The 288,358-nt window shown below is 27.1% G+C and overlaps 10 protein-coding genes and 2 non-coding genes across 18 annotated transcripts; 7 read left to right on the top strand and 5 right to left on the bottom strand.

The window, feature by feature from the left end:
* Positions 1-8,378: 8,378 nt before the first annotated feature.
* Positions 8,379-8,795, top strand: LOC135928212 (uncharacterized). Its single transcript, XM_065464602.1, has one exon. It carries the CDS (start codon positions 8,379-8,381, stop codon positions 8,793-8,795), a length of 417 nt encoding a protein of 138 aa, XP_065320674.1.
* Positions 8,796-46,494: 37,699 nt separating this feature from the next.
* On the top strand, positions 46,495-57,294 carry LOC135927926 (angio-associated migratory cell protein-like). Of its 2 annotated transcripts, none has more exons than XM_065464199.1 (5): positions 46,495-46,615; positions 51,143-51,443; positions 51,813-52,367; positions 52,613-53,184; positions 56,732-57,294. In XM_065464199.1, exons 2-5 carry the CDS (start codon positions 51,197-51,199, stop codon positions 56,963-56,965), a joined length of 1,608 nt encoding a protein of 535 aa, XP_065320271.1. In that variant the 5' UTR covers positions 46,495-46,615; positions 51,143-51,196; the 3' UTR covers positions 56,966-57,294. The 2 variants fall into 2 exon arrangements, with proteins under 2 accessions (XP_065320271.1, XP_065320272.1); XM_065464200.1 differs by having other exon boundaries at positions 52,613-53,100.
* Positions 57,295-72,667: 15,373 nt separating this feature from the next.
* On the top strand, positions 72,668-84,900 carry LOC135928271 (nuclear transcription factor Y subunit gamma-like). Of its 3 annotated transcripts, none has more exons than XM_065464686.1 (6): positions 72,668-72,805; positions 72,850-72,927; positions 72,974-73,087; positions 73,130-73,225; positions 83,950-84,586; positions 84,677-84,900. In XM_065464686.1, exons 1-5 carry the CDS (start codon positions 72,710-72,712, stop codon positions 84,568-84,570), a joined length of 1,005 nt encoding a protein of 334 aa, XP_065320758.1. In that variant the 5' UTR covers positions 72,668-72,709; the 3' UTR covers positions 84,571-84,586; positions 84,677-84,900. The 3 variants fall into 3 exon arrangements, with proteins under 3 accessions (XP_065320758.1, XP_065320759.1, XP_065320757.1); XM_065464687.1 differs by lacking the exon at positions 84,677-84,900 and adding an exon at positions 73,728-73,765 and having other exon boundaries at positions 83,950-84,057; XM_065464685.1 differs by lacking the exon at positions 84,677-84,900 and having other exon boundaries at positions 83,950-84,663.
* A 1,135-nt stretch (positions 84,901-86,035) lies between these two features.
* LOC135928139 (replication factor C subunit 5-like) lies at positions 86,036-95,747 on the bottom strand. The gene is made up of 10 exons (XM_065464501.1): positions 95,723-95,747; positions 95,608-95,672; positions 95,429-95,565; positions 95,308-95,387; positions 89,212-89,445; positions 88,278-88,359; positions 88,056-88,185; positions 87,044-87,121; positions 86,942-86,996; positions 86,036-86,227 (listed from the first exon to the last, which is right to left on the bottom strand). Exons 1-10 carry the CDS (start codon positions 95,737-95,739, stop codon positions 86,119-86,121), a joined length of 987 nt encoding a protein of 328 aa, XP_065320573.1. The 5' UTR covers positions 95,740-95,747; the 3' UTR covers positions 86,036-86,118.
* Positions 88,963-89,043, bottom strand: Trnas-aga (transfer RNA serine (anticodon AGA)). Its single transcript has one exon. It is a non-coding gene; the product is annotated as a tRNA-Ser (tRNA).
* A 26,683-nt stretch (positions 95,748-122,430) lies between the features above and the next one.
* Positions 122,431-144,792, bottom strand: LOC135929193 (protein-L-isoaspartate(D-aspartate) O-methyltransferase-like). Of its 4 annotated transcripts, none has more exons than XM_065465745.1 (8): positions 144,670-144,792; positions 144,477-144,613; positions 144,330-144,434; positions 144,164-144,284; positions 144,001-144,086; positions 137,460-137,656; positions 137,321-137,345; positions 122,431-122,442 (listed from the first exon to the last, which is right to left on the bottom strand). In XM_065465745.1, exons 1-7 carry the CDS (start codon positions 144,776-144,778, stop codon positions 137,330-137,332), a joined length of 771 nt encoding a protein of 256 aa, XP_065321817.1. In that variant the 5' UTR covers positions 144,779-144,792; the 3' UTR covers positions 122,431-122,442; positions 137,321-137,329. The 4 variants fall into 4 exon arrangements, with proteins under 4 accessions (XP_065321817.1, XP_065321818.1, XP_065321819.1 ...); XM_065465747.1 differs by lacking the exon at positions 122,431-122,442 and adding an exon at positions 134,894-135,020 and having other exon boundaries at positions 137,325-137,345; positions 144,188-144,284; XM_065465744.1 differs by lacking the exon at positions 122,431-122,442 and adding an exon at positions 134,895-135,020 and having other exon boundaries at positions 137,325-137,345.
* On the top strand, positions 127,805-132,960 carry LOC135928231 (uncharacterized). The gene is made up of 5 exons (XM_065464630.1): positions 127,805-127,887; positions 128,364-128,774; positions 129,133-129,234; positions 129,446-129,789; positions 130,540-132,960. Exons 1-5 carry the CDS (start codon positions 127,836-127,838, stop codon positions 132,826-132,828), a joined length of 3,198 nt encoding a protein of 1,065 aa, XP_065320702.1. The 5' UTR covers positions 127,805-127,835; the 3' UTR covers positions 132,829-132,960.
* A 30,548-nt stretch (positions 144,793-175,340) lies between the features above and the next one.
* Positions 175,341-218,024, top strand: LOC135928213 (heme-binding protein 1-like). The gene is made up of 7 exons (XM_065464603.1): positions 175,341-175,369; positions 179,823-180,010; positions 184,344-184,515; positions 209,046-209,251; positions 209,555-209,727; positions 210,881-211,044; positions 217,920-218,024. Exons 1-7 carry the CDS (start codon positions 175,341-175,343, stop codon positions 218,014-218,016), a joined length of 1,029 nt encoding a protein of 342 aa, XP_065320675.1. The 3' UTR covers positions 218,017-218,024.
* Positions 195,935-196,129, top strand: LOC135929218 (U2 spliceosomal RNA). Its single transcript, XR_010572525.1, has one exon. It is a non-coding gene; the product is annotated as a U2 spliceosomal RNA (small nuclear RNA).
* Positions 218,025-225,224: 7,200 nt separating the features above from the next.
* LOC135929196 (RNA polymerase II-associated factor 1 homolog) lies at positions 225,225-239,471 on the bottom strand. The gene is made up of 11 exons (XM_065465751.1): positions 239,354-239,471; positions 239,220-239,312; positions 238,978-239,099; positions 232,975-233,209; positions 232,560-232,671; positions 232,162-232,385; positions 228,231-228,347; positions 227,394-227,567; positions 227,099-227,207; positions 225,875-225,983; positions 225,225-225,528 (listed from the first exon to the last, which is right to left on the bottom strand). The coding sequence occupies exons 1-11, from the start codon at positions 239,428-239,430 to the stop codon at positions 225,332-225,334; spliced, it is 1,569 nt and encodes a 522-aa protein (XP_065321823.1). The 5' UTR covers positions 239,431-239,471; the 3' UTR covers positions 225,225-225,331.
* Positions 239,472-252,181: 12,710 nt separating this feature from the next.
* Positions 252,182-264,196, top strand: LOC135928353 (E3 ubiquitin-protein ligase rnf146-like). Its single transcript, XM_065464800.1, has 4 exons — positions 252,182-252,425; positions 252,479-252,589; positions 252,634-252,772; positions 263,544-264,196. The coding sequence occupies exons 1-4, from the start codon at positions 252,301-252,303 to the stop codon at positions 263,751-263,753; spliced, it is 585 nt and encodes a 194-aa protein (XP_065320872.1). The 5' UTR covers positions 252,182-252,300; the 3' UTR covers positions 263,754-264,196.
* Positions 264,197-276,389: 12,193 nt separating this feature from the next.
* LOC135928218 (uncharacterized) lies at positions 276,390-281,298 on the bottom strand. Its single transcript, XM_065464613.1, has 9 exons — positions 281,243-281,298; positions 280,911-281,082; positions 280,128-280,202; positions 279,238-279,348; positions 278,711-278,898; positions 278,408-278,521; positions 278,226-278,308; positions 277,957-278,096; positions 276,390-276,542 (listed from the first exon to the last, which is right to left on the bottom strand). Exons 1-9 carry the CDS (start codon positions 281,296-281,298, stop codon positions 276,390-276,392), a joined length of 1,092 nt encoding a protein of 363 aa, XP_065320685.1.
* Positions 281,299-288,358: the final 7,060 nt, after the last annotated feature.

The raw sequence follows: 288,358 nt of genomic DNA on the forward strand, positions 1-288,358 counted from the left end.
TTTGATCCTTTCTTAAATCTCCTATTAATAATATAATGATATTTGAAGATAATTAAAATTCATTCTTCTCTTAATACGTGATTTTTGATTATCCAATATTTTTCACTGGCCTAATATTTCCAATATTGAATGACCGATATAAATATTGAAATATTTTAAATCAAGTTAGTAAACAATAATATATTTTTCAGATATTTAAAAAATTAAGAATACAAATATATTATGGCTACAACGTCAGAGTGATTATAAACTATTAAAAGATTTATAATTTTGGATTACTATTCACCCCATCCCCCTCTGATGGCCTAAGCTTTATTATTTATAAATTCTAAACAAATAAGGAAATAAATTTAGAGTATTTGAATATTATCCTGTGCTGAAAACGAAAGTTTTAAATCCATATCAAAGTTTTTTCAGTGAAAATATTTCTACTATTAAAAATCATGACATATTATTAGATATAAAAAATAGCTGACTAGTATTACCATTTAGTTTATGTGATTTGTAGTATTTTTGCATATTAATTATTATTAAATTGCCTTATAATATTTTTAATTATCTTTAAACTGCCTTTATTTATAATATTACAAATTTTTTCTCTAAATTGTCTTTATTAATTATACTCAGGTTAGTTTTTTATATTATTTGATATAAAAAACTAGTATATATATATACGATATAATATAAAATTTAAAAATTTTATTATACTTGTCTATATTATTTTATATATAAAAAGCTTTCATTTTAAAATAATCAACTATTATTACTCTGTTTAAAATTACTGCGATATATTTCGATTTTGACTTCTTACATGCTATAAAAAACATCAAATAAAAATAATAAACATTAAATTATCATGGATACATTTTTATAAGTCTTAAGCATTTCAGAAGCAATATAACGAAATATGCTTCTAATTTGTTAATGGTAGGAACATTATATATTAACCTAAATTTTGTATCCTTTTTTGTTAAATAGTTCAAATGGCACAATAAAAGTATCATAAACTTAAATAAAAATTTCATATTTACATTGATATATCCTTTATTTCAGTACCAAAGCCGAGTGTCATAGGAACATTTTTTGATCGAAAATTAAATTAAGCTATTTAAGGATAAACAATTTTTTAACAATAAACTTCATAAAAATATTATTAAAACAAAAAAATTCAAAAATATTTGGTCCAAAATATATTTTAAAAGCTAAGACAAAATTTTATCTGCGAAAATATATCCGATCCACCGTGTTCCATTGGATCAAACTCAGATGCTCTTGCAAAACTTTGCAATAATTGGAAGAATATGAATTGTTATTATGATTACATTTCTAATTAAATTACTTAAATTTAATAATTTGACAGTAAATACGTGAAAATCACACTAGAGAAATTATAGCTAGCTACATTTTAATCTTTTCACAAAAACCCTGTAAATATTTTTGCCTGTTTTACACTATGGTTTTTATTTTATGTCAAACTCTATCATTACAGAGTTTTAGGCATCTTTATAAATATTTTTTCGCACAAGAAAGATAGGTAGTTAGTTTCTGGAATTGAACCATTCTCAGTCAGAAGCAAATTATATATATAATTATCCATATTAGAAATGATAATTAAAAAAAATCACTTTCTTCATTATTTAATTTATATAATTTTATATAGGAATCATTGGTAATTTTTACCCAACAAGAAGAATAATTAATTATTTACTACTATTTTACTTTGGGATTATTTTTTTATCATTATGTTAAATATAAACTTTTTTATGTTATTTAATTTTTGGTTTTTTAGTTTACAATTTATTATAACATTGCAAAATGTAATGGCGCCGATTATTTTATCAATAAAATATATTCAAATTTTCATTTATATATTGTTTCATTTTGTAATAATTGAAACGATTAGAAAGGGATGGTAAAATTCTAAAAATGTAATGCGTAAAAAATATATTAGGTAACTATATACTAGGCAAATAATAAGATTGAATCTATATTTATATTAATGAAAACGTATGAGACATATTTTAACTCTTGCATAGGTTAATGACAATGGATGAATAAAATATCAAATTATGATGCTACCAGTTAAGATAATGTTGTAATGATACAACTTAATTATTTCCATTTTATCTTACATTATATATTTAAAGTTGTTGATTCAATTACATTTACGTTTAATATTACATTTGGCAAATGTTTCAATTAAGGCGAAAAATAATGTATATATATATATATATTGATCTTAGATTATAATTTGATATCAGTTACACTTTACTTATTATAATTTGTTATTTAATAATACCATATATATTTTTTTAAATATTATTCTTTCAAAATATTATATAATACTATCATCCATATTCGTTCTATTTTATTCTTTCAATAGATAAAAATGGGTATTAATATAAATAGGCAGGGAAGAATAATTTATGGTTTTATTCTTTCAAAATATATTATTATCCATATAAACTGTAAATAAGAAAATAAAACAAGCTTATTGTTAAAATTATGAGCTGAAGAAAATTAGAAAATTTATATGATATTTATATAAAATCTCTAATCTATGAAATAATATTAGAAACTGCCCTAGATGACTGTTAATTATATTACGTTTGAAACATATAACTCTATAATTTATCTTCGTCATTCATAGAACAGCAGATATTTCTATCTAAAGTAGTGTTGTTAAACGGCTCGTTTTGAGCCGATTTTAAAAACGGCTAACTCAATATTTCATCCAGAATAGTATTACGCAAGCCTGAAGATTTTGTTTGTAGAAGGAATAAAGGTTTGGACATCTATTAGCGAAATCTCGAGGCTTAGGGAATATTTTTCTGGCTAAAATATTGAGTTAGCCGTTTTAAGAATCGGCTCAAAACGAGCCGTTTAACAACACTAATCTAAAGCATAGTTATATTATAATCAATAAAGTAAAGATTTTTTAAAAATGTTGAATTAAATCAAATTATATTAAATTAAGGCTCAATAAGTTATTTGGATATTTGTTAATGTAAATCGAAATATTTCTATTAACATTAAAATGAATTAAGATATTCACATCTAAGTATTTTAATCCATCTTAATTTTAAAAAATAAATCATGAATTAAATGATCCTTAATAAGGTGATGTCGCGAACAATATTAATACTTTATGGAGGAAGATAAACATTATAAGAATGTATTTGATATCACTAAAATAAAAAAAAAATTCTTAATGCTGTTGATATGCAAATAAAAGATTTCTAGTATTATTCTTAGAATTTTTAAAATGCGAGAGATATGATAATTAAAAAAAATTGATTATAATCTGTATAAAAAAATAGATTAATATATAAAATTTTACAAGCCATCGTGGCCGAGTGGTTAAGAGGACTGATTAGAAATTAGTTGAGGTTTCCCCTCGCACAGCTTTGAATCCCATAAATAACGAATTTTTTAAAGATTCGATCTGAACAAATAACAGGAACATGTTTCAAAAAAAATTTTAATATTTGTTTTTTGATGCTTTTTAAATAATATTAAATTAGGTAAATATAACGTTATCCAGACGCGTAGCAAAGGGGTGGGGGAAGGTGAAAACACCCCCCCACCTCCCTATCAAACATCGTATATTGCCTATTCTCATATTCTCATAATTACATTTTAAACTAATAAAAATTCTCCATACACACACACTGCCCACCTCGCTCTCACCTAAAAATGAATACAATTTATCATTATAAAGAAGAATTTGAAGAAAAAAAATACTTAGTAAAAGTAAAAATTATGTTGATAAACGGCTCATTTTTAGCCGATTTTTGAAAATGGTTAACACACAAAATTTTAGCCAGAAAAATATCGCCTAAATTTCGAGGTTTCGTATTTTAAAATATAAAACTCCCATTGCTATATTCCATTTTTTGTAATCGCATTGACGTTGAATTATTATCTTATACACCTTTGGCGAAGATATAAATCAAGGGTTTATGATTAGTGATGATTGTAAATTTTTTACCTATAAGATATTCTAGAAAACTTATAATAGCAAATATTATGTCTAGAGTCACCATTCTATTTGTGCAGTTCATCTCTGTTTTCAATGTTTTTATTGCAAAGGTTATATTCATGCCTTTTATGTGAAAAAGTACTGCATCAAGTCTACGTTTGGATGCCTCAGCAGCTATTCTTATAGGTAGGTTTGGATTGAAATAATTTAATGCAAGAGGTTGACTAATTAGTGTCTTTATTAAAACTTTTAGCATATTCACCTTCCCATTTGATTTTTCTTTAATAACTATTTTGTATAGTGGGTCTGCTACTGCAAAATTATTAAAATAATTTGTGTAGTAATTTGCCATTCCTAAAAATGTAGAAAGTTCATCATAAGAATCTGGCTCTGACATGTTGATTATAGCTTAAATATCGATTAGGGTGTATAAATTATGCGTCTATGTCATGTCCTAAATATGATGCTGGTTTGCATGAATACGCATTTTGAAAAAATTGGGTGTGAGGCCATATTTCAATATTCTTTCATAAACATATTTTTATATCTTCTTTATGTATTTCGTCGTTCTAACCTGTTATTAAAAGATCATCAATATAAAATACGACATCCTTCATATCTCCAGATATTTGGTCCATGGTCTGTTAAAATATTGCAGGAGCAGTTTTGAGACCACGGTCTGGTAAATCTTAAGTGCCCTTTATGTGTAGATATTTAGAATGTCTATAGAGTTTTTATCTATGAAAATTTGCTCTTGAAGTCGATTTAAGTGAATTTATTTCCTTTGATAGTTTGGCTATTATTCCTTTATTCTTGGTATCGGGGTATTTATAATCTTTCAGTGCAGGATTAACTGTGTCTTTAAAGTCGGCACACAATCTGAGGCACCCATCTTCCTTAAACACTGAAGTATCCTGACTCGCCCAACGTACCTCTTTTACGGGCTCAATTATTTTGTCGTGAATCCTTTTGTTTAGTTATTTACTATCTATGTCTATTTTAGAGTATGGTACTCTTCTTGATGGTATTATTCTTGGTATCACATCTTTCCTTAAACGAAGTTTAATATTGGTTTTGCTGTTAGGTTTATTAGTCATTTTCAATTCACAATTTTGCATAAGTTTAGTAAGTTTAATAAAATAATCATCGTCTATATTTCCTTCAAATTTTAAAAATATTCTTGAAATCAAATTTTGGTAAGTAACGGATTCTTATGGCTATTGACAAAGATCTCTTACAAATTTTTACTTACTCCTTTTACATTGATTGGCATTATACCTAATATTTTGATTTGATAACCGTTTAGACCTGCATGATTGTTGTAAAATCGTTGTTATCATTGTCGTTAAAATTTTCAGTCATTTTATTAACACTTATATTTATCAAGTCAATTTTTTTCCTACTTTATCATTTTAGTTTCCTCAACCTCTTCGATATTAACTGAGTTAATCCTATTGTCATATTCTATTTGATTTCTAGTATTAAAGTTATTTCTGTTGAAGTTGTGATGTGATCTGTTATCATGTAGATTTACATTTTGTCTCTAGTATCTATTGTCTTGACTTTGTTTTTGTTAGAAACACATGATGGCTAGCTAAGATTAAAAACTAATTTGTTAAATGAAAAAATAATTACATTGTCATTCTATTTATATAAAATTTCCACTTTATATAATATAATTTTAGAATGTAAATTTGAATATTAATATATAAAATAAAATGAAATAAATTAAATTAAATTAAAGTAGAAATCGCGATATACTATAAAAGAACCAACGATTATTATAAATTATTTAGTTAATATTATTTTTTTTTATTTTATATTTTTAATTATTATAAAGTTATACCTTTGGCGAAAGTATATATTAAGGGTTTATGGTCAATGATGATTCCCAATAAGATATTCTAGAAATCTTTTGATGGCAAATATTATGACTAGAGCCTCCCACTCAATAATTGTGTATATCATCTCTGCTATCAATGATGTTCTTGTTACAAGCTACTCAATGCGATTACAATAATTGATTATAGCAATGGGATAATGACTTTAAAAAATTCATAGAGCAGGAAAATACAAGATAGTTCCTGACTGTTTGCCACAATTACTCATTGTAAATGGTGAAACTATTAATAACATAGTTAACAAAAAATGATTTATGAACATTCCAATAAATTTTAATAAAGTATTAAATGAAAAATATAAAGACAAAAAAATATCAGAAATTATTAACTATATAAGAAAAGGTTATGATATAAAAAATAAATCATACAAAGCATAGAACTCACAAACAATCGCTTATTTGAAGAAAACAGAATTGTGATTCCTATAGGCATAAGAAAACAATGTTGCAAGAATTACATATGGGACATTTGGGTGCTGGACAAAAAAAGGCATTATCTAATCATTATATGTATTGGCCAATCATGAACACAGATATTAATCTCGAAATAAAAAATTGTGAAACATGAAACAACTGGGCAGTAAATCCAAATTGATTCAACGCTAATGGACAATAAAGAAACCTATCAATAGAATATGCATAGATTACAAGGGACCATTTTCAGAAATTTTGGATCATTGAAATATTTTGCAATGACCATGCAATAAACCATGACATGCCCTGACTGCAGCTTATCATGAGCAATCCAACGGTCAGGTAGAAAAGATACTTAGGATCATTCAAAATGAGTAGAAAAAGAAATATGGAAGAAGAATACAGATTTAAACATAACAGACGTAGCACCAAGAAAACTTGTCACAAAGAATAAAATGAAACTGGAACTAGTGATCGACAATTATAAAATAATGACAGAGATAAAAATACCTAGTAGGATGATAGGAGAGAAAGTGTGACATTCTTTGAAAATAAATGGGATAAAGGTATTGTTAAAGAAAAAGAAATTGAATCATTATATAGAATCAACTCTGTACATAAGACAATTAGAAGACATATTGATCAGATAAGGATAAGAACATGCGAGATAGAAGCGAATACTATTATTTAAAGAGGGAAGAGAAGTAGAGATGAATGAAAATAAAAATATATCAAGATTAGCAAGAGTAAAACGGTTACCAATTTATTTTAAAGATTATGTATGAACGTAAATGAATATTGATAAAACACAGAAAGCAAAGAATATTAATGATAAATTTATTATGAAAAACATTATTATAAAGAGTTTATTTTTCTAAAATAATTTATACATCTATCTATCTCTTTTTTACAATTTTCATTCTCTTTATATTATTTTACATATATACAAAAGAGGATTTTATAAAATTAAGATTTATTTTAAGGTCAATTTATGAAAAGAACAATTTAACAAAATTTAAAAAGAGTTAATTTAAAGTTTTTACATATAGAAAAAAAGTATGAAAGTAATTTTTTAAGGTTATAAAATTTTAAAGGTTACATTATTCACATATTTAATAAATATAAAAATTATTTAGAAAAATAAGTTGTAAATAATGCTCGAGTTAATTTTAAAAAAAATCAAAATAAAACACCAAATATAAAATATAATCTTTATAAATATTAAAATATTAAAACGAGAAATAAAAAAATGAATGTAAAACGCAAATAAAACAGTATTAAAAATGATTAATTCAATTCTTATCATTGAAATGAATAAATTCTTATTCTATAATTATGGAAGCCGGGGTGGCCTAATGGGTTATGCTTATGATGTATGCTTGGAAACGCAGAGGACGCAAGTTCAATCTTGGTAAGGATATTAAAATTTTTAGGTTTTTCTTCGATAACTGATATGTAAAGACATATGGTAAGATGAATTTAGGAGCTTAGAGATGACACCCCGGTCACCGACAGGCCTGGACAACCGGGTCATTATATACTTGTCCATAAACAAAATGAAAGATACAAACAAAAGTATAAATATAAGAGCTAGGACGTTCCCTCCAAGCTACGCGCAGGGTGTAGACCTCCATCCTGTGAAAATTAAAATAAAGGTCAAAGCAAAGAAAACAAGGTTACTTGAATATTGTTATACTTAAAATTAAGCCGAAAGAATTGGCATCCATGTTGAACAAGAGGAAAGGTGATATAACATGCATACAAGAGACGAAATGGAAAGGTCACAAGACTCTAATGATTAAGATGGGTATGAATTGTACTATAATAGAATTGTTAATAATGGGAACGGTGTCGGTATCATCCTTAGTCAAGATCTAACCTCAGTGGTAGATGTTAATAGGATCTCTGATAGACTATTGAAGATAAAACTCTGTATTGGTCAATCAATACTACACATTCTTTCAGTATTAGCTCCTCAAACGAGTTGGAAAGAAGAGGAGAAAGATGATTTTAAAGCTATCCTTGATGAAGTTGTAATGGAAATCCCTAAGGATGACCTAGTTATAATAGGTGGTGACTTAAATGCATATGGGCCATACAACAGGTACTTTAGCAGGTTTCACAATAGCCGAAGGAGTTCATCAATGGTCGGCTTTCAGCCTACTTCTCTTTATTACAGTAATAGATGTATTAGCACAGTCCAAACCTCAAATAGTCCTGTGGAATATGATATTTGCAGATGATATTGTGATACTTGCCAAATCCAAGGGTGAAATGAAAGAAAGATTAGTGAGTTGGAACAATATCCTAGAAAAGCCCGGACTAAAAGTAAATAGAGAAAATACGGAGTATATTGTGATAGAAGGAGATGAAACAGAGAGTATTGATATAAATGAATGGCAGATATTAGCAATTGAAAACTGTAAATATTTGGGCTCCACTATACAAACAAAGGGCACAATAGAAAAAGAAATAAAGTGTAAAATTAATCAAGGGTGATTAAAGTGGAGATCTTTATCTGGAGTGCTAATTGACAAAAGAATCCCAAACAAATAAAGGGAAAAATTTACAGTTCCATAGTCTACCAACTATTCTATATAGTTCGGAAACATGGCCAACCAAGGAATCAGACGAGAGAAGTCTACAAACTATGGAGATGAGAATGCTGAGAATGATTGCTGGGGTAAAGAAAGGATAAAGCGCACAGTACAAGAATCTAAGTAGTTTAAAGGTAGTTCCCATTAAGACTAAGTTAATGGTAAACACTTAGGTGGTAGGGGCACACAATGAGAAGGCCTATGAACTACATAGGAAATTAGGTTGAGAGTTTGGAAGTAATGGGCAAATGTAAAAGAGGAAGGCCAAAACTTCAATGGGGCCATAAAGCTAGAGCCAATATAAAGAAGTATAAATTAGACAAGATATTGTATGAATAACATAAAGTGGAGAGAGATGTTGAAGGAACTTACCACCAGAAAAGGTGAAAGCTAAAGAGAAAAGAAAAAAATGGAAGATACAATTTTATTATTATTTTTCTACCCAACATACTTTAAATGATGATGATAACGATTGAGAACAACAATTAATTGAAGATAGCAAAAGAAGAGCAAAATCTAAACGAGTTACGATACATACAGGACGATAACGATATATGGAAGATAATAACGTGAACAAGCATAACAGGAACTATAATGACACTAGCTTTACAAGAATAGCAAAGAATCAACATTCAGAATAATTTAAAGAGAGAGACGTTGTGACTAATAAATTTATTATTTTATTAATATATTTTTTAAATTGATTTGTTAGACAAAAATATCATTAATACAATTAATATTTTTAGCCAAAATATTTATTTTTTTAAAGGCCATTATACTTTTATTTTCCTTATTTAAATTGATATTCAAATACTTTTAATTACTTTACTTAAAAAATATATTGTAATTAATTCAAATGAAATATTTATGTACAATTCAAACTATCTATGTATAAGTTAAAAAAATGAAACAAGGTACACATATTTCCAAGTTCATTAGAAACTTTTAATTTATGTGGCAATATTAAATTGTACAAATTAAATAATTAATAAAATTTTAAATAACTTGTAATAAAACGAGAAAAAAAACTTGTAATATAAGCCGTCAGATTATAATATCAATGAAATTCGTCCCAATTGATTATCTATTAATTCATCGCATGTTAAGTTAATTTGCGATAACTATGAATTCGCAGAGTTGAATATTCGTTCGCCTCAAATTTGTGCAGAAAATTCATGTTACCTATAAATGAAAGGTTAGGCGAGAGTCATATATTTTAATGGCTTTTGGCTATATTATATTATTTACACATATCTATTTTATCATTAAATTTAAATATCATAATATACAAAACAATATTAAAAATTGCATATAATAAAAAATAATTAAACAATTTAAAACAAATATAAAAATTTATATAAATGGTATAAAAGAGAGGGGAGGGAGCAAAAAGAGGCTCTCATTAAAATTCGAGAAAACTAAGGTGGTCGCCTCGAAAAAAAACGGAGTTGATTGTAGTATTATCCATGATTACCATTAATTTGAATAATTATTTGACCTAAAATCTTAAAAAAAATAGTAACCTAGGAGGCATTGGTAGGAATATTCTTGAGATAAAATGTAACAGAAAAATCGTGAAAATCGTGGTACTTTCTAATTTTTTGACTTTGTGACTGTAATAATAGGATCTGGGTTTGGGTTAAAAGAAAATTGAGAAACTCAAGTGAAATCCCAAATAGGTATTTAGTAGCCAATCTGGTCTATTCCCATAACGTAAACGGGTTTCAGGAGGTTTGGGTAGATGATCAACCTAAATTTGTGCGAGATTATAGAAATAGTTCTATGGCGACTCCCATAGATTATAAACAGGTTAGACTATGTTGGCCCTTAGTATCACAGTCTTTTCTGCTTTCATTACATTTAAGAAAAATTATTTTGGTTTTTGTTTTTCTTAATTTTAAAATTAGTGTTGTCAAACGATTCGTCTTGAGTTAATTTTTAAAAATCTAACTCAATATTTTATTTAGAAAAATATTATGCAAGCCGGAAGATTTTGTTTCTAAAACGCACAAAGGTCTAGAAATATATTAGCGAAACCTCAGGCAATATTTTTTTGGCTAAAATATTGAGTTAGCCATTTTCAAAAATCGGCTCAAAATGAGTCGTTCATCAACAACATTAACTTTTACTAAGTTTTTTTTTTCAAATTCTTCTTTATAGTGATATATTGTATTCATTTTTGGATGAGAGAGAGGTGGGCTGTGGAAATGGATAAGATTTTTATTAGTTTCAAATGTGTTTATGAGAATAGGCCTATTTAATTCATGAGGTATTTTTTAAAATTATTGGATGTTTGTAAATACTCAGATCTGAATATCCTAATTCGTTTTAATTTAAATAGAGTTATTTCGAGATTTACACTAATCTCCAATGCCTTAATTTGATATAATTTGATTTAAATCACCATTTTTATAAATATTTTTACTTTGTGATTATAATATAACTATTTTTTAGATACAAATATCTGCTGTTCTATGAATGACGAATATAAATAATAGAGCTATGTGTAAACGCAACATAAAAAACAGTCATCTTAGGTTGTTTCGAATATATTAGAGATTTTATCTAATAATAACTCTGCACAAATGATTTTTATATAAATATTATAATTATTTTTCTAATAATTACTTCAGGTCTAATCATTTTAACAATAAGCTTAGAGGTTTTGTTTTCTTATATTAATTGTTTTCAATGGTAAACGTTTATAGTTCATACTAATCGGTAAATAATTTATTTTGGAAAAAATAAAATTATGTGAATTACTCTTCCCTTATTAGTATTAATACCCATTTTTATCTTAAATGATAGCAACATAATTTGATATTTTATTCATCCTTGTTTATATATGCAACTTAGTATTCGTTAAAGTTTAAATATGACTCATAAGTTTTCATTAATATAAATATCGATTCAATCTTATTATTTGTCTAATATAAAGTTACCTAACATATTTATGACGTATTACATTTTTAGAACTCTACCATCCCTTTGCTTAATCGTTTCAATTATTATCAAAATATATAAATGATAATTTGAATATAAACCTTTTATTGATAAAATAATAAATGCCATTTGATTTGCAATGATATAATAAATAAACTAAAAACCAAAAACCTAACATAAAGAAATTTATATTTAACATAATGATTAAAAAATAATGATTAAAAAATAATCCCAAAGTAAAATAGTAGTAAATAATTAATTATATTTCTTGTTGGGTAAAATTACCAATGATTCCTATATCATATATAAAATTATATAAATTAAATATTGCAAAAAGTAATTCTTTTATTATCTTTTCTAATTTGAATTTTATATTTTTATATCTATATAATTTGCTTCTGACTGAGAATGATAATTTTAGAAATCAAATACGAAAGGCGTTTATAACTTCCATTATTTATAATAAAGATGCCTAAAAATCTCTAATAAGACAATGTGGCATAAAATGTAAACCATAGTGTAAAACAAGCAGAAATATTTACAAGATTTTATGAAAAGATTTTAAATTTATCTAGACTCTATTCAATCTCTCAAGGGTGATTTTTAGATATTTACACAGTCAGATTAGTTTTAAAAAAATATATATATAATTTAATTAGAAATGTAATCTTATACCAATTTATATTTTTCCAATTATTCTAGAGTTTTGTATGAATATCTGTGTGTTCTATCCTAAGGAATCGGTGGGTCAAATTAGAATAAAATATATATTTGTAGGTCAAATTTGGGTCTTGCTTTTAAAATGTATTTTGAATCGGATACGACCTAATATTTTTTAATTATTTCCTTTTCCTAATATTTTTATGAAGTTTATTTTCAAAAATAACTACCAAATTGTTAGAGCTTAAGGTTTTTCTAATTTCTCTGAAATATTAAGCTTTTCAAATAGTTCATTAAAATATATTTAAATCAGGGAAATTTCCAAATTAAATTTTTTTATCGGAACTCAGATCTTTGAAAATGATAATAGTTGGATTAAATTTTACAAATTTTTTTCCTATCGGAGAGAGGCGTAATTAAAATAATAGGTCCGATGCGGTACTCTAAATAACAAATATTTTAAATATATACCACTATGTAAAAATATAATTCATATAAATATTTAGTTCAATTTTTTTTAATAAAATTGAAGGAGATAAATCCATTAATAATATTTTTTTTTCAAATATAGAGATAATTTTTTATCTTTATCGTTAAAATAACATCTACAATTAAGCTAGAATTTATTTGTTACAGGAAAACTTCATACTATCATTATATATTTAAAAAGAAATTATTAATCTTTGACAAGACTTTTATAGATACAAGGTCAAAATTTTTCTCTATTCAGTCTTTGTAACCTATCTTCCCTATTTTAGAAACCTAGAATAGTATATTAATAAAATAATGATAATTGGGACCTGTGAATATCGGTTTCAGATGTTTTATTTTATTGTGGATCATTGAATATTTTATATTGAAATAATCCCAAAAAGTCCAAAAAATATTTTAATTTTTAATCAGAAATATATTGCCTAGGCTTCGATAGCAATAAAAGTTATACCAATGTAAATATAAAATTTTTGTTTAATTTTATGATACTTTAATTCATTGCCATTTGAATAACAAAAAATGACAAAATTTAAGTTAATAATATTCCCCCATTTAAAAAATTAGAAGCATATATTGTTATATTGCTCTCTAAAATGCTTAAAACTTGTAACAATGTAGCCATGATAATTCCTTGTGTATTATTTTTATTTGACAGCAATGTTTATTTATAGCATGTAATATAAATGTAAATCAGAATATATAGCTGGAATTTTATTTATTTAAACGATAGGTAATAATTATTGATTATGGTAAAATCAAGTCATTATATAAAATAATATAGCCTCAAAATATAATAAAGTTTTTATATTATATCGTGTATAAAACATAGTTTTATATTATTATATAAAACTAATTTGATTAAATTTGTAATATTATAAATAAAGGCAGTTTAACGATAATTGGAAATATTATAAATTAAAGCAATTTAATTATAATTATTGTGTAATAAAACTACAAAGCATATATCGGTAATAATAAGAACTAGTCAGCTATTTTATTTTTTGTAATCCTGAAATCCCTATTTCCCAACCTCATAGGATTTTCCATCCTATGTTTATCATTCTTTTCATAGGATAATGTTTAACACCTAAATATACACCTATAAACCAAATATGAAGAGATTTTCTATGTATAACGCCAGCAAGACAGTATTTCGGTTTCAAATCGGTTATCGGTCAAATCACGATATTTTTAAAATATTTTTTGGGATAATGATTTGCACGTATTTATAGATATATTAACCAAAAATGAATATTTTCCAAATAATATTACTACCAAATTTGGTAGATCAAATATTTAGTAAGTGGTCGGTTTTGAGCTCGCCATTCGGTCAAATCATAATATTTTCAAAATATTTTTTAGGATAATGTTTAACACACCTATAAACCAAAAATGAAGAGATTTTCTATGTATAACGCCAGCAAAACAGTATTTCGGTTTCAAATCGGTTATCGGTCAAATCACGATATTTTTAAAATATTTTTTGGGATAATGATTTGCACGTATTTATAGATATATTAACCAAAAATGAACATTTTCCAAATAATATTACTACCAAATTTGGTAGATCGAATATTTAGTAAGTAGTCGGTTTTGAGCTCGCCATTCGGTCAAATCATAATATTTTCAAAATATTAATTAGGATAATTCTTAACACGTTATTGTTCACGTATAAACCAAAAATAAAGAATTTTCCATGTATAACGCCAGCAAGACAGTATTTAGTCATTGGGCCGGTTTCAAATCGGTTTTCTGTCAAATCACGATATTTTTAAAACATTTTTGGGGATAATGATTTGCACGTATTTATAGATAAATAAACCAAAAAATGAACATTTTCCAAATAATATTAACACCAAATTTGGTCGATCGAATATTTAGTAATTGGTCGGTTTTAAGCCCGGCATTCGGTCAAATCATAATATTTTCAAAATATTTTTTAGGATAATGTTTAACACCTAAATATACAAGTATAAACCAAAAATGAAGAGATTTTGATCAATAACGCCAGCAATATGTTCCTTACAAACTTTCTACTATTTTTCGCTTCTTAACCTACTCATTAATTAATTCTCAAAGAAACCTCTATTTTTAAAATTTTTTTTAGGTTTTTCACATGTATTTACACCCAAATACAAAAAAAGCGCTATCCAATATTTATTCTGGTTACCTAAGAATATTTTCATATTTATGTATTTAACGCCCTCTTATGGATATAAATTTGTTAAATTTTGTAATTGAAAAATAAAATATAAGTTGTAATAAGCTAGTAAATATATTTTTTTTCCAATAAAATTAATTAAAAAAATTTTAAATTATTTGATATTTATTATCAATTTTTTAATTAATTAAAAATTGATTTATGTAAAATAAATAAAATGTTTTTTAAAAAATTTTTTTAAAAGATATTATATCATCAAATTATGATTAATTATGATTAATTGCTTTTTTACAAATAAATTTTTTTTTTTTTTTCAATTTCAAAATTTATAAAAACTTGGATAATAGAATTTAAATGACAATAAATAAAATCACAAATTTTCAATAAACAGATTGAAATGATATAATTTTTAAATTACAATAATAAAATATATCTAAGCAAGACAGTTTAGCAAGACAGTATTCAGTCATACCCAGGGATGCGAACCCGACAAAATTTTAGACCGGGTTCGGTTCGGTTCGGGGTATAAAAAAAAAGTTCGGGTTCGGTTCAGGGAAATATTTTTGAACCCGGGTTTGGTTCGGGTTCGGTTCGGGTTCAAGAATTTTTGAGTTGATAAAAAAAATTCTATATTTAAATCATAATAAAAAACTAGACATAAATTTGATATAAAAAATAAATTTTTTATTTTATTTATAGGCCAATATAGTTAAAAATACAAAGCATATAGTCATGTATCAATTTTAAAAATTTTATTTAGACGTATTAGCATAATATCTTCCAAGAGTTGTTCACTCATCCTCGATCTATGTGGTGAAAGAATGAATTTCAAATGTGAAAAAGATCTTTCAACGCTAACCTATGTTAAATGTATTTATATGTGAAAATATGAAAAATTAACTTGGGTTGCAGGAACAGCAAATAAGATTTTAGATAAAATATATAAAGACTCCCAAAAATGCAAAATATTTTCCTTCTTATCTAATCTTATATAATCGCTAATCCAATACTTTTCTCAGCAATCGTTGGCCCTCTTTTAAATATTTTCTCCTGCCTTTCTTTAAGTTATATCAATTTCTCTAAATCATCTTCTTGTTCAATAACTTCATCGGAACTAATATCATCAGATAAAATTGGCGTTGTTAAGCTTTTAATTCGTCTCCATAAATTGACAAGATGTTTTTTCGCACAAATCTTATCATCATCACTAAGTAATACCTGTAATATTTAAGGATTTATATTGTTTATATTTAAATATTTCATAAAATAACAATTTTAATATAAATCTAAAATAATTAATTTACTAAGCTTTTAATTAACCTTGTATCTTGGGCCCAGATATATGGCAGCTAGGAGAATTTCGTTCTTTATAAACCTTTCTTCTCTGTTTTTAAGACAAGAATATAGTAATTGAGCAAAATGGTTTGGATTTTTTTCCAGTTCGATGCAGCATCTTAACCATGCTGCATAAAAATCTGTCAGTGTTAACTGTTCAGATTGGAATTGTTTGGTTGCGATTTTTAGCGGTTTTAAAATTTCAACAATCGTTATTATCTCTTTCCAATCTTCAGTCAATAAATAATCAGATTGCTCTGTAAAAAAATCTTCGATATTGGGTTTTAGTAAAATCAGCCTTTCTAACATATCATGGGTTGAATGCCATCTGTGGCAATCTAACACAGGCTTAGGGAGTTTCATATTTTTTAATAACTTTTGGTAAGTGGGATGTCTTAATTTTAAATTTAGGCTCCTAGCTTTTGCAATGGTTTCCACAATAGGTGATAATTTTATAGCATCTTGAAGTGCCAGCTGAAGTGTGTGCACACCGTACACTATAAATCGGATAGGATATAATAGTTGATAAAAAAGTATTTTGTATATCATCAATATCATATTTATATACATTTACATCCATATTTTCCTCATCTGCTGATTCACTCCTTATATCATAATCAGTTTCAGGTTGCAGGAGCTTTATAGCTCTTAAAAAATTACAACCATTATCAGAAGTAATTGTGTATATTTGTTGAATATTAATTTTAAATTTTAGTAAAGTTTTTAATATATTCTCTTTTATATATTCTCCTGTACATCTCTCTTTCAGCTCTACAATTCCAAGAGCCTCAAATTTATAATGGACTTTGATATAATTTGAATATTTACACCAAGAATTGACCTATCTAGTCGTTGAACTGCATCAACTTTTAAACTTATTAATTTTCCTTCTACCTCTCTCGATATTTTGTCTCTAATTGATTGGGCTGTTTTATTAATAGTTCTGGATAAATTTTCTTTGTTTATAACTAAATTGAGCCCAGATAGGAGTGGATTTATAATTCTTTGAAATCCCGAATCTTCAATAATTGATAAAGGCCGGCCATTTACAGTAACAAGTTCTAATATAGAACTCATCAAATCATTAGATGATATATTTATACTTATATGCTTTTTTGGAAAAAAGGTTTCTATATTAATTTTAGGTTTTTTTGCCAATAACAATTCCTGATATTTGGTTTTTTCATTTAAATAATTTAAATATTCATTGTTGTGATTTCTTTCCAGGTGTCTTTCTAAATTTGACAAGTGATTACCAGACATTTTTACTTTGCAATATGAACATATTGATTTTTTTTTCTATTTTATTAAGGGTAAAATGCTTATCAAATATGACTTTATCTTTAATCTTAAATCTATAAAAAGAGAACAATTTTTTTAAATAGCAATGATTTCAGAATTAAAAAAGAGATATTTATAAATTTAATTTCATTTATAATATGCACTTCATTAATATCTTGTAAAAATTAAACTGAACCAAAAATAAATGATTAGCATATATAAATTTTAAAATCATTTTAATAAGTTCACAAAAACTGCCCTACATTTAACAATTTTTAAGTTAGATGTTTAGAATTTTTTAAATTAACAATATAATAATTTTTACTTTGATTTGTTAACCATTTTCTTCTAATTAATAATCTTTAAGAATAATAAGATAAAAATTTAAAAATAAATGGCGTAAATTAATTCAATTGTTTAAAATTTTTTAACACTCCAATAGGAATCGAGAATAAATTTAAAAATGGCATAAATGAATTAAATTGTTTAAAATTTATTAAGACTTCATTTAATTGGAAATTTGAAAATATAATATTTGTATTTACATATATTAATATATGATTTTAAATAATACACTGAACCCGATTGAACCCGGGTTCAAATAAAATTCTTGGGTTCGGTTCGGGGTTTTGGAAATTTTATAAATGGGGTTCAGGTTCGGTTCGGGTTCAGAGTTTTTTTCTAAAAACCCGGGTTCACTTCTCCGGGTTCGGGTTCGGTTCGAATCCCTGGTCATACCCTTTATTATACATGCATTTTTTTAAATAGCGATTTATTTTTATTTTATAAATTAAATAGTAAATTAAATACAATATATTATATTCTCAAAATATTTCCCATTTTTATAAATTAAATATTAGTTTTATTTTTTTTAAATGCAATATAAAATATAGTATATGCTCAAAATATTATTACCATTTTTATGAATATTAGTTTTATTTTTATAAATGCAAAAAATATAGTATATGCTCAAAATATCCATTTTTATAAATAACAGTTTTATAATTTTTATAAATTCAATATAATATTCTCAAAATATTAGCTTTTTTCATGTATTTTTTAAATAATAAGCGATAATACTCGCTGAAAAATATGGTAAAATACCTCATAGGTGAATTTTTGTATATACCAGGTCGAATATAATTTTAAAAAATTCCGAGCCGGGCCTGAAATTTTTTTTAAAAAATATTCAGGCCGGGCCTTTTATTTTTAAATCCGGGCCGGGCCGTAAAAAAATTTTTTTTAATTTATCCGGGCCGGGCCTTAAATCTTTAAATCCGGGCCGGGCCGTAAAAAATTTTTTTTAAAAATATCCGGGCCGGGCCTAAAAAATTTAAAACCGGGCCGGGCCGTGGGTGCCTCTGCAGGTCTCTGATATATATATTTTGGAAAAAGGGAGATGTGAAAATGCATGGAACCTAAGTAGAAATTGCTGATAACTATACAAAGTTTTATCCTTTTTATATTCGATCAAAATTTTCAAAAAAACCTTTAAAAATCAATAAAATTGAAGATTTCTAAGTAAAAAAAATTTTGAGCATTTTGATCGTATTATTTGCATTTCAGATATTCGAATCTTAGAAATAAAATTGTCATAAAGCTGTCTTAACCACTTGGCCACAATCGCTTGTAAAATTTTATATAATTCATCTAGGTTATTTATTCAAATCATTAATCATTTTTTTTTAAATCATCAATTTTAAGAATAATACTGGGAAACTTTTATAAGCATATCTATGGCTTTAATAAGAAATTTTCTTTTAACGATATCAAATATATCCTTATAGTTTCTACTTTATTTAATTCAAGCGGTAGTTTTTAAAAAAATTATTAGATGGTCTTCTCTTCTCTTCTCTTCTCTTCGAAAATACTGGGATATGAATTTCCTAATTTATTATTATTTAAATAGATGGTTTCTACTTTATTTAATTCATGCTGTAGTTTTTAAAAAATTATTAGATGGTTGAAAATACTGGGATATGAATTTCCTAATTTATTATTATTTAAATAGAATTTATTCGATTTATGCTAATCTACAATAACATATTGAGCCTAAATTTTATAATAATTTGATTTAACTCTATATTTTTACAAAATTTTCACTTTAGTATTATAATATAACTATACGATAAAAAGAAATATCATTGTTCTAAGGATGGATAAATAATAGAGTTATGTATTTGAAGCGCAACATAAAAAACAGTTATCTAGGACTATAGAGATTTTAACTAATATTAACTTTGCTCAAATGATTCTTATATAAATATCATAACTATTTTTAAAATATTTACTACAGCTCTACTAATTTTAACAATAAGCTTAGAGGTCTTTTTTTCTTATATTAATTGTTTATATAAATTTATACTAAATGGATAATAATTTATTTCAGAAAAAATAAAATTATGAATTACTCCAAGTAAATTTAAAAAGAAATTAAAACTAATATTTATCATCCATTTTATCTTAATTATGCTATAAATTAATTATACAATCATTTTTCCTGACAGATATTCTATTCCACCGTTGCATTCTGGCTTCACATTTATCCTCAAAATTGCAGTTCCCAACCTGTTAGTATTAATACCCATTTTTATCTTAACTCATAGCATCATAATTTGTTATTTAATTTATCCATTGTCATTAACTTATGCAACTTAGTATTCATTGAGAGTTAAAATATGACATATTTTCATTAAAATAAATATCGATTCATTCTTATTATTTGTCTAGTATAAAGTTGCCTAACATATTTAACACACATTACACTTTAAGAACTTAACCATCCCTTTGCTTAATCGTTTCAATTATTATCAAAGAGAAACAATAAATAAATAATAATTGAAATATAAACCTTTTATTGATAAAATAATCGATGACATTCGATTTTGCAATATTGTAATAAAAAAATTAACTAAAAACACATAATTAAGATGATAAAAATTAAACCCAAAGTAAAATTGGAGTAAATAATTAATTATTCTTCTTGTTGGTTAACTTTACTAATGGTTTTCCTATATCATAAATAAAATTATAAAAATTAAATTTTGCAAAAAGTTATTTTTTTATTATCTTTTCCTAATTTGGATTTTATATTAAACCTCTTTCTTATCGAGAAATTATTTGTAATAAAGATACCCTAAAACTTTGTAATTATAGAGTTAAGCATAAAATAAAAACCATAGTGTAAAACAGGAAAAAATATTTACAAGGTTTTTATGAAAGATTTTAAATGTAGATAGACTCTATCCAATCTCCCAGTCAGATAAGTTTAAAATATATATAATTTAATTAGAAATGTAATTATTTTATATTTTTCCAATTGTAAGAACAGAGTTCGATCCGATGGAACTAGGTGTGTCGTGTCGGATTCGAATGAAAAATATTTTTGTAGGACAAATTTGGGCCTTGCTTTTAAAATTTATTTCGGACGGAATCGAATCAAACTTTTTAAAATTAATTTATTTTCCTAATATTTTTAAATCTTTTTCAAAAATAAATATAAAATTGTTTATTATCCTTATAAAAGTGCTCAAAATTATTCCAAAATTTCCCTGAAATATTAAGCTTTTTAAACAGTTCATAAAAAATATTTAAATCAAATCGAATTTATTTCTAAATTAAATTTTTTTTATCGGAACTAAGATCCTAGAAAATTAAATCTTGGATAATATCTATTTTCTTATCGTATCGGACATAATTAAAAAAATTATCCGATGCAATATTTCTAAACTAATGTAAATTTTTTATATAATCATATAGAAATTATTTTAAATATAAATACCTTTATGCTCGATAAGATATGGTCTAGCATCTAAAATATATTTTTTTTAAATCATTCTAATTACTGTGTACATTTTTATTTTTCTACCTTTGAGGGATGTAATTTTAATAGATTTGGTGACTAAAATATTATTCAATTTAGGATCATATTCCTATTATATAAATTATAATATATACTTGTTCCACGAAATCTTTTGACTCGTCCTAAATATAAAAATATTATATTAGGTTTCATATATATTTTTTAAATAAGATATAATTTAAGTGCATGATGATTGTTTTAATTCCCCTAAAATATTCTTTTTAATATTAAATTTGACAACTAATAAAATAATGTTATATATTATAGATATATTGCTAAATTAGTAAATTATAAGAATATTCTAATTATGCTTTAAAATATAATTCATAATGTTACACTCGTGATTACCTAGGGATATTATAAGGGTACCATTTATATTTTCTAAATGAATTAAAATAAATTAAGGAATATAATCAAAAAAAAAATTTTTAATTTCTTAATCGCAATTAAGAAAACATTTTAATAGACAATATATATTAGATTATTAAGGAAATTTAAATAAATTCATTTTCTAAGGTATAATATTACTTATAAGTTTTTTAGACATATCTGTATAATATAAATTTTTAAAGATATATAATCAACATATTTAAAAATATTATATATATGAATCTTTTCTCCTTGTCTAAATCTTATAGAATATATTTAATAACAAATGTGCTCAATTATAAATAATTTACTTGATCTTCCTGATATGTCTTTTACTAAAATAATATATAAAATTAAATGATTATAGTAATATATGATGATGTTTAAATTTAAAAAATGTATGGATCGAATAAGTGCGATAAAATATTAAACCAAATAAGGAATAATTAACACAATAAAATCAAAGAAATAGTAATTTAGTTTATTTTATTTTCAGTTTATAAAAAAAATTAATATTATTTTATAAAATATTTTATAATTAAATTAAAATGTTCCCTCCATATATATATTTAGACTGTTTTATATGTTGTGTATGATTTTTAAATTATCTATTTTCTAAATATAATATGAATTTTATTAATAACAGTTTTTATAAATTATAAATAGAATCTAATCCATATCAAACCATCTTCTCTTATTTCCTTAATAATTCTGATAAGTATATAAATCTTTTGATTCGTGTGGCTTCAATGTGTAATCGCTGTTCTTTAATAAACTCATAAAATTAATTAACTTAGATTAATCTTACTAAAAGAATTTGAAGAGTTGCATAAAGTTTAAATCTAATATGACTTCTGATAAATGGAATATCGGTGACGACTGTGTAATTCAAAGAATATATATTAACAAAATAGATGGGTATTATTGCATTTTTATAAAATTTGGTAGTTACCAAATTTCTTTATGATATAATACTCTGTATCCTTACCCAAATGTCACCCGGAAATAGAATTTCAGATTAGAAAAATTTATATACTGACTATTTCAAAGCAATTTATATACAGGAAAATAATAGAAGGAACTAACCTCTTTTCCTCCTCTCTCTTTACTATCCTTCCTTCTATAATCTTGATCCTTATATAATATTAAATCGTCGGATTAAATAAATGTTTATTAATTTCTGTGTAATAAAATACATTTAAGATTGCAAATGTAATTTTTGGCCTTTCATAATTTATTTTACACTTTTATATTTATTAATAAACTAAAAATATAGTTTCTAACCAAATACCAAAATAATTAAAAACTCCTCACGAATTTTTTTATTTTATTTGAAAAAGTATTCTTATTTTTAAAATATGAATATTTAAAAAATAGTTTTCTAGTGATATCAGTTGTAAAGTTAAATTCTTTCATGTTTTTAAGTAAAATACTACTACTGTGCTATGTTAGAAATATAAATTTAAAAATATCACTGAATATATATCCAGAGCCTTGCCTTATAATAGAAATTAAAAGGCAAAAATATTTGTATTCTAAATGTTTATTATGATTCGTTATATAAAAAATTCAATCATATGCACAATATTTTTACCTGTAGGTTTAGTTTCTTGCTCTAATTTATTAACATGCATACTTTAAAAAATTATGTAAAAATATTTTACCAAAGTTAAGAGTAAGGCTTTCATTTCCCAATCCTAATATATAAATTATTATTGTTATATAATTATTTATCATTTGTTAATTTACTAATTCCGATCAGCAAATTTGAGACTTAAGTTGTTTTTAAATAAGTAAATGAGAAGTGAAATTCAATATAATTGGGATAGTAACATACTTTGAATGTAAATGTCGGTGTGATTTAAGTAAGCTATAAAAAATATAAACATATTTTATGAAAATTCTTATAAGTAAAATAAAAATACATACTATACATATATCTGGTAACATTGTCTATAAATATTAAAAGAAAGATTAATAGTTGATTCATACCGAGAATATAAAATATCAAAATAATTCACATCTATCCGAAAGCAATATATTTATACCAATCGTGGTATCCAAAAACTAATTATTCGGAAGAGGGCAAAATACCTTAACAAATTAATCAACAAAAAGATCCATAAATTAACAAGCACGAATACCTTTTTGATCAAACAAAAAGTTAGCTTTGAAATAATACTTTACGTAAGTTATTTAAATATTCGTGGCTTTTCATAGGAGGGTTAGTAATTTTTTTTAAAAAATTATTTTATTTTTATATAATTTTAAATAAAATTTCCGTCTATCTCTATTACACATAATATTCATATAAATAGATTATGTTTAATTAAATTAAGATTTAATAAAGGTTAACATAAAAGAATATTATTAGTATTAATTATATAATGAATGAGATTTTCAAATTGATAACTAATTATTTAATAAACCTTTAATGTTTATAATTCCGCCATCTAATAAATAAAGAATAATAATATATAAGATAATAATATAGAGTTCTAATCCAATAAATACCTTCTTTTTCACAAAAGAAATTTGGGCCCGCTTGAATAATTGATTTTAATTTTTTATATGATGCTATATATTAATGATGACTTACTCTCATTACTCCTACATATGATAACATTTGGCTCTGTACAAATTTTTATGATTTAAAAAAATATATAATTTACAGGATGATTATGCGATATATGGTAATTGTGAATAAATGTTAACATATTTTATCGATGTAATAAAATATATAATTAATATGATAATCTAAAAAAAATAAATTAAATTTTGTTTAGTAAAGTAGAAACAGTTATAAATCTTTTTCTTCTAAGTTCATCAAAAATTTTGTATTTTTAAATGTCAATAAATATCAAGCTAGAATTAATTTGTTCTAATAAAACTTTCCCACTATTATTTAAATACATTAATAAATGAATTGTTTAAACTATTCCAATGCCATTTTATATAAGGTTTATTTTTCTCTAGTGATTTAGATTGGAATGTTTCTTCTTTATTTCAGACACTTAACAGTGATTCATCTTCTCAAATAACATTTTGCCATTTTTGTAATATCGCCTTAACTTTATTGAACATTCTAATATGTCTTCTTGATTGATCTTGAGTAGACGGTTCTCATTGGATTTGCACCATGCAGAGGTTTTATTATACAGGAGTGAAATAGCTTAAGGCATTATATCTTTAAAGAAATCCGCATTTTTTTTAGACCTTAGTGTATATTTTATATATTGTTATGAAATCTAAAATATATTTGCATAATGTTTAAACAATACAATTAGCGAACTATTAAACCTAGCTATATTTTTTTATTACCAATCTTATTTTATATTGACATTAAATTTAATTTAAGATATGATATATTATAAATACAGTTTATAGAAACAATACCAACGATAGAACTTAGAATCGTTAATGATTTTAAGATTAGTTTGCAAACATAACTGTAACACTGGCCACATGTGATTTCTGGAACACCAATATTTACAGCCTATGTCTTCTACATTGTTGTTTTCAGAGACCTAGTCATTCTATCATCAATATCATGTTGGGAAGCACAAATATTCTTTCTACACTGGAAGAACCCTCTTACCTCACCCTTGACAAACAGATCAGACCTAATGAACCCTAGTTCATTGGAACAAAGCCCCTTGCTTGGATTATAATGCTTAGATTGTTTTGCCTGATCTTTTTCTACCAACTTCACCCTGAGAGCATAAAACTCATAAACTTATAAATACAGTCATCTAAACAACCTATTGTTTATTCCGGTGATATCAGATACCTTTGGTTAATTTGGACATCAAGTCTTGAACTTTATTTCAAAACATTTAGGAAAAAAGGTACAAAGTAGACACAAGCGACCCATAGGTGGGTTGATCAAAATTTCCTATCCAATTGTATTTTTATACCTGGATCTTGAAATTATATTTTTTTTTAAATTAGTTTCCCTTAAATGTATTTTATAGAGACAGGATATCTGTGCAGATAGGTTTTATAATTAAAATTACTTTTTTAGATGGAATTTAGATTGTTTGAAAAATATTTCTATGACTATGACAAAACAATCTGATTGCAATAAGGATATAAGAAATAAATATTTTATTTAAATTGAAATACCTTCTTTTGTCATCTGAACTATTAACAAAAAAAATGTAAAAGTTAAAGAAATATATAAAAATTTTATTTCAAAATTAATTTCAAAAATTTAATTATATTCCTTTCTAATACTACTCTTATTCAATTTGGCTATGATAATCGTATATGTATTAATTATTTAGGTCTGATAAGTTTATTTATAGAAGAATATAAAATTAATCATAATTATTCTAGTTTATGTCTGTTTTCAATTTTATGGGCGGTGATTTGAATTCTAATAGTATGAGGTTTTTTCAAAATATTTGTAATATGTAACTTCTTTTTTTTAAGTTGATTTTGATTTATATTATTTAGTTAAGATTAAAAGAAATGTATAGAATTTGTTTTAAATGTTCCGAATTTAAATATAATGGAAGCTAAATTTGCTGATATCCCCATTATTATTTTTGTATCTCCTCAGAATAATTATTCCTAATTTATTTGCTATAATACCCTAAACCAACAGAACTAAAAAAGTATCTTCTCTTTTTTGAGGGGGTGAGGGCTAAAATCATATTTAATATATTTTGATATAGTTGTCAAAGTAAACTAATGAAATATTTTTCAAACAATAAGCCTCAGAGTGAGGGGGAGAGGATTAATAATTCTAAAACATTTCAAATTCATTAAAAATATGGTCACCGCGGCATTATAAATTGAATAATAGATTCATTAATGAAAGATGGAGAATTATGTTTACCTTTTGCCCATTGGATTTCTAGAAAAAAAAATCATTTAAAAACATAAAATTAATAATTCATATTGGTTTGTTTTACGCAGAAGGGAAAGATTCATTTACAAGATTTAAAGTGAGTATTTCTCTCATAAATGAAATTTTTTAAAAAAATTATTGATAAAGTTTAAAACCCTTTATTTTTTTAGAAATGTTTACAGCACTAGTTTCGATATTAACATAATTTAATCATTGAAAAAGATACCAAGTGTGGTATTTAAACTAAGTAGGCAGAAGCTTATTAATCTCATAAATTATCTTTCTTTTCAAAATATAATAAAATCTCGTTATAACTGATCCTCTATAAATTTAATTTTCAACATAGTTGATATAACTACAAAACGAATATAAATCAACTGATTCTGGTAAAGAAAAACTGGTTCCTATTAGTTCTATTTTATACAATGGGCAACATATAAATTGGTAATTTTATTTTCACTAATCTTATGTCGGCTCTCCATAGTTTATTTAATATAATATTAATAGACATAATTATTATATATTTATTAATGTATTTTTAGTATTTTGTATAACATAGGTTTTATAAATATTTTAATGGTCATAAAACTAACATTTAAAATTTTCATAGCAAAATTAAAAAATATTCAGTAAAATAGATGAAAAAGTCAATAAAGCATAATGCAATCATATGAATTTCCTACTCTGTTTAATAAGTTTTATATTTTTAATATAAAGAGAGTGTAAATTTGAAATACCATTATGCTGAATAAAGTAAGGTGCAGCCACCACTAAAAATATTTTTTTCAAATCATAAGATAAATGATATTTATTTTTAAAATATTACTTCTAGATAATATTGATACATCGTAGGCGTCTAAAATATTATTAAATGGATTAGATACCTATTCTATAAATTATATTTTATATACCATATCTTCTTAATATTTCTGTTTTTCCTAAAATAGAAAAAATTATTAAATTCGTTTTGGTATTCATTTTCAAGTTATTAGTGTATGTAATGTTCGTAACAACATTATTTAGACCTATGCTAAAATTTCCATACTTGCAAAAGCATGGGTTATTTTAACATATATTTTAATATGGCCAATTTATTTGTACTTATTTAAAAAAAGTAATTGATAAGACACTCTTTTATTTAATAGACAATATCTGTTATTTTTTAATAATGGAAAATTATTTTTTTAAGGTAAGAAAGTTTGTGTTTGTAATTCATTACATAAACAGTGATAATATAATTTTTGTCCTCACATTTCCATATTAAATGAAAATGAGGTTCAAAATTATCAATTTTCAATAAATATAATAATTATTTTTCTTTAGCTAACAAAATACCAAAATTTTTTAGGCCTTCACTTCCGTGAATATTCATTTGAATTGATTGAATTATAACAGGGATCGACTTTTAAAGAATATAAAAAGTGATTCTTTTAAACACCTAACTTCAAAATAAGCTTTTATTTTTTATACTTTCCAAAATAATAAAATATGAGGCATATGCATTTAAGAAAATATATTATACTTTTTCTATAAAGAAAACATAATTGTTAAACATTAAGAAACTAAAATTTGGGAAGTATCAAAAATTTTATATTCAATTTGTTAATATATCGTTTTTAAATCAATTTATACCGTAAAGTAACTTTTTACTTTGTCGATTGATTTTTGTTATTTCTTTTATTTTACATTATAATATTATCTACTAACTAATATTTTCTTTTTTTATTTTGTTAATACTTTGATGGTTTAACCTAAAATTGATAACGTTTATATGGTTTTTATTATTTATTATTAACATATTAAATAAATGTCATATATAAAGGGTCGAAAAGAAACAAAAGGACAGCAAAAATATGATGCTCGATATGAAATATAACTTTCATTTTCTCATTTTAGATTTATATTAGTTGTTAGTTATTGTCATTACTAGAATCAACGTGTCTATCAAATTATTTATATATCCAGTCCGATCTAACTTGTACGATACAATTGAGTAGAAAAAAATATTTAATTTCATAGAAAATGCTCGTTGTTCGAATTAAATATATTTTATTAAATTTTATATATGATGTTCAAATTGAAACGGGATTAATAGTAAAGAAAATGTTGTTCTTCCATATTTTGTGATCATAATTGTTTGAAAATCATGAAAGCCATTTAAGAATTTTTAAAAAAACATGTATTTTGTTTAAAAAATTGTTTTTATTAAGTTTTTTTTTAATAAGAATTGAAAATTTTTTCAGAAAGATAACTTATTATAAAATAATTATATTGGAAAAAAACTCTTTCTGAATATCTACAAATTTTTTTTAGTAACAAATTTTAATTTGGGATGTTGTAGTATACCACTCAAAAGTTAAAATAATAATTAATGAAAAATATATTATATTAATCAAATCATGATTACCTAAATATATTGTCACGCTGCCATTAATGTTCTCTACATTTAAAAATTTTTATAATAGTGGTAAGCATATAATTCTCGTGAATACATTTATTTTAAATTCTGATAATAAAAATTTATTAACAATCTTTTTTTTTACTTAGAAATGTTAATCCCGCTTCTTTCAAAATAAATTTTCAAAAATATATGATTGAAATTTTTATAAAGAATTTAGTAATAAGTGAATAATCATGAATTTACTTTGATTTGTATTTCGGTCTGTTATATCTTTTAATATAATAAATATAATACTATTTTATAAAATCAATATAAATTTACTAAAAAATTTACAGTGAAATGGTGATTAAATGTTGCACGTTTTCTCCCTTTCACCTTTTAAATAATCTAGTCTAAAAAATCTTATTATTAAATATTTTTAGACTGATGCATTTTACAAAAATAATAAAATTTTAATATAAATTAATCGATTGTTCTATAAAAATAAAAGTAATTTTTCAAAAAATAAGATAAATAATTAAGGTTGGATACTTTAAAGTAAAAGTAATTTTGATATATCGTTTAATAAAAATGCAAATTTTAGAACTTAAATATAAAATAACAAACACTAAAAAACTGAGCACGCTCAAATAATTTTAAATGATTATTTTGAAAAAGATGTTGGTAAGAGTAAGATCAAAGGTTTTCTCAAATCCGATTATTTGCTCTCTTCTTTCACTTATTTTCCACTTCTACTTATAGTACCTTATATAGTTTTCCAGACATATTTAAGTCTCCTACTATTATCACTACATCATCCTCGGAAATTTTCTTCCGAATTTAATCTAGCACATATCTATAATTTTCATTCTTTAGTATTAGAGTATAATTTGAGAGGCTGGGTAGGATTGATCAATGCAGAGTTTTATCTAGAAATTCTCTTGACTTCTATCAATGTGTGTTAGATCATGCCTTTAAATGATTTCACATCATCTTTATTTTTTGAAGATTTATTTTAGTAGAATTTGTAACCCCTCTCCAATTAGTTGTATCATTTTTATCGCTTAATACATGCTATGTCATAAATCTTGTCTAACATTGGTGTCAATTGTCTCGCCTTTCCTAGTAACAATGTTTAAACTGGTGTAACGAGTAGTTTTGGCTTACGTCTTAACTTTATTCACAAGATGGTGGTTCACATCATTAGCCGCCTCACTTGGAGAGAACATTTGAAAATTTAAAATTCCATTCTTGAGGATCTGCGAACCTTGTTTACTTGTCAAACTTTGTGGCACTTAGATAATTAATATAAATAAGGAATACTGGAAAATTCCACAGAACTGAGATTCAGAATAGGGATTTATTTTCAGTTAAATTAAATTTTCAAAATTATGAATAACTTTTAAAAAAAAATTTTATTCCTGCGAATTATATTTGAACACAGAGTTTTTTACAAAATAAATAAGCATTCATATATTAAGATATTAATATTCCTAGAACAAGATATACTCCTTGCTGGGTATTTTACATGCTTAGATCATTTTGTCAGATACTTTTCTATCAACTCCATCACGAGAACAGAAAACAAATATTAATAAATAAAACCATTTAAATAACCTACTATTTCATTCGCTTGTAACAAACACCTCTAGTTCATTTAGACCTTAATTTCTAAATTTTTTCAAAGCAATAGGTTAAACTACGAGTAATCACAGGCGATACAACAGACCATCAGAATGCCGATTTAATGTATTTTATATTAAATTTTTAAGTCATGCTGAAATCTTAAATTAAAATTTCTATTATTGTAATTGGTTTTTTTTAATGTATTTTATTTCGATTATTTTTTTTCTAATTAATATTCCTTATGATCCTTTTAGACAAATAAAGATGTTTTATATATTTAAATTAAATTAAATATTGTTAAACATTATTCTAAAAATAAAATATAATAAATAAAAATAGTAAGAATATGTAACACATAAGCTCCTAATATCTAACTCAAATTATTATAATTGAAAATAGTCATTTTATCATGTAACATTTAATATATTCTAAATCTATTAAAATTATAAATATAAAATTTTCAAAAATATTACGTTTTATTAGAGGTCTGTTTTTTTGTTCTATATAAATATTGTGCTATAAATTATTAATTTTCCTTAAATTATCTTACCTATGTTAAGTGTAAGGATATCATTTACAGGGCCTAATATAGTCAAGTATAATGATTATAAATAAGTTATTTCGAAATTTACAAATTTACTTATTCCGATTTCCAAATTTTGAACTTGGAATATTATAAAATATAGTGAATTTTAAGTGATATTATATGCAGATAATAGTATACTTATGATGTTATGGTTCATAGAATATAATTTCTCTATAATTATTATAAATATTTTATTTATAATTTCTATAAGTAATATTCTCACCATATTTATCATTTATCTGGACTATATATATCATATTAAAATACGACATAAATTATGGTTGACAATGACAACATTATAATATTGAAAATTCCAGTACAAGTAAATTTAAAAATTGGTTAATGATTATAACTCAAAATTGATTACCTTTTTTAGTGTTCACAATATCATTTTCTATAGCTGAATACATGTATCAATGTATAATGCAAAAAAAAATATCTTAAAATATACTTTTAATTTCACATGCAGAGGTATCTTAATTAATTATGAAATAAATTATTAATTAATCAAAATTAATACAAAGTAAAGGTTATTTACTTATTTCACAAATCGTTATTTTTGAAACTAAACCGGTTATACTACTTAGAACTAAACAGGTTATTTTTGAAAATATAAATAGAGAGTTATATAGTTTTCAATGAAAAATTGGAAAATATTGATTTCAAATGAGTTTCATATTTTAAATATAATAATAGCTTTAAGAAATTAATTAATATAATTTTTTAAAAAGTGATACAAAATTGTAAAAACTTAGAGTATATTTTAAAAAATCGGAGCATTATAATAAATTCTCAATTGTCTTTGAACAATTAATTTTAAAAAATAAGCACTATTTACCATCATTGTGGGCTTCCAATTCTAATAAAATAATATGGTATCACATGTAAAATATAATCCAATTATAATATAAATAGTTACTTACTTTTTATGAACACAAAAATTAAAATGATAGTGGATGGAATAGTGAAATAATTTATCATTTTTTTAAATTTAAAAATATTTTTTTAATATATTGGATAATAAAAATATCTTGCTGTTTATATAGTTAACTAGCATAAACAGACATTTATTAAATGTTCTAAATTTAAAAGTTTTAAAAAACTAATTTAATATACTTTTATCTAAAATATAATGTATAAAATATGTTTTTAATTAAATTTTATACAAGGTGTTTTTGTACTTGAATTTTTATTTTTGTTTTTATTAGAGCGAAAATAATATAGCAAAATATATAATATAATAATTATTTTAAAACATTTGTTAAAGGTTCTAAAAAAATATTTTAAAAAACTAATTTAAAATACTTTTATCTAAAATATAATGTCTAAAATATGTTTTTAAACATATATAAGGGATAGGGTTATTGTACTTGTATTATTTTTATTTATTTTAAATTGAATAATTATTTTAAACATTTAAATAATCTAAATTTAGAAAAATATCTTAAAACAAAAATATAATAAAAATACGGCCCGGCTCGATTACTTGGGCCGGACTTAGGGACTGCAGGTCTCTGGTATTTATCAATAAATTGAATAATTTTAAATAATATAAACCATTTAAAATTGACAAATATGTATTTATATTATATGACAATTATTATTTTAATTTTTCGTGATTCAAATTTTCGAATATTTGTTTTCGTATAACTTACAAATCGAATACAGATCAAAAGTACTTGTTATCGAATCTGGTGGCACGGAAAATAAACGAATGATTCGACATGATAAATAAATATTATGATTTATATTACTTATGGTAAATTGTATGCTAGTTAATTGATCTCTTGAGAATGAATGTTGCATATTACCATGCAATGATTTATTTTAATCTTATTTAAAATAAATTTTAAAAAATCTAAATATGTAAAGATAAAATGCATAGTATACTATTTTTGGTTCACAAGAGGGAGTCATAATTATATGTGAAAGTTTAATAACATGAATTAAAAATATTTTCATATCTTTAAAAAAACGAAGGTTGCTATAATGCAATATTGGTTATTATAATAAATAATATGTGATTTTATATAGTTATTTTATAAATAGTAATCATATTAGTATATACAGGAAGATGTTAAATCTCAAAAAAAAACTAAATAATATTTAACATATATGTTAGAGTCAATGTGTACATTGCCTGATTTTTTTCGGCAATGTGTTATAGTGGTATGCAGGGTGAATTTGTTATTTCAGAAATGTACAGATTGCCTGGTTAAATTAGGCAGTGTGTTTTTTTTTAAATATTATATTATTAATAATTTTTTTATTATGAATAATTCTTTCCTTATTATTAATATAGTATTTTTAATAAAGTAATTAAAAGTATTTGAATATAATAAAATTATATTAAGAATAAGAAAAATAAATGTAATAGCTATTAATAAAAAACAAATTAATTTATTCTCTCCATCAATTCTTCTCAGCTGTTCCTGTCATGCTCGTTCCTGTCATGCTTGTTATTAGTGTTGTTAAACGGCTCGTTTTGAGCCGATTTTTAAAAACGGCTAACTCGCTATTTCACCCAGAATAATATAACTTAAGCCTAAGCATTTTGCTTGTAGAAGGAACCAAGGTTAGGACATCTATTAGAGAAATCTCAAGGCTTGGGCTAAATTTTTCAGGCTAAAATATCGAGTTAGCCGTTCTTAAAAATCGGCTCAAAATGAGCCGTTTAACAACACTACTTGTTATCTTAATAGTCTTATCATTAGCTCCTCGATTCATTAGATTGACCATCATCATTATTCATAATCATATAGTTTATATTGGGTAGAATAATAAGAATGAAATCGAATCGTCCAAAATAAAAGAATGAGAATTGAATTTATCCTTTTTAATGAGAATTTGTTTTGCGTTTTCTCTATTTCTTTTATTATCGCGTTTTAATTTATTTTTTATTTTGTTTAATCTTTATTGAATCGTGTATTGATTTGTTCTTTATTAATTTTTACATTCCATCACGTTCATCACATAATCTTTAAAATGACCCGTAAACTGTTTATTCTTATCGGTCTTTCATTCCTTTCTATGTCTCTTCCCCTTTCAAAAATCCTTATCGGTTCATTGTTTATACCTGCTGTCTCGCATGTTCTTTTCTTTATTTGATCTAATGTGCCTTCCAATAATTTTGCATTCAATGTCGATTCTGTATAATAATTCACTTTCTTTTTCTACGACAATATCTTTGCCCCATTTGTTTTTAAAAAATGTCTTGTACCACACGTTGTCCCTTTAATTATTATCCTATTAGCTGTTATCCTTGTCGTTATTTTTTCATTGTTAATTACTAGTTTTAATAAGTCCCATTTTATTCTTGTGTCTTGTGAGAATAATAATTTGCTTGGTGCTATGATACTGTTCGGAGCATTTCGATGATATTGTATTATATGTAATGATATTTAAATTTAATTTTGATCGAAAAAAGTAGGGCGAAAAATATTAAATCAAACAAGAGATATAACACCAATTAAAAATGAAGCAATGGAAGAAATAATAATTTATCACCATTATTTTTCTTTAGTTCTTATAAGAAATTTTATAGTAAGATATTATATAATACTATCTTTCATTATTTTAAATGTTCCCTCCACGAATTTAGATCTAATTAATTTGAAATTTATTTATTAATTTTATTTTTAAGAAGTTTTCTAAATTTTAAATAATATGCTATAAATTATAACTATACTTAACTTCCTCTTTCCCTAATCTGTTTTTTCTTCTTTATTTAATATCATTCCTACTATAATCTGCATTTTTTAGTGAATCATCAAGAGAATTAAATTTTATTAATTTCATCGAGAATGTTTAAGGCTATTTTTATTTCTTAAACAATTTTTACCAAATTCTAAAATCATTTGTTTTTATTTAAAAACATGAAATAGTAATCTAAGGTCATCAGTATAAAAGTTTATATTTTTTTAAATAAAATAGTATTATAGTGCAATGTTAGATATTCTCATATAAGAAAATTTACTAAATATAAAGCCTTTGTTAATAGAAATAGCAGAAATATTTGTTGGTAAATCGAACAAATATATGTGCTACATTTTATCTATAGGTTTCATTTTTTGTTTTAGGATATTAATATTTATAATATACAATTAATTTACCTAGATTAAGAGTAAGGTTTTCATTTACCAATCCTAATGTATTCAATTGTAATTGTTGTATAATGATTATTATTTTAAATTTACTAATTTCGATCACCAAATTTGAAGCTTAAGATGTTTTAATTAGAGTAAATGTAAAATAAAATTCTATATAATTGGGATAGTAACATACTTTTAAAGTATCAGTGTAATTTAAGTAAGCTATAAAAAAAATATAAACATTTTTTATGAAAATTCTAAGATAAAATATATACCTAGTATATAACTGATAACATTTTCTATAATTATTAAAAGTTGGATTAAATATTATTTGATGGATGCAGAGAAAAGAAAATCACAAAAATATTCACAGCTTTCCTAAAACAATATATTTATACCAATCGTGGTATCGACAAACTAGGGCAAATCTCTCACTCAATAAATAGAGTCCTAAATTAACAAACACGAATACCCCTTTGATCAAACATAAGGTTAGCTTCAAATTTATATTTTACAATTTTAATAGATTCGTAGCATTCATCGTAAGAAGATGCCGTCTATCTCTGTTACACATAATACTCATATAATTAGATTATGTTTAATTAAAATAAGATTTGATAAAAGTTAACAAAGAAGAATAAAAAATTATAATATTATTAGTAATATTATATAATTAATCAGATTTTTATTTGTTAACTACCTATTTGGTAAACCTTATTCAATGTTTATAATTTTGCCTATAACTAATTTTAAGATAATAATGAAGGTTTTTAATTCAATATACCTTCCTTTTCACAGGACAAATTTTGGCGCACTTAAATTATGAATTTTAATTTTTTATATGCAGCAATATATATTAATGATGACTTACTCTCATCACTCCTACAAATTATGAGATTTGGATCTTTACAAATTTTTATTATTTAAAAAAATATAATTTACAGGATTAAGCAATATATGGTAATTGTAAATAAATGTTTTCAGATTTTATCGATGTAACAAAAAAATATATAATTAATATGATTATCAAAGAAATAAATAAAATTTTGTTTAGTAAAATAGATGCGGATATAAATCTTTTAAATTCATAGAAAAATTATTTTTTAATGTCAAAATTTATATATAAGGTTAAAATAATTTTGTTCTAAGAAATCTCTTTCACTAACAAAACAAATTTTAAACATTTTACATATAAGGCTTATTTTTCTCTAGATATTTTAGACACTTAAAATCGTGATTCATCTTCTCAAATGTTATTTAACCATTATAACGGTTTGAATTCATTCTACTTGTTCTTGATTGATCTTGAGTAGACTATTTTTATTGGATTGCACCTAACAATAATTCATAATATATAACTCAATGTAATGATATCTGCAATGGTTCTATTTTACAGGAGAAGCTTTAGATATTATCTTTAAAGGAATCCGCTATTCTTATAGACCTTAGTGTTTATTTCATATATCGTCATTTCTGAAATTTATTGGCATAATGTTAAAACTTATAAGTTGGCGAACTATTAAACTTTATATTCTATTATCAATTTCTTTATTTTATATTGACACTAATTTTTTTAAGATATGATATATTTTAAATGCAGTTTATAGAAACAATAACAGTTCTAATCTAGGCTTAGAATAGCCAATGATCTTGGATTAGATTGTAAAAAAAATTGTAACATAGGCTACATGTGATTTTTGTAACACACATATTGACAGCCTATGCATGCCATCATCTTTGCATTATTGGTTTTTCAGACCAGACTACCCAGCCATCCTGAATATTTTTTCTACACTGGAACCCTCTGACCTACTCTCGCTAATCAAATCCAATGAGATACCCAAATCGCTTAATAGACAAATGAAAAACCCCTTGCTTAGAATTATGATGCTTAGATTGTTTTTCCCTTTTCTACCAACAGCATGAGAGCATAAAACTTAAAAACTAAATAAATACAGCCATCTAAACCATCTATTATGTATTCCGTTGGTATTAAACGCCTATGGTTTATTTGTATGTGATTACCCATAGGTTGGTTCATCAGAAATTCTGATCCAATTGAATAATTATACCTGGATCTAAATTATACTTACTTAACTAATATAATAATTTTTAAGTATTTTCTTTTAAATGTATTTATAGAGACAGGATATGCTTGCAGATACGTTTTTTTATAATTAATATTACTTTTATATGATCGAATTTTCAGATTATCTGATATGGCTATTACAAACCAAACTTTGTTTGCAATGGTTATAAGAAAAAAACAATTTATTAAATTCTTTAATAACCTACTTTTGTCATTTGAATTTTTATCAAAACAAATATAAAAGTTAAAGAGATATATAAAAGTTTTCATAATTCAAATTAAAAAAAAATATTAAGTTATATTACTTTCTGATACCTCTATATTAATTATTTAAATCTGAAAAGTTTATTTATTGCAGAATATAAAATTAATGATAATTGTACTATAATTATTTTATCGGTTTTCAATTTAATGGACAGTGGTGGGAATTCTAATAGTAGAAATTTTTTAAAAAACATTATTTTTAATTTGATTATAATTTATATTATTTTTGCTAAGATTTTAAAAAAATTCTCAAAATTTGTTTTAATTGTTTCGAATTTAAAAAATGATGGAAGCTAAATTGCTTATATCTTCCGATATTATTTTTGTATCTCCTTAGAAGAATTGTTCGGAATTTCTTAAAAGATAAGAAAATTAAATTTAAATAATATAAAAACTAGAGAGATTTTAAAAACTTTGTATAACATGATTCTGGTCTTAATTATAATATCCAAAACTTAATTTCAATGTTTTGGATATAAAAGAAAAATTATTTTATCATATAAATAAGGTTATACAATTACATCCATCATTATGACAATTTAATTAAATGAATAACCAGGAATGACTAAACCCTATTCTATATAGCTTTTTATTTTATTCTTTACTATCGATATTTAAATCAATTGGTCATAAAATTTTTAGTAGAAACAAATATCAACCATTTTAGTATCACTAAATTAAGAATATGACAATTGCGAAGTAAATAATTTTGATTATTAGAATTTTCTATTATAAAAAAATTGAATACACAAGGTAATATATTTAAATTGATGGTGGAAAAAAGTATCAAATTTAATTTTTGTCAAAATATTTGGGGTTAATATTTATTTTTATTTTATTGGAATGGAAATTGAAACCCCTGATCTAAAGTTTCCTTTCCAAATCTGCCGCTGATTAATATACATCTAAAGCAATTGTATATTTTTTTGATAAAAACGCAAGGAATTTTTAGAAATATTAGTTTAGCATGAACCTATTGAGAAAAAAGCCACAATATTTACAGATTTTTGTATAAAAAAAAATTTTAATATTCCTAACTCTCAATCTTTATCAATCAAATACATTAAATTAAATATTCTATAATATAATTAGAAATTGAATCTTATAACAATTTTTATTCTTCCAATTATTGTAGAGCTTAACAACAACCCTGATCTTATCTGACTAAACTCGATGGGTTTAATTCAGATAGACATTTTTTCGTACTACTTAGGTGGATCTTGCTTTTAAAATTTATATGGAACATAGTGAATTTCGATATATTTATAAATTTTTTCGTTTTCTTATTATTGTTTAAAAAAAATTATTTTTAAAAATAGCAACTAAATTATTTAATATCCTTATGAGCCTGTGATTTTTTTTTCGATTTTTACATAAATATCTTGCTTATTCATCCAGTTCAATAATTAAATCCTATTTTTAGGTTAAAATTTTGAATTGGATAGGAATCGAATTTTTGAAGAAAAATGTTACTCGGGCCTCATCCACTAAAAATTGATTAATTTTTTTCGGATAGAGTCAGATCTAGAAAAATAGGTCCGATACTGGGCTTTGTATTATTGTATAACCATATACAAATTATTTTAAATATATAGCAATATGCTTGACGATATATTTTCTAGCGTTCTAAATTTTTATTTTTAAATCGTATTAATTTGTAATTTATATTTTTTTGGTACCTTTAGAGGATGTAATTTTGATCGGCTTGGTGACTAATAAATTATTATAAAATTTATAAACATCTTTTTATTAAAAGAATTATATTATATACCTGCTCTACGAAATCTTTTGTTTCGTCCTATAAATAAAAATTATGTAATGTTTTTCGTATTCCTTTTAAGAATATGGGATATATTTTTTTTAAGGGTATAAAGATTGTTTTAATTTCCTATAAAATAGTCTAAAAATATTAAATATTTGATAGCTAATAAATAAAAATCTAATTTAAAATTTTAATAAATATTAATATATAGTTTCTAATAATTACCTAAATATATTGTAAGGATACCATTTACATCTTCAAAAAATGAATTAAAACAAATTATACTCAAAAAATATTTTTTTACTACACGAATCTCAATGAGATTAATTATATTAGGATTAAGATTTTAAAGGTTATATATTAGATTTTAAGATAAATTAATTTAGTATTTCAGAAGTATAATATTACCTATTATTCTTTGAGACGTAGCTTTATTATTAAAAATTTTGAAAGGTACATTATTAACAACTTAAAGATATTATGTAAATGTCTCTCTTCGCTTATAACAAATTTTAGGGAATTTATTTTATAATATATGTTACTTAATAAAAAAAATTATAATATATAACTTGAATTAATAAGGGATCCTGTTGTATTTTTTGCTTAAATGATATATAGATATGAAGCCCTTTTATTATTGTATTATATATAATGATATATAAATTTAATTTTGATGGGAAAAAGTGAACGATAAATATTATTCCAAATAAGAGATATTTCCTATTAGGGAGAAGAAATAATGGAAGAAATAAAAATTTATCACCATTATTTTACCTTTAGTTCATATAATAAATTTTATGATAAAATAATATTTAATACTATTTTTCATTATTCTGTTAAAATGCTCCCTCCACAAATTTAGACTCAGTTAATTTGAAATTTATATTTTTGTTAAATTTTATTATATTATTAAGAATTTTTCTAAATTTTAAATTAATGCTATATATTATAACGATAAATAACTTTCTCTCATCTAAATTTAACAGTTATTTCTTCTTTCTATAATATCATTCCAATTTTAATCTACATCTTGGTATAATACTGAATGATCAAGATTAAATAAATTTTTATTAATTAATTTCATCATTGTGTAATGCTATTTTCTATTTTAACCGATTTTTTCAAATGCTATTATTATTTAAGTAATTTAATTTAAAAACATGAAATATTCATCTAAGGACATTAGAATAAAAGTGTAAAAAAAATTAATATTATTTTATTAAAATAGTATTATAGTGAAATGTTAGATATTCTCATACAAAAATAATCACTGAATATAAATACATATATTTTGTAATAGATATTAAATAGCTGAAATTGGAAATATTTATTATGATTAGATATAAAGAGAAATCGAACAAGTATATTTGCTAAAATTTACCTCTAGGTTTCATTTCTTGTTCTAGGATATTTTTATTTATACTATATAATTAATTTTATAAAAATTGTATACCTAGATTAAGAGTAAGGTGCTGATCTCCTAGTCCTAATGTATTCAATTATAATTGTATATTGATTATCATTTTAAATTTATTAATTCCGATCACCAAATTTGGAGCTAAAGATGTTTTTAAATAGAAATATAAAGTAAAATTCTTTGGGATAGTAATAATACTTTGTATGTAAAGATCGGTGGAATTTAAAAAGCTATAAAAAAATATAACATTTTTAACAAAAATTCTTACAATTAAAATAAAACATATACCTTTGGATATAACTGGTAACATTTTCTATAATTATTAAAAGTTGGTTTAAATATTATTTGATGGATGCAGAGAAAAGAAAATCACAAAAATATTCACATCTTTCCTATATATTCATAACAATCGTGGTATCCACAAACTAATTATAGAAATGGGCAAAATCCCTCACAAATTAATCAATAAATAGAGCCCAAAATTAACAGACACTAATACTTTTTAATCAAACAAAAAGTTAGCTTCGAAATTATATTTTACAATTTTAATTTATTTATAGATTCGTAGCTTCATTATAAGAAGATGACTAATAGTAAATTCAGATTGTATATCTATTTGATAAACCTTCCTTGATGTATATAATGTTGCCATCTATAAATAAAGAATAATTAAAATAATAATATATGTTTTTAATTCAATAGATACCTTCTTTTTCACAGGAGAAATTTAAACGCACTTAAATAATTGATTTTATTTTTGATGCAATATATATTAATAATGACTTACTCTCACGCCTACAAACATAAAATTTGGCTCTGTATAAGTTTTTATGAAAAAAAATTAATTAACAGGATTATGCGATATATGTTAATTGTAATAAATGTTATCAGAATTTATCGATGAAACAAAGTAATAAATAATTAATATGATTATCATGGAAATAAATTAAATTTCATTTAGTAAAATAGAAGTAGATAAAAATCTTTTTCTTTTAAATTTATCGAAAAATTTGCATTTATTAGTGTCAAAATTTACAAGCTAGGATTAATTCTAAATAAGCTTTCTCGCTATTATTATAATATATTAAAAAATAATTGAATTTATTGAATTATTCGAATGTCATTTCATATATACGGTTTATCAAGAGAAGGTTAATGCCCCTTCCTTATTTCAGATATGAATCATTTAAGCATTATATCTTTAAATGAATCTGCATTTCTTTTAGATTAGTTATTTTATATATTGTCATGATATCTGAAATTTATTGGCATAATGTTTAAACAGTGCAGGTGGCGAATTATTAAACTTAGTTATATATTTTTATTTCTAATCACTTTATTTTATATTGACACCAAATTTATTTTAAGATATTATATATTTTAAATATAGTTTATTAATCTAGGTCTCTTACATACCAACAAAGCGCTTAGAATCGACAATGATATTCGATTAGGTTGCAGAAAAAATTGTAACATCGATGAAATGTGATATACCCATTTTAACAGCCTATGCCACCATCTTCTATATTGTTGTTTAGGGGCAGACTAGCCAGGCATTCTATCATTTAGCAACTTAGAGGCCACAAATATTCTTTCTACACTGTCTGAACCCTCTGACCTCATCAGACCTAATGCGATGACCCTAACCTCTAAGCCCCTTACTTTTGATTATAATAGATTGTTTTGCCAGATCTTTTTCTACCAATTCCATCCCGAGAGTATAAAACTTAAAAATTAATAAATACATCTAAACAACCCATTGTTTTTTCCGGGGTATCAGACACTTGTGGTAACAAACAAACAAAAAGTGTTGTCCAATTTTAAACGACTGTATTTAAAATGTATTCAATTTCTGTCTTTATAATACACATATGACACATGGGGTAAATTCTCCCACTTAGAAATATTCTTCTTTCAAAAAAGCAAATTTCTAAACTAAGATATACAAAGTTTGATGGCAAAATTAGCAAAATACCATAATGAGGGTCTCAAGATTTTTTCTTATATTTTTTTTCTTAATCATTATTATCAAGATTTTTTGACATATTTGTTTTTCAATGATATAAATATTTTGCTCACTTATTTATTTTTAAAAGAGTATTTTATAGTGTGGATATATTTTTTTTAATATAACAAAAACTTAAGGTGTGTATGTGAGAATTCCAAAAAATCTTATCGCTTGCCAAATTATATCTCCAAAGCAAATATATTATATTAAATTTTGATTTATTATCTTTAATTTATTGATATCCTTTACATTTCTCCACCATACATACATTAATTATCCTGTTAGAATTAGGTTATCATAATTTCTCCCTAGAATAGTAGGGAAAGTTTGATATGCAAAGTCGGCTATTACATGTACGTAAATTTAAAGTGTATATGCATGCCCTTTAATTTTGTGGATACAACAGAAGCTACCTTGGGTATCCCTTATTTCCATTTGACTGGGTGTTAACGAATATTTAATGAAAAAAATATGCGGAGCCCTCTACAAGTTTTTTGGACAACCCACTCCGGTGAGGTAGGCCAGTAATCTATTTTTGAAATATGAGGAAGTGTATAACAGAGACATATATATAAAGTGGTTTTGGAAAAAGGAAGATGTGAAGATGCATGGAACCTAAGTAGAAATTGCTGATAACTATATAAAGTTTTATTCTTTTTATATTCGCTCATATTTTTGAGCAAAAATATCTTCAATAATCAATAAAATTGAAGATTTCCAAGCAAAATAAATTTTGAGCATGCTCAAAAATATTTTTTTTTCCATTTAATTTTTTTTTTTAGATTTAAAAAAATAATAAAAAATAATTACCCAATGTTTTTTTAATAAAACAGCATAAAATAAAATGTATAATCATTGTTTTAATAAGTAGAAGGAAAAATAAAAGATTTTTTTATATTATAAAAATACCAAATTATTTATATAAAATCGTAGATGATTTTTTACAAAATTCATTTTTATTTTATTTTCTTCAAAAAGGCAAGGCCTTCGAAGATTTTTGAATTTTAAGCTAAACCCTGATATCAGGTTTGTTTCTGTAACCCAAACTTTAATCTTTAAAATAAAATTTACTTTAAGGCTCTATCTATAATAGTTTTTTGGCTAGATGAGTTTATGTGAAAGTTGATTTTCAGGCCCAGTCAATACTATATTTCAACTGGTCATAAGATATTATTTAAAAATTGTATTATAAATTTAAAATTATAATAACTAAATAATATTATCATCTTATTTTATCATCAGACTCATCTATTTAATGATAATATTTTATAACTTACTATCTTTATTATCTGGATTTTAAACATAGCTGCTATTGTACACCCTAGAAGTTGAATTGGCTTTATATTAATTTGATCGAATCCAAAAGGCAATTTAATTGACTAATGTTAACGTTAGAAAATACTTTATCAAACCAGGATACCTTAGCCAGATCAAAAACGTAACTTACTATAGATTTTTTTTAAAATAAATATTACCAATGAAAATCCTCTAGAAGCATTTTTTACATCTAAATATATTTAAATGAATATTTTTGATGATTTTTCTTGCATAAAAATGTATAAAATATACATATTGCACTACACTCCAGTAATAGTGTAGAACTATTATTTATTACGGCAAAGCTTATACCTTCTGACCCCTATGTTGTTAAATGGCTCATTTTGAGCCGATTTATAAAGACTGCTAACTCAATATTTTATTAGGAAAAATATTATGCTAGCCTTGAGATTTTGCTCATAAGTGGTACAAAAGTTTGAACATCTATTAACCAAATCTCGAGGCTTAGACAATATTTTCCTGGCTAAAATATTGTGTTAGCCGGTTTTAAAATTCGGCTTATAACGAGCCGTTTAACAACACTCTTGGGGATGACATTATAGAAATGTTTTAATTTTGAAATGCAATAAAAAATAACTAAATTATATATATATTTGAAATTAAAGTCAATACCAATATTTTTATTATTAGAGATAAGTAAAAAAAATATTTTAAAAAAAAATGTTAAAGGAGCATAAAAAAATAGCTAATAGTTAGTTCCCTTTTGAAAAAATAATGTAATTAGCTTGCTACTTTTTTTTGTAAGATAGTGGTAGCGATAGCAAATTTACTTATTAAAATTAAGGTTAAAATTTAAGTTTATGATTTATTGAGAAAAGGTAACTAATAGGTTTGTAAGGAGAATGTTTTTATTGTAATAAGAATTGAGTAACCAACCTTTAATTAAATTTAGTACAAGAGTATAAGGATAGAACAATCAACTTTTATTTTTCGTATAGAAAGGCATATCCATTTTAGAATGTATTATATTATAAGGAGAAAGTATCAAGTATTAATTTTTTAGGTAAAGCGAAAGGAACAAGAAAATTTATTTATAAGTTTACTGAATTACCTTCATATCAAAATTTTCAAATTCTAACAAAAGTTGAAAAAGGTATAGAGAGATAATAATCATAATTTTCGGATATAAATAAATTATTTTAAATACCTTATTATGAAAAAAAATATATAATTTCTATATGTTATGTTTTTACAAAATATGGAATAAAAATAACCTATTAACACACTCACAAATATTACTTTGGCGGGATTTATTATACGTATAAAATTATTGGTAATGTCTAGGAATTAAATATTTTTATTAATTAATAAGAATTATATAAAAATAAATTTTTTTAAAAAGAATCTTAAACGGAAAGAAACATGATTGGCCATGATTTTAAAAAGAGTTAAGAATTTTGCCTAACCCAACAAATTTAATATCAATGTGTAGCCCAATACTTAATCATAAACTAGAAATATGCGTTATCTAATTTTCAGGTGTGGAGGTTGATTTTTGGAAAACATTGTATTAAATGATTATAGCATCTTATATAATAAAATAATTTGAAATGAAATATTAAAATATAGTATTTGCATATATAAAGGTAAAACCAATGTTCCTTGATTTAATTATTAAAAACTTAGTTATATAGTAATTTAATTAATAACATAATTAAATTTATGGGCGAAACGTTAGTGCAATTTCAAACAGTCTAAAAATATCTCTCTGTAGTATTTACCAAGTATAAAGATGGTTTTGTTGGGACTGTCACGGATTTTTGCTATCAGAATATAAATTCCCAAGATAGCAAAAATATAAGAGAGAAATTATTGTCACCATCTTTGTCAGAGATTATTGAGAAATTATAGCATGTTCAATGGTTTAAAGGGGGGTATATATCTTTCCTGAAAATATTTAACGCTTTTATCTTTAGTAAAATAAAACTGTGGATGAGTTCAAATGACTAAAAAATTATAATAGAGCGCTATTTGTTATAATGGTTAAATATAAAAAAATTTTTTTAATGATTCACATTTAAAAAAATGTTTATACATTCATTAGCAATTATATATGACGGTTGTCACTCTTCTAATTATAGCTAAATTTTAAATACATTAAAATGTTATGTTTAATAAATCATTAATATTTTTATTTATTACCTCAGTGTTTACTATATCCATAATTTATTCGGTGCATACTACACAAAAGAATGATTTAAAGGTATTTTTTATAAAATTGATAATCATATATAGTAAGTAAAATAATATTGACAACTGTAAGCAAAAACCCAATAAATGCCATTAAATTTGGGGCAATCCATCTTGGGAGAAGCTAAATACATGTTGTAATATTATTATAATATATAAATTTCAACCGTTTTATCCCATAAAGGATTTGTGTAAATATTTTAAATAATTATATTTGTTGGGGAAACACAATTAAGTGGCTTCCACCACCCAAAAGAGGGGGTATCCAGTGCAGTGAATTTGTATCCACTGTTTGGCAGTCAATTTACCCTACTGTAAGGGCCCATTTAATTAAAGAGGGATGATAGTACCTCTTGTGGATAAACCAAGATCCACTAGATAGTAATCTACACTACTGTTAGGGTCTGTTTAATTTAAGAGAACTTACAGTACATCTTTTGGATAAGCCTGGATCCACTAACTTACTCTACTGACAGGCAAGTTTAATTTAAGAGGACTTAAAATGGTACCTTTTTTAGAGAATGAGTAGAAAAAATTAGAAAATATTATATATATACATTTTTTATATATATATTTTTTAAAAAAATTAGTTAGATTAGAATGGTTTGGTTTAGCCATCCTTTTAATTGCAGCTTCTCTTGAGAAATATTAATGAGAAAAAGACAATTGACATATTTTTTTTAAATATGTAAGGCTTGACACCATTATTTATTATGGTTATAATATTCTTTTTTATTATTTTTTTGTTTTATACCTTAAAGCTTTTGTAATGGTGCTTACATGGTTATCTCTTAAGATATGACATAATAGTTCTATTTTCTAAAATTTAATAATTTATTTAATGGAAATATATGACAGAGTTGTCAAAGATTTATGCTAGAGATTATGATAGGATATTTAATGTTTAGAATATTTCTAAGATATTTATTGATAAAAACTTGAGATTTATAGATTTGATTTGTTATTTTTCCAGGTTTCAATGCCATAATTTAAAAGTGATAATTAAAAATTATATATGTATTTTGAAATTACTTAAAATGATATTTGAGTTCCATAATTTATTGAGTGAGTATTTTTGATTATAGATAATTTAGAGGTTATATTTGTTTTGGTTTTTTATCTATTATGAGGCCAAGATATTTATGATATAAAGTATATTATATTATTATTGAAGGGGAAATTTAATGGTGCATTTTAGAGTTTGATAGAAAAAAAAAATTTTTAAGTTTATTTTTAGATTCATGTTTTCGTTTTTTTGAGATAGATGTTAGAATATTATGGATGTTATTAAAATCTTCTGTGATGATGCATATGTCATCTTCATAGCATAACCAGTTGACGTTTTCTAACTTACAGGTACCTATAATATAGCTGATTAGTAAGTTAAAAATGGGAGGAGATAAAATGATTAATGTTTTTTAATATAAAAACTCATTTTTATACATGTAAATAAAAAAAAATCTAATTGATTTTTATACAATGAGTTATGTTTTAAAAAAAGTGTAACAATTTTTCTTTTTTTTGCTTAAAGAATGAATTTATGATTTTTACATTATAGAAGTTTAAATGCAAAAAATCATCAAAATTTGTAATTTTTTAATTTAAAAATCATAAATTCATTTTTTAAGCAAAAAAGACAACAATTATTACACACTTTTATTTAAACATAATTCTTTATATAAAAAAGTCAAATGGATTTTTTATTTTTATTTACAAGTAAAAAATGAGTTTTTAATATTTTAATTAATCGACTTTTTGTCTGATCAGGATCACTGACCCATAAACTCTTACTTTAATTATTAAACCTAAATTATTTTACAACCTTAATAAATCCAAAAATCATACACTTTCAACCTTCAAAAAAATACAATATAATAAACAATTTAAACTTTCCCTCTCCAACTATCAACTTTTATAAGTATTTAAAACAAATCAAATATAATGATTCGTGGCTCAATATTTCTAATTCAATAATAAAAGCTGCCAATTCAAAAATATTAAAACTCAATATGTAGACTAGATCAGCCCAGCCACATCCAATTTTATTAAATTACTACCTAATAAAAATTTTTAGAAAAGGATAAGATAAATATTTAAAAAATCTTTTTAATAAAAATAAATAATCTATTGGAAAAGACAAGAGAAAATATATTTACATTAAAATCAACCAAATATAAAACTTTAAAATTAAAAATGATCATTACAAAAATCTTTAAATTTACTCACATCATCTAATGATAAAAAAAATTAATAGTCTTAAAATTTCCCGCCTTACAATAACCCAGACTTAGCATATTCATCGACCACTACAGAAATATTTTTAATTGTAAAATTCCATTCACAAAATCTTAAACCTCCCAACAACTTCATACACATCCTCACTTCCCTCTAAAACACAAAGACATCATAAATGCTATAAATAAATTAAAAATTCACAAATCTAGTCTTATAACATATTAAACTAAATCCTAAAAAAATTCCCTTCTATACAACCTCAAAAATTCTATTCCCATACCAAACAAAATTTGCAAGTACCGCCAGAAATATACAAATCTTCTATCTTTAACCTACCAAAGATTATTTCCCCAAAATTACCAAATGACTACATAGACATAACCCTCACAACATATATCTATAAAATTTTAACTAACTTTCTATACAAAATAATAAAAAATATTGATAATAATACAAACAACAATATTGCATCTTTCCGTAAAGGAAGAAATGCAATTGAATTAATTACAGCTCTTAAAATTAGACTTGAAAAAGCTGCACTTCATAAATTTAATTTATATGTCATTATTGACATCTCAAAAGCTTTTGATTCAGTGTATCACATTCAATTGGGACCCCCTTTTCAAATATAAAATTAATACTCACCTTATTAAAATCATTATGAACATGTATGAAAATAGCTTAATTAATATTAAACATAACAGATTAATATCTCCTCTTTTCTAACAAAAATGGGGTAAAAAATAAGGTTGCATCTCATCACCTCCCATTTTTAATCTATTAATCAGTAATAAATACCAGTGATTTACAAAATGTTGACTGGTTATGTTATGCAGACGACATATGTATTCTCGCTGAAGACATCAACAATATCCAAAATATTCTAGCATCTATCTCAAAAAAAACAAAAATTCTAATTCTAATATTCACCAAAAAATTTTCTTCAATAATAATATAATATACTCTACGAATTCTCATAAATATCTTGGCGTCATAATAGATAACAAAGGCAAAACCAAAATAAATATAACCTCTAAATTTTCTATAAATCAAAAAAAAATTAGTACTCAATCTAATAAATTATAGAACTCAAATATCATTTCAAAATAACATATATTCAAAATTTATAATTATCATCTCTAACTTATGGTATTGAAACATGGGTAAATCAAATCTGTTACATGTTTGTAACTATATATTCTTTTTAACGATATAAGGCGATCGTTTTTTAGTAATGATATGGTATTGTGCTAAACTACATGTTGTAAATTGGATAACGTGATTTTATTATGATGTATTTTTTTACATAATTGATTTATTTTGGTTATAAAAAGAGATCTTGTATTATAAATTTTATCAGTAAACTTTTCATAGTAAAGAATCATTTAAAATCTTATATTTAAAATTAAATTCCTACTTCTAATAACATTATATACAGCAATTCCCCTCAACAGACTTTTAATACCCTACTAATTCCTATCGATTCTGACGTCCAAGACAAGCTAATTTCCCCACTTGTCAATAAAATCTAAACAAATCTCAAGTTTTTATCAATAAATGAGAAAATAATCTAAACATTAAATATCCTATCATAATCTCTAACTTAAATCTTTGGCACTTCTGCCATATACTTCTATTAAATAAATGATTAAATTTTAGAAAAATAGAACTACTATGTCATACCATAAGACATAACCATGTAAGCACCATTACAAAAGCTTTAAGGTATAAAACAAAAAATAATAAAAAAAAGAATATGGTAATCATATTAAATCCTGGTATGGTCAAGCCTTACATATTTTTTTAAAAAATAAAGTCAAATGTCTTTTTCTCATTAATATCTCTCAAGACAAGCTAGAAAGAATGACTAAACCAAGCCATTTGAATCTAAATAATTTTTTAAAAATATATATAAAAAATAAAATAAATATATATATATTAATTATATAATATCTACTAATTTTTTCTACTCATTCTCTAAAATAGGCAGTAGGGTAAATTACTGTCAATTAGTGGATCTTGGCTCATCTATACAATCATCCCTCCTTAAAATGGGCCCTAACAGTAGGGTAAATTTACTGTCAAACAGTGGATGCAAATTCATTGCACTGGATACGCTCTCTTTTGGGTGGTGGAAGCCACTTAATTGTGTTTCCCTGGTGAAGGACAAGACTATAAATCATTAATATTTTTATTTGTTACCTCAGTATATACTATATCCTTAATTTATTCAGTGCATACTATGCAAAAGAATGATTTTATGGTATAATTTTTTAAATAGTTGTTATTTAATTTTTTTTTTTAGAAATTAAGACAAGGTGTTATAAAAGACATTGAAAGGCAAAAACAAAATAAATAGATGGAATCTGCAAATAGTCACAGCAGCAGTGATGAAGATGAAAATATGATTGATTTAAAAGATTGTGAGGAAATTATTGAACTGAATGATGAAGATAAGGATGCTGATGTTTGTTCCTTAGAGGAAAATTTGGACGACATAAACATAGAAAAAAATTTAACAAGCGATAATGAAATATTATTTCAAAATCACACTAAACCTATATTTTCTATTGATTTATACATGGAAAAACATCTTATAGTCACAGGTTTTATATGAATTTTAAATAAAATTAATAAATAAAATATAATTGAATATTAAATAATAAATTGTTAATTTTGAAATAGCTTATAGCAAATTTTTACTGACTATATTAATTATTATCTATGTAATATGAGATAACAAATAAGAGGTAATCTATTACCATTTATTACTCTAGATTTTTATTTATTGAAACATTTTTTACAGAATAATTTGAGTATCTAAATTTAGATTAATTTAAATATATTAGATAGATGCACAGTTGTTTTGCACAATTCAAGGCTAAGGTTATTTGAGATTCTTCCTTCTCTTGTGTAATATTTCATATTTTTTCCAACATACAAACTCAGGATTTTATCACTTATCAAATTATTAGGTGGTGAAGATGATATGGCCTACATATGGGAATTTTCATTTGACAATCAACACAATCCTTACATACCCATAACTGGCCACACTGATTCAGTTATTTTTGCCAAATTTGACTCCTCTCATCTTTATTTGGCCACGGTTGATATGTCAGGCAAAATTATAGTATATCTCTTGGAACACATTATCAAATCCTTTTTAAATGAATCTATTCTGTGTAAAACAGATAATAACTGCAAATTAACACATCATTTAAACTCAATAGAAGGAGATGGAATCTCCCAAATGCTGGGTACAGATCAAAAGATGAATGATGAGGCTACTGAGGAGACTTATAATGGTTATTTCTCCCGGAAAAATCCCAGATTTAAAGCAAACAAGCCTCTAAAACCAGTTTATACCCATGATCTTGAAACTGACATAACTTGGGTTCAATGGGGAACATCACCTGAGCCCCGTTCGCATCCTAAACTCATTATAGGAACTGAATTTGGACCTGTGCACTCGCTTGACTTATCTTTCCATTTGTCCAAGGATAAAGGAGTGAAAGGAAAAGACCTGGGTAAAATTACATTTTTATTTTTTTATTTATATATGACTTATTTTTGTTCTGATTTTTAATATATCAGGGATCATGTTTAACTGAAATCGAGATTAAAATATACTAACTAGCTTCAATTTTTTTAAAATTTTGATCATTTTAGTCACTTAGCCTGTAGGTATGATATGCTTTAAAATCTTGGTGTAACCCCCTCTATTTATGTATTTTTGTATCTAATTTTTTTTTTAAAAAATTACTCACGAAAGACCAAGAATTACTGCATGAGCAGATATTCGCCGATGGTAGACTTGCCCGGGCCAGTGCTTGTAGATGCCTTCCTGATTCCAATTCCGATACTTTTGTAGTAGGTTATTCTGACGGAGCTCTCAAAATTTGGGGTCCTTCAAATTATTCCTTATCTTTATTCCCCACTTACTCCCATTCTTCCAAACCTATACAGCCAAAATCTGATGCTAAATCGTCTCATATCCCTAGACCAGAAATCACTTGTATTGAAGTCTACCTTCCTCCTATAAAAAACAATCGCTTATTACAAAACCCGAATATGTCTGGAATTCTGCCAGATTATTACGTTATATCCGGTGACGCAGATGGCGGTATGGAACTTCACAACGGCGCTGACGGGAAACACCTAGGCTCATTTAATATGGTTGACAATCACGTGACTCAAGATCAATTGTTGTCTGTAGAGACTCTGAGTATTGCCACTAACACTGGCCATTCTACTGAACAGGTGATGATGTCGGCCCATTTGAGTGGTTACATATGTGTGTGGGACCTTAAAAGAAGGAATATAAGGAACTTATGCAAGGCTCACGTAATATTTGTGCAGTCTATTTATTATAGCCTCAAATAAAATTTTAATTTTTCGTATTCATTCAAGAATGCCATATAATAAAAGTAATCTGAACAGTTCAATTTCATCACAGGTGCAATTAATATTTTTGGTACAAATTTTGACATGGATATTTCAGTGTTCTTTGCTTAGTGCTTATAAATCACTAAACTTTAGCCAACCCCAGAACGATTTAGCCAATATTCAATCCTAAAAAATTGGTCTTGATCTTTAAGTTGAGGCTCAAATTATGTTAATAAAAAAAATGGCTTGACCATATTTAAGTTAAACAAAGTTAAGTGATTTAAAGCACGAGTTTTGCTATTTGATTTATAGTATTCATTTAAATTACATTGTCTACATAATGTAATAATTAATTTAAAACCATATTTTTTTAAGTTAATATTTAATTTTTTTAGAGCCTTCAAAATTTTGTCTTGAGTGAGAGTGTGCGGTTGCATTTAGTAGCTATTTATGAGCTTACTTTTGTTAAAAAACCCATATTTTTATAAGTTAATAATTAATTTTTTTATAGCCTTCAAAATTTTGTCTTGAGTGAGAGTGCGTGGATGCATCTAGTAGCTATTTATGAGCTTACTATTGTTAAAAAACCCATATTTTTATAAATTAATATTTAATTTTTTTATAGCCTTCAAAATTTTGTCTTGAGTGAGAGTGTGTGGATGCTTCTAGTAGCTATTTATGAGCTTACTATTGTTAAAAATGGGATTTTAATGTTATGGATATTTAAATCAATTTGCAGGTCCTACAGGTCATTAGTATTTATTAAATGACTTTTGGGTACTGCATGAAAAAAAAAACTTGACTTAATGAAAGACAAAATATTTTAATTTCAATGAATATATATATATTACTTTTCTTTAACATTTACCATTTATACCTCTTTTTTATCCAATATAAGTAAAACAGTAAAACATTTGTTATAAGCATTAAAAGAGAATACATTTTTCTAAATAACTAACGTTTTTGGGGTTCCGGGAGAAGTATGGTCGCAAAGCTAAAACTTGAAGGAAGTGACGGAAGGACGCCACCAGAAGTGAAGCCTGCGGCTTAATTTGACTAAACACGGGAAAACTCACTCGGCTAGGTCACTGGATTACCCACAAAATCCTTTCGGACCAGGTAGATAATCACGCCGATTCTCAGTATAGCGCGCATCCAGCCCTGACATCTAAGGGCCAGAGACCTATTATTGCTCAATCACATGCGACTGAAAATATCTCGCCTATCTCTCTAAGAAGCTTTGTTGACGAAAAAAAAATTATCGAAGTCCTAGTAAGTAGGTTAGAGTTTCGTTCGTTTTCGGAATTAACAAGACAAATCATTCCACCAAAGAACGGCCATGCACCACCACCCACTGAATCGTGAAAGAGCTATCAATCTGTCAATCCTTACAGTTTCCTGACCGGGTGAGTTTTCCCGTGTTGAGTCAAATTAAGCCACAGGCTCCATTCCTGATGGTGCCCTTCCGTCAATTCTTTTAAGTTTCAACTTTGCAACCATACTTCTTCCCGTAACCCAAAATATTTGGTTTCCCGAAGGCTGCCCGTCGGGTGTTTAAAAAGTACCGCGACGGATCGCCGGTCGGCATTATTTATGGTCAGAACTACGGCGATATCTGATCGCCTTCTAACCTCTGACCTTCGTTCTTGATTAATGAAAACATTCTTGGCAAATGCTTTCTCAGCAGTTCTTCTTTAGGCTATCCAAGAATTTCACCTCTAGCGCCACAGTAGGATCCCCAAGTCCGTGATTCCGAAAACCTACAAAATAAAACCGAGGCCCTATTCCATGCATCGATATTCGAGGCATCTTTAGCCGTGATGCGATAATTTAGGAGATTAACACTTATCAATGTAATTTTAATTTTTATCCTTTGGTTTCCTCTTCTTTGTTTATTCCTATTATTTTACTAACAAAACAAAGTCTATTTATTCAAAATATCACAGAAGATACTGGTAGAGCGGTAATGCTTCGCCTTCGTGACCAAATTACTCTCCCTTTTTCTATGCCTTTCAGCCGGGTTCCCTTTAAAAAACTATTCGTATTACATGGTTTGTAATTTCATTATTTTTTTTTTGACCAAAAACATGTCCAATTTGTATTTGCAGCTATTATATTTTAAAGACCAGTATGGCATGATAGGTGAAATATTATATATTTTATATCTTAAACATATGAAATCGGGCATATTTGGAATATTTTACGTTATATATAGCATTTAAATAAATATTAGGCTCATTATGATCCGCTAAATCTCCATTTAACTTTCGAACTTTGGCTCAAGGAAATTTCTGGTTAAATTTCCGTCGACAATCTCTTTTCAACAAACATCAATAATAACTTATTTGCACTTGGGGCTAGTAGTGTCAAGTCGGTCAGTCACTTTCATAATTAATTTCCTTAGTCCTCGCACAGACTAATAATATTGTCAGTATTTTCATTCGACCCGGCCTTAAATCTTTGTAAATAAAATATGGGCAAATGATTCCAAAACTTTATCCAAGGCCTTTCCAGTATCTTTTTTATTTCATCAATAGTAAACTCTATTCATAGAACCTTAATGATCAAACTATTAATATACTTTAACCCTTATACATGTCAATCATATATTTGTGGGTTATTCATCTTTGCATTTACCGCTGCACTCCTTCCTTGTTCGACAAGATATTAAAGATACCATTCTAAAAAAAAGTGAACTCTCTTTAGCATTATATATTTGCCCAATTTCGCGATAGAAGATGGTCGAGGTTAACAATAAATGATATTACAATCATTATCAATAAAAAAAAATCACTGGCCAATATGATTAACTTAGTTATATTTATTATTATTATTAATATACCTAGGTTCGTTTAATTCCAATGTAGGATTTACAATAATAAGGATTGAAAACTATAGTACTTACATGATGAATTATAAAATAATTGGTATTAATAAAATGTATTAAATTTTATTTTTTTTAATAACAAGATCATTAAAAGATATTCTGTCGGGAATGTATTTATAAATATAATATATATCAGTTTAAATAAGTTTTTAAAAATTAATATTTATTTCTTCCAAACAATCTTAGATGTCGAAATATTTTCTCTGTCTCATAAGCAAAATGTCCTACAGTTCGCCACTTTTAAAATGCGACTAAATTAATATATTCATTTATTTAAAAATTCATTTTTCAAAGCGCTCTGAATTCTCGACGTTCCATGTCAACATTTGCACCGAAAATGAAAATAGCACCCTTGACGTAGAAGGATTTACCTTACAGTATAGGGCTAAATAATGATATCGTTTAAAACGATGTCATTCATTTTTTTGTCTAATTTTGGCATTCGTGTCCACTGATATCTCAGGAACCTAATGTGCCTGGCTAAATTGGATTTATGAGGATTTAATTTATCTAATTAAAATGGTTGGGTTGATATGATTTGACATTGGAATTTATTTTTTTTAAATCGTATCAGGGGGCTTGGAGGAAATTTTTATTTTATATTTCGATATTTAATAGTCCGGCGTTACTAAAGCTCAATGGCTCTCCGAAGAACCAAACCTGGCTCACATAATAATATCGGCTCATTTAGAAGGCTATATATATCTATGGGACAGCAGAACTGGAGCGTCGTTAAAACAGTTTAGACCCCATGACCTCGATATATTGGACTTTGTGGTTTCTAGTGATGGGAAATATATAGCAACCTGTTCCGAAGATGCTCGCGCTAAATTGATTGCTTTAGAACTCTGAAGAAAAAAAAGTAGAACATACCATTTCTTATATTCATCGATGATCGGACACATTGTGATTCAACGCGGTGGTGTTTGTACAAAAATAATTGTCATGTCTGTAAATATGTAAACTAATTTCGCGTTATAAATTTATAGCTAAATAAAAAAAATTGTATTTTAATTTTTCATAACTTTTTTATTATTATTATTATCTAAATTTATTTTTAAAAAAATATATGTTCGCCTGCCAATTTTACTAACCTTTTAAGCTCGACTAACTCATTACTGTGAGACAGACATTATGGCCTGGACTTATATCTAAAAAGTTAATAAATGATGTTCCTCCAACGGCAGGGGTAAAAAGAAAATATTCGTTAAATTTGCGCGAATGGGACATTAGTTCAAGGAGCAATTGTATCAAACTATATATTAAGATACCCTTTTTCGTATTTTTTTTTATTAAAAGTTTAGGGAATGGATTTTAACAAAAACTAAATTTTTTTACTTAATGAATAGAATAAATTTTGCTTTCCTATTTCAAATTTACAAAACAGATCTTTGAACTATTAGTTCATTATTTAAGTAAGAAGAAGAAAAAGTCAAGAATTTCTTAAGGCATTTTGTTACATCTAGTTTACTTTCTTATCAAATTAAAACGATGTCTAGAAATATCAAGCAAAAAAAAATATTGGTTATTAATAAATCAATTTTCTCTATTATAATATAAGGGATGATGGTATAACATATTTGTAATAACACCAAGAAAATTTTAATTTAATGGTATTCTCTACTAATTAAGCTAAAGGGTATAAAATCTCACTTTTAAAAAAAGAGGAGTAAGGAAAAAAAAGGGAAAGTTGTTGCTTTCATATTTATCAAGAAGATGTTATTTTGCCTAAGAAGCTTAATGGGATATAAGAGCCACTGGGGCCAAATGCACCTTTGGCCTTCATCATAAACAGGGTTGCCAGGTCAAAATTTTGAATTTGAGGACCATTGGTATTGTCAGGTTAACTATGGAATATTTGACTCCTTTTTACTCCCTTAATTACTACTTTATCATTTTTTAAAACCTCACAAAATCAGTATCGTTTTAATTATATTTTTTCAAAATTGGTAAAATTTTATTCTTATATTGTGGATTTGTTTTATATTTATTATATAAAAGTAACTCCTGTAGTAGACCATATTTATTTTATAAAATGAGACATTTTATTTATAAATCTATTGAAAATATATCAATTTTGTAAACAAACCATCTCATTTTCTCCAATATAGAAAAATTGCTTAAATGGATAATTTTTATGCGAGTAATATATATAGACCTACAAAGGTACCATTTGCACGGCCAAGCCCGGATTTTTTGCAACAATTTTTTTCTGTCCCGCCCGGGTTTTATATTTTTAGATTCGGCCCTATTTTTTTTAATTTATATTTATTTATGATCTTTATAGCTAATAATGACTATTCCAAATATTTGGTTTTAAAATATACAGCCCGGCCCGGGTTTATTTTAAAAAAATAAAATACGGCCCAGCCCGTGTACTTTCGGACTTAGGTCCAGACTGCAGGTCTCTCTATATATAAATAGTTTTGTATTTATAATAATGTTAATTATATTCCATTTTTTGATTTAAATTTCGGAATTAAACTTTTTCCGTCGTTATTAAAAAAAATTTGTAAAATTGATTGCAGGACATTATAATTTTGTTTAATCATAAATTCGGTCTCTAATGTTATCAGAGTAAACCTATTTCTCTCTTTTCTCCAGGCAGTCCGTATCAGGCTAAAAAGTCTCTCTGACTAGGCATTCGAATGATTTAAGTAAAATACATGTTCGCATATTATTACCAAGCACTCCTCTTCTTTAATACCATCTAATTTTAAATATTCCCGAGAATTATAAAAAAAAATAGAGAGTATAACAATCACCTCCAAGATATCAATATCTGTTTGTATTTTTCATTATATTTATTAAATTATAAAATCCATCAATTGATAGCGTCATAATATCAATGTTTTTATGTAAAAATCAAATTTTAATAAATAATCAGCTTCGTTTAAAAATAATCAATTAGGGTTGCATATACACAATTAACTGGCATTTTTAGCTATATAGCTATAAAATTTATTATCTATTTTTGTGAATATGAACATGGTTGTACCATTATTTTATTAATTCTTATAGAATCAAATTTTCATATTCCAGTTCCATATTAAAAATATGTAGCAAACTCCACATGTGAAACTAAGCTTAAATATTCTTCCCCCAATTCATTTTTAAATTAAAATTTCAAAATCATAGGACAAATTTTATAATTTGTGTTTTAAAAAATATTTTTTTAAAGTTGATAAAAAAAATTCCAATAGCTCTAGCTATTAGGGATAAGGCATAACAATTCTCACCATTTCAAATCATACCACTCAACCAAGTCTTGATCCTATAATTCGCTTAGTAGATGAAATAAATTCATTAAAACACTTCATAACAATAGTTCAACGTCAAAGGATAATTCATTCATGGCCTTTATACAAGAAATGTTTGAAATATGACAAATGCAACCAATCTGTATTAGGTCGGCATTGTTCTGCTTCAATTCGATAACAACACTTTGATTTCCCGCAAAAATTCGCTGAAACATTATAAGCACCTAAAGTTGACATCAATCTGATATATTTTTCAATAATATATCTTGATTTTTTAATCTGAGAAAGATTTTAAAAATAGTTTTACAGAAATTTTCTTATTTAGGTTAAAATATCAAAGGATTAAGGGAAATGTTTTAAAATTTCCTTTATTAGTCAGTAAAAATGGCAATTGGATGGTTACTTTTCGAAACTTCAAGAATACGCCTTTTGATTCAGGCATTACTAACATATGCAGGTGACCCAAGCTGATGGGGAAATGGGAACCTAACAACCCTGATCATACATCATTTAGAAAACATTTTATATATCTATAACATTAAATATGGCAAAAATCTAATAACCAAAATTTAATTTAGTAGTTTTAGAGTTGGTTCAAAACCTGCTAAAATGCAATCATTTATCACTACTTCTTGCTAGTAATGTTCCACACTTATATAAAAGAAAATTCTATGGTGGTTGTGAATTTTTTTGGAAGAAAATTGATGGATCAATAATATCATTTTATAGAATATTTCAATGGATCGAGAACCCCGCCGTCCCCGTATAATCGGCGCCACTAAAATAAAGTAAAAATAAAAATCTGTTATCACCGTCGATAATTGTATTTATTTTTATTCCAATCATTATTAGCCTTTATTTAAGTTTTATTATGATTAAAAAAAAATTTTTACCATTTTTATTATCCTTAAATTTTTTTCTAATTCCATAAAAAAATTGTTAAAATGGGGAAATTTTTATTTTTGCTAATAACAAAATATAAAATAAATATTTTTGCTTTTCTATCTTCTATGATATAGAGGTACCGTTTAGCTGAAAAAAAAATATATTTTTGACTTGAAAAAATTTTAATATTTATATTAATAAAGAAAGGGATTCAAATTTAACACTTTTAAAAAAATATTAAATTTTTTTAGTTACGAGTTCTTAGCCTCTTAATTGGAAGGGACTGGGCACATAAAAAATTAGGGGAGGAGGTTGAACACCTCTTAGCCCACCTCCACCGCAATACATATTTAATATTTAGAAAATTACCTTTGTCAGAATATAATCCGGCCTGTTTCCTTCTGAATCCATACCAGATGCTCCTTAAAATATTAGTCTTTTACCGATTAGCCATGGTAAAACTTAATTTTCACATTATATAAACGGCGAAATAATAATATTAGTGTGTTAAAAATTGTAGCAAATCCATTACTACGATTTAATCTTATATAATAAAAGGCTTGTCACAGTCACAGTCACAACTGTGACATTATATAGTCAATTATTTTACCTGATAATAGTCAATTAATATTATTAAGAATCACTCCCTATTTAAGTAGGACAAACGTCCAATAATTAATAAAGAAGTTGAATATTACATAATATATTAACTATTAGAACGCTTCAATTTATATTCAATAATATAATTTAAGAATACATTTGCAGAGTTAGACAGTACTGCGAATACTTGTATCTAAGATACAAGATATTTTTATATCTTGTCTAAGATTCTTTATCATTTTCTTGACAAATGATACAGATTCTTTTTAATATTCATGTTTACAAAATTTACATATCACAGAATATAACCTTATTTTCTTTAAGGAATCTTGTATTAATTTCTTTATTATTTCAAACATATTTTAAATATATTGACATATTTACGACTACATTAAGATAGAGATCGATAAAAAATAACAACATCCCAAATTTTAATTTTTCTTTTGGTGAAACTTGCTGAGTTCAATAATACAAATAACATTGAGCTGGAAGTTTTCTTATAATAAAGACCTTCTAAATACATTTGAAATGGTTAATTATTAACTTTCCATTAAGGATTCTTTAAACATAATACCGCATTAACTTCATTAGCTGCAGGTGAGAGGTAGACAAAATGGTTAACGACAATAATAATAAATTCTTTGATAAATTGATAATCCTAAAAATAAAGATTCCATTTAATCTATTTTAAATACTCTTTTGCAAATCAATATTTTACCCTATACTGTCTCCTTTTCCTATCTATGATATGCAGGAGCTAAAACAAATAATAAAATGTTTGATTATTATAATTAACTCGTCATTAAATATTTTATTAATTAAAGTAAATATTTATTCTTATTATATGTGTATGTTATGTTCTTCATCCATAGGCGTAGCCAGGGGGGGGGGCAAGGGGAAATTCCCACCTCCCTTCAGGAATTTATCACTTTTTGTAAATATCATATTTAGCTAATAAAAAATATCCCTCTTAGTCCTCCCCCGACTCCCTGACCCTCAAATATGTATGCATATATCTTAAATAATAATTTAAAAGATAGAATGTAAAAGTTGATATTTTTTTTATAAAACTATTCATCATAATTTATAGATTTTTGGGAAAATAAATTTATAAATATATAAAATGAACCAAAAATGTTTTTTAATAAATGGAATATAAGCCAAAGATAAGTCTTAAGACAGAAGTGTAATGTATTATAATTATTAATAATAGATCCATAAATTATTTAATATAATATATCAAATATAATTTTTTATAAAGTGAGTAATTTTAATTTATTTATCTTAATAAAAGTAAAATATAATTATAAAACTATTGATAAAATTAAATCATAAATTAAAAAAATATTAAAGCACAATACAAACAGTGGAATATTATATGTCGTAGATTTACAGTATATCTAATTATCAAATGACAATCAAGTAATTTTTACCAATATAGCGAATTATATATTTTACAGAAAACTATAAAATATTGATAAGGACATCAGAAAATATCTTTTAAAGACATTGTGGGATAAATAATATGAAGATTAAATTTAAATATCATTTTTACTTAAAATAAATAGATGGCGTTAAATAATTAAATGCAAATTGTTGCTATATTTAATATCAAGAGCATTGATTAGTAAAATTTGTTAAATTATTAACTGTAATATATTCTCTAACTGTCAAATATGTCTGTAAAAGTGGAATTTACCTAGTAATTTATATTAAGTCTATATAATAGAGTAAAATCAACTATATGTCTACTTACTTTTTATAAATAAATTTCTTATAATTGTTTGGAATAAATTATTACCATGCTTTTATATTAAGTAAGGTATATACAATACAAGTAATTTATTATATTTTTATTTTATATAAACAAATAAAATTATATTTCATATTTGTTCCAGGCTTATTTTTGGCGAAGCCCCAAGTAATTTTTTAATTCCCCCCCCCCTCCTCCCTTATGAAAATCTTGGCTACGCCTATGTCTTCATCAATAAATAATAAAAAATGTTTATTCTAATTTAAATGGTAAGTAATATTTTTAAAGTATTTTGTATTTAAGTTACTTTCATTTAGCAAAAGATACAAGTATTTTTTATCTTTATCTTTTTGATATTTTTAATAAGCTGCTAGTTAGTGTTGTTGTCGACTTAGCCTAAAATCTAGTCAAGTTTTGAGTCGCAAAACTCATTTCAATTTGAGTGGCTCAATGAGCCGCATGAGTCGGCTTCAGAGTCGGCTCGATGAGTCGGCTTCAGAGTCGGCTCGATGAGTCGGCTTCAGTGTCGGCTCGATGAGTCGGCTTTAAGTAAACAACTTTAATGAGTATAATATATAGAGGGACTCTGAAGCCGACTCATCGAGCCGACTCTGATTGAGCCGCTCAATTTGAAATGAGTTTTGCGACTCCAACTTGAGTTCAAAGTCGTAAAAACTATTCTTATAAAGAATCTATATCTGTATGAATGACATATATAATACCTAGACTGATGATTCATTCATTAAAAGTGTACATCAATGCAAATCAGCTGGAAAAGCTATCTTGGTTACACTAATCATTATTAAAATTTTAAACGAGAGCTTAATTTATTCCTACATCTGATGCAAACTTTAAAGAATTATCGGATCATCGAGATATAAGGAAGCAAGTTATCAATTAAAAAGTAGTTTTTAACATGAGAATTACTATATGTGTTATTAAAATGGGTCCAGCTGATTTGCTTTTAACGACGCTTAAAAATGCATTTTAATGAATGAATTGTCAGTCTAGGTATTATATATGTCATTGATCTGTATCTAGATTTCCGGAGGACATGTCCAAGTTTACACATTTATAATTTACTAATAACATAATGTATTCTAATTTATTAAGAAATAACAATATATCCAAAATTCCTTAATTAAGAAATCGTCTATTTCTTATAAAAATTTCTCATATCTAAAAAAATTCATATAAATTAAATTGAGTAAGCTTCATTTATTGGCTTTTATCCATTACTAATGAGTTATTGGACTACGTCTAATCTGGACCGTTTAATCGGATTAGCAATTTTTATTCTAATTTTATAAACAGCAACATTTATCATTTTAATTTTCTATTAATCAGGTAGTATATATTTCTTCCATAAGCCTTCTTCATAATCCATAAATTGAACATATGTATGACTCGATGTCACTCCTCTATTTTTTAGTAAAACTCAAAAATTCAATTCAAAAATTTTATAAAAACACGAATTATTATAGTACAGTGTGCTCGCTATTCCTTCAAAATTATTTATATTATAATTATTGGATAAATGTCTATCTATTACAATGTGTGCATTTACTGCAAATATTGTTTTAGCTGATTTAAGAGGTAACTCATCGTTATTAATTTTTTAAAGTTATTTATCATCTATTTGTTAGCAAAATTATGGAGGGATTTGAAGCTGGTAACAGATATTTTTGATATTATGTTTATTACAGGCTACCCCCCACTCGTTCAGAAATGTCTAAATTCACAGTTAACTTGTGAAGCTAATAAACTCCACATATTCTTGCCTTTTGCCAAAAATGAAAAAAATATTATGAATCAATTAATAAAACATGAGGAAAATTCTTTTATAGCTAATACAGGTGAAACAATAAATAAATTTAATTTTTATATTTACCTTTGACATTTAATTTTTATTTGTTTTTGAATGTTTTATATAGTTTTATTCCAAATTTACATATCCTTACTATAAAATGTGTAATTTTTTTAATTTAGGCAAAATTTAATAGTTTATGATATTATAGTTAGACCTATGCATGCCCAGTCATGCTGCAACTGCTGGCAGTTATCTCCATGCTGGGAAAGCTGCTGATTTAGAAGAGCTGTGTTACCAGGCTTGCTGCTAATTTTTTTATGGTGGCAGTGTGACATGTAAATTTTTTATAAAGGATTTAAATATATTTGTATATTAAAATCAATTAATATATGATACATATTATATACATTCTATTTTATATTTTAATTATTAGCATAATCATATTATTATTATTATCTTTACTTTAATGGACCTACACTTTTTAAATCACCATATATATAACTCTCTCTAATAATCTTTAAAACTTAGCATGTTATATCAAATAAGCATGGATGACATCTTATTTTATTTCATATTATTAATTTTATATACAACCATTTTATAATAATTTTATTCTTAATTTTGTTCAGGATTTGTATGAATAATAAAAATTAATCTCACTTTTTGCTACACTAAGAATATAAGAGTTCGCAAAAAAAATTTTATAAATAAATAAAGTCTTGATTGGGCAGCTGTTCAAGTTGGGCATAAATCTTTGTCCAAATTGGGGTTTGACTATAAAATTTCTGATAAAACTACATTAAAAAATTAATAAAAAAAATTTAGTCCCATCCTCAAATAATCCCCCTTCTCCCTTAAGAAAAAATTCCCAGTTAGCCCTGCATATACTTGACCTGAGTACACATAACTAACTTATTTTTTAAATTTTTTTTAGACAACTCTACTATATTATGTCTTTTTGATGATGCTGATGGTACAATACTTTATTACAAGTTTAGTTATGGCATTGACAAATTTATCAATTTTGAAGATAAAGAAAAAATGAGAAAAAAAAATATAATTCAATAGCAAAAATATATATTTCTTGTCATTGAATTTTATATTAATTGCATATATTCTAGGTTTGAATTATTAAAATGAGTAAAATGGATTATATTTAAATCATATTATTTATGAGTGTATTGTTTTTACTATCTAATGTGATTGAACATATATTTATGTATTTTCTTCACTTCTATATCCATAACCAGTGGCGTAGCTAGGAATTTTCCTTAGAGGGGGTCCATACATATAAAAGTCTGGGAGGCTTTGCCCCCAGTCCACCCTTTAACGGGCCTTCGTTTCTTTTGCCCAGCCTTTGGCCGGGTTTATCTTAAAAATCATATTTGTTTTTTTTTATATTATAAAAGTCCTAGAATATTGATCAATCTTCAATAATATATATTAAATTCGTTTTTTAAATGCATCAATAATATGTTATTATAATTTAGTAGATTATTCTCAATGACTTTTCAATAGTAATATAATATCCTTCCACAAACATCAAAACCAGGAAAATATAAATATTCATGGTATTTATTTGATATAAAGTCCCTTTTGAGTCTTTTGAAAGTATAATCTAAAAAAAAAAATTATGCTCTGGAAGGGGTCCAAACCCGAAAACCCCCTTCGTGGCTACGCCACTGTCCACAATTAATTCTTACTTATGATGCATTTTTATTATACCAGTTAAAGGATTGTAAATTAATAAAATAAACAGAATTATAGAATTGAAATCTATATACATTTATATATCAACTCTTGTAATGAGAGATCAAATAAATCATGGCAATAAGTAATTACGGTATAAGGGAAGAAGGAGCATTCGACACCACTAATTTATATCCCCCCCCTTCCTAATAGAATTTTAAATCCAATTTATTTATAAAAATTTACTATCATAATTTAGAGTGGAGGTTTGCAAAGCCTGGCCTGCTTTGATCCATTAAGAATCTTTGTTCAAGTTGCCTGGCCTGTAGTGTTGTTAAACGGCTCGATTTGAGGCGATCTATAAAAACGGCTAACTCAATATTTTGTTCAGAAAAATATTAGGCAAGCCTGAAGATTTTGGTCACAGATGATACAAAGGTTTGGACATCTATTAGTGAAATCTCAAGGTTTAGGCAATATTTTTCTAGCTAAAATAATGGGTTAACCGTATTTAAAAATCGGCTATCGAACCGTTTATCAACACTAAAGGAATAGCTCATTATAATTTTTTTTTCATCCCAAACAATTCACTAATAATGATACATTCATCGTGAATGTGTAGAAGTTTTGAATTCCTTCATTTACAAAATTTTTGATAGTTTGTAGCAGAACATTAATAAATTATATTATTAATATTTGTAAATTTATATGAAGGGATTACAAGTATAATTACAAATTCGTAAATAATAAGTAAAAATATTGCCTTCAAAGGCGACGGAAATTTTTTAGGGGGTGTTGGTATAGGTTTAGGAAGGGAAGGGGTGGGGTTAGTCTCTAGTAAATTATTTCTAATGTAGATTCTGCATTTGTCAAATATATTTTTTTTTGGAATGATTGATTTTCAGGCATTCGATTTTGAAATCAGCAACAAGAAAACTTTATGTTAAAGAAATAATCCTTAACTTTCTATCGTCGACAAACGGTCTAGTATAATATTTTATAATAATTCCTTCTTTTTTTTTTCATTTTACGCAACTATAATTATATAATTTAATTTTTTTTTAAATACAAATGGTTGATTAAATATTTTGGGCGTTTATCAGGAAACCAAATAATAGGAAATTCATAAATTTGTTCGTTTTTGTAAATATGATTTCAAGCTAATAATTATTTTATCCTTACTCTCTAAGAATGATAGCTTAAAAGAAAAATAAATGGTAATAATTTTCGTAAAAAAAAAACATATTTGTAAAAGGCTCAAAATTGTTTGATTAAATTTTACAAGGTAAAAAACCTGAACTAGGTTAAATTCATGACGAAAAAACCCCATCTAATACTACTGCTTTTCTCTCCCTCCTTAGTCCTTAGCAGAATCCTGGTTATGCCGATGATCAAACATGTTTAGTTGATAGGTATTTTTTTGATAAAAAAAACAAATAATTTAATCGTTGATTTGTAGATATTTAAAAATCACAATTCATTTTATAAATTTGATCATTGTTGAAACTATCTTTATAAACAAATTTATTTTATTATATAACAAACTAACAATCATTACTAAAAAAAATTAACTTATTCGCAATGTTTTTGACTATCAAAGTAAAAAAAAAATATACAATAGGTCGTGTATATTTTTATCTTTCTTTAAAAAAAATAAATAAATATTTTAAGATATTCCTTGTAATCTACCTCGGTATGATGATAAATTATTCTCATGAAATAAAATGTTATCACTGCGGATCATTCGAAAGTGAGTTATTTAATTACCTTTTTATACATAGGCTGTTTTTTTTTGTAAAATATTATTTCAGACTTACATAGTTTCATTTTAAAACTATTTCAAATTCGTAAATTATCACTTTTCGACCATAAACATAGCCATTATTTAATGAGGAGGGTAGGGGGGAATCTAGTGTTGTTAAACGGCTGGATTTGAGCTCATTTTTAAATACGGCAAACTCAGTATTTTAGCCGGAAAACAATATTAGGCAAGCCTGAAGATTTTTGGTTATAGATGGCACAAAGGTTAGGGCTCTATTAACAAAATCTAGAGGCTTTTGCAATATTTTTCTGACTAAAATATTGATTTAGCCGTTTTTAAAAATCGACTCAAATTGAGTTATTTTATCTAAACCTTATTCCAGGACTTTAGGATTTACTAACTGAACGCCCTTAGCCGTGCTGCATTTTTTTGAATTTATATTTTTTTTTCATTAAAATTTGAATTATAGATCATTCATATTAAAAAAAATTCTCTTTAAATAATTGTCTATAGCAATATGTTGTTTAAACATTTCGAGTGTTGTGTGTGGAGCGAAATATTTTTCTAATGTAAAATGATACGGTACCATGCAGATTTCTCAAGGTTATAAATTTAAAGGGTATTTAAGTTTAAAAATCGTAACTTTGCAATATACTTTATATTTTTTAATAACAAAACTCAAATTATTTTAGATGTGGGAACATGTCAAACTCCTTTCAAAAGAAAAGCTAGAATTGTTGAAGGTATATAATTTCAGATTAAAACAGCGTCTACATGACAAGATATTCACTGAAAGCAAGTCCCACCTTAAACCCTATACATACCCCTCTAAAAATAAATTTGCTCACACATTTTTAATTATAATGGTACTCCCTTCATTTATTTTAAAAATAATAACTTAAATTATCAATACACTAAACCAACTATCAAAAAATTGTGAATAGGAGTTTTAAAACTTTCTCATTTACGATAAATGCATTATTAATTTTGTTTACCATGAATATGTGTTAGCGATAGAATGTTTAACCCTTTTAAATTACATTACAATAGATATAAGTTTATTTAAAAAATAGTGACTAATATATATAATATTGGTCGATATTTAGAAATCTATTTATATTATAATAGGTCTACAATTAAATCATAAATAATTAAGTAGTATAATATCCATAAATATTTTAAAAATGTAAAAATACCACTCTAATATACCTTACTCTCAATTAAAGCCTACCCCCCAATCTCCCCTGAAAATGAATGCAAACTGTTCTTACCTCCCCCTCCCCCCCCCCCCACGCTTATGTAGACGATAAGATATAAGATCATATTTAGTATAATCGAAATGCTAGATTTTAGATAAAATATGTCATCCTCGTTTTTGATGAAAATATGTTTGAACCGTTTATCATAAATATGTGTACATTTAACGCTTGTAATCTTGATTTAGCAGCATTATTTTTTAAATCGGCTAATAGAAGTTTTCGACTGACAAATAAATTTATATTATTATTAATTTTTTAGGCGAAGGCATTTGCTACAGATATACAGATTCCCGTGTTTCGACAGTAGTAAGAGGATTAGCTTTGGTAAAATAAAAAAGAAATGCTAAAATTTTTATGTAAGATGGAAAGTAGTACGCCATTAATTTTTTTTATAGTAAATAAAAATTAATAAATATTTAGTAGATATTCACTTACAAAGATATTATGTATGTAATAAAATTAAATATTTTATATAAAGCGATGTTTAGAGGATCCCAATCTCGAATGCTGCCATTATGATTTGTGTAATTCATCCCGTGCAAATTTAAAAATTGATATAAAATACTTAACATATTTGATATATATTATAAAGCAGATTTTATGAATTGATAATGGAAATTAATCATTTTTTTTGTAAATAAAATGCATAAATTTTGTAATACTAAATATTTAATTTAAGGAATAATAAAAAATGTGTAAGAAATATTACACAAAATCATAAATTTTATGGAATGTATTAAAAGTATCGTTGATTGATAATAATTATTGTAAAATGTTATAGTTATTGACACAGGATATCTTTTGGAAAATAATAATATTTTAAAATAAATAAAATATTAGATTAATCGAATAGTAACAAATTTAAATAATAAATTAATTATTTACGCTTAAACAGTTTTTCGAATTAAATATATTAAATTATTCGAATATTCAAATAATTGGTTTATAAAAAAATAAAAATGTAATATAAAATAAAAATAAATAAAATTTTTAACTAATATTTTATTGTTTATTTATATAATATCCTTATTTACTTAAGCAAAATGATGCTTTTTTAAAAATTGTGTTCATATCCACATTAATATTTGAGAATCATTTTATATAGGTTATAATTTTATTTTATTTTCTTATAATAATTTCAATTTTCATTATAATAAATTACATTTTTATTTTTTTAAACAATACAAATTGATATATCAAAAAAACAATGTTAAGTGAATTATCAAATGTCACATTAAAATGATATATATAAAAAAAAGGTTAATATAAATTTTTGACCGAAAGGTATAATCTCTATTATTTAACAATTATGTTAATATAAAATTTACCGAAAGGTATAATCACTATTTAACAAAAATATATTCCTCACTCTGAATTTTATCTAAAACTTATTTAGAGAAGTTTTAATCTATAAATAAATATTTTAAACCCTAGTATGAATCAAAAAATAAGTTGATAAATTATTATAATTGAAATTGAAATTCCATTAAATTTTTAAACACATTTAGTTCTGAATAAATTATATATTGTTTGCAAGTATTACAAATAGTAAATTATTCGATTCATTTAAATGCAATGAGTACTATTAATGCACTATTTGATTATTGTGATTATACCGTTTTATTTTATTAACTTGAATTCTAAGTTGTCCGAAAAGCAGAGGACACTGTAATGTTTGTAATAAAAATGTGAAAGTTCAAGTGGTTACTAGGTAAATCTAAAAATGGGAAGAACTAAGTCATCAGAGACACTTTGATGATCATGTCAATTTGAGATAAGATGACGGAAGATAGATTACATTCAGTAAGAAGAGGGGTAGGATATATTTTAAGAAAATGATAGTAGAAATAATATAAGAAAGTGATTTGAGAAGATCTAAGAAATGCAACCAAATGGTGGACATGGTGAATGACAGAATGCATTGAGGATTAAAATAAGTGCAAATAAATCATTCATGTGAATCATATAATATAGGATCATTATAATTCATTTTTGAATAGACCCACACATTAATAAGTTTAAATTATGAATATTGAAACATTGATTTCCCAGAAAATATATTGTCTCAAAAAATATTGGCTTAAACAATGATCTATTTAGCTTAAAGTGGAAACCTAAACTCATAAAAAAAAATTTATTATTCTATTTATTAGTTATATAAACTTCTTTCAAGATTGGTATACTAATTTTTCGCAATTTATTTTGGTGTTAAAATAATTTACTAATGGAGAATATCATTTATAAAATTTATTTTTAAAAATATCCCGTTTTGAATAAAAACGTTGATAACTCACAATTAAAATATTCTAGGTCCATCATCGGTTTTATTTAGTATAGTAAAATGGTCCACTAAAGTTTTGAACTTTCACATTATTAATTAATAAATTCTTTTTAAATATTTTATTAAGCATTTCCTATTAGAACAAAATTATTTCAATATTTTTTGCAAATTTTTTTCAAAATTGATATTTTATATTCTAACCAGTTTAAAGTAATATTAAGATATATTATGAAAGTGGGTTCTTTCTATATAATATAGATATAATTATTGCCTGGACTTAAGTAGTGATTTATTTATTAAAAAACAATTCAAATCGTTGTTGAACACAAATAGCAGGTAGCACGCTATTTCAATTTCTCAGTAGCCTCACTAGAGGAGGTTATCGCCCTGGAGCTCGAGCCACCTAAAAAATTTGAAGAGATATTTCAAAATTTTGAAATTTTTATACCACTAAAAAAAGGTAATTTAGGATAATGTTTGTTTTTAAAAAAAAAAGGTAAGATAATTTTAAAAATGATTTTAAAATATATTTTGAGCACCCTGCGATTGTAAAAGCTAGTGATGCCCCTGGTTTCTAATATAAGAAAATAAGCGATATTCACTTATATTTCATGCGGGAAAGGTTTATTAATACCTGATGATTTGTATTGATACTGTTGTATATAAATATATTAAAGTTTTATGCCTCATAGCGTAATTTAAAACATTTTAGTTTTATATATATTTTATCACATTACAATTTGTATTTTTTTTTATTTTAGTTTATATCATCGTTTAAGTTACATTTTATTTATATTATTATTGCGTAAAACTTCGGTGATCAATTATTATTTAATAAGTATTCTATTTTACTGAGATATATAAAAGAAAAGATGTTTTTGAATTTTATATAGATTTATATTTAAAAATGTGATTTATGATACTACTTTGATACGAATAAATTTATTGAAAAATATGTAATTATGATTCAAAGAGATTTGAAATACAATACTATCTACTGGAACACCACAATTAACTATTAAATAACAGATACATATTTATAATAGAAAATTGACCGTTTTCATTTAAAGTACTCTATTTTTATGATTTAAAAACTATTTAAATGGTCCTATTTTAAACAATTGTATTACCTAGTAATGTACCCGGCATTTTTTATACATTCGTAGCATTAGAGAGTTATAATTAGATATAAATCACGTGAATATTTATAAAAATTTATTAAATGTCACAAATTTTCAATCAAGTTTATTTTATATAAAAACACAATTTTATTGAGAGATAAGAGAGCGATAATTTTATGTCAGAATATTCAGTTTTAGATCCTGAATCACAGCAAAAGATCCATGAAAATTTTTGGGAAAAACAATCGAAGATTGTTGATAACATTAATATGGTATAAAATGTTTCATTATTTAATTTTTTATATAATTTTTCAAGAGAGATTTACATTTAAGAATCCAAGACCTACCTTTAGCCAGAATTAAAAAAATTATGAAACTTGATGAAAATGTTAAGGTATATTATATTCAAGACATTTTGAATTATTAATAAAAAATTATAGATGATAAGTGCAGAGGTACCTATATTATTTGCTAAGGCAGCTGAGTTATTTATTAGTGAGATAACAATGAGGGGTTGGTGGTGCACGGAAGAAAACAAAAGAAGAACCTTACAAGTACATATGTGATATTTTTGAAGATTTAATATTTGTACAAAGAAAAGTGATATAGCATTAGCAGCTAGTAGATATGATCAGTTTGATTTTCTCATTGATATTGTTCCAAGAGAAGAAATTAAAATGTCTGTAAAAAAGGTACATTTTATTTTATAAATAATAGTATTATCAAAGGTATCAGAAGAGGTGCAAAGGGTTGATAAAATATTTAACAGGGTATTCCTTAAATTAAAAACAGTAAATTTTAAACAACCCTAAATAATCAGGAATCAGTGATGTCACTAATATTTTATTTAAAAGATATAATTATGGATTATACACTATAATATATATATATCTTCATCAATATTTTTATCTATCTTAAAATGATCTAGTTATTAATGTTTATATCTTGGAATTGGGAAGCTCAGCAATTAATTTTTAAAACATCACTAGTTAGGAATGTTAATGCAACTTTAAAATAAGTTAACAGGGTTGTCAGATTTTTTTCAAACAATAATTGAAAAAATTTAACCACAATTCTAAAAATTATTTTAATGAATTACAAAGTATTGTAAAATCAATATACAATATAAATCATCCATATTTTTTTAGAATTTATTATTATTTATCACATAAATAATTTGTGTTTTAAATCAAGGTTCTGCCAAGCATGGATTCAATATCCGATATCTCCAAGTTTGATGATATTTTAGATGAATTGACACTAGTTTTTTTATTAGAATAGCTCAGAATTATTGGAAATGTCTTGATATATATTATTTGAGGCATCCATTGATAAATAAAATGGATTATTTTCCTTCAAATCTGTAGATAGAAATATCTACCTTAGTAGTAGGGTCTTTGATATTCAAAATGGTTTTTATTTTTCTTCATACAATCTTTTTGGCTATTTTTGAATCAGGAAAGCTAATAGGTAATAGGATTGCAAAGCAAATCTATCTATAAATCACTAAGCAATTTTATAGAGGATAAGTGGATATCACTTTAGATATTGGATATACAGTATTATCACCATATAAATTCTTTTTATAAGTATAGTTTTGATATTTTTAATGAATTATTCTTTTAAATTGGATATACTTTTGCCTTGGTGAATTATGGACTGTTCTATTTCTGATGTTAAATTTTGTATTAGGATCATTCCATGTCAAATCAATCATAAAGGCACATTTTCTATCTACCCCCCCCCCCTTTAAAATTGTTTAAAATTTCTGGAATTATTAAGATAGGTGAAAAATTAGCAGACCTGGTTCACTGGATACAGCTAGGGATGTAAATTTCCTGGGAAACTATATTTTGGGGAAAGTTCCCAGGAAATTTGGGGAAATGACGAGAAACTATCTTTTTATACTTTACAGTTTTTTTATATTTTATTAAAAATATATAGATTATAAACATTATAATTAAACAAATATGAATCAATTTCAACTAATTTGTGATTACTTTACATGTTTTATTTGAAATATTAAATATAGACTATAAATAATATTTAAACAATTAATTTTGAGTAGTTAATTATCTTCGTTTGAAGATGAAAATGATTCCAGATCAGAGCTTGAAATTCTGGGATCCAGCAATTTGTCTAAAATGTAGATTAGCTCTTATATAAACTAATTTGCGAACTTTGTCATTTTTTATTCTATTTCTAGATTTAGAATGAATATTTCCAGAGGACCATATTCTTTCGGATGCTGCACTTGTTGGTGGTACTGATAAAATTTGTATGGCTAAGGTCAATAGTATTGATTGCAACATAGACCTAATAAAATATTGAATAACACAATTTTAAGATTAGAAAAAGAGTTAGGTCATTGTTTACAGTAATATAAAAGTATTTAACCTTTCCATCAACTCACTTGATCTGTAAATGATGTGTCTTGCCAAAGACTTGCCATATTAAAAAAAATCTTCCTTTGCACGATATTTGGATAGGTTTCTCATTACTCTTGCAATATCGATATCTAGATATCCAGAAAATCGGTTAATAATATCCAACCCCTTTGCAACTTCATTGTCTCTTAAATTAAATCCGCAAAACTTTGGGTCAAATATATGAGCAGCATCCGACATCAAAATTTTTTTCGGCTTTTAATAAACTGATCAATTTCTGAAATCTCGCTTTGCGACAATAGATTTGATATTGTTTTATAATCTTTAAATGTCTCCCTGATATGATTAAATGTTGAGGGACATCAGATAAATTGTCTTTATCCCCTTCCACTATCTCTATTTGTGTAGTTGCATTAGATCATTTAAAAACCGATCATTATTGAGAAGGGTAAGTCTCTTATCTCGATCATTAAATATATCAAGAATTGCCATTTCCTGCATAATATCTTTATTTTTTAACAAACTATTTATCATCAAAACTATACCTGCCCAACGAGTTGGGCTAGGCAAGATACATATAGACTCTAGCCATGCGAATTTTATCAGTACCACCAACAAGTGCAGCGTCCGATTTCGTTTTTCTTTTTTTTAAAAAAAAAGTATATAATAAAAGTTTAAAAAATTAAAATATATCCTTACCTTGAAAATAAAATAATCAAAGAATTTATCCGTCTTTTCTTTCGATTTTTTTTGTAAAAATAAAAAGTAAAGGAATTACTTATCAAATTCGTCGTTCGATATTGGAGATGATAAAAGGACAAATAAAATTTTTTGACTTTTCTTTTCGATAGTCAAAATTTTATCCAAATTTACAAAATTATAAAAGGTAAAAAAAATAAAATATATATATATATAAATAAAAGAGTAATATGATAAAAAATAGTTTTTCATCAAAATCTTTCAATTTCTACGTTAGGATGTTTTGTTTCAAAGCTTTTAACATACCGCACTGCATAATTATTGATAAGATGTTGAGGGAAATGGGAGGATGCAGTAGATTCTCTTATGTCCGAAATAACAGGACGAATGAAATTCACTTTTACTTTAAAACCCTCCTAGAGATGATCAATACTTATATGTCTCTTAATGGAAAACCTTACGTTTTTGATGAAAATAAATTCATTTTTATATTTTGTGCAATTACGGAATATTAGAAATTAAATGTTAAATCTTAAATATCTTTGCAAACATTATACGCTTTATATATTTGACATACTACATTTATAGGGTATAGAAAATTTTCCCTATGTTACGTTATTAAATAAAAATTTAAGCGATGCTTAACAGACAGTCTATAGAATATTAATAAAATTTTTTTAATTTTCCTTCATAACTTAAAGTAGTATGAAATTCTTTGTGACGAGTCAAGTCTAGATATTTATAGATAATTCAAATTAAAACTTAGTGGACTAAATCCTATTTACGAATTTGAATTAAAATTTTTATAGACAAACTATATCGAAACTTAATGGACCACATTCTCTTGATTAAAATTTTGTATACAACTCAAATTTGAATTTAATGGACTAAATGCATATTTTGCTTTTACGATTTTAAAAATTGAAAGTTTACCTTATTTAAATAAAATTTTAACATGGATGATAAATTAATTCTTACGCAGACTCAATATGTTCCTAAATTTCCCGTGTTTTCAGGGAAATTGTCGGAAACTTACATTAACTTAATTGAAACTTATTTTGATGGACATATTGGGTCAGACTCATCTAAAGTTAGGACACTACTATGTAGCTTACCAATTGAGATTGTAGACCAATTTACGTCGATATGTTCTAAAGCACAGTTAAAAGACTTTAATATTGTTTTTGTAAGCTATTCAAATTCGTAAAGAGGATTTAGTCCACTAAGTTTTAATTTGAATTATCTATAAATATCTAGACTTGACTCGTCACAAAGAATTTCATACTACTTTAAGTTATGAAGGAAAATTAAAAATTTTTTATTAATATTCTATAGACTGTCTGTTAAGCATCGCGTAAATTTTTATTTAATAACGTAACATAGGGAAAATTTTCTATACCCTATAAATGTAGTATGTCAAATATATAAAGCGTATAATGTTTGCAAAGATATTTAAGATTTAACATTTAATTTCTAATATTCCGTAATTGCACAAAATATAAAAATGAATTTATTTTCATCAAAAACGTAAGGTTTTCCATTAAGAGACATATAAGTATTGATCATCTCTAGGAGGGTTTTAAAGTAAAAGTGAATTTCATTCGTCCTATTATTTCGGACATAAGAGAATCTACTGCATCCTCCCATTTCCCTCAACATCTTATCAATAATTATGCAGTGCGGTATGTTAAAAGCTATGAAACAAAACATCCTAACGTAGAAATTGAAAGATTTTGATGAAAAACTATTTTTTATCTTATTACTCTTTTATTTATATGGTGAATTCCATATCAAATCAACCAAGGTTTCAACCCGACCCCTTTCAATTTTTTTTAAATTTTGCATACTGATGGTATATACTATAACTAAGAAAAAAATGAAATTTTACCTCCCAAAAAGGCTTACCCGCTAAGATATGGGCGTTTAAAGCGCGGAAAAATGGTACATTTTTGACAAAAAGTGCCTAATTTATTTTCAAATATCTCGAGAAATAATTAAGTTAGAAAAATAATTTAAATTTTATTATGTAGCTTAATAATAGTTCTTTAATATGACATAAAAATAAATATGATATAAATTTGATGAATGTCCAAAACCGGATGTATAAAACCGGAAATGGCCATAGAAAAAAAAAGGTATTTTTTTTTTCGAAATTTTTTTTCTATAGATAGATATAACACTGCTTTATATTTGTGCCAAATCCTAGCCTGGGATAAAAAAGGGTCTAGGAGTTATGACTCTTTATATGGCTTAAATTGATCAAAAATATCTTCATTTAATGAATACTTATGAAATAATGTTTTTTTAAAAATTATGTCTAAATGATAGGCCCTAACTTTTTTTTATTTTTAATTGTTAACATATTGTGAGTGAATAGATTTGCATTCTTACGACCCAAAAACTGTGTTTTAGCAGGTGGTCCAGGTACACATACCATGTGTATCTGCACACTACACCAAAATTTTAAGCTTATTTTAATAGGGGGAAAATTAAAACAGCTTACAAACAATAATGATCATTATAATTATCCTCCAATAAACGATTATAAACATTGTATTGCACAAAGTCTTTGCAATCCTGCCCAGCCTGGATGTTACTTCAATAAATGTAAATTTTGTCCTGGATCATCCCAAATAAAAGAAAGACTTATTATATTATTTGATACGAATTCAATAGATTATATATCATTTAAACAATGGTTGGTAGTTGATAGAACTACGCTCGAAACGCTGACAAAATCAGCTTATAAATTCCTAGATTATTTAATTGAGAAATTAGACAATTTGATTCCACATTCATTTGTAGCATCACAACAATCATTATTTCAAAACAATTTAAAATCTAATTTAAATGTTGGCGAATACTTAGTTATTGCTGACTTTTCGGAAAATTATGCATTTTTAGTGCAAGACCATGCACAGGGATTTCATTGGACAAATAATCAGTCCACTATTCACCCTTTTATCATTTATTATCGTCAGGACAACACTATAAAACATATAAGTTTAGTGGTGATATCAGATTGCTTAAAGCACAATGTCTGTGCCTTTTATTTATTTCAAACTAAAATGATTTTATTTTTAAAAGAAAGATTTGATACATTGACCAAAATTTATTATTTTTCTGATTGGGGCCGTAATCCAATATAAAAATAAAAAAAATTTCATAAATCTCTATAATCATGAATGTGATTTTGGTATAAAGGCCGAGTGGCATTTTTTTGCTACAGCTCATGGAATAAGTCCGTGCGACAGTTTAGGAGGTATTACAAAACGGCTAGCAGCTCGAGCTAGTTTGCAACTGCCATATCAAAACCATATTTTGACACCAATGGATTTATTCGACTTTGCAACAAATAATATACATGGAGTAAATTACATTAATGAATACAATAATATGGAAAATCATCTAGAAAGCAGATTTTTGAGAGCAAAAAGAATTCCGGGAACACAAAAATACCATGCTTATATTCCCCTTGATGAAAATAAAATTAAAGTCAAAATTTATACCAATTCTTTAGATAATTTAATATATGATATATTGTAAACATAATTATGAATTATTATATTATATGTAATTATGCATTTCAGAAAAATAAAGTTATAAATTGGTTTAGAATTATTTTGTCAAGTAATTTTCAGTCACAACATGTTAACAATTAAAAATAAAAAAAAGTTAGGGCCTATCATTTAGACATAATTTTAAAAAAAAACATTATTTCATAAGTATTCATTAAATGAAGATATTTTTGATCAATTTAAGCCATATAAAGAGTCATAACTCCTAGACCCTTTTTTATCCCAGGCTAGGATTTGGCACAAATATAAAGCAGTGTTATATCTATCTACGGAAAAAAAATTTTGAAAAAAAAAATACCTTTTTTTTCTATGGCCATTTCCGGTTTTATACATCCGGTTTTGGACATTCATCAAATTTATATCATATTTATTTTTATGTCATATTAAAGAACTATTATTAAGCTACATAATAAAATTTAAATTATTTTTCTAACTTAATTATTTCTCGAGATATTTGAAAATAAATGAGGCACATTTTGTCAAAAATGTACTATTTTTCCGCGCTTTAAACGCCCATATCTTAGCGAGTAAACCTTGTCGGGAGGTAAAATTTCATTTTTTTCTTAGTTATAGTTTATACTACCATTATGCAAAATTTAAGAAAAATTGAAGAGGGTCGGGTTGAGAATCGACTTTTTTTGGTTGATTTGATATGGAATTCACCATATATATATTTTATTTTATTTTTTTACCTTTTATAATTTTGTAAATTTGGATAAAATTTGGACTATCGAAAAGAAAAGTCAAAAAATTTTATTTGTCCTTTTATCATCTCCAATATCGAACGACGAATTTGATAAGTAATTCCTTTACTTTTTATTTTTACAAAAAAAATCGAAAGAAAAGACGGATAAATTCTTTGATTATTTTATTTTCAAGGTAAGGATATATTTTAATTTTTTAAACTTTGAGTATATACTTTTTTTTATAAAAAAAAGAAAAACGTACCACCGTAACCGGGGCACCCTTTGGAAATATTCTTTCGAAATCTATAAATAGAATAAAAAATGACAAGGTTCGAAAATTAGTTTATATAAGAGCCAATCTACATTTTATGGGAAAGGAAATTTCTGAAATTGACAAATAGTTGGATACCAGAATTTCAAGCTCTGATCTGGAATCATTTTCATCTTTAAACGAAGATAATTACCTACTCAAAATTAATTGTTTTAATATTATTTATAGTCTATATTTAATATTTTCAAATAAAACATGTAAAGTAATCATAAATTAGTTAAAATTAATTCATATTTGTTTAATTATAATGTTTATAATCTATATATTTACAATAAAACATTTAAAAAAATCAATATTAACCTGTAAAGTATTATAAAAAAGATAGCTTCCCGTTATTTTCCCGTTTTTCCCCGAAATATAGTTTCCTGGGAAATTTACATCCCTAGATACAGCACCTCAAAGGTGTGAAAAATGAATTTAAATGAAGGAGAATTTCAAGGATTTTACTAGCACAAGTTTAATTCACTTTTGTTATTGCAAGACACTTATTTAATTTAGTCATTTAAGTTACATCAGAATATCATTCATAATACATGTGTCACTTAACAGAAAAATCTCAAAGCCTCTAAAAAAAATTTCAAATTTTCAGATGGCGCAGGATTTTAATATAAGAATCGCGAAAATTTAAATACTCTTTGCTGCCATGAAGATGATTTTGGAATAAAAGTTGCCATTGCTGGGCCTTATCTCATGGCTATTTGGCATGTAACAGAGTTGGAGTTAAGGGGCATTCCATATCAAATAAATCACTTTACAACCTGGCAATTTTAAATTTTATTAAAATTTGGTATATAAATTAATGAAGTGTTGATTACGAATCCAAAATAAGCCTCCTTAATTACCATAACATGAGATATATGGTCTCAAAGTGGCTCTGCTTGCTCATTTTTTGGGAAAAATCATTTTTAAAATTAGGATAACTTTAATATTAGATGCATATATATATCTGTTATGGAACATTTTATAACATTAAGTAAACTCTTGCATGTATTTTGGATAAAATTAACTTTTAATTAATATTTTTTTAAATTGAAGTTAAAAATTTGATTAAAAAGTCAAAATATTGTTATGTAGGATGAAAAAAGATTATTTCCTCAAATTTCAGATATTTTGTAAAGATTATCATGATGAATTATAAAAATTTTCAGGATGGTAAAAAAAAATTGATAAGTAAGAAAAAATGCTTAAAATATAATTGCTTCTAGATGGCGTTAATAATTTTATACAGTTTAAAACTTAATTGTTGAAAATATAAGTCAATCCACATTTTTCTATATTCCATAATATATTATTTATTGAATAAAATCTCATTTTTCCACAAAAATAAAATTCCCGCTAGATAGCGCAAGTAATTTAAAATGGCTAAAAACTTAATTTTTGTAAAATATATCAGTCGTAATATTTATTCTATAATATTTATTGAATTAACTCATGGTGAAATTGCTTAAAGTATAGATACTTAGTGATATAGATTTCCGTAAATTTAATTTGTAGGTCATTTTGGATTCTTTATTAGTTAAATTATAAGTTCTTCATATAGTGGACAAAAAGTTGACGACAGTTAGAATATCATTCTTCGTAAGAATATCAGGTATTTATGAATAATAAATGTACAGGGAAGGTCCATTAGGGGTAGAAATATTACCTTCATCAGCACTTATAATCGCTTGAATATATTCCACCCTCCATTCATTATCATTAAAACAAGCTAAATACCCTTTAATATTGTTGGTTGATATGTCTCCTATTCGATTTTGAATATTTTACTATATGGTTTTAACAGGATACACTGCATGAATTTTTATTGCAGGAATGGAAAGAGTTTTGATAACTCTTCCTTTAAAAGTTTTTGCTCATTCATGGAATATATTGGAAAAATGAAATTTTTTAATATTTTCCTCGGCGAATTTGAAGAAATCACAGATTTTATTATTTTCATAAGGTCATTGTAAACTGATCTGCACCGCCAGGCGTTTAACAGTTCCCCATACTCCACTGCAAACACTATCCCCATGTGCAGTAGCAAGGAAATGTCACTAGGATAGCAAAATCCACCTGATAACACAAATTTATGAAATTTTTCCTGTTTTTATATTGATTTGTAAACCCAACGGAAATAAATATATTAACACTCGGATTAAAAGTAAATTTTTGTAAAATTTATTAATTTTTTTTGTAATGAAATAAGCACGTTTTATGTTCCAGCGATTGGGATATGGCTATATAACCTATTAACCATAATTAGTTATTTTAAATTACTAGCGCTATTTAGCCAAAATTTTATCTTTATGCCAAAATGCGATTTTATTCAATAAATATTATATTATCACATATATTCAAAAATTAAATTTTGGGTTAAAAATATTAGCGCCATTTTGCGATCATTTTATTTTAAGCATTTTTTCTATTTAAACTTTTCTTCACCACCCTGAAAATATTTATATGAACAGTTTTATGTACTCTTTACAAAATATCGGAACTCTGGGAAAAAAAATAAGAATTTTTTTCAAAATACGTGCAAGAGTTTACTTAGGAATATAAAATAAGCCATAATGGATATATATATAGTGCGTCTAATATTAACGTTATCCCAATTTTAAAAAATCATTTTTTTCAATGACCAAGCAGAGCTACGCTACTTTCTCCGGCTCTACTGAAGTTAAAGGGCTAATATTTTGGATTAGTCAATTACGACACCTCATTAACTTGTATATATCAAATTTTAGCAAAATCTGAGATGGTCGAATTGTAAAGTGATTGGTTTGATATGGAATGAACTCTTACTGTCAAACTTTAAATGGTCAGGGCTAATTTACAACAAATGTACTAAAAAGTTTTTTGCATATTCTCAGTATTTTAATTAAAATTAATTTTTATTCTTATTTTGGCATTTGCAAAAACCATTTTATCTTAAATTTATATATATGTGTAGTTTTATCCAATAAAAAGCGTACAATACCGGGAAGGCTAAATTTTCTACTTTTTTTGTTTTCTCAGATAAAAATTGAAGCTAAATTTTATTCAAATTCAGTAGAATCTCAAATATTAATAAATATAACGTCATTTCACTCGAATATTAATGCGATTTTTAGATATGAAAAAATAAATGGATGTATAACATGTATCTAAGACAATCATTGGTGAGTGACTGGCCTGTTTTTAGAAAAAAAATTCGAAAAAGAGGTGTAGATCCCTCCTCGATTGACAAATTGTGAAAACACACATTTTAGATGACAGCCTTTCAGCTGCTATACCAGACGAACATATGCCATTATACATAAAGATGAAGGGCAAACATCTATTCATCTTTTTTATGAGCTTACATACATATATATATAACTATTTATATCTCTAACTATATTTTGTTTCATGTGTATTTTAAATTATGGAATGAATATTAATAAACAAATTGGAGGGAATCAGAATGAGCAAGTTTTTTAAAATTTGGCTGATTTAATTTTGAACCAAGCTAATTCTAACATCTCCTTCTTAATAAAATATTGTTTTAACGTTTTGTATTCCACAATTGCTGATACCTAAAAAGTTATCTACAACTTTATAACGACATCATTTTAAGATTGGCAAATAATTAGTGTGCATTATCTTTATATATTGTTACAGAATTTAAAATAATTTTGTGGGTATCTATTTCTTTTATGTTGTGCGGCGCATTTATTATTTGTTTATTTATGAATATTTTATTTTTAATATTCTCTTAATTTTTCTCATCAAAAGGAAAATAATTCTACATTCAATTCACTTGTCAATAACCAACCCTCCTTCACTCAAACTCCTCAAATACAATATTATTTTCAAGTTCCCGTGAATCAAGTTCCCGTGAATAATGTGCCTAACCCAAATTTAAACATGACCTATAATCAATTGAACGCGATAAACAGCAATAACTTAAATATAAGTTCTATACCAACATTATTAAATCACTCCACTTCCCAAAATCTATCACACGCAAATAATCAAAATAAAGAAATTATTAGAAATAATGAAAATGTTAGCACAATGTTGTCAAGTATATTGGGAGATGAAAGCCCCACTAGTCGAAAAAATGTAATTACTTCCTATAAAAATAGCACTAATCAGACATTTAATTCACCCAACTTAAACACATCAAATTTAAGTTATGATAATCAAAAACTAATGCTAGATGGAGGTAATACCACAATTAATGTAAGTTGCGATCAAGCTAATGATAGCCCCTTGCAGCAAGCCATTATTTCTAGCCTTAAAAATAATAATGATCAAGATAACGCCAATAATTCTCCAATGGTTTTTCAAATAACCCATCAGCAATTGGAAGCATTATTGGGGATTAAAATTCAAGGCACAACCTCAGGATAACATATATTTTTTTAAAGTTTAAATTCTTATATGGACCTATTTGTAAATAACACCCAGAATATTATATTATTGCTTAATATATCATTATTAATTATTCTAATTATAGAAAATAAAAGTATACCACGGGTGGATACATTGCTAACGTGAGTTTAAAGGACTATTTTTCCGAGATTTCCCTCAGTGTAAGAACTAGACATCCGCAAATCCCAGGCTGACGTCTAAAAATTTGGGGCTGGTTGGGCTTTTTTAAATATGATATCATTCCATTTTGTGAAATAAATTGATATATTTTAAAATTCTTGCAAGAAACAAGGCGCCTATATTTTTTTATTTGTGGAACATTTTTCTTTACATTTATATCAATTCGGGCTAGGTCGGGATTATCAGGACAAATAAACAAAATTTTTGTTAAGTAGCATGCCGGATTAAATTTTTTTTTAATCTTGAGCCAGGTGTGAAAAATTAATTCCGATGAAGATTACTTGGCAAGAACATTAATTTTATGATGTTTTTAATAGTTTTATTTCGTCATGAATATCTAAGCAAAAGATAACGTGTCTATTTTTTACTGTCATATTACTTTTTTGCGTGAGATTTGATTCGCCCGTGGTTCAAAAAAAAATTTGGGGATTATAGGCATGATTTTTAGCGATTTAGAGCATGTCAAAAATAGTTATCCCCTTGTTTTTATTGATACTAAAAATGTTTGTTAGATTATCTGAATTTCATGTTAGATTAGCAATTAATTATTGGTCCAGTTATTAGTTTTACACATTAGCAACTCGAGGATGGAAATAAAGCTTTTAATACGGAATAAATATATATTTATGTCTAAACGAATAAAAATAACTAGCTCGAACCTAAAAAAAATCTATTTTAAAATAGAGTTGGCGGTTTAAATTAACCCCCCCCCCCCCAATAATAAAGTATTGTTTTTTTTTATGAGATGTAAAAATAAATATGTATTATGCATTGCGACATTATATGCTATGCTTGAATGACGAAAATGTAATTTCTCGAGGAAAAAAAATTCTAATAATTTTATTTTTTTAAAAATCTTTATTTTATATGTATTTCGTATTAATCCTTTCTTTTTTAAATTTCTTATTCCTTAAAGTCCTTCTGTCGAGAGGTTCACATCCATGATTAAATTATCATTTTTAATGTCTTAGTGAGCTTTAGAAAAAAAACGGAAAACTTAACATAAATTGATTGGAAGAAACCATCGATAGAATTGACTTGATTAAATATCAACACATTTTGAACAGCTGTGCTCTTAATACATTATTGATTGAGAAAAAGTAAATGAGCTGTTTTGTACACAAGGAAAGGGTTAAACCATAAACCCTCAATATATATTTCTTCGAACTCTAGAAACAATATTTTTTTAAAAACCTCCATTCTATAATTAATGACAATGGATGGGATATGTTTCATTTTAAAACTAAATTACAAATTTGCATTTATTAAAATTTATATCTTTCAAATCATCAAAATCATAAAGAATTGAGAAATAGTTTTTTTTAAAAAAACAACGACTATGAATAATTATGAACTTCCACATGACAAAGCCACAATAGGATCTTTTGCAGATTGGAACACACCAACCAGGGCTGATAATTGTATCCTCTCATTAGTACCAAATGAGAGTTGGTATCTAAAATAACATAAAAAGAATATGTAATTATGATAGCGATTGGTATATAAAAAAAAATTTTCTACTTATCTATTACGGCGACTAAAGACAGTAATATTATTTTGGCTAAATATTGGCTTAGCTTTTTTAAAAATTTGGAACTTAGTGGGATGATTATTATATCCGTATTTAATGATAGAGCGAGATTTTGATGAAAAATTATTTGGCAGGTAGGATGTAAGATTAAAAACCGGAGACCATCATAGGGAAAATTTTAAGTTTAAGAGCATCCAATCATCAACGAATGATAAAAATTGATAATGAATGAAAATCGTTTTAAATATAAGGATTGAGCCGATTTTTAAAAACGGCTAATTATATTTTAGCCAGAAAAATATGCCTAAGCCTCCAGATTTTGATAATATATGTCTAGACCTTTGTTCCTTCTCTGAGCAAATTCTTCAGGCTTGGGTAATATTTTTCTGGATGAAGTATTGAGTTAGCCGTTTTTAAAAATCGGCTCAAAACGAGCCGTTTAACATCACTAAATAAACTAGGTTTAACCATTTAAAAAAAACACATCTTGCTAAAGAATGGAATCCAAAAGGAATGGCAAATTTTTATTAAATAGAAGTTAGCATTATACAATTAAATCAGAATTTAATACTACTTAATGATTGAATATTAAGAAAAAAAAAGTCTTTTTTCCAGATATATTATGAATAAACTAATTACTCTAGATTTGCTAATTTTTCCGTCAACGATTGTAGAATGGTCACGGGTAAACTAACTATAATTTGATAATTTTTAAATCGATATAACTACAATAAAATTAACTTAGATGAACAAGCAGGTGAATTTCTGTCAATATGTCTTGTAAAGATAACCCTTTTTCAACTTTCAAATCCAGTATATCTATTGATAAATATATATTTTTTAAAAAAGATTTGCTAATTGTAAGAAATATTGTAAAGCATTTCCGCTGAAATGTGAAAGGCATTTCAATGGCGTTTACTATAGCCAATGACATTTACTACAGCTGATTTCAATAGGTAAGTATTAATAAGAGACCTTCATGGGTCAGCCGTGACCCATATGTTAATATTATATTAGCGGCCCTGGGTTTTAGAAAATCTATTCTAATACTTTAAAAAAATTCATTATTATTACTAACTTAAAAAAATATTGCAAATTTTGAGTATCACATACAAAATGATTAACTGAATATTGTTTATTTTCATTGAATATAATAAAATTAAAATTTTAGATATAGGCAAATTTTTTTAAACTTATTAGGCTAGGAAATTTTTTTAAAATATGGGCCGAGCTTATAAATTTTTTTTACTAAAGGCCTGGGCCAGACTTTATCAAAAAATCCAGACCCATGAAAGTTTCTGGTATTAATATTATTAGATCTTGGGAGGTTTCTAGTTTATTTGTTTCTAAGGGTGTGGGCCAGACTTGATCAAAAAATGCAGAAGCATAAGGGTTTCTGGTATTAATGTCATTAGATCTTAGGCTAAAAAGGTTTCTAATTTATTTATTTTTACTAAGGTTATGGGCCAGTCTTGATAAAAAAATCCAGACACATAAAAGTTTCTGGGGAACCTGGACTAAAAAGGATTCTAATTTTGGTTCTTAATATTTTTAAAAACAAAAAAAAGGGATCTGTTTTCAGTCTCTAAAATTTTGAATAAAATGGATTCTGATTTCCATAAATTTTAAAAGAGGATTCCAGGTACTGTTTTCAGATTTGACGGGGTTCCAAATTTTGAATAAAACAGTTTCATGGTTAGAATAAAGACCTGAATCATATGCAGCATAAAACTTAAAAAATAAGAATTAAAACTTTCGTAAGCAGATTTCAGAGGCAAATTAAGCATCCATTCAAGTATATCCTTAATATCTTGGGGCAAAGGCTGGCCAGTAGTCGTGTAAACATTATTTTGATCTATAATATCGTATGCCATGGAAGTACTCTACCAAAAATAAATTTTTTTAAAAAAAAATTAATTATCTATTCGAAATGATATTTTTGACATACATGAAAAATAAATTTTCCTAGCTAAACCTGCATAACATTCAACGCTTTTCGCATGTCCCCATTCGCCAATTTGACCAAAGCTTTTATCCCATCATCCGTTACATTTAGCCTATAAAAATTAATTATTTGGAACATTTTAAATATATTTTGTAATTTGTAAAGTGGAAAATGTTAAATATGAGCAGCAAGCAAAAAGTTAATTGGATTATATTTTTAATAATCCTCCAGGGTTGTAATTAAATTTTATGGCTAGTTTTTTGAAAAATCCTAACATTTTTTGGGCACCCTACGGTTTGTTTAATATTTATTTCTCCTTTTAAGAGGACAAATATTTAAACGCCATAATGTGAATTAATCCAAAACTCTTTGAGCAATTGGCAATACTACCCATTCGTCCTTTATTATGTTATAATGTAAACGGTTATTAAATGTTCTATCACGTGATTTTAAAATTGGACAATTGATATAATGTAAATATATCTTATTAAACTTTAAGATCAGTCAGTATCATACCAATGTATCTGATAATTAATAAAAGTCGGTCTTTTATTGGTCAAAAAATAAACATTTTATTATAAAATTTATTTTAATTTGAAAAAATTAGAGTTAACTTTAAATTTGTAAAATAGTGCTTAAATTTATAAAAATATACTGAAATAAAATAGTGAAAATTATTTAAGAGTATTAAAAAAAAATTTTTTTAAAAAAAATTCGCAGTCGACAGGATTCGAACCTGTGCGGGAAAACCCAACTGATTTCTAGTCAGTCGCCTTAACCACTCGGCCACGACTGCTTCAGTAAAAGTTTGATTTAATTGTAGATTTATAACATTATAATATTTATGAAGTTAATTTAAGAAATAAACCATCTTCATTCAATAATAACAATATGATATTTATGAAGTTACCACCTTCATTCAATAATAATAAATTTATATTAATATTGCAAATTTTCAATTTACTTTTCTTCTTGTGCAATATATGTAACTCTATTTAACATGGCTTCACTGTTTAATGGACCAAATCTATACCTGGTACATCTAGATATTATTGCTGGTATTATGCCTGATAAATGATTACCAATAAGACAAAATCTAACATTTGATGTGTATTTTTCAATAATCCTTCGCAAAGCATTTTGAGAATCTTTAGTCATAGCATCTGCTTCATCAAGAATTATCAGCTTAAACTTTTGGCTTTAAAAATATAATTACATAATGTAATTGAATAGAGAAATATTTTTTGCATGATATGGTAAATATTAGTGGCTTTATTAATTTTTTGATCAACTATTGTGAATTTAAAATATTTATAACTTGGGATAAAAGGCCTCATTCTATTAATTTATATTAATAGCCATGTATAAATTTATAAGATAAAATTATAACAATATGTTAAATATAAAATCTCTTTATGAAGACATAAACATAACCACATATCAATAATCTAAAAAATTATTTATTAGTATGTCAAAATTTAATTATCCAAGTTTTAAATAAATATTTGAGGCTTGCAAATATCATTCCTCTAAAGGAGGTTAATTTCAATCTGGGATTGTATTGACAATTTATTTCATGAATTTCAAATGAAAAAAATTTTAATTTTCTATTGATTTTATTATTTAAGGACAACTATTATTAGCTTTATACATAATTCAGGTAATTACATCATTTATTCGTGATCTCAATGGCATTTATATGCCTATACAATCTCATAAGTTTTTTAGCATCCTTGTCTTTATGCATACCTTCACCCCACCCCTCCTCCCCACACATGGAATATCAAATATTTTTAGAGACCTAGTTCTTGAAGCTCATGTCAATTATATGCTCATGCCTATATGGTCAAACAAATATTGTTTCTCTTTTGAGAAGTGTATAATTTATAGACATGTCAATAGAACACATATAATTTAAAGTTACATCATATTTTTTATCTTTTGGTAAAAATTCTTTTTCTATTACCACTATTTTAAAACTATAGCGAGATTTAATTTATAAAAATGGTTTGATACAATTTTGTCATGCTTGTAAACCTGATAAATGCTTATAGGATTAATATATTTAAGATTAATATTAGGGATGTACAGATATTTTTTATGGGGTTAAATTAAAGATGTTATATTAAAAAATATATGGGATGAGTAGATGTATGCATTAAATATTAAAACCATTAGTATGTTTACTGAATACAAAATCAGAGATGATATCTGATTGGTAATTGGCCGATATCAATTTAATATTGCATCGGATCAACCTCCAAAAAGTGGGATTGATATACCCCTAATTAATATTATGTTTTAAGAAATTTTGCCTAAAAACTAATAAAAATTTTATTGAGAATATATATATATGGAATCTTAGCTTTAAGATAGTGCAATATTATCAATCCTCACCAGTATAGCACCTTATAGAATTAAATGTTTTAATATTTATTTAAATTATTTTATATATATCTTGCAAAGGTACCATTCGCACAGCCCCCAGCCCAGTGTGGGTTTTATATTTTCAGGTCCGGCCCTGATTTTTTTAAAATATATTAGAATTTTTACTAATAAGAGTAATTTAAAATATTGGGTTTAAAATATAGCCCTGTCTGGGTATTTTTTTTAAAAAAAATTCAGGCCCAGTCCTGGTTTTTAAAGTTATATTTAAAAAAATGAAAATACAGCCCAGCTCATGTAACTGGGCCAGGCTGGGCCTACAGGTCTCTGATATATATAGCGATTATTAATGTTTTAAAATTTACAGTTAGCTTAAAAAAAATGTGATTGTCAGCAATATATGTCTTGTAAGTTTAAAGTTTTTGTTTGCTTATGGATTGGTTGACAGTGAGATCCTAATATTTTTAAATCTTTTTATGGATAATGTTTTACAGATTTCAAAGAAGCCTACCTTTCTTCAGCCATTCCTTATTTAGATACATATATTTTGTAAAATAACTGATTGCCAATAAATAGATATTTTGAAATGATCATATGCTAACGCTTTTTAAGTCATTAAACGCCAACTAGCGGAATCATTTTTATTATTTATTTAAAATGGTAGATATGTAATTTTGGCTGCATATAGTTTAGGAAATATATTTACCTATATAAATCAAATTGATAAATTAGGTCTACCTAATAATTAGATAAATTTTAAAGTTCGTGCTGCTTGTAAAATTTGGTATATAAACTAAGTAATGTGTTATTTAAAATTTTTAATATAAAAAATTATATTTATAAGCTACATTTGTGACACTATAAAAATGTTTTGACTTTTTCATACTACCAAAAATGATTAACTAGGCTCAAAACAGAGTCTAATAAAAAAAAATAATTTTTTACTCTTTTTAAAATTAATAGCTGTCAAAAGTCTGACTGATTTTAAAAAAAGGTCTTCAGTTCTTTTGGGATAGGAAGAACGAAACAACATCTAGGATGGATTTATATTGGATCCGATTAATTCGACAAGATTGAACATAATCGATTGATTTTTTAAAAAAAAGTAGATCAATTTTTCTTTATTAAAATCGATGATAGATTAATTACTATGAAATAGAATTAATGAAGAAAAAATTCGTTTCATATTAACAAGATTTTAAATCGCATACTATTATTAACGTGTCAGATCTGATCCCAAAGGGGATCAAGATAATTAAAATAAAAGGCCCATTTCATGTTCAATTTATTTGTCTAAATAAAACCGTATATTTATTTTATTTTAGCTTTTTTAATACTTAAAATAAACCTTACTCTTTCAAAATTGAATAGAAAATATTTTTTAAAATAATTTTTCTAGCAGATTAAAAAACAGGGAGTTGCGTCTAGTTCAAACTTCAGACAAGGGTTAAAATCTTTTCCTTTAAACCCTTTATAATAACTTCGCAAATTTTATAAATTTTACATGCGGAGTGAAAACAGAAGGTTGATAACTAGTTCAAAACCATAATATCAAAAATCTTTAACCTGATAAAAAAAAAATTGGGGTGTGGGGGGGGGGAGGGTCGTGGGGTAAATGATTAGTCAAATAAATTGATATATTTTTAAACTCTTGCAAGAAACAAGGGACTTAAAAAAAAATTTTACAATAAAAAAATATTTAATTTTTCTATCGGGCCAGGCGTTTATATTTTGGGTCAGGCTATTAGGGACAAATAAAAAAAATCGTTCTGGATAGGGCAGGGTATGAAGATCACTAATGCGCATATAAGAAACAGCTGTTTTTGAAAAAATTAGTTGCCATTAAAGAAGCCATTTGACTTATATTATCTATCCGTTGTTATATTCCTAGTTGATTGGGTATTTAAATTTATAAATATTATTTCAAACGTTCTAATTTCTATTTAATTTGTTTGGTCCAGTTTTATTAAAAATTAGCGATGGTTCTAAGTTTATGGAAGACAAACGCTCTAACCCTGGCCTTTATCTACCGCCGAATTATTCGAATGTAGTTTTGAAAGGGTTTTCGTCGACCTTTAATCCTAATATTACTTCTCCAATAAATCAAGCCAATGATTATCAATCAGCAATTCAACATTTAAACAAGCACCAACCTTAGTCAAAAAAAAAACTTCACATAATAGGCCTTGTTTAGGCCGTGATATCGCCAGGTCCTCATCTAAACTTTGTCAGCTATCTATTAGCAGCCTTCTCAGGCCGTCACCCAAGCCATTAAATGAGATCATTGCCAGAGCTCTCGGCTCAGCCACTTTACATCGACCTAGGAACCAGTAGGACTCAATTTCAATTAAAATATTAGGCCTAATGAAATCACACGAAATCCAGGGAGTAACGGCACCCTACTAGCTATTGGTGATTGTTTCGCGTCTACCTTAAATTTAAATTCCATAGTTGAATTAAAAATTAATAAATAGTAACATACCTAAGATTAGTGAAGGTCAACGGTCCGGTCCTATCGGTCTTAGACCGGGATCGGACAGGACCGATTGTCAGACCGATCTTTTTCTTGAGGACCGTGGTCCGGACCGGTCTTTTTATTTTTTACGGTCCAGATCGCGGTCCGGACCGGTCTTTTATTATTGTTTAAGTTTGCTTTACTATACAATTAATATAATTTTTTGTATATTTTATTTTATGATATTCTAGAGGATCATTTTAGATTTTGTTAATTTTTATTTTACAATAAGAAAACCATAAGTTTGTCCAAGAAACATTTTACTTATAGTCCCAATAAAAACATAGAGTATGTGTTCACTGCAGTACCAAATTTAATGTATCGTCAGCACCTAGTAACAAAATAATTGTTTATAATTTTTTAAGCAATAAATTAATCAAAATAAGCAATAATATTATTAAAATATTTTAGTTATTATATAGTTCTATTTTTTTTAAAGAAACTGTCTGTATAATTTATTGTAAAAATTACTTAACCTTATTCTTAATAAAATAATTAGGTACCTTAAGCAGACATCTGATAAAACATAAAATATATACTTCTAATGATGAAAATGAAAAAATCTCAAAAAACACAATCTACTCTTAATTTTAAAATGCCCTCTACAAGCACAAAATCATTTTTTTCAATACCATTGGATAAATTTTATTGTTTATATAATACTCTTATATTTAATAAAATGATAAAACAAATCAAATTAGGTTAAAAAATATGTTTTTTAAACAAATAAAAAGACCGGTCCAGGACCGGTCTTTTTATTTAAGACCATGGTCTGGATCGATCTTTTTCTTAAGGACCGTGGTCCGGTCCGAGGGTATCGGTTAGTCCGGACCAAAGACCGGACCGTGACCTTCACTACCTAAGATCATATTAATCCCCATTGTTTCAGTAAAATTGGTATTAGATCTAGAGCCTGGGATTTTTTTTTCGGTCAAAGATTGCATAATTTCAGGTGACCTTCAGAAATCTAGATTACAGATATCAATCATGATATGTTGGTCACATTACACCATTCTATCATGTAATCTGAAAGAGGGACCCATTCTCGTTTTATTAATTTTAAATTTTAACACCTTTTTAAAAATATTTTTTTAACATAACATGGTTTTTTTTTATTTAAAATTTTATTAAAAAAAACATGCATCTAATCTTTTTTAATGTTTAAATTTGTGGCCTGCAATTGGTGGGTTAAAAAAAATTAAGCAATGGGCAGGCAGGTTAAAAAGAATTTTGAAACAACAGGCAGGTGGGTTAATGTAAATATTTTAAATTAATTTATTATATACACCAATCAGCATATAATAATATAAGTTGTCAGACTATTGCAATTGAAAATCAAATGGGTGATTCCAATTTTAATATAACCTGATTTTTATCAATAAAACTAAAGGATTATTGTGAATTAATATGATGTCTAGAAGTATAAGACCCTTTTTAATGAGGTAATCAATCTTCTGGTAATACTCATTATTTATCAAAAAAATTTAATAATAGATATAGTTGAGAATCTAATTTGGAATCATATCACCTTACACAGTAATGAATCTGATTATTACCAAGTTATGGCTGATGATACATGTGAGAAATTTAGTATATGTCAGATAGAAAAGCCTAGTTGAAACTAGGTGAGTGACCTGGATATGGAATCCCTAACTAATAATCTTATAAAAACTTTGCAATAAAATAAAATTAATGGGACATGAGTAGCACACTTTTACGAGATGCAAGTATGAAGAAAAGGCTATCTTTCTGAATCAGGTGCAATTGTGTGCAACCAAAAAAATATTTGTGTTCTTTTTTTCAACATTTGTTAAAAAAATTTGTAGATATAAACAAGATAATATTAAAAAATAAAAAAATAGATTCCTTAAATTCTACAATATGAAGCTCTTTAAGAACAATCATATTATTACAAAAAAAAATTCACCCATCCCCTTAAGACAACATTGTTATTTAAATGTATTGAATATACTAAATGATTTATGATATTTTGATTTCCAAATGGGGAGGATTTCTCTTCTCCCCTTCTCTACCTATGAAAGAAATATTGCAATGTTTAAATTTAAATATAAATCAATAAAATTATCAAAGAAAAAAAAAGAACATCTAACAAAATTAAAATACTATATTTTTTTTCTTCACATATTTTATTTAAATTACTTAAAAACTGTCTTTGTGCTAGCAAAATTTAAAATTGGCCCTCTGACTATCTCAATACCCCTATCATCAGAAGCATTCAACTAAACTAATATTAAAAAATAAATATATCATAGCTATTTACCTCCAAAACCATGCTACTATATTCTTTGGGAGTGTATAACAATTTAGCACATGCCAAAATAGTTGAAGTTTTTCCAGTTCCAGGTGTTCCATAAAATAAAAGATGAGGTAACTTATTCTCTTTAATAAACTTGTGAACTATTATTTTAAATCATTTTTAATATTTTTTTAGTTAATAACTAGTTTCAATGATATCCTTATGTGCAATCACTTCATCAAAATTTTTAGGGCGATATTTCTCAATCCTTTTGAATATCAAATAAACAATTCAATTATAGTAAAAAAAAAATATTACCAGGGCAAATTATCCATTTGGAATTTAGCGCTGAAAGAATAGATGCTAATTCAGTGATCGTAGCAGCTGATTGAGTTTAAAACAATCTTGAGATAATTTATAGATTATTATCGCGATTGATACTAAAGAGAATACTGGTAATAAAAGATAACCATATAAAAATTTATAAATCTGATCAGCTGTTAAATCGTAGTATATCTATTGCGTACTTCCATCTAAGGTTCCAGCATAAAAACTTAGCCAATAAATAAATCAAAATCAAAGATAATAGTTGTTTATTCTTTAGTTAAATATATTATTATCATATTAAATGGATTACTTTATTTTCCTTAATTGTTCTGTTGGTGGAAATCAAACTTAGGCCAGAAAATGTGTCACACTAAATGGATTCTTGGGCCCGCAGGAAGTGATAAGGGAGGTCTCTCAATCCTCCCTATAAAATCTTCATCAGTAAATTGTGTAATATTTATATTTTTATTTCAAGAATATTTAAAATATTTGTGTGTTTTGCCAACTAGCTCACTCCTATAATAATATATTATAGTTGTAAAAATATTTTTTTAATTAATATTCTTAAATTTTCCCTTTATATGAGTAAAATTGTAAAATAAAATGTTATAATATTTTATATATTTAAGTGTTAATATAAAATATCTCGGAATCTAAAGAACATATAAGGTCACAAATATATGTTAATAATTTATATATTCTGTAAAATCTCAAAAAATGAAGCAATCTTATTTTTTCAAATCTATCCACTTCTGCAAGAATTTTTTATTTTGTATATGATATTAGAACACATATTTTATGGGAAAAATTGTAATTCCTCAAAGTTACATTTTCAGCTCCCAATTGATTTTAGAAAATACTTGATTATTGTCATTTTTATTCGAGGGCATTTTAGTTTTCATGCGCCTAAAATATTTCAGCAGATATGGATAATTTATTAAGGAGTTAGAAAAATTAGTTCACTGTTTATGGTGGATCAGATAAGGATTCTTCCGACTCAAGAAAATGTAGCAGGTTAATGGCTATTGGCTAAAAGTTAAGAGTAGGAAAAACCTAAGGGTAATACTGTATTATAAAGTGTATTTGATCTATATGAGTTGTGAGATTTGAAAACAGTAAAAGGCGAGAATGCTTATATTATAAAGTGGAGAATGTTATAAACGGATATTAAATATATTTTAAGAAAAAAAATAAAAAATGATATGATCTTTCCCGCATTTGTATATGTAAAAATTCTTCTGCGTCATTAAAATAAAAACCAATAATATGAACAGGATAACGGTTACCGTTAATGTAACAAGGAGAGCTTAAAAGTCTATATAGTCACTAAATTAATAATAAATTCACATGCATAGACAAGGGGGAAGTCGAAAATCCCCCTTTTTCCTATATATCAAATTCTTTTAAAAGTCATTTCCCATAAAAAAGGAAAAAATAGGGTATAATTGTAAAAGATACTTTTTTTTAAAGAATAATTATAGTGTATAACCCTTAGATCTGCATGTCTGGCCTCAATTCGGCCCGAAACTGGCCTAAAAAGATTTTCACTATAAAACCGGATCGGGTTTATTTTAAAAAATTACAAATATTGACAAAGATTATTTTATAAATCAAGTTTGCAAATTGGTAAATCATAAAATAGAACGTTTAATATCTACTTCAGATTTTTTTAATCTCTCTCAAAAAAAAAATTTTTATCTCAAGCCCGGCTTAATTATATATTTAAAAAAAAAAAAAATCTGGGTTTAAAATAGTTTTACATAACTTAATATTTTCTCAGAGGAATGATGAAAAAAAAAATATAAATATTGATAAGTTATAAAACGAGTGTTACAACCCTATTTAATTCAAACGATAAGTATATGACCCAACATTCAGCCGAAAAAATGATGATACCAATGGGAACTAAGTTAAATCCTCTCCACTTAGGATAAATTTGGGTTTCGCCCATAATTACAATATTTTACTTTTGATACTTCCCAAAAATATCAAAATCGAGATAAGGATATGGGTTAAAAAAATGGTATCAACTCATGGTAAAAATAAATATTTTCTGTTGTGTGGGGGTCAATTTATTTTAAATTAATTATTTTTATCGGCGCAAAATAGGTTTGCGAACAAACGAAAATAGGAGATTTGATATCAATTTTGATTTTTTTTTTGGAACTGCTTAGTTATAGAGTAAAAAAAACAAAAAAAATCAATTTCTAACTTTTCTTAGTTTAAAACAAAATGTATATCTATAAATTAAAAATTCATTTACATGACATTTTTTTCCATATATACATCCAATTTCATAATATTTGTGATTACAAATTATTGAGAACACTTTGACGTTTAAAGTCGTAATGTCATTATTGAAACAAGTATAAGTATATTTCTTCTTTCTAAATTTTATCTGACATCATTGTTACGTTTTGCTTATACAATTTTAACTACAAATTAAAGATCGATTTAATAAAGAATCAGAAATTTATTTTTGTTTCTTAAATATCGAATCTTTATAAATATATTTAAAATTGAAATAGAAAATTTTATTATAAAATTTTATTATAAAATAATTTATAAAAGTAACTTCATTATAAAATGTCTAAAAGATGTTAAACAAAGGGGACAAGTGCAGAGAACTACGATATACCAATTTTCTTCGAAGAAGAACAACAAATTTCAGGATATGATAGAAGTTTAATGTTGATATTTTAATGTATAGATGCAATGGCATTCATATAGAGATCTTTAGCAATCTCAGCTGCTGCTCAAGTTAAACCAGATCCATCACTCATTAACCCATCCTTGAATCCCTTTGGTATACTCATAAAATTTTTAAAAATCATGGAATTAATTATTATTTGGACCTGAAAAGGTCTAAATGTCTGTTAGGCCCAGCCCAAATTTTTAAATATATTTTCACCCTCCCTCTTATCCCCCCTCCCGAATTTTTGAAAAATTTATTTTAAGCCCGACCCGTAAAATTTTGATAAATTTTCAATCCTATTCGGAGAGTTAATAAATAAAAAAAAAATTAGAATCGAATTTGATTGCAAGTCGTTTCAATGATAAATCAAAAATTATAGTACCAAGGGTGTCTCCTAGTTGTTCAACTTATACTAATCAGCTGACTGTTTAGCCGACTATTAAGCTTCAACTAAACAGCCTATAAAAGCAATACCAAATACAAAATAATTCGAAAAATAAAAATGCCAACAAACACTTAAAGCGAATTTTCGATAACTAATTTTGTTTAGCGAGGCTAAACACCTTTTGAACTTGGAAACTATTTTGATGAATATTAAAGGCTTCAAGTTATGATTCAACAAGTAAGTGAACGATTCGTAAAATTTGAATTTATTTTTTTTAACATAGACTTAACACGGAATAGGCCTATTTCGGGCAGTGCTTTTCGATCTCTGATTATAAGTTTCAAGCCGATTCCAATAACCTGAGAAAGATTTAAATATTCATAACAATATAATAGAATTAATATCAAAGGGTGGGCTCTCCTGGGTTAAAATTTTCTTTAATAAATTGTTTTGGCTGATAAATATCTTGTGAACTAGGTAATCTTTTGGCTTGTTTTACAGTGTTTGATGGTTCTCATATTTTTTAGTATACTTTTTCACTCTATTCCGTTTTTTTGTTGTTTATTATTGTTGATTTTGTTTATTTTTTTTTATATTCATTATTTTGTTTTTTATATTTTTTTTTGTATGTATTTTTTCTCTTATTTTTAAGCTGTTTATTCGGATTTAGTAAAATGTCGAACCAGGACACTCCATAAAATATTTTCTCTAATGTAAGGAAAATGGCAAGGAAGTTTGCTGGGGAAATTATTTTGTCCTTGACTAAATATGAGAACAAAGAAGAAAAGAATCCTGCATTATAATTTTTAGGGTCAAAATACTATTGTAAAAAAAGATGTATGATATTAAAATTTATTTTGATGGTCAATTTTTCGTAAATCACATCAAATTGTATTGTCCTAGAAATGTATTTTTAGGTGTAAAGTTATTATCATTTATATTAATTGTTGTATACTATCGTTATAATGGTAAAATGATATCACATAAAAAAAATATAACCGATTATCATGTTTAAATAGAAATTCGAAAAATGATAGGAGATGGAATTCGAATCAGGATAATAGAAGGAATTTAAAAAGAATTAACAAAAAAATTCAATAAGGGATAGGTAAGGGGGGTTGGGAGGGTAATTTAATAAGGTATAGAAAATGGATCTCAGAACAGGATATTCGAATTCAAATTGGGAATGAAGATAGAATTCAAAAAGAGATGGAAGAAAGAATTCGAAATGAATAGAGTGGAATTCGAATCGGGATAATAAAACAAACCAACCAAACAGAATATTAGAAGATATTCGAATTCAAATTGGGAATGGAGTAGAATTTCGAAAAGGGATAAGAGGAATTATAAATTCCCATGATGACTTCGTGATTTTTATATCTTCTATTGTTACGTTTAATATAACAGATATAAAATTTATTTACAATATCTATAGTGGATAACAAAAAAATATAATATTAATTACATGCTTTATTAATTAAATTCATGTTATTTATGTTGTGTTAGAATTGTATTATTTTTGTTTGCATTTAATTAAAATAGTTTTTGTTTATATAAATTTGAATATTTAAAGAAAATAGTTTTTTTTATATATAAAGTTGAATATTTAGATTTCATGTAAAATTTGAATATGTATATTGTTAATAATCAGACGAATATTATATTATGCAAATAATTATACTATATCATACAATTTTTTATAGAAAGAGTTTACTTTTTACTTTTACATTTATGTTTTATTATTTTTAGTTTTCTTTTAATTTTTATTTTTAACTTTAATTTTATAATGTTTTTACTGATATCTATATTAATTAGTTTATTATTTAGATTGCAATTCAATAATTTATATATATATGTCTAGGTTGTATTATGGCTTTAAACATTTTTAAAACCATTATACACCCTTGGTCTTGGTATTTTTCTTCTTTTTTTTGTAAACCAAGACCTAAAAGCTCTTAATAATGGTTGCCTCCACGTGGCTAAGAGCGGAAACATATAAAAATGTAAATTTTCAAAACAATGATTTGTTTTTTAATTTACATTTTTTTTCATGGCTAAAACCATCAATAAACAAATAAATGTTTTTTTTTAAAAAAAAATTGGTTTACAGTAACTCTACTCCAGGGTAAAACTTACCAAATATAAATTGCCTTAAGCTCACTGTTCATGGGCACATGACTATTTCCAGGAGTCGCGAAATAACGCAAAGTATTCCTGATGATATCTTTTCACAGATCGGGGTAAAGTTGGATATGGGTTTTTTTGAAATGTTCATTGTTGAAAATCATTAGGAATTTTAACATTATCTACTGCTTACTTTCTCTAGACATAGGCATATAAAAGATTTTAATGATATTGAGTGTTCCTGAGATTTGCATAGCCCTGGAAAATCAGCCCGTGATATTTATTTGCGCATTTTGCCCTGCCCGGATTAAAATTCTTGCTCAAGCAGTTCCCCGATAACTCTTTTACTAATATCAAGGCCCCCCGGCCCGACCGATTAAAAATTTACGAAAATTCAGGCCTGGCTCGTTTAATTTTTTTTAACCAATTTTCTGACCTTATGATAAGATCTAATGTAATAGTTCTGATTTTATCATTTATAAGCTTCGCTTTCACATATGTAGAAGAAAGGAGGTAAACAATTGATTAAAAAAAATAAAATTATTATAATCTAAAGAATTAATTTATTTATTTTGTCTCGGCAAAACATCGACAACCGGATTCGAATTAAGATTATTTGGGCAAGAAGCGATGCATATAAATCCCATAATAAAGGACTTACTCTAAAGAACAAGTTAGAAGTTTAACCTTCCAGTCTTAGATCATCATCTGATAATAAATTGACAGGGCTATTACGCTTTATTATTGAAATTAATAATAAATTGTTCGGCATACCTGCCTTAACTATATATGCAAGTGACGTGCCTAGGAATTTTTCTTAATATGGGGGGGGGGGGTTGTTACCCTATAAATGCCTCTGGAGCATCTAATAAACGAGAGCCAAGACATTAGAATAGAGAATTGAATATGCATAATTATAAATTTCTAAGCTTATTGCTTGATTAGGTTTAAAAATTTGACTCATATTTTTGATATAATAAGCCTGTAAATTATCTGTTTTTTTACGAATTTGGAGTGCATAATAAATTCTTGACACATTTCATCGATATTTGCAATTAGTTCGAAATTTTCGAACTTGATTGTGTCGTTCAATGTCAAAACTTTGCTTCCTTGTTATGCGACTTTGCCCATGTCATAACACTTGCTTTAGAAGATTTTGTAATTGTAAATTTAAATTCCATGCTAATATTAAGCCTTCATTTTGTCAATCATTATCCTCCATAATTTACAATAAATAGATTATTATAACTTGAAGGAATCAAAAATCTCAATCAAAAATCTTTAGAGATTTTTTATAATCTTTAGAGATTTTTTATAGAGATTTTTTATCGGGCTAAGCCTATTTTCTGAGAATGTTATGATCCGCCCAGATCTACTGGATTTGTATAAACTAGACAATATGCTAGGGTGGATAATTCTGCATATATGATGGAATTTATTTCCAATAAAATTAGATTTTGAGCTAAAAAGAAGTAGTTTAAAGTTGAAAAGTGACATACAATCATTTGTTAAGCGCCTTTTTTTTAAAAATTTGAACATCTAATTTTTGCCAAAAATTTATTCTAATTAATATATGTTATGATAATAATCCTATAAATTTAGGACAATTTAATTGTCAACTCCTTGAGTCGTTTTCAAAATACACGGAATGATTTCAAATATTAATCAGACAACACACATTGTCTGCACATGTGCCAAAATAGAGTCAAATATTTTTAATCACCTGTCTAAATATTAAGACTTAGTAAAAATGCTATTATTTTAATCAATGTTTAAAAAAAATTTACTATTTGACGCCAACTAGCGGAACTTATTTTTGTAAAAAACATAATTTAATCTAAATATATAAAAAAAAAGATGAAAATGAAGATGAAGATTGAATAATGAAGGGTATGAAGATTGAAACATTAAATGTTAAATAACATAATTTATGGTTTCCATTATTCATCTCTAAAAAAAATTGAACTTTGATAAAAAAAAACCTAATTTATACCCTGTTGAAGCCATTGTTCTATTGTGACCTCTAATCCTTCTTCTAATTCAAAAGGCACTCTCCTCGCCTTCAAAAATCTTGGTTTAAAATCCTTTAACAAATTATCTATTTGTAAATTTTTAACTTTGCCAATAAAAATTATTTCGTATTACCAATTGTATTTTTCGATACTTAAAATTTTTTTTATTATTTTTTTTTTTGGAAGTGATGCATGGCATGTTACATATTAGTAATAAATTTATAATTGTAGATAATTAAGGTTTAAAGGCTATTAAATTAAACTTTTACTTTATAATTAAATTTTATAAGAAACGATATATTATTGGATGATTTATATTTAATATAAAATTGATTTATTATATTATTATTAAACTTTACTACCTGAACTTTTAAAAATTTGAAGAGAATCATGATAAACGTGCTAGTAAGTAAAAATATATTTTATTATTATTAACTGCTTCTTTTCTTTTTTACACATGCTATATGTATACTTATATAAAATTATAATCTATATGATTAAACAAAAAAACAAAAAGTAAGGTTACGAAAAATAAAAAGTAATATAAGTTGAATTTGAATTCATAACAAAAATAAAAATATTATATAAGTTGAATTTGAATTCATAACATTCTCCTTCTTCTAAAAAGCCTTCACACTATAATTATGTTATCGTAGTTTTGTTCAACAAGTTGTTTCACAAGTCATCATATCGTTGGCTTGTCCTACTCGTTTACTGTGTTTGTACGTTGGTTTGTTTAAATCGTAAGCTTGATATCCTTATCGTAAGTTGTCCTTATAAATCGTGATTTTGTCATATTGCTTGCTTGGTAGTACTCAGTTGTTATTACTAACATTTTTCAAAATTGTTATTATCATCAGTAAGTTGCGAATAATAAGAAATAATAGTTCAATATTGAATATAAGAATAAACGAAGAATGATAAATCAATAAGATTGTTATATAATATTTTCAGCGTTTTAATTTTTTGCGTTTTAGTGTAAACGTTTTAATATTTAATTTACTTTATACATTTTAATATTTATTTTACATTTTAAGTTATGTAGTCTTTTAGATAAATAGGTTTTTGTTTAATTCGCACAGGTCTAGAAATAGGTGTTATATCGTTATTATCAGTAATTTTTATATTTTTGTCCACACTTGCCTCCTTAAAAGAATCCTTAGAGTCATAGTTAATAATTGTGTTAAAACAGTTTCTAATTCTTATTTGATCTAAATGTCGCCTCAAAATACCTTTCTCTGTCTTAATTTGGAACATCATATCACTTTCTTTATGTGTGATCATACCTTTGCACCATTTATCATCACCTTGTACTTTGTACCAAACAAAATCTCCTACGTTAAAGGTTCTATTTCGTGGTAAAGTAACGTTTATTTTAACGTTTATTTTATTCTCCTTATCCTCCAACGGTTTTAATAAGCCCATTTAATTCAAATATCTCGATTAAACATTCTCTGAGATGGTGTAACTCCTGTAGTATCATTACGCGTATTTCTGTAATTAAATAAAAATTTGCCAAGTGCTATATTTAGGTCAATTTTAATATTCCTTTTCATATGTGCTTTGAACGTTCTCACCATGCGTTCTACCTGGCCATTGGATTGCTGGTGATACGCAGATGTGAGCATGTTTGATACCGAAATTGTTGCAAAATTTTTCAAAATCGTTACTCGTAAAGTTAGTGCCGTTATCAGTAACTATAGTTTCAGGTATTCCATATAGCGAAATTGTTTTAAAGATTTCTTTTAAAGTAACATCAGTCGTAATATTTTTAACAGGAATAATAATTGGAAATTTGCTGTAGGCATCGACTATTATCAACCAATTTTTTGTGAAGAACGGACCCGCATAATCTATGTGTATCCTTTCAAACGGTTTGGTTGCCGAAACCCATGGTTTTTGTAACTTTATAGGATTATCATGATATATGTTACAATCGTCACAACTTTTCACTTCCATTACTATGTCATTATTTATACCAGGCCACCACATGTAATCTTTGACTAAGGATTTGATTTCAAATCGCCTATCTGGCACCTAATTAAGGAGTGTGGGATTTTTTAAATTTTTTTGCATCTAATTCATTGTTTTATTTATTTTATTTTTTCAACTCCGCTTTGAAATTATTTTTATTTTATTTATTTAAATCTTTATGAATCATATGAGTTAAATTTTATAATTACAATTAGTGTTGTTAAACGGCTCATTTTGAGCAGATTTTTTAAAAAGGCTAACTCAATATTTTAGCCAGAAAAATATTGTTTAAGCCTCGAGATTTCTATAAGATATGTCTGGACCTTTGTTCCTCCTATGAGCAAATCCTTCAGGCTTGCTTAATATTTTTCTGGAAGAAATATTGAGTTAGCCGTTTTTAAAAATCGGCTCAAAACGAGCTGTTTAACAACATTAATTACAATGAAAAAATCAAATAAATAAATAAAAAATTTGTAGGAAAGAGTTTATGCTACGAGCAACCTCTTTATTTCAAAATATAATTTTTTTTATTATATCGAAATATAGTATTATTTTAGGAATTATTTTTTCTATTCATGTTATTAAAATTTCCGTTTACCTACGTTGAAATCAAGCCATCTTATTAATCCCTACGTTCAGATCCATCACCCGCGCTTGTCCAATATTATATAAATCAATTTTATATTAAATAAAAATCGAGATTAAATATCAAATAATTTAAAATTCTATTTATACTTAATATTATTGGAAAAAAAAATATATTTACTTAGCATATTAAAACTCAAATTTTATTTTTCAATTGAAAAATTTAACAAATATATATTCATAAGAGGGCGTTAAATGCATAAATATGAATATATCATCTTAGGATACCATAATGATTATTGGTGAGAGCTTTTTTTATATTTGGGTATAAATAAATGTGAAAAGCCTAAAATATTTTAAAAAAATATATAGGTTTCTTTGACATTTAATTATTGAGTAGTTAGAATAGAAAAATAATAGAAAACTTGTAAGGCATATATTGCTGGCGTTATTGATCAAAATCTTTTCATTTTTGGTATATATGTGTGCATTTAGGTGTTAAGCATTATCCTAAAAAATATTTTGAAAATATTATGATTTGACAGAATGACCGAGCCCAAAACTGACCACTTATTAAATACTCGATCTACCGAATTTGGTAGCTATATTAATTGAAAAATGTTCATTTTTGATATATTTATCTATAAATACGTAAAACATTATCCCAAAAAATATTTTAAAAATATCGTGATTTGACCGATAACCGATTTGAAACCGGCCCAATGACTAAATACTGCATTGCTAGCGTTATCCATGGAAAGATTCTTTATTTTTGGTTTATAGGTGTACATATACGTGATAAGCATTATCCTAAGAAAAATTTTGTAAATATTATGATTTGACCGAATGCCGAGCTCAAAACCGACCATTTTTTTAACCAAACTATTTGTATTCGTTTCAGCAGTCGGCTATTTTGAATAGAGCTCATGGTTAAAGAACATAAATTAAGTTTTTTTTAAAGGTTTTATTTAAGTTCCACTATCTCTACTTCTGTCTAGGTTTAGATTTAGAAGAATCAACCTATCTATCATTTCTGTAAAAATTTACTCAGAATTATATACATTCAAACTCTTAATATTTTTTGATAGTATATTTTGACGTTTAGAGTTCGTAATTTCATTAGTGAAAAAGTAAGTTAAGTAACCTATTTATTTCTTTTTCTATCTAAACTTTATCTCACTTTCTCGTTACGTTTTGCTTACACAATATTACTACAATTAACGACAAATTTTATAAAGAATCAGAAATCATTTTTGTTTATTAAATATCCAATCTTTTTAGATATATTTAAAACTAAAATAGAAAATTTTATTTTATATAAAAATAATAGATTTCTAAAATTAACTTCATAAAAAAATGTGTAAAAGATATTAGACAAAGAGGATAAGTGCAGAGAGAACTACGATGTTACAATTTTCTTCGATGAAGAGCAACAATTTTCAAGATCCATGATAGGATGTTTAAAAAAAACGTTGATATTTTAATGCATAAATGCAATGACATTCATATAGGGGACTTTAGAAATCTCAGCTGTTAATCAAGTTAAATATAATTTCTATCACTCATTAAACCATCTTTGAATCCCTTTGGAATGCTAATAAATTTTTAAAAATCATAGCCTAATTATCATTTAGATCTGAAGAGATCTAAATGTCTGTCAGGCCGGCCCAAGTTTTTAAAAATAATTTTACCGCCCTCCCTCTATTTTTAAGCCCATCCCAGAGTTTTTTGATAAATCTTCAACCCTATTCTAAGTTTATAAATAAAAAAAAATTTAGAATCAATTTGGTTATATCCTGCAAGTCGTTTCAACGGTGAATCAAAAATAGGAGTACCGAGGGTGTCTCCTAGTTGTTCAACTTATACTAATCAGCTGAATGTTTAGCCAACTATTTAGCTGACTATTTAGCTTGGACACGACTATACAGCCTATAAAGCATGTAAAAAAGAAATAAACAAAAAACAAAAAACTAGAAAATAATACGAAAAATAACAATGCCATCGAACACTTAAAGCGACTTATTTTCAATAACTAATTTTGTTTAGCGAGCTACACAGCTTTTGAACTGGGAAACCTTAGGACCCTGTCTAAATGAATATTAAGCGCTCCAAGATATGATTCTGCAATCGATTGATTTGTATAATTTAAATTTATTTTTTTAACCATAGACTCCAACACGGAGTTTAATCTTTACAAATTTTTTAACCCTGCCCAGATTTGTGACAATGCTTTCCTATCTCTGATTATTATAAGCTTCGAACTCATTCTCTAGAAAGTTTACAACCGAGCGATTTACCTGAGAAATACTTAAATATACAGAACAATATAATAGAATTAATATTGAAAGGCGGGCTCTGCTGGGTTAAAATAATTTTTAATAAATTGTATTGCTTATGCTGATAAATATCTTGTGAACTAGGTGGAAACCTTTTGGCTTGTTTTAAAGTGTTTGATGGTCTTATTTCACCCTATTCCGTTTTTTTGTTATGTATTATTGTTGATTTTGTTATTTTTCTTTATATTCATTTTCTTTTTCGTTTTATTTTGTGTGTATTTATCTCTTATTTTTAAAGCTGTTTATTCGGAGTATTTAGTAAAATGGAACCAAAACACACCATAAAGGATTATTTTTTGTAATGTAAAGAAGATGGCAAGGAAGTTTATTGGAGAAATTATTTTGACTTTGGCCTAAATCTGAAAATAAAGAAGAAGAGAATCCTGCATAATAATTTTTAGGGTCAAAATACTTTGGTAAAAAAAAGAGAAACGGATTGTATTGTTGTAGAAATAAATGTTAGAAGTAAAGTTGTTATCATTTATATTAATTGTTGCATAATATCAATGATAGCACATAAAAATATAACCACAAAATTGTCATGTTTAAATAATTGTTTTTGTTTTTTCATTGGAATAGAAGGAAAAATAGACTTATTGTTCTTCGACGGCTGAAATGCTAAGCTTGCGTTGGATATCAAAGAATTTAGGTTTAATTGTTATTTAAGTTTTAAAATATATTCATAGCTAATGTTAAGAAATGTTGAATGCTCCAGATTATCTAGCAAAATCTTTGAATTTTATTATTTATATTAGTTATTTAATTTTCAAATATTTTATCTCTCAATTAAATATGGAAATTTCTTTTCACTTTCATATTAAATTTCTATAACGTTGCTCAACCAATTCCATAAGTCTTAAATCCATCTTAAATTTCCATTTGGTAGAGATCAAAATTAGTGAAAAGTCAGTTAAATAGTTATTTTAGCATTAAATATCTACTGGATTTTATCTGAACTAGATAAGTAATCATTAAAAATAATCCGATCGATTGTAATTTTTGTTGAAAAAAAAAATGTATAAAATGCGAGTTCCTTATCGCTAAAATGAGAGAGAATTTGGTGATCGAATTAGCCATTTATTCATGAAATTGATTCAAATTTCTAACAGGGAGGAGGTAAGAAGTATGAGAATTTTTCTTAGGGTTTTTCCTTCCGGATTTATCCTTAGCATTTCTTAGGGACGAATTTTCCAGATTTTTTCCAGGATTTCGCTAATTCTTTGAGGTATATATATATATACACTAATGGTGGTTAATATGACTGCTTCTTTAGAACTTGAAATTCTTTTAAAGAATGTGAGACTCCTTTAGTAATATCGTGGCCTTTATTTATTGATAAATTTATGCTAAAAAAACAGTTTGAATTCTTTATTATGTACAATAAAATAGTTGGCTTATCTATTTAAAACGGGTTAAGAGCAAAACATGTTATGGATATGGAAAGAAATCAAGTTTAATTGTTATTTTTGTTTGTTATTATAGTTTACATTAGTCTTATAATTCATAGATTTCAAGGATGATGGGCAGGGTCGGGCAGCAGAAAATGTAAGGGAATAATTTATTAATTAAAATCTTTGAGAAACATGGATTTTTGTATCGCCTTAATTTTTTTTACCTAAATTAAATATAAGTTCTTAAATTTTTTTTATCTAGGATTAGAATAGTTCTATAAGATGGGTATGATGATTAGATAAATATTTTATAAAAAAAAATTTGTTGAGAAGAATATTGATATCAGTAGAATAGTTCGATATGGCTAATTTTAAATTTCAATTTCAAAAATAATATAGATAATGGAATTCTAAAGTGGAATTGAAAATAAAATTCGAAAATGATTAGGAAGAAGGAATACGAAAAGAGATAGGAGAAGGAATTCAATAAGTATTGAGAGGATAAACTTTATATGGGATAGGTTAAGGAATTCTGGATAGGAAGGGTAATTCAATAAGGCATAGAAAATGGATCTCGGAACAGGATAATAGAAGATATTCGAAATCGAATTGGGAATGGAGAAGGAATTCGAGAACGGATAGGGCGAGGAATTCGAATCAGGATAATAGAAGTAATTTAAAATGAATTAAGAAAAAAATTCAAGAAAGGATAGGAGGTAAAGGAATTTGGGATGGGAAGAATAATTCAATAAGGCATAGAAAATGCATCTCGGAACAGGATAATAGAAGATATTCGAATTAATGGAGAAGAAATTCGAAAGGGGAAAGGAGAAATTATAAATTCTCATGATGACTTACTATTTTATTTCCATAGTTACGTTTAATATAACAGATATAATTTTATTTAAAATATCGACAGTAGATACCAAAAAATAATAATTTTAATTATTTTTAAAAAATGTCTCATTCCCCATCAATTAAATATATATATTATTTATATATAGATATGTTTAGGTTGTATATATGGCTTTAAATATTTTTAAAACCATTATACATCCTTGGTCTTGGTGTTTTTCTTTTTTTTTTGTAAACCAAGACCTAAAAGCCACGTGACTAAGAGCGGAAGCATAAAGAATGTAAATTTATAACAAATAATTTTTTTTTAAATTTACATTCTTTTCATGGCTAAAACCAATAAATATATTATTTTTTTTAAATTTCGTTCACGGTAACGCCACTCAAAGTCTAATTTAACTAGGATGTAAAAAAAAATAGTAAATAGGTATATAGTTATCTTTTTAAATGGGATTTTAGTGAATAATAAGTTTGGGAATATGGCATAGGTAACATTTATACGTAGTGCGACGTTTCGTATAAAAACAAGAATAACGTTCAACCATTCATGTCTTATTACACCACTAGGTGTTGGGATAGGATATAGTCCACACACCAAAGTTATAAAAAGGACATGATGTCAAAGTAGTGTTGTAAACGAACGCGTTCAAAACGCGTTCGTGAACGAAGTTCATTTTTTTGAAAAAAAATGATGAACGGCTTTTATTTTTGACGAACTTTGAACGTGAACGCGTTCCTTTTTTATGACGAACGCGTTCGAATTTGACGTTCGTTCAATTTTAAAAATATTTTTATTTTATTTATTTGAAAAAATTTAATATTTACGATAATCAGCTGTGTATTTCCTTTTCACATTTCAATTTTTTTAACACATTGTGTATTAATTTGAATATTATTGTTTATATTTTAATTTAATAGATTAGCATAAGCATGGATATTATTATTTAATCCTCATCATCTGATTCTGAAAATCTAAAATCAGATGAATTATCATTACTATGGCCAAATATGATAAATGTTTTACATTAACATCCTATATTGAAGGAACTAATCCAATGCTTACCAAGTGTAAAATGTGGCCAAAAAGTATTATATTGTCAAAATCTTCAGGTTCCGATTTAAAACGACATTTGATTTTATATGATATAACTAAGTTAAATCATTAATTTGAAGAAATAATGCATTTGGGATATTACCCCAACAATAACGACTGTTATTTTAAAATTAAAAAAATTAGTGGCCTCAAATATGGTCAACCATTGATAGACGCCGTATTAAATGGGATTAATAAAAGGTATTAAACCTATCACTCTCAATTAATTACATATTTTTATTTTTTTAAAGATTTGAACATATATATAAGGATCAATATGTTCTTTCTGCAATTATACATCCAGCATTCAAACTTCAATGGCCATGGATAAAACTTCCACAGAACGAACCTATTAAAAATAAACTTTAGCGTTACTGAAAAAAATGTCATGAAAACCCTAGAGAACTGTTAATTTCGAGATATCCTTTTTTTGTCGAGAGTAGAGAATGGATTGGAGGAGGATAACTTATCTCAATTTTTTGCAAATAACAAAACAATAGGTTTTTAATTAATTCTCCACGTTAAAAGAGCTGTTTATTAAGTATAATACCGCAAATCCCCTCATCTGCCCCTGTAGAGCGCGTTTTTAGGCTAATGCCGTATTAACTGCCAAGTGTTCCTGTCTATCAGATAAATATTTTGAAAACAATTGTTATTAAAATTTAATAAGAAAAAATTTTGAACGGTTTTATGAACGTGAACGCGTTCCTTTTTTTGAACATGAACTTGAACGTGAACGCGTTCAATTTTTGCCAATAAACTTTGAACGCGAACGCGTTCGATTTTTTAGAAATGTTTCCAGCACTATGTCAAAGTATCTTCGAGGACTGATATATGGACTTGCCAAATCATTTTTGATCTTTGCAAAAGCAGACATCATCATCCAAATTTGTATATATATAGATTTAGAAAGTCCAGTAAAATCTCAATCTATAGAACTATCTCCTTCCAGAACTCCTCATTCTTTAACACTTTCACATTCTCCACCTTCAAATCATAATAAACTGGAAAATAAAAACAAATCTCCACCCAGAGTATTTTCAATTTCTAGAACACCTTATCCTTCTAGAGCATTCCCTCTTTCTAGTACACCTACTCCATCTAGAATATTTCCTCTTACTATAACCTCTTCTCCATCTATAATATTTTCTCTTTCTAGAACACTTTCTCCATCTAGAGTATTCCCTCTATCTAGAACACCTACTCCATCTAGAATATTTCCTCTTACTATAACCTCTTCTCCTTCTATAATATTTTCTCTTTCTAGAACACCTTCTCTATCTAGAGCATTTTCTCTTTCTGGAACACCTCCTATATCTAGAGTATTTTTCTTTCTAGAACACTATCTCCATCTAGAGTAATTCCTCTTTCTAAAGTGCCTATTTCATCTAGAGTATTTCCTCTTTATGGAACATCTTTTCCGTCTTGAGTATTTTCACTTACTAATTTTGTATATAGAGAGTTTAAAAATTCTAATCAAAGCTCCATCTTTACCGAATATTTATATATACCACTTTCTCCATCCAATCAGCCTTCGACATCTATAGCACTTTATCCCACTGAAATAGCTTTAGACATTATTATTTTAAATGAAATAATGTCCTTGCCCTAAATTTGATTATTTTAAAACATTTTTCAGAAACTTTACAATGAATTTCCAATAATCTTAATTTTTTATTGAGTAATTGATATTGCTATTCTTAATTAATCTTGGTAAAGCATCATCTATGTTATAACTTAATGAGCATTTATAGCATATAAAACTTTCCTTACAAGGGATGAATATAGCGTGAATCCATCTCCGACAAAAAAAATCCCAGCTTCAGTCATTCCAACATTTAGACTAGAGGTCTTCAATTGACGGATTTTTAGCCTAAAGCAAGCCCACTCGTTGTGTTGAAATTTATTAAACCCGACCGCCTAATGTTCAAAAATATTTTAATGGCTAGGTTTGGCTCTCCATTTATTTATTTAAATGCTTTTTAAAATTAAACATATATAATAAGTAATATTATGAAATAAAACTATTGTTTTTTAATAAAATTGAAGGCTGTTCCTCTCATTTAGATTTAAAGAACATCAAAAATTTACCCACCCATGCCCGCCCATTACTTTAGAAAATTTTTCAACCCATCCGCCACCTGCCCAATGGTTTTTTAAAAAAACCCGACCATGCCCATTCAAAGTATGGGCAAAAAACACGCCCAATAATCAAAAATCTAGAAAATGATGGAAATTTCAAATTTTTTTATTTTATGATTATATAAGTTTTGTACCAAAAACTTCATAATTTTTTGTTTAAATTACAAAATTTAATTTTTTTAAACTTTTACGCCATCTAACGGAAATATATTTGTAACTTTTATAATTTTATTATAGGGTATTACATTTTCTATATAAATATATCTGGTTCCATATATATATTATAAATTTATGGAGTTCAATTTCTTCCATATTTTATATTATTTATTTAGTTATATTTTAATTTTGGATAAATTTGATTTATATAAAAGCAAAAACATGTTTTATTAATATTTTTAAAAGTATAACTGAAACTTGTCAAATCTCATGTTAAACTTAAAATAAGAATTAATAACTGATTGTTTTTCATAAATTTTTATAAAATAAAATAATGACAAAATTAAGACAAATTTCATGCAATTGCAAAAATTATTTAATTAAAATTATTTAAAAAAAAATATATATAATCAATACTGAAGATCAATTAATATTATTATTTATAATAAATTTGTTACGTGTCGGTAACATGTAATATATAATAATGTTTTATTTCAATTTAAAGTTTAATGTTTTTTTAAAGGCGTTAATGTCTTATATTTATTTTTGTCTAAAGCGCAATGACATATATAATACCTAGACTGACGATTCATTCATTAAAAGTGTACATCAATGCAAATCCGCTGGAGACGCCATCTTGGTTACACTAATCATTATTAAAATTTTAAACGAGAACCTAATTTATTCCTATATTTGATGCGATTACCGGATCATCGAGATAATGAGGAAGCAAGTTATCAATTTGATAGTAGTTTTTAACATGAGAATAATTATTATACGTGTTACCAAAATGGCGGACCCAGCTGATTTGCTTTTGACGGCGTTTAAAAATGCATTTTTATGAATGAATCGTCAGTCTAGGTATTATATATGTCATTGCTAAAGCGTTTATATACATGTAGATTTAAGGTTAATGATGCTTACTACCAAAGGCAATACCAAGCGAATCGTGATGTTACAATTTTTATTTGATACATACTACCAGATACCAAAATTTATTAAAATGTAATAAGACCCCTTATTATTTAACATTATTACGGAATCACGTGGTCCAGTCCGGCCTCCTATATATCACCCCCCCCCCCTCAAGGACGGAACCACCAAGTTAGATTATGAAAAAAAAATATGATCATTGCTGGGATTTGAACTCATAACCATCGGATTAGTAAGCAAAGCTCTTGCCGACTAGGCCACAGAGGCTTTCAAAAAATCACGATTTTTCAAATATATATAAATAAATTTGATAGTGCCTATCCAAATGAAAAATAAACAAAATACAAATTTGATAGGTCTTAAGGTAGTAAGCATCATAAACCTAGATTTAAATGTTTACTGTTTAAGGTAATAAATATAGACCGTGTTATGCAAATTGGACATTTAGTTATATTAAAATTAAATAAAATTGATATAGAATATAAACTTTTTCGTTCTTCTTAAAGATAAAAAAACTTTTTTTAAAAAATAAATTCAATCATTCTCGATTTTTGTATCACAAGACCGTTATCAACAACGTATTCCAAGACTTTTATCAACCAATTCTCAGTGCAAGCCCACCCCACTTGCATTAAAATTAAAAACATAAAAATAGACATTTTTTTTATATTTCAAAGCATTTATTATTCAATTTAGTAAATTAAAATATAAAAAATTTTTTTTCATTTATGGGTGGATTTTAAATATTTTTTTTAAACCATCATACATCCTTGATATTGGGCTATTTTCTTCTTTCTTTTTTTTTTGTAAACCAAGACCTAAAATGGTGGTCTCCACGTGGCTAAGAGCTGAAACATTTAAAAAATGTAAATTAAAAACTTATATCTTTTCATGGCTTATATGTGTTTTATTTTTAAAAAAATTTCGTCCATAGTTAAAACCCCTCCAGGAAAATAAATAAATTTAGTTATCGTTAAAATGGGATTTTAATGAATAATAAGCATAATTGCTAATTATATATAGTTCATTTTATCACGATATTTAATAGCAATAATTCATTTTCAAGCATATTCTCATCTTTATTTAATAATTCCTTTAGTATATGCTCCCAGCCCTACTTGGAAAAATTGCAAATCAAGAATTACTCTAATTTGTATATTAAAATCCTTGTTAATGATTGAAATTGTTGTATAAATAATATAAAATATATAATTGTATAGAAAGAGGCCAAAATATGGTTATTATTTATCACAAAAACCAAAATTGATAAATCAAGACTTTTAGCTAAAGCATTACCATTTCTTATGATACTATTATTATCATAATCATTAATATCAGAAGTGTGGGAGCAAAGGGTTTCTTAGAAAATCCTTAGAAAACAAAAAAAAATGCTTGGTATAAATTTTAATTTAAGCCCTAAATTTAAAAAAAAGTAGCCATCCGCTAATTATAATTAACAGATCAAATTGACTAAGCGTTTTCCAGCGATAAACAATATTCTTTGATGGTTTTATCTGAAAAAAAAATATACCAGACCTCTTCCCACTCTTACTCCCGGGGACGAATATAATGGCGCCCTTGAAATAACACTAATACCCGTTTTAAGTGACGGAAATAATGTCTGTAAAAGTTCAATTATTTAAAATTGATCAAAATCTAAGAATATATTATTTTTTTCAAATCGAATCTCATATATATGTATTAGCGTCAATGTGATTTTTCCGGCCGGCAATGTGTTATTTTTCCAACTTTTTTTTGAGCGCATTTTATAAAATATAGAAATTTGTTCTAACCGGGCATGTATTCTATCATGTTTGGAATAACACCTACCCTATAAATTTCAAACAATTTGGCCTTATGAACTTTTTTAAAATATAATTTATATTCATTACATTTTTTATATATATAAATTCTAATTGACATAAAGGTTAACGACAAAATTATTTACGATTCTTAAGATAGGTATTCTATTCTAAACATACTGGAATACATTTCCTGTAATATCTGATGTTTAAAATTTAAGGAAACGCACTAAGAAAGAAAGGAAGGAAGGAAGGAAGGAAGGAAGGAAGGAAGGAAGGAAGGAAGGAAGGAAGGAAGGAAGGAAGGAAGGAAGGAAGGAAGGAAGGAAGGAAGGAAGGAAGGAAGGAAGGAAGGAAGGAAGGAAGGAAGGAAGGAAGGAAGGAAGGAAGGAAGGAAGGAAGGAAGGAAGGAAGGAAGGAAGGAAGGAAGGAAGGAAGGAAGAAAGAAAGAAAGAAAGAAAGAAAGAAAGAAAGAAAGAAAGAAAGAAAGAAAGAAAGAAAGAAAGAAAGAAAGAAAGAAAGAAAGAAAGAAAGAAAGAAAGAAAGAAAGAAAGAAAGAAAGAAAGAAAAGAAAAGAAAAGAAAAGAAAAGAAAAGAAAAGAAAAGAAAAGAAAAGAAAAGAAAAGAAAAGAAAAGAAAAGAAAAGAAAAGAAAAGAAAAGAAAAGAAAAGAAAAGAAAAGAAAAGAAAAGAAAAGAAAAGAAAAGAAAAGAAAAGAAAAGAAAAGAAAAGAAAAGAAAAGAAAAGAAAAGAAAAGAAAAAGAAAAGAAAAGAAAAGAAAAGAAAAGAAAAGAAAAGAAAAGAAAAGAAAAGAAAAGAAATGATTTAAATTTGAAACAAAATAGCACATTGGCGGATAAAAAAAACAAATTGACGCAAAAAAATATATTTTTTTTGTATTCAATTCGGTTTTTAAAATAGATAATATGGGTTAAAAAAAATTAAACAAACAAGCCAGAAATGAGATGATTTTTTTTTCCCATTGGCTGAGCCTAAAATGGAATCCAATATTAACATTTTACTTTGATAGAAGCTTCTTTCATCCATTATCAATCTTTTTAGGACTATGGATGGACTAGATTGATATATATAATACAATCGTTGTCAAATTTGAATGATAGGGCTGGAAGTTTTATACCGTCGCTATCAAATTTTTAAGGACCATATATCTGGAACTAGTGGAAATAAACATTTTTATTCAAAAAAAAAATTAATTATATCAAATATAGATTCCTGGTGAAGTAAAATTGAATCGATCCCATTTTTAAAACCAATAAAAATTTTCGACTTTCTTCATAAAAATTTTCTGATAGGGGCCTGCGGTGCTAATAGATTAAAAATCCTAGCTAGTTTCGGGCTAAAAAGAATTAGATTCTCACCAAGCTAAATCTTATATTGTACCTTATTTCTTGTAGAAATTCGTGAAGAGAGATATATTAGAGTAAATGGAAGAGATTCCGAACATACTACCGGACACGAGACAGCGATAAATACATCCTAGAAAAAAAAAGGAATTTTAAAATTGTTAGATAAGTCCTACAATCTAATTTTGGATATTTTAAGTTGAGTGTTTTTTTACCCCGGACCAAAATAACCCCTTCATCAAGATGCCCATAGTCAGAGGGTTTAAAAAAAAATTTTTTTAATTATTATAGTTTACATTTGTGATTCTTTCTTTCTTTCTTTCTTTCTTTCTTTCTTTCTTTCTTTCTTTCTTTCTTTCTTTCTTTCTTTTAGCTCAAATTGAACATAATTATTGTATTTCATCAAAGATTAAAAATTTCAAAATTATGGAATCACAAATATCTACACAAATGCTTGTTAAATTACATTAAAATACTTTAAAGTCTTGCAAAACAAAAATAATTCTTTATCGAAGAAAAATAAATATGTAATTAACTTTTTTTATATTTTTGTAAAGGGAGAAATAAATTATTTAAACGTTTCTATTTTCCTATTGGTAGAATAAATTTTCGTTTATAAAATTATATATTAATAAAATTTTCCCCCATAATTTTGAAGTTGTATAATATATAATCTTGACCCTAAAGGTTCAAAGCTAATTTTCACATTTTTTTTTCCAAACGATTGTGATAGGTGAATTCCTTATCTCGGATTATCGTTCCAACTCAAAAATAAGAAAAAAAATCGCCGCTATAACACAACAGCTGATTTGTTTAAATTTCTATTCGTTTATTTATAATCACATGACCTGTCAGATTTAAGGGTCAAATTTTATATCTCTCACCTTTTGCCCTAACTCCTTATTTGGATACTTGTTGAATTTTAAAATATCCTCTAATTTATAAAAAAAACCTCCATCAGTTGAACATTCCTTAAGTTGAGCTCTTGTTCGTCTCGGAGCGGGTTAAACCCATTCCATTTTTTTTATTTCAAATAAAATTTTAATTTTTTTTTTTAAATTTTTATGTAAATTTACTTTTAAAGCTATGTGACCCTAGAATATATATTTTTTTTAGAAAACTTCAAAATTTTCAAAAAATTTTCGTAACTTTCGTAATTTAAAAAATTATGAAACATGTCCACCTCCATTAAAAATTTTACCAAATTATATAATGTAACTGCCCATTTCTTATCATAATTTGAAAAATATAAATATCGATATTGCTTATACTTCTTTTTTCGTAAAATTTTCACAACTTTTATAAACTTTAAAGCTAAAAATTTATCAAATTTTACTAATTTTTCTAATTCGAAAAAATGATTTGGGCCACTATTCTATTTTTTACATCAAAAATAGCTTATTTCTCTCTTTTTTCCTTTAAAGTTACGAAATGATTATTAATGTTCACATCTAAAATGCTTTAAAAATTTATCTTTTTTCAATTCTAAAAAAAAAAAAAATTTATGATCCAGGGTTAGGATATGGGCTTGAAATTAAAATCAGCTTAAACCAGGCTGACCTAAAAAACAGTATGAAAATTTGGGCAGGAAAAGAATATTAGGAACTTCTAATATTAGCATCCACATGGAAAATTTGTAATTTATTCTAGAAAACACATATCATTCATCTTCCACTTAAAATGTATATTTTTTAAACAATTAAATAGTATAATTTAAAAGATTAATCGTAAATATGTAATCCGGAATGCCACTCAAAGGCGAGTATATGCCAATTAAAGGGAGTATAGGGCGCCCTCTATAAATTCCTTCCCCCTTAATATTATCATATTCCATAAAATTCTCTTTAAAAAAAAAATACTTTAAAATTATTTTGAAATGTTCAAAAATAGAAAGGGTCATTCTTATACAACCTAAATTGAGCACTTGATTCCTTATTATATTATTTATTTTTAAATTTCTTTAAAAAAATAAATAAAAACAAATGCCACCACTTTTCACAAATTGTAGACTTTTTTAATTAGATTTAAAAAATAATCAACTGGTTATCTTTTCACGAATCAACACTGCCTATTCCTTAAAGTATATCTTAATACAAATCAAATAATTTTATATTTACTTAAATCAAAATTACATATCTGGATGATATGATTCGAAGTCTTATTATATACATTTTTCCTTCCCGATAAATTATATAGATAAGAATAATATATTTTATATATATATATATATAAATATTTTAATTTTCAAAAACTCGAATTTAACACTTAATAAATTCAAAAAGATATTAAAAAAAACAAAATTCTATTGTACATTAATAATATTATTTACTTTTTACATTTTACCTTAGACAAAAGGTTTTAAACTTACTATATATTCTCTTCGTAATCGTAATTCATATTTTAATCGTACTTTGAGCTTTTTTTAAAAAAATTACACACAACAAAAATAAGTAAGAATTTTTTTTTTGTGGTGAAATATTTTTTAAGTATACGCAACATTTTTTAAAACTATCATTTAATAATCCTATTTAAAATATATATTATATATAAGGGATTATATTCCCAAATTCTGCAACTAATAAATCTAATTCTAAACAATATAATTTTGACTTCGATCAAGAGTGAGACAACATTGAATATAGGAATTGAAAAATAGTATTGTTAAATAACCTGATTTTTGACCATCTCTACTGTGGCTTAGTGAATATTTTAGCTTTAAAAAGTGAATTAAGCTTCTAAGTTAAGTCGCAACTTGAAGATTGGATTCGAATATTTTTGAATAAAAGTTGACTAAAGTTTTAGGTAGTAATAACAAAACTATTGAATAAAATGCAATGTATATTAGGAAATAAGTTTCATATAAAAAGGTATAATTTTGATGATATCGCAAAATATTAGACCCTTGCTTGCACTGATTAGGATCGGCAAAAAAATGTTTAATTTTTTTTTTGTTTTTATTAATTCTCAATTTATATTTTCCTCGAGCGTAATTTAACAATTCATCATATTTTTTTTTAGATCCAATCGGAGCTTATTTTAAAGTCACATGTCACCTACTATCGCCCTTAAAAATAATGGCTGATAAACGGATCTGACCCTCACATTCGAAAAAGGTGGGGTAAAAAAAATTGTCGGGAGATGTCGAGGCAGGAATAATAGATCCATACGGAAGCTATAAAAAAAATATTTTTTTTTGTTACAGGGACCTCGTTAGACTTTTCAAGTTCGAAATGGCTTCATTTTGACACAAAAAAATAAGAGGGGGTTTTTTTTTAAAAGTATGCCATAAATTATATGGTAGATAATAACGCGAAAACTAAAATTGCTAAAATTATGACAACGATATCAATAAAGCAAAGCCACTACAATAAACCAACGAAATCGATTATCTAATCTTGTATAAACTAGCTTCAATTTTACCTAACCCAAATTTGTATCAACTATTAATATTAATTTATAAAGGTATTACTGACACATTTTATATAGGGTTAGGGTCCAAACCAGCCAGGAGTCGAGATGGACCTAACTTTAAAGAAAATACGAAGGAACTGGGGTGGATAGAAGATATCGGATTCAAGACAACTAAAAACAGGTCCGGTTAATGGCTCTTACTTAGAATATTTACAAAACAAAACAAAAAATATAATATATTTACATTTACGCTAATAAGATTTACTATTTAATTTACAAGTAAGTGATATCATAAAAAGTGGATATTATAACAGATTAATCACCTCCCTAAAGCCTTATTTATTTTATTAAAAGGCTGATGTGAAGTGGTACAATATTTAACTTCTTTATTTGATACTTTTATTTATGTATTTATGTATAATGCGATGATGAACTTGAGTTGGTAAATAATGGACAAATGATTATAGCTCTTATACCATATACTATTTATATTATATCACGTTAAATATTAAAGTATAAAGAACCAGTTGGTTACATGTATATATTTTTATACATATTTAACTATATTTATAATAATATATTATTAATAACTTTTATATATTTTTTACCTCATTACATTATATAGTTAATATCGAAATTATAAATAATGTAAATAATATCGTGAAAAGTATGCAATAATTATAATATAAAATAATTTAAATATAAAAGTAAGTAGATTGCTGACCTTATTATATTATATTATATATTTATAATTAAAATTAGATATACCTTATAGTATACGTGCCCAAATTCAAAAATTTAAATATTGTAAATTAGTATCATAAAGTTATGTGTATTAATAAACCAATAACAAGTGGGTATAAATTGTGGGCCAAATAATATTTTATAAATTTTAAATTAAAATTTAATATGTATTTTTGTGTCTGGTCTGTGTGCTTATTTCAAAATTTTAAGGATAATCTATTTGTCTTGTACCAATTATAAATAAGGGATAAAAAAAAATATAACTTTTAGGTTTTTTTTATTTTTAATAATTAATTTACAAATCGTGATATCTGATCTCTACACAAATATTTATTTATATACAAATAATATATTAAAATTATTAATACTTTACTTATAATGTACACACAAAAATTACAAAACAATAACTGTATAATATGAAGTGGCTACACTTTATATAAAAAAATTTATTTTACAATCAGCTGCCTTTCTTCTTCAATAATATTGTAAAAGTCTAACTCATAAAATTTTATATTATTTGATAGGCTGAGTGAGTATATTATGAGTTTTTAAAAAAATTCTTGACTTTTTTAAATTTTCTTGAAAACTTTATTTAGTATATAATTATTTTATTATTTTTTTTTTGCTTTATTCTTTTTATTAAAAAAATTAAAATAAATATTTCCCTATATTGAGATAAATAAAAATAAAATACCGTCATTTTTTTTTCTTCACTTTAAAGACCCGTTTTTTTTGTCACATTCAATTTAAAGAATAGAGCTTTAGTAATAAATCTAGAGACCTGCTAACCCTGCCCGTAGCTAAAAAAAAAATTAAAAATAAAATAAAAACTATTTTTAAAAAAATCCGGGCCGGGCCTGAAAATTTTTAAAAGCCGGCCTGGACCGGACCTAATAATATAAAACACGGGCCTGGCCGTGAAAATGGTGCCTCTGCAGACCTCTGATTAAAACTATAAAATTTGTGATTTCTTTTTTGAAAGATAAGGTATTTTTTATGATTAATAATTAATTTTCTTAAAAAAAACCATATTTTATAAATTATTTTAAGGAGGAAAATATTTTCAAAAAAATATAGAATAAAGAGAATTAGCTTTTAATTTTTCAACCTTCTTTTAAGTTTTACATATTAGAATTATTGTAAGAAGAGATTAAATAAAAAGGATTAATTATGCTAATTTTTCGGTAATTTTAAATATTTTATTAAAAAAGAAGTAAAAGATAAGAAAGAAAGAAAGAAAGAAAGAAAGAAAGAAAGAAAGAAAGAAAGAAAGAAAGAAAGAAAGAAAGAAAGAAAGAAAGAAAGAAAGAAAGAAAGAAAGAAAGAAAGAAAGAAAGAAAGAAAGAAAGAAAGAAAGAAAGAAAGAAAGAAAGAAAGAAAGAAAGAAAGAAAGAAAGAAAGAAAGAAAGAAAGAAAGAAAGAAAGAAAGAAAGAAAGAAAGAAAGAAAGAAAGAAAGAAATGTCTATTTTAGATTTAAAGTAATTTTTTATTTTTAAATGGTCCAGTTTACACATCTTTTCACATCCTCTAGTAAACTTTTTAAATAGACTATTTTATTATGTGTTTATTTTCATTTTATTTAGTATGTATGGTAAAGTAATAGGTTTTTATGGCTTTATATATTAATAAATTATAAAATATTAATAATATAAAATAAAATAAAATAAAATATAATATAATATTAAAAAAATAAACAATGGTATAATAAACTATAAATAAAATATACTGTACTAATACTTGCATATAACAAAAGACCATTTAAATTTCTTTTCTTTTATTTTTTTTCTTCACTTTATTTTAATATATTTTTTGTTTCAAAAATTTTACCTTTAATTTTTACCCACTTTTAATCTTAGTTTTTATATCTTGAATGAGACATGATGTATATCTTATTTTCTTTAATTTTTTAAAAGTTTATATTTTAAAATAATTTTTCAAAAAATTTCAAAAATATTTAATTATGACATCGAAAAAGTTATAAAAGATATAAATTCTAATCAAGTATTCCGTGAAATATAATAATTAATAAGAAGGTAAAAATTCTGATTATTTTGGGCCATTATTTTAATTTTGAGTATATTCTAACAAATTTTTTTTTAATTATTTGACCTTTTATAGAGGAGGGTATTAAGAAACAGAGTTGTTAAAGGATCTAGATATAAAAATGTAGTATCTGTATCTGTATCTAGATAGATTTTTGATTAAAATATCTGTATCTAGATATTATTTTAGACGATGTATCTATATCTAGATCCATTTAAAAGGTATCTTTTAACAACTCTGATTAGAAAGTTTTTTAAAAAAAATAGTTAAAAATTGGGATAGATTGGCTCAGGCTTAAAAAATTTCTGGCCAAGATTTGCTGGCCTTTGGCTCTGATCATCATTACCCTGTTTTTAAGGTACTTTTTAATATGAATTCGCATTTCAATTTTTTTTCGTAGGAGGAGAAGAGTAAAGAAAAACGTTATGAAGTATTTTAGATCGGGGACGGTTTCAGATTTAATAATGTAAAAAGAAAAAACCCCCCATATCAAGGCCTAAGATCTATTTGAGTTCTCTAATTGGTCATTCAAACTATCACGTGACCTGCATTATTGTTGTTTAAACTGCTCGATTTTTTTTTTGGAAATGGGATTAATCAAACATTTTGGCGCCCAAAAAAAATTGCGAAGCCTGGAAATTTCCCTCATAGATTGCAGAAAAGTTTTGGGGTATTTATTATCAAAAATCTCTGGACACGCTTAATATTATTTTGGCTAAAAAAATGTTAATTTAATATTGCTTTGTGAGGCAAAAAATACCGCCAAGATTATTTCGATCCGGGGTCGATAAATGATCAAACACCGAAGATTTTGGGAAAATAAAATCTGGGCCGGACTTGATTACCGCTGCAAGGTCTAATCGACCTACGCTGCGGATCTAGGATAAATATTTTTCTCCATAAAATTATCAAAAGTCAAACAATTCATATTTAAAATACAAGAGAGGGGTTATGTTATGTTATGTCGAGAGTAGATGTTAACTTTTACTTACTCATTTTTTCTTCCTTAAAATAAACAAAGGGCCTTTACTTTTATTATAGTTGCTTATTATTTTAAAAAGTTCCCGTAATCATTTTATTTATTGATTGATTGATTGATCGATTATTTTAATGCGCTGTTAATCAATTTCGAAAAAGGTACATTTATTTCCCAAATCCAATCATATTTATATGTATGTTCGTATTGGTAATTTTGTTAAAGGGCTCGATTTTTTCCAATTTTTAAAAAAGGGCTAACTAAACATTATAGCCATGGAACATATTGTCCTAAGCATCGAGAATTTTGCTCAAGAGATATTCAGAAAAATCTTTAGACTTGCATAATATTCAGAGTTGTTAAAAGATACATTTTAAATGGATCTAGATACAGATACATCGTCTAAGATAATATCTAGATACCGATATTTTAATCAAAAATCTATCTAGATACAGATACCACATTTTTATATCTAGATACAGGATCTAGATACTTTAACAACTCTGATAATATTATTCTGGATAAAGTACTGAATTAGCCGTTTTAAAAATCGGCTTCAACACTACGTATTGGGATACAAAATTCGTTAGAGATTCGGAATCTTTTCAAATGAAGGAAAATTATTTTTTTTTAAAAAAAAACATCTGATTTTGGAAATGTTCCAGGATATTCTTAGAGTAAATCTAACCCTATAAATTTCAGAAATTTTTCGCCATTAACCTTTTGTGCATCTTTTTCTTATAAACCTTTATACGAAAAAAAAAAGATTAATATAATATTAAGGGTAGTTTCACGCTGTGAATGAAAGAAAGGAAAGGAAGGAAAGGAAAGAAAGGAAAGAAAGAAAGAAAGAAAGAAAGAAAGAAAGAAAGAAAGAAAGAAAGAAAGAAAGAAAGAAAGAAAGAAAGAAAGAAAGAAAGAAAGAAAGAAAGAAAGAAAGAAAGAAAGAAAGAAAGAAAGAAAGAAAGAAAGAAAGAAAGAAAGAAAGAAAGAAAGAAAGAAAGAAAGAAAGAAAGAAAGAAAGAAAGAAAGAAAGAAAGAAAGAAAGAAAGAAAGAAAGAAAGAAAGAAGAAACTATACACACGCTGCTAGAATACCTTTACGGGCCAAATCAGAATTTTTATATATATAACAATTATACTCACAGTAAATGATTTAAAATTGTAGAAAATTCTGAATACCCCGTGGATTTCCTATCCCGGGTACAACATAATTACTTACAATTACAATTACAATTATTAATGTAAAAATAATACTATACCACTTTAAGTATTTTATAATTATAATTTTCTCACGTCACAAGCTTTAATTTTTATTTTTTTTATGACAATATAAGTTGCAATCAATCGATTTTAACTATCAAAATCATTATATTTTTTATTTTTAAATTAAATATAAAAATAAAAATAATTTATTTAATTAAACATACTTTAAGTGTTTCAATTTTTTATTTTTAATCCATCATACCCAACGCAATGAATGACCAACCCAAATAAATTTTTTAAGAGCAAATTCCTTGACCGAGCCCTAATGTAAGATTAATCTCGAATAATTTCCTGACCCAAAACGACCAGAAAATTAGAATATAGAAAGAAAGGAAAAATACTCATTTATATTCCCAAGTATGCTCTTACTTAAGTATTAAATCTAGAATAAACGAAATTGTAGAAGAACATGCAATCAAATTATGATTGATGGGATGCCACTAATTAAATTTAAAACTGTTTTGTAGACCTCTAACCCCCCCCCCCCCCCGCCTCCTTTCCGTTAATTTTTTTTTAAAATTATTAAAATTGTTGTTTGTTAGATGGAAAAAAAGAAAACAAGAGTGAAATGAAAATCCCGAAATTAATTAAAATTATTTGGTATTCGACCCTTCAAATACTATTCGGTCAATATGTCGTTATTTGACCTGCCAAATGAAATCAAATACAATGAAGCCTTAATTAAGATATTAATTTCAATTTTGGTTTAATAAATTAGAGGCCCACCCGCCTACGCTAGCCCATACTGACGGATGAGAGTAGGTGGGAGAGTGGAAAAAATTTTAAATATTTGACGGGGTAAATACTGGCTGGTTAAAAATATTTTTAGGGAATAAAAATGGGCCCGAAGACCTGACATGAGAAGGTATTCGGGATTTCTCCCTCTGATTGGCAAGCAACTAACCCGACATTTTCTGTCATTTTGACACTTTTTTTTCTTCTTGTAATGCTTATAGAACCCAATTCATCGAAAAATTATATAATTTCGGAATTCGAAAAAAACAAATATAATTAGGTTCAAACCATTTATATTAAAAAAAAAATTCAAATTTTTTAAACGCCATATGTGGGGGGTAAATTATATTATGTGTTGAAAATGGACAAAAAATTATTCTTATTTTTTCAAACAAATTTATATAAATTAGGAATCAATAAAAAAATCGGTTATTTTTACGAATTACGATTATACCTTTATAGTGCAAATTGGACGCTTCAACGCAAAGTTTCAAAACGCAAATATTAAAAAAAACGCAAACGCGGCTATATTTTAAATAGAAGCGTTAATTTTTTTTTTAAATATTAAACGTAATGCTATCTAATTTAAATGAAAAGAGGAGTTGAAACGTTCAATTTTGTACGCGCTATAAAAGGTATAATATGGGCGGGGCGAGTTTTATCCTCGATCTCGATCTGGTAAGTGCATTCGCAAAATATAGATAATTAAATAAATTAATATTTTAATTTCAAAGTAAAATTTTTATAATTTTAGGTTTTTAATATTTTTTTAAAAAAAATAAAGAATAATCTTTAAAAATTATATTTTAAAAAAATATGGCAAAAAAAAATTTCTTTTTATATAAAAACCATCTACAAAAAAAAATGAAATGAAAAGAAGATATTTTTATAAAAGCGTGAATTTGTTAACCTTACGAATTTAATGTTCATTTAAAAATTATTTTGGATTCCATTCATGTTGCGAAAAATATTAAAATTCATTCAATAAATTGATAACGGAAAAGGTGGCATACACATATATATCCTCCCAAACTGTCGAATAGTTTTGAAGAAAAGGATTTCTCACTTAGATATACCCAAAAAATGAAGGACACATTTGAAGAAGGCGTTGACGAAGAGCGGCATCTACTTAACGGTATAAATAAATCTATTATTTCTTAATTAATTTTATGCGGGTTGAGATGAAACCCGATCACCCGAACCATACCATCTTATACACGAATCATCATTGAATCGGTATAGATGCACATAATACCTAGACCTGACCACGCATTCATAATGCAGCCTTTGAAAGCGTCGTTGAATGCAAATCAGCTGGGCCCGCCATTTTGGTAACTCGTATAGTAATTATTCTCATCTTAGAAAACTACTTTGCTTCCCTATCATCTCGATGATCAGGCAATTCTTTTAATAAAGTTTGCGTCACGCATAGGGATAAATTAGCCTCTCGTTTAAAATATTTTTTTAATAATGATATGGGTAATCAAAATGGCGTCCCCAACTGTTTTCTTTGATGCACACTTTTAATGAATGCATAGTCAGTCTAGGTATTATTATAAGTCGTTGGATATATGATAATTAATATTTCTTGTATTTTTTAAAAAAAACCAGAAAAATGTGCTAAATTTAGTTTCCCAGTAAATATCCTGATCTCAACGACGGGCAAGGAATGTCTAACCAAGAATCGCTCAGCAAATTTAGCCCTGATCCCAGCCAAAAACAAATTGAAGATGAGTTATCGAAAGGACCCATACTATGGAATGGATAATAATGCGGGTAACGACGGTCCGCTAAACCCCTTTTTTTTTTACAAATGTTTCCTAGACCAAATATCCAAATCTTCTTTGATATCCGACACCGTTTTCGCGATCGAGATTAATAAGGAGGATGGAGTTGATGACGACGATGAAATGATTCGACAAGATCGATATTTCGGTAGTTACGATCCGAGTCGCTATCCGCTCACTACAGGATCTCATTGCGGTAATGCGGGCTGCGTTTTACCGACTCCGGCAATTAAAGGTTGACTGTTTTATTATGAAAAAAATTATATTAACATAATTTATTGGCTTATTTATTGGCCAATGATATTATAAATAACTAAACTAGACTGGCGATTGATTTTATTAAAAGTGTACGCTCCATTGAAAGCCAGCTGAATTTTTTTTTTGAATATATAATTGTCGTAGTAGACGCCATTATGAAAGGTATTTCGTTTATATTCTTTTCACATTTCGAGTCTAGATGCTTGCTTTTCAATGGCGGACTTAAATGAATGTATACATTTTTTTTTAATGAATGAATCCTCAGCCTGGTATTTAAAATCATTGTTTGCATTGTAACATTACCTTAATTTAAAAAATATATATATATATTAAAGACGTTTTCGTACTGCGCAATGATGACGCCTCTAAGATAATAAATCTGCTGAGGAAATCGAAAGATATATCAAATTTCCATTACTTCCGCAAGATAATTGACGGTATTTTTCCTTCCTTTCTCCCTTCCTTTCTTTTTTCTTTCTTCCCCTTCCTTCCTTCCTTCCTTCCTTCCTTCCTTCCTTCCTTCCTTCCTTCCTTCCTTCCTTCCTTCCTTCCTTCCTTCCTTCCTTCCTTCCTTCCTTCCTTCCTTCCTTCTTATATCTTCTCATATCATATCGTATGACTTTTGATTCAAAATAATAAAATAAATAGACAATAGCAGTGAATGCCGAAGAATTCCAAGCAGTCGCACATTCACCCATCTGTGTAATGAATATTACCATAAAAATGGCGCCAACATGTTAGAAAAATCTCCCCTAACTCTCGACGATAATAGGTTTAACTCCATTTCCACTACTAGTACCCATATCAATTTGGAACCCTTCAAACTTAACGACATTTTTGACCACAAGGAAGATACTCGGGAGATGGTCAAACATAAGGATAACGGGACGGCTAATCTATTAATCGATATCGAGTCCGGCTACCATTCAAACGGTGGCGGCATAAATCCGTACCTGGAATGCGATAATCTTTCATCCTCATCCGATAACAAAGTATGATAATATACCGTCCACTCCTCATTAGAAACAATGTTTATCTGAAACAACGCTCTTGGACAAACTTAGGGTTTAAGGATGTATGGGGTTAGGATCAATATTATATTTTAAAAAAAAAATAGTTCCTCAATAGCTACCCGCCCACTTAGGTTTCCTAAATCAAGTAACCTATGATCAACTCAGCCAACCTTTTCCCTATAAAAATAACCTAAAGCTTCTAATTTGAGCCCCCTACTTAAAGATGGAGATGAATATTTTTGAATATAAAAACTTGGGCTAAGCCCGCTTCGGAGTTGCGGTTCATGATAGGTGACCTAATCATACTAGGTCCATTTTACCCCATTGTGCCAGTGTTGTTAAACGGCTCGATTTGAGCAGATTTTTTTTTAAAAAAAAGACTTATTTGGCTAATAGATGTCTAAACCTTTGTGCTATCTATGATCAAAATCATATGACTTGCGTAATATATTTTTCTGAATCAGATACAGAGCTAACCGTTTTCAAAAAATCGGCTCAAATCGAACCCCTTTAGCAACTTTAAATTTCTTATTCAATTTACATAATTACGAATAGCGGATAGCGAATTATTCGATCCGCTTCAACTAATCGAATACGAATAATGCATTATTTGATTCATATCAATTTAGTGAATAGCATAACTATTGCCAACCCATCATTCAGGTCCCCTCTTTTCTTAAAAAAATATTTTTATAAAAATTATAAAAATAAATGAATATCAACATAAAGGCTAAAAATGGTGGATGCGCAGACGCTTCGAACTGTATAGGAGACAATCTTACTTTAGATCGCCGTCACAAAAGCTCGGAGGCGATTGTCCAAGCCGGGTATTTCGATAATTCTACTATAGCGAATAGTCGCCGCCTCGACGAATATCCCAGGATCAACGATGATTCTAATCACGTGACGAATGGCATTGCGGATTCAATCGAAAATACGAACCACCAAACTCCGAACATAGATCGCACAGAGATACGCGATTTGTTGAATACCAAATTTTACAAACTTCAGGAGGAAGGAAAACAGTTAAACGACGGCTTTTGCCTTAACTGCATCGACAAACGGGTTAGAGGTTTAAACAATAACGAAAATATATTGCTCCGTCGAGAAGCTATCTGGAAGGAGAAAACTGATTATTGGTTAAAATTCTCTCACCATAACATCGAACCATATTCCTCGAATTCGGTTAATTTGGAGTCGAGTAATTCACATTTGACGGTTGGTAACCATTTAAGTAAGCGCGAATACGAACATGATAGTTATAAATCCGCGGAAATAAATTCTATCGCCAACCACCAAATCATTCATTTTGATCACTCTTGTCAACAAACAGCGAATAAAGAATCTGTAAATAATACACCCGATTTAGCCGCGCAATTTGATGATAAACCATCGCGAAATTCTAGGATCCTATCCGAAAAAGGTATTGGAAAATCTGGAAAAGTTCGCGATCAAAGTATCCCTGTTAAGTTGGAAGTGGATCCAAAGAATGTTGTTCAAAATAAGACGGCCTGCGCGCGCATCAGTAATGATGAAATTAGGATCAATGCGTTATCAGATTCTAATGGAAGCTCCCTCAATTCGAATGACTCTGATATATACGTTAAAATGGGCTCAATTACGTGCAAAAGCTTAACAAACAACATCTCGTACAGGTCACTCGATACCACAACTGACGATATATTGATGAGTTTAGCGGAAACCACGAAAGAACTAGAAGAAAATATACAGTCCCTAGAAAATATGAGCAAAAACATCGGTCATTGTAAAATCAAGATAGACCCCATAAATAATAAGGTCGAAAATATCAAATGTGCCAAGATTCCATATTCTCATTCCAAGACTGGAGAAAATAAGCTTAAAATATGCGATTACAATGACGTCAATTGCGATTGCTCTAAGATGTGGCAAAATTTACCTCTGAGACCCTTTCTTCCTTTAAATTTTCCGCACAAAAATATCCCACCACGCGGGCCATTTGATCCCCAATGCGATGAGGACGAATATTTAAGGAAGTTAGAAAAGAAGCACAAATTACTCACTCAAAAGTGCGAAGGGGAATTAAATCGTCCAGTTATCTCTAAAACTAATAAAAAATCGCCCAAAGTTAAAAGCGACAAGAGTCGAAAACGCCTAGGTTCCAAGGAGGAAAAGTTCACTTATCGATCTTTCGAAGCATGCGACTATGGCGATGACGATGTCTTTGACACAAAGGAAAATACCGATTGCGATAAAAATAAAATTCCCGACTTCGAAACATTTGCCTCCCGCTACAAGGACTCCCCCTTGAGCGCGAATGGGTCATCGACAAAGAAAAAGAAACGCTCCTCCATATCTTTACCAACGACCAAATCGGATTTCTATAACAACAATCCTAGTAACGACTTTGTAGGCCCTGGGCTGATGGGACAAAATGTCACCCCCAACGTTGTATCCCCTATCAAACGTTTGCTTAAAAGAAACTTCGTGTCGTTTATGGGTTCTTGGTTTAACAATAACAGCAACAATCACGGAGATAAGGAGGGTCCGCCATCGAACCCTGAAAGAGCTAAAGTAGACCATACCACCGATATTCGTAATAATTCGCCATATAATAACCATGAAAAGCATATCAAGCCTCCATCTGATGGCTACCTAGGCAAAAACGACCAGGGTGATGATGTAACTAAAATACCAACGTCTTGTAGCGATGATTCCGTTAGCAGAAAGGGTTCGTTTTATAACTCGATGCCCCGTAAAAAGAATTACATACTTATCAAGCCAAAATATCGCCTAGAATCATTGAACGAAACTCCCTGTAAAACGGCGTCACGTGATATCGCGAGAAACACCGTTACTCGCCAGTTCAAAGACGATGTCGACTTTGTTCGGGAAACGCGTAAGGTTTTCGATAATCAAAGCGCCAACATAGACAATCTTTTCTTATCGCATTATATTAAAGATGAATCCTCACTGTTCGGCACTATGACGAAGAGGAAACCATATTACTGTGTAGACGATTATTATCATAAATTCTGAACATTTTTTTTTTCAAATATAACTTTTGCATCGTATATTTTAGAAATTTTAAAAAACAAAAATAATATAATGTAATTAGCTCAGATGTATATATATTAAACTTAATTAATAATTTTGTTAAATTTATTTCGCAAGCGGTAACTCAGGTAATTTATAGATAATTTAAACAATTAAAGCATTTAAAATAAAAAAAACTTTCCCAAAAATCTCTATTTTATCTTTGAATCATACATTCTTGTGCAATTAGACAAAAAGGATTAGCGTATTATAGAATTATCTGTCGCTAACTTGTGTGGACAAATAATGCTAATTTTTATTTTTCAAATATCTAAAGTTTTTATATTGAATTAAAAATTTACATTTTTTAACAATAAAAATGTGATGGCAAATAACTTTTAATTATCTTCTTTTTTTTAGGAATTACAACGACTTAGCCTCGAAATTAAAAAGATCTTGTCCAACGATCTTCTACAACAGTTCCATCTGCACTCCCTGGCCAATAACGATATTATGCACAACCCACCTTCCCACTTCCTAACAAATTAAAAATTAGCAAAAAAGAGTGGGGGTAAGTTTTGACCCTCCCTCTACTTTCTATGACGATCCCGCATAATCTACATCCTATTTTTAAAATCAATATTTTTTTCTAACCATTTAGTATATCGGTTCAGTTGCGTTGCTCTAGTTATTTAACTTTTGTTTTTGTCCCATTTCCGTCTTTATCTTTTTAAAAAAAAGAATATGCTGATATCGTTGAACGTGTTCCGATGACACAAATGTCTTTCGCTGTAAGATTTTTTTTTAAAATAATAACTTGCTTCGTATCCGGTCCAGCTAAACTCAGATAGGTCAAACTAAATAATCACTCCCCCCCCCTTTAAGCCAATTATGATTTACTTCTTTCTTACCCTCCTACCAAATCTAAATTAGCAATAAAAGGAAATCAAAGCTACCCTACAATTACAATGCATTACCCCCCCCTACCCTTGCCACGCCCAGTGGCATAAGTTTTTGAGACTGCGCGTTATTCGCCAAAAAAATTTCCAGTCTTAAAAGAAATGAAGGGCGGAATACGAAGAGCCCATTCCCATTGACTTCTACAAGACGTAACAAACGGAAGTAAAATACTAATTTCATTAAAAGGGGAATTTTAACGCGATATTCAAAGGGTGAGCCAAAAGAGTGGGGCGTCGAACGGCTACGAATAACCGTCGAGTTCCATTCTGGTTTCTAAATTTAAAGTTGTAAAAATTGGTTTAGTTCCGATTATTTTCGTTTCGGGTTGGAAATCTATATCGGTTCATTCCGGGGTCTCGTGATCCGGTTTGATTCGATAGCCTGTGAGATCGCTTTGAATAAAATTTCCCGGATACTAAAAATTAATAATGTCTTAAAAAAAATGATTTTAAAAAAAAAAATTATGATTTTGTGTGTCCATTTTGACAAAAAATGGAGTAATATACTCACCCTCAAGATGGACGATAATGAGGAACCCATATGTAATACTAGGGTACGTTGCTTAATATATACGTCCATGATTTCCAATTGAAGCTCTGACCAAAATTAAAATTTTGGAAAATGAAACAAAGTTTATAGTCCCGTCTGAGCCCCCCCCCCTCCATAATATTTGGGTCTGTTTTTATGAGGAGGTTTGGGGGGGGGGGAATATGGCTAATTAGCTCCTGCCAAACCGAACCTATTAAGAGATGTGAACCCGAAAATTAAAGAGATATCAGTTAAGGATGAGAGATTTTGATCCTTTACTCAAAAAAATAATATATTCTTACTTAAATAATTATACTTATATCCCATATAATTTATATATTCCACGTAGTTTTAAAAAAATTAAAATTTAATAGACTCGTCTCTCACTGAAGGTAATATAATTTATTCAAACAATAACATATATAATATAATACTTTATTATAATAATATTGATAAATAAGATATTTTATAATGACTAAACATCAAAATTTATATTACACTATTTAAACATCATAATATAATAAACAATATTTGATAATTTGTTAAAATATATAATACAAACTACATTACTAAATTACTAAATTAGATATTATTTAACTAGTGCGGTGATAAGATGACGAGTATATATATATATATTATGTTTAAATTTTTGCACGTTTTAACTTGCTATTTTTGATATCTTTGTTCCCATATTTCTTTTTCTTTACCTAAAATATATGTGTAAATCATAGTGCTAAACGAAATTTAAAGTAACCAAAGATACACTGATATCACCTTTTTAGCCAATACCCCAATACTAACAAACAAGGTATCGTCCAATGCCCATTACCACTGCCAAGAAATAATGTAATCAGTAGAGACCTGCAGGAAATATTTGGTTTTTCAATATCCGTGCCGGGCCGTATATTTAAAAACCAAATATTTTTTAAATCGCCATTATTAAGCTATAAAAATCAAAAATAAATATAAAAAAAATCCGTGCAAACAGTATCTCTGCAGGTCCATAAAATTTCTAAAGACAAAATTAAAAGAAAATACGATGTAAAAATTAACAGCACTTTCCTTTTTATATAAAAGATTAGAAAATAATTTATAAAACTATATTTGAATTATAATAATCTTATAAAAATAGCGAGTTTTAAAAGAGATTCGAGTTTATTTTACATAAAAATTCATGTGGTATGTTAGACTAAAAAAAATAAATTGTATATGATAGAATTTTCGATATTAAGATTTTCTTTAGTATCGGATTGGTTACCAGCGCATCTCTGATAAAAAAATCTTATAAACAGCCGTAAGTTATACAATAAACACAAGACGGGCTGGGGTGCCCTGATAATAACAAGGCCAAAAGCATTAAAATTTTACTTTTACCCATACCATCAGCCGATACTACAACCATTCATTGTTGCAAAAAAAATAATTGATATTTAATAGTGCTTGTAAACGCTACTTCTTCGAAATAGAAACGCGTCCCTCGTTACTTTTGAAGAAAAAAAAACGGAACGCGTTACATTTACTAGTTTTACCTTGTGCCAAAAAATAAACGCGTTTACTCGCTATTCAAAAAAAAAATATGCAAAATCGCTCATTAGAGTCCATTTTTTAAAACGGCCAAATTATCTGAACTAGAAACGTGGCTTAAATTATATATCCAAAATTTGTTTAAAGTATCGGAGTGAAACTTCCTACCTTTTATTTAGTATTTTAAGGATTCATTTCTTTTGCTTCAAATAAGCCCCATCTTCGCAATGAATATTTTGAGTGAAAGGAAAATAATAAAAATCAAAGACTCGCAGTCCCGGCCCGGGTGCATGGCCAGGGTACATGGCCGGGTCGAGCTATATTTTAATTTTTTTTAAATATACCCGTGAACCGAGCCATATATTTTAAAACCTCAATATTTCGCAATTATTAGCTATAAAAATTTTTAAAAAACTCGGGCCGGGCCTCAAAATATAAAACTAGGGCCCTACAAATGATACCTCTGCAGGTCCGATAAAAATAAACAAAAAAAAGTAGGGCTGCGCCGATATTAAATATCGGATCGGCACCGATATTTGGCGTGTTCCGGAAATATCGGATCGGGCAGACACCTGTTAAAAACCGATCCGATCTTTTTTAAAAAAACAATGCAATGCAAATGCACAATTTTATTTCTTTTTTTAAATAGATTTATAGTATTTTTAAAAGGTTTTTTTTTATAAAAATAGAAAGGAACACCCAAAGTTTTATTTATTTTAAATCTTTTTTAAATAATAACGCCATTTTTATTATTTATACTTTAAATAGAATAATTTTTTTTTTAAATATGGTATCTGAATTATGGAAAATATTTTACAAAAGACAAAGATAATTTTGCAAAATGCGTTATCTGCGGAATCATCTGAGTCTGCCTTCAGTACGGCAGGGGCTATAGATAGTCCATATCGTAGAAGCTTATTGCCACAAAATCTAGAGGCCCTCATATTTATTTTAAAAAAATCTAATATATTATAATTTTAAATATTATATATTACAATTTTATAATTCATACCAACATAAAATGGATATATTATTTCAATATACATTTTTTTAATTATAGTCTTAATTGTAAAAAATAAAAAAAAATTAAATTAAATGCATAATTCGATTTTTTGCATAAAAAATATTGATATAAATAGTTAAAGGGGGGGGGGGGAGGGAAGGGTGAAAAATCAGTATAAATATCGGATCGGTTTTGAGGCAATGTCGGAAAATATCGGATCGGTTTTGAGGCAATGTCGGAAAATATCGGATCGGTTTTGAGGCAATGTCGGAAAATATCGGATCGGTTTTGAGGCAATGTCGGAAAATATCGGATCGGTAAAAAATATGTGGATAGGCACAGCCCTATTTGGTTCCGTCGTTTTTTCACATATAAAAAATATTTTTTAAATAGTATTAAATTGTCGTTATTTCAGGCAATATTAAAGTAAGCCTTGGATATCAGTGCATTTTGTAAAAAATAAATTAAAAATAAAAGAACTTACTATGTTCATAAATCTTTCTCACTGTGATAAAATAAAATATAAAATAATATTTAGTAATGGAATCATAAAAAAACGTAATATTAAAATAAAAAATTAGTTACAAATTTCCAATATTAAAAAAAAAAGAATTAAAACTTGAAATGCAAAGAATGTCTTTCACTCCTGTTGTGCTGTTTTTCCTTGTCCGTCAGTGGGACATATAAGACTCCCATCAGAATGGCTTCTTTAATTTCACCATCCATTCCTTTATCGTACTGCATCAAATCTTGCCCAAAAGAGATTGATCCCACGGGGCATATTAACCTACCTCCCTTGGCTAATTGATCTAATAACTATATAAGGGATGCAAATTAGATTAAATAAGATTGTTATATGCCTAAATTATCTTTTAAGTAATAAAAAGTTGTATCATTGAGGTAAATTATATAAGTAGAGGTCAGTGTTGTCCAGCAAAAAGATTTTACGGCTGGGCTGGACCCATTAAACTATTTCTAGACCGAACCAAGATACAAATTTGTAAAGAATGTCTAAAAATATCAATTTATTTAATATTAAATATTTATAATATTTAAATTATTTCTTATATTTTTGGATACATGTCTAAAACGAAGAGCTAAACAATAATATTGTTAGCTATTACATTTTTAATAAGGTCAAGAGATCACGACAATTAAGACTATCATGACATGATAATCCACATATTTTATTTTAAATATTCCTCACGTAAAATCATACTCTTTGCATATTCAAAAACATATATATTGCAATGGCGCATATAAAATAATATACCATTTCACATTATAAAATCATATTAATTGCTCACGTAGAATTTTTTTAGAAATTTAATTTTAAACCCAAAATCTGGTAGCTTTAAAATAGGTAATCTTTCCATTAAAATTTGCTGCCATTTTTTTTTATGTAAACTATTTTGAAAAGAATATTTAAGGTTATAAAAGATACAGAACGCTTGGCATCTTCGATCATTTTACAAGTTGGAAGATAAAATATTAAAATTTTAAATTTGATTATTATGAAAATTTCACAAAAATATTAGAACTATTTGCATAGATTCTCAATTATGGATTTGGTACAAGTGAGATTTTTACTTCGAAGGATTTATTAGTAATTATCTAGTGTATCGCACTTTTAGAGGTTGGGAGTAAGTTCTCTTCGCTGTATAACCATCTAAGGGCTTTTTCACGTGACCAACCCAACCACCATGTTTCACCAATTTTTTTTAGCTCCATCGCATATTTGGCCGGATATATTGTTTAGAAGGATAAATCCTCCATTCTTTAATTTGATTCATCAAATCAGCTGCTGCCTTGTGCAATATATATTTGTCTGCTATCTCTCTCTTTTTATATATATATTAATATTAAATTCCTAATTTACGATTGTCCTAGATAACAAAATTATTTGATAAACTCTTCCCTTGGATTTTGATTTATCAAAGTTTTAGCTAACATTTACTATATTTGATTATGAAAATAGCTCTTTAAGTGGTCCTTGAGTATTTTATTATTCTTTTGCTATTCATATGATCCCAAGAAAATTACAATAATTTGAATTATTTGCATATAGCTTTATTATCTCAAATTTTTGTTTTATAAATCCTGGAAAATGCGCGATGATGCATTTTAGTGGGCAAGCTCCAGTCGGGGTCCGCGAAAGCATGTTCAAAATCAATGGCGGACGCCTCAGATGCCTGAAAGAGGGTGAGTCAGAAGTCTTTCTGAACAGGCCAACAGGGTTCCTATGTGACAAATATAATGATAATAACAGAACCCTGGAGGTCATCCAGAAAATCAACGGATCTAAGTTAGCCTCATGGAAAAAGCTCGACGCAATCAAAACGTTCGTGTTTCTTACCTTGAGTTTTACGATGCGTTGTGACCTCTTTGCGGAGGAAGTCTGTGATAAGATAGACAAAGAAATTCGCTCAGTGATCAAGTCTATACTCTCTCCCTCGATCGGCTGTGAACAACTACATATACGGGTCATGTAAGTTAGGTGCTATAGGAATCCCGTTATTAGCCGAGGATAGCGACATTTACCGTATAGACAATGCCTATAAGCTACTAACCTCAAAAGACCCCCTGATCAGAGAGTTGGCTATGACGGAGCTTGGGAACATGGTGGCTAATCGAACTGGCACCTGGTAGATGCATCATCGATAGACATCGCTGACTACCTATCGGGAGTAAATGATGAGCGGTTCAAAAACTTAGCAAACTCCTATAGGAACATATGGACAAGGGCTCGCCAGGCATCGTCGAGACTTACCGTGACGTGGGAAATGATTGGGGAAGTATTCATGCTTATCAAGGACGATGTTGCGTTGGAACCTCTCTGTCGCAGGTTGGTGGTTAAGCGATTGAGGGAGGTGAGGAGGTCACAAAGGGACCGGGATCTTCGGGAGCTCAGGAACCAGGGCAAGGTAATGGAGTGTGTTGGTCAACACACGGCTGTTTTTAAGCGCTTGACGACGGCATCATGCCGTTCAACCATCCAACGCGAGTGACGCATTCAATGATTTAGGACGTGGGGAAGTGTTTCGTTTGATATCCCGCACCTCCTACATCTTTGATCTCTCGTGTTGCCCGGTCTTGCATTCAAGGGTAACTTGTTGAGTCTCGCCCGGTGAATAAATCTCCATACGTGGGATGATATGTATTGTCCGCTAGTAAGGAAGAAATGACTCGCCGGGTGTTGACCAACACACTCCATTACCTTGCCCTGGTTCCTGAGCTCCCGAAGATCCCGGTCCCTTTGTGACCTCCTCACCTCCCTCAATCGCTTAACCACCAACCTGCGACAGAGAGGTTCCAACGCAACATCGTCCTTGATAAGCATGAATACTTCCCCAATCATTTCCCACGTCACGGTAAGTCTCGACGATGCCTGGCGAGCCCTTGTCCATATGTTCCTATAGGAGTTTGCTAAGTTTTTGAACCGCTCATCATTTACTCCCGATAGGTAGTCAGCGATGTCTATCGATGATGCATCTACCAGGTGCCAGTTCGACTAGCCACCATGTTCCCAAGCTCCGTCATAGCCAACTCTCTGATCAGGGGGTCTTTTGAGGTTAGTAGCTTATAGGCATTGTCTATACGGTAAATGTCGCTATCCTCGGCTAATAACGGGATTCCTATAGCACCTAACTTACATGACCCGTATATGTAGTTGTTCACAGCCGATCGAGGGAGAGAGAGTATAGACTTGATCACTGAGCGAATTTCTTTGTCTATCTTATCACAGACTTCCTCCGCAAAGAGGTCACAACGCATCGTAAAACTCAAGGTAAGAAACACGAACGTTTTGATTGCGTCGAGCTTTTTGAATGAGGCTAACTTAGATCCGTTGATTTTCTGGATGACCTCCAGGGTTCTGTTATTATCATCATATTTGTCACATAGGAACCCTGTTGGCCTGCCCAGAAAGACTTCTGACTCACCCTCTTTCAGGCATCTGAGGCGTCCGCCATTGATTTTGAACATGCTTTCGCGGACCCCGACTGGAGCTTGCCCACTAAAATGCATCACCGCGCATTTTCCAGGATTTAAAGCTAGTCTAATCCTTTCACAGTCAGACGCCACGATATCGAGTCTCCGCTGCAGATCATTGGCGCAGCCGGTCAACAACACGATATCGTCTGCATACGCAAGAGTGGTTGAGTCTATTGGGTCACTCTCTTGTTTTCGCAGCAACGGATCTTTAGCGATATTGAACAATATACCTGATAGGGGACATCCTTGCTTAACTCCCGAACGGAATAATATTTCATCCGTAAGTCCATCATTGAGGATGAAACGCGTTCCTGTCCCATTGTATAAATAAGTCCTTTACAATATCAACTACACTGCTGTTAGCCCCAATAGCTCTGAGCCCAGCTAGCATCGCATGGTGAGGAATAGAGTTGAATGCACTTGCTAAATCTAACCAAGCCATGCACAATTCTTTCTTCGATCTTCTTGCCTCCAATATACTGTTTTGGAGCACGAAGTTATGCTCGAAGACCCCATCATATGGCATGAACCCTTTCTGCCCTCTGGAAATGAGCCCGTTCTCGTCCACGTGGGTCCGCCTAGCTAGAAAACCGGTGTACAATTTGTATATGCATACTGTTCAACGAGATTGGTCTCCAATTGTGGATATCTGCTTGATCACCCTTTTTGTGTATGAGAACGGACACGGACTGCTTCCAAGAGTCAGGGATCCTACCATGCTTCAGGCATATGTTGAAGACGTGGGTTAAAAGAGCATGAAAAAAAAAATTTAATAACTTTTTCTTCTCTTTTTTTTCGCGGCTGGCACCATATAATTAAAAGGCCAAAATATGGGATTTAAAAAATAGAATTTTAAAAAAAGTAAATAGTATAAAATTAAGGCATATATATAGTAGTTATAAATTTCAAAGATATATATTTAATACATTTTTCAAAATGTTATTTTTTCAGGAATTTTTTTGGGAACGATTGAACCCTACCAGGGGACCAGTAGCCCCTACAACGGTGAGGGTCCGAAGCAACTGCTTCTAAAAATTTGAATGGGGGTACTTAAAAAAAATTATTTAATTCTTTTATTGTTTTACTTCCATAACCAAGTGATTGCTGGTTTATGATATAGGACTCGACCTGTGATTCCGTATACATATTAAATTTAATAATAGATGGGGGGGTCTTATTACATTTTAATAAATTTTGGTCGATGTTTAGCGAATTAGGTTTTGTCATAAAATTATTTTAACCAATTTCAAAATACGCCTAAAAATATTAACCAAAATTATTACAAATGCTTATTTAACAATTGCACATGGCATAATATAAGAGATGATAAATTCTTACTACCTGATATACTGCCAAGACTTCTTAATACCATGAAAGATCCATTTCTTAATAAACCATTTTATCAATGAAAATTTTTTATCTAAACAATTAAATAATGATGATTAGAGGTCATCGTGTAACGGTGGGTAACGGCGTGAGTGTGAATAAATTTTAAATTATTAGACGTGACGGGCCTTCCCAAAATTTTTCCCGGGCGTGATCAAGCGTGAACAATTTTTTTTATAAATATAAATTTGCGATTTTATAATTAAAATACATATTTTCTAATTTAATTTAGCTCTTTTTTTAAAAAAAAAAAAAAAAATTTTTTTGAAAACAAAAAATATTTTTAAAGCATAAAAGTAATACATATTAAATATCTCTAAAAAATAAAATTTTATGGATGCCAGCCAGTGCGGCAAAAAAAATATAATTTAATTGTTTTTTAAAAAAAAAAGATTCCGAATCCCTTTAAATATTTTTTTTTAAAAATTTATTTTTGTTATTAAACCGGTTCAAGTTTTTATATTTTAGAGAAATAATTTAAATATCCAGAATTATATAAATGTTTTCTTATAGCACTGGCCGTTCCTGCAACACAAGTTTCTATAGAAAGGGCTAAGTTCAAATAATATATTTAAAAATGAGAAATTTTGAATCTTATATATTTTTTTTATATATAATTCATATGTCCCTGTTTAAATGTTCAACGATTATTGTTGCAATAATTCGGATTTTTTATAAATATATTTTTTAATATTTTTTAAAACAAAAAAAGTCTTAACCTCATCCCTTTTCATTCATTGTATGCCTTAATTTTATATTATTTACTTTTTTTTAAATTCTCTTTTTAAATCCCTTATTTTGGCCTTTTAATTATATGTGGTGCCAGCCACAAAAAGAGAGAAGAAAAAGTAATTGATTTTTTTTTTCATGGGGATTTGAGATCCCGAATAAAATGTATTCAAGATCTTGAATCCCCACATTGGGATTCCGAATCCCACATGATTCCATATCCCAATTATATTAATATTAAATTCCTAATTTTACCTACAGCAGCATTAATAACTTTATTAACGATTGTCCTAAATAACAAAATTATTTGATAAGCTCTTCCCTTGGATTTTGATTTATTGAAATTTTACCTAACCTTTATTATATTTGCTTATGAAAATAACTCTCTAAGTGGTCTCTGAGTATTTTATCATTCTTTTGTTATTCATATCATCCCAAAAATATTCCCTTAATTTGAATCATTTGCATATAGCTTTATTATCTCAAATTTTTGTTTTATACATGGATACTATTGCAAATCCATTGATTCTTTTCAATTATAATTTTAAAAATTGAATTTGAATGATAAAATAATGCATTAAGATGTAAATAAATCAAAATTGACTTTAACTCTGCAATAATTATTTTTTTAATAAAAAAACTCCACAAATAAAATAGCAATATCTAAATGATAATCCTTAAGAAATAAATTCAATTAAATATCATATATGAATATGATAATAGAAAAGTCATATTTTATATGATAAAAAAATTATATATATTTCTTATTTATTTGCCTGCCCTGCCTCAAAAATTGAAGTTTTCTTGGGGCATTGTGGGAAAAATGCCAACTTGGATTAAAAAAATAGAAGTAGTTAAAATAATTTAATATATGATATAGATATTTAATTAATAATTTTGAATATTAAATGATAAAAATATAAGAAAATGATCTCCTTATATCTAAAATTATCAGTTGCATGCTGGGCCAGGCCAAACTTTTCAAAAAGTTACACAGACCAGTTGGGAGTGACCTCTAATTACATTTAATTATAAATATAACATATAATTACAGATTTTGGTTTATCAGGACTAGCTGCTCCCACATGAATTGCATTGTAAGGTGATAAAGCTTTATATCCTAATCTTCCATCACCCTCTGTAAAAAAAAAATTTTTATTATAAATTAAATGGTTGGTTAACCAAAATCTTCAAAAAAATTTGGTATAGTATAACCTATAATTTTAACTAAGTCTTTACTCAACAAATGAGCATGATGTTTTTTAATGTTTTCAAGTGAGCTTTCTACCAATTCAGGAATGTGCTCAACTCCTACAGCTTTTCCATTCGGAGATACCTTAATTGATATAAAAATATATATCACTAAGAAGATTAAATTTACCATCATACCCATACAGGCTGTTAAGTAACCACTTCCAGATCCTATATCCAATGCTTTATCACCAGGTTTAAGATGATCCTTTAATAATTCTAAAGCAGCTGCATGCTAAATAATACAATATGCATTATATACATAATAAAATGTCACCATATGTGGAGCACTTATTGTAACCCCATAACTAATCGATTGTGGTGAATCTACATAAGGAGAATTTTTTATGAAATCTTTTCTATCAATTTGTAGCATAATTTCTTTAATTCTTTCACTTTTAATAACCCCATGTTCTTTAAAATAAAATAAAAAATTTTACAGAATAAAATTTAGTTATTTAAAATATTACCCCATAATGAATTTATAAACTCCGTATTGTTAGATCCATATGATCTCCAAGCCATTCCAAAATTTTTGGCCCAACTGGTAAAAGAATAGATGTTACATAACGATAACATAGAAAAATAGAAAAAAAGGGAAGTCATAATAATGAATATTTTGTATAGCTATAGGGCCGAATTAAGATGGTGGCAGATAACATAAAAGATAAATAATAAGAGAAAGTATTTAACGTTTTCTTTATTATGTGATATATTTATAAATTATCACTGAAAAAAATTAGTATATTTTGATTATCAGATACTTGGATAAAAAGCAACTAAATATTTCGAAACAATGATTCATTATTCTTTGATAAACTTTGCCAGGATGGAGCAGTATCTTAATAAACAGTGTGGGAAGGATGGGTAGAACTATTCTATGCTGTCCAGAGATTTACGAACCAGTGGCGTATCCAGGATTTTCTTATAGGGGGGGGGGAATTTTTGGGGGCTTCGCCCACAAACTGGCCTTCGGCCAGTTTTTCCGGCCTTCGGCCGGGTCTTATTTAGCTATTCTATTAAATTATTCATAATTTAATTATATTTCTATTTTTAACTATTATTTACTAATTCGTGCTTATGGATAGGATATTATAAGCCTCTTTTTTTATTATTTCAAGATAGGTATATTATATTTAATAAAAGTTTTTTTAAATGTTAAGTTGAAATAAAGTGTAATGTCATTTTTTTTATAAAATTTGCTTTAAAAACTAGCCTCAGCTTAAATTCTCATACAATATAAGTAGAATATAATTTTTTTATTGAAAATACTAATAGTAGTTTAAAATATTGACTAGAAAATAATTAAATTAACAAGTTTTTTAACTTCTTATCAAATACAAGATTTTTAATTATTTCGTTTGTCGTTGGAACCAAATCTCTGTGTATATTTAACAGAGCTAACCCATTTAGCCGAGATTCAGTACTTCGTAATTATGTTTTCAACCCTCTCAAGTTGGAAAAAGTCCTTTCATTCGTACATGTTGTAATAGGCAAACATGCAAGAATATAAAACAACTTCGAAATATTAGGAAATTGAGCCAAGATTTCTTTACACCGATTGAGCGCATCAATAGCATGCTCAGGTAAAATAGCTAAACGTATAAATATTTATACCACAATTCGAATTCACTGATTAAATTTATTTCAGTATCAATCTCATAGGAATAAAATTTTTCTAAATATTTAATTTTACCAATAGTGGCATTAGAAAATGAAGAAGGAGTTTTGGGTAATAAAACTTGAAGATTGCTAAAGACTTGTTTTTTATCTAAAACCCGTACTTTTATTTGCGATAGTATCTAAGAATGGGATGAAAATGGATATTTTATAATATTCTTCAGTTGAGCCAATATTTATTTTCATCTCAATAATGGCCTAGGTGCTAAACGAGGTGTAATTAGTATTATATCATAAAATTTAGCCTTCGATTCAACGTCTACATTCATTCTTATTGTATCTACCTGTTCATGTATATTTTCCGCCAAATCAATAACCTGAACCAAATCTAAATTTGGTTTTTGTAAATTTCTACAAAGTAGTGAGCTATAGGAAAAATAATTTATTGATGCAACTAGCAGCAATGATAAACTCTGATTGATCAATTGAATTCAATAATGATATCGCTGCTAACGACACATTACTTTTTTTTTCATGCTCAACCTTATTTATAAATTATCGTTTGATTTCAATCTCTTTTGACTAAATATTTTTGAATAATATGTTAGAAAATTGATATTCAAATATTTGTAAAATTTTGATTAGTGGAGTGGGGGGGGGGGGGGGGGGGTCTGGGGGTAGGGGTAAAATTTTTATTAGCTTAAAATGATATTTATGAAAATAGTCAAATTTGCGATGGGGGGAATTTCCCCCCTTTCCCCCCATTGGTTACGCGCCTGTTACGAACATATTATAGAGTGCCGCGGGGTCGTCCTTAGGTTGATGCATATAGGTCCTAGACAACCCCTTACTCATAGTTAGCAATAATTTTTAAAATTGGATTAGAACCCAATTTTAAATAACCGGCACCCAATATAATCATATATATATTCTTATTTTATAAATATTATATCTACATCAATGTTGTGTATTGTTGGTAGCGTGTGGCCGATTACAGATAAGCATTTACATTTGAATAGATTTTATATTTCTTTATTGTATTTCAGTAAAAAATACTTATTAAATATATCTTATTTTAATTTTTTTTTCAATATGAATCAACAGAGCTATACTTAATTTATCCTAATTCCTATCAAACTTAGAGAAACGTTATGATGGATACGTATAGAAAAACCAACTAAGATTACTTCTATGCAATGCCATTGAGACTGTTTTGATCTAAAATAAATAAAAAATGCAAACAATAAATGAAAGTTGTGAATATCAATTTTATTGATTCATTTTATTTCTAGATTGCCTTAAAATCCTTAATTCTCTTTTATTCTCATTAAAGTGTTTTATATAAGTAAAGTAAGAAAAAAGTATCTTTAATACTGAAGTAAGCTATTCAAATTAATTATTTTTTAAAATATTTTATTTTTTTTATTTACTATATCTAAAAACATAGTATATATATATAAAAAAGTTAATTGAAAAATATATAATATCACGTTTTTGTGAATAGTTAAATTATATCAAACACATCAATTTATAATATAAGATTAACTATTCAAATTTAAGATTAATTCTTTAAATTTATATATGATCAATCAACATTCCCCCTCTTCTACAAAGAACTAAGCTTCTTCTCAGCAGTCATCGAGAGCTTGTTGTCCCAGAAGTTTTTTCCCGTTTCGATTGTACTCGGTTTTATCTTGGCTAGCGCATAAGTCTCAAATGTTCTCGTAGGCTTGATTCTATCACGTAGGTTTGATAAAATCGTTTATTAGAGTTGCGTGAGTTTGTACGTTTTTTGTAGGCTTGATATCCTTATCGTATGTTGTTCACATTTCTCAAAATTGTTATTATCATGTTTCATAATTAATCCAGTCGAATATTGGAATTTGGAATAAATCGGAATATGTAATTTGGAATAGTTGATCAAATCAAATATATGAATAATATGCACGAATAAAATTTTGAATTTCGGAACAATAAAATATGTAATAAGGAATGATAAATTATGGAATAAGGAATAAAATAAGGAATGATAAATCATAATGATTATTATATTATTTTTTATTAATCATAGCGTTTTATATTTTTAGCGTTTTATGCGTTTTATATTTTTAGCGTTTTATATTTTTAGCGTTTTTATATTTTTTGCGTTTTACATTTTTTATAAGCGTTTAATTTTTTAAATTTTGAGCACGTAATCTTTAAATTTTGAGCACGTAATCTTTTAAGTAATCAGGTTTATTTTTAATTCTTATTGGTCTAGTAATTGGTATCTTAATCTCATTCTTCGTGTCCACACTTCCCCCCTTAGAGGAATTTTTAGGGTCAATTTCATAAAATTTTAAACTGTTGTAACATTCTCTTTTCCTTAACTGATCAAGATGCCTACTTACTATCCCTTTATCATTATAAACTTGAAACATGGTGTTACTCTCTTTAAGCTTGATGCTGCCTTTGCACCACGTATCATCACCCTGTTTCTTATACCAAACATAGTCTCCTCTATTAAAAGTTCGATTTCGTGGTAACGACATGAAGACTTCACCAACTTTATCCTCCAAAGGTTTTAATAAATCCCACTTTATTCTAATGTCGCGGTTAAACATTCTCTTGGACGGTGTAACTCCCGTAGTGTCATTCGGCGTGTTTCTATAGTTGAACAAAAATCTGTCCAGCGCAGTTTCTAAGTCAATCTTTATGTTTCTTTTCATATGAGCTTTAAATGTTCTCACCATACGTTCAGCTTGTCCATTAGATTGCTGATGGTAGGCCGACGTTAGTACATGTTTTATACCATAATTGCTGCAAAATTTTTCAAAATCTTTGCTCGTGAAATTGGTACCATTATCTGTAACAATGGTTTCAGATATACCAAATAGTGAAATAGTTTTATAAATTTCCTTTAACGTGAATTCAGTCGTAATACTCTTTACCGGAACTATAACCGGAAATTTACTGTAAGCATCAACGATTATCAACCAATTCTTTGTAAAAAACGGACCCGCATAATCTATGTGTATCCTTTCAAATGGTTTAGTTGCTGCTACCCATGGATTTTGTATTTTCTTTGGATTGTCATGATAAATATTACAATCATCGCAACTTTTGACTTCCAAATCAATGTCGTTGACCATACCAGACCACCACATACGATCTTTGGCTAAGGATTTAATTTTACCTGCTCCCAAATGACCTTCGTGTAACGCCTTCAGTATGTTCTTTCTCAGACTTGACGGAATTATTATTTTGTCGCTTTTGTACAGACAATCTTTAATGATACTTAGTTCGTATTCAATATTTTCATAAATTTTATTTTGGATAGGCACATTATTTCTTATGTCACTCATAACTTGAGATAATTCAAAATCTTTGGACGTTTCATCACGTATTCGGTCAAAACTAAGAGGTATATCGCCAAAGTCATTTATAATCGCGATATCATCAATAACGTCATCATCAATTACTTGTGGTAGTCTTGAGAGGCAATCGGGAACAACATTGTATTTACCAGCTTTATATCTGATGTTAAAGTCGTAACCCCCCAAAATTATACTCCACTTCTGTAACCTTAATGACATGGTGCTATTATCTTTGAGCCCTTTGGTGAAAATATGGATTAGCGGCTTGTGATCCGTTACAATAGTGAACTTAGTCCCTATCAAGTATTCTTGAAATCTCTTGATAGCAAACATAATGGCCAGAGCTTCACGCTCAATATTGGTATAGTTTGTTTCGGATTTTGCTAAAGTTCTTGATGCAAAAGCTATCGGTTTTTCTTTGCCATCTTTTTCAGTGTGAAACAAAACAGCTCCTAAACCTCTTTTAGATGCATCAGTCGCAATTCCGATAGGTAGTTCAGGATTAAAGTACGTCAAAGCTGGAGGAAGACTAATCAATGTCTTTAGATCATCAAAACTTTTGGAGTGTTCCAAATTCCACTCCCATTTTTCTTTGTTAACAATCTTGTATAAAGGATCAGCTATTTCAGCGAAGTTGTTCAAAAATTTTCTGTAGTACCCGGCCATACCTAGAAACGTTGACAATTCCGCGGCTGATTTTGGTTCCGGCATTTTAACGATCGCCTCGATCTTGTCATGGTTGGCGTGGATCCCCTTGGCGTCGATGTCGTGTCCTAAGAACCTTAGACTTTTTTTGAAAATAAGCTTTTTGCAAAATTAGGCACTAAACCATGAGATAGTATTCTTTCAAAAACCTTCTTTATGTTGTTGAAATGAACTTCGTCACTACTTCCCGTAATTAGTAGATCATCAATATAAAATATGACATCTTTCATGTCACCGAAAATTTGATCCATAATTTGTTGAAAAATCGCAGATGAAGTCTTTAACCCAAAAGGAAGTCTGGTAAACCGGTAGTACCCCCTGTGTGTAGATATAGTTAATATGTCTCTGCAGGTTTCGTCGATGGGAATTTGTAGGAACGCATCCTTGAAATCTATCTTGGTGAACTTCTTCCCTTCCTTGAGCTTAGCGATAAGATCATTTATTCTTGGAAGTGGGTATCTGAAGTCCTCAAGGGCTGGGTTGACAGTGTCTTTGAAGTCGGCGCAAACCCTAACGCTCCCATTATCCTTGTAGACAGCGGTTATCGGACTTGCCCATCGGACATCTGTTACCGGCTCAATGACTCCATCTCCTATCCATCTCATAAGTTCTCTAGTAACAGCGTCTATCTTTGAATAAGGTAACCGTCTAGGTGGTATGATTTTCGGTTTGGCGTCATTACGTAGATATATCTTGACATTCCCTTTGTTGATCGGTTTTTTAGTCAGTTTAGATTCGCAATCTTTTATTAATTTCTTTATTTCATCTTCATAGTTGGTATCAATGTTTGCTATAAATTTGTTCAAAATATTACTAAAGGCATTAATCCACATACGTCCCAATAACGCATTTTTATTAGATTTAACGACCACGGCTTGCAAGTGTTTGGTGATACCTTCGTAGGTTACTTTAACTTGAGTGACGCCAATAATTTGAATTAAGTTTCCATCATAAGCTGTGAGTTGTAGAGTGGACTTTTTAAGATCTTTAATACCTATTTGTTTAGCCATATCATGAGGTATAATTGTAAACTTGGATCCCGTATCAACCTGCATAGTAACAGCAGCATCATTTACTTTTAAAGTAGTCATGAACGCATTATCATTAAGTTTAAACTCAGTTAAATTGTTGATATTAAAATCACTACCATTATTATTTTGTGTAGGGTTATTTTTTTCTTCAACAATCTCTTCAATGTTCATGTTACAATTGATGTTACTTTGATTCATGTCATTATATTGTAATGGTTTTCTTTGATTAATATTTTGATTATAATTTTTCCACGTATTATTTTCTCCATTATTGTTGTTATTGTAGGATTGATATTGATAACCATATCGATTATTATATTGACTCTGATTTCTTTGATTGTTGTAAGACCAGGAATTGTTTCTCCCATTATAATTATTGTTTTGCCAAGTACCTCTACCATAATTGTTTGAATTGTTATTGTATTGCCAGGCATTGTTTCTATCATAATTGTTTGCATTATTGTTGTTGTGCCACATAGAGTTTCTTCCGTAATAGTTTGAATTGTTATTCGAAGATTGGTTATTACGAAAATTTCTAGAGTTACCCTCACTGTCTCGAAAAATATTGTTTTGATAGTTTCGGCTAGCACTATCATTAGGCCTAAAATCATTATAATTCCTCTTCTTAAAATCAAAATTTTCCCTACGAGTGTTACGTCCATTATAATTAAAATTATTTTCTCTAAAATTATTATGTTCATAATCATTAGAATTATTCTCATTATTACTAAAAGTACTTTTGCATGGTATTTTATCCATGTTTAAATTGTAAATTTTTTTATTTTTATCCAATTTTTTATCATTGTCTACATAATTTGTATCGCTAACGTCTGGTTTAATATTGCTGCCATCTAACTCCACTCCTAATTTCATCATCTTATCTAAGCCTTCGTGCTTATGTTTATTTAACTTCCTTCTGATATTATCATTTAAAGAACAAGTTATTAATTTCTCAATCATTCTTGTATCGTTATCAAAATCGCATTTTTTATGAAGTTTTGAAATTCTAAAATAAAAAGTATGGAAGGACTCCTCGGCACCTTGTACCGCTAAGTTAAAGTTCTTTATATTTACATTAATGTCCTCACTTGGAATTAACAGTTTCAATTTACCAAAAACAATATTAAAGTCTTTTAACTGTGCTTTAGAACATATCGACGTAACTTGGTCTACAATCTCAATTGGTAAGCTACATAGTAGTGTCCTAACTTTAGATGAGTGACTCAATATGTCCTTCAAAGTATGTTTCTATTAAGTTAAGATAAGTCTCAGATAATTTTCCTGATAACTTGGGAAATTTAGGAACATATTGAGTGTGTGTAAGAGTTAATTTTTCGTCCATGATAAAATTTTATTTGAGTAAAGTAAACTTTCAATATTTAAAATCGTAAAAGCAAAACATTGTAGTTCATTAAAATCAAATTTAAGTTGTCTAAAAATTTTAATTTTAATCAAGAGAATATGGTCCACTAAGTTTTAATAGTTTATCTATAAAAATTCTAATTCAAATTCGTAAAGAGGATTTAATCCACTAAGTTTCAATATAATTTGTCTGTGAAAAATTTAATTCTAATTCGTAAAGAGGATTTAGTCCACTAAGTTTTAGAAGGAAAATTAAAAAAAATTTTATTGATATTCTATAGGTTAAACATCGCGTAAATTTATATTTAATAACGTAACATAGGGAAAATTTTCTATACCCTATAAATATAGTATGTCAAATATGTAAAGCGTAAAGATATTTAAATTTTAATATTCCGTAATTTCACAAGATATAAAAATGAAATTATTTTCATCAAAAACATAGGGCTTCCCATTTAGAGACATATAGGCATCAATCATTTTTCGTAAGGACTTAAAATAAAAGACAATTTCATTCATTCTATTATCACGGACATAAGAGAATTCATTACATACTCCCATTTCCTTCAACATTTTATCGATAATTATGCACTGAGGTATATTATAAGCTTTAAAACAAAACATCATAACGTAAAATGCAAAGATTCCGATGAATATTACTCTTTTTATTTATATATATATACATTTTATTTTCTCTTTTTTTTTTACCTTTTATGATTTTGTAAATTTGGATAAAATTTTGACTATCGAAAAGAAAAGTCTAAAAATTTTATTTGTCCTTTTATCATCTCCAATATCGAATGACGAATTTGATAAGTAATTCCTTTACTTTTTATTTTTACAAAAGAATCAAGGTAAGGATATTTTTTAATTTTTTTTAAACTTTTATTATTTAACTTTATTTTATTTTTTTTTTAAAGAGAAATAAAAACGAAAAACGTACCACCGTAACCGGGGCACCATGAAGTAAGCTATTCAAATTAATTATTTTTTAAAATATTTTATTTTTTTTATTTACTATATCTAAAAACATAGTATATATATATAAAAAAAGTTAATTGAAAAATATATAATATCACGTTTTTGTGAATAGTTAAATTATATCAAACACATCAATTTATAATATAAAATTAACTATTCAAATTTAAGATTAATTCTTTAAATTTATATATGATCAATCAACAAATACAAAATATCACGTATATATTTATAATGAATTCAATCCTTCAGGTTATGTAATTTACAAACGAAAAGTTAATATTATATTCAATTTAGATTCAATTTACAATTACATTTATATTACAGTTCTCCCCACTATAAATTGAATTCATCGTGATAACGTAATGGGGGTTTCGAAACTCTTTTTTCAAGAGTTGTATTCTCATGTTCTACCTTTTCCACTTCTTCGGTCAACGTAACGGGTATTTCTCTTGTGTATGTGCATCCCTCAATTGATCTGCATGCTTGCTTTTAACGATCCCCTCTGATTCCACATCGTACAATATTGCGCTTTTTCATTGTAACACTTTTCCTTCATGCCACCCTGCTGTCCTTTCGTTTGCTATCCAAACTTTTTGCTGCTCTTCAAACTCCCGAGGTTCAACACTTCTATCTTTGTAGTACTTTTGTTTCCATAGATTCCGTCCTTTCTCTCGTTGGTAATTTCCACTGATCTAATGTCGTCCTAAGCGACCTTCCAAACATCATCTCGGCAGGGGATTTACCAGTAGTTGCATTGGGAGTATTACGGTGAGTAATTAAAACATTCGCTAAATTTAACTGGTCCGGAGTCCCACATCTCCTTCCAGCATAGAAACGCGTCTTTATCGTCCGTATATATCGTTCAGCCAAACCATTCGATTTGGGGCTATAAGGGGCCGATCTAAAATGGTTTATATTGTTTTTAAAAAGAAACGTTTTGAATTCAGATCCAGTAAACTGAGTACCGTTATCTGAGACAATGTAGCGAGGTAACCCAGATCTAGCGAAATAATTACGCAGATTATTTATTACACTCGCCGAATTAATATGTGTTAAAATTGCAACTTCAACCCATTTGGTAAAAGCGTCTACGCAAATTAACCAATACTTTCCAGATACGGGGCCTGTCAAATCAATGTGTATTCGTTCCCAAGGTCGGGTAGGAATGTTCCAATTGTATAATGGCACTTCTTTAGCTCCCGGCCTTCCTTCTTAACAACTCTTACAACATTTAACAAAGTCTTCAACATCAGTATCGAGATTTGTCCAAAAAACATTATATCTACACAATGATTTCATCCCCACTATCCCAGGATGTCCTCGATGAATCACATTTAAAACCTCCTTTTTTAAAATATCTGGAATAATAATTCTATCATTATAAAATAATAATCCTTCTTCGAACGAAATATTATCTTTAATCGAAATATATTTTTTTACAATCTCCGAATAATTATTTATATTATCAATATACCAATGATTTTTAATTAATTTAATAATCTCTTTTAGGTTTATATCATTGCTCGTTTCACTTACGACTTTACTGCGAGTGAAAGATAAATCTTCTATTAAATTAATTTTTAATCCTCTGATTTCTTCTTCGAATTTTTTTGTAACTTCATTGGTTTTTGCTTTCTCTACCCCCAAACGGGACAGAGCATCGGCACATTTGTTTTGATTACCTGGTCTATATATTATCTCATAATCATAATTTAATAGCTTCGTCGCCCACCGTATTAAACGGTTATTTGTTATTTTGTTAAGATCTCTTTTATCACCTAAAATATATTGTAATGGTTTATGATCAGTAACCAAGATAAAATGTCTTCCAAAAATATATTGATGAAACTTCTCGATAGCGAACATGATCGCCGAAGCCTCCCGATCAATTGTGGCATAATTCTTTTCAGCCGTCTAAGGTGTCCTCGATGCGTAAGCAATCGGTTTCTCCTGGCCAGTAAGAAATCGGTGTGCAATAACAGCTCCTAGACCATCTTCGGAAGCGTCACAAGAAATCACGACAGAGATATCGGCTGAATAAGGAATTATTGTATCTTCTTTTGACAATATATTTTTAACTTTAGTAAATATTTCATTTTCTTTAGCTGACCAAAACCAACCAACATTTTTACTCGTTAGTCGGTGTAAAGGCGTACAAATAGAATGCAAATTTTTAATAAATGCCTCATGATAATTTACTATTCCAAGAAATGAACGTAGTTCTTTAACATTGGAAGGTGTTTTAAAATTTTTTATAGCGCTAATCTTATCTTCTGTAGGGTGAATTCCGAAACTGTCAATAACATGACCTAAATAAGTGACTGACATTACTCCGATTTTAATTTTTCGGTCGTAGTGGTCAGTCCAGCCTTCTCAAATCTTCTTAATACTTCTTCCAAATTAACTATGTGATGGGAATTATTCTCACCTGCAATAATTATGTCGTCTAAAAATACACTAACCATAGGAATTCCCTTTAATAGGTTTTTCATAAAGCGTTGGAATATTATCGGAGCGCTAGTCAAACCAAATGGAATTCTTTGGTATCGGTAATAACCGACATGTGTCGAAATTACTAAAAGGTCCCTACATTCTGGACTAACTCCGAATTGTTGCATCTCTTAAATCTATTGTTGAAAATATTTTACCACCCGCGATCTTATTTGTTAGGTCGACGAAAGTTGGTAGTAAATCGTTATCGATCGCTAGATATTTGTTGATTGTTAAACGAAAATCTCCGCATATCCGTACGGCACCGGATTTCTTTAAGATATTAACCGTTGGCGTAGCCCAAGTGATGATTGGAGTTATTGTTGGATCCACCTTCTCGATAACGCCTTCGTCTAAAAGTCTGTCCAACTCAGCTTCAATGCGACGCAACGGAAAAGGAACTCTTCTTGCTGGTAATGCAATCGGTAACGTGTTCGATTCTATTCGGATGACTGCCTTTTGCAGTTTGATTTAACCTAATTTTTTTTAAAAACTTGAGGGAATTTTGAAGCAATCGTATTTAAAGAGGGAACATTCATATTTATTTAATTAATACGAACTTCTTCCGGTAGTTTTATATCAAATTCTCTAATGAAAGGCATCCCAAAAATAAGGGAATTCTCCCCTTTAACTACCCAAATAAGTAAAAATTTCGAAATATTTTTTACTTTGACTTCTACGGTACATTTACCTAGTACTTCGATTTGGATATGATTATATCCCACTAATTTATAAGCCGGTGATAGTTGTGGTCTGCCAATACGATTCCAGGTGACCTCATCAATCACACTACACGCGGCGCCGGTATCTACCTCCATAACTTGCTGCAACCCATTTATCTTCGCATCGATGGTTGCTTTATTTGAATATGACAGGCGAGGTGTCCGTGGCAGAATCATTTGTATGGCATGGGTTCTACAATCTTTCGCTATGTGGTTTGCCTTACCGCAACGAAAGCATATCACTTTCTTTTGAATAGAGTTAGGTTTGATACTAGGTCTATAATTATTATTAGGAATATAATTATTACTAAAGTGTTTATTATTATTGAATCTATTGACGTTTGTATAATTATTATTTCTAAAATAATTATTTTTCGAACCCTGTGTTGGCTTATTTTTAATTATTTTATTAACTTCAGTCTGGGTTTCATTTTCCAACGAAGACAGCGCGATCGCTTAACGCACGGTCTCTTCAAAAGTAATATTGCCTTCGATATACTTTGACCGAAGTTCTTTGTCCAACTCAGGTAAGCCTACTCCTAGGATAAATATATCTCTTAAAAGTTCATCAAAAGGCGGTTTAAAATTACAAAGAGAAAAGACAGTTCTAATTGAAAAGTCAATAATCATCTCACTGCATCTTTTTAACGTAAAAAAAATTTTTCTATTTACGAAAATGCTCGAACTATCCTTGAACACCAAATTTAAGCTTTTTATTAAAGTATCATAATTTATCATCTCTAAATTTATTGGAAAGTGAAAGTTCTTAATTTTGATAAGATTGCCTGTTCCGATATAGGCTAAAAGCAGGTCTTTTTTTGTATTTAAATCTATAATATTTCTTACTTTATAAATTAACTCCAAGTTAAATAAGTAATCCTGAATATTTACTTTTTCTTTGACGAATTCTGGAATATGGAATTTAATAGGAACTACTTCCATTGAGTCTTTAACTTTAATAGGAACTACTTCCATTGAATCTTTAACTTTAATAGGAGCTACTTCCATTGAGTCTTTTACTTTAAATTTAATAAATCAAATAAATCTTCTCTAAAAAAATCGTCGCCAATAAAGTGTTTTATTAAATAAGTAAAATAAGTAAAGTAAGAAAAAGTATCTTTAATACAAAATATCACGTATATATATAATGAATTCAATCCTTCAGGTTATGTAATTTACAAACGAAGAGTTAATATTATATTCAATTTAAATTCAATTTACAATTACATTTATATTACACTCATCAAAAGGTAAGATATTGCTATATATTATTTAGGCTAGTGTTTAAAAGTTAATTTCTAATAATCATGTAAAACAATTTTAAAAAAAAAGACAACATAGAAGAAAAATATTGACTTTAACCTCGAGGAAAAAAATTAAACCCTAGCCACCAAATAAGAATGTGCACCAAAGAGTTTATTTGAACGATATTATAAATACAGTAAAAAGGGATACAGAGCATTTAGGAAATATAAAACAAGTCCATAAAATATTAGAAAAGGAGGTTAGAACTAGTATTATAAGATTTGTAAAGGAAAATTTACATCTAGGGATATATAAAAATGTAAATGGAATATATACTGACAAAAAGAAAATAATAGAAATACAAATACATTCAATTACAAAGATAGACATGATGATCATATCTAGGCGAACTATCAAACATGGTTTATACCAAATCTAAATTATAGCCGAATTACACTAAAACTAGTAAAAATATTAAATAGCGTTAGACTAAAAAAGATGAAAAGTTAAATTAAATAATAAAAAACAATATTTACCATTAAATTTTATAATCAAACCTCAATTTGATATTGAAAACAGGCGCATTTAATCAGGATTTGAAGCTGTACTACTAAAACGGTGAATTACCAAATGCGTATGCCTCAAGAACTTTAGAAAAGGCCTAGTATAATTATTCTATAATATGCAAAGCAGCAAAAGCTATAAAAACACCATTATAAAATTGTTATTTAAATGTAACAACCCACTCTGCTGTTAAATGCTTAGGTTGAATGTATTTTTGCTAAAAATTTATAGATAAATATTGGGGAGGGGGGCTTAATGAAAAACATTTTAAGAATGTTTTATTATTAAATAACAACCATATATAATCATTTAATTGTATATTTTATAAATGAATTACTAAAATCAAACAATCATAATTTATTTATATCTGTACACTGTGTTTCAATAGAACCTATACCCATTTTTTATAATAAATCTGTCAATTCTAAATACAATTTAATAAAATTATATTGATTAAGAGAAAAATAAATTATCAATGTTTTCTGCAAATTTCATCAAATCTATAAATAGGGTTTAAATTTATACACATTAAAAGTTGAACAAACAAAATTTGACTTTCCAGTAAGGAAAAAATATATTTTTTTACTTTTAACTTACAATTGGACCAAGATATAAAAATATCAAATTTTAGATTAGACCTAAAAACATTAAAATTTTAGATAAATTGGACCAAAACCTAAAAACATCAAAATTTTAGATTAATTTGAGTCAAATGTTGTTTAAAACTGATGTTAAAAGCATTTACCATTAATGTAAAACATGCTATAAGGCAATCTCCCCACTCGTTAATACCACAATTTACAATATGATTCCATTCCTTCGTACGTTGCTGTTTGAGATGGTCAACGTCGCATGTGCGGTTTTTATAAACAGGTTCTTGATATGCTCTATATCTTTTAGTCCACACGATTAAGATTAGAGCCATTGGGGGGAGGGGGCAAAGATGGAGGAAATAAAATCTGGAGCTATTCCTGATAGCAGATCAATAGTTTCTATGGGCCGGTGAGCACTGTCATTCTAGAATATGAATGGATGAAAATTCTTTAATAGCTATCAATAAGTGCTAATCAAGTACAACGCCAGGATAGTATGCACCATTAACTTTGACCTGTGCAGCCAAGACTTAATACCCCGAATAAAAGCATGTTAGAAGAGAAGAGAAGAGAAGAGAAGAGAAGAGAAGAGAAGAGAAGAGAAGAGAAGAGAAGAGAAGAGAAGAGAAGAGAAGAGAAGAGAAGAGAAGAAGAAGAGAAGAGAAGAGAAGAGAAGAGAAGAGAAGAGAAGAGAAGAGAAGAGAAGAGAAGCGAATCTTTCCACCAGTGAACTATATAAAATGAACTAAACTCGGTGCATATTTTGGCATAGGTTGTTTAGTATTTATCAAATGATTTATGGTAGGAAATTCCTTCAAAAATCTTTTGCCCCGCAAAGTTTTATATTGTCTTAGAATTTTACTTAAACTCAAGTTATCTTTATAGAGAACCCTTTTTTTATATCGTCTGAAATGTAAGGTTTAATAAAAAAAAGTGAATTTTTACATGTTGGAAAGTTCGAATAACAGACCCTGATGATAGAATTTTAATAAAATTTTTAGAAAACATTGATAATTTATCTCTATCTCAATCTATAAGTTATATTAAATTATTCTTAAAATTGACAGATTTATTGCTGAAACAAAAAGGGTATAAGTTCAAATGTAACATACTATATATAGATGTGATATCAATAAACCTTTTAGCTATCTTCGAAATGGGAATTTTAAGAAGAAGATCCTAAATAAAGCTTTATGCTAACCTTAAAGGCAATTAATAATAGGATTAATTGTTATTTAATTGTTTAATAAAATTGATTGTTTATATTGATTTATAAAAGATATATAAACTGACGAAATTAATTACAAAGATATAATAAAATAATTCATTGTTTTCAAGACCATCACACTATATACACATCTTACATAAGTATGATAAAAATTCTATCCATTTTTATATTATATATCGGTATCTTGATCCATTTCAAAAGTATGTTTTAACAACTCTGATCACATGTATTTATATTGCATTCATTTTAATATTATCGAAATAGAAAATCACATTTTTATTATGATTGTCATTTTTTTTTGATGTGGCTAGTATTAAAATAAATTTTATTCATTTAATTTAAACAAAACGTATTTAATAATAAGAAATGTACCCATAAATATAAACTAAAAATATATATTATTTCGGGCATGACTAAAGAACGAATTGCTATAAACTACGAATTGCCAGGTAAATTGCGAATTGCCATGACTAAACTACGAATTGCGTAAATTAATGTTAAATTTAGATAAAATCATGGAAAATTGGATGACTAAACTACGAATTGCCGTATATAATGTTATATTAAATAGAATAAACTACGAATTGAAATGACTAAACTGCGAATTGCCGTATTTAATGATAAATTAAAATTAGTAAACTACGAATTGCCGTATTTAATGATAAATTAAAATTAGTAAACTACGAATTGCCGTATATAATGTTTAAATATAATGAATAAACTACGAATTGCCGTATTTAATGTTAAATTAAAATGACTAAACTGCGAATTGCCGTAATTTATGTTAAATTAAAATGACTAAACTACGAATTGCGGTTGTTAATGTTAAATTATAATTAGTAAACTACGAATTGCCATATTTAATGTTAAATTAAAATGGCTAAACTAAGAATTGCCGTATATAAGGTAAGATTAAAATGACTAAACTACGAATTGCCATATTTAATGTTAAATTATAATGAAGAAACTACGAATTGCGGTAATTAATGTTAAATTAAAATTACTAAACTACGAATTGCGGGTGTTATTGTTTAATTATTATGAATAAACATCGAATTGCGGTTGTTAATGTTATATTATAATGACTAAACTACGAATTGCTGTATAAAATATTAAATTAAATTTTCTAAACAATGACTAAACTGCGAATTGTCGTATTTAATGTTTAATTATAATGACTAAACTACGAATTACCAAATTTAATGTTACATTAAATTTCCTAAACAGTTTATCATGTTAAATTAAAATGACTAAACTGCGAATTGCCGTATATAATGTTAAATTAAAATGACTAAACTACGAATTGCCGTATTTTATGTAAAATTAAAATGACTAAACTGCGAATTGCGGTATTTAATGTTAAAATAAAATGACTAAACTGCGAATTGCCGTATTTAATGATAAATTAAAATTAGTAAACTACGGCCGTATATAATGATTAAATAAAATGAATAAACTACGAATTGCTGTATATAAGGTAAAATTAAAATGACTAAACTACGAATTGCCGTATATGATGTTAAATTAAAATGACTAAACTGCGAATAATTTATGCGTAGTTTAGTAATTTTAATTTAACATTAATTACCGCAATTCGTAGTTTCTTCATTATAATTTAACATTAAATATGGCAATTCGTAGTTTAGTCATTTTAATCTTACCTTATATACGGCAATTCGTAGTTTAGTCATTTTAATTTAACATTAAATATTGCAATTCGTAGTTTACTAATTATAATTTAACATTAACAACCGCAATTCGTAGTTTAGTCATTTTAATTGTTATTGTTTAATTATAATGACTAAGCATCGAATTGCGGTTGTTAATGTTATATTATAATGACTAAACTACGAATTGCCGTATAAAATGTTAAATTAAATTTTCTAAACAATGACTAAACTGCGAATTGCCGTATTTAATGTTTAAATATAATGACTAAACTACGAATTGCGGTTGTTAATGTTAAATTATAATGAGTAAACTACGAATTGCCAAATTTAATGTTAAATTAAATTTTCTAAACAGTATATGATGTTAAATTAAAATGACTAAACTACGAATTGCCGTAATTAATATTAAATTAAATTTTCTATACAATATATGATATTAAATTAAAATGACTAAACTGCGAGTTGCCGTATATAATGTTAAATTAAAATGACTAAACTACGAATTGACGTAATTAATGTTAAATTAAATTTTCTAAGGTGTATATGATGCTAAATTAAAATGACTAAACTGCGAATTGCCATATTTAATGTTAAATTATAATGACTAAACTACGAATTGCGGTTGTTAATGTTAAATTGTCTAAACAGTATATGATGTTAAAATAAAATGACTTTACTGCGAATTGCCGTTATATAATGTTAAATTAAAATGACTAAACTACGAATTGCCGTAATTAATGTTAAATTAAATTGTCTAAACAGTATATGATGTTAATTTAAATTGACTAAACTGCGAATTGCCATATTTAATGTTAAATTAAAATGAGTAAACTACGAATTACGGTTGTTAATGTTAAATTAAATTAAGTAAACTAAGAATTGCCGTATAATGTTAAATTAAATTGTCTAAACAGTATATGATGTTAATTTAAAATGACTAAACTGCGAATTGTCGTATATGATGTTAAATTAAAATGACTAAACTGCGAGTTGCCGTATTAAATGTTTAATTATAATGACTAAACTACGAATTGCGGTTGTTAATGTTATATTATAATGAGTAAACTACGAATTGCCGTATTTAATGTTAAATTAAATTGTCTAAACAGTATATGATGTTAAAATAAAATGAATAAACTGCGAATTGCCGTTATATAATGTTAAATTATAATGACTAAACTACGAATTGCGGTTGTTAATGTTAAATTATAATGACTAAACTACGAATTGCGGTAATTAATGTTAAATTAAAATGATTAAACTTTGAATTGCCTTATTTAATGTTAAATTAAAATGAATAAACTACGAATTGCGGTTGTTAATGTTAAATTATAATGAAAATATATCTTTGGAAAATAACATAATTATTGACCAATTATATTTTAAATATATATATATTTATTATAAATAATTAATTTAATTCATAAATTTACAAAAAATACATTCATTATTTCCAAAAAATTACAAAACTAATATAGTGAAATATTTCATAAGTTGTTTTGATCATCATGCTGGGAACCTCTTTAACTCCATACGATTTTTTGATAACAGGCTTTTATGAATGCATTTTATAAAATATATATTTTGTGTCATAATTTTAAAATGAAAATGAGTTATACCATAAATCCTTTTGTCTTATTCGAAGCTCGGGTAACTAGATCCGAATTACGCTTAGATTCATATATCAATTTCCTCAAATATTTTTAGCGATCATTCTAATAACATATTAAAATGTCATATTTTCTCCTAAAAAAATATTAGTGGGTAGTATGCCATGGCTAAAGAATCTCAATATTTCTAAATTTCTTAATTCGCCTCTTATTTATCTTGTACACTATGTGTATTTAAATATAAATTAATATCTATAAACCTGAAAAATTATCTCAAATTATTAAAATATTATATTACAAATATATTTTGCATTTAACATTAATTATATAGAGATAACAGAAATGTTAAAATAAATTTAATTCTATAGGCGGGTGGGTCATATTATTAAGGTAAAATTTTCTTATTTTCCATCATTTGAAGATTTCTTATGCATAAAAATCATATATTATTCATATTTATATCAAAGATTTACTTCATGATTCAAAAGCATTGTCAGATCCACAAGTACACATATTTCCTTTACCTCTACACTCCCAAAAAACATAGTGTAAAACATTTCACTTGTCTATGACAAAATATTTTTATGAGCGTATAATATGCTCTTTTTAACCTTAAACGAATAATTTGGAGGTAGGAAATATAAGTTTTAATATAACTCGAATCTAACATCTGACATATAGAAATTATTATATAAACTTCCACCTATTTTTGTGTGAATACTCATTTCTTCAAAACTTTCCATAATTTTCGGAATAAAAAGAAATAATTTTATAATTTTAAGTTAAGAAGTGTAAGAAAATAATATTATCAATTTATTTCATTCTCTTCACTGAATACAAATAATATATTTTCATCCTATAGATGTCGGATTATATTAATAAATGGATGTCGATTGCAGAACATAGGCCGGCAGGTGAAGTTTATCGCTAAAATAAGAAATAAGTATTATCACAAAAACAGGTGGAAGTTTATATAATAATTCCTAAATGTCAGATGTTAGAATCCAGGTTATATTAAAGCTTATATTTCCTTCCTCCAAATTATTCGTTTAAGGTTGAAAAGAGCATATTATACGCTCATAAAAATATTTTGTTATATACAAGTGAAATGTTTTACACTATGTTTTTTGGGAGTGTAGAGTTCAAGGATAATTGTGTACTTGTTGAGGATCTGAAATAAAGCTTTTGAGATTATCTTGAAGTAAATCTTTGACATAAATAGTATTTCAATTATACAATAATTATTTTACCTATCGCGCCAAGGAATATATATACGGATGAAATTGATTTTATAGATATGGATACAGATATACTTTTGGAAATTTTATATGGAGCAAAAAAGTATAGGCTGAAAGACAATCTCAAAATGTGTCGAAGAAATGAATAAAGAAGCAAATGATCCATTTCGGGCTTTGAAATTATATTTAGCATCAGCAATTTCTTCAGAAAGAAATATCCAAAATTGTTTCAAGGTATATGTTAGCATGAAATATATCTGATGATAATATCAATTTTTAGTGTCTCAAACTAAGTGATATATTTAATTCAACTAAATTCCTAAACCTATAAATATAATACAAAAATTTATCACATTTTTTAATGATAGAAAACACAGCCCAAAACAAAATATTTTCCAATTTCTTATAAAACGGGCGAAAAATTGTGCCAAATTCCTGATAATTCAAGCAATAAAGTTTATAAATTATCTAAGAACAAATTCGATCTTATTTCAGAATATATTTTATACTTCAATGGCTTAGATATTACACAATTAGTTCGTAAACGCAAACTTTTTCATGATTCCGAAATAGATATTTTAATTAAAAGATTAGATTATTACAGTTCTATAAATTGTTATGAAACCTAAAGGAGTCAAATTTTGAATTCGATCAGTCCATTCCTCAAATTTATATAATTGGAATCGAGTTATTATCAATTAATTGTTTAGTTACTATAACAGTAAAATGTGACATGACTACTATTTACAAATATAATAAGGAAATTTGCGAGCTTAAAGAATATATACCCGAAATTGGCATTTATATGCCATGCGTTTATACTATCAAGTTAAATGACGAATATATTTTGAAAATTAGAATGAAATGGGAGTCAAATAAAATAGTTACAACGGTTACGGAGGTATATATTTCTACTATATTGTATTTATAAAATTAGTTATTTTAAACCATTAATAATATATTGGCGTGTAAAAATTCTTGATTATTTGATTTTTATTTTCAATTTTAATAAAATATTTGCAATCATAATCAATTATTATTGAATTCTGATCTTCCTAGTAGTTGTAGAACAACACGTGTAGTCTTTCGAAAAAAGAAAATATATTTTAAAAAAATACTAAACTAAACTGACTACAATTATTAAAGCCAAGTTTGAAATGGTATTATCCTCAAAGATTTTTGATCTCTGAAGATTTTTTTGAGAATGCTTAAACAGATATTTTCTATATAAAAAACATCCTCAATTTTAACTTCAACGGCGTTTGCTACTCTAATTCTTTCATAATTGGAGCGCGTTTTTTTAAAATAATGTATTCCAGCATGTTTAAAATACCTATCTTACAAATTGTAGATAATTTTTGAGTCATTTAATATTCGTATAAAAAAATCTATGGAAAGACTAATATAAATTATATTAATTAGTTCTTGGCAAAATTGTCTGACATTCGTAAGGTAGGTTATTGAAAAAATAATGGAATATATTTCCGACCAGAAATCACTTAGTTTATGATATGGTGTAGTAAAAAATATAATATCTATGCTTGTATACTTTTTTTCACTAAAATATTGGGTAGGCCGTTTTTAAAAATCTTCCCAAAAATATTTCAATATTTATAATTGATTATTCAGGAATTTTTCAGGCAGTCCCGAAATCTAAATCTATTGATTATGATTATAATAAATAGTGGTTTAGATTGTTAGTTATAAATATTGGTTTTTTAAAAAAGGAGTGATAATAATCAAGAAACAAAAAAAATTTAATTTTAAAATTTGAAACGAGTTTATAAATTTAAGATAATTTATCTCAAATGATTAAAATATTTTATTTGTGAAATATACTTTGCATTTAACATTTAATCAATCACTGAGCTATTAATATTTTTAGAATTAATATAAAAATATTAATATTAACATCATCATGTAATTTTATTAAAAAGTACTGGATCTAATAAATTGTTTTTTGCGATGTTCTTCTGAATTAAAATTTTTATGTAGCATAGATAAGACCCTGCCAGATAAAGTCTTTTGTATAAAAATTTTGAATCTAAACCTTTACGATTTTTGGTTAAGAATGGGGGTTTTTCTTTTGAACACAGCTGAAAACCATTGCTAGGAATATATGTATTTTTAAGTTATAGTGACCAAGGCAAATAAAGTTTACATCTAATCTGTAACCAATTATATTGCTCGTTGTTGTAACCCTTTTTTGGGATTGTAATATTTTATTTTAGAAATTAGGCACGATTATCATTTATTTAAATAAAATATATTACTATTCTCCTGAAAACTTCTGTTTATTATTACAAAATAATATCAAATAAGTTTTGGAGGTCTATAAATAACTTTTTAAAATAATTAAAAACATTTCACTAGCGGATCATATAATAAATATTTTTAAAAATAATTATTTAAGGTATATAATTTATCTTTTTAACTATATATTATAATTCAAAACAAAATAGAAATACATCAGAAATTATAAATATAATCATTTTATGATTATTCGTTATAGGCTAGCGCACTTTATTAGATCATTACCTCCACTCTCCTTAATTAATATTTCATAAATTAACCACGATTAACTAGAAATCTCCACCAAATTTATCTTTATAAATCTCCTAATAACAGATTTAAATAGATGTCTATATTATATTGCAAGAAAGATAATAAACTCAAATAAATTAATGGATAATCAATGCCATGCAGATAAATAAGTGGATAATTAATTACTCCAATAAAATTAGATAAATGGATTATTGAATATCCAACTGAATCGAAAATGAATAAATAAACAAAAACAAAATATATTATGATGATTCTCTTCTCTTCTCTTCTATTGCCAGTTAAATATGTGGATAACGAACTGCAACCACCTACGTTATCACCTGACGAGCAGCTTTCCACTTAATATATCTTTATAATTGTCCAAATAGCGCAAGCCTCCAAATGAAATATATCCCAAGTATAATACAAGATATTGGATATATTAAGATAAATTGGTAAAAAATGATGTGTATTTGATAAATATAATATATAACGAATATCTCTCGTAAAAATAAATAAATTATTAAAACCGAAGTAATAGATAAATATATGGATATTAAATGTTTCCTCCTATAATTAAAAAATTCAATATGATTTCCAGAAAAAATTATAGTGTTTATCGAATATAATATAAGAATATCATTATACAGACTCACCTTAATAGATTACTATAAATAAATTTAGATATTCATGAAGATTTCATTTATAAGTTGCTCTTGAAGATTGGTAAATTTTATATATCTAATAAAATTTTAAACAAAGTCATCTGATATTTAGAATACAAATCCAATTAAGAATCATGCTGTTATGCTATAAATCTTAATATATATCACTCACAATCCTTTTGTAATCTAATACACCCTCATTAATTTTTTTATTCTTCACTTTTATATCTAATAAAAAAAAATATATTATATATATATATAATGTTTTATCTAGCAATTGTAACAGCCTTTCTCCTCCGCTCTACCGCCTTTTCTTTACTTTATCCCTGACTGACAGCAAAATATCCACAAAATCCATCTTTATAATCCTCAAATTAGCCGCCTTTCGCCTACACTTTATTGTCTTTTTCCTACTTTATCAGTGACTGATAGTAAAATATCTACAAATTTATCTTCTATCAATAATCGCACTTGCCCTTATTAAGTATAGCAGGATATAGTAGATTCAAATAAATTTATCACATATGATGTGGCATATGGATAATAATTACAATATAAAATTGTGATAAATAATATCGCCAATAAATAAATGGATAATTAAATCAACTGCAATAATATATGAATTCAAATATAGGAATTATTATGTGATATTTCAGAAAATAAGTCTTGAGTTTTAAAGATATTCAAATTCTTAGAATATGAGAATTTTGTCAATTATGACTTCTAATATATATTTGATGTTATTATTAATTTTCTTTCTAATATCTTCACGTAGACCTGACAAAATATAAATTATTTGTCAAAAACATCTTATTAGAACTTAACTCATTTTCAAATAGATTTCAATGTATTTCTTCATGATAATAAAAATATTATAATAATAATGTGATCCATTTTTGATTTTTGTGTACATCGAATTTTGAAAGTTTTTTATTAAAGCGAAGCAATTATACATTACACCTAGAATATATCAGCAATCAAATAAATTAAGATAATAAATATAGCTAACGATTATATTGATGATAAACGATCTGCAACACTTTATCAGCCGAAGAACCCCAAATCCTTAATAATTCTCCAAATAACCGTGCGTGCCTCCAAATATAATAAATCGGAATATGGAAGATATTATAATTTGTATTAAATGATGTGGAATCGACAAAAACGAATAATAATTTATATTATGATAAAGATCGCCAATAAATCAATAGGTCGAAATAAAGAATATTATATGATATTTCTGATATTAAGTCTTGAGTTTTAAAGATGTTCAAATTCTAAGAATATGAGAATTTCACTAATCTTGCCATTATATATTTCATGATATTATTGACATTTGAATTTATTTTCTTTCCAATATCTTCACGTAGACCTGACAAAATATAAATTATTTGTCAAAAACATCTTATTAGAACTTAACTCATTTTCAAATAGATTTCAATGTATTTCTTCATGATAATAAGAATATTATAATAATAATGTGATCCATTTTTGATTTTTGTGTACATCGAATATTGAAAATTATTTATTAAAGCGATGATGATAAACGAACTGCAAATCAGCTGACGAACCTCAAATCATTTAAAAAAATGAAAACCCCTACATTATTTTTACAAAAATATAACATAGCCAAAGGACTTAAATAGATGTATATAAAATCTTGAATAAAATATATAAAAATAAAATCAAAATAATGGTACACCCCTGTATGACGAAATATATATGTTATTAATTAGAAATGTAATATTTTGTCGTTGTTATTTCTTTCTTCCATTTAATAGTTAAAGTGCATATCAACACCTCAAAAATTTAAAAATTGAAGACTCCTATATTATGCTCAAATTTTTATACAAAGGTATAGAAATAATCCTGTAATAAAAAAATAATTTTATAGGTCTTATAATCTAAAAATTTTCGGGCTAGACCTTATTTGATGTCTTAAAATCTCAAAATTTTTAAACCCGGTCTGGTTGGTATTTCGTTTTTTTTAGGTTCAGGCCATATTTCTACCTGGCTCAGATGTTTTATTCTTTTAAAAATAGTAAAAAATAATTTAAAGCACTGATATATTATAATTGTAGAAAATATTATCCTTATATTATTATTTTAACAAAATTAGGCAAAAAAATATGATATATTCAAAAATTTAATTGTAAGACAATATTAACTAAGAAGTAAATTATAAATCTACTCATGTCAATTTTCAGGATTAAGCTAATTTTTTCATTATTTCATCAATACTTGATATCAAATACCTATGAGTTTACTTGAGACATCAGTAAAGCTATTATTTAGTGCATCCGATACGAGAGAGAATCGATATTTTTCCTTCAAATCCTCGAAGATGTGTTTCCAAGACCTAGGATATTTAACAGGGTTGCCAGAATCATTCAAACAAAAGCGGGATAATATAACAAATCAATATTTTATGAATTAATAAAATTTTTCGTTAAATATTTCTTAAAATCTAGTAGGAGATATCGGGGCAATTTCGGACATGGGGTAAATTCAGAGAGCCTTCTTATTTAAAATCTATTTTACTTTGAGACTTGCAATTTATAACTAAAATATAATAAGTTTGTTAAAAAAAAACATCTCACAACACTATTGAAAAATAATGCAAAACAACCTTTAAACTAAAAGGATAAAAAAATTGTGCTAGGTTATTTTGGTTAAAATTAATATATTGCTATACATGACACTGTGAACAATTTTGAACCATTAACAAGTATATAATATAATTTCAAATATAAAGAAAAATTATCATAATTTGTACCCTCAAAAGTTATCCTTTTATTAAATGTTTCAATTTAACCAAAAATAAATATAATATAGTTTTTAATTATGCAATATTCTTATATAAAAGATTAACCCTAATTCTATTTAACTACTATTTACTTGAATAAAGTGCTATTAATATTTAGTTACTTTTTTGCATATTAAAACACATGAAAAGCTAGCCTTTTATTTATATCCATATAGGATATAATAATAAAATATTTTCCCCATATTTATGTGGGTAAAAAATTTATATATACTTGATTTTCCCCTTTCGACTTAAAAATAATATATGTACTTGTTTTCTTATTACCAGAGGGACCATTTGATACATTTTTGTAGGTAAAAAACGTTAGAAATAGGTTCATATTCATATCTACCGCAAATATGCTACATCTCGGAATATAATTAATTTTAAAAAGGTTGATAAATAAATATCGTCAATACAGCGATCCGCCAAATGCATTATTGCGTATGTTGGATTCCGCGAAAAAATGTTACAGCGAATGCATCACCGCGAAAAAAGTATCGGCATCAACGAGAAAATATTAACGCGAATGCATTATGGCGAATGAATTGGCGTTAAAGCATTAGAGCGGAATTATTAACGCAATTATTCCCGTCGAATACATTTTTTTATCTTAACTTTATAAAATTTTATAAATTAATTACATTTCCATTAGTATTTAGAATATGTTTAATTAAACCTAGATTAGATATGTTTCAAAAGACTTTAATCCGTTTATAGTTATCTTAAAATTTAATATGTTTCAAAAAAGACATACCCTATATAACTAAATAAGTTTATAAAATTAATTACATTACCATCAGTATTAAAATACGTTAAATTAAACCTAGATTAGATATGTTTAAAGATTTTAATCAGTTAGAAATAAACATACGCTATGTACAAAACTACAAAGTAGTTATGAGAAAACTTTCAAATACACTCAGGGCCGTAGCCACGGGGGGAAATATGTTAAAAATATTAAAATACATTAAAAATAAAGTATATTTAAGTTTTTTAGTGTATCCTAGGCCAACTAAATAAAATATTAAAGGCCAACTAAATAAAATATGTAATAAGTTAAAATATTAATATGTTAAAACATTAAAGAGAATAAATGCAATTAAAATAATACTTATCTTTAAAATTCTTGCATTTATGAGAACTTGTGTTAGTTTTATTAGCATTTTGACAAAAACTCATCTTGTTGATCATTTGCATTGGTTAGGAGTCTCGTCTTGTTGATCATTTGCATTTTTCCGACACTTGTTGAGAAAATATCAATAAATCAATTTTGCGTGGTGAAAATTAATATTTCATTATCAATATTCGCAGACATTTTTAATGGCTTCGTATCATATAATGAATAAAGAATCATTATATATCACTAGCTAATAACCCGTCAAGAATGACGGGGAATTAGAATTTTCTCCTTTATAACTATTTTTATATCTTTAAAAACTCAATCTATGAAAGGATGATAGATATTAGGGCTCCCAGGTTCTTAAATATAGTCGAGACATCCCGGTGCTTGAGACATTTTCTTTATTGTCAATAAAGGACACAAATATACACCTTGCTCACATTTAAAAGATAAAAGAAAATTTTACCCAATAATTAAGATTTATTACATGGAAACAATGTCTCTTATTGGAACCCCAAATATTACATTATCCACCAGAGCTCCTGTTAGTCAGCATTTCTGTTCACTCCCCACCGCGTGAAGGTAGGAGATGGATTTTAGGGGAGCAAAGAAATGAATAAAAGAATGAAAAAAGAAGGAAGAAATAGAAAAAAAGAGACAAAGATATGAATTATAAGAAAATATAATAATTGTGTATACCTTAAGACTTAACGATTATGGGGTTCCAACACATATACATTTGTAACCATATAAAAAAATATAATCTAGTAAAATTTATTGATAATGATGATGGTATCGTGTCTATGATGTTTTTGGTGGATGTAGTGTCGTTTTTTTGATTTCATTTCCTTGCTCGTAACTTGCCGTAAATAACTGGAAATAAAACGTGTAAATTGGAAGTATAAAATAAAATTTACTGATGATGATGATGATGGTATCGTGTCTATGATGTGGATGTAGTGTCGTTTTTTTGATTTCATTTCCTTGCTCGTAACTTGCCGTAAATAACTGGAAATAAAACGTGTAAATTGGAAGTATAAAATAAAATTTACTGATGATGATGATGATGGTATCGTGTCTATGATGTTTTTGGTGGATGTAGTGTCGTTTTTTTGATTTCATTTCCTTGCTCGTAACTTGCCGTAAATAACTGGAAATAAAACGTGTAAATTGGAAGTATAAAATAAAATTTACTGATGATGATGATGATGGTATCGTGTCTATGATGTTTTTGGTGGATGTAGTGTCGATAATATATTTTATTAACCCATTCAAATAAATAAACCAATAAAATTCTAAGACAGACAACAATATTCAATATTTTAAGGGTTACAAAACTAATACCAATACAAACCAAAATATAAAACTAATACCACTTAAGCCAATCTCAATAACTGATAAATTCATCTAAAAGTAAGGATATATACATGTTTAAAAGCAATGTCAATATTATTTACAATTATACGTCAATACTATTTTTTAATTGTAATAATAATAAAAGTATAAAATAAAATTTACTGATGATGTGGTGTCGTTTTTTCGATGTTTTCCTTGCTCGTAACTTGCCGTAAATAACTGGAAATAAGATGTGTAAATTGAAAGTATAAAATATGTTAAATAATATTAACTTTAAAAAATTATTTTTTTTTTTATCCTTAAGTCATTTATGGTGTAACTTAAATATTTCAAATGTAATAAAAATTGTTTCTTTCTTTTTGTTAAAAACAACTTTTTTTTATTTTAAATCAATTTGTTTATAAACTAATATTAAATTTTATATTTTATAAATCACTTAACAAACTAATGTTCAATTTTTTATTTTTAACTTTTTAAAAAAAGATCAATTTATGATAAATTACATTGTCAATATATATAGCAAACTATTTTTGAATATGTGATCATTATATTTTTTTAATTTAAATATCAATAAATTCACGTAATATACGTCTAAAACTTTTATTTTCTGCCTTGATCCCTGCTAACCTTTTTAAAATAAAATTTACTGATGATGATGGTTGATGGTTTTGCTCGATGTGGTGTCTGTTAAAAAATATAATTATTTACTGATGATGATTGAAGGTTTTGCTCGATGTGGTGTTTGTTAAAAAAAATATCAATTTTTGTAATTATTATATTATTATATGTTTTGTAATTGTTTTTTGTATTGAAATTCTTTTTTTGAAAATGGCGGTTCAATTTGGTTTATGAATACGTGTTTGATATGTTTAAGCTATGATGATTTTTATTGAATATATATATTATAGATTTGAATTCCTTAGCTCTTGTAGGATTATCTGCAAACATTTTTTTCATACTAATGTTCCTTCCTGCCTATTGCCTCAAAATACTTCTGAAATGCTTTCCATGATTTATAGGAGATTAAATCCATTTTGCTAATATGATCTAAATTGGCTTAAAATTGCTATGATAGATAGATAGATAAATTATAGATATATAGAAAGAACAATATATTTGACATCAATTAAGACAATATATTTACATTTCAACCTAGAAATATAATGCTATTTAAAATAAAATATAATATTATAGATGGCGCTAAATATCATGGAGATTAAAACTACAATTTAACATAACTTAAATACTTCCGAATTTGTTAATATTAATTAAATATTATTAAGAATCACTCCCTATTTAAGTAGGACAAACGTCAAATAATTAATAAAGAAGTTGAATATTACATAGTATATTAACAAAATTATAATTGACTATTATCAGGTAAAATAATTGACTATATAATGTCACAGTTGTGACAAGCCTTTTATTATATAAGAAGATATCCCTCTGATTTTAAATCAGTATTAAAGGATTAATTAAATTTATCATAGGGAAATATTTCATCAATTTTTAATAGAAGAAGATTCATTAGCAAAGGTTAAGTTTAAATAAATGAATAAATTTAAAAGGAAAAAAAATTAACTCGTTGGTTAAATGAATGTCAATCATAAAATAATAGATCTTTAATTTTATAAAAAAATGTCAAGAATTTGTGGCGTTTATTATGATGCACAAAATAAAATATTATTTACAAATCTTTTAAATATTTTTTTCTTATTTGTTAGTTTTTTTTAAATCTAAGATTTAAATTTCGTGCGTATTTGATATTTTTATTTATAATTATGTTATATAACACAGTTGTTATATTTTTTTTATTCAAAATGATTTCAAAGAAAACTCCCCCCTAAACAAATTTTAATGATGGAATAAAATATTGTTCAATAATATTTTTATAGTTTTATAATTATTTTTTTTTAAAAATTCAAATACTTGGCAGGGGCTGTCACGTAGTCTTAATTATTATTTGTAAAAGAAGGTCAATTATTTTATGGTTGACATCTCATATATAAAATGAGATTTGTAAAAAAAATGTAGCCTAATGTTTTTTATTTTTTTAAATCACATTTAAATAAATTAAAACAGTTTTTTAACAACAAAAAATGTGATGCATATAAATAATCGCTAAGATAAAAAAAAATGGCGTCCAAGATAGAGATATTCACGGTATTATATAGGGTAGTATAAAATTACAGCTAGTTTTTTTAAAAATAGATAATAAAACCTTCTTAAAAGATGGAGGAATCATTTGTTGAACATCAAAAGTATATTGGTCTTAATGGGTCAAGATAAAGAACCGGTATTAATAAACTAATATCATTGTTCCTAGAATAATAAAACTAAAAAAATAAATTCCCCATTCGAATCATCGAAAATGATTTTATTTTCCTGAACATAGTTGGGCAATTACAATATTTTGAGCTATTTAAGCCAATTTTTAGCCGAAGGTTTATCACTTTGACCTCAGGGGTTTTCTTATAAATATAACAGTTCAAATTTGAAAGAAACTATTATAAATTTAAACTTATTAATGTTCACATATTTTCTCCGGCAAAGAACATTAAAGAGTTTATCGTAAGATATGCTGCCTTAATCTAGCTCTCTGAGAAAAGACGTTAACAGTGCTTTTGATATATTGTTTTTGTTTATTCAATTAAATTATAAATAAATAAGAATTATAATTTACCAAGATTTTATAGCCATTAGACAGGGTCAAGCGACTCATATCGAAACTATGTAATCTTTGTCTCCTCATAGTTTTTATCCCCAATAAAAGCATTAAAATTTATTTAGACCTCTATTTCATGAGTGTCCCAACTATCACATATATGTAATCGAATTTTCTTAAAAAATATAATATTTATAAAAAATATAATCCTGTTAGGTATAGTATTATTTAGCGTTATCATTATACTATTAAGTTGTCCATGGATTTAGTCTAATTAATAAATGAAGCTTAAAACTTTGGTGAATAAACATCCAGATAATAATTTTTAAAATATATGATAAAATTAGATGTTAATATATTTATTGTAATTTTTAATTTATAATATAATTCTTATATATCTTATGGCCAGAGACTGGGTCAGAAAATCAACTATCACATAAACTCATCTAGTTTTGTTTCATATTTTATTTTAAAGATTAACGATTGGATTACACATTCATGTTATAATTTAAATATTTCCTCGTTGAAGCTACTAGTTACGATAAAACCTACCTGCACATCTTACAATGAAATTTATACCTTATGTTTTTTTTATCGAGACTAAAATTTATGCTATATCAGGAATGAAATTACATATCATTGTACAGGGAAATAACTTTGTATATGTCGTAATTTTTAAAGGGATCAGAACTATCCGGGATCATCACGGGTTTTAAAGGGATAACTAAAAAAATTAGGGTTTTAAGTTAAGGAATGATAATACCGTATTATCACGTTTTACCGTGATAAAGAGGAATCTTATTTTAAAAAGCGTTTTACGTGCGTTTCGTTTTATTTCTTTTTAATTTTAGTGTGATTATTAATTTCCAATGTTCTTTTATTGGTCTTATGAAATAAGTTATGTCTAACATAGGGTATCAATCGATAGCGAATCAATAGATCTATTCAACTAGAGGTCAATCTCTCCCGAGGATACAAAACTTCATAAATAGCAAATGACGTGTTTTAGAGTTACAAAAATTTAAAAACGCTACGTTAAATAAATATAGAAACGTCAATTATGCTGGTTTCTCGTTTTTTGAAAAAGGTCTCAACTTGCTAAATGAGTTACAATATAACTAGTGAGTTTAAAGAATTTCTTTAGAAAAATAGAGATCGGGAAAAATATTATCAGCTAGGAATTACAATAAGGTGACAAATTTATTGTTCCCAATATATTTAAAATATAAAAACATAATAAAGATGAAATATTTATTAAGAAGTAAGTGGATAAGTATGCATTAGCGATAATGCATTAGCGATAATGCATTAGCGATAATGCATTCGCGATATATGTTTTCGCGGTAATCGACATTCGCGATAATACATTTCGCGGTAAAATTTTCGCGGTATTGACGTGATACGAGTTTAAAGACATATGAAAATAATTAAATTCATATCGTAAAAAATGATACATATAAACAATATCATAACAGGCAGGTCCGTGAAGTTGGCCCCCCAATTATGGATTTTTAATGGTTTATCAGTTGGACTGATTTGTACGGTTTTCAGTTCGATTTATACCATCACTATGACCAGGCCCGGCCGGGATTTAAAAATTTTAGGCCTGGTCCGGCCCGTATATATTAAAAAAATATTTTTTTTAGGTCCGGCACGGCCCGGGTATATTTAAAAAAAATTAAAGGGCTTACTTGAAATTTTTTGAATTAATATGCTTATAAATAATAGAAAATAATATGTAAAAAAATTAATTAATTAATATAAAATAGATTAATAAACAAATATTTTATTTTAATTATGGAAAGCAATAAAACTTTTTAAAGATGGTGCGGGGGGGGGCGTATAATTATTTTCCTTTTCTTTAAGAATAATAGGGGAGACCGGGGTGGGGTATTCTTAGGACAGGGGAACGTTAGGACATTCCAATATTTATATCCCTTCCATATTCACTGTTTAACAAATTTTACTGAGTAAATATCTTGAGAGTGCTATTTTTAAAGATTGAAATAATTTGTTCCAAATACACTATGCATTATGGAAAATGGACTCTGGCGAAATTATATATATATTTCATTAAATTATTTTTTCAGAAATTCATATTATTAGTTGAATTAAAATTGGAAGAAGAAGTTGGCCTATCCCATTCCTATATCTTTTTAACCTTAAATCCTACTCCTTAACCTTATTTCAGTATTATTAAAATTTTTTAACAACATTTCAGTCAATAGAAAAATTTCCTTCCGTAAACTATTCCCGTTCCCTTTCCAATCTCAACACTCCTCTATCGTAAATCATTATTTATCGAAAATGAACGTATATATAAAAACAAAACATAATTATGATATATGAACCAAGAGGAAAAAATATTTTTTTTTAAATATGATAAAAAACCTGATTTTGATCAAAAAAAATAAAAATTGTAAATGTACACATGTTTTACGATTGTATTATTAGAGCTTCTCGTTTTGCATTCTTTTGTGTAATTGACCGGTCAAATACGATTCGGTCGACCGATTTCTGACCGGTCAAATATGGTCAAATTCAAAAAAAAATTTAAGAATTTTATATTTTTTTAATTTGTGCATAATTTATTTAAATTTATATTTTTTTATATAATATTTAGTGTTGTTAAAAAATCGAGTTCACCCGACTCCGACTCAGAGTCTGAAGTCTTTAGTCGTGAACTCGAGTCGTGAACTTGAGTCGTGAACTCAAGTCGACTCGAGTCGTGAACTCAAGTAGTAAACTCAAGTCGACTAGAGGACGAATATTTTTATTAACTTGAGTTTTCGACTAGAGGACGAATATTTTTATAAACTTGAGTCGTCGACTAGAGGACGAATATTTTTATAAACTTAAACCATATTCATGAGATAAAAAATGTTTGTAAAACTTTATTAATTAATAAAGAATAAAAAGTATAAGTTGAATTTACATATTATATTTTGACTTCAGAAGACTCAAGTTTTTAAAAATATTCGTCCTCTAGTCGACGACTCAAGTTTATAAAAATATTCGTCCTCTAGTCGACTCAAGTATATAGACTTGAGTACACGACTTGAGTCGACTTAGGTTCACGACTTGAGTCGACTTGAGTTCACGACTTGAGTGGACTTGAGTTCACGACTTGAGTGGACTTGAGTTCACGACTCGAGTCGAATTGAGTTCACGACTTGAGTCGACTTGAGTTCACGATTCGAGTTCATAACTCAAGTCAGTTTGGGTCTATTTTTTCGACCCAAAACTTGACTCAGTTTTCGACTAAGTCGACTCGACTCAGTCGATTAACAACACTATTAATATTACTTATAGTTTATGGTATTTTATTTTATCAATTCCAGTTAATCTTCCAAAAATAAAATTTAGTCACATTTTATTCATTCGTTCATCCTAAAATATCTTTAAATACAGTAAATATTTTTTTTTAAATAATAATTTGCATTTTTGGTTATTAATTGGCTTTTTTTAGAAAAACAAAAAAAAATTAAAATATAATTATAATTTAAAAAAAAAAAATCTTCTAAAATTTCCATTTTTAAATCTTCTAAAATTTCCATTTTTATGTTTTTTTCGTAGCTTTTAATCTTTTTTTGGATAAATATTAAATTCTCATCTTCCTATCCTAATTTAAACTAAACATTGTTCTTTCTGTGTACCCTTATTCTCACGTGATTATCATGACATTTTATGACATATCTCCTTAATTCAAGGAGATATTCGGTAATCAAACTTTCGAGGATTTCGTTGATTTCGAAAGAAAATTCGCCGCATTTCAAGAGCAAACCGGCGCCATATTTAGGATCAAAAGTAGTATGAGGGTGGGGGCGCCGAAAATAAAAAGCGGTCATAATTGACGAAAAGTTTAAATACGGAGGTGTCACTTACATTTGCGTGAGGGAATGAATCAATAAATCCCCCAAATTTTACGCATATAGTTCTGCCAAAGCTTTTCTATCGCACTTATATGTTATAATTTAATTTTTTTTTAACTGCATAACAAAATAAAAATTTGTCAATTTTTATGTTTAAATACACAATTTTATTTTTAGGGGAGTATCATGCAATTGCAAAATAAACATATCTCTAAGCTATATACCCGCCATTCAAAAGTTGTACGTAACTAGCACTAATCCCAAACACAACCATCCTATACCTATCAAAAATCCAAAAGATAGCGTAATCCAAGAACCTCACAAATCACCTTCACCCTTGGACGATCACCATTCCGAAATCGAAGGTAATTCTAATCCCAATTATTATTTTTTATTGATTTCCAAAAAAAAAATACAAATAATCCCTCCTTTTGTTCCATAAAAATTTATTATTATAAATTAATAAGCTTATTTTTTTGATAGATTTGATTATTTTTCTAAAATGATATTTTTATCATATTTATAAAAAAAATACAATAAAAGCGATGATATTAAAAATTCAAGCCTCTCTTTGAGTATTCTTTCTTTTTTTTTTGGTTTAATAAAATCTCTATTTTAGAACTACCTTGATATTTAATTTTTTTTATAACAAAAAGAACAATTATTTATAGAATATTACATAAAATATAAATAAATAAATTCGACTACTTCTTACTATTTTACTAAACTAAAAACTAATATGCCACAAACAAAACACAATTAAAAAAATTATTACTATTTTCTTACTTATAGTAACTAGGATAAGAATTTAAAAAAAATAAAGCACTGTTAACGTCTTTTCTCAGAGAGCTAGATTAAGGCAGCATATCTTACGATAAACTCTTTAATGTTCAGGGCTATAGTTGGGTAATGGTTAAATGTCGGATACTTGCCGGAGAAAATATGTGAACATTAATAAGTTTAAATTTATAATAGTTTCTTTCAAATTTGAACTGTCGCATAAAACTTTTTTTTTCAAAACAGCAGTTAACTTATCTTTATAAATCTGTGTCATTTTTTTTTAGCTCTTTACTCTATACTCTTATTATAATACTAATAAAAAAGTATCACTCGACTTCTCAAAAAAAGTTTATATGTTAAAATGTAGAAGAAAAAACCCCATTCGAATTAATGTATAACTGCCTAAATCTAGTTTTGAATTAAACGCCAGGCTGTCAAAACATCAATAAATTAAATTCACAAACTAAAAAAACCTTCAAAATAAATAAGCTTTTTTCATTTTATTGTATTTTTGTTCTATTTAATATTAATGAAAATGTACCGTCATTCACCTAACAAGAATTTTTCTGAAAATACACATTTAATTTTAATTACCCATATATCATAGGAAGAGAAAATAAGAAAAACTTTTATTTTGCAAGCTCTACATATTGATTAATAAATCATATCTCCGATTTTTCATCTTTTTTTTTAAATTTCAATCTTATTGCAATAACAAAAATCAATAAATATAATTAATAAATATATTGCTTATCGTTGTCAACACCAATCTGAGAATTTTAGCCGCCAAGTACAAAAAATAATTTGAATTTATATAATTTTTATAATTTAAATTTAAACGTATCCTATACAAGATCAAAAGAAGTCTGTACTGCCCGACCCATTGTTTGCTATAAATATCTCATTGAATTTCGTAAGTTTTTTATTTTGCTTTAAAATATTTTACAATGGAACTTAGTAATGCCTAGATCGTAATAATTTTTTAACGGTCCATTGACTTGCTTGCCGATGGCTTTTATATAAAATCTCCCTATGTCCATTTGTGTAAAAAATGCTTTTGGCACACCACCAGCCCGATGTTTAATAATTATTAGATTCTTATTTCAGAGATCTACTAACCCGAAAAAGACCGGGGCCTTACGGTTCGGGCTATTTGGGTCTTAATTTTTTTTAAATATTAATTTTCCTTCGTGAAATAAATTGACATTTTTTAAAAATCTTGCAAGAAAAAGGCGTCAATAACTTTTTTATAGTATATTTTTTTTTCTTAGTAAAAAAAAATTTGCTTCGGGCGGGATATATATGAAAAAATTTGTTCGTGATCGGGCCGGTTTTCTGACATTACGGCTATTTTACTTGGTTTATACGTATTGCCATTTTCGCGTATTTTTTGATCCGATTTAGAATACATTCTTGGAATGCTTTTTTGCATATTTTTGCCTCGTATAAAAGGTGTTTTCGCAAATTTTAAATCTTAAATAATTTAGACATATTTTGTTTTCATTTTTTAAAACATAGTTTAATCCTGATTTTCTGTTATATCGGAACGATTGTAATACCTATCCTAACAATATATGGGGAAAAAAAATATTATCTAAAAATACGTTACGATATATTTCAAGTTAAGCATAATATCATTAAATTCTAATGATGGTTAAATCTTTAAACTATTAACTAGAACTTCCTCTTAAAATTTGCAAGAACCTAAATCTGTTCTATCTTAAGTATAAACAAACTAATTTATGTTATCTAATATTTAATTTTCAAAGGATTGATAGGATACATTTTACAGGATTTGAGTGTTAAATTTTTCGATTTATTAAGATGTCTTTTATAGGGTTGTAAAAAAATCAATAAGAAATAAATATATTTGATAAATCCAAAATGTGTTTTTTTTTGAAAACTTGGATCAAAAATAGGTTTTATGTTTTTTCAAATATTTTTGAAAAAGTGAAAAACATACTTATTAATAAATAGATCGTGTTAAATTACTACCTATGCCTTAATGTCCAAAATTTTATATTTTATTACTGAAATAAACCTTATATAAGAGCATAATAAAAATTGTATCTATATATAGGATCAATAATTTATCATTTACAGGTGAGCTTGGTGTGACATTTTGAATTAAACCTTTAAAAATTTTAAGGAGTTACAATTATATATTTAATTCTGGAATAATTTATTATTACTGATTTCATCAGGATATTCTAATGAGTTTTCTCTTGATGTTAACCTCAGAAAAGTATGAACCAAACCTTTATAGAATTATGAGGTAAATATATTTAAATATAAAATAATTATTTTTTATTTGGAGGCTGGTGGCGATGCGGAGATTTAAATTAAAATTATAAAGCCCTTAAGAATTTTTTTTTTATATATAAATTTCGATATATTATTTTTTATATTAAGCCTTCTTAAATATTATAGATTTTCACTCATTTCTTCATGATGTTTATATCTTAATTTTTAAGCTGTTTAGACGAAGCTATTTTAGCTATCCAAACATTCAGCTCTTTACCAATACTATTAAATTCACATAAAGTAGATAGTATATATATAGAATAAGTCTCTTCACTAAATTTTAAACAATTAGGTCTAAAAATGAAAGAGTTAAGGACATTATCCTTTTTACCTATCATGCCGTAAAGTCGCGATCTCCCTTATCAAACTATATTTATGATTTAATAACATTATAAATTAGTTATATAAAATTCACATGTAAATTATTTTTACATAAAAATTATTAATTTAACTAATATGGGTTAACATAACTTATAAATATTATATTATATATTCAAAACAGGAAATTGATTTGCCAAGAATGTAAAAATCCCTTAGATCCTGAGGGAAAAATTCATGATACAATATTATGTAAAATATGTGATTTAAGAATCCACAAAGGCTGTCTAAAAGCACCCTTGGCATATTGTATGATTTGGGCCTCTTTAAAAGCTCCTTTTTTTTGTAAAAATTGTTACAAATAAACAGATTCACTAGCCAGGTTAAAATCCTCACCGGATAAAAAAACAGCAACTAATGAGCTTAGATTTATTATTATTTATAATTTAAAACCTCACCCTAGAGCTATAAATATTAATACATGTGAAGAAGATAAAATAGCTATAAATTTTTTAAAATATTATCAAAGAGATAATATTTTAGAAAAATATAGACCCCTTAGGGTATTGGGTGACGGGAATTGCTTTTATCGAGCAATATCTCTGGCTATATATAGGGATTCTGATTTATATATATTTGTTCGAGTTAAGGCAGCTCTAGAAGTGATACAGAACTAAGAATATTATAGTTTCAATAGTCCCAATTATATCTTAAAAAATGATTTATTAAATTTTGAAACTTCATATGAACAAATATTAAACTCTATTATAAACATCGATGTTTGGGCTGGATTGCCAGAAATTTAAGCAACTAGTGCTGGTTTAATGGAACCATTTAGGTCGGAAAGTATATTTCCAAATAACCCTTATAACAGGGATATACGTGGTAGGGGTGTGTCGATTGACCAGCCCATTAATCGTGCCATCCTTTGGACGACGACTAATCCCCTTATTATAAAGCATATCGTTATTAATCATTTTGCCTTTTTATATTAAAAAGAAGATAATATAGATATTGATATGAATATAGATAGATCAGATAGCTGTAATAAGGTCTTACCTATAGATAAAAACGTAATAACGTCAAAATTGATAAATATCAATACCGAGATTAAAAAATCTTCCTCACCAAAAAAAAATAAAATTCAAGAAATATTAAAAAAGCCGTTTGAAGATTTTTTGGATATTTCAATTGACGATCTTGCTCATTGTGCGATGCCTTTTAAATCTAGATATACAGATATCCCTAAGATAAATATTGCGTTAATGACCAAAAATTATAAATCGAATATTTTAGGTTCTGATAATAATTTAACACAGATCACTGGAGACGATATATCCGTTGTTTCGAGTAAAGATGATTACTCAGAAATTTCATCAAATAGTTTATCACAATATACTAAAGATGATATGTCAGATATATCTAGTGATGAATTTAAAGATATCGATGATAATTTAGCCTTATGTAGGTGTTTTTAAAGAAAAATGAGTATTTTTTTAGAATACCCGTGTGCCGCAATTCGTAGTTTAGTCATTATAATTTAACATTAAATATGGCAATTCGCAGTTTAGTCATTTTAATTTAGCATCATATACACCTTAGAAAATTTAATTTAACATTAATTACGGCAATTCGTAGTTTAGTCATTTTAATTTAACATTATATACGGCAATTCGCAGTTTAGTCATTAATTTAACATCATATACTGTTTAGAAAATTTAATTTAACAATAATTACGGCAATTCGTAGTTTAGTCATTTTAATTTAACATTAAATACGGCAATTCGTAGTTTACTTAATTTAATTTAACATTATAAACCGCAATTCGTAGTTTAGTCATTTTAATTTAACATAATATATTGTTTAGAAAATTTAATTTAACATTAATTACGGCAATTCGTAGTTTAGTCATTTTAATTTAACATTATATAACGGCAATTCGCAGTTTAGTCATTTTAATTTAACATAAAATACGGCAATTCGTAGTTTAGTCACTTTATTTTAATATTAAATACGGCAATTCGTAGTTTAGTCTCTTTATTTTAAGATTAGATACGGCAATTCGTAGTTTAGTCACTTATTTTAAGATTAGATACGGCAATTCGTAGTTTAGTCATTTTATTTTAACATTAAATACGGCAATTCGCAGTTTAGTCATTTTAATTTAACATAAAATACGGCAAGTTTATTCTATTTAATTTAACATAAAATACGGCAATTCGTAGTTTATTCATATTTAATATAACATTATATACGGCAATTCGTAGTTTAGTCATCCAATCTTCCATAATTTTATCTAAATTTAACAATAATTTACGCAATTCGTAGTTTAGACATGGCAATTCGCAATTTACCTGGCAATTCGTAGTTTATAGCAATTCTTATTTTAGTCATGGCCTATTATTTCTAATATAAAAAACATCTCTTGTCAAATTTCAATGGCTTCGTATAATAAAAAAAAAGATAAGTTAAGAGCTCAATCAGGGGTGTCGCTATCCTTTACAATCTCAGGGGACTCAACTAAAAAAAAATTGTGGGGGCTTCGTCCCCCCCCCATACCCCCAATTTGCGGGCCTTAGGCCGGGTTTTATATTATTATATTATACTTTTTTTTTAATTTGTTAACTCTTCAATTATTCTGAATTTTAATTTTCTAATTATTATGCATACAAATTAAACATATAAATAATTAAAACAATACAAGACATTTCTAAAAATAAAATTGTTTATTACAAAATCTATTTATTACAGTATAAAATATTTTCGATTGCTGATATAAAAAAAGTTGCATCTAATTAGAAGTGATAAAAGATTAATTAATTCATACATATGCCTTATTCTTAGCAACTTACATTGACAAAAGGTTAACAAACTAATATTACTCTCTGTTACCATTTTACACATTTATAAAATGGACTAATAAGGAAATCAACAATTCTTGAAGAAGAGAGTATAAAGGACCAATCCTAATCATAAAACTAGTAAGTGGTTAGAGCTTCCTTTTAGATAACATGATGATCGAGAAAATTATTGTGAGATATTAAATTTCTAAAAGATTATCATCCATTTTAAATGATATATAAACGACTACACAGTTGACCATTATTGTTTATCTAAAATATGCAATCATATGCTCTCAGCCGTTGTAGTAATAATCTTAAATTACATAGCAACACAAATAATAGATGCTGGCTAATTTGCAGTAATAGCCATGGCCAGGGTTGTCAGGTCAAAATTTTTAAATTGTGGGAGAAATTTGGTATAATGCGAGAGAAATATGAAAATTGCGGTAGAAATATAAAAATTGCTAAAAAAATTTTTTGCGGGCCTGAATTTACTTAATTATCCACCTATTGTTTTTATAAATAGTTTATATAAATACAAAGTCGGTAATTATTTTTAAAAATAAAATACGTCTTGATTTATTAGAATATATTAATTTATAAAAAAAAACCAACGATTTTTTTAAATATAAAAGAATGTAAACAAGATAAAATTTTATTAAAAAAAACGATTTTAATTTTACAATTAAAAATATATTTTATGTGAATATCCCGCAAAACGACCGCAATTGGGTATAACATTATAGGGATAGGCGCTTAATTATCACGTATCATGTTTAAATACATAATAAGGTACTCCATAAATAAGAAATAATACAAATGTAACTACAGTTGCGTCAATTTTAATCACTTATCATGTAGTGCAACATTCACAGAGATACTTATTATCACATTGTTGGTAGAATCTTTTTCCCATAATATTTAACTAATATAAATGAAAACTATACTTGTAGAACAAAAATGAGCAAGACTATCATCAATGTTTTAGGACCTAAATCCAGGTGGTCAATTCTTGACGATTTGAAAGATGGGCATACATATGCAATTCTAACAGATGCATCTAATAAGGGAAATATTAAAATATTTCTCTTGATATTTCAACAAAATCAAGGTCGTTTCAATAAAACTATTAAATTTTTTCCCCTCAAATAGTGAAAAATCCAAAGACATGGCTATCCATATAATGATAAATATAGCAGATTTGAGATTATCAATAAATTGCATGTCAGCCTTTCCTGATAATGCCTCAGTGAATTTGGTAAAAATAGATATTTACAGAATTGAGTCAGCACAATGTTGGTTGCGATATGTTCCTAATACCCGCCATCGATAGAATTTCAAAAGTTTTATAAACCTTTAAAAATATATTTCTTAAATAAAGATTACAAAAGCTATCATAACATTTTTGAAAATATTTTTCAATAATGAATGGCAGAGGTATATTTAGGAATGATTTTACATGTAGGAAATCTACTACATGCTGTTAATGTGATAGGTATATATTGCAACAACTCACATCATTACCACTTCACCAACTCTTTTAATTCATTACTCTTTTAGTTGACTAACTAAATTCGTTAAAACATATCATCACAATTATTTCAACATCCACAGATAATACATTCATTGCCTTCTTGCAAGAATTATGTAGTATATGGCATATACAGCCAATTAGTATTAATTCATTATTGTGCTGCCTCAATTCAGTAACTTTAGTTTTTGCCAAAATTTACAGAGGCATTATCAGCGCAGAAAGCTGACATGTAAATCATTGATAACCCTGAATCACCTATATTTACCATTATGTGGCTAGCTACATCGTTGGATTTTTTACTATCCGAGGAAAAAATTTTAAAAGTTTTATTGAAAATTTTAAAAGTTTTTAATGAAATGTTCTTATTCTTGTTGAAATAGCGAAGGATCGAGGGAAATGTTTTAATATTTCCTTTATTAGATGCATCTGTTAGAATCGCAGAATCGTGTATGGATGCCCATCTTTCAAATCATCTAAAATTGACCTCTAGGATTCAGGCATTATAACATTTGTGATAGCCTTGCTCATTTTTGTTATGCCACAAGTAAGGTTTGAACTTATATTGGAGTCGTTAAATATCATGAGAAAAAGATTCGACCCACATTGTGATGATATAGCTCTTCTGTGAATGTTAATACATGATAGATGTATACGATTTTCGCAAATGTAGTTGCATCTGTATTATTTATTATTGAGAGTATTTTGGTATTGCAATCGATGTTGATATACTCCCCTGACTTATATGAATGAAATGATGTTGATTTATTATTGGATAAAATTAAAACAGGATAGAAAGAAATTTACAAACTATACATGTTTTTCGAATAAATATTTAAAATTTACTATTAATATATAAAAATAATCAATTAATGTCTCTCAAAATCATTATTTATATATTAAAAACGTTAAAATACTTTTGAAAAAAATTGCGGGAGAAATTAAAAAATTGCGTTAGATTTTTGCGGGAGATTTCCAATTGCGGTAGTTTTGCAGGAGAGATATCTGCGTGTAAATTAAATTGCCGGAGTCTCCCACTAATGGGGGGAGACATGGCAACCCTGGCCATGGCACTCACGCACGATGTAAACTAGTATTAGAATTTATTAAGTGGGATAAATTAATAAAATAAAAACACTAAAAATCTTTGGAAGAAATAATTGTGCATATATATTGAAGCCTTTATTATTTACACGGCAAGGATGTCATATTAGAAATGAAACTTTGAACTATAAAATAAGGGCCAGAATGATATGATGAAACAATTAAGATTTTATATATTATCTCACCACCGCTAGTTGGTATATTATATCTTAAAATAATAGTAGTTTGTAAAAATATCAAAAATATACTTGAATTAAAAATTTAACTCAAAACTGTTTTTTGAAAAAGAAATAAATAGCTTTCCTAACGTAAAAAAGAAAAAAAATCAAATTTATTACATCTATTGTAGGATGAATAATAAAATGTTTAATTTTGAAAATTATTTATAACTTAATAGATGTCGTTAAATACATAAAAGCAAATTGTTATTATATTTATTATCAAAAGCATTTTATATTAAAATTCATTATAATATTAACTTAATATATTATAACTGTCAAATACGTCTATAAAAGTGGCATTTTATCTAATATTTTATAAATAACTGTATATAATAGAGGATTATTAACTATATGTCTACTTATTTACTTTTTATTATACTTATTTGAACCTTGAAAATATTTTTAGGAATAGGTATGATAATAAAATTTAAAAATAAATATACAGTTGATTAGTCAACTCTGCTAATTACAATATTAAATTTTTTAGTTTTCAATTAATAAATGATATATTTATTTAATTAGGGTTATAAAATAATTTAAATTTAAATAGTCAATTAAGCTTTTGCTCTTAATGCTAAATTAATATTTAAGGAGTATTGATATTATATTTGTAACGCAAAATTTGATTGCTAGCTGGCATAGTGAAAATTAATTTATATGTATTAATTAATTTAATCTAATATTTAAAATATTATTCATTTAATAAATATTTATAGTCATTAATTTTTAAATAATAAAATTAAATCATATTTTACTTAATAGAATTATAAATCTTTCACGGGGCAATCAAAAAAATTTATTTATAGTTCAAGTGGTTAAGATTCCATTAAACTTTTAGCTTCAGGGGGCTATTCAAATTTTCCAGGGGCTCGAGCCCCTGTGCGTCCTCCTCCCCTAGCGACGCCACTGTGTTCAATATTCAAAGACATCCTATTATATTAAAATAAAGAAAGTGTTAATATAAAAAATAAAAACAAGTCATTAGTTAACAAGTTAATTCAAATAATCCAACAATTTATATATTACATTGGATATAAGAATAACGATTTGTTCGAAACAAATCTGTTAGTTTTCTTATTTTGAAATAAATTGTAATTCATTAAAATTTAATGATTATTCATTTAAATTGAATAAAGTTTAAATAATGAATTAAAATTTCCAATATATGTTCATGTTTTAAATTAAATAATTTCTGTCATAACTGATCTATAAACAAATTGTGCGAAAGGAATATCATTGGCCAATTCTATCATATCCTTCAATTTCAAAGGTATAACTGAAATCTATTTGTGTATAATTATTGCTAATATTTATAATTTTTTTTAACAAAGTTTATGTTAGATAGTGAGAACAGTAGCATGGCTAGTCTGGGAGTTTCTCATTTTTTATAGAAAAAGTACGAGTAATAATGTACTTTGTGGGCACAACGGGGAAAACTATTTGCTGGTGAGAATAACCTGATTACAGATTCAGAAGATGATTAAAGTGTAGAGAGTAGGGGAAGACCGTGGTATAGTCGACCCCAAAAGGGCAAACCGTATTAAAATATATAACACTCTATCAATCATAATGTCTCGAAAGTCTTATTTTGTTACCCATTTTTATAACAAGGTTTAAATTTAAATTTTAATATAAATATATCTAATATCTTTTTTTTCAAAGATTTTATTTTTTTCTGGAAATAATTTTGACGAGTGAGTGATACCCGGATACGAACGAAACTTTGCTTGGTGTTATTTATTTCCACATAAAATTTATATTATCTTTATAGAAAACATACATATTGGCATAAAATGTTGTAACAGCACAGCTGTCTTATGACCAATCACTACATCATATTATATAATTTTCATACTCATTAAATGAGAGTTTTACACAAAAAGTAATATGATAAATATATTTATATTCCTATTCATATTTAAACATACTAAATAAATTTTACGTCAGTTCATAAAATTTTAAGGTTATCAAAAAAATGTAATCGGATTGTTTTTAAGAAATGAGACCAATTAGTCCATTTCACCGGCAGACTGATTAGTTTCCTAATCTAAAGGTTTGTAATATTGTTTTTGTATGAAATTTGCTATGCAAAGCAATTTGACTGTAAATATATTATAATATTTATTGATAAATTTACATTTTTTGGATAAAGCCCATTAGACACTATTAAGTTGTGTGTCAGGATGAGATAAACTTTTTGTTTTCCTTTGAATCTATAATTATACCACATTATTTAGTTAGTAATGTTCCTATCAATAAATAATAAATTTTGACTGATATTGTATTTGATTGGTAAAAAGTATTATTAATTTTTATTTTTGAAAAATTATGAAGTTCTACTGAGCTACTTTTGCAGGTATAAATCATATACAGCATTATAAATATTTATGTTGTTCAACATAAATAATAATTATAGCAAGCATAAATATAATACAATTAAATATTGCTGGTCAAGAAAATTATTTATTAGAGTTACATTAGAAATATAAGCCATTTACGTCATAAATCTGGGCTTAATATATTTCCAGCCTCCCCTATATTAGAGATAGAAAGTTGTAAATGAGCATGAAATGGTTCGAGGAATTATAATCAAGCTAAAGTTAGAAATATGGAGCATCGTAAATGTAGTAATCGGTTTATTTAAAATGTCGAAACACCTAATCTTTTGGGCTAACATTGTCATATAGCCCTGTTGTTCTGTTAGGATAATTAGGTATTACGAATTGCGAGTGGTGCACAAGCATGCACCCAGATGAGTATAATGTGAAGCATCATAATATACAAAGAGTTTTTCCCGAAGAGAGGATACTTCCACCCTTTCTCAAATGCTAGTAAAACCAAATTTTATTAATAAATTTTCTTTGAACTATAACAACCTGATCCTATCTCTCTAAACATTTTAACACTAACTACTTTCCTAAGATAGAATTTCAATGAGTTTGTTTCAGAAAAATTAAACATCCAATTGAAAATCGAAACCTTTACAAGGCGTACTTTATCTAAATATAAAGGAATTTTTTTAAATATTTTAATGTAACAAATTTTGCGAAAATAAAATTATCAAAAAAATTAGAACATATCAAAGAAAAATTATCAACTGCTTATTTATTTGAAATTACTGTTATGTAAGTATAAAAATATTTTTAAAAGGCTTACCAAATAATTTTTATAACTGTTCATTTAATTCTAAAGTAAATTAATATTATTGCCCATTATTATTTTTTGTTTTTTTATTTGACGTTGGCGTACTATATTTATAATGCAATAACATATTGTGGAATAAATATTAGTTATCTATTAGAATGTCTAACTTATATATTACATTTAAAGATATTAGGATATTATATTAGTAGATAATTACCAATCTATTTCTATACAATAGGTTTTAAATTAAATTATGAATTATTATAGCAATATATTATCCATAAATCATTCTTCAAAGATGTAATAGATAACACTATCCCCTACTACCCCCTCCATACAATCAATTCCTATCCATAAACCCCCCTCCCCTCCTTTAAAATATTTGGCTAAATTGTTCCTACACCTCCCCCCCCTTCCTATATAGATGCGATGTATATTAGTCTTATTATTCGGTTACCATAATTATAATTCTTCCATACATTTTTACTGAGTAAATGTCTTGAGATCATTTTAAATGTTGTCTTTAAAGATTTATTTAATTTCTTCCAAATATGTGTTGCATTATGGAAAATAAATACTTTAACATAAAATGATATTCTGAAATTATAAATATATTTCATCTTTTTTGAGAAATTTATAATATTAGTTGAATTAAAATTAGAATAGGAAGTTGCCTTACCATATCCTATATCTTTTTGATCTTTAATCCTACGTCCTTATCCTTATTTCAGTTATTATTAATTTTAAATACATTTCAATCAATAAAAAAATTCTTTCCGAAGAACATTGCTAGAGTTGTTTCTTTTATTAATTATAGACACAAAACACATTTATTAACTAAGAAGAAAAATATTACTCTAAAAATGATAACCTGATTATTTGATCAAAAACATGTAAATTAAAAATTGTGGAAACTATAGAGGATATTTCCATTACATATTGGCCCATACATATTTAGTACTTCTGATGATGACCGATTAATACTAACCTTTAAATTGTTTTTTTTTATGTTTATATAAATTGATTTTTTTTTACAAATCGTAAAGATTGATTTTTTTTATATAAATTATTATGTTAATATGAAAATTGTTATATAAGCATGATATTTTAGTTTTAAAATAGATGTAAAAATTTTAAAATAAATTAAATAAAATTAAACTCGTAACTTTTATTTATTCTTAGTAAACTTTAACTTCTATAATTTTTTTATAGCAGTATGTCAATCTTGGCAATTTTTCCATATTTAGCAGTTAGTTTATTTTTTTAAATATTAATTAACGGATTGACGCTCTAAATATACGTTAATTGTTTGAGAAACTCTAAAATTTTAAGATACTTGTATCTAAATATTTAATTAAAACTTTCAAGTTATAACAATCTTTTTATAATAAAAAAAAACTATATAGTATAACATAAATTTAAAAAATATTATACATTACCGAATTGTAGTTTATACTGATACATTGTGTCATTGAGCACATCTAAAAAATAGAAAATTTATAAATGTTTAATCTTATGTGTTGAGCATCTTCATAAATTGGTATATATGATTTTTGATTAAGCCTTTCAATTTGATTAGACTTGATACCCATATTTTTTTCTGTTTTCAGTCTCATTGAAAAGTTTCTAGTTCATCTATTAAAGGTAATTATTTTGAAATAAAATTGTAAATTTTCCATAATAATTTTAAGATTGAGACCATTTTAAATATAATTTCTTTCTCTAATTTTACATCACAAGACATTTAAATTTTAGTCATATATCATGAGTATAATATTGAGATGTGATTAATGTTACTTTATCATTATTAAAATCAAATCATTAAAAATAATAAATTCTTGTTGCACATTTTTATCCACCCCTTTTTTTCAAAACTAAATTACATCTAAAGTAAATTTTCCTTGCCCTCTTTTAAACCAGGTTCTTCTTAGTAATCAAATAAATCTGAACAGTATTTATCAATTGATTTTATTATAAAATTAAATCCATTTCCAAAGTGAGGGTGTTGCCAAAGTCAATATCTTATTTCTTTTTAAAAAAATATTCCTTAAGTATATAAAAATAATTGGAAAAATATAAATAAACTAACCAAAAATTTAAAATACATGCTAAATAATTTTAAATACAGCCCCAATCAATAAAAATTAACTATTGAGTACCCAAAAATTAAAAAGGCCTACCAATTGTTTTATCAACTGTCATTTTAATAAAAACACTGCCAATTTGATTAATTTTAGCTCATTTTTAAAAAATTTCCCAAATAATAGGTTGTCTTAGGTTTATTGAGTTAATCTTGTGAGCATGTTCAAATTTGAAAATCTTCAATTTGTGAAGATTTTGAAACTCACAAACATTAAGCTAAATTTTCTCAACAGATTTGGGGTTAGTATCTAATTGTCCTTAAGTTAACCTTCAGGCCTTAACATGAACCATTTGAACAAAAAAACATTTAAAGCTTGGTAGCTAATACTTGATTTTGATTAATAAGATAATAAAGTAAAAGTAATAACTTAAATTCATTCAATCTTTTAATCATAGTAACAAATAGAATATTTTGTGCAAACTTAAAATAAATATAATTTCATTTATGTAATGGTAGAATCATAATATAAGCAGAAGTTTTTCTTATTCATAATTATATCTTAAAATATTACAATTATAGTAACAAATAAAATATTTTGTGCAAACTTAAAATAAAATATAATTTCATTTATATAATGGTGGAATCATATTATAAGCAGCAGTTTTTCTTATTTATTATTATTAACATATTTTAATCATAGTCAAATAAAATATTTTGTGCAAACTTAAAATAAATATATTTGCATTTATGTAATGATGGAATCTTAATATAAGCAGTTGTTTTTCTTACTTGTCATTCTCTTATAGCTTCAATAAAATTTTTTTATTTTAGGACATTATTCCCCCCAACAATCAATAAAATTTACATGTTTAAAATTATCTTCTGAAGGTACCATGTTATTTAATTCATATTTATAATTTCATAGAAAAAATCATTCCATTTTCCTATTGCCAAACTGTGAATTAGTTGTGTTAAATTTTTTTATTTGTCAATTGAATTACATATAGATATGTTTCTAGGAATCTTTCCTTATCTTTATTAGCACGTTGGTCATAGACATACCCAAAGGTAGCGTACGTTAATTGTATGAATCCTCCATATTATGCCGATTTTTTTCTTCTTAAGGATTACCAACAAACCTTGTAACCCAAAAATGAAGTTATAGGAGTGTGATACTACACACGAGCTATATATGTTTTGTAATGAGTTAATGAGTATAGCATTGAAAGAAATTGAATATAAGAATATAAAAGGTCTTCCAAAATTTAATAATTATTCTTAATTAAATAAATTTGATTAGAGATTCGTAAATACTAAATTAATTAATGTCTAGTGAAATCATTTTTAAGTTTCCTGGGAAGGAAGAATAGTTATAGGTATCGGGCCCATCCATTTGAATATCTATAACTTTATAAATCATGAGCAATTTTTTTTATATCATTTATTAATATATTACTCTCCAAAATTAAATATGAAAAACCTATATAAAAAAATATAATTGTTGAAATTTTATTAAACACCTAAATTATATTAGTAGCAAGATATCTTATTTTTTAACTGAAAAAACTAAAAAATATAATTAATCTGAATATAATTATAACAAAATATAATTTAAAAGAAGTTAAAATACAAATAATTTAATTAAAAATATATTATAATATATCCATTTTTACACATTTTCCTAAATAACTAATATTCTTTTATCAATAAATTAATGTAAAATAGGTGGCATGAAGTTTTGAAAGGGTTATATTGGTAAATAAAAAATAATTATTAGCAGAGTCAAAACAGATTCTTAAAATATTTAAAATCAATAATAATTTATTTTTACGCTGATAATCAACTAATAAGTTGCAATAGAGATTGTAAAAATTCCTCTCTCATAAGATCTTCAATGCAACTGGATTCAAGGAAAAATAAAAATGTCATATATTGGAGATGGGTTTCTGCAGAAAAAGTTTATCGCTTCTCGGCCTCTTGGCTAAGATCAAAGTGTAGTATCTGTTCTTATCAGCTTAATATCTGGTACGTCCCCTAATGGGGACCAGTATATTAAACTCATTTTTGGAAATTTTGGGGAGGTGCTCTGGGCTTGCTCATCCCTCCCCTAAGGGTCAACCTGGTATTGCAGTACCTCCAGGAGTGGCCCAAAACAATAAATTAATCAATTTAGAACTTTTAGTAATTGGGAAAAAACTAGTTTTTTTTTTAAAATTAATTGAAATTTAAAATAACTATAAATATTGCTTTAAGATTAACTTTATTCGGTAAAAAAAATTAAAACATGAACATTTATATACACTATTGAATTAAAAATATATATTAAAAACAAAAAAATACATATAATTAAAAGAAGGGAAATTAAGAAAAAACAAATGTGTTTTAATTTAGCTTACAATAAAAAAATCATTAAATAAAAATTATACCGCCAAAATAGTTATACCAATAGCCACTCCTACAAGTATTTTAAATTTTTTTTAATCCCGAAATCATGCATGAAGATAATCATGTTCATCCATTAAACACTTATATAAATCCTCAGAAACAAATATTACTAATACTCTATAAACTGTTAAGGCTGACAGCTTATTACAAAATATTTTTATTGATATTGAAGGCAATCATTGTACACAATTTAAGTATGAAACCCTTATTCAAAATTTTATATACATTTATTTTTTAATTACCATTACCTTAAATTTCTTATGAATGTTTAAATTTGTCAAAGTTATAGCACTTATTTAATATTCAATAAAAAGTGCAACAAAAAGTTTTGTTTTGATTATAATGTGTGAGTGATTTGTATTTAATTTAAGGAAGACTGCTAAAATGACTTAAATCACATTTTATCAAAATTCATTAAATTTATAATAATTTTTATTATAGAAATATACAAAAGTATAAATATGAAGATAATATATAAAATTATAAATATGAAAATAATATATAAAATTATAAATATGAAAATAATATATAAAATTATAAATATGAAAATAATATATAAAATTATAAATATGAAGGGAAAATTTCATTTTAAATTCAAAAATTTGTTTCTGATTGACTATATCATTTAACATATCTTGTGTGTTTGGCTCTAAATCCTAATAATAGATTACTATATAGTTCTAATTTAATGTTACAATACTTGTGATGATATTTGTACATTTAATATATCTTGGATGTTTGGCTCTATTCCTAACATAGATTATTATATAGTTCCTATTTCATGTTATAATACATGTGGAGATATTTGTACATTAATAGCATCCTTAGATTGTTTTAAACTGAAACTTGCTTCAGTGTGCTTACATATATCCTATACATTTTCTTTTAGCCAGTAAAGATCTTCAATAAATTTATGTAATATTTTAAATAAAAATGGGGAAAAAATAACTATTTTTTTAAATTTTTTAAAAAATGTGATTTTTAATTAATAAATTATATAAAAAAATCACCAAATAAAAATTATAGCATCAAAATAATTATATCAAATCAATATCTCCATAAAGTTGTTATAGAATTAGAATAATTTTTTTTTTTGATTATTTAAATTTAAAAACTTTTTATTGAAGGAAATATTAAGCAGAAAAAATAATTTATGTCCTATATAAGAGTCTCCTTGAAAATTAAAAGGTATTAGTATAAATAATAATAACTCTTTAATTAAGTTCTATATCTCTTATAAATAATTTTGATCAGATAAATTTATGTTAGAATATTCAAGTACTTCACGAAAATTAGAAGACTGTTTTATATTAGCATTGTTTAACGGCCCCCATTAAAAATTTTTTACACGTATATAGCAGAAATGTTTGGATCTCTATTTGCTAAATCTCGAAACTAGCTTAATATTAATTTGGTTATAATCTTAATAAAAAAATCGACCCAAAATAACCTTTTATATGTATCCCTTATATTATTCAAAAATTTATTGATCAGACCATAATTACTTCTTATATTTATTAATTTTTGGATTATAGAAAAGTATTTTTTTTTAAATAAAATATTTCTCTACTATTTAATGATTAATATATATATCAGAGACCTGCAGGCCCGGCCCTAAATCCAGCCCGGCCGTATTTAAAATTTTTTAAATATACCCGGGCCGGGCCTAAAAAATTTTTTTAAACATATCCGGGCCAGGCCGGGCCTAAAAATTTTTTTTTAAAATATATCCGGGCCTATTTTACCAAATCAATCAAATAAAGGAATATCTTAAATAAGCCCCAATATTCAAGTATTATTAATATATTTTTTTATAATTCATATCTAAATTTTTAGAATATATTTGACCAAAACAATCAAATAAAGGAATATCACTTCTTGAAGTTTGTAATACCTTTCAAAGCGAAAAAGGAGAAATAAAATTGATTTTACTTAATATAAAGCATTTTTTAATTGAAAAATTTGTTTTACACAAGTATCATTTTATTTCTCTTTTTCTATGTCCCAAATTCAAGACGTATATAGTCAGGGACAGATCGCAAGATGATGGAAAACTATATAAAAGATTATATTAAATTACAAGAGGCTCAGGAAGTAAATAAAATACCATCGACCAGTCAAATTACGACTGTTGTTAAACAAACTGAATCGTTGCGATGGTAATTCTGGTAATATGTCAATACCCGATGATGAATATTATAATTACATAAATAAAAAAATAGATGAAACATTTAAGGTGGATAATTTGTTAGAGTGGTGGGCGGCTCATCGAAGCGAATTTCCAATTTTAGCAAAATTGGCAATTCCTGCTTCAAGTGCAAGCTGTGGGCGGAATTTTTCCACTACGAGAATTCTTGAAGAAAGAAGAAGTAATCTTCAACCTGAAAAGGTAGATATGCTTCTCTTTCTTCATGATAATTTGTGAATTTTCAATATCTTTCTTGAGTATAGGGTTTCTTCAATCATGCTGGTTTTTTACTTTGCAAACTGTCAAATATTTATTGCATTTATTATATTTACCTTGAGTCATGAAAGTTTTTAATCCAACATTTTTCATTATTTTTTTTTACAATATTATATAATACAATTATTTTTGTTAAAAATTTATATTATAAAATAAATTATATTAATATTGTGCAATTAGATTATATTTTCAAAATACTATTTATTATACATGCATTTTTTTAAATAGCGATTTATTTTTATTTTATAAATTAAATAGTAAATTAAATACAATATATTATATTTTCAAAATATTTTCCATTTTTATAAATTAAATATTAGTTTTATTATTTTTAAATGCAATATAAAATATAGTATATGCTCAAAATATTATTACCATTTTTATGAATATTAGTTTTATTTTTATAAATGCAATATAAAATATAGTATATGCTCAAAATATCCATTTTTATAAATAACAGTTTTATAATTTTTATAAATTCAATATAATATTCTCAAAATATTAGCTTTTTACATGTATTTTTTAAATAATAAGCGATAATATTCGCTGAAAAATATGGTAAAATACCTCATAGGTGAATTTTTGTATATACCAGGTCGAATATAATTTTAAAAAATTCCGAGCCGGGCCTGAAATTTTTTTTTTAAAAAATATCCGGGATGGGCCTTAAATTTTTAATCCGGGCCGGGCCGTAAAAAATTTTTTTAAAAAATATCCTGGCCGGGCCGGAAAAATTTAAAACCGGGCCGGGCATTGCAAATGGTACCTCTGCAGGTCTCTGATATATATATATATATAGAATAGATATTTTTGATTTAAAAACTATTAATTAATATAAAAACTATATAAAAAATTTAAAAAAAGGTTATAAAATATTGTAATCTCTATTAAAAATAATGAACATGAGGAAGTGCATCTAGGGTATGGAATCATATATTCTTTTTTTTTTAATTTCGAATTCCATTAAAAATGAAAAGTTAAAGATTTTTAAAAAAATCTATTATGCATTATTATTTTCTAATCATATACACCCCTACCATGATTGAGCCATAGAGTCGAATTTAGGGTCGGATATAAATAAAAGACCACAACTTTGGGTCGTATTGAATAAAAACCCGATTGGGTCTGTCGAAAAACAAAGACCAAGATTTTGGGTCATGGTCATTTTTTACGACCCTGGGTTGAAATCGCAAAAAACAACCCAAATTTTGTATCCAGGTCGAGAAAAATGGACCCATGTTTTGTATCGAAGACCCAAATTTTGGATCCGGCGTTTTAACGAAACTATTATATAAATTACACATATTATGTTATCGACAAGGGCATTCGCGTAAACAAAGAGGAGCGGGGAGGGAGTTTTTCCCCTTTAGCAAATTTGTCAGTTATTTTACAAACTCTTTTCCTCTTATCCTTAAAAAAAAATATTTACGGTGAAAAAATTCCACACATAAATCTTTCCCCATTTACTAAAAAATCCTGTATGCCTACGTGGCAGGATTTGATCCAATTTATAAAAAAAAAAAAATGAAATTTATACGAAATAATTTAACTTGAATAAAAATATTAACCTTTAAATTTAACAAAACAGAAAGAAAGAAAGAAAGAAAGAAAGAAAGAAAGAAAGAAAGAAAGAAAGAAAGAAAGAAGAAAGATAGCTTAATTTTAAGAAAATCTAGTATGGCATACTCGAAAAGGGACGATATTTCCGGCGTGAAATGTAGGAAACATTATCTGCGACCTAATATAAGAAGTTGTGCTAGAAAATCTTCAATGTTCATGGATATAGAATTATCGTTTTCCTTGATTGGGCATTGGTTGAAGTAGAGGCTCAGAGAATAAAAAAAAATCTAGCAAAAAAAACAAAAAATTATTTAAAAAATTTAAAATACAAAAAATAAAATAAAATAAAATAAAACGGAGAAAAATGTATGCGTAAATATAAATAAAGAATATTTTAAAAATTATTTAAAAAATTAAATAATATATGTTTAAAACATAATTAAATAATATTATTTTTTTTAACTAACTTCTCTTCTACTTTACATTAAAAAACCCGCTTTACAATAAAAAAAACATACTTTTGTACGCATGTGATTTTCATAAAAATTTTCCTAAAAGTTTAATTTATTTATTTAGTGTTATTTTCAAATGTGTTATATCGTCGTCACCCCTGCAAGAACTCGTAAGCATTTTTTTTCACAATATACGTTTTTTGGATAAATGGGTTCATCTTATATTAAATATTTTCTTTCTTTCTTTCTTTCTTTCTTCTCTCTCTCTTTCTTTCTTTCTTTCTTTCTTTCTTTCTTTCTTTCTTTCTTTCTTTCTTTCTTTCTTTCTTTCTTTCTTTCTTTCTTTCTTTCTTTCTTTCTTTCTTTCTTTCTTTCTTTCTTTCTTTCTTTCTTTCTTTCTTTCTTTCTTTCTTTTCTTCCTTTCTTTCTTTCTTGCAATTAATTAAGATAAAAAGTCATGTTTAAATATATATAGAAAAAAAATTGTGTTGGAAATTTAATTTTAAAATAAAATAATGATATTTTTTTAAAAAAAAATTTCTAAAGTAATTTTAACAAACAAAAGTTGAAATATAAGAATATTAATTATCGAATAGGAATACTATTTTTTTTCAATTTAAATGAAAACTCCCACCAATCTTCGTGGAGAATTCAGAGACCAAAAAGAATACGCAAATTAGCGAAAACAATTAATTTAACAAAGAAAAAATGGATATAGTTAGTCACCTTACAAACAACAAATTTGAAATGTTTACGCATCGGTTAATAAATCTAGAACGCGACACATTAACAGAAATAAATGTAGATCCTCTAAAGGAACACAATATTCATAAAAAGAGGAATTAAGAAGAAAAAAAAGAGACTCTTCCATAATTGAGAAAGATACATCATTAGCTTATTAATGGCAAATAACACTTTTACTACATCCATGAGATAATAGTAAATTTGTCCCCTAACAACCATTATTAAAAGATCCATTAGTATTTATTTTATAGTTATAAAAGTTTAAAAAAAAAATTGCGAGAAATGATAAATAATAATATAAATTTCTTATGAATAAATACAATAACCGGGAAATAAATTTATCTGGGCCGAACCTGAGAATTTTGTCATCTGCAAACCTCTGCCATGCATTACCCTTATAAATATAGAAAAATGTCTATTTTGTAACTTTATAAATATTACATATTAATGGAAAGTATGAAATTATGTTGTGCCAACATTAATATAAAAAAAGGAAAAAAAAATATATTCCTATTTTATATAACCATTACATCCATTATATTTTTCTTGACAACTATTTTTTTTATATATGTATATGTCGTATCGGGATTCAGAATCCGTGGAGATTCAGAATCTCTTGATTTTAAATCCTTTACCGAGGGCGAATTAAAAAAAATTTAAACCGGAAGTGTATTCTAGCATGTGTAGCCCATAAATTTCAGCCAATTTTGCCACGAACTTTAGAATTACTTCTAATTTATATTAATTTTTATATTGGATTTTTCATGTAAATTAAAAAAAAATTACCAAAATGTCTATGGCTGAAATTCATAGAAATACTCTACGCATGCTAGAATACATTTATGGTTAAATCGGATAAAATTTTTCTAAATCGCCCGAGATTCCGAATTCCCATAAGTCATTACTTAATTTATGGATTTATCAATAAATAATAATAAAATAAAATAATTTTCTTTGAATTATATTTGCAAATTGAGGTTTAACATGATTCAATTTGATACTTTCTTGGGAGGATAGGATTCTTAGTTAATATATAACATATAGTAAATTATTATGTGTCAGAAAAAAATTAGGGTAAAAAAAATTAAAAATCTAAATGGTCAGATAAAATGTAGCATCTTTCAATTATATATATATATAATATATATATATCTAATAAATACATTTAATAAATTTTGTTACCTAAAAATAATATTTAATACTTGTGATATATGAAATTCTTAAATTTTTTAAGGGGGTCAATGGTAAATTTGGTGGTTCAGAATGTTTTACAAATTGGAGCAGCATTTTCTTTAAAGATATCTATAAATAATTCAAAATGGTAGTGGCAAAATTTAAATGAGCTCCACTAATATACGTAATCAAAATTTTAGATATATGCAAGCGCAAAGCGTGTGTTTTTGAACAAGGGAAGGGGGGGGGGTCCCGAGTTTGATGATGATAGGTGTGGCAAAAAAAACATTAGGTTATTATAATCTCCTTGAATTTTAATACTTTAAGATGATACTAAAACGATCATGTTTTGATTATGGAGATGAGAGAACTCCAAATCAACCTCTTTCTTCAGTATAAAAATATGGACGATATTAAAAAATATATTTCATGGAAAGGGAAGCAGTAAACAATATTAACTTGAAATTCTAAAAAAAACATATATCAAAATTTTAATGCTCTTTTTTTCTCTTTAGCTTTCACCTTTTCTGGTGGTAAGCTCCTTCAACATCTCTCTCCACTTTATGTTATTCATACAATCTCTTTTATCTATTTTATACTTCTTTATATTGGCTCTAACTTTATGGCCCCATTGAAGTTTTGGCCTTCCTCTTTTACGTTTGCCCATCACTTCCAAACTTTCAACTTTATTTCCTATGTAGTTCATAGGCCTTCTCATTGTGTGCCCATACCACCTAAGTCTGTTTACCATTAACTTAGTCTTAATGGGCACTACCTTTAAACTATTTAGTATTCTTGTACTGCGCACCTTATCCTTTCTTGTTACCCCAGCAATCATCCTCAGCATTCTCATCTCCATAGTTTGTAGACTTCTCTCGTCTGATTCTTTGGTTGGCCATGTTTCCGAACTATATAGAATAGTTGGTTGTACTATGGAACTGTAGATTTTTCCCTTTAATCTGTGTGGGATTCTTTTGTCAAATAGCACTCCAGATAAAGATCTCCACTTTAACCACCCTTGATTAATCTTATTCTTTATCTCTTTTTCTATTGTGCCGTTTGTTTGTATAGTGGAGCCCAAATATTTGCAGCTTTTAATTGCGGATATCTGCCAATCATTTATATCAATACTCTCCGTTTCATCTCCTCCTATCACCATATACTCCGTCTTTTCTCTATTTACTTTTAATCCGTGCGTTTCTAGGATATTTATCCAATTCACTAACCTTTCTTTCATTTCATCCTTGGATTCGGCAAGTATCACAATATCATCTGCAAATATCATATTCCACGGGACTGTTTGAGGTATAGACTGTGCTAATACATCTATTACTGTAATGAAGAGAAGTGGGCTGAGAGCCGACCCTTGATGAACTCCTTCGGCTATTGTGAAGCCTGCTGAAGTACCTGTTGTGCTACGGACCATTGTTGTATGTCCCATATACATATCCTGTATTATTCTTATATATTTTTCGGGAACTTTTTTGTGGCGTAGCGCCCACCAGATAAGTTTTCTTGGGATTCTATCGAAGGCCTTTTCTAGATCGAGAAAGACCATGTGTAGCTTTTTGTTCTTTTCTCTGTATTTTTCACTCATTTGCCTAATTGCATGGATAGCATCGGTTGTTGATCTTCCAGGCATAAAGCCAAACTGTGTCTCTCCTATTTCGATTATATCTCTTAATCTTTTTTCTATTATTTTTTCGTATAGTTTTAGACAGTGTGACATTAGTTTTATGCCCCTGTAATTTTGACAATTGTGTGGATCCCCTTTATTTTTGAAGATAGGAACTAGATAGCTCTTCCTCCATTTTTGGGGAACCTCTTCATTTCCAAGTATTTTATTGTACAGATTTGTGAGGAGATGTATTCCATCATCTCCTAGTGCTTTAAGGCTTTCTATTGGAATATCGTCTGGACCCCTAGCTTTGTTGTTTTTCATATGCTTGAGGCATGTGATTATTTCTTGTTCCGTTATAGGTTGTACAAGGTTTTGACAAGGGGAGTGTTCATCGAGATGCAATATGTGGGAATTAAAGTTGAGAAGCTCCTGAAAATATTCTTTCCATCTATTCATTATTTCTTTTTCCTTTATTATCAATTTCCCATCTTTATTTTTGATTACTTTCGGAGCTCCGTTTATATCCCTAGAGTTCTTTTCTCGCTGTTTGGCTAATCTGTATATTTTATTTTGCCCTTCTTTGGTATGTAGATCTTCGTACATGTCATCGTATGCCATAGATTTGGCCCTAGCCACCGCCTTTGTAGCTAATCTCTTGGATTTTTTGTATCTTGACTTGTCATCTGCATTTTTGGATTTGTACCATATTTTATAAAGGGCTTTTTTCTCCTGTATAGTGGTTTGTACCTCTTGATTCCACCACCATAGTTCTTTGTGTGATTTGTTGCCTCCTCTTGTCAAGCCTAGCGTCGATTTTGCAGTGTCTATTAATCTGGATGAAAGGTCTGTCCAGATTTTTTCACTGACTTGTGAGCAATTTATTGTTTCAATGTTTGCATTGATTGCAAAGGCATCTGTCATTGTTTTTAATTTGCCCCATTTGATGCATGGTTCCAGTTTTATCTTATTTTGAGTGGATTTATTTGAGATTTGTAAATCCATGATTAGTAGCTTGTGTTGTGCGGCGATATCTTCTCCTGGGATGACTTTGCAGTCTATTACATCTTTTAATCTTCTGCGAGAGATTAGCATGTAATCTATCTGTGTTTTCCTAGTACCACTTTCATATGTTATTAAATGACTGTCTTTTTTCCTATAGTAGGTGTTGGTTAAGGCAAGGTCGAAGGCTTGCGCAAATTTCAGTACGTGCTCTCCTTCATCATTTCTTTCTCCGTATCCAAAACCACCATGATGCCTTTTGTAGCTATCTCTTGCTTTCCCCACATGCGCATTTAAGTCACCACCAATTATGACTAGGTCATCCTTAGGGATTTCCATTACAGCTTCATCAAGGATAGCTCTAAAGTCATCTTTCTCTTCTTCCTTGCAACCCGTTTGAGGAGCATATACTGATAGGATGTGTAGTATTGATTGACCAATGCAGAGTTTTATCTTCATTAGTCTATCAGAGATCCTGTTGACTTCTACTACTGAAGAGGTTAGGTCTTGGCTGAGGATGATGCCGACACCGTTCCTATTGCTAACAAGTCCATTATAGTACAATTTATACCCATCTCCAATCATCAAAGTTTTCTGTCCTTTCCATTTCGTCTCTTGTATACACGCTATATCAACTTTTCTCTTGTTCAACATTGATGCCAATTCTCTCGTCTTACCTTTAAGCGTCCCAATATTCAAACTTGCCAGTCTTGTCTTCTTTGCTTTGACCTTTACTTTATTTTTCACAGGATGGAGGTCTACACCCTGCGCGTCGCATGGAGGGAACGCCCTAGCTTTCATATTCATATTTTCATTTGTGTCCTTCATTTGTTTATTGGACAGGTATCCTTAGCACCCGGCTGTCCAGGCCTGTCGGTGACCGGGGTGTCATCTCTAAGCTCCGAAATTCATCATACCATATGTCTTTACACATCAGTCATCGAAGAAAAACTTGAAAGTTTTTATGGTTCTTACCAGGATTGAACCCGCGTCCTTGTTCATACTCGTGTTTCCAAGCCTACATCTTACCCATTAGGCTTAAATATTTTACGAAAAAATTAGAGATTAATTCTACCTAGCAAGAAGGGGAACTGAATTTGAAGAGATTCAGGAGGTTGGTTGCAGAAGATAATTCTGTCTCCGTTGAAAAATGTAAACTACATTATGGAATGAGGAAGATGAATAAATATTGATCAGTTACCATGTCTCAAGTTAAAAATTAGTTTTCGATCAAAGTTTATATATAATATAAAATTTTAATAGTATTTATTTTAAAAATTATTAGATAGGTGTCACTGGTTCCTATTTTTTTCAGACAGAAATTCTATTTATCAGTCTACATGACATCCTCTAAGCAGAATTAGAGAGAAGAAAATAAATATATTATTTAGATTTAAGAATATCACACTCATTTTATTTAATTTTAAAAAAAATGGCTATACCTAAAATAAAAATATAAAGTAAATTATATTAACAGTAACAGGGTTATTTTAAAAAATAATATATTATACATAATACATTTTACCTTTTTAATTATGGAAATTATTTCGGAATTATTACGCAAAGCAGACGATAAATTTTTTAATAATTGTTAACGCTCGAAATATCCACCAAAAAAAAATTTAAAAATTAATATTTAGCAAAAAGCTCAACAAAACTGCAAAAATATAAGAACGAAGGTTAATAAATCTAAAATAAAACAGTGTAATAAATAATTTTCCAGATTTTTGTTATTTTACTTGGGAAGTTTAATTTTTTTTTTACTTCCTCTAAGTAACAAAATTACATTCCAAGCTGTATATCAATTAATTAAAAATTAACCCAAAACCAAATTATTTTTGTTAGAGCTTTTTCCCATTCTTTATTTTTAAAAATATGGGAATCAGCAATTCCTGACTTTTTTCAAATATTTTGAAATGGAATGACTAGATTCGAACAACACCTGGTATGAAGGTTTTAAGCACTTTACACCCCTAGCATAAGCAATGTCAAGCAATCGAGTAATTAAAGATAAAAATACCCTTTGAGAACGCTTCCCTTTATTCCATTTTAAAATTGTTGATATGAAGATGGTTTAAAAAATGGTATTTAGCCTATACCACTTTTCAAAAAGAGTTATTGTGTCATTCCAACAATTACTTTAGGAAATTATAACTTTAATTTATGGAAATGTTGTAAATATTTAATTAAATTTATATTCATAAATCTCTTTTATAAATAAGGTTTTTACAGCTATGATGAATTCTAGGAGAAGCATTTCTTCTTTATCAGTTAAATACATTTTTTGATACCTTGGGAATACTAAAAAATACATTCATTTCGGCATCGATGTCAAGGGTGTGTTGTTAAACGGCTCGTTTTGAGCCGATTTTTAAGAACGGCTAACTCAATACTTCATCCAGAAAAATATTACCCAAGCCTGAAGATTTTGCTGATAGGAGGAACAAAGGTCTAGATAGACACTAATCAAGGGGCATCTCTAACTATGTGTTTTGGGTCCCTAAAAAAATGTAAGAGCAACAACGAGATAATTATTTAAAACGATTATAAATACCTTTATAAACCTTTTTATAATTAATCATTTCATAATAATTAAATTGAAGAATTTTGAGTATCAAGGGCATAAAAATATAACTTTTTTTTTTGAAATATTGGCAAAAAAAAAATAAATATATTATTTTTTTATATTTAATTGATTTTTAAAAATTCGTCAATAATTAATCTAATAATTAACTTCTTTTTAAATTTAATTTAATTTTAAAAATATTTATTCCCCAATTTATGGCAAATCCTAGCCATATCTTTGTGATATTATCGAACATTTTCTTTATCTTAATCAGTGGACAAATTATCATTTATAGGGAGGAAGATTTTGGCGGTATAACCAATGTGCAAGCAAGATCAAACTTTACGTTTATATATATTTTTTTTATTATTTTTTACAAACACACAAATAAGTTGCTTATTAAATTGAATTTGAATTGAATTTGGCTGATATAAATATTATATTTTTTTGGTATCGCAATTTAAAAAACAGTTAAATGTTTTGGAGGTAGGTTCTCTATCCAGCCATTTTCTGACTGTGGACATTAGAACCAGGCGAAATTGATATCTTGTCTCAATTACCATTGCAATCGCTGGGGTGGTTTGTGCCAGGATGTTCCGACCTCTATATGTTTTCGGTTGGAATACCAAAGTTAATTAACTGCTGGCTTCCTCATAGAAATTTCTTTCCCAAATTTTTTTTTTAGGGGGGGGGGGTATTTTTTATGCCCTTTTTGTGAAAATAAGATTATTACATAGATTATGTTTTAGAGTAATAGCCAATTAAGTTCTTTATATTTTTAAATCTTATTTATATTCCAAAGTAGTTGTTTACGAATCCCTTAAGAATGAAAAAATGAGAAAATGTTAACAAATATGGTCGAAGTTTGCATTTTTTATTTAAGATAAATATGCACCGCCCCCCCCCCCAGTGCTTCTTCTTTAAACAAGAATTTCAAGCTACGTTGAATAAACTCAAAAATAATTGTATTTTTTTTAAAAAAATTTTAGCTCCAAAGTATACATCTATTACCTATATGACTTTAAAAAATAAACAATGTGATTAAAAGATCTCACGAGGTAGAGAGACCCCTATTTTGTGGAGATACTGAATGCCCTCCTTTCAAAATGATATGCACAAGAGATAAAATTGAAGTCAGGACATATGGGCCTACGGTTTGGGCCTATAGCGATGTGACGGCTAAGAACAAGCTTAAAGCTATCAATATCGCGTCCAAAAATGTTGGGGCATATTTTTCGGGGCAAAATAGCCAAAGTTTATTCATATATTGATTTTTTTTTTTATAGTGTATTAGATCGATCATATTTTTGGTGCATTGTTCTGATATATAATACTTTAATATATAAAAAAAAACATCTGTACATTTTTATTAGCCATTGAAAAAAGGAAGGAAAGAAAGAAAGAAAGAAAGATTAAGGTTTTTTTTTGTCTCATTCTAATTGGATTGATAAGTGGTCTATGTTGTATATCATTTAATAAATATATATGAGCTACAGAGAGGTATAATTTTTTATTTTTTATTATTGATATATTTCATTTTTTTGATTGATTGATTAGATCTTAAGATAACTATGAGTGCGCCAGTTTTGATCAAGGAATTGGGGGTGAAACCTAATTTTGCCACATATTTCCGTGTCGTCAATAAATGGTTCAGCGATAAAACTTACAGGGTGCTATACTATATACCAAAGAAATACGTAGACGATCTACCCCTCCCAAACAACCGCGATGTATTATATAATGCCTCCTTTGATTACTTTTTCTCATACATATACTTTATCATCTAGAAATTTTCGTGGGGCACACTTGCACAAACTCAGGGATTAATAAAATCGTTAAATAATTTATCTTGTTTTTTTCCAGTAGTTTCCTATTGAGTTTAATGATTTTATTTATTTTTTAATTTTAAACGTTTTGCAAGCAACAGTATAACATACATTTTAACTCTTATACATAGAAGAAGGCAAAAAAAATATATTCTTTTGAAATGTTTATACAAAATTCATATTTTTAAAAATGTTAATTAAATATAAATTTAAGATTATTGCGTCTTTAAATAGATTTTATTTAACCTTGTGATGAAATAATATTTATTTTTGAAAGAAAGAAAGAAAGAAAGAAAGAAAGAAAGAAAGAAAGAAAGAAAGAAAGAAAGAAAGAAAGAAAGAAAGAAAGAAAGAAAGAAAAGAAAGAAAGAAAGAAAGAAAGAAAGAAATAGCAAATATTCTTATAAATTTTTTTATAAATCTTTAAATATTTTTTAGATTAATTTTATAATTCATATAATATAACCGTTTTAAACTGGGGGTTATCTATATATACCACATCTACTAACTCACGTTTTTTGGCACTCCACCTCACAATTAGTGTTGCTAAATGGCAGAGTTGTTAAAAGATACTTTTTAAATGGATCTAGATACAGATACATTGTCTAAAATAATATCTAGATACAGATATTTTAATCAAAAATCTATCTAGATACACATACAGATACCACATTTTTATGTATCTAGATCCTTTAACAACTCTGCTAAATGGCCTTATCTGAGCCGATTTTTTAAAAACAGCTTTCAATATTTTCTCGAGTTAAAATATTATTATCTAAGCCTGAAGATTTTTCTAGTGGATGGCACAAAGGTCCAGACATCTATTAACGAAATCACGAGGCTTATGTATTTTTCTGGCTTAAATATTGAGTTAGATCGGCTCAAAACGAGCCGTTTTAACGACACTATCTTTCACTTGTTAGAAAAAATTTAAGGGATAATAATATGATCTTAATATTAAAACGATTCATAAAGTTGTCTAAATAAATATTTCTCGTTACTCTGACGTATGCTTACTTTATTATATTTAACTTATTATATATATTAATTGTTTTAGGTCAATATACTCAAAGAAGGGAACAAATCTTATTTTTCGTATTTCTATCCGGGGTATGTATGGGCCCTGTATTATAACAACAAATATCAAATTCTAAAAACGGCTTTAATGTTAATGGGCGCGAAAGATATTCCTTCGGAATTTTACGTAGCTAGCTATGATAAGTAAGGATATAATTTTATGGAATTTTTTTATAAATAAATAACTTTAAAGAAATTTTGAAATTCTTTAGTTTTACAGTGATCAAAATATATACAACACAGCTTTTTATATTAGACATTTTAAAGTGGCAAATCTTCCTTCCTTCCTTCCTTCCTTCCTTCCTTCCTTCCTTCCTTCCTTCCTTCCTTCCTTCCTTCCTTCCTTCCTTCCTTCCTTCCTTCCTTCCTTCCTTCCTTCCTTCCTTCCTTCCTTCCTTCCTTCCTTCCTTTTCTTTCTTTCTTTCTTTCTTTCTTTCTTTCTTTCTTTCTTTCTTTCTTTCTTTCTTTCTTTCTTTCTTTCTTTCTTTCTTTCTTTCTTTCTTTCTTTCTTTCTTTCTTTCTTTCTTTCTTTCTTTCTTTTCTTTCTTTTCTTTCTTTCTTTTTTTTTCTTTCTTTCTTTCTTTTCTTTCTTTCTTTCCCCAATCGGGCAAATTTAAAAATAATATATAACGGATCGGGGGTAGACAAAAAATAAAACGGAACAAATAACTGGTGCGAAATTTCTTATAAACATATGTTATATAAAAAAATACAACAAAACATTTTTTTATAATCTATAACGCCACCTAACGGCCAATTTCATTTTATTTTTAAATGATAAAATAGCCTTATTACAATATTGTAAGAGTTAAAGAGATAGTAGAATTTGTAAAGAATTGTTTTTACACATTTTTTTATAAATTATAACGACACCTAACGGACAAAATTTCATTTTATTTTTAAATGATAAAATAGCCTTTTACAATATGTAAGAGCTAAAGGGATAGTAAAATTAGTGTAAAGAATTGTTTTATAGAATAATTAGGTACTATTATTATTACCTCAGCCTCCAATGGTCGCAAAAATTTTTTTCGAAAGTATACTATTATAAAACCTATGGTCCCTAAAAAAAAATTCAAACGTAAACTTATATCACAGTAATATATAATGGTTTTGTCCATTCACAAATTTTAAAATAAACCTTTAATTTTTATTAATTGTTTTCAGAGTTGTTAAAAGATACTTTTTAAATGGATCTAGATACAGATACATCGTCTAAAATAATATCTAGATACCGATATTTTATTCAAAAATCTATCTAGATACAGATACCACATTTTTATATCTAGATACAGGATCTAGATACTTTAACAACTCTGCTTGTTTTAATTTGCTCAATTAACACAATTGAAAACCTGATAAAACTCGTATTATCTTTTAATTTTCTCAAAATTTAACTATTAATTGTAAAATAACTTATCAAACTTTATTGAAAATCATCTCCCCTTTCTTTCATTTTTTAAATGGAACCAAATTTTCTTTATATTTTTTCACAAAATTCAAACTTTTACTTTTTTTTAAAATGTATATATATATATATTATTTTTTTTTAAAAAATTTATTATATTTTATTATAAGGTTTATTTGTATTTGTATTATTTATGATAAAACACTAAAATATTAAACCAGTATAATAAAAATATATAAAATTACTAAATAAAAAATATTTAATTATTTCAACTATAGGAAGGAAGTATTAACATATATAAAATGTTAGACCATATGAAATAGTACCATATATACACATTTATATATATTCAAAATTTTTTTTAACCCATGACTTCGACTTCTTTTTAACTTTCATTCATCCTTTGTTTATGCTTAACTTCAACCTTACAAAATATGCTATATCTAAATTTCATGTCTCAGATTATTTCCATTTTAACATATGATTTTTTATATTACATTCTTTTCATTTTAATCAATATAAATTCTTTTCAATTTCTATCATTTTTTAAATTCATATAAATTTTCAATTATTAAACATCACATTATTCAATTTTTAAACAAATAAAATCATTGTAATATCAATATCTTCTCGAAAATATATTGAAAAACGTCCATATCTGTCAATTAAAAAATCGACAGATACATGCAACCAATTTCATATGTATATCATAACAATATTTTTTATTCAATAAAAATCACACAATTCAATTTTTTAAACAAAGACAATTGATTGTAATATAATAATCTTCCAGGAAATATATTGAAAAAAGGTTCATGTCTGTCCATTACAAATCGATAGATATAACACCCCCCCCCCTCCTCACGCCCTTTGGAAACTGGGGTAAAGAATAGAACTTAAGTATATATAAATATGATCTAAGTTGAATGTCTACATCAATTCTAATAAATAATCGACAATTATTATTATCATTTATTTTCATTAAAGTTTCTTACTTCTGTTCCAGTAAGTTCCATATTTTCTCTTGACCATACGTAATAGTTGTTACTGTGCTGTTGATTAGAAGAAAGAAAGAAAGAAAGAAAGAAAGAAAGAAAGAAAGAAAGAAAGAAAGGAAGAGTTTGATATATCTATAGCATCACTGTAATTGGTAGGACAGAATCATTGTAGTTGATTATACAGAATATTACAAAGAATAAGTCAGTTAAATATAGTTTTTTAAATTTTATCTCCAAAATGTATTCATTATTCGTTCCTTTTTAGCATTATCCCAGAATCACTTCTTCCCCTATCAATCATAATCCTAAATTTCAAATATTAAACCAATTCCTTTTATTATATGAATGAACTACTACTTTCCCCCCTTTCCTTGGATCTAAAATAATACCAAATGGCCAATTTTTTTCCTTTATATATAAACCTCCAAAATTTAAAAAAAAAATCAAAAATATTCTAATATTACCTAATGACTCCCTCCATTATTATCCTTTACACGATATATAAATCCACATTTATACATATAATAACATTCGAAAATATTTTTTATTAATTTTACGCATATATATATATCAGAGACCTGCAGAGGTACCATTTGCACTATCCGGCCCGGTTTTAAATTTTTTAGGCCCGGCCCGGATATTTTTAAAAAAAAAATTTCAGGCCCGTTTTTAAAATTATATTCGACCTGTATATACAAAAATTCACCTATGAGGTATTTTACCATATTTTTTAGCGAATATTATCGCTTATTATTTAAAAAATACATGTAAAAAGCTAATATTTTGAGAATATTATATTGAATTTATAAAAATTATAAATATGTTATTTATAAAAATGGATATTTTGAGCATATACTATATTTTATATTGCATTTATAAAAATAAAACTAATATTCATAAAAATGGTAATAATATTTTAAGCATATTTTATATTGCATTTAAAAAAAATAAAACTAATATTTAATTTATAAAAATGGAAAATATTTTGAAAATATAATATATTATATTTAATTTACTATTTAATTTATAAAATAAAAATAAATAGCTATTTAAAAAAATGCATGTATAATAAATAGTATGAAAATATAATCTAATTGCACAATATTAATATAATTTATTTTATAATATAAAATTTTAACAAAAGAAGATAATTGTATTATATAATATTGTAAAAAAAAAAATGAAAAATGTTGGATTAAAAACTTTCATGACTCAAGGTAAATATAATAAATGCAATAAATATTTGACAGTTTGCAAAGTAAAAAACCAGCATGATTGACGAAACCCTATACTCAAGAAAGATATTAAAAATTCACAAATTATCATGAAGAAAGAGAAGAATATCGACCTTTTCAGGTTGAAGATTACTTCTTCTTTCTTCAAGAATTCTCCTAGTAGTGGAAAAATTCCGCTCACAGCTTGCACTTGAAGCAGGAATTGCCAATACCCGTTTTGCCAAATTTTGCTAAATTTGGAAATTCGCTTTGATGAGCCGCCCACCACTCTAACAAATTATCCACCTTAAATGTTTCATCTATTTTTTTATTTATGTAATTATAATATTCATCATCGGGTATTGACATATTACCAGAATTACCATCGCAACGATTCAGTTTGTTTAACAACAGTCGTAATTTGACTGGTCGATGGTATTTTATTTACTTCCTGAGCCTCTTGTAATTTAATATAATCTTTTATATAGTTTTCCATCATCTTGCGATCTGTCCCTGACTATATACGTCTTGAATTTGGGACATAGAAAAAGAGAAATAAAATGATACTTGTGTAAAACAAATTTTTCAATTAAAAAATGCTTTATATTAAGTAAAATCAATTTTATTTCTCCTTTTTCGCTTTGAAAGGTATTACAAACCTCAAGAAGTGATATTCCTTTATTTGATTGTTTTGGTAAAATATATTCTAAAAATTTAGATATGAATTATAAAAAAATATATTAATAATACTTGAATATTGGGGCTTATTTAAGATATTCCTTTATTTGATTGTTTTGGTAAAATATGTTGTAAAAAATTTAGGTATGAATTATAAAAAAATATATTAATACTTTGAATAAATTTGCAGGAAATTAATAATTAGATCGATCTGTGGGTTGTAAGGTAGTGTTAACCATCACCCAATATTATATTAATCATAACTATAATATAATATAATCTTATAACCATTAACTCATAATGTAAAAAATTTTATAAAAATTATTAAGGCCCGGCCCGGGTTTAACAATCTTAGGCCCGGCCGGATAGATTTTTAAAAAAAATTTCAAGCCCGGCCCGGCCTGGATATGTTTAAAAAATTTTAAAAAAATACGGCCGGGTTTAGGCCCGGGCCTGCAAATCTCTGATATATATTATAAACTATCAAAATTATTCTTCTATTTTAAAAACTTCAACTATTTACGACCATTTTTTAAAAAAACTTGAACTAATTAATGACCCATCCTTAACTCTTAATCCATTTTTTAGCACATGCTATATAATATAACTTTCATATCTGGGATTTGCATATATTCATTTCATCTTGTGTCTTTCTTTCTTTCTTTCTTTCTTTCTTTCTTTCTTTCTTTCTTTCTTTCTTTCTTTCTTTCTTTCTTTCTTTCTTTCTTAATATACTCTCATATAATATCCAACAGGGAAACACCGGGCTATGTAGGCGTTTTAGAGGTGGGTATGAGTGGTCAGATTTCTTTTCAGAAATTAGGTATCATATACTGGGTTTTTTTAAAGCTAAAAACATGGGAATATTTTTTTTTAGCGCCATGGTCCTTTCAATCAAGGTTTATTATTGAATTATAAATTTTGAAGTAGCCTGACTTTAAATAAGGGCTCTAAACTCTCCTTCTAAATAGAAGGGTATAGGGTATGGGCTCTGATTCAGTGAAATATCTCTAAAGCCAGTTCGGGTTAAGGTAGGTTTCAGGATTCGCCTCTCCAAAAAAAAAATAAACACTTATTATAACGGTTAATGATGCTTACTACCAAGTGAATGTATGAAAATATTCTAAATACCAACCTAATTTTGCTAAATAACGACCAAAATCTATTAAAATGTAATACGACCCTTATATTTAATATATTAATACGTAATCACGTGGTCGAGTCCGGCCTCCTATATATTATCCCCCCCCCAAGGATGGAGCCACCAAGTTAGATTAAGAAAAAAAACATGACCATTCCCAGGATTTGAACCCGGGTCCATGGGATAAGTAAGCCAAGCTCTTGCTAACTAGGCTAAAGAAGCTTTCCAAAAATCACGATTTTTAAAATATATATTATAAATATATTTGGTAGTGCCTATCCAAATGAAAAATGAACAAAATTCAAATTTGATTGATAGTACCTTAAGGTAGTAAGCATCATTAACCTATAATAACTTGTAAAAATACGCAGAAACATCAGGTTTTTTTAAAAAAAATTTAATATATTTAACATTAGCCATTAAAAAATGATTATCATAATTAAAATTAAAATAATACAAGATACAGAAGATAGAAAAATATTCCATTTTTATAAGCACATTTATCATGATATCTTCCAAAATTTTGTAAAAATTTAAACTGTCGATTTTCATGCCTTAATATTGACATTGCATTCCAACTTGCATCTATTATAACTGTTTTACTTTGTGATTTTGTTTTTTTTTTCCTTTGGTCTTAGTGACTTACTTTTAATTTTAATAATCCAACGAACTAACTGGTAAAATATAAATTTTTTTAAATATAAAATATATTAAAAAATTTATTCCACGAAAAGTGATTTTCACAAAAAATTGGGCTTAGGAAAATATCCAGTGTTAGAGATCTATATCTATAACTCCCCCCCCCCTTCTCCCGTAATCGATGTGCCATAGAGTTGACAACATTACCACTTGGTATTCGATATCAATACAATTTATATTTTATATAAAATCGATATGCCAAATAACCGATAAATAAATTCGATAGTAATAATATATTAATTAGCATAACATATCTTATACTTTTAGATTTTATTTAGTAAAATTTTTGGCTTTCATTTTCGAGAATAACGCTAAAGGAATTTTTTTTTATTATATGTCTAATTTACCAAGTGCTATATTTTTTGTTTTCGAATTAAATATGTCAGTGCAATTATTGTTGTTCAATATTTTATAAAGATTTAATAATATCTCCATCTCTTATCAACATTTATTATATATTTTAAGGACCTGTAATATAGCAAAATTTTTCTATCTATTGAAATACATTCATATCAATTTCTTTGGATATCGTAAATTGAAGTCAAAAGGTTAAATAATGCTGGCTCTAAATAATTTTATAATCCTTTTTGAAAATGTTTAGGTTTACTTACTTTAAACACGATTAAAAGATTTTATAAATATAAAAAAATAATAATTTTTATTTCTTATCTTGGTTTGTCATAAATAATAATTGAAAGAGATCTAACATGAAAAGAAGAAGGCAAGAATATGATATGTGTGGTTATCTAAAGTAATAAATGCAAAATTATTGGCATAATAAGCTAATTGCAGGATTTTATACAAATAATAAAAACGTATATATATATTCATCTAAATTTTAAATGTTTCCGATAAAAAAAAAATTTTCCTTTTTTTTAAAGCATCACCAAATTTTTGGATAGACGCAACGAAATATGGATAGAAGCTAGCGCATCCGATGTGGCTAAGATATGCAATGAACAAAGCGTTTTGAAATAACATTTTATGTGGAAATGAAATATTAATTATTATATATATATATATAGCAATATTTTCCTTAGATATTATTATCTATATTATTATTTTTATATTATAGTAAATATTTGATAAACTTATCAATAAAATTTTTATTTGTTCTCCCAAGGTTTACAGACAAAAAATCGCAGAACCTACTAAGGTATACCTTAATCATGCTATATCAAAAGTTGACAACTCTTTTGAAATTTATAAGGATATGTATATTACATATATACCGATACCGAAATATATATATTTTCTTAAATTTAAAAAAACGAACTCAAACAAAATATTTGTAACAACTAAAAAATGATTAATTCAAAGCAATATTTTTATATATAATTTGAATTAACTGAGTCTGCAGAAAATGTATTTTTTATGTTTTCCTAGTGTAATATGGAACTTTGTTAAAAAAAATTTGCATAAACTTAAAAAAATATTTGCGATTGCAGGTATTGAATGAGACTTGGTGAAAAATATCTATTTAAAAATTTCTTTTTTTAAAAAAATTATCAGTTTGATTTTTTTTGGTTTTGGCATTGAATACTTAATTTTTGAAATTCCATATCGAATCAGCTATAAAAAATGTCAATTTTTAAACCGTTATAAAATTTAACATCAGTTTTCTTTCTTCTCATCTCTTAAAGAAAGAAAGAAAGAAAGAAAGAAAGAAAGAAAGAAAGAAAGAAAGAAAGAAAGAAAGAAAGAAAGAAAGAAAGAAAGAAAGAAAGAAAGAAAGAAAGAAAGAAAGAAAGAAAGAAAGAAAGAAAGAAAGAAAGAAAGAAAGAAAGAAAGAAAGGAAAGGAAAGGAAAGGAAACACAAATTGTTCAAGGCCTCATCAAAAACGCAAATAAAAAGAACGCAAACTCACCTATGTTTTAATATGAATTGTTATAATTTTATATTTTTTTACTTTAATAAGAAACGTTCTAAATTTAAAACAAATCAAAAAATGCTGTCCAAATGCATTGGTTGCGTTTTGAAACGCAGCGTTTGAAACGCTCAATTTGTGCCCACTATACGGGGGGTTTTACAATCTGAGATTCAAAAAAAAACATTTTGTTATATAGATAATGAATTTGTAAGCATAAACTATTTCATTAAGCTGCCAATTCTTTTTCGTGTAATATAGACAAGAGAATTTCTGTAATTAAAATAATGGCCAACATGGAATTAATCCCCACTATCTCATATTATTCAATTTTCCGCGACATTTTATATTTTAAAAAAAATAAATATTATAAATTTTTAATAAAGATATTATAATATTTAGCCCGCGAGAGGGCGTCTTATCTTTTATTTAATTATTAATTTTTTTTAAAAAAAATATAATATTTTTGAAAAATGTCCTATTTTAAAATTTTTTATAAATAAATTGAAAATATTAGTTTTTAGAATTTTCTTTAAAAATAATTTTTTTTTTATAAGGTATCATTTTAATAAAATAAGAAATATGGCGTCGAGAATGAGAAATATGACGTCGAGAATAAGAAATATGGCGGATAAAGAAATGAATACTTTTTTACAAAATAAAATACATAAATTTTCATTGTTCATTTGAGTTTATTAATAAAAAAAAACATGTTTAAAACAAAGGTCATATAAAAAACAATTAGCGATTATAAAAATATAAGTGAAAAAAAACAAACCTTATGTAATGGCTCTTTTTATAGAATACAAAAAAATGTATATTATTGTTTTCTATATATGAGTATTATGATAACTATTATGTATATGTATTTAATATGCGGTAACTTCTGTCTTATCGATTTAATTATTAGATTATTTAAAAAATTTCGTATGATAAAAAATTTTATTTAAAAAAAAAATTTTTGTTGGATTTTTTTTTATTATTTTACCGGGGCTAGTTGGACCAAAATATTCTAGGTCTTTAGGAAAATCCAGGATGCGCTCATGTTGCCTTATCTTAACTAAATAAAATTTATTAAGACCCGAATCTACCCGGAGTTACGCCGTAGAAGATGTTTGAAATTAGGTCTAGTCCAGTGAGGAGTAACTCTTTTTATGAATGAAAATGTATCTCAAACTCAAAATATTTATCTATCTCTCTAACAGAGTTGTTAAAAGATACTTTTTAAATGGATCTAGATACAGATACATCGTCTAAAATAATATCTAGATACACACATTTTAATCAAAAATCTATCTAGATACAGATACAGATACCACATTTTTATATCTAGATCCTTTAACAACTCTGCTCTCTAATATTCATATATTGTATTATGTATGTTATACATCATTTATTAGTGTTGTTAAACGGCTAGATTTTAACTGATTTTTAAACGACTAACTCAATATATCCAGGATAATATCAGGCAAACCCTGAAGATTTTGCTCATAGTTGGCACAAAGGTTTGAACATCTATCGGGCGATAATGGCTTAGGTAATATTTATTTTTTGGCTAAAATATTGAGTTAATTGATTTTTTTTAAAAAATAGGCTCAAATCAAGCGGTTTTAACAACACTAATCATCAGAGTTGTTAAAGAATTTAGATACAAGTATCTAGATATAAAAATGTGGTATCTGTATCTAGATCCATTTAAAAAGTATCTTTTAACAACTCTGCTAATCATTATATAATACGTAGCAGGTATCACGTCAATTCGGCGCGGAAAATTAGGCGCACGACAATTCGGCGCAGAAAACTCGACTCGGCGTCAATTCGGCGCGTATCTAATACAGTTGCAATTTATTATAAATTTATTAGTATAAAAAAAGGATGATTAAATAGAAATGATTTTGAATGTTGGTCATATTAATTATTTCTTCGTATTTTTTTTACAAAAATCTCAATTATATTTACTAAATGTGTAATATCAATAAAAAAAATTAACAACCAATATTTATACCGATTTCCTTGCTGGACCAATTTACCACATTATAAGATAGGGGAGACTGGGGTTAGTCGGACCGATTTTTACAAAATTTAGATCCTGATTTTTTTAGATAATATAAAAAATAATATATGATTAGATACCTAAAACTATACTCTATAAAGGTACCTTATAAAAATTTTAAGAATATAATCGTTTTTTTTTAAATTTTACTTTTTGAAAAAGTAAAAATAATATCCAGCCCCAATAGCGGGGTGAGGCAAATTCAAGGGGCTTCCTAAATCATTAGTTTTTTTAGTCATAATAAATTGAAATGCATTTTTATTTATTAATAATGATACGTATAGAATAATTTTATTGTTTTATTGTTAAAAATATCATAATACTTATAAATTGAAGCAAATTATATATAAAAATTGAAACTTAATTTAGGTTAACTTAATAAACATTTTGGACATAAAGGAGATATTATGATTTCTTAGCATAAATCCTAAATACCAATCATAAACAGCCGTGAAATTGCCTTTTCAAGATTTTGTAATTTTTTTTATTAACTGCCATAATTGACGTGTATGGTTTAGCAAGCCCTGCTAGCTCTAAATTTCTAGATATAATAAATACTCATAAAACTTTCCCAAATTATAGAAGAGTGTTTATTTAAACTTTGTTATAAAATTTAATTTACATATAAATGATTATATATTTTAATAAAATTTCTGTCATATAAAAATCTTTTGAAAATTTTATCAATATTTTATTTCTTAAATAAAATTTTTAATAATTATTTCAAAAGATTTTTTGTCTATAGACGTAAACTAATAAAACTATATTATAATAAAATTTTAACCTTCTGTTGTAATTAATTTTAAGAAGAGATTAAGTGGTTTGCCAAGCCCCTGATTAGTAGGCAATATTATGTAAGCCTGGAGATTTTGCGTGAACCTTTATCTCGATAAACATTTTGTATTTTTTTCATTATTAACTGCCATAATTGACGTGTATGGTTTAGCAAGCCCTGCTAACTATAAATTTCTGGATATAATAAATACTCATAAAACTTTCCCAAATTATAAAAACTTCATCAATATTTTATTTCTTAAATAAAATTTTTAATAATTATTTCAAAAGATTTTTTGTCTATAGACGTAAACTAATAAAAACTATATTATGATAAAATTTTAACCTTCTGGTGTATTTAATTTTAAGATGAGATTAAGTGGTTTTCCAAGCCCCGTTACCTAACCCCAGTCTCCCCTATTTTGATTAGTAGCTAGCCAATATTAAGAAAGTTAAATAAATCTAGTTCACCTATATTTTCATCAACTTTTAGATATTATTATTGAAAATCAAATTTTTATTTTAAAAAAATATTTATTTTTACACAAATTATTAATCATTTCCATGAAGTTTTTAGAAATATATCAAATCATTGCCTTCAAAAATAGTTGGCCATTTTTTCAATTTTGTTTCTTTTGCTGATAATTTTTAGAATATAAAATATTTTGTGTTCTATGCACAAACTTGATATTTGTCATTAGCTGGCATAAATAATAGCATATTTTTTTTTATATTATCTAAAAAACCAGGAGCTATAGCCAATTTTATAAAAATCGGTTCGACTAACCCCGGTCTCCCCTACCTTATAATGTGGTAAATTGGTCCAGCAAGGAAATCGGTATAAATATTGGTTGTTAATTTTTTTTTTATTGATTTTGTAAAAAAAATATGAAGAAATAATTAATATGATCAACATTCAAAATCATTTCTATTTAATCATCCTTTTTTTTATACTAATAAATTTATAATAAATTGCAACTGTATTAGATACGCGCCGAATTGACGTTGGGCCGAATTGACGTTGCGCCGAATTGACGTTGAGCCGAATTGTCGCCGCGCCGAATTGACGTTGCGCCGAGTTTTCTGCGCCGAATTTTCCGCGCCGAATTGACGTGGAACCTACGTAGCAATAATTCAGATGTTTTTATGATACTACTAAATCTAATTTTATTATTTAAAATAAAATGTCAAATATTTTGTAGAATTTTACCGGGTGTAAATTATGACGTAAAAAACGAATAAACCATGGTAGACGTTAGGTGATTTCTTCTTTTATCTAAAATTAGATTTGAACTATGGTAAAATTTCGTTTACTGCTTTTGCCGAATAAGCCATCAAACCCTAACGATGGCTATTCATCAAAGTAATTTCATTGCTGTTTCATGGTTCCATTAGAGCACAATGTAAGTATAAACCGATATTGTTTTTAATAATCGTTAATTGTTTTTTATATGACCTTTGTTTCAAATTCGTTTTTTAGCATATTATAGGCGTGAAAATTTAAGGTCTATACAATTTATTATTGCAATCAGTTTAATTTTAAACAGAGTTGTCGAAAGATTTTTTCCAAATTTCTAGTTACAAAAAAAAGAAGTGTCCTTAAAGAAAATATTTCGTTATAGATACATTTGTTATAAAAAGTATCGAATGGTTTTATTTACCTAGATATTGGAAAAGTATACGTAAAAACTGCAAAAAAAAAAGACTAGGCAAGATTCTTCTCAAAGACCTTGGTATACCTGAAACTAACCCATCTAACTTTCTCGATTTAAAAATGAAATCATTTATTATAAACAGATGTTATTTTGATGAGATGGTTAATAAATTTTGTTTTCTTTTTATTTTTAAGTTGGGCTAGCAAAGGCCAAATGTTGAGTAGTAGAGGCCGATTTTTAAAAATAAACATAATAATCCAAAAATAACTGGAATTTATTTGAAAAAGGAGATATAAAATTATTTTTTTCCCCAGTCTTCCAGTTTCCACCTACACATATAAACAAATTATTCGTTATTTAATATTCGTTTTGATTCGTAATTTACGAATACGAATAACATAATCGGTTCGAATTTACGACTCGATTACTAATAAAGAAGATATATTATCTGTATAATTTATTTTATCTATTATTCCATCAATAATTTAAAATGATTCGAAATTATATTTAAATATTTTGAAATTATTCTTAAAGTATTTAACCACGTTACTTGTGGAAAATTTTTACATATTTTTTTCCCCTCTTATTAAAACACTATTAATCGATTTATTCAATCGAATGGAATAATGTTTTTCTTATTCCTTACAATTATGAATAAAAAAAATAATTCAATCGCACCAATATAAATAATATAATTATTCGATTCGAAAAGAAGAATCAAATAGGGAATAATGAAAATAATTGAATTCTATTCTCATTTTTTTTAATTTTGAATTCGAGGTGAATCTTATGTGTATTCTTCGTGAATAAAGTTAATTCCATAATAAAAATTTCTAAAAAGTAAGAAGAAATAGAAAAGTAATGCACTTTCTTTTATTAGTAATATCGGTTTTATGATAGTTAATTTTTTTCAAAGTAAAATATTAGACATTGTCAGGAGGGCATCCGATTGTAAGAACCTTGCTCCAAAATTTATTAATGATTAAATCAGAGAGAAAACTGGCCATGCTGGGTAAACCTGGAAATCGCCATTAAACGGAGAGAAGAAGATTATTATATTTCTATTTTAAAAAAATTCAATGCGAAAAACTTAGTGTATAATCAATTCATTTATATAATAATGTATACCAGAGATCTGCAAAAGCTTGGCATGTGGGTGGGGCCAAGGAAATTTAAAAAAAACTATAATGGCGTTGAGCCTGCAAATAATTATCAGTGTAACCATTTACAGGCCAAAGTGACATTTTCAAAATATAACTGTTAAAGTTACTCACACGACCTACGTTAACAACACTAGTAATATACGTTACAATTTCAGTCAATTGGACGAATCTAAAAATATCGACTGGCCCCGGACTTAAAAATGAATGATAATGGGATCACACTCCTAATTACTACTATTCATCGAATAAAATAATATTAATCAATGCCTCTAACGCTCTCCCAAAATCCTATCGTTAACCTCATCTTGGCGAAGGAGTGACAACGTCTTTTGGCGCCTAATGGAGCTCTAAAATGTTTCCTGTGGTCTGTGTCTAGAATAAGATCACCGTCTCTTCGACGGGATGTAAAAACCACCTAGAGGGGTTGATGTCAGGAAGGGCATCGTATTGCAAAAAACCTTGCTACAAAATTTCCTAATGATTAAATCAGAGGGAAAATTGGCCAACCTGGGTAAACCTGGAGATCGCCATTAAAGGGAGAAGAAGAAGAATATTTGAACGATTGACACTTATGAACAATCACGGGTCCCATTAAAATGACATTCCCAAAAACTTTTTTTTAATTATTATTAATCGATATATAATTATTATTTATTAAATATTCGATAATTTATTTACATATATAAAACGGGCATGGTATATACATTTTTTTTAAATATAAATAAAACAGATGATATTAAAATATTTTAACAAAAACGTCCCAAATCAATTTTCACAATTTCAATCTCCATCTTCATAACTATCATCGGAGCTTCCGAAAATTTCATTTTCCTCGTTATTCTCGTTCTTATTCCCATTCGTATTTCTAATGATCCTTTTTGGGCTCCCGGCACTCTCGTCAGAAGATTGAGCTGGTGGTGATATCGAATTATCTTCAGTTTGTTCCTGTTGTCCTTCCTCGTCAGTTTGATCTTGTACTAGAAAAAAAATTATTATTAATAAATCATCAGGGTTAAGGTCTTGGTCACTAGGGTCAGGACCGGTATAGGTTGAAAGTTTAATTCATTTTAAGAAAAAATGTGATAAGTTATGTCGAAATCATTCGCATAACTTTGAAATCAGGTGATAATAAATCGTTTCTAATAATTTAAAATATAAGGTCATGTTCGGGTTTCAGAATTAAGTTTTCATAAAGACTCGAGTTAGTCCCACTTTGAGAGAATTGGAAAAAGAATAGAAAAGAAAAATCAATAAAATAATTATATAAAAATTTGTAAATAATTTAAGGAAAGAGAGAGAGAAAAAAGGGGGAAGAGCTTTAACCTTGTTTCTCGTTTTGTATTTCCGGTTCCGAATCCGATTTTTGATCGGAATCGCCCTCCGCCTTTGATTCGCCCCCTTCATGCGGTATAATTTGCGAAAATCGATTACTCTTTTTATTTTAAAAGGGAAAGATATATTAAAAATATCACGCATTAGCTATCCTATTCGTATGTTTAATGAACAACTATTCGAATACTGCAATGAAAAATTGTACCTTTAAAATGAATTTTTATAATTGTATGAATCGCAATGATAAATATAATTTTTCAAATCTTATCTATTTCTTGAAAAGTCTGAAAAAAGGGAAAATGCTTTTTAAATGTATAATTGAATTAAAATTAAATGGTAGCGTAAGTTTCAGGATAAGTTATTTTATATTTTTAAAAAAAATTAATAAAATTTAGGAAAATCGGGATAAAAGCGTAAATAAACGGATGACCTGTTTTGGCGTAAAAAGTAAAAACGGGAAATTACCCACAAAAGCGGGAGATCTGGCAACCCTGGTAATAACTCCAAATATTGTTTTTAACTGTCATACAGTCATCCAACTGTCGAATCCTTATGATGCCAAATATTAGATGTTGCCCGCCCGCCTATACCCTCATTTTTTTAAGGAATAGGCAGGATGATTATAAAAAAATTTCAATTTGTTATTTAAAATCATTCAAGTAAATATTTTTTTTAAAAAATAATGCTCCATCAAATTTCAACCATTTTTTAATACTAAAGTTCCCGACAACTGAGGATGTTTGTCGTCAGAAGAAATTAAGAATATATCGAAAACAAGTTGGATTTGATTTGCGTGGAAGAATTTTAAAATCGACGTGGATGAAAATCTGATTTTTTTTACCCCATTTTCCCTCTATAAAGCAAAGAAAATTCAATTAAAAGGGGATTAAATATATAAGATAGCATCCATGTGAAAATTAAATCACAACAGATGGAAGGATGAGGTTGTTACAGAGGAGAGCACCGTGCCTAATGACATAACAAAAATGTTTAAATCCTTTGGTAAACGAGTTTGATTTGTATAATTGTTTTAGCCAGATTTTAGGTTAGCCTGTTTAGTTTTTACAAATCTAAATGGCATTTAATTTCAATTTACTTCATAATCTAATAACTGGGAAAAGCTCATGGCGATAAGAACGAAAAAAGGGGACAAATAATTAGGCGAATTGGGATAAATAAAAATAAAAGCGCCAAAAATAAATAATAATTAATTACCTGGGACGCGATTTCTGTTTCGTTAAAGGGCCTATACCTAACGGCTAGTTTGGTTCTGTTAACTTGACTTTGTTGACCTTGTACCAGCCTTCTTTTACTTAATCTCACCCTTGTTAAAAATAAAGAATTAATAAATATCAAATTTATTTTTATGGAGGATGAATTATGGTTATGGGTCAGCCATATTCAAAAAAGGTATCGATCATACAAATATAGTTAAATTCATTTTGTTAGATAAATTAGATGAGTGCTTTGATTGATTGATTCGAATATATATATATGTGTGTGTTGATACCTAGTTTCTAATTCGTTATAATAAGCGACGGTTTTACGTTCCATACTATCGCCATGTTCGTCAAAGCTATTCGGCTCGGTGGGTCGAAACACTAAAAAGTAATTTTCCTCGTAACCCTTAGACGATTTGTTCTTGACATTCCAATTGTATTCTCGGGCCATTTGGTAATAATAGCTTTAAAAAACGTTGAAATATGAAATATATTAATTTTCTTTAAAAATGTATATCACAGTTTGGGTCGTACTAATAAGAAAGCAATATTTTTCTTGTTGGCCAATGACATACATAATACCTAGACTGACGATTCATTCATTTAGTGTACATCTGCAAATCAGATGGAGACGTCATCTTGGTTACACTAATCATTATTAAAATTTTAAACGGGAGGCCTAATTTATTCATATATCTGATGCAAACTTTATTAAAGAATTACCGGATCATCAAGATAATAAGGAAGCAACAAGTTATCAATTTAATAGTAGTTTTTAACATGAGAATAATTACCATATATGTTACCAAAATGGCGGGTCCAGCTGATTTGCTTTTAACGACGCTTAAAATGCACTTTAATGAATGAATCGTTAGTCTAGGTATTATATATGTCATTGTTGTTAGCATAATGAATCCCCAAAATAATATATAATTATCAATGCTACTTTTTTTTGATTAGCACTTTTTAAAATCATAAAGGTTAAGTTAAATGAAGAGTTGTCAAATGTCGTGACATCCTAGTGTCCATCAAGAATTTAGTCTTAAATCATTAATTTATTTTAGGGCGTAGAGTGTAAACCCCGATTCTATGGGCCATGATGGGTTTTTATATAAATAGTTACTAACACTTCTTCAGGAGTAAAATCGACATTTTCTTCGAGATCATTGTCAAACTTTTGCAACGTTTTGTCGGTCGGCAAGAAATAGGCGACAAATTGATTACCACTTTCGTCCATCATACCCCTGATTTTAATTATTTTTAAATTTACAAAATATCAGATTAAATGATTTGAGTTCCTCGAGGTGTTAAAACAAACCCTAATCCTTTTTATCCCGATATTGTTTCTCATGGTTTACATGTGTCATGGAATGATTGAGTAAGAATTGAGGTGGGGAAAATAATCTTATTTTAAAATAACTCTTAAGTTGGAAGCAACAAAATGGAATCATTTGTGGTATTTTTAGTTGTTATACTTATTGTATTCATTTGAAAATAAGAAATATTAATTTATAATATTAATTCAAATTTTATTTTAATAAAAAAAGGGTTGTTTTGTAATCAGCTGTTTTTCCTTTATCACATTTTAATTATTTTTTTTAGCCGGCTACTATTTATGTCTTATAGTATAGTTTATTAATTCAAATATGATTATGATTATTCATATTTATCGATTAGCATAAGCATGGATGTCATTACATCATCATAATCATCTGATTCTGAATTTTACCATGGCCCAAATATAATGAATACTTTGCAGCAGCATCCTATATTCAACAAACCAATTTTATCCTTACCAAATGTAAAATGTGTCCAAAAAGTGTAATATCAGTCAGTTTCACACTTGATTTGTAATATTTATTATTTTATATATAATATAACTATAAGTAGCCCGTTAACAATTAATTTAGATTGTCGCATTTCATAGAGCTCATTAAATTATCATCGTAAAGATATATCAGAGACCCGCCTGCCAGCCTGGCCCTAACCATGGGTTGGGTCGTATTTTAACATTCTTTTTATTTTATTTTTTTAAAGCAGGGCCAGGTTCTGTATTTATAATTGCCACTCACTTATTAGCTATAAATATTAAAAAATAAATGTAATATATTTTTTTTTAAATCTTAGCAAGCCGAAAAATTTATTTTAAAAAAACTCCGGGTGGGGCCCGAAAATATAAGACCAGGACCGGACCTAAAAATATACCCGAACCGGGCCTGAAAGTATAAAACCCGAGCTTGGCTGGGCAAATGGCACTTCTGCAGGATCTCTCAGATATATAAAGTAATCATTAAATGTTATAATATAGATTATAAAATAGACTTTTAGAGATAATATATTTTTTAGTGTGATTCTTTAAAATTATATTATAATCTAAAATCACTATTATTTTTATATATTTTTATGGAGGATTTTTTTTTATCTGTTGAACAAACAATTCAAAGTATAAATTTATAATATTTTTACAAAATAATTAAATTTTATATGATAAATATACAAGTTTATATATATTAAAAACTAATAGGAATAAATTTATTTTATTGTATTTTATAAGTATCAAAAATAAAACTATTAATTTTAAAATATGGCTAATATATTGTTTAAAGAAAAATATATAAAAAGTTTTTATTTATAATAAATTAATATATTAATTCATAGAAGAAACATACGTGAAACGCGTTGCATTTTTTTGGAAGGCGAATGTTGAACGCGTTCGATTTTTTTTAGAAATGTTTACAGCACTATCATAAAGTTAACATTTATCTTATTTGTATTTCGTTTATAATTTAATGATGGAAACGCTCAAACTCTTTCTATAAATCAGAAATCAAAAAAAAAAATTACTTGAAATCTAAGAAATTTTAAATTATAAGTTTGTTAAAGATTTAGGTATATATATATAGGCATTTGCGTATTAAAAATAAACTTTGGTGTGCCGGTAGGTGGCATAGAATGTGGTCCAAGCTGTAAAAGTTTTTAAAAAATGTTATGAAGGAAATCTTTTGACTTGGTAGCATTAGCCAATGAAGACCCAAGTAGGGTTAAACTATCGGGAGCAATTATTTTGTAAAAATGGCTTCGATAAGCCTACATCGTACCTCTTTTTTAAAATTCTTCCATGAAACTTTTTTCCTGTTACTCTAAATTCATTGAATCCTCATATGGCTTTCAGACGCCCCTGACATAAGGATCTTTCCAGATTTTATCCCAAGAAGGCATCCAACAAGGGGATCCATTAGGACCTCTTCTTTTTTATTTGGGAATTCATCATCTCATCTACCAAATCAAAAAAAATTTGGACCTAGATCTTAATCTCTGGTATTTAGATGATGGGACCATCTGTGGCCCCTCAGCTAATGTACTTAGCGCCTTAAAACACCCGGAAATCAATTCCCAAGCTATCAGCCTGGTACTCAACAACACAAATAAAACAAAATTATGTCTTTTAAACAAAAAGCCACGAAGGTCGGAAGGCTACAAAATCATTGCTCCCGATAGTTCAACCCTACTTGGGTCCCCATTATCTAATGCGACCAAGTCAGAAGATTTCCTCCATAAGATTTTTAAAAGCTTTTACAGCATGGAGCACATCCTATGTCTCCTACCAGCACACCAATCTTTATTTTTAATAAGCAAAAGCCTTTATATACCTAAATTTTTGCACATTTTCCGATCATCATCTTTTTTCAAAAACAACGAATTCATATCTATAATTCAGGATAAATTTAAATTATTTCTAGAAAAAATTTTAAAACATAAATTTAAGCTCATCCAATTGGTGACTTGCTCAGCTACCTTCTAAAATTGGCGGTTTCGATTTTTTGCCACTCAATCTTTTATCCTTATCATCATTCACATCATCTAGATTATCAAACAATGATTTCTGGCTTCATATGCCCTACCGATCGTTTATTAGATGACGCAATTGCCAATTGGAAGGCAAATATACCCATTAACACTGACTTACTATCAATCATCACACACAAAAAAATTTTCACACCTAATCTCGAAATACCAAACAGATATATCAATCAATCCACCTTTAGATTGCATTCAACTCCTTCAATTATCTGATAGACTTGGTGGTCATGAATGGTTAGAATCACTCCCTAGTCGTAACCTTGGTAATCTCTTATCAGATGAACAATTGAGAGTAATCATTGGTTTACGTTTGGGTTGTGACATTGTACAGCCTCGTGCTTGCATCAAATGCAAATCACCCTTACTTGTAAATTTAGTCAAGGGCGACACCAACGCTACACAGCAGTAAACCATGTAATAAATAAAAGCCTACCAGCTGCTCACATTATGAACAATTTTGAATCAAAAACATATCTCAAGTAGATGGCTTAAGACCTGATAGTGACAACCCTACCTTGGGCCCTCAGTAAATCACTTATAGTCATTCACCTCAAACATAATTATCAATCTAATAATATAGACAGAAATTAAGAAGGCCGGCACGAAGGGGAATTTTTCGCCATCAACATTTAAGTTTTTTAAAAAAATCTGGGAAATAAAATACGGCTTATTACAAATGAACTCAGAGAATTTCTTTATATTCGTTAAAATATCAAATTGAAATTTTTAGACACAATTATGGTTCCATTTTGGGGACTCAATTATTGAATTTTATTTTTAATTATATAATTATAAATTTAGAAATTATAATTTTTAACTATGAATATAAATAAAAACTATTGGAAATTAAAAAAAAAGGAAAGCTTGTTAAAGGAATGCTAAATCACCCAAGAATTCTTTTTATTCCTACTTTTCGAGTGTATGTTTTAGGGCTAATTGGAACCATCCGAATATTTAATTTATTCGAATAAATTTTAAACTTTTAAATCTCGTTTCATTAATCATCTGTAAAAAAATCATGTGATTTTCTACTTTGATAGAAAAAGAAAAAATCACGTGATAATTTAATGGGTTATAAGATAATATAGGTTTTGATAATATATTTGCTTCCTCGTGGATCTTTGTGATATGAGATAGAACATTTATACGTTTAATTATAAGGAAGAAGAAAAATAGTGTAATTCGCGCTAACAAAACCTTATCATGGCTTGAGACATGATTTTCTCCTTGTGAGTGTGTGACGGCGGGACGTTGATATTCGCGCCACGAGTTATGGCGGAACCGATTTGGTTAATCGATGACGTGTACGGATCGGAATCGAACAAGACCTGGGCGCAAGGATGCTTCCACAAAGAAAAATCGGGAAATAAGGCGAGTTCTTCTATAGCGTGAACATTGGGTTTGCTATAATGTTTTGTTGCCTTAAGAAGTAATATTAGCATATAGAAGGTTTTTCCCTTAATTAACCCACCAATTGGCATGTAAAGATAAACAATCATACAAAAAATATGTTAGGGGCCCAGAGTGAACCGTTAAAACATTATAAACCGTTATAATGGTTCAGGTCCCTGTAATTGGTAGAGATAATGTTGAACCTTCTTTTTGACGGATTGAAAGGTGGCGTCGATGGCCTTGATTTGAGAATCCCTGTCCTTGTACAGGTCTTCGTCGTCGTCTTTCATGAGTTTATTGATACGGTAACCGATCCTATTTGTTTACCCAGGGTGAAAATGGCGGATAAGAAATTTATAAAACGTATGTACGTGTCGTAGTAATTTAGTTTAGTATTACAATTTAAATATACGTCCAGTCAGCTGTAAATCAATTTCAACTACTTTCGCGTTCCCTCCCCCTTTAATGTGCCTTCGAAACAAAGTTAAAAACCAACCAAAAAATGATACATGATGAGGAAGAGGAAGTAGGTGGCGTGTACGCAACCTTTTTAGACAATTCTTTGAAGAAATGAGGAATTGTCAAATAACGGGTTGGAAATAAAGTTTATTAAATTACTTGCTCTCGGCCTTGTCGGAGCTGGGGGTGAATCGGTTGTATTCCGTGGAAATGTATTCGGTTCTCCTGAGCCACGGTACCGCCTTGGCGTGCCTCGCCGCCCTGGCCAAGTCGGCGTTATTTCCGGTGCTGGTGGCATTGTGCGAATTGGAGGGATTGGAAATGCTGGAAAGCGCGTTGGAAGCGTTGAGGTCGTCCTCGAGCAAGAGGGACTCGTCCCGAATGTCAAGCTGGGCTATTTATTCGCGGGAGGAGGGAAAAAAAAGTTTTATTGAAGTGTGTCATTTAAGCTTTTTGGAGTACGGCTGAAGGTCAAAATTTTATTTTCAACAAAAATTAATTTTATTATTCAAATTTACGAAATCAGAGTTCATTTACGTAAAAAAATGGAATAAAAAACCTTTTGAAAATCAACAAAAAAGGTGAAAGATTTTAAAAAATAAAAATTGTGATTTAAATCATGAAAAGATTTTTTATTAAACGCATAAAAATCACGAAATATTTATATAAATGATTTTTTTTACAAGCACACACAAAAAAAAATAAATTGATTTGAGCAGTTGGCCTACCTAAACAACTAAAATATAAGCGTATAATAGTGCGCACAAAAAATTGAACGTTTCAACGCAGCGTTTCAAAACGCAAATAAATATTAAAAAAACGCAAACGGAGCTACGTGTAAATTGAAAGCGTTTTTTTTTCAATATGAAACGTCGAAATTCTAAACAAAACAAAAAAGGGGCTTGCCCCTATATATTTAATTAGCAAATCTTTTTTTGCGATATCATAATTTCCAGAGATGTTAAAGTATCTCGATCCTGTATCTAGATATAAAAATGTGGTATCTGTATCTAGATAGATTTTTGATTAAAATATCTGTATCTAGATATTATTTTAGACGATGTATCTGTATCTAGATCCATTTTAAAAGTATCTTTTAACAACTCTGATAATTCCCATGAGCTATAAAAATTATTAATGTAATCATTAAATATAATTATTTTACTTTTTTATATAAGCTGTTGTGTGTAAGAGATCTGCAAAAGAAGGCCTGGCCCGAACTAATATTTTTTAAGAAAATTAGGGCCGGGACGGGTCTTAGAAATTTTTTAAAATAATATCTAAATTTATCAATTTTATGTAGAATTTTTTATGTAAAATAAAAAAATATGTGATTTTATTTATAGAAAGTAGACGCCAAATAACATATATCGTTTATTTTGAGTTTATTATAAAAATTAATTTCTATATTTAAATAAGCCAGGCCAGGCAAAACTTTATAAAAAAAATTTCGGGCCGGGCTTGAAAAATTAGGCCCGATGCAGATAACTTTTATTTTAAGTTCCTCCTTCTCAATATTTTTTTCCGATTTTCAAAAAATGAAACTTTCTCCTCCGACTTGTATTCCCACAGGTCATTTCTTCAAATATTGCTTCCTCTAAACGGAAATGTAATCATTAAAAGTATATATTCCCCTATTTGCCAACTGCATTTGAATTGCCTAATTCCTTCTCCAAACTATTAGTTATAAGAAGTCTACAAACTTAACTTATTTGTTTATCATTATTTTATAAATTAACTGTCCAATATCTTGAAGAATACCATCTATAGTTTTACAATGTACAATTTTTTTGTCGTTTTTTTTGACGGTATCTTTACCATTAAAAAATAATACCTTTGTTTCCCCCCTCTATAATAATCTTTTTAAATTACTTAGATTAGCCTCGATATGTAAAATTTATCCTGCTTACGGTAATTCTACATTGCCTAAATATGTATAAAAATATTTTGTTAAAAAATTATTAATTTTAACTATTAACAATTTTAGCAATTGTTTATGGGCCTACCCATGGCCACATTTTCTCTCCTTTCCTGTCAGCTGGACGATTATTCCACACAAGCACTTTATCATTTATATGATAAAGTGCATTCTTAGCAGCATTATGAGTTGTATAATCTCGTTGCTGCTTAAGCTGAACCTTTACAATATTTTTTGTTGCAGTCTTGAATATGTCTTTCATATTGTCTGCCCTTCTTTGGTAATTGTCTTTCAAAGTCTATGTCAGAAAGATCATCAAGATCTGTATCCGGTTCTCTATCATCCTTAAATAATTAAAAGTAATTATTTATTATATATATTAATTTTATACAAATAGCGATATATATCATACCTCACAGGGCAGTTAAGTCTTCCTGACATACACCATCTCATATGGTGTGAATTTTTAAGATTCATGCCTTGATGTATTGTAGGCAGGTACAATACCAGGGAGAACTCCAGGCCAATATTTCTGATTGCCTTTTTGTACACTTCAAAAGTGAATTTTGAAGAGTACGATTGGCTCTCTCTACCATGCCATTAGCCTGAGGATGGTAGGCACTTGTCACTCTCTGCTGGGTTCCCACGAGTTTGTGATATTCATTGCTCACTTGGTTTACTAACTCGAATCCCTGGATTAATTTGGATCTATAAATATGAAAAATATCATTATGTTATTGTAAATATTTCATCAACCTTGACTCTGCCATGCCTGCATAACAGTGAATATAAAAAGAGGGTCACTGAATGGACTGTCTTATCCTTTAAAGGCTGTTGCTTCGATATATTTTGGAAAAAATAATCAACAGCAACTGCAATATATTTGTATCCATCAATGCTCTCTGGCAATGAATAGAAAACAAGATAGCATTTCAATCATATATAGTGATAGTGTATAATAATTTATCATTTTAGTGGTGGTGGCAATGAATGCGAGAAGATGTCATTGACTTTGTCAAATCAGGTGATCTATGTCAAAATCCAATTCTCGATTTGACAAAATAAGTTTGGAAATGCAGTCTATTCCTATTCCGTCTAGAATATGGATACAAATGGGGGTAGATCTGTGTTCATTGCCAGAGAGCATTGATGGATACAAATATATTGCAGTTGCTGTTGATTATTTTTTCCAAAATATATCGAAGCAACAGCCTTTAAAGGATAAGACAGTCCATTCAGTGACCCTCTTTTTATATTCACTGTTATGCAGGCATGGCAGAGTCAAGGTTGATGAAATATTTCCAATAACATAATGATATTTTTCATATTTATAGATCCAAATTAATCAGGGATTCGAGTTAGTAAACCAAGTGAGCAATGAATATCACAAACTCGTGGGAACCCAGCAGAGAGTGACAAGTGCCTACCATCCTCAGGCTAATGGCATGGTAGAGAGAGCCAATCGTACTCTTCAAAATTAACTTTTGAAGTTGTACAAAAAGGCAATCAGAAAGATTGGCCTGGAGTTCTCCCTGGTATTGTATTTGCCTACAATACATCAAGGCATGAATCCTCAAAATTTACGCCATATGAGATGATGTATGGCAGGAAAGATTTACTGCCCTGTGAGGTATGATATATATCACTATTTGTGTAAAATTATATTTAAGGATGATAGAGAACCAGATACAGATCTTGATGATCTTTCTGATACAGATTATGAATGCAATTTCCAAAGAAGGGCAGACAATATGAAAGGCATATTCAAGACTGCAGCAAAAAATATTGTAAAGGCTCAGCTTAAGCAGCAACGAGATTATAAAACTCATAATGCTGCTAAGAATGCACTTTATCATATAAATGATAAAGTGCTTGTGTGGAATAATCGACGGGCTGACAGGAAAGGAGGGAAAATGTTGCAGCCTTGAGTAGGTCCATATAAAATTGTTAATAGTTAAAATTATAATTTTTTGACAAAATATTTATACATATTTAGGCAATGTAGAATTATCGTCTTCAACAGGAAAAATTTTTACATATTAAGGCTAATATAAGTAATTTAAAGCACTATATAGAGGGGAAACAAAAGCATTAATTTATAATTATACCAATATAACTTTTTTTAATGGTAAAGATACAGTAAAAAAAAAAATTGTACATTGTGAAACTATGGATGATTTAAGAAAGGTAGTATATACAGTTACTAATTCATAAAATAATATTAAACAAATTAAGTTTGTAGGCTTCTTAAAACTACAGTTGGAGAAGGAATTCAAATGCAGTTAGCAGAAAGGGAAAATATATTTTTAATTATTATATTTCCATTAAAAAGAAGCACTCTTTGAAGAAATGACCTGTGGAATAAAAGTCAGAGGAGAAAGTTAATTATTTTTGATCAAGCTAAAATCCTGGGATTGGAAATTAGAAAGGAGGATGCTAAAATAAACCATGTCAAGGGGAAGGGGTATAATATATAAAATTATTTAATATTTATATTTTGGACAGATACATTTGGTTAAGATCCAACAATAGCTATTAAAAGTATATTGAGAGAGGAATGATATGTAGGCCTACAGGATCAGGGTTAATTATCAAATTGAGATGAGGAAATTATTACGGATGCAATAATATCAAAGATAATTGGTGAACTTTTCCTGCCCACAAATAGGAACTGGAAGATATAACACTTCTAAACAGTTCAATTTCAAACTAATTGACTGTTATTCCAAGATAAAAAGTGGTGTATTGAAATAAATTTTTACAACCAATCTCATATTGTGGGTGATGTTGGGGAGTTTTTTTATAGGTTAGTATCTTTATATAATATTTAATTGTTTAACACGTTTATAAGTTGTATGAGTAAAGAGGTATCAAATGGCCAGGATAATTATAATTATCTGCAGAATATAATTATCTGCAGAGAGAATGTGTTGTTTGTGAGATGCAAAAATTTCAAATTGGGGTAAATTTATAAGATATCCTGTAGAGGAATACCTAGTTAACAGAAATGTTATGGTGTCTCGGCAACAATGGTGAAAATATTATCAATGACAACATAGTTGCAGAGAAATATATTAAATACCAAATACAAATGGGCTTATTATTCACCCGTGAAATTTTTTAAAAATATTAAAATTTTAAAATATATATTTTGTAAATCAAAATTAATTTTGTTAGAATTATGTCAATGTGATTAATATATTTTTTTTATTCTAATATTTTAATTCCATCATATTTATTCAAATTTATTTGAAAGTATTATCATATAGCATCTTTTTGTTAAATGCTATTGCATTTTATATTTTTCACCAATAGTTATTATTTATAAAAAGTACAATAATTAGGGATCTTTTTGATGAGTTGAATGCTATTCAATTGTGAATTTATATTATATTTATCAGTGGCTGACAAATCACAGGTCAGCAATCAATCAAAGAAATGTGTGGTTAATATTATTAAATAAAAAAATTTTTTTTAATTTACTGTGATAAATAATATCATAATAAAATATTTCATTTTTATAAAAAAATGAATGCATTATAAAAAAAAAGGAGGTTTATATATAATTTAAAATAAATTTCTATTTTTAATATAAACTTCTAAAGAGCTATTTTATATAATATAGATAATGTATTTTATATGAAATACTTTCGATATAAACTATTATAAAATAAATTTTAAAAAATGTCTCATATTCATGAATAAAACATAAATTCTTTTCTATTTGTTGTCTAATTTAATCAAGCCCCCCTGTTATTTTTTTTAAAGTAATAACATGCTCACACTGCATTAGGGCTACATCACTCATCAACAAAAAAATTATTACGCTCAGTATAAACTCAATTACTAATTGGTAAATCTTTACTGCTCACGTTTTCAATTTCCCTTTGACACAATTTACAAAAGTTAATAATAATAAGTTTTTAAAACTTATGTAAGGCCATTATAAAAAAATCTGAGCTGGGTTTTCATATCATAGTGGGTACATACATATTATATGCAAAATCATTAAAAAGATTTTAATTTTTTTTTAAACTAATAATTAATTTTGAGTGTAATAATTATTGTAGTAAGCTTTAAAAAAAAGCAAGGATGAGTGAACTTTTGGGGTAATAGTATATATACAAGGCAATAAAAAGAATAATATATAATTTTTAAGTAAATAAGAGAAGTTAAAATAAGCTAATAATCCTATAATAGTAAACTATCAAATAATATTAAAATATTTCATAAACAATACATACCATTTTCATCTATTTTGTAGGTATCAGGATCTATCAAATCAATATGAACACCCAAATCATGGTCTGTGATTATGTCAAATTTATAATTTTTTTCCAAAGCAGTTGGAGTATAGTTTATATACCTAAATATTATAAAATAAATAACAGTAACAAAAATCAAAAAGTATTTTAATTATTTATATTAGTCTAATATAAATTACATACTAATATAAAATAATTGCCGTGTATATATATAATTCAACCTTTTTGAGTCAAATGGATATTTCAGAAGTTTTGGTTCAAAGGGAACGTCAGGTAGTGTGTTTGTATACCTGATATTTATCAATAAATCCGATCTATTCCCCAAAAATTATGAATCCGTGTCATATTTATTTACTTTTTTTCATTCAAGGATCTAATATCTCGTTTCCTATCATTGAGATCTGTGGCAGATGATTGGATGGTAGGAGCCATTAAAAAATATTAAACTTCAAACCGTCGATTGTTGTTAAAATGCCAATCGTTTTATTTTTGGAAAAAAACAGATATTTAATCATACAATTAGAATTATTAAATATGTTATCCCATACTTGAAATTAGAGGGATAATACAATTAGATACATTATTTACTCTATTCCGCACTTATAATTATAACTGTACACTTAGAATCCCTTTGAAGTTGAAATGGTTACATTTAATTAAACATAGACTAGTAATTGGGAATATTTAAATATATTATTTATTATATTTTTCAGGCATATCCTCAAATAGAATCAATAACACTTATCTTGTATATTTATGTAGATATAATCTTGTCACCCTTATTCAGACGCGTACGCAGGAATTTGGTCTGGGGGGGGGGGATAATAAAATTTTTTTAAGAAATATTATTGTTTTTTAAAAATATCAAGCATAAATTTATAGAACTAATAACTATTTCTAGTACACAATTTAAATTAATGTGAATTATAAAAAAATTATTTTAAAGAATCATTTAAATGACCCAAAATAAAAATTTGAATTTTTTGAGCCTTTACACAAAAAGTTTCTTAGGAATAATTGCATTTTGTATGTTATAAATTTACAATGTAAAATCCAATCTTCGTTGTGATTGAGCTAATTTTTAAATTATCTCATCCTTGCTTGTCGTCAAATGCCTATGAATATTCAAAAGATCCAAATCTTTCAATCTACTTTCAGATGTTGTACTTCTTGGTATATTTTTCAGAGATCTGCAGGCCCGGCCCTCAGGCCGGACATTATTTTAATTTTTTTAAATATTCGCGGGCCGGGCCCGAAATTTTTTTAAAAAAACACCCAAGCCGGGTTTGAATTATTTTTAAAAAAAACCAAATCCGGGCTGTATTTTTTAAAACAGCTTATATTTGAAATCGTTATTGTTAGCTATAAAAATCAAAAATAAATATAATTTATTTTAAAAAAATCCGGGCCGGGCCTAAAATTTTATTAAAAAAAGCCGAGTCGGGCCTAAATATTTTTTTTTTAAAAATCCGGGCGAGGCCTGAAATTTTTTTAAAAAAACCTAGGCCAAGCCGTAAAAAATATTTATAAAATATCCGGGCCATACCCTGCAAATGGTACTTCTCCAGGCCTCTGTTATTCTTCTTAAAAAAGAGAATGTTCTCTCATTAGTTTACTAATGGCAAGAGTTTATAAACCCTTTTAATACATTGGGAATTTAATCTAAAATGTGTTTGAAATAATGCAGAGCATCCACAACATTTTTTGAGACTATATTAACCATAGTTAATCTTATAAACATAGTTATTCAGCTAGTAAGGCATCATAAGATACTTTAACATATACATAATAAAAATCTAACAAATATTTTTTTTCTATCACCATCTGAATAAGGTTGGGAAGGCTTTTGTGGAAGTTATTTGCAGATTAGTAAGTGCTGCATAATGAATTAAAAATTCATTTATTTGGGTTAGAAATGTATCTGATTTAAGATATACTCTTCTACTGATCCTATAATAATGTTTTAACGATGAACTTGCCTTGATACAAGTCGAGGGAAACAAATATTAAACACGTATAGCTCTGCTTTTGACTCAACAATAAAATATAAAATATAAAATATGAATCTTCATCAACATTAGCCCTAATTTCCTTGAGTTCTGATAAAATGCTCTCCGCTATTCTCATTTTCTTAATTAAGTCAATGTCATGTTTTTGAAAAGTAATACTTAAAATAATTGTATAATCAAATAATACATTCTAATGAGAAATAAAATTTGGAATAAGCATTGTATCCAATAATTTTCTTGCTTCTTAGGAAATATTTCTTTCAGGCCATTGTGATATTTCAGTAATAGCAAATAATTGGCTCTTCTAACTCCTTAAGCTGTTACTGCTTGATGTCAGAGACTCTATCTCGTTGGACTTGCAATTTCTTTTTCCCTTTTGGACAAGAAGTTTCAGAAATAATTATTATTTGACTAGAAATTTGAAAATGGTAGATAAATATTACGCCACTAAAAATTTGAAAATAATAAGTAAATTATACGCCTGAAAACCTAAAATCGAATTTAATTGATAAAATAACTTAGTAGATAAATGCGATAAAAAATGTAATTAAATATATATTTAATATGACGAATAAATATTAACAAATATAAATTAATATGAACAATAATATTTTTGAACCATCATCTACATTTTTTGGCTTTGGGGGGATTTGTCCCCCTGCCCCCCCCTCACGCTGCGTACACCAATGCCCTTATTTCTTGAAATGTTTTTGGTAATTATGTGGTATAAGTGAATGATACATAACTGGTCTAAATAAGGTGAATAAGAGACTGTTATAGGTGATTTTAGCCAAATAAAATATGAATAGCACTAGATATCAGGAAAAAGCATTTCTTACCTTTCAGATTTTAAGTACCTAGGAACCAGGATAATGTCGTTAGTCGTCACAATACTAGATACTAAGTCGAGACGATTCCGGGTTCACTATAATAATGATGATGTGGTAAATAATGAGGATCCCGAGCATGGCTTGCTTAATACAAACAAGGACTTATGGGCACTTTATTGACTTTAGAATGACAAAGATAATTGAAGATAAAAGTAAGAAAAAATCAGACAAAGATAGTAAGCTCTTAGGATAATGGATTTCAGATATTGAGATATGCCTCCGGAATAGAACACGCTATACAGACATAACATTATCTTCCAAGGATATACTTACCTAACATAAGAATTACTTTTCCATCTCTTAAATATCTAACCAGGCATCAGGTACATTATTATTAACTAGTAGATAGCCCGTCAAAAATGACGGAGAATGAGAATTTTATTCGTTTTTTTAAGAAAGATGTTACCTTTTATTTAAAAATCATATCCATTTATATTATTTTTAACCCCCCCCTCCCCATTTAGGTCAAGACCAAGCAATGTCATTGAGTCCAACCCATTAGGACAAAGAGTGGAAGCTATTATTTGAGTCAAAATATATATAAATGAGCTTGTACCCAATACCAAAATTCTTTGTAAATATATTACTGATTACATAAGACTAACATTTAACATTAAAAAATTTCAAGCCAGGTCCAAGCTCATAATATTTTGAAAAAATTTCTAAGCGTCCAAGACCTTATAATTTAAAAAAAAAATTTCTCAAGCCTAGCTCAACCCATAATAATTTTGAAAATTTTTTCCTAGCCCGACCCATAATAATTGGTAAAAGATATTCCCAAGTCAGGTGCAAGCAAATATTAATCTTGAGGAATATTTCCCAAGCCCAGTCCAACCTATATTAATTTTCAAAACTTTTTCCCAAACCCGGAGATAGTTAAATTTCTAAATAATTTATCATCACATGAGGGGATATCTCGGATTTACCAATTAGTTGGTTAACTCCTTTTATCAAAAAATTTGATAAGGGCTATCTATATCTTTATATTAAGTACAAAAAAAAATGCCATTCAATACTAATGAAACTTATATGCAATTTATTTATATATTTTTTAAGAAATGTGTTTTTCTTGCCATATAAATTTAGGTAATTTTTTTAAAAAATGATGAGGATTAATTATTATTTTGTGCGTCTGGTAAAATTAAGAGCAAATCCTTTATGACATTTTAATTTTTGATGGAAAAAGCGATAAATCTGGGCAGTCGTCTGCAGAAGAAATAATTAATGTATAATATCATCCCATTTAAGGTTGTATGTGAAAGTAATGAATAATGACGGATTACCAAAGCAGTGTACAACACCCACTGCGTCCTGATAAAGCTGAGGCCCTGGGCTACTGGTAAAAGAAGAACGCAAAATAATATTTCTGCCAAAGTGTCAGTCTTGGTATCCCCCTCTAAAATAGAATCATGAACGACATTGTCAACTCAACCATAAAACGGTCGTAGGTATTGTGATAAAGGCCATGACAAAACTACAGCATATTTTCCCATTAAATGCTAATGAAATTGACCGCACTACACCTTCTCGTTTGAACATCCCTCTAAATATTCATGAAAGTTCACCAGGGAATCGGATAAAGTATTATTTATATTAACTCCTAGTGAGGTGAATGATAGTGGAATTAAATGCTTATATTTGTTAAAAAATAGGCAGAGGTGGCATAGGGGTTGTGGTAGTGGTGATAGAAATATCATTTGGAGGCAACTGGGTGTATAAAATAAACATAGATATAAAACATTAGATAAAAAACAAAATAAGAATTGAGTGAATAAAAAGTTTTCATATGATCTTTACATTTTTATAATTAATGAAGAGGAAATCTCTGATTTACCAATTAGTCTATGGGTAAAATATATTACTTTATAAAAATAATAACATAAGACTAACATTTAACATTAAAAGGTTTAATTTTGAGAAAGAATATGCTTGGTTATCTTCTTAAAAAGTTTTCATATGATCTTTGCATTATTCGTAAATTATATTCTATAAAAAAGATTTGATTAATGTGTAATTGATCATATGACATGAATATTGATAAGGTAATCTAAAAAATAATGAAAGGATTAAGTGATATAAAAAGTTTTATTCATAAAATTTGAGGTTTTAGCAATTCAAAGATTAGGTATGTGTACACCATCAATTCTATTCATCTGTAAATTATATTCTATAAAAAAGATTTCATTAATGTGTAATTGATAATATGACATGAATATAAAGGATTAAGTGATATAAATAGTTTTATTCATACTTACAAATAAAGATTTCATTAATGTGTAATTGATAATATGACATGAATATTGATAAGGTAATCTAAAAAATAAAGAAAGGATTAAGTAATATAAAAAGTTTTGATAAAAACAACAAATAAAAAAAATAAAAATAAATACGTACCGATGACATGACGTAGCGATGACATGACGTAACGATGATATGACGTAGCGATGACATGACGTCACGATGACGTAGTGAGGACATCGGAAAATTATAATATAGATATTGGTTACAATTCTTAATACTATCTTGCCGGTAACTGAACTAATAGATCCTCTCTTTCTTACACCTCTCTTCTTTACTATGCTAGCTGACTACATAGTGGTGCCGTCCACTATAATAAAACGGGTATACATAATGTATAAGATCTATATACTAATGAATATACTTGGTGCACGCTACAACTCCTGGTGGGTGATGAAATTGCACTTCGTGCAAATTCTGGCGTGATAATGAATGAATGATACTGATTAATTAATAAAAAAAATATGATTGATAATCTGATTTGTGAGGAGAAAAAAAAATTATGCATGTGAAATGTTTGAACTGTTTAGTCGTTTACATATCATTAAAAATGGAAATCTTTTAGAAATTGGATATCTCACAATAATTTTCTCGATTACTTATCTAGGCTATCATGTCATCTAATAGGAAGCTCTAATACCATATAGTTTTATGATTTGGATTGGTGGTTTATATTCTCTTCTTCAAGAATTGTTAATTTGGTAAGGCCTATAAAATTTTTTCTTATTAGACCATTCTATAAAACATGTCTAAAATGGTAACAGAGATTTATATTAGTTTAATGACTTTTTGTCAGTGTAAGTTGCTGAGAATTATATAGCCTCATGTGGTTTTTATTATCAATTGAGGCATATGTATGAATTAATTAATATTTTTTATCACTTGTAATTCTTTAGAAGCAAAATTTTTTTATATCAACCATCGAAAATATTCTATACTATAATAAATTTGTAATAAAAATTATTATTTTTAGATATATCTAGAGTTGGGCAGGTCCTCCAGAAAAAGAATCTAGATACAGATACAGATTCTTTATGAAAAAATGAATCTTAGATACAGATACTAGTATCTTTTTCAAAATATCAAAAAGATACAAGATAAAAGATACTTGTATCTTTTACTAAATTAGAGTATCTTAAATACAAGATCCTTTTAAATTATAAATACCAATTAAATTAGAATAGTTTATAAACTACAGTTTTTATTATTTATTTGTGAAGAACATAGCAAACACATTTAAGAATTATTTGCAATAATTAATAAAATATTTATTAATAAATTAATTATAATAACCAGGGATTTTAATATTAGTTTTTACCAATTAATAGCTTAAACAGGGAAGGGAGAGTAGTATATTTAATGGGAGTTGAATTTGCCAATAAGAAAAAAAATAAAATCAAATGATTTATTAGAATTGCAGGTTATTTTCTGTGTTGTTTTAAATATAGCTTATATTCGGAGTATATGGCTAAATGGCATCTCTAAAAAAAATATACTAGTTTTATTTTATTCATTTAATTTATTTTCTAATATGACTTATTAATTCTTGCGTTTGTAATATCATATATATAAATATCATGTAAATCTCTTTTCAAATTTTTTTTATATATTTCTTGCAAAATCATTATATATAAAAAATATCATAATAATGTACAACTTTATATTATAAATATTAAATACATAATTATTATTATAAAATATACATAAAAATGGATTTCGATTTTATTTATAAAAATAAATGATTTTATATATAATTTTTTTTAAAATTTTATAACATTTTATTTTTGTTAAAGAAGCCATTTATATCGGATCAAATTTTATAATATGGGCGGATAACAGATATTTTAAAATGGGTGAAACAGGCCCGATCCGATTCGATAAAAAATCGGCGCATCCCTAATATATTTTATATATAATTATTTTAGCAAGTTCTTATTAGAGAAAATATTTAAGCTACAATTGATATATAAAAATATTAGATAATTTTAAAAGGCTCTTAATAAAATAATTATAATAAGGTAGAATTTAACTTTATTAGTTACTTTTATTTATTTATGATATAAGTAAAATTACATTACAGTATTTATTACAAAATTTAATCAATTTAAAATGCATTAAAGAAAATTATTATGTTTAATAATTAATTAATTAATATTCTGCCATATTGTTATTTTTTTGCGCATTTTATTTATAAAGGTGTGCGAGATTCTCTTTGGAATCTTTTTTTAGTGAAGTTGGTGATATTGATAGTTATTATCGCCGCAAGCTGACCTCTGATAAATTGGAAATATTGGTATTTCTAAAAAGAAATCTTCTTTATATTAATGTTAAATATTATTTTAAATATTTATTTCAAATTTCATAATATAATTGTTTATTACTTATTATGTATATAGATTAATGTTATTATTATTATATAAAAGTGATTTAATAATAAAAATAGTTTATATACTTTTAGAATCGCAATTGAATTGAATATAAACTATAATTCATCATTATAATATATTTGAATGACATAAGTTATGGTATAGTTAAATTATAGAAGTTATACTAATAAAGTATATTAAAAATTAAAAGCATTGGTATCTTTAGAGAATACAAAATTAGATATGATATCGGATCGGTAATCGGCTGATATCAATTTAATATCGGGAATATCGGATCGGCCTCCAAAAAGTGGTATCGACACACCCCTAAAAAATATATATTCAAAATGATTTTAATTTGTAATCAACCATCTTCTATAAAAATTTTTAATAACAAATATCTAAGAGGGACTTAAGTATAGGTATTATTATGTGGATAATTATAAAATAAAAATATAATATACTTTAATATGTTTGACAAAGTTTGTAAAGGAGTTTGTTGAACCTTTAATAACTTTTTTACTTGTGCAATTTTGACATTCAGCTTGTACCTTGTTCTTTTTCACATGAATTACTTTATAAAATTTTCCATCTAGAATTTTAAGATTCGGATTTGATTCAGGAGAACCCATCTCCATAATTTCATCTTCACTACTATGATTGTTAAACATTTTATAAATTAAAAAATATTACATATAAAATATATCCTTCTCTTATTTAGTTTTGGTGTTGTAATTTTTAATCTATCTATCTTTGTGACCTATAACAATTTTGGTTATCAATATATTTAAAATATAACGGGAAAAAATAAAGAAAATAATACAAGATTTCACGAAGAAAATAAAGTTACATTGTGTGATATGTAAATGTTTTAAACAAGAATATTAAAAAGAATCTGTATCTGTATCTGTATCTTTTTAAAGAAAATGGAAAAGATACAAGATTCTTTTCAAAATAAAGGATCTTAGATACAGATACTAGTATCTTATTAAAAATGTCAATAAGATACTGAGTACAAGATAAAAAAGGATCTTGTATCTTAGATACAAGTATTCGCGGTACTGCCCAACTCTGGATATATCTTATATTGTTTTAATTATTTATATGTTAGTTTATTTTGTATGCAAAATATGAAATTCAGAATAATTGTTTAGAGTTAGCAAATTGTAAAAAAGTATAAAGCCCCTCATAAATTTTTTTTAGTTAAGCCCCGTAAGATTGCAAAGGCTAGCGATCCTCTGGTGCAAGCATGTGCGACATCCCCACAAACGTGTATAGGGTTCCTCAAATTTTACTTCGTACCAAAATTAAATTTTGTTCAAATTAGATGGAAATGAGGAAAACCTAGCATAGATTTGTTGTATTTTCAGTGCTAGAGGGCATAAGCGCTATATATCACGTAAATTTTTTTTTAAAGATTTTTCCCGCACTTTAATAGATCAATCACAGTTGGATAGAACTTTTGGCGGTGTAACTAAAGTGAGAATTGACAGGTAAACTGCGAATAGACAGGTAAAGTGAGAATGTACAGGTAAAATATATGTTTATTTTATAGCCTATCAATTTTATTTTATAAAAATAAAATAAACGTTTTTATTTTGTAAATCAAATTTATCAAAATTAATTTTATCTAAATAAATAAAATAGAATATAGAGGAAATTGTAGTCCATAAATTTATAATATATATTGAACAGATATGTTACATAGAACATATAACATCCATAATAATTTAAAAAATCATAAATATATTTTCGTTAGATGGCGTAATATATTAACAATTTAGTTTTTAATTAAAAAAAATATGAATAATAGGAGCATAATTCTTTACTTTGGATTTATTTATTTGGTACAAGCTATATAATCATAAAATGAAAAAAAATTTAAGTTTCCATCATTATTTTTTGAGTTATGATGTCAATTCTCAGTTTAGTCAAAAATATTTAGATTTTTGGGATTTTAAAAATGTTTTATTTTTTTTGACTAATTTTGTAAACTTACTCATATAAACATAAAATAAAAAAATTTAAGTTTCCATTATTATTTTTTGAGCTATGATGTAAATTCTCAGTTTAGTCAAAAATATTTAGATATTTGGGATTTTATAAATGTTTTATTTTTTGACTCATTTTGTGTAAACTTACTCATATAAACAGAAAATGAAAAAAAATTTAAGTTTCCGTCATTATTTTTTGAGTTATGATGTCAATTCTCAGTTTAGTCAAAAATATTTAGATTTTTGGGATTATAAAAATGTTTTATTTTTTTGACTCATTGTAAACTTACTTATATAAACATAAAATGAAAAAAAATTTAAGTTTCCATCATTATTTTTTGAGTTATGACATCAATTGTAAAACTAGTTTACTTCAATTAAAATTTATGGGCCCTTAAAAGGGCCGTAGGGTATTGGTCTTAAAAAAGACCGTTGGGTATTTATATCATAAATAAGTCTAACAATCGTTTTTCATTTTTTTATTATTTTGTATCTTTATAAATTAAGATACAAAGTGTCGAACAATTCATTTTTTCTTCATACCATCAATTGTTTTTGTATGAATCATTCGGTCAAATTTAATTATTAATTTAGTTTAGATTAAACGACTTACATAATTATGTTGCATACCTATGGTTATTATATAAATTCAGTTGATAAATTAAACGGAAGTAGGACTTCAAGTAAAAATTTCAAAGTTTCTTAAAGATAATTATTTTTATAAAATTAGTAAATATGTAATGTATATTACATAAAACGGTACTCGAAATCTCTTACATAATATTTTATTCACCATTATAAAAATGTTGTTTACAGTTAAAAAGTTAATATATTATTATAAATATTTATCTCAATAGAATATATATAAAGGTAAAAAAACTATTATTTATTCATAAATAAATTCTCAAATACAAAGTAAAAAAATATTTTTAATATTACAATTTATATCAGAAACCTGTGCAGGCTCTGCATTAAGCCCGGCCCGGGTACCAGGGCCGAGCCGGGCCTGAAAAATTCTTTTTTAAAAAAAAAACAAATTAAAAATCATAATATTTTAGAATTACTTGAACCTCAGCCAAATATTGACAATATGGTAATTCTTCATCGTTACTATAGTGCGTTAAGAAATTGTGAAAAATATAAGAGAAGGATTTCTTATTTAATTAATATGTCATCATCAGTTAACCAATTACACGATATTTTTATTGCCGAATATTTAGGTGAGTATCCTGGTAAAATAGCTCATGGAAATAAGAAAATATCTCAATCTATATATTTACGCACACCGCGTTGCGTTTACAAAACAATTGCTAATAAAGTAAAGTACCAAACACCTAGTAATATCTACCAAGAATTACTAATTGAAGATCATGATATAATAAGACCTCTATATGTAAAACAAGTAACTAATATTAAATGTAATCTTTTAAGCAAAAATGAATTAGGATACTTGTCTAATTTTGCTGATCAAGCTCTTTATATTTTAAAAAACATGTATAAATACCCATTGGTACAAAAGGTTGATATCAGCCCCGATAAAGTAATATCTCTTATTTTATATACTCCCCTCATGATAGATAACATTGAATATATCTGCTCAAATAATAATCATAGCATTATAAGTATAGATAAAACTAATAATTTAGAAGAATTGTTTGTAACATGCATCCTTTTTAAACATAAATGTATAAAAACTCACCGTTTACATGATCATCCAATTTTCTTAGGACCTATATTTTTACATGTTAATTCGGATTATCAAACATTTAATAATTTTTTCTCTCACCTTGAATCAATTTTTGTGTACCCTTAAATAATTTAATTTTTGGGAGTGACGGAGAATTGGGGATGGTATCGGCCTTGCGTAGAAATTTTATAAATTCAACCCATCTTTTATGTACTAAACACATTAAAGTAAATGTAATTCATTTTTTAACTAATAACGAAGAAGTTGAAATAAAAATTAGCAACATAATTATAAATTTTATTTTCAATAAAGATGGAATAATATATTCATTAACCGATGAAATCTTTAAAAAAAATACAGATAATTTAAAACAATTTTGCTTAAATAAAAATTATACAAAATTTGTAAAATATTTAGATAATCATTTGATAGATAAATTATATAATATGGTATATTTACCTTTAAAAAATAAAATAATTTTAACACCCTACACCAACAATAATTGTGAAAGTATAAATCATGTATTAAAAACAAAATTTGATTGGAAAAAAACTCCTTTACATATAATGATAAATAAAATAAATTATATAATTTTAATACAGGAAAAAGACTTCTAAAATAAATGATATAATTTTAATACAGGAAAAAGACTTCGAGAGAGCCATATGTGGGTTGGGCCCTTATTATCTAACAAAGGCATTAGATATATCATCATGCATCAGAGCTGGACTGAGATGACAGATGCTGAACATAAGGCAATTCTGTTGAAAATATTAAAAGAAAATAGTAATGGAAAACTAATTACCTCAACATGTGGTTAATTAGCTATAGTGAAACCGTTAGGATACGAAAACAATAAGGCCATAATTTGTTTGTTTTTATAAGAAATATTTAATTTCCAACAATTAATATATACAATAATTAACTAAATAATTCTCTCTATATTTAAAAAAAATAATTTATATATATTTAACAATTACCGATCCTCCTGACTTTTATAAAATTAATATTTGTAAGTTTAATTATGTGCTCTTATCTTCTTAAGAAACTTTATAATGAGTTTCCATTTATCTTAATTTTTCTTTATAAAATTATATTTAAGATTATTTAAAGAATGTTATTTATTATTAAATCTTTATTGATAAAAAACGTCTTTTTTAAGACATAAATACCCAACGGTCTTTTTTAAGACCAAATAATACCCAAAGGTCATTTTTAAGACCAACGAACCAACGGCCCTTTTAAGGGCCCCTAAATTTTAATAGAAGTAAACTAGTTTTACACATGTCATAACACAAAAAATAATGACGGAAATTTTTTTTTTCATTTTATGTTTATATGAGTAAGTTTACACAAAACGAGTCAAAAAAATAAGACATTTTTATAATCCCAAAAATCTAAATATTTTTGATTAAACTGAGAATTGACATCATAACTCAAAAAATAATGACGGAAACTTAATTTTTTTCATTTTAAGATTATATGAGTAAGTTTACACAAAATGAGTCAAAAAAATAAGACATTTATATAATCCCAAAAATCTAAATATTTTTGACTAAACTGAGAATTGACATCATAACTCAAAAAATAATAATGGATTCATTTTATGATTATATAGCTTATACCAAATAAATTAATCCAAATAAAAAATTATGCTTCTATAATTCATATTTTATTTATTTACACTAAATTTTTAGTCTATTACGCCATCTAACGGAAATATATTTATGATTTTTTAAATTTATTATGGGATATTTTTGTAACGTATTTGTTCTATACATATTTTGAATTTAGATAATTTTAATTTTGAAAATAAATTTGATTTACATAATACAAATATATTATTTATATATTTAAATATAATTGATAGGCCATAAATAAATTTATACCTGTCCATTCGCAGTTTACATGGCAATTCTCAGTTTAGTTACACCCACTTTTGGAGCTATTCATGTAAAGTTTTCCCAAATTATTTTGTATCTAGTTTGACGATAATGAGGAATATTTTATCTAGCAGCTATGTTATATCGTCAAATTTAGAGGGCCCATACCTGTAATATGCAAAATTTAGACTCCTTAGAATGCCCCATATGTCTTCAATCTTGCAATCACCCGATAATATTAGAATGTGGTCACATATTTTGCTTTCTATGTGCTAAAGGATTTTGTTTAATTAGTAAAAAGTAGAATAAATTTGTATATTAATTAATATTTTTTTAAAAATATTATTATATAGATGTGCTCTATGTAGGCATGAAATATCCATTGATTCTTTAACAAATGGGAAAATTATAGATTTAACTAAAATACAAGAAAGATATCAGTCAATTAAGAATGATTACCATTGGTATTTTTTTTATTATGAAAGTATTTATGATATTAATTATTTAGGCTTTATGAAGGGCAGGGTGGATGGTGGTTATATGAAGATCAAAACAATGATGTGATTGAGAAAAATTTAAGAGATATGAAATTTTTGTTTGAAATTATGATTGCTGGGAATATATATGTTATAGATTTAATCAATATGGTAATTTTATCTATATATTCAAAGTTTTTTACTTATAATTTATTTTTTACTTTTAATTTGATATCAAATCATTATTACAGTTTTCAATTTTTTCTAAAATAAATAAGATATTAATTATTCTATAAACCTAACTAAATATTAGATACAAGCTATAAATTTGACAACTTTATAAAAATTAGATACTTACTATCCCACTTCATATATATTTTATCACTGACTATTTTCATTTTCATGCATTTGACAATTTCAATAAAAATTTTTATTTTATAGAAATATTTCTATTTGCTCAAATTCTATAAAGATTAAATAAACAATGATACAAAATTTTTATAAATTAATATAAAATTGTAAATTTTTTAGGATATAACAGTATTTTAATATTAGATTGGATCAGTCCAATCATTCATTTTTTGACCCTTTACAACATAGTTGAGAAAATCTCCTGCAAACAAGTACTATTGCATCCCAAATTTTGATAACTCAGAAATTTAAAAAAAAATTAATACCTAATTTTGTGCACAGTTATGAGGCTATATCTTTGTGGGAAAATAAAAGATAATATATAATTCCTTTTAATTTACATAATTTTTGATCTGACAAATTTATATTAGATGCAAAGTTTAGACCCTTAAACAAAAAAAAATGGTTCTGGCTACTTCCTATAAATTTAAGAAGATTCAGGTTTTAAAACTCTGACGATGCATAGAAATTTCTTTTGATAGTTTTATGTTTCTTCATTGTCTAAATTTAAGCTTAATAAAGTGCAGTTAAATTAAATATAATAATCTTCTGCATAGATTTTACATTTTGGGACCATATTTTTAGTGTATAATTTACTCTTTCTTTATTTAATTTCCCTTAATTTAAAAGCTCCGCATCTAAAAGTATTTATAAAGCTTTTTAAATATCAGAAACTTTATTATTCATGTAAATGTTATGGCTCTATAATTCTGCAAAAATTATATCTTCAAATTTGGTATCCTGACTTTTAGTTTATTTTTTTCTATATTTGGGTGTCAACTTTTTAAATAAAAATTGGTTTGAATGACAGTTATTATTTTTAATTATTTGTTCCTCGTAATTTTTGGGGTTTTGTTTTACCTTTGTATAGCTTTTCTTTATTTATTTACATAGTCCTACCACTATTAAATGTGGCCACTTTATGGAAGTTATGTTTTGGTCGATATATAGTACATATTATATTTTAGACCTTTTTAAATATTGCGGAGAACAAGGAAAAATAAATAAAGTTAAAACGTCTTGTCTTTATTGAATCCTATTAAATTTTATATAGAAAAAATATTAGTAATCAGAGATTTCTACACTCCCCCCCCCTCCCATCTCCATGCAGTGAATTTTATCTTCCTCAAAAATTACCTTTTATCTACCCCCCCCCCCCCCCCGGACCCCACTCAATCTATCCTACCAAATCCAAAGTAACTACCCCCCCCCCCCTATAACCTCTTAACAGAAATGACAATAAATATTTCCCAATTTTTATAAGTATCTGTTAGATTTGTAAAAAATATTTGATAGTATATTAAATAAATTTGAATTTATTTTTCTTAATATAAAAAAATAATATCTATCCCATAAATTAAATTTTATAAAATATTTAGCCTGTAAATTTTATTTAAATAATGTGGACCCTAAAAGACTGGACTGGAGGCCATTTTAAAATCAGCCCGGTTAGCGGTCTTTGTGGACTGGACTTTTTACCCTCTTTATCATTTCATAATTGGTTTTATACTATAAGATGGGACCTGGTTGACATGCAATCACAACCTGATGTTGATTACAAATATATATATTTGTTTATCAAGATTATTTTACGTAGTTTTGTTATTTTTTTGAGACCTTTTAAAATTAAAAAAACGGCTGACAATGTAGCTAAAGACTGCATTTCTATACTCAATATATTTTGGAGAACCAAAAATACCTTATACAGACAATGGATACAAATTTCATAACCAAGTCGAATTTAAATATAAATATTTTTTGGGCTTTTTTTTTGTAAAACAATATAAAAATATTAAAAGCACGCAAAATAAAATTTTATTTTCTTATAATATAGTATTTTTTTTTGGTAGTTTTTATATTGCACACAAATTGGGCGTTCGCGTTTTTGCACTACGTTTTTTTTAACGTAACGCGTATTTGTTTAAATTGAAAGCAGTACGTTTTTTTCCTTGTTTAAAATTGAAACGTACACACTAGAGATCTGCAAAGTTAGGCCCGGCCGGCCGGGCCTAATTCTATTTAAAATTATCGGGTTCGGGCCGGGTCGGTTTGGACCCTGGAAATTTTTTTAAATATATCTAAATTCATCAATTTTATATTGAATATTTTATGTAAAATAAAAATATTTGATTTATTTATTGAAACTAAACGACATATAACATATGTCCTTTATTTTGAGTAATTATAAAGATTAATTTCTATATTTAAATAAATTCGGGCCGGGCTGGGTCCGTATCTATAAATATATGTATTTATTTGTTTAAACATAATTTATATATAATATATATTTATAATAATCTATATAGAATAGTTTGCTTATTCATATTTTACATTTTATCAGGATGCTAGAAATAGAATAAAGATGTCTTTATTATATAAAAATAAATATATTTACAAATAATGTAAATCAAATCAAATTTATAAATTTATGATATAATATTAAATATTATCTATTAATTGATAAATAAATTATGAATAGTGTGCTTATTTATATATATATATATTACAAAATAATTTTAAATTGTCTAATTTTTTAATGAAAATAATTTTAAATATATTTTTCAATCTTTAATAATTAAAATGTTCACTAGAACATACGAGAGAATATTAAATTGTCTAATTTAATAAAATAATTTTTTTATTATAATTTTCAAAAATGGCCACTAAGGATATTGAATAATACACTTTATTATATAAAATAAAAATTGCAAAAAAAAATAAAACAAATCAATTTTCAAATTTTTGATATAATTTCCATTATATAAATCTAATGATTGTTTGATTTGCAGGTGTTTCTGTTGAATTTGTAGGTGATAATTCAATTGTAGTGTTTGAATCCTTTGATTGCTCCACTTCACATTTGAAAAAAAAGTATTTATTTAAATGGCTCATATTTTTCAAACCCACTGCCATTGATTGGAGATACAATCTCTAATAATGTTAAATATATATATATATTTTACTGGTTCTCTCAGATGGCACCCTTTCCCAAAAGTGCCAAAAGTCTTTCATCTACAAGAGCATTTATTTTTGGACCACTTGCCTTTGGTGTATTGTCTTTATAACAGAAACTCTCTGTAGTTTTCCTGTCTTTTATTGTTGGCTCCATGAATTTTATATAATCATACCATCTGTATGATAGTTTGGTACCTGATGATCCTGATGACTTTCCCATTTTAATTTTGTTCAATTGATCCTTAAAATTTTTCAACTTTTTCTTTATTATAGAATTTTAGAATGTGGGATGATAATGTTACTAAAAAATTCTGAACCTTACTGGAAACTCAACAAATGGTCTGGAGCCAGCTGCACCCAGACCATAAGAATTCTATATTAGTATTAACTAGTTTATCACCATTAGTCTAAGGTAAATATATATATGAATAATTATAAATCAAATTTTTAATTAGCTTGGAGATGAAATTTCCACTGCATGATACAACTGTATCATAAAAATCAAAAATAAATAAAATACATTTAATAAAAATCCGGGCCGGGTCTGAAATTTAAAAAAAACCTGGGCCGGGTCGAATATAATTTTTTAAAAATCCGGGCCGGGTCTGAAATTTAAAAAAAACCCGGGCCGGGTCGAATATAATTTTTTAAAAATCCGGGCCGGGTCGTACAAATGGTACCTATGCAGGTCTCTGCGAAATATTGAGGCTTAGGCAATATTCCTAAAGTATTGAGTTAACATTATTAAAGATTGAAAAATGTAAATTAAAATTATTTTATTAAAAATTAGACAATTTAAAATTATTTTGTAAAATATTATACAATTTATTTAGCAATTATTAGATATATTTAATCAAATTATATCATTCAAATTTGAAATTTAATATGCATTATTTCTAAATCTATTTATTTTTTTTGTAATAAAGATTACTTTAATTCTATTTCTAGTGTCTTGAAAAATATAAAATATTATATAATTAAGCAATATTAAAATATATAGATTATTATAAATATATATATTAAGGTAGGATAAACAAATAAATAAATATATGTTTACCGATATTTGTACGTTTCAATTTTAAAACAAGGGAAAAAACGTACCGCAAACGCTCAATTTGTGCGCACTATTAATTTGAGGTTTTATTTCCAGGATTAATTTAAAAAAAAATTTCTTTGTGATATAAGAACAGCACATTGGGCGGAGGGCTCTAGGAACTATAGAGTTAAAAAATATTTTATGCTATAGAGGAATCAAAGTGTCATCCTCGTTGAAGCTTTTTTGGGACACAAACTGGACTTCCGGGGATTATATCGAGTATAGTTAAAAATTATAAATTTTTTAAAAAACTAACTATTAACAGGAAGTGGTTAGTTTCAAAAACCTCTATATCAAACCATAAATATTACAAACCATATCCCATAACACAAAACAAACCATAATTTCATAATAATAAGACTCAAATTTATTTATTAAAAACATCAACACAATCTCTATACATTAACACAAAAAAATATACCAAAATTTAATATAATTATTATCCATTTCTTCATCTCCCACAGCTGACATCTTATTCAATATTTTCCCATCTCCCACTAGGGGTTTTTCCTAACAATGAAATACACCCCATGATCATCATCTCCTCTTCTTCCCCCAAGGAAAACTTAATACCCTGTCAGAAAATAACTGACATCTTATGTATTATATTAAATTTATTTCTTCTTTTTTTCAATAATTACAACACGCCCACCCTTCACAAGCCCAGCGTCCCTCTCTCTGTGGTGGTGTTGTATCGAATCGCCCCTTTGAATTGTATCGAATCACCTCTTTAAATTGTATCGGAAAGCCTTGAAGACGTTCAGGAGATTATCGAATCATCTTCCCGTACGATGATTTATAATATAATAACTCCATTATATTTCAATATAAAATCGCGAAAACAGACATTATCAATAATGACATGTATATTAAGGTATCTGCATTTATAATCTACGGAACATTAATATGGACAATGTAATATCCGCAAAACATAATAATTTATTCATTTTAAGACATTTGGGAACTACTAGCTATAATATACATTATTAGGGTATGATTCATGGTAATTAGGAAATAATGATTTTACATATAATAATATAATGTGAAAACATTGTCTATGTGTGAAATGCAATTTCAACACATGTAATTTTTCTTCCATCATGTGAAAAAAACAAAGCTACATCTTTATAAATATTTCCTAAAATGAATATAAAAATCCATCTTTAGGTATTAAAAATAATTGCGAAACTTGGCCGAACAAAGATTATAAATAAAATTACAATACATACGTATATAAATACATTTAATATTATATATGAAGGAACAAATATATAATATGTAGAAAATACAATATTTTCCATCTAGGAATTACTCAGTATCCTAAGAAAAATATACCATTTCTACCTAACTCTGTCATCACAATTAGCACAAATTCACAAAAATGTAGAATGCAAAGTAACAAAAATTGATAATATAATGGGCTATATGGTATATATGTAAAGAATTTTTAATATACCTTCACAATATAAAATAATTTGAGTCTTTTCTTTAAAAATATGTTCATAATTAAATAGTAAAATGTGATGTGTTATAAAATTATTAAAAAAATTAAAAAAAATGTATTATGCAGCATAAATTTACAAAAAAAAAACTTTCCCCATAAACAATATTTTCACCTCAAGGCATACCCCTCAACATGGGCTGACCTTATCTGTAAAAATATTTTCCCTTCACATCATTGCATACCATACAAATAATATAATAATTGCAAATAAAACTTCTTATAAAAATTTATAATTTAAAAAAAAATATATATATTAAATATGATTTCATAATTTGAAAAAAAAAATATTATACACCATCTAATGTATCATATAAATTCCTATCCAATTTATATATACACTAAATGCAGACACTAAATCAAAATAACTATCCACATCTAACATTATAGATATTATTCTGACTTCATCATACTTCAATTCCTTCAAATTCTCATTCATAATTAAATATATCATATGTTACCTATACAATATATTAACATTATAAATAATAATTCATAGTTAAATATATCATATGTTACCTATGCAATATATTAACATTAATTAATGATAAATTATCCCATACATATTCATCCCTTTACAAACCCAAAATGCATAATTAAATAATACACACTTTATTACAAAAGTCTATATTCATATATATTTTCATAAATTTCACATATTTAAATATTTAACAATCCTTTCTGTCCTGCTGTTCATGAGGTCTTTCAGCTTCCTATGACGGAATACCTATAACACCATTCAATGAGTTTTAAGGCATACCAAATAATGATCAAAATTAGATGTACCATATACATCTAGACATAAGATAATATACCAAATATTACTGTCTTAAATTCCTGATCTTATTTCCATATTTCTGCCTAATACTCATTACCTACTTTCAATCTTACATTTTTTTAAAGTTAAATATAAAAGTATAGAAATTTTTAAACTCACGTATCTATATAGTTTTTAGTACATTGCATGGTTAAAATTTTTCATATAATATTTATACAAAAATTTTGTTTTTACCTTTAAAATACCGAATAACCCTGGAATCGAAACTATCCTATAGTCATCGTGCACCAATTTCAAAAACCTCTATATCAAACCATAAATATTACAAACCATATCCCATAACACAAAACAAACCATAATTTCATAATAATAAGACTCAAATTTATTTATTAAAAACATCAACACAATCTCTATACATTAACACAAAAAAATATACCAAAATTTAATATAATTATTATCCATTTCTTCATCTCCCAAAGGTTCACAGCTGACATCTTATTCAATATTTTCCCATCTCCCACTAGGGGTTTTTCCTAACAATGAAATACACCCCATGATCATCATCTCCTCTTCTTCCCCCAAGGAAAACTTAATACCCTGTCAGAAAATAACTGACATCTTATGTATTATATTAAATTTATTTCTTCTTTTTTTCAATAATTACAACAGTTAGATTCTACAGATTCGTAAGATCTTGATATATATATTTGTTTAAAATATTTCTATGCCTGATGATAATTTAATCCTAACTAGAACGAGCACATAGGTTTTGGTGCATGGCTTTATAATCCTCCAAGATTTTATGATACCTTTAAAGCTCCATCTTGCGGAAATTTTCTTGTTATTTTATTTTCTTACTATTTAATATTATGAAAATTATGTAAAATGGTTTGATATGATAAAAGCACAGAAGGCAGAGAATATAAATGATAAAAATTTATCGTGAAAACCAAATATCGTAAATATTGAACATTTAACATTTATTTCCCATAAATTATATTAATCTTACATTCATCATCGTATCATAAACATATATTTAAGTATATACAAACAATGTCCACAAATCCTTCAACAAAAGAACATCTGATCTAACAAAAAAAAATACCAACTCAATTTTTCACTAATCTATAAAAATCAATAATTATCAAATACATCAATAAATTAAATTCGAAATCAATAATCTCCATGAATCGATAAAATTAATGAATTATTTACATTTTAATTTCCGTAAAATTTTCGAATGAATATTATTTATCCAAGATTTTCTTGAAAATAAATGAACATTTTTATTTCTCCTTAATTGAACATCTGTAACAGTATATATATTATTTTAGGTATCACGTCAATTCGGCGCGTATCTATTACACTTGCAATTTATTATAAATTACTTAGTATTAAAAATATAAGGATGATTAAATTGAAAATCATTTTGAATGTTGGTCCTAATAATTATTTCTTCATATTTATTTTAACAAAATTCTCAATTTTATTTAACTAAATGTGTAATTTAAAAAAAATAAATAATTAACAACCAATATATTTACCTATTTATTTGGTTGACCAATTTTGATTTGTAGCCAATGTTATATAAGCCGAGATTTTGGGTATAGAAGAAAGAAAAAGAAAGGCTTGGACCTCTATCTCGAAATCTTACATATTATTTTGGCTAGAATTTAAATCGACCGTTTTTAAAAATAGACCCAGCCATGATCCAAAAATCCAATTAAGACTGACTCATTTTTTAGATTTATTAAAAATCCTTAAATTCTATTAATTAATCCTTTTTTTAAAAAAATATTAAGCTTAGGCTAATAATCAAAAATGGATTAACTCAATATAAATATACTATACACAAAACATGCTATTAAAAAAATATTATATTCGTAAAATTAAAATTTATATGCGATCCCCCTTAAATAATCATTAATCGGACCATTTACATAGTCAGATTACAATTAATATAATATTTTCAGCCGTATCCCGATACCTCTTTCTTGATCTTGGGGGGTTACGTACCAGAAATATATTGTTCAATTTTTGCTTCGGTTAACGATTGTTTCTAACTGTAGAGCATCTAAAAATTTCCAAATATGGGGATGGTGTGATGATAGCAGTGATGAGAATGCTCTATGCCAACCTATAGTAAAAAAAAATGACAAAGTAAATTATAAAAAATGATTGTGTAATAATGATTAAAAAGATAGCAAATATTTTTAAAAAAATTACCTTCAACTGCATTATTTGTTTTTGGGATTCCCTCCAATGTAGCAGCATATTGATTCCATTAGGGAAATTGGAAACCTTGGTGGTTGTCTTTCTCTATTACGAAGAATTTTCTCAATCTAATTCGCTACATAATATGTTATAAGATTATATAAGATCCTTTCGTTATCCTGTTAGAATGGTGTTTTTGTAAGTCCATAAAAAGCATCAACTCCATCATCTATGGGAACAAATGCAAGAGAGAGAGCATTTGTTTGATTCTTATAGACCACTCATATCCTGCATCTTTACCTAAATAATGTGCTAATAACTCGCCATCACTCTGTATATGGTTTCCAAATCGCTTGGGTCATATGAAAAAAAACACCCTCTTACAGTTATGCTCAAAATCGATCATTACCGATATAGGATTTAGATTATTTTTTAATCGTTTTATCTCATCCCAAGACCTTTATATAAGTAATCTGGGTGGGGTAAATTATTTTTTTAAACTTTTAAAAGGGGATTTAACATTATTGTACTTATCGGGGAGTGGGGGGTATTTTGGGTCTATTTTTTAAAAAACGGTTGATTAAGATTGTAGCCAAAATCATATATAAGATTAGAGATAGGTCTAATCTTTCTTTCTTTCTTCTATGCGCAAAATCTCCAAGCTTACCCGATATTGGTTACTAATCAACATACCTTATAATGGGGTAAATTGGTCCATTAAAGAAATAGGTATAAATATTCGTTAAATTTTTTTTCTAGATATTACACATTTAGTAAATAAAATTGAGGATTTTTGTTAAAATAAATATGAAGAAATAATTAATAATACCAACAATCAAAATGACTTCTATTTAATCATCCTTATATTTTTATAAATTTATAATAAATTTGCAGCAATAATAGATACGCGCCGAATTGACGTGGAACCATACCAGCTTCTGAGTCGGATTAGTTTATAGGAACGGCTATAATAATCTTAACTTAACGAATATCTTCTTAAACGTAAATAAATTTTCCAAGTACTATCAAATTTACAAAATTCTAAACAATAAAGTCTTTATTTCGAATTTCATCTTTTATTTCATATATAAACAAAATTTTTATAAAATTAATTTTTCATTATCATATAAAAAAATAATATTATTATCTTCATGTGTACAAAGATATTTTACGAGTCGGGCAAGAAACCCCGGTTCATTTTGGGCTGATTTCTAGTATATATGTTTCTATAGTAAACGGTTATTATTTTGTAAACTGATTCTGGAGACGTAAGGATTTAGAATATCTCAATTTTGAATCATTTTTACGAGGGTTAAATTTACAAAAAAATAGGTATTCCAGACAATTTAAGAACAATTTTATTGCAAACGACTTTAAAAAATATCACGATTTTCTCATCTAATTTAAAGGTTTAACACAGGTTTTATGGTGAAATTAAATACTATTTTTTTTTGGTAACCTCCCAAGTGACGTATGTTTTTTAGGGGTCTTTTGAGTTTTTTTTAAGAAAGAGCTTGTAAAGGTGGACTTCTCAATTTCAAAAAAAATATTTCTATTCTTTATATTTAATGTTATGGTGGACTAAATTTATTTTTTTTGGCAATAATTTTGATAATAGTCTGAAATCAGGTTCATCTATTTTTTATTCTATTTATTACAAAATATTTATAAAAATTAAAAAGTAAATTATTCGCATCTCTTGACTCTTTTTTTTAAAAATTCAATTTTATAATTGTCACATTCACTCAATTAACTTTAATATTTTTCGAACCAATACCGGACCTCTATTTTATTGATGAAATTACCTCATTGGCCAGGACTCTAGTTGCTCAGCGCATGCTCGAATACCGGTAAAACAGTTATCATTTTTTTCGAATTTAAAAATGATTCCCGTAAGATGATTTAAAATGTAGAGACTCCAAAATTTTCACCTTTTCCGGATAATATGATTTCACCATTTATATTTAAAAAAAAATTAATATTTAAGGTGCAATATAGGAAAACCGAACCTTACAAGAGACGCAAAATGAAAAGAGATAAGTGCTGCGCCGTACCCACAAAAGGAGTAGCTGGCATAAAAATATCGGACCCTTCCGCCAACGAGGAAGCGATAAATTTACACGGCGATGGTAGCCATTCGAATTTGGATAACGATAGTAACGAAGAAATTCCTTCTACGTCTCGAGATATTCAATGAATAAATTTCTGAAATTCGGCAAGCATTTTGCATCAACATTTACCTACGTTAGGAAATGACTAAATTCCTTAAATATTTATAAACTTTATATAAATAACCAATTCAACAAAAAATGGAAGAGCATCCCAAACATCAATTACCTTAATTAAGATTCACCAATCCACTTCACGCCAATAATTCCTTTTCAAGTGGAGATTCGATAAAACTAATTTCAATTTTCATACTTTTCGTAAATAAATAACTTTAAAAAACTTAATCGAAATTTTAAACTTAAAAAAGAAATCTTCCATGGCAACATTGACCCAAAACATGAAACCTCAACTATCATCTATTTTGTTATTTTTAACAATAAAATATCAATAGCTATCTTCAGTAAATCTAACTTGATTCCAATTAACAAATTCTCGGTTTTTAATATTCGAAACGTTATTTATTATTATATGTTAGCGTACCGTTTTTATTTATATACATTTTTGTAAATAAAGAATATTTAAAAAAAAATCAATTTGTAACTGTGATACTTGTTAAAAAATCGATTTGTAACTGTGATACTTGTTGAATTATTATTTTTTATACAATATTATAACCAGAAAAATATTACCCAGGCCCACTATAAGTTAAATCTCGAGGCGTAAGTAATATTTTTCTGTTAGTAACCGGGTGGGGGGAAATTTGACCCCCCTCCTATCCCCCCCTCCTATCTCCCCCCCCCCCAGACCAAGAAATATAAATTTTACTTGGAAGAGGTTTACTCGATATTAAAATAAATATACTTTATCAAATAAATTTTTTAGGCTTAGACAATATTTTTCTGGCTATAATATTGAGTTAGCCGATTTTAAAAGTCTCAAAACGAGCCGTTTAACAACGGCGGAAGGATATTTTGATGATATAGAATTTGTATCAATTATTCGGGTGTAAACTTTCTTTTTTTTTATTGAAGTTTTTGATAATAATAATTCTAAATTATATAATTGCTGTTTTCTAAAAATATATTTATTATTTCTTATCGAGAATCATATATCTAGAGCCACTGTTTGTTGAAGATCCCTGGTACACTGGTAATGGTGTTGGTAATCAATATTGAATTTTGGTGTAAGACGGAGAGGTAAACTAATACTCAATGAAGCAGGGGGATAGAAACCTACCCCTGAATATGGTTGGGAGAGCAGCTAGCTTCTAATAGCATGTTTGGGAATCGGAATATATATATATTCTTGGAATGTATAGAAAATTTCGGAAGGGAGAAAATAAAGATGGTAAAATTCTTCTGTACTTAAAATGGATGGCTTGACATAATATCAAAAAATAAAAGCGTTTGTTCGTCGATAATTTTTAAATCTGCTTCTTTGGCATCTGGTATTAAACAAAAAGTTTGTCTGAGAATATTGGTATCGTTATTGCTGAATGAGCAATCGTCTTTTGGGAACCATTCTTCGCTTTCCTATCTGCCATTAACTTTACCGAAAATTAATTTTACCAGATTTAAATTTTCCAAAATATAAACCACAAAAAAATCAACATTTCATTTTCATATCAAATTAATTAAATTCGCGCTGCAACAATTATGATAAAATTACTTTTAAAAAAAATATATATATAAAGAATTATTAATTATCTTTAAAAATAAGTATGAAAAACGTAGTTTCAATATTCTTAGCCGTGGGATTGATCTTTTCCGCGAACGAATTTACAGTGACACCATATAGGGTGTGTCATGTTTGCGAACTCAAATGCGAATTTGGATGGATTATGGGTCCTGATGATTGCCCACTGTGTAAATGCAAGCCAAATCCATGGGTGTGCAATCCTATTTGCAATATGAAATGCCCTTCTGGAAATAGCTTTAGAAAGTGTCCAGTCTGCGATTGCAATGCCCATCCTGGTAATTTGTTGCTCTATTCGGATTTTTATCTCGTTCGTTTGTTTCTTTGGCAACATTTTAGATGTATATGGCTGCAAAACTTGCCTTCAAATTCCCCCTGATATTCCTTAGATCGGCCGAAAATAATTGCCCGATTAAGTGTTCGTTTTCCATTTTTTTCTTTTTACCTCGGGGAGATTTATAGATATGTTTTTATTAAGATACTGTTTTATATGCCCGCCGTTTGTCTAATATGATGCCCTAGAGCCTAAATTAGAGTTCTTCAAATGGCAAAATTTTTAGGCCTGGCCTGATTAAAATCTTTACTCTTGCCTGATACGGCCAATTTTTCAATTTTTTACTAATGTTTTCCAGCCCTATTTTTGTTTTATGTACAAGGCCCTAACCCCAAGATATGAGTGGTTAAACACCAAAGTCAATTATTTATAATATTTACCCAGGCAGGGTAACGTCTGAAAATAAATTTATTAGGGCCGGGCTGAGAATATGATCGGGTTGGATTATTGGAAAAATTCTAATATTTGATAGAGAGCTGTCCTCTAGCCTGAATATTTCCTAATTATACAAACTATTAGTGTTGTTAAACGGCTCGATTTGATTTCGATTAGGATAACTCAATATTTTATGCAGAATAATATTGCACACGCCTGAAGAGTTTGCTCATAGATGACACAAAGGTCTAGACACCCATAAGCGAGATCTTGATGCTTAGGCAATGGCATAACTTTTGTCAATTGCACCTCAAGTCGTTCTGCCAACTTCACGGACCTTATTACATTAGGCAATTTCTACTTTTTTTTAAAAAATATGATTTTTATTCTATAAAACAACCATCTGCCCAAAATTTCGCCTTGAAGCAAACTTCCATCCCCATTAATTGGATAAAATTATCTTCATTTATCAAGCTCTGTATTTTGACATTTCGATATTTTTAACTTTCTTTTAAAATTAAAAAAACTATCAAAAAAATAATCACTTGCCGGATCACCAATCAATTCAAAGTCAAACCAACGTTCAAATTAATAGGTTAGAGCTAATCATGTACCATGCAATGGGAGTTTGCCCAACTTAGAAAAGTATAGGATTAAATTTCTATATGATTTAAAATGAAATATGCTTTTTTTTTGTAATTATAATGTTATGGATTTATACCATTGTATATTATAATGAATTATAATTTTGATTTTAATGTAAAAAATTTTAAATTGCTAAACAAACGTTATATAAAAAAAAAAAATTACTTCCCAAAAAAATTTATTACCTAATTGCCTGAAATTTATAGTGTTGGTAATTTACAAATTGGAATACATTTTTGGGAAAGAGTCAGATCTTCAAATTTAAAAAAAAAACACGCTTAGCAACTTGTTTTAAAATTACTTTCGAGCCATTTTTTTTTAAATTAGAAGATTTCGCCGGAAATATATTCCAGCATGCCTAAAATACCAACCCTATAGATTTGATACCTTTTTATACGATATTTCATTTACTAGGCACATTGTCAGTAACTGCCTCATAAAAAGACGAAAATTTGACTCTGAAGGTCTCTGACATTAGTCTTATATAAGAGGAGTAACAATTTCATAACCAGTCGTCTATAGATATGAAGTTGATATTATTTATACGTAATATCCTTAGAACTGTGCCCCCGATAAGCTGCTCCACGCCGAAAACTTAATTGGAATGGGCCACGCCTCTAGGTTTGCTAGTGATTTTTGTTAGAACTTTGGCGGGCCGTATAAAATTTTTTAAAATGCTACACAATCATATTTATTTAGATATTGAATTATTATTTTTCGAATTTTGAATAAATATCATTTTACAATCATTCATTCCTACATTTACACCATGATTCACCATATAATTTTAATCATAAAAATCTACGATAATCAACCTTTCCCTGAAGAAAGATCAAATTTAATTTCATTAAAAATGTGTGATTTTTTTTTAATTTTAAGAATATTTCATTCATTAACACGCCAGAAATTGCTGAAGGAAGATCAAATTTAATTTCATTAAAAAATGTGTGATTTTTTTATAATTTTAAGAATATTTCATTTATTAACACGCCAGAAATTGCTGAAGAAAGATCAAATTTAATTTCATTAAAAATGTGTGATTTTTTTTTAATTTTAAGAATATTTCATTTATTAACACGCCAGATATTGCACGAGTGCAATTTCATCACCCACCAGGAGTTGTAGCGTGCACCATGTATATTCACTAGTATATAGATCCTATACATGATGTATACGCGTTTTATTATAGTGGACGGTACCACTATGTAGTCAGCTAGCATAGCAAAGAAGAGAGGAGGAATAAAGAGGGGATCTATTAGTTCCATTACCGGCAAGATAGTGTTAAGAGATTGTAACCAATATTAAAAATAATGTACCTGACGCCTGGTTAGATATTTAAGAGATGAAATAAAAAGTAAGTCTTATGTTAGGTAAGTATATCCTTGGAAGATAACGTTATGTCTATATAGCGTGTCCTATTCCAGAGGCATCCAACTTCCCTGTAATGGTAATCTCAATCCCTGAAACCCATTATCCTAAGGGGCTTACTATCGTTTTGTCTGATTTTTTTTCCCTGTTTTTTCCTTCATTAATTTTTGTCATTCACTAGAGTCAATAGTGTCCCCATAAATCCTTGTCTGTATTATGCAAGCGATGCTCGGAATCCCCATTATTTACGACATTATCATTATTGTGGTGAACCCGGGATCGTTATCATTATTCACGGTTCTAAGATTATCATTGCCTGTGCCGAATTTTAATATTTGGCTAGATAAAAATCATGTTAGAAAATAAAGGCTAGGGAGTGTTGTGAGCGTTTATCTTTTAAAGATCCAGAGTCACTGTATCTATTGTGGTAATCGTGTTTCCTAGTGTTGTTTAACGGCTCGATTTGCTGACCATATTGATTTTTTTTTACAAACAAAAAGATGTGGGGGGGGGGGGTATTTAAAGGAAAATATTTGGTACAGACCAAAAAAAAAACAAACTAAAATACTCTACGAAATTAAAAAAAATAAAGCTTAAAAACTGATTTCACGATTTAAGACGGATACGTTTTTTTTAAAAATTAAATATTTAAATATCAAATTTGTGAGCCGAGTTTAACGAAAAAAAATTAACATTTTATCCATTTAAATCCCATTTTATCTATAGTCACTCTATCTATTGTGGTAATCGTGTTTTTCTAGTGTTGTTTAACGGCTAGATTTGCTGACCATATTGATTTTTAACAAAAAGTAAATGGGGGTGGGTGTAGACAAATATAACTAACAATTATGATTTTACTATTTAAGATGAATACAAATACGTTATTTTTAAATTAAAAATTTAAATATCAAATTTGTGAACCGAGTTAGCTAAACAAAATTAACATTTTATCCGTTTAAACGAAAGATATAATTTTTTTTTTATAAGAAGAATAATGATATAGAAACTAGAAAAAAACTGTTGAGTTTTTATAATGCTATAATAGTGCACACAAATTTGAGCTTTTACGTTTTGCCGTAATTTTTTTAATAAAAAAAACGTAACGCGTCCCTTGTTTAATTTGAGGTTGTCTTTTTATTGATATCCGTCGATTCAAAATTTTAAATAAGTTCTATAAAAAAGGATTTGATTTGTTTTTGAAAATTATATTATCGTCTGCCTTCTTAATTTCTTTAAATTTTTTAAACATTCCTTTTTAGGATTATAAGTAAGTTATTTATATTACATTTTTATATAATATTTACAAAGCGAAGAATTAAAATAAGTAACGAAAAAGCGAAACCTATTTGCGTTTTTTTAACATGCCTGCTAGTGCCAAGCGGTTATTTACCAATTTACACGAAGCCATTTGAAATGCATTATTTGTGCTTGCGACGCAGCTTCGGACTATAAGTGTTTATAAAATATTTAAGCAGAGAATCTGTATAACCATAACAAGGTCATCCTCTACATGACATTCAGTAAGCCTATTATAGGCGAGCATATGAGGGCCTTTTTTTTAGCAACTATCTCACATCCTTAGTTTATAGATGGATAGTATTTAGCTATGAGAGAAAAAAAAATATCTGCATCAAAAGTTTTATGCCCTCATAAACTCTAAAAGAAAATGTGATGATGGAATAGGCAAAAATTCTATAAAATGTTAATGTTTCAACAATGTAGATTTAGAAAGTATTTAAATAATTTTAAAAGATGAAAGCACAAGGATAAATATAAGATATGATTAAATAATTATTAAAAAAAAATATTTTTTTTATGAATATAATTTCTATTCTATTTAGATTAGATAGGTTATTCAAATCTTGAAAAATTTAATTAATAGGTCCAAATTGGCATAGATTAAATGATATTTTATTTGAAAATCTTATTATATTAACCATTTTACAATTTATTTTCATTTTTAAATAGAGGAGATCTGGGTAAAGCGTGACAGCGTAACGATGTTAACGCGAATAACTTCTTTAACCCCTTGAGAGCCTAAAGGCTTTAAATTTGGTGTGAAGATGTATTTTTTTTATATCTAATATCTTAACTTTGTTCAAATTTTGGAAAACCTTATCTGTTAAACATATTTTGCCAAAATCACTTTTTTTTACCCCAAAAATGTTAAAATTCACCCTTTAGTTTTTTTTGTTGATTTTAGCGAAATATATTAAGGCTCAGAATTAAAATTTTTATAAACATGTTTCTTATAGCCATAGCTAAAAAAATCAAATTTATCGGAAATTTATGGCTTAACTAGAAGTCGCGCAATAACGATATACAATATATATCACCCTGAGGTATAATTGCTATGGGGTAAAACGGTCAAAATGTTCAGTCTGATTTAAACTGTTAAAAAGATACTTTTTTAAAATATTAACGTCTACACCATATAAAAATGATACTTTTTATGCAAAAAAAGAACATTAATAGTTTGGGTGTTATTTGGGATAAAATCTTATGAATAGTCGCTAATTATTGAAATGCAAGATGCACTTAAAATGGGCCCATGCTTCGATATAATATATTCCGTTATTGTATTAATTAGTTTATATGAAAAGTGATGAATAGATATCAAAATTGCTAATATTTTATTCAATTTACAATATATTGATGTTCAATTTTATTTTAACCCCTTTACTCTGGTGCTTGGCCACTTTACCCTTAGACGAGGTAAAAATTCCACACTTCACATAATTAATCACAGCTACTACAGTATTATAGGTAGGGTGCTAGGCCTTTTCTTTATATTGTAGTAGATGAGGCATTTGACTACTGTTTTGTTGATGTTTCATTTCATTATGGTAAAAAATATCAAAATACCAGTCGTTTTTACCACGGTCTCTCCAAATTCTGTCTGCAATATAAATACATTATGTACAATAATTAGGCTCAAGTGTATGTTTTATAATATACACTACAAAACTGTCCGATTAATAATATACGCAATTATAACGTAATATATGTGATATGCTGCTATATTATTTTATTTCTAATGTTTGAATCCCTGTAAGAATTTTAAGAAAATGATTATAATAATAAAAATATAATTTAAGTTAAAAAAAAAGTATTTAAATACTTTAAAAAAAAAGAATGTATCTTTTTGTAAATCTGTCCTAACCCTGTTTGCGTTCCATAAATATACTTAAAATTGCATTCTTTCTTTCTTTCTTTCTTTCTTTCTTTCTTTCTTTCTTTCTTTCTTTCTTTCTTTCTTTCTTTCTTTCTTTCTTTCTTTCTTTCTTTCTTTCTTTCTTTCTTTCTTTCTTTCTTTCTTTCTTTCTTTCTTTCTTTCTTTCTTTCTTTCTTTCTTTCTTTCTTTCTTTCTTTCTTTCTTTCTTTCTTTCTTTCTTTCTTTCTTTCTTTCTTTCTTTCTTTCTTTCTTTCTCTCTTTCTTTCTTTCTTTCTTTCTTTCTTTCTTTCTTTCTTTCTTTCTTTCTTTCTTTCTTTCTTTCTTTCTTTCTTTCTTTCTTTCTTTCTTTCTTTCTTAAATATTAAAAATCAATATTCATGTTCTTTATATCAATAACGCGCGCCAACAATTATAATAAAATTAACTTTAAAAAAAAATAATATTATTTGTAAAATAATCTAAAAAAAAATAATAATATGAAAACCGTCATTTCAATATTCTTAGCTGTCAATTTAATCTTTTCGGCAAACGGACGCCTTTTAGGTCGGAGTGACGTGATAACTCTCAAGATATGTTACGTTTGCGAAATCTATTGCGAATTTGGTAACCTTATTGACGATGACGGTTGCCCGCTGTGTGAATGCGAACCAGATCCAAAGTGCCCACCTCTTTGCCGCATGAAATGCATATATGGGAACGTTTATCAAGATGGCTGTCCAATCTGCGAATGCAACCCTGCTCCAGGTATAATTTATTGCTCATCATTCCTGTATTTTACCGAATTCTTTTTGTTCCTCTCTAGAAAGTCTTGGATGATTATGATTGGCCAAAACTTGCCTCTAAGCCTGCCCCTACCCCTATTTTCCATTTTTATTTATAACGCTAAAAACGTTAATATTTTTTTGCTTCTATCTGAATTTATTTTCTCAAGACACTGTATTCAGGGGCCGACTGTTATTCTTATAATATGCCCATTCGGCAAACGCTTTGGAGATTGCCATAGGTTTAATAAATATCTTCATAATTATACAAACTAGGCAATATCCTATTAATTCTTTTTAAATGATTCTTTGAAAGCAAACCACCTGTCCAGAGTTTTATCTTATAGCAAACCCTCGTGTAAATTAATTATAAAATTTTGATCATTTCTAAAAGTTATATATTTTGAAATTTCGATATTTTCTTAGCAATTTATTATTTTTTTTTAAAAAAAATTGAAAATATTTGCAAAAAAAAACAATTGATTAGTTGATTATCTACCAAACTAACACGCTAAACAAGGCCCAAATTTATAATCAACGAGCCTATGTGGCTTCATGCTAAGAACTTCTAATTAAGGTTCTAAGTAATTTATGGAAATTATTCAACTTACAAGATAATATTAATATTTGTATGCATATGATTTAAAATAAATGTAAATGAATGTTTTTTTTTAGAATATTATGAAATTATACCAATGTATTTACGAATTATATTTTTTTTAAACTCATAATATTTTAATTTTGCTAATCAATGTTATAAATATTTTAATAATAAAATAGTAAGTACTAGCAAGCCCTTATAAATATATATGTTACTAGCATGGCAATGTACATAAATAGACAATTCAAAGAAAGAAAGAAAGAAAGAAAGAAAGAAAGAAAGAAAGAAAGAAAGAAAAAGAAAGAAAGAAAATCTTGATATTTAAACTAAACACATTTATAATTTATTTCGCGCCTTTTTTTTAAATTTGCGAGAAGTCTTAGGCGAAAATGAATTCTCGAGCATGCGTATACCAACCCTATAAAATTTAGACCATTTTATACGATATTTCCTGACTAGGAACATTGTCAGTAACCTACTGACTCCTAATCAAATTTTAAAGACTAAGGCTGGGCCATAAAAGGATCAATGAAAACTCATGCCAAGCTAAAAATCGCCTCCCCCCCTTCCCTTTAAAAATAAATTGGGCCTGTTTTAGAAATTAGAACTCTGAAATACTCTCTGACATTCATAACCATCTCATATAAGAATAGTTATCGACACGACATATCAATTATGTTAAAAGTATCAGTGGCGTCAACAAGAGTCCTATAAATAATGTGCTAAAAATAGGTAAAAAAAAATTTCTATTTTCAATAACGAATGGGATCTAGGTTGACAAATAATCTCCATTACTAAATCTATTCAGAGTCTGTAGAATTTCTTTTCTCCCAAAAGGGATCAACAATTAATTTGGGTTTATTATTCCCCATGAAAAAAGATAAAAATCAATGGATCAGATAGTTCAAACGGATATCATTTGTCTAAATAAAAATGTGCAAAAAAAGACCATAACCTTTCAATTGTCTAATCAAACTACAAGTAATTTATTCTATATAGTAATATTTTTATTAATAAATTAGCGACACTACTTGATCAGAGATTTTAAAATCTTAAGGTTGTCTCAGAAGATTAGATTCTAATTCTACATCATTTTAATTTATAAACACTTAATTATAGATGATAGAAATGCAGAGTGAAGTTCAAGGTTGAAGATGGTAGGTAAACATCAAATTCATCATAGAGCTAATGTAGATCTTATAGGTTCCCTTCCAAACAATGATTCTATAGCAAAGATGGCATACAAACTCTTTGGGAAAGCGAGTGGTTCCTTGACATTTTAGCTCTAAGAGAGTGTGGCAGCTGTCAGTTTGTAATTGAGTCTTGAACGTTGATCCTTAATTTGAAATCGATTTCATGTGTTCTTCTTTGTTTTAATTATTAATAGTTTTTATGGAATTCGTAAAATTTTTTTATCTATAACACCCCAAATAATTTAAGACAAATTATAATTTAACTAAATTTTATTCTCTAATCTAATTTATTTTTATTTCTTACTTTATATTTTGTTTGCATTCCATATTTATACATAAATTTGTTTTAATAAAAATTGATAGAATATTTCTGATTTGACCTGTGACTCAGGTTCCCGTTCTAAATCGCTAAAAATTGGGAATTTCGCTTATATCTTCCCAGAAAATTTTTAAAGTAAATTTGAAATAGCTTTATTTAAGTTGAGTTTTTTACAAAAAATAGAGAAAATATTATCATTGCTCCCAATTGGGATCATTGAGAATATCGGAAGATATTTTCTTCATTTTTTAGCGCTTTTTTTAAAAAAAACTCACTTTGAATTTATTAATATTAGTTTCAAATTTACTTAAAAAATTTTCTAGGAGATATAAACAAGATTCTTAATTTTTAGCAATTTTTGTTTTAACGCTTTAATTTATCTAAAAGTTGTAATAAATGGATTTATAAACCATCTTGTTTGGAAAGAGGATATGGTAGCAATTTAATATCTTTCCTATCCCGCGACTAAGACTCTAGTGTAAAAGCAATTTTTAAAGTCTATTTCGGAGAATGAGAAATATATAGGGCAGGAAATTTGGAACCAAGTGTGCCCAAATATACTATAAATAAAAAAAATTATCATGAACATACTAGACTTCCGGCGTATAGGTCTAAGGCTGCATTCAAAGTGGAAACGGATCCGTTTTTAAGAAGGAAGGTATCGGAACGGACGCACTATGAACATATATATCATTTTTAATGAGATTGACTTTTGACGGAACGGATGTAAAAATCGTCTCCACTTTGAATGCAGCCTACCTCTACCTCAAATAATTTAGGGCTCTTTCCATCTAAAAAAAATATGAATTTTAAAAAGTCCTTGATAAAGAAATTTATTAATATATCTTCTAAAATATACTCGTGTTTTGTTTAAAATAAAATGAAATTTTAAGACATGCCTATATATATATCTCCTCACGCTCTCTAAGGTACAAACTAAAAAACGTGTGCTATCTTAGTACGGTATAATATTGTTGAATAACAGAAATATTGATTTGAATGATAACATTATTCTTTATTTTCGTATAGATATATAGCTCTTAACTTAACCTATCTTTTTAAATATATTTTTATAATATACGGATCCATTCAAATCTCACCAGAGATATTTTTATTATATAAACGAGTGTTGTTAAACGTCCGAACTCAATATTTTAGTCAGAAAAAATAGGGCCTAAGCCTCGAGATCTCGGTAATATATGTATTAGACCTTTGTTCCTTCTATGAGCAAAATCTAAAGGCTTGCGTAATATTTATCTGGATGAAGTGTTTGAGTTAGCCGTTTTTTTAAAAATCGGTTCAAAATGAGCCGTTTAACAATATATAAACGATAGAAATATATATTTTAATAAATTTTTTATGTTATACATTTCTTAATAATAAATACGCTTGGTTTAAATAAAAAATTAAATAACTTTTTTTTTATACTAGGCTCATTCATCAAATATAAATACTCTTAGTTACTGATGTTTAAATAACCTAACGACTAACTCCAATAGTGCGTGGTCAAAATTATCACTTAAAAAATTGATTTAAACGTCTAAGTTTGGTTAATGATGCTTACTACCAAGTTAATGTATGGAAATATTCTAAATACCAACCTAATTTGCTAAATACCGACTAATAAGACTTATTATTTAATATATTATAATGGAATCACGTGGTATTTAATATATTATAATGGAATCACGTGGTCGAGTCCGGCCTCCCATATATCATCCCCCAAGGATGGAACTACCAAGTTAGAATAAGAAATACCGGGATTCGAACCTGTGACCATGGGATCAGTAAGCGAAGCTCTTGCCGACTAGGCCATAGAGGCTTTCCAAAAATCACGATTTTTCAAATATATATTATAAATATATTTGGTAATGCCTATCCAAATGAAAAATAAACAAAATTCAAATTTGATAGGTAGTACCTTAAGGTAGTAAGCATCATTAACCTCTAAGTTTAGCCTCAACTTAATAATAAAGACTATTTTTTATTAGGATAAAAAATTGGCTAAGCCGTTTTATAACTGGCCAAAGTTAGATGCTTTAAAAACACTACTCTTAGTCTCTAAAGACTGTTATTAGTAATGAAATGATACAATTCGAATAAAACAAAGTTTAAAAATAAGGTAAGAAAAAGGGGAAAGGAAAAAAAAATCAACTTTATTTTTTCGAATTTTTCGCTAATAAATATTAAATAATATCAATCTAAATCTAAAAAATAAATAATTTCTTTTCTTTTTTTTATTTTATAAAAAATAATATTCATCTTCGTTGTTTCAGGTCCATGGTTAAATGGCTAATTTTCGATGTAATGTCGGTATATAATTGCAATTCTTTTGTCAATTTTTTATTGGCTTCGTCCTTTTCCGCCAAAGCGACCTCTTGCCTCTTGCAAACGGATTCCAAGGCAATTTTCTGCGAATTAAAATTAGTTTGTTTTTTTTTAAAAATAAAATAAAGTTAAATATTTTCGTGAGAAGGAGGCATTTTTGCGTGTTCCGCGTTTCGGAACATTGGAAACACGTCTTACTAAAAAAAAATGGCGTATTATATTTCTACTAATACTACTATGTGACAATGTTGTAAACGAACGCGTTTCGCTAACAAAGTTCGTTTAATTGAAAAAAAAAATGATGTTATTTTTGACGAACTTTAAACGTGAACGCGTTCTCCTTTTTGACCTACGCGTTCGTGATTTACGTTCGTTCAATTTTTAAAAAAATCTTACTTTTATGAAGAGACCTGCAGGCCCGGCTCTAAGACCGGGTACACGGGCCGGGCCGTTTATTTTATAGCGTCATTTATCAGCCATAAAAATTTAAAATTATTCAGGATTTGTAGCACATTAATATTCACCGTAAAAAATGCAAAATTTACAAGTATCTATATTTTTAATGTTTTTTATTTAAAAGCATATCCCCTATATCATTTATAATAAAATATTATTGCTTTATACACTACAGAAAATTCTTGTATTTCACTTTCTAAAATTTGATATAAATTAAAAAAAACAAAATATTGCCCCATAAAATGGAATTATGTGAAAACCAGAAAACTTTGAAAAAATGGGAATAGAAAAGTTTTTTTAAAAAAAATATTTTATTTTAGAAACCAAGAACCCTTAAAATCTCCTCTTTTAGAAAGGGTCAGGGTCCAGGCTCAGATCTTATCTTTTAAATATTTTGTTTAATTTTGTTTTAACGCGATAATTATAATGTTGTTTAAACGGGTCGATTTTTTTAAAAAAAACCGCCAACTGAATATTTTAGCCAGAAGAAGCCTCGAAATTTGGCTAATAGATGTCCAAACCTTTGGGCCATCTATGAGAAAAATCTTCAGGCTCTTGCGTAATATTTTTCGGTAGTGGTGTTGTTAAATCACTAAAATTTTGTCAACTACAAAACAATTTAGCCAAGTTTTAATACTAAAAAAAAATGATCTTAATCTTCGAGTTGAGATTCAACTTAGAGTTCTAAGCTAATGTTTTTTTAGGTTAAAAAAATTGGCTAGGTCATAGGCTATTAAACATGACTATTTTTCTGGATAAAATATTGAGTTAGCCGTTTTTAAAAATTGGCCTCAAATTCTTTCCTTCTCTTCGTTAAAACAAAGACTAGCAATAATAAACTGCGAAGAGAATTTTATATTAGCATAATCTTCAGATGTTCATTACGAGTAGTTATTAAAATATCAAAGAAGATACTTTTTGGAGATCATAAATGTATCTCGATACATTTGGAAAGTATCATTTTAATAACTCTACGGGTTATTTAATTTCACATTTTTTTTTTAAAAAAATAGGAAAAAATAATTTATATGGTCTATTAACATCGTTTAGCAAATTTTTGCGGTTGGCATCTACGGCATCAATATCTCTACGTAATTGTTCCACTATCAAATGCAATTTAGAGATGTCTTTCTCGTTGGCTTCCTTGCAAGTTGTTAGACCCTCAATCATTCGATTCGATTCTTACAATTTTTGAACATTATATATATATTTTGATATATCTATCTTTCCATAATATAGACACCATATTTCCTCGTTATCAAAAATATACCAAAATTATTATAGTTTTAAAACAATGAGAAGAATTAGACCTTTCAGCCTGACTTCTTTCTCTTTCAAATCTTTATTGAATTCGGAATTGTGTTCTTCTAGTTGGCAGATATGTTGTCGCATTCTATTAATAAAATAAACATTTTTTTTTATTAGAGATTAACAAATGTATAAGTTAATAGTATAATAAGTATATCATAAAAAATAATATATTCGTTGAAACTTTTCTTGCTGCACTTTAGCGTTGTCGTAATGCTTGAGAAGCACCTGGTGCATTTCGTTTAGCGTATCGTATTCGATTTTAAATGATTCCAAATTTTTTCGTATCGTTTCTTTTCTTTCGTTGGTTACAAAAAAATAAATAAAATTAACAATTTTTGTAATTTGCATAAGGCTTGTTGTTCCAAAAAGGGAACATCTGCTTGGAATCAAATATCATAGCGATTAGAAATATATGTAAAACGTTATACCCATGAAGAAAGAAAGAAAGATTTAAGTTAATAAAATTTATACAAATATAAGTAACTTATTAATTTCCATGTTCAGACTTTCCCTAATCCCTTCCAAATTAGCGGACAATTTTTTATTCCTCCCATTTTCTTCGTTAAATTTTTGCGCCAACTCGTCACAATTCTTCTTGGAGGATTCGATTTCCGAGGCCTGCGATATTTTTTCCCCTTCTATTTGCTTTATCATGTCTCGGTATTTTCTTATCTATATTAAATATCATTTAAGATTAATTTTTTTTTTTTAAAAACACACACTTATATTTATAATAATGATTAAACTTGTTTGTCTGTGTATCAATTTATCAATCAATCAATATATCTATCTATCAATCAATATTTTATCCAAAAAATAATATATTAATGCGTAGAAATTTTGCTTCTAGTTAGCATAAACGATTAGACATCTACTAACGAAATCAAGAAGCTTGAGTAATAACATTTTAGCGAAAATCCTAATTTAAAATCAGAGCCGTTTTAAGATGTCGATAAATATTTAATAAAAAAATAGAAAAAAATAAATAAATAGGAAATGTATTAAATTTACTTCCGTTTCGTGTTCGATTAAAGAGGTCTGGTGAGAATTTAAAGTTTTTTGATATCCCTGTATCAGAGCTGATTGGTTATTCAAGAGTTCCATTTGGTTGGAACTTTTTAGCTGCGTAATTCGAAAAAATAAATAAACAGAATTACATAGAATATAAAGAAACTAGATAATAGTGAGTGGTATCGTTATTTCATCTTTATTAATATGCAGACAAAATATTATTATTACTTCAAAGTATACTGTATGATGAACATTGCCACCCCCCCCCCCCCTGTAGTGAATAGCGGTAATTTAAATTGGACGATATTATTGATTTAGTATTCTTCCAATTTCTTCTTAACCCTGAATTCAAATTTTTCGCGAATTCACTGCGAAGTATACAAAATATGATATAAATAATAATAATTTTACATTATTTTTTTTTTTTGAAAAATTCGCAGAGAATTCGAGCTAACCGTGAATGCAACGTAGTGCAAGATGTACTTAAACAATTTACGTAGTGTTGTTGAACGGTTCGTTTTGAGCCGATTTTTCTAAACAGCTGACACAATATTTCATCCAGAAAAATATGACGCGAGCCTGAAGATATTTCTCATAGAAGGAATAAAGGTTTAGACATCTATTAGCCAAATCTCGAGGCTTTAACCATTTCTGGCTAAAATATTGAGTCAGCTGTTTTGAAAAATCGGCTCAAAACGAGCCTTTACAACACTAAAATTTAAGGAAAAGCTAGACTTAATCGTTTGTCGTAATTTTTAATATTGCCGCCAATTGATTTCGAACTTGTAAATGTTTGTTAGAAACAAATGTGATTGACTTCAAATATATTCTTAGTAATTAGGTAGTCTTAAATCGTTTCAAATAATGATGATGATAATAATAATAATAACTTTAAAGCAAATTTTGGCATTTTCGTAGATATCTATAACGTCGTTCATATTCAGGTCATGATTCTTTTCTTTGATCTAAAAGATATTAAAAATATGATATTAATCAAAACTTTATTATTTAAGGATGACTTTTGGTCAATGACATATAATAATACCTAGACTGATGATGCATTCATTAAAAGTGTGCATCAATGAAAACAGCTGGGGACGCCATTTTAGTTACCCTTCATTATTAAAGGTTTTAAACTAGAGGCCAATTTATTCCTATGTCTGACGCAAATTTGATCAAAGAATTGTCTGATCATCGAGATAATAAGGAAGCTAGTTATCAATTTAATTGTAGTTTTTAACACGAGAATAATTACTATATGGGTTACCAAAATGGCGGGTCCAGCTGATTTGCATTCAACCGCATCGTCAGTTTAGTTATTATTATATGTCACTGGACTGGGTAAAGAGATGCAAATCGATGGAAGTTAATGCATCAAAATTTTGAAGAATATCCAAGTTGACACATGAATAAAAAAAATGGATCTAACAAATAGTGATAATCAGGACCGACCAAAATGGAGAAGGAAGATCAGAAGGGATACCCTGGTAAACCTGGAAATGCCAGAAGAATAACGCCATCAAATAATTTAAAATTTTTTTAAAAAAATAAAATTTTCAACGCAAGCAGAAGATAAGGCGTTATTAAATGAATGGATAAATTTGCCCGTACTATCCCCAAAAATTCAAACAAAATTATCGACAAGTAAAAAAAAGAAATAGATTCGTTTTTACATTGTACAAAAAATTTTCGATGTCCGTCAAAACGATGTCGCACTTGTCTACGAGTTCTTTATCGGCATACCTGTTTCTTGATTTGATATCCTGGATTGACGTGTTGCCGCATTGGTTACAGCAAGTCTTGGCGCTAACCATCCCAACATTTGATAACAAATCCTTGGTAAAACTATCATAATTTTTTTTTTTAATTTAAATAAATCCATTATCAGCATAGTATTAGTATATAAAACAAATAATTATATTATGCATTATTATATATAGTGAAAGTGATACAAAGAACTATCAGAATCTTAATTTTGATCTTGAGACAAACCAATAGTAATAACTGTTGCCGCCCACTAAGATATTTGTCATCGAGGTATAGAGCATACCCCAATGACATAATATGATACCTAGACTGACGAATCAATCATTGAAAAGTGTAAATCAATGCAAATCAGCTGGAGACGACATCTTGGTTACACTAATCATTAATAAAATTGTAAACGAGAGGCCTAATTTATTCCTATATCTGATGCAAACTTTATTAAAGAATTACAGGATCATCGAGATAATAAGGAAGCAAGTTATCAATTTAATAGTAGTTTTATAACACGAGAATAATTACCATATGTGTTACCAAAATGGCGGGTCCAGCTAATTTGCTTTAAACGACGCTTAAAAAATGCATTTTAATGAATGAATGAATCGTCAGTCGGCATACCCTAAAAAATGCTCAAGATTTCGACTATTTAAAAGACACCCTTTTTATGCAAATAATTTGTGTTGTTAAATCACCTAATTTTGGACAAAACTCGGCTAAGGCCATTTTGATGGTTTAATTTTGGGCAATTTAACAATGGCTAAGGAGATGATGCAGGAAAAGTGGGGGGGGGGGGAATCAATGGTCATTTTTTGTGGAAGAGGTCGCTGCTTATGTACAAAGAAATTCCTTATGGGGTTATATTGTATTGTTAATATTTACATAGTAGGTAGATAATGTCTTAAGGCTTTAACCGATTCGATTGGTGCATGCTTTAGTGCCATGGAATTCAGCCAATTTCTAAAGATCAAAATCATTTTAAAAGGCAACGTTGTCGGAATCCTATCATATCAAGTAGTTTAAAAATGCTCTTCAAAATTACATAATAGGATTCTTAATCTCGGAAGATATTTTTGAGAATGCTCAAACAGGATTTTCCATCAAATTTCATCTTGTAACTCCATTCAACTTTCATGATCTTCAGAAAGATTTTTTTCCCCGACATATAAGGCAATTTTGCCACGAATTCCTGAAATACTCTTGATTTATATTTATCGTATAGATTTTTTTTTCATATAAATTTTTTGATTATAGCCTCGCCTCTTATATTAAAGGATAAAAGAGCAATAACCATTAATACGCAGATGTTCACAGTAAAATTGTCAGAAATGCGGAAGTTAGAAACACTTCACGCAAAAACAAAAGATCAAGGTCTTCCAAAACTACAAAACGTAAGTTTTAATTTATCTAAATTTTTTTACTACTTTATGTTCGTTTCAATGTGGTTGCGTTTCTGTGGCATTTGTATGACTTTTTTTTCAATTTTAAAATCATTCTATTTTGGCCGCTCTAAAATTTAAAGAAGTTGCTGCCTTTGAATCAAGAGAAAAATTGGTTTGAAATTTCTAAAATTGTAAACGAACGCATTCGTGAACGAAGTTCTTTTTTTTAGACGAACACTTTCGTTTTTTACGTTCGTTCAATCCTAAAAAAATCTTCTTATTTTTATTCATTTGAAAAATAAAAAAAATATTAATTTGATATTTAATCCAAATTTTTTAAGTAAAAAAAAGAGTTTATCACCATTTGTATTTTTTTTTTAACCAGCCAGTATTTCTGTCATATAGGATAAGTTTATTAATTTAAATATGATTATTTACAGTTTAGCGTAAATATGGATGTTGTTATTTCATCATCTGATTCTGAAAATTGAGAATCGGATGAATTAACTTCCATGGCCTACCTAAAAATAATAATTACTTTACAGTAACATCCTATATTTAATAAACTATTTCTATCCCTGGCCATGTGTAAAATTTGTCCTGTAAAAGTTTAGTATCGGTTTCGAAATCTTCAAGTTCTAATTTAAAGGGATATTTGATTGTAATATTTATTTTATATAATAAATGTAACTATAAGTATTTCTTGTCATAAATGATACTTTTTTTAATATAGTTAAAATTTCAATCATTTGAAATTAGATATTTTTTTATCGTTTTTGAAAAAAACTGATTTTTTTTAGATAATTAATTTTTTATATGAAAACTGCAAAAACCATTCTTTTACATCATTAATTTTTTATGAAAATGATTATTAATATTTTTTTGAAATTAATTGTAATTTTTTTTTGTTGAATTGCTAATAAAGAAGAAGATTTTATTATTAGTTTGCACTATACCATAAATTTTTTTTAATAATATTATAATAATTTTTTTTTATACAAATACACACTATATATATGAAAATTTTTCCATATCTATATTCATAAAAGTTTTTTTTTTAAAATTTTTAATTAAAGTTTTTTCCTAAAAAAGTTTTGTTTTTCCCCTCCACATTTCAAAAAAAGAGAAAGAAGAAATAATAATTTATATTGATAGAATAAGTTTATCTGTTGGTGTATTAATCAATTTTCTTAACCGACATACAATTTTCTTGAGAATATTCATCAACCGCAAAAGATCGTCAACATGCAAACTAACAGTCAGTTGATCGATTTCGGCTCCTGTTACCTACAAGTGACTCTCATACCTAAAAATACCGGGATGACCATCCAGTCTCCTATATCTCAAGAAAATGCTATGACATCCGGAGGGCCCAGGAAGCGAAGATGCTTCAACTGCAACAGCGACTGGCATATCCGCAGCCAGTGTCACGTTTTGGGTAGAGATTCTCGCCAACCCCTAGCTACGATCCATACCAATTCTACGGGCAGAGCCGCCAGAAATAATAGACGAAGGCTGGACGAACCAACGCAAGTTCAATCGTCGTTTCCTCCCGTTCATCCGGCTCCGTCGGCCAACAGAGGCGAATTAATAGGAACGTCCAGTAGTCGATCCAGGATCACATCAACCCCACCGACAGAGGACATTCTCAAGAGGGTGATCAGCACTCTTCATGAGCCCGCTCCGTCAACATCAGCATCCTCGACGGTCTTACAACATCATGATGCAATGGATTTGTGGGAGAATCAATTACTGCTACCGTGACGACTCCCACAAAGTCCGAGATATTCACATCTGAGGATTCTGATTGTATATATCGCGAAATTTTACATAGCGGAAAATTAGTAATAATAGGCATTTATATTTTGTTTTATGTACATGCCATTGGCCCATAAAGGGGTGGCTTGTCATAAATGATACTTTTTTTTAATATAGTTAAAATGTCAATCATTTTATATGATATATTTTTTTATCTATTTTTTTTATATAGATAAAATGTCAATCATTTTAAATTAGATATTTTTTTTATCGTTTTTGAAAAAAAGTGATTCTTTTACATTATTAATTTTTTATGAAAATGATTATTAATATTTTTTTGAAAATTAATTGTAATTTTTTTTGATGAATTACTAATAAAGAAGAAGATTTTATGATATTTGTGATTTGAATAAATTATTTCTATATTTAGATCATTGCCTAGGTCTTTTTATTTGGTTCTCTAGTTTGTCATTTATATTTCCTTTTTTTTTGAGTTTTTGTAATTTCGTCATTTTTTGACAGTTTAAATGATGTAAAAGAATGGTTTTTGCATTCCTGTTAATAATTTATTTTAAATTGTATTTCATAGGCTTATATTAAATTATGATGATTATTTATAATAGATACACAAAGTAAAAATCATTAAATATTATATATTAATGTAAAGACATATGATAAGATGAATTTCTGAGCTTAGAAATGCCACCCTAGTCACCGACATGCTTGGACAGCCGGTGCTAGGATACTTGCCCAATAAACCAAAATGAAAGATGATAATAGAGATAGCACGAATAACACTAAGTGGAGAGAGATATTGAAGGAGCTTACCACCAGAAAAGGAAAAAAATAAAATTAATATATTGAAGTTTTATATTTTAATAGTTTGAAACACCATTTAAAGTATTAAAAATTTGTATATCTCATTGATAAATACATTTTATATGATATATAAAAGTTTTTTGTAAATTAAAAAAATCAATAAGAAAATTTATTTTTTAATAAATATTTATTTTTTATCCACTCATAAAACTGTTAATTCTTAAACATGGCTAATATGGCGTTAAAAAAATATATTCATAAAGTTCTGACTTTTTTAGAAATATTTACGGCATTAGAAATATCAGATGGCAAAATTATCTGACATTAATAAGGTAGCTAATTCAAGATATACTCGAATGGATTTCTGTAATGATGTTAATCAGCTCCATTAGAGCAGCCAGCTCAGTATTTTATTCAGATTTTGGAAATCTATTAGTGAAATCTAAAGGCAATATTTATCTAGCTAAAATATTGAGTGTAGCCATTTTTAATTGAGCCATTTTGCATCCACTACTCCAATAAATGAGTTTTCCAAAATAAAATATCCATTTTCTGACAGAAAACGTAATTGAAGCTTAGCACAATATATTATTAAATAAACAAAACAAAACACAGAAGAGGATACGATCATACTCATGAATGTTGGTATAATCACCGATAATGAAATTCGACGTTTTGTCGGAATCGCCGCGGGGCTTTCCGTACACGATAAATCTCAGCGCTATTTCGAATACGGAGCTTATCATGAGTCTCCTGTTGGCGTCCTTGAAGTCGGGCGGGTCGCGCATAGAGAGCAAAATATCCACGAGAATATTGTACATCCATTTCATGGTCGAACCCCTGTCCAATTTTTCGTAACAAATTTTATCGTCGCTTCTGCGTGTCGCGCTGCTCGGTAAATTGATGTAGGCGTAAAATAAGTATAACGCGCTTTGGTCCATGGTCTTGGACAGGTTTTCGTCTATCAACTTTATGTTATACGGGGTTTTGTCGGTTTGATCGGGGCACCCCTTGGGGAAAGGGGGTATACGATGCTGCAGAAGGGTCAGGAATAGTTTGGACAAATATTTAGAGATACCGTCATAAGGATTTTCGGGCTCATCGATATCGTTGCTAAGATCTAATTTAATAGCTTCTGAATCGAATTAAAACATCCATTATTATTTTTTTTAAACTTTCCTTCGGGATAAAAACAATAACATATTTGGAGTGTAATTGTCCAATCCTGAGAGTTAAAAATACAATTGCATCATAATACAGAAAGAAATAAAATGTGTTTATTTTTTTCAAAATAAATACAATGTATTTACCTATCAGAATTTCGCAAACGAATATTATCCTAAACAATAAATATTTCAAGGCCGCTTCGTTTATATCGCTGTCCGACGAAGAAAGCAGACGACACAATACGCAATGGGAATATTCGAGAAATTTCGGTATTCGGGAAAGTACGTGGCTTATGAAATGTTTTATGATATCCTTGTTAATGCTATCACGATTATTGTATTCTTGTATAATGTCCTAAACAAATTTTTATTAGAATTATAAAATTTAAAGATGATATTCCATCTTCCTGTTAGATCAAATGCGTTTTGAAACTTAGTCGAGTCCTTGAAGAACCAAGAATAATATGTTTAAAAAAAAGTAATATTTATATTATATATTGATTAAAGCATTATGATTGACTAAAAGAACGAAATATATTGTCAAACTCTGATTAAAAATAATTTATTAAATTTGTTATTGTTTTAGCTAAAAAATTCATATTTTGTGAAGAAATCTAAATTGGAAAGAATTCCTGATTGATCAGTTAATCGAGAACATTTTTATAGCAGCCATTTTTTATCAATGCGCGTGGCAAGCGTAAGTGCGTCGAAGGAAGCGTTTCAAAATTAAAACTAAATAAATTACAATAGTTTAAATTTACAGCTTAAAATTAACTATTTTAACTACCCCGGCAGGCCGTATTTTAATTTTTTAAATATCCGGGCCGGGCCTAACCGACCGGGTCAAATTTATTCAAAAAAAAATCCGGGTCTGGCCGTGCAAATGGTACCTCTGTAGGTCTCTGATTATAACTAATGATCAGTCTTTAAAATTCAATTTGATAAGCGAGATCGATGACCGTAAACAAGAAGGATAGGAAGAAGGTTTAAAAGATGACTCCCCTTCCCCCCCCCCACGAAAAATATACTTTTATATTGATTTGCTATCATCTTTAAATTGATATACCACGGATTCCTTAATATTTATAACTTTAACTTTCTAAAGGTATATGAAAAATTTTTTCAAAAAAAAAAATCTATGAATAAACAATATGATAGGCCAGAGGTCTGCAATGGGCCGGTTTTAAACTCGTCCGCCCCTTCTATGGGCGGAACCGGGACCGGGACGGGTTTCTTTAAATATTTTAAACATTTGGCCGGCGACCGGGTGGGTTAGCAAATATTGTTTTAAAACAACAGGCGGGTCGATTTGAAATATTTATCGGATAAATGAGCAGAACAGATGTTTCAATTTATTTTAATCGTAATATTGTATGATAGGTTTACGCGAGGCTACAAAATAAAATAAATAAGGAGCCCTAAACCAACCGCCAAAATAATTTTTTCAAACATGGGTTTTAGCTTGGTAAGCTAAACAAATTATTTTTCTTTCTAATTTATTACTTGTTGTAAATATTTTTATTTATTAATCATAATTAATATATAAAAAATATTTACAACACGCCCCCCCCCCCATTAAATAAAAACCTTTGAACACAAAATAAAGTTGTTTTACAAAGACGAAAAAAGGGGGGGGGGTTCGTAAATCAAAATAAAAAGTAATCATCTATTATTCTACACATGTTCACATAAATAAAAAAAATACTATGATGTTAAATAGTTTAAAAGTTTTATTCCATATATTAATATCGAATTTTAATTATTCTCGAAATTCTATTAAGGAAAATGATAAAAAAAAAATTGTTTTATTATAAAAAAAAAAATTGTAATATTTATTCGGGTCCCATCACATCCTCCAACAACTCTTGAATCTCGGATGGTGACAAATCGACCATAGGCCACTCCTCAGCGTAATAGGCCCTGAGACTCGCCTCCGCCGTTTCTTCTCGTAACGGCTCTATAATCGCCACCGGTCGCCCCGTCGCAGTTATGGATTGATCCTGTTGTGGTATTACCCCTATCGTTAAAGGCGGCAAAATGGTCCTAACTGGGCGGGCGTCGCTCCTTCCCGGGCTTCGGCTTCTGGGGCGCGTCGTTTCCCTATTATCATTCGAGTTTTGCCTACGATTTGGCCCACGGGGGCACCGCATCTGCAAATGATTAGGCGAACCACATAAGAAACAAGAGCGTCTCCTCCTAGGGCGCGTGCTGAGGTGCCGGGGCTCCGGTAACTCG

Source organism: Gordionus sp. m RMFG-2023, chromosome 4 (genome assembly GCF_954871325.1).
Source record: "Gordionus sp. m RMFG-2023 chromosome 4, tfGorSpeb1-WG-v2, whole genome shotgun sequence".
In the NCBI taxonomy this organism is placed as follows: Eukaryota; Metazoa; Nematomorpha; class Gordioida; order Chordodea; family Parachordodidae; genus Gordionus; species Gordionus sp. m RMFG-2023.

Excerpts from the sequence above, each read along its gene's own strand:
- LOC135928271 (XM_065464686.1), top strand. The coding sequence starts at position 72,710 with ATGTCAGAATATTCAGTTTTAGATCCTGAATCACAGCAAAAGATCCAT. Across the intron at positions 73,088-73,129 it reads ACAAAAGAAGAACCTTACAA|AAAAGTGATATAGCATTAGC; the intron begins GTACATATGTGA and ends ATTTGTACAAAG. Across the intron at positions 73,226-83,949 it reads TTAAAATGTCTGTAAAAAAG|GAAAATAATTCTACATTCAA; the intron begins GTACATTTTATT and ends TCTCATCAAAAG.
- LOC135927926 (XM_065464199.1), top strand. The coding sequence starts at position 51,197 with ATGGAATCTGCAAATAGTCACAGCAGCAGTGATGAAGATGAAAATATG. Across the intron at positions 51,444-51,812 it reads AAAACATCTTATAGTCACAG|GTGGTGAAGATGATATGGCC; the intron begins GTTTTATATGAA and ends TCAAATTATTAG. Across the intron at positions 52,368-52,612 it reads AGTGAAAGGAAAAGACCTGG|ACCAAGAATTACTGCATGAG; the intron begins GTAAAATTACAT and ends TACTCACGAAAG.
- LOC135928212 (XM_065464602.1), top strand. The coding sequence starts at position 8,379 with ATGCATATGGGCCATACAACAGGTACTTTAGCAGGTTTCACAATAGCC.
- LOC135928139 (XM_065464501.1), bottom strand. Across the intron at positions 95,566-95,607 it reads TAAGGATATCATTGAAACTA|TTCACAAGTTTATTAAAGAG; the intron begins GTTATTAACTAA and ends TTAAAATAATAG. Across the intron at positions 95,388-95,428 it reads ATAGTAGCATGGTTTTGGAG|TTGAATGCTTCTGATGATAG; the intron begins GTAAATAGCTAT and ends ATATTAGTTTAG.
- LOC135929193 (XM_065465745.1), bottom strand. The coding sequence starts at position 144,778 with ATGTTATCGTTATGTAACATCTATTCTTTTACCAGTTGGGCCAAAAAT. Across the intron at positions 144,435-144,476 it reads CAATAAGTGCTCCACATATG|CATGCAGCTGCTTTAGAATT; the intron begins GTGACATTTTAT and ends TGTATTATTTAG. Across the intron at positions 144,285-144,329 it reads CAGCCTGTATGGGTATGATG|GTATCTCCGAATGGAAAAGC; the intron begins GTAAATTTAATC and ends ATATCAATTAAG.
- LOC135928218 (XM_065464613.1), bottom strand. The coding sequence starts at position 281,298 with ATGTCATTGGGGTATGCTCTATACCTCGATGACAAATATCTTAGTGGG. Across the intron at positions 278,309-278,407 it reads GCTAAAGTGCAGCAAGAAAA|AATGCGACAACATATCTGCC; the intron begins GTTTCAACGAAT and ends TTTTATTAATAG. Across the intron at positions 278,097-278,225 it reads GAAAGAAGTCAGGCTGAAAG|AATCGAATCGAATGATTGAG; the intron begins GTCTAATTCTTC and ends AAAAATTGTAAG.
- LOC135928353 (XM_065464800.1), top strand. The coding sequence starts at position 252,301 with ATGCAAAATTTAGACTCCTTAGAATGCCCCATATGTCTTCAATCTTGC. Across the intron at positions 252,426-252,478 it reads TTTTGTTTAATTAGTAAAAA|ATGTGCTCTATGTAGGCATG; the intron begins GTAGAATAAATT and ends ATTATTATATAG. Across the intron at positions 252,773-263,543 it reads TTATAGATTTAATCAATATG|GTGCAATATAGGAAAACCGA; the intron begins GTAATTTTATCT and ends TTAATATTTAAG.
- LOC135928231 (XM_065464630.1), top strand. The coding sequence starts at position 127,836 with ATGAAGGACACATTTGAAGAAGGCGTTGACGAAGAGCGGCATCTACTT. Across the intron at positions 127,888-128,363 it reads AGAGCGGCATCTACTTAACG|AAAAATGTGCTAAATTTAGT; the intron begins GTATAAATAAAT and ends AAAAAAAACCAG. Across the intron at positions 129,235-129,445 it reads CTTCCGCAAGATAATTGACG|ACAATAGCAGTGAATGCCGA; the intron begins GTATTTTTCCTT and ends TAAAATAAATAG.
- LOC135929196 (XM_065465751.1), bottom strand. The coding sequence starts at position 239,430 with ATGGCTCCTACCATCCAATCATCTGCCACAGATCTCAATGATAGGAAA. Across the intron at positions 227,208-227,393 it reads TATAACGAATTAGAAACTAG|GGTGAGATTAAGTAAAAGAA; the intron begins GTATCAACACAC and ends ATTTTTAACAAG. Across the intron at positions 225,529-225,874 it reads AATACAAAACGAGAAACAAG|TACAAGATCAAACTGACGAG; the intron begins GTTAAAGCTCTT and ends TTTTTTTTCTAG.
- LOC135928213 (XM_065464603.1), top strand. The coding sequence starts at position 175,341 with ATGGAGGAATCATTTGTTGAACATCAAAA. Across the intron at positions 180,011-184,343 it reads TCACCATTCCGAAATCGAAG|GTTCTGATAATAATTTAACA; the intron begins GTAATTCTAATC and ends CGAATATTTTAG. Across the intron at positions 211,045-217,919 it reads TACGTAGCTAGCTATGATAA|CATCACCAAATTTTTGGATA; the intron begins GTAAGGATATAA and ends TTTTTTTTAAAG.